The following is a 233546-nucleotide window of genomic DNA, read 5'->3' on the forward strand; positions in this document are numbered from 1 at the left end:
ATGATGCTTTCTAGCCTAGGAATGCGGCCCGCTGCCGGAGCCGCTTCCCCCGCCTCGGAGGTGGAACACGAGGCCAGTCTCATGCTCGTCCTCCTCACCGGTTCGACTGCTGCCGCCCGGGCATTAGGAGTGGGGCCGCACGCGGCCTCCTCCCCCAGATCGAGGGTGCGGCGTGAGTCAGCTTGCTCACCCGCCCCTACCACTGGCGCCCCCCCGCTCGCCAGCTGGGTGTCTGTCTCCGCTGACGGACCCTGAGCCTCCTCCTCTCCCACCCCAGTCAAGCAGAGCGCGGGAGAGAGCCCCGCCGGGGGCTCTCCCCCGCTCTCCGCGGGTGCCGGGGTGGTCTCCTCTCCCTTCCTCATCAAGATGGGAACCAAGAGATGATGGACTATGCCTGGGCAGGGCGAATCCAGAGGAAACTCTGGTGGAGGCCTGCAGCAGTCCTGACGTGCAAATCGGCTGTCCGACCTGGGTATAGGGGCCAAAGACTAATCAAACCACCTAGTAGCTGGTTCCTTCTGAAGTCTTCCTCAGTACCACTGGCGCTCAATGTCTCGCAGTTTTATCTGGTAAAGTGAATGATTAGGCTTCTTGGGGCCGAAACAATCAAACAAGTAAGAAACTTGACTTGCTGGCTTGGAGCTTGGTGTGGAATGCAAGCCCCCTACTGGGCCACTTTTGGTAAGCAGAACGGGCACTGCGGGATGAACCGAATGCCGGATTAGGGCGCCCAATGTCAATGCTCATAAGACCCCAGAAATGGCTCATTCTCCATGGTTGCGGGATCAGGATGCCCCCCGGAGGTGGAGGGCTGAGGCGCCAGCCTGCGTTCAGTGGCCCAGGGGTGGCTCATTCTTTCTGGGTGGGGGACTAGGTTTTTTCCCCTTCCTTGTGGGTGTGGATGTTTCTCCCCCTCCCCCTGAGGGCGAAGGGCCGGAGGGCCAGCATGGGGTGTCTGGGCCGGGATTGGCTCATTCTCCATGAGTGCTGGATTGGGATGCCCCCCTGGAGGTGGAGGGCTGGGGCACCAGCCTGCATTCTGTGGCCCTCTAGGGGTAGCTCATTCCTTCTGGGTGGGGGACTGGGATTTTCTCCTTCTGAAAGTGGAGAACTAGGGCACGAGCCTGCCTTCAGTAGCCCAGGAATGGCTCATTCTCCATTGGTGCTGGATCACGGGTTTCTCCCCTGGAGGTGGGGGGCTGGGGCGCCAGGGGTGGCTCATTCTTCCTGGGTGGGGGGCTGGGATGCTCCCCCTCCCCACTGGAGCGTGGGCCCATAATGGGCCATCACCGGCATAAGGAGCCGCAGGGGCTATGCTGCTATGAGTAGGAAGGCCACTGCAGGTGAGCATGGAGGCCTACGGCGCCCGGGTGGAGCCACTGCGGGTGCAGATCTTGGTAGTAGTAACAAATATTTAAATGAGAACTTTGAAGGCCAAAGTGGAGAAGGGTTGTGAACAGCAGTTGAACATGGGTCAGTCGGTCCTAAGAGATGGGCGAAAGCTGTACGGAAGGGTGGGGAGATGACCTACGTCGCCCCTGGCCGATCAAAAGGGAGTCGGGATACCCAAATCTGGAGTGACCAGGATGTTCCCCCTTCTTTGTAGGTGTAAAGCCTGGGGATCAGCTTGAACTGCTTTAGCCAGGAATGGCTCCAATGGCACCAGGGGGAGCAGCCTGGCTCCCCATCCAGGAGAAGGAAGCCACCCATCGGCCGCTGAAGGCAGGCTGGGGCCCTGGCCTCCAACTGATCCAGCATCCATGGAGAACGAGCCAGTCCCAACCCAGAAAATCCACTCTGATCCCTTGGCCTCCGCCCACAGGGGGAGGGGAGAACCCCGGCCCCCCACCCAGAAGGAAAGAGCCATCCCCGGCCAGGCAGGCTGAGCAAGCACCCAGGGAGAGCGAGCCACCCCTGGGCAAACCAATCCAAGCTGATCCCCAGGCCCACACCCACAAGGAATGAACTATCTCTGGTGGGCCACTGAATGCAGGGTGGTGCCCCAGCCTTCCACCTCCACGGAGGCATCCTGATCCAGAATGAGCCAATCCTGGCCCAGACACCCCATGCTGGCCCTCCAGCTCAGGCGCAGGGTGAGCACCCCCCACCCCCGGGGGGCTGAAGGCAGGCTGGCACCCCAGCCCCCCACATCCAGGGGAAAAAGCCGTGATCCAGCACCAATGGAGAACGAGCCAATCCTGGACCAGGCAATACATGCATTTCCCCCGGCCCCTTGCCCCCAGGGGGAGGGGGGGAACCTCGGTCCCCCACCCAGAAGGAAAAGGGCCACCTCCGGGGCACCGAGGGCAGGCTGGCGCCCCGGCCCCCCACCCCCAGGGGGGACAGCTTCAATCCAGCACCCATGGAGAATGAGCAAATCCCGGCCCAGACAATCCATGCTAGCCCCCAAGGCCACCCACCCCCCGGGATTCCCCCCCTCCCCCTGGGTGCGAGAGGTCGGGGGACCAGCATGTATTGTCTGGGCCAGGATTGGCTCGTTCTCCTTGGGTGCTGGATCGGGATGCCCCTCCTGGAGGTGGAGGGCTGGGGCATCAGCCTGCATTCATTGGCCCAGTGATGGCTCATTCTTTCTGGGTGGGGGAACGGGATGTTCCCCCTTCATTGTGGGTGTGGAGCCTGGGGATCAGCTTGGTTTGCCGAGGGGTGGCTTGCTCTCCCTGGGTGCTTGCTCAGCCTGCCTGGACAGGGATGGCTCTTTCGTTCTGGGTGGGGGGCCAGGATTCTCCCCTCCCCCTGTGGGCGGAGGCCAAGGGATCAGAGTGGATTTTCTGGGTTGGGACTGGCTCGTTCTCCATGGATGCTGGATCAGTTGGAGGCCAGGGCCCCAGCCTGCCCTCAGCGGCCGATGGGTGGCTTCCTTCTCCTGGATGGGGAGCCAGGCTGCTCCCCCTGGTGCCATTGGAGCCATTCCTGGCTAAAGCAGTTCAAGCTGATCCCCAGGCTCTACACCTACAAAGAAGGGGGAACATCCTGGTCACTCCAGATTTGGGTATCCCGACTCCCTTTCGATCGGCCAGGGGCGACGTAGGTCATCTCCCCACCCTTCCGTACAGCTTTCGCCCATCTCTTAGGACCGACTTACCCATGTTCAACTGCTGTTCACAACCCTTCTCCACTTTGGCCTTCAAAGTTCTCATTTAAATATTTGCTACTACTACCAAGATCTGCACCCGCAGTGGCTCCACCCGGGTGCCGTAGGCCTCCATGCTCACCGCAGTGGCCTTCCTACTCATAGCAGCATAGCCCTTGCGGTTCCTTATGCCGGTGATGGCCCATTATGGGCCGACACTCCAGCCCCCCAGCCCCCCACCTCCAGGGGAGAAACCCGTGATCCAGCACCAATGGAGAATGAGGCAATCCTGGCCCAGACAATACATGCTGTTCCCCCGGATCCTCGTCCCTGGGGGGGGGGGGGGGGGGAACACGGCCCCCCACCCAGAAAGAATGAGCTACCCCTGGGCCACTGAATGCAGGCCAGCGCACCAGCCCTCCACCTCCAGGGGGGCATCCCGATCCAGCACCCATGGAGAACGAGCCATTTCTGGGGTCTGATGAGCATCAGCATTGGGTGCCGTAACCCAGCGTTCCGTTCATCCCACAGCACCAGTTCTGCTTACCAAAAGTGACCCATGACATTGGCATGGGTCACTTCCATGCCCAGCTCTAAGCCAGCCAGCAAGACTTCTTACCCATTTAAAGTTTGAGAATAGGTTGAGATTGTTTCGACCATAAGACCTCTAATCATTCGCTTCACCAGATAAAACTGTGAGACATTGAGCGCCACCGGTTCTGAGGGAGTTCTTTTCTTTTCTGTTCTTTTTGGTGACCAGGTCCACAAGCCCTAGACCCCCACTGTCGTAGCCCCCCACGATGGTGTCGTGGGCCACCAGCGCTCTCTCTCTCTTCCAGATGAAGCGGCTGAGGGCTCCTCCGAGGCCCCCAGTGTTGACGGAGAGGAGAGGCGTGCCATGGCGCATAGGAGGGAGATGTTGCCTGAGGTTCATTTTGACTTTTTGTGTTTACTCTTCTACATATCCGTGTCCCCCAGGCGTTTTTTAACCTCAGGCGTGCTGAATTTGATCAGCTCAGAGTCGTCAGCGGTCTGATTGAAGGCGGCAGTGTTGGGGGTAGGGGCTGGTGTGAGAGAGAGAGCCGGCTCGCGGGGGCTGCGTGCAGGCATAGCGCGCGCACGCTGCCTCCGCTCTGCCCCGCTCAGCATTACTGCCCTGTGACAGAGAGTGCGCTCTCGTTGGCAGCTCGCCCCACTGTCTTCCCCGCATGATGCTTTCTAGCCTAGGAATGCGGCCCGCTGCCGGAGCCGCTTCCCCCGCCTCGGAGGTGGAACACGAGGCCAGTCTCATGCTCGTCCTCCTCACCGGTTCGACTGCTGCCGCCCGGGCATTAGGAGTGGGGCCGCACGCGGCCTCCTCCCCCAGATCGAGGGTGCGGCGTGAGTCAGCTTGCTCACCCGCCCCTACCACTGGCGCCCCCCCGCTCGCCAGCTGGGTGTCTGTCTCCGCTGACGGACCCTGAGCCTCCTCCTCTCCCACCCCAGTCAAGCAGAGCGCGGGAGAGAGCCCCGCCGGGGGCTCTCCCCCGCTCTCCGCGGGTGCCGGGGTGGTCTCCTCTCCCTTCCTCATCAAGATGGGAACCAAGAGATGATGGACTATGCCTGGGCAGGGCGAATCCAGAGGAAACTCTGGTGGAGGCCTGCAGCAGTCCTGACGTGCAAATCGGCTGTCCGACCTGGGTATAGGGGCCAAAGACTAATCAAACCACCTAGTAGCTGGTTCCTTCTGAAGTCTTCCTCAGTACCACTGGCGCTCAATGTCTCGCAGTTTTATCTGGTAAAGTGAATGATTAGGCTTCTTGGGGCCGAAACAATCAAACAAGTAAGAAACTTGACTTGCTGGCTTGGAGCTTGGTGTGGAATGCAAGCCCCCTACTGGGCCACTTTTGGTAAGCAGAACGGGCACTGCGGGATGAACCGAATGCCGGATTAGGGCGCCCAATGTCAACTGCTCATAAGACCCCAGAAATGGCTCATTCTCCATGGTTGCGGGATCAGGATGCCCCCCGGAGGTGGAGGGCTGAGGCGCCAGCCTGCGTTCAGTGGCCCAGGGGTGGCTCATGGCACCAGGGGGAGCAGCCTGGCTCCCCATCCAGGAGAAGGAAGCCACCCATCGGCCGCTGAGGCAGGCTGGGGCCCTGGCCTCCAACTGATCCAGCATCCATGGAGAACGAGCCAGTCCCAACCCAGAAAATCCACTCTGATCCCTTGGCCTCCGCCCACAGGGGGAGGGGAGAACCCCGGCCCCCCACCCAGAAGGAAAGAGCCATCCCCGGCCAGGCAGGCTGAGCAAGCACCCAGGGAGAGCGAGCCACCCCTGGGCAAACCAATCCAAGCTGATCCCCAGGCCACACCCACAAGGAATGAACTATCTCTGGGGGCCACTGAATGCAGGGTGGTGCCCCAGCCTTCCACCTCCACGGAGGCATCCTGATCCAGAATGAGCCAATCCTGGCCCAGACACCCCATGCTGGCCCTCCAGCTCAGGCGCAGGGTGAGCACCCCCCACCCCCGGGGGCTGAAGGCAGGCTGGCACCCCAGCCCCCCACATCCAGGGGAAAAAGCCGTGATCCAGCACCAATGGAGAACGAGCCAATCCTGGACCAGGCAATACATGCATTTCCCCCGGCCCCTTGCCCCCGGGGGAGGGGGGGAACCTCGGTCCCCCACCCATAAGGAAAAGGGCCACCTCCGGGGCACCGAGGGCAGGCTGGCGCCCCGGCCCCCCACCCCCAGGGGGGACAGCTTCAATCCAGCACCCATGGAGAATGAGCAAATCCCGGCCCAGACAATCCATGCTAGCCCCCAAGGCCACCACCCCCCGGGATTCCCCCCCTCCCCTGGGTGCGAGAGGTCGGGGGACCAGCATGTATTGTCTGGGCAGGATTGGCTCGTTCTCCTTGGGTGCTGGATCGGGATGCCCCTCCTGGAGGTGGAGGGCTGGGGCATCAGCCTGCATTCATTGGCCAGTGATGGCTCATTCTTTCTGGGGGGGAACGGGATGTTCCCCCTTCATTGTGGGTGTGGAGCCTGGGGATCAGCTTGGTTTGCCGAGGGGTGGCTTGCTCTCCCTGGGTGCTTGCTCAGCCTGCCTGGACAGGGATGGCTCTTTCGTTCTGGGTGGGGGGCCAGGATTCTCCCCTCCCCCTGTGGGCGGAGGCCAAGGGATCAGAGTGGATTTTCTGGGTTGGGACTGCTCATTCTCCATGGATGCTGGATCAGTTGGAGGCCAGGGCCCCAGCCTGCCCTCAGCGGCCGATGGGTGGCTTCCTTCTCCTGGATGGGGAGCCAGGCTGCTCCCCTGGTGCCATTGGAGCCATTCCTGGCTAAAGCAGTTCAAGCTGATCCCCAGGCTCTACACCTACAAAGAAGGGGGAACATCCTGGTCACTCCAGATTTGGGTATCCCGACTCCCTTTCGATCGGCCAGGGGCGACGTAGGTCATCTCCCCACCCTTCCGTACAGCTTTCGCCCATCTCTTAGGACCGACTTACCCATGTTCAACTGCTGTTCACAACCCTTCTCCACTTTGGCCTTCAAAGTTCTCATTTAAATATTTGCTACTACTACCAAGATCTGCACCCGCAGTGGCTCCACCCGGGTGCCGTAGGCCTCCATGCTCACCGCAGTGGCCTTCCTACTCATAGCAGCATAGCCCTTGCGGTTCCTTATGCCGGTGATGGCCCATTATGGGCCGACACTCCAGCCCCCCAGCCCCCCACCTCCAGGGGAGAAACCCGTGATCCAGCACCAATGGAGAATGAGCCAATCCTGGCCCAGACAATACATGCTGTTCCCCCGGATCCTCGTCCCGGGGGGGGGGGGACCACGGCCCCCCACCCAGAAAGAATGAGCTACCCCTGGGCCACTGAATGCAGGCCAGCGCACCAGCCCTCCACCTCCAGGGGGGCATCCCGATCCAGCACCCATGGAGAACGAGCCATTTCTGGGGTCTGATGAGCATCAGCATTGGGTGCCGTAACCCAGCGTTCCGTTCATCCCACAGCACCAGTTCTGCTTACCAAAAGTGACCCATGACATTGGCATGGGTCACTTCCATGCCCAGCTCTAAGCCAGCCAGCAAGACTTCTTACCCATTTAAAGTTTGAGAATAGGTTGAGATTGTTTCGACCATAAGACCTCTAATCATTCGCTTCACCAGATAAAACTGTGAGACATTGAGCGCCACCGGTTCTGAGGGAGTTCTTTTCTTTTCTGTTCTTTTTGGTGACCAGGTCCACAAGCCCTAGACCCCCACTGTCGTAGCCCCCCACGATGGTGTCGTGGGCCAGCAGCGCTCTCTCCCTCTTCCAGATGAAGCGGCTGAGGGCTCCTCCGAGGCCCCCAGTGTTGACGGAGAGGAGAGGCGTGCCATGGCGCATAGGAGGGAGATGTTGCCTGAGGTTCATTTTGACTTTTTGTGTTTACTCTTCTGCATATCCGTGTCCCCCAGGCGTTTTTTAACCTCAGGCGTGCTGAATTTGATCAGCTCAGAGTCGTCAGCGGTCTGATTGAAGGCGGCAGTGTTGGGGGTAGGGGCTGGTGTGAGAGAGAGAGCCGGCTCGCGGGGGCTGCGTGCAGGCATAGCGCGCGCACGCTGCCTCCGCTCTGCCCCGCTCAGCATTACTGCCCTGTGACAGAGAGTGCGCTCTCGTTGGCAGCTCGCCCCACTGTCTTCCCCGCATGATGCTTTCTAGCCTAGGAATGCGGCCCGCTGCCGGAGCCGCTTCCCCCGCCTCGGAGGTGGAACACGAGGCCAGTCTCATGCTCGTCCTCCTCACCGGTTCGACTGCTGCCGCCCGGGCATTAGGAGTGGGGCCGCACGCGGCCTCCTCCCCCAGATCGAGGGTGCGGCGTGAGTCAGCTTGCTCACCCGCCCCTACCACTGGCGCCCCCCCCGCTCGCCAGCTGGGTGTCTGTCTCCGCTGACGGACCCTGAGCCTCCTCCTCTCCCACCCCAGTCAAGCAGAGCGCGGGAGAGAGCCCCGCCGGGGGCTCTCCCCCGCTCTCCGCGGGTGCCGGGGTGGTCTCCTCTCCCTTCCTCATCAAGATGGGAACCAAGAGATGATGGACTATGCCTGGGCAGGGCGAATCCAGAGGAAACTCTGGTGGAGGCCTGCAGCGGTCCTGACGTGCAAATCGGCTGTCCGACCTGGGTATAGGGGCCAAAGACTAATCAAACCACCTAGTAGCTGGTTCCTTCTGAAGTCTTCCTCAGTACCACTGGCGCTCAATGTCTCGCAGTTTTATCTGGTAAAGTGAATGATTAGGCTTCTTGGGGCCGAAACAATCAAACAAGTAAGAAACTTGACTTGCTGGCTTGGAGCTTGGTGTGGAATGCAAGCCCCCTACTGGGCCACTTTTGGTAAGCAGAACGGGCACTGCGGGATGAACCGAATGCCGGATTAGGGCGCCCAATGTCAATGCTCATAAGACCCCAGAAATGGCTCGTTCTCCATGGTTGCGGGATCAGGATGCCCCCCGGAGGTGGAGGGCTGAGGCGCCAGCCTGCGTTCAGTGGCCCAGGGGTGGCTCATTCTTTCTGGGTGGGGGACTAGGTTTTTTCCCCTTCCTTGTGGGTGTGGATGTTTCTCCCCCTCCCCCTGAGGGCGAAGGGCCGGAGGGCCAGCATGGGGTGTCTGGGCCGGGATTGGCTCATTCTCCATGAGTGCTGGATTGGGATGCCCCCCTGGAGGTGGAGGGCTGGGGCACCAGCCTGCATTCTGTGGCCCTCTAGGGGTAGCTCATTCCTTCTGGGTGGGGGACTGGGATTTTCTCCTTCTGAAAGTGGAGAACTAGGGCACGAGCCTGCCTTCAGTAGCCCAGGAATGGCTCATTCTCCATTGGTGCTGGATCACGGGTTTCTCCCCTGGAGGTGGGGGGCTGGGGCGCCAGGGGTGGCTCATTCTTCCTGGGTGGGGGGCTGGGATGCTCCCCCTCCCCACTGGAGCGTGGGCCCATAATGGGCCATCACCGGCATAAGGAGCCGCAGGGGCTATGCTGCTATGAGTAGGAAGGCCACTGCGGTGAGCATGGAGGCCTACGGCGCCCGGGTGGAGCCACTGCGGGTGCAGATCTTGGTAGTAGTAACAAATATTTAAATGAGAACTTTGAAGGCCAAAGTGGAGAAGGGTTGTGAACAGCAGTTGAACATGGGTCAGTCGGTCCTAAGAGATGGGCGAAAGCTGTACGGAAGGGTGGGGAGATGACCTACGTCGCCCCTGGCCGATCAAAAGGGAGTCGGGATACCCAAATCTGGAGTGACCAGGATGTTCCCCCTTCTTTGTAGGTGTAAAGCCTGGGGATCAGCTTGAACTGCTTTAGCCAGGAATGGCTCCAATGGCACCAGGGGGAGCAGCCTGGCTCCCCATCCAGGAGAAGGAAGCCACCCATCGGCCGCTGAAGGCAGGCTGGGGCCCTGGCCTCCAACTGATCCAGCATCCATGGAGAACGAGCCAGTCCCAACCCAGAAAATCCACTCTGATCCCTTGGCCTCCGCCCACAGGGGGAGGGGAGAACCCCGGCCCCCCACCCAGAAGGAAAGAGCCATCCCCGGCCAGGCAGGCTGAGCAAGCACCCAGGGAGAGCGAGCCACCCCTGGGCAAACCAATCCAAGCTGATCCCCAGGCCCACACCCACAAGGAATGAACTATCTCTGGTGGGCCACTGAATGCAGGGTGGTGCCCCAGCCTTCCACCTCCACGGAGGCATCCTGATCCAGAATGAGCCAATCCTGGCCCAGACACCCCATGCTGGCCCTCCAGCTCAGGCGCAGGGTGAGCACCCCCCACCCCCGGGGGGCTGAAGGCAGGCTGGCACCCCAGCCCCCCACATCCAGGGGAAAAAGCCGTGATCCAGCACCAATGGAGAACGAGCCAATCCTGGACCAGGCAATACATGCATTTCCCCCGGCCCCTTGCCCCCAGGGGGAGGGGGGGAACCTCGGTCCCCCACCCAGAAGGAAAAGGGCCACCTCCGGGGCACCGAGGGCAGGCTGGCGCCCCGGCCCCCCACCCCCAGGGGGGACAGCTTCAATCCAGCACCCATGGAGAATGAGCAAATCCCGGCCCAGACAATCCATGCTAGCCCCCAAGGCCACCCACCCCCCGGGATTCCCCCCCCTCCCCCCTGGGTGCGAGAGGTCGGGGGACCAGCATGTATTGTCTGGGCCAGGATTGGCTCGTTCTCCTTGGGTGCTGGATCGGGATGCCCCTCCTGGAGGTGGAGGGCTGGGGCATCAGCCTGCATTCATTGGCCCAGTGATGGCTCATTCTTTCTGGGTGGGGGAACGGGATGTTCCCCCTTCATTGTGGGTGTGGAGCCTGGGGATCAGCTTGGTTTGCCGAGGGGTGGCTTGCTCTCCCTGGGTGCTTGCTCAGCCTGCCTGGACAGGGATGGCTCTTTCGTTCTGGGTGGGGGGCCAGGATTCTCCCCTCCCCCTGTGGGCGGAGGCCAAGGGATCAGAGTGGATTTTCTGGGTTGGGACTGGCTCGTTCTCCATGGATGCTGGATCAGTTGGAGGCCAGGGCCCCAGCCTGCCCTCAGCGGCCGATGGGTGGCTTCCTTCTCCTGGATGGGGAGCCAGGCTGCTCCCCCTGGTGCCATTGGAGCCATTCCTGGCTAAAGCAGTTCAAGCTGATCCCCAGGCTCTACACCTACAAAGAAGGGGGAACATCCTGGTCACTCCAGATTTGGGTATCCCGACTCCCTTTCGATCGGCCAGGGGCGACGTAGGTCATCTCCCCACCCTTCCGTACAGCTTTCGCCCATCTCTTAGGACCGACTTACCCATGTTCAACTGCTGTTCACAACCCTTCTCCACTTTGGCCTTCAAAGTTCTCATTTAAATATTTGCTACTACTACCAAGATCTGCACCCGCAGTGGCTCCACCCGGGTGCCGTAGGCCTCCATGCTCACCGCAGTGGCCTTCCTACTCATAGCAGCATAGCCCTTGCGGTTCCTTATGCCGGTGATGGCCCATTATGGGCCGACACTCCAGCCCCCCAGCCCCCCACCTCCAGGGGAGAAACCCGTGATCCAGCACCAATGGAGAATGAGCCAATCCTGGCCCAGACAATACATGCTGTTCCCCCGGATCCTCGTCCCGGACCACGGCCCCCCACCCAGAAAGAATGAGCTACCCCTGGGCCACTGAATGCAGGCCAGCGCACCAGCCCTCCACCTCCAGGGGGGCATCCCGATCCAGCACCCATGGAGAACGAGCCATTTCTGGGGTCTGATGAGCATCAGCATTGGGTGCCGTAACCCAGCGTTCCGTTCATCCCACAGCACCAGTTCTGCTTACCAAAAGTGACCCATGACATTGGCATGGGTCACTTCCATGCCCAGCTCTAAGCCAGCCAGCAAGACTTCTTACCCATTTAAAGTTTGAGAATAGGTTGAGATTGTTTCGACCATAAGACCTCTAATCATTCGCTTCACCAGATAAAACTGTGAGACATTGAGCGCCACCGGTTCTGAGGGAGTTCTTTTCTTTTCTGTTCTTTTTGGTGACCAGGTCCACAAGCCCTAGACCCCCACTGTCGTAGCCCCCCACGATGGTGTCGTGGGCCACCAGCGCTCTCTCCCTCTTCCAGATGAAGCGGCTGAGGGCTCCTCCGAGGCCCCCAGTGTTGACGGAGAGGAGAGGCGTGCCATGGTGCATAGGAGGGAGATGTTGCCTGAGGTTCATTTTGACTTTTTGTGTTTACTCTTCTGCATATCCTGTGTCCCCCAGGCGTTTTTTAACCTCAGGCGTGCTGAATTTGATCAGCTCAGAGTCGTCAGCGGTCTGATTGAAGGCGGCAGTGTTGGGGGTAGGGGCTGGTGTGAGAGAGAGAGCCGGCTCGCGGGGGCTGCGTGCAGGCATAGCGCGCGCACGCTGCCTCCGCTCTGCCCCGCTCAGCATTACTGCCCTGTGACAGAGAGTGCGCTCTCGTTGGCAGCTCGCCCCACTGTCTTCCCCGCATGATGCTTTCTAGCCTAGGAATGCGGCCCGCTGCCGGAGCCGCTTCCCCCGCCTCGGAGGTGGAACACGAGGCCAGTCTCATGCTCGTCCTCCTCACCGGTTCGACTGCTGCCGCCCGGGCATTAGGAGTGGGGCCGCACGCGGCCTCCTCCCCCAGATCGAGGGTGCGGCGTGAGTCAGCTTGCTCACCCGCCCCTACCACTGGCGCCCCCCCGCTCGCCAGCTGGGTGTCTGTCTCCGCTGACGGACCCTGAGCCTCCTCCTCTCCCACCCCAGTCAAGCAGAGCGCGGGAGAGAGCCCCGCCGGGGGCTCTCCCCCGCTCTCCGCGGGTGCCGGGGTGGTCTCCTCTCCCTTCCTCATCAAGATGGGAACCAAGAGATGATGGACTATGCCTGGGCAGGGCGAATCCAGAGGAAACTCTGGTGGAGGCCTGCAGCAGTCCTGACGTGCAAATCGGCTGTCCGACCTGGGTATAGGGGCCAAAGACTAATCAAACCACCTAGTAGCTGGTTCCTTCTGAAGTCTTCCTCAGTACCACTGGCGCTCAATGTCTCGCAGTTTTATCTGGTAAAGTGAATGATTAGGCTTCTTGGGGCCGAAACAATCAAACAAGTAAGAAACTTGACTTGCTGGCTTGGAGCTTGGTGTGGAATGCAAGCCCCCTACTGGGCCACTTTTGGTAAGCAGAACGGGCACTGCGGGATGAACCGAATGCCGGATTAGGGCGCCCAATGTCAATGCTCATAAGACCCCAGAAATGGCTCGTTCTCCATGGTTGCGGGATCAGGATGCCCCCCGGAGGTGGAGGGCTGAGGCGCCAGCCTGCGTTCAGTGGCCCAGGGGTGGCTCATTCTTTCTGGGTGGGGGACTAGGTTTTTTCCCCTTCCTTGTGGGTGTGGATGTTTCTCCCCCTCCCCCTGAGGGCGAAGGGCCGGAGGGCCAGCATGGGGTGTCTGGGCCGGGATTGGCTCATTCTCCATGAGTGCTGGATTGGGATGCCCCCCTGGAGGTGGAGGGCTGGGGCACCAGCCTGCATTCTGTGGCCCTCTAGGGGTAGCTCATTCCTTCTGGGTGGGGGACTGGGATTTTCTCCTTCTGAAAGTGGAGAACTAGGGCACGAGCCTGCCTTCAGTAGCCCAGGAATGGCTCATTCTCCATTGGTGCTGGATCACGGGTTTCTCCCCTGGAGGTGGGGGGCTGGGGCGCCAGGGGTGGCTCATTCTTCCTGGGTGGGGGGCTGGGATGCTCCCCCTCCCCACTGGAGCGTGGGCCCATAATGGGCCATCACCGGCATAAGGAGCCGCAGGGGCTATGCTGCTATGAGTAGGAAGGCCACTGCGGTGAGCATGGAGGCCTACGGCGCCCGGGTGGAGCCACTGCGGGTGCAGATCTTGGTAGTAGTAACAAATATTTAAATGAGAACTTTGAAGGCCAAAGTGGAGAAGGGTTGTGAACAGCAGTTGAACATGGGTCAGTCGGTCCTAAGAGATGGGCGAAAGCTGTACGGAAGGGTGGGGAGATGACCTACGTCGCCCCTGGCCGATCAAAAGGGAGTCGGGATACCCAAATCTGGAGTGACCAGGATGTTCCCCCTTCTTTGTAGGTGTAAAGCCTGGGGATCAGCTTGAACTGCTTTAGCCAGGAATGGCTCCAATGGCACCAGGGGGAGCAGCCTGGCTCCCCATCCAGGAGAAGGAAGCCACCCATCGGCCGCTGAAGGCAGGCTGGGGCCCTGGCCTCCAACTGATCCAGCATCCATGGAGAACGAGCCAGTCCCAACCCAGAAAATCCACTCTGATCCCTTGGCCTCCGCCCACAGGGGGAGGGGAGAACCCCGGCCCCCCACCCAGAAGGAAAGAGCCATCCCCGGCCAGGCAGGCTGAGCAAGCACCCAGGGAGAGCGAGCCACCCCTGGGCAAACCAATCCAAGCTGATCCCCAGGCCCACACCCACAAGGAATGAACTATCTCTGGTGGGCCACTGAATGCAGGGTGGTGCCCCAGCCTTCCACCTCCACGGAGGCATCCTGATCCAGAATGAGCCAATCCTGGCCCAGACACCCCATGCTGGCCCTCCAGCTCAGGCGCAGGGTGAGCACCCCCCACCCCCGGGGGGCTGAAGGCAGGCTGGCACCCCAGCCCCCCACAACCAGGGGAAAAAGCCGTGATCCAGCACCAATGGAGAACGAGCCAATCCTGGACCAGGCAATACATGCATTTCCCCCGGCCCCTTGCCCCCAGGGGGAGGGGGGGAACCTCGGTCCCCCACCCAGAAGGAAAAGGGCCACCTCCGGGGCACCGAGGGCAGGCTGGCGCCCCGGCCCCCCACCCCCAGGGGGGACAGCTTCAATCCAGCACCCATGGAGAATGAGCAAATCCCGGCCCAGACAATCCATGCTAGCCCCCAAGGCCCCCCCCCCCCCGGGATCCCCCCCCCCCCCCCCCTGGGTGCGAGAGGTCGGGGGACCAGCATGTATTGTCTGGGCCAGGATTGGCTCGTTCTCCTTGGGTGCTGGATCGGGATGCCCCTCCTGGAGGTGGAGGGCTGGGGCATCAGCCTGCATTCATTGGCCCAGTGATGGCTCATTCTTTCTGGGTGGGGGAACGGGATGTTCCCCCTTCATTGTGGGTGTGGAGCCTGGGGATCAGCTTGGTTTGCCGAGGGGTGGCTTGCTCTCCCTGGGTGCTTGCTCAGCCTGCCTGGACAGGGATGGCTCTTTCGTTCTGGGTGGGGGGCCAGGATTCTCCCCTCCCCCTGTGGGCGGAGGCCAAGGGATCAGAGTGGATTTTCTGGGTTGGGACTGGCTCGTTCTCCATGGATGCTGGATCAGTTGGAGGCCAGGGCCCCAGCCTGCCCTCAGCGGCCGATGGGTGGCTTCCTTCTCCTGGATGGGGAGCCAGGCTGCTCCCCCTGGTGCCATTGGAGCCATTCCTGGCTAAAGCAGTTCAAGCTGATCCCCAGGCTCTACACCTACAAAGAAGGGGGAACATCCTGGTCACTCCAGATTTGGGTATCCCGACTCCCTTTTGATCGGCCAGGGGCGACGTCGGTCATCTCCCCACCCTTCCGTACAGCTTTCGCCCATCTCTTAGGACCGACTTACCCATGTTCAACTGCTGTTCACAACCCTTCTCCACTTTGGCCTTCAAAGTTCTCATTTAAATATTTGCTACTACTACCAAGATCTGCACCCGCAGTGGCTCCACCCGGGTGCCGTAGGCCTCCATGCTCACCGCAGTGGCCTTCCTACTCATAGCAGCATAGCCCTTGCGGTTCCTTATGCCGGTGATGGCCCATTATGGGCCGACACTCCAGCCCCCCAGCCCCCCACCTCCAGGGGAGAAACCCGTGATCCAGCACCAATGGAGAATGAGCCAATCCTGGCCCAGACAATACATGCTGTTCCCCCGGATCCTCGTCCCGGACCACGGCCCCCCACCCAGAAAGAATGAGCTACCCCTGGGCCACTGAATGCAGGCCAGCGCACCAGCCCTCCACCTCCAGGGGGGCATCCCGATCCAGCACCCATGGAGAACGAGCCATTTCTGGGGTCTGATGAGCATCAGCATTGGGTGCCGTAACCCAGCGTTCCGTTCATCCCACAGCACCAGTTCTGCTTACCAAAAGTGACCCATGACATTGGCATGGGTCACTTCCATGCCCAGCTCTAAGCCAGCCAGCAAGACTTCTTACCCATTTAAAGTTTGAGAATAGGTTGAGATTGTTTCGACCATAAGACCTCTAATCATTCGCTTCACCAGATAAAACTGTGAGACATTGAGCGCCACCGGTTCTGAGGGAGTTCTTTTCTTTTCTGTTCTTTTTGGTGACCAGGTCCACAAGCCCTAGACCCCCACTGTCGTAGCCCCCCACGATGGTGTCGTGGGCCAGCAGCGCTCTCTCCCTCTTCCAGATGAAGCGGCTGAGGGCTCCTCCGAGGCCCCCAGTGTTGACGGAGAGGAGAGGCGTGCCATGGCGCATAGGAGGGAGATGTTGCCTGAGGTTCATTTTGACTTTTTGTGTTTACTCTTCTGCATATCCGTGTCCCCCAGGCGTTTTTTAACCTCAGGCGTGCTGAATTCGATCAGCTCAGAGTCGCCAGCGGTCTGATTGAAGGCGGCAGTGTTGGGGGTAGGGGCTGGTGTGAGAGAGAGAGCCGGCTCGCGGGGGCTGCGCGCAGGCATAGCGCGCGCACGCTGCCTCCGCTCTGCCCCGCTCAGCATTACTGCCCTGTGACAGAGAGTGCGCTCTCGTTGGCAGCTCGCCCCACTGTCTTCCCCTGCATGATGCTTTCTAGCCTAGGAATGCGGCCCGCTGCCGGAGCCGCTTCCCCCGCCTCGGAGGTGGAACACGAGGCCAGTCTCATGCTCGTCCTCCTCACCGGTTCGACTGCTGCCGCCCGGGCATTAGGAGTGGGGCCGCACGCGGCCTCCTCCCCCAGATCGAGGGTGCGGCGTGAGTCAGCTTGCTCACCCGCCCCTACCACTGGCGCCCCCCCGCTCGCCAGCTGGGTGTCTGTCTCCGCTGACGGACCCTGAGCCTCCTCCTCTCCCACCCCAGTCAAGCAGAGCGCGGGAGAGAGCCCCGCCGGGGGCTCTCCCCCGCTCTCCGCGGGTGCCGGGGTGGTCTCCTCTCCCTTCCTCATCAAGATGGGAACCAAGAGATGATGGACTATGCCTGGGCAGGGCGAATCCAGAGGAAACTCTGGTGGAGGCCTGCAGCAGTCCTGACGTGCAAATCGGCTGTCCGACCTGGGTATAGGGGCCAAAGACTAATCAAACCACCTAGTAGCTGGTTCCTTCTGAAGTCTTCCTCAGTACCACTGGCGCTCAATGTCTCGCAGTTTTATCTGGTAAAGTGAATGATTAGGCTTCTTGGGGCCGAAACAATCAAACAAGTAAGAAACTTGACTTGCTGGCTTGGAGCTTGGTGTGGAATGCAATCCCCCTACTGGGCCACTTTTGGTAAGCAGAACGGGCACTGCGGGATGAACCGAATGCCGGATTAGGGCGCCCAATGTCAATGCTCATAAGACCCCAGAAATGGCTCGTTCTCCATGGTTGCGGGATCAGGATGCCCCCCGGAGGTGGAGGGCTGAGGCGCCAGCCTGCGTTCAGTGGCCCAGGGGTGGCTCATTCTTTCTGGGTGGGGGACTAGGTTTTTTCCCCTTCCTTGTGGGTGTGGATGTTTCTCCCCCTCCCCCTGAGGGCGAAGGGCCGGAAGGCCCGCATGGGGTGTCTGGGCCGGGATTGGCTCATTCTCCATGAGTGCTGGATTGGGATGCCCCCCTGGAGGTGGAGGGCTGGGGCACCAGCCTGCATTCTGTGGCCCTCTAGGGGTAGCTCATTCCTTCTGGGTGGGGGACTGGGATTTTCTCCTTCTGAAAGTGGAGAACTAGGGCACGAGCCTGCCTTCAGTAGCCCAGGAATGGCTCATTCTCCATTGGTGCTGGATCACGGGTTTCTCCCCTGGAGGTGGGGGGCTGGGGCGCCAGGGGTGGCTCATTCTTCCTGGGTGGGGGGCTGGGATGCTCACCCTCCCCACTGGAGCGTCGGCCCATAATGGGCCATCACCGGCATAAGGAGCCGCAGGGGCTATGCTGCTATGAGTAGGAAGGCCACTGCAGTGAGCATGGAGGCCTACGGCGCCCGGGTGGAGCCACTGCGGGTGCAGATCTTGGTAGTAGTAACAAATATTTAAATGAGAACTTTGAAGGCCAAAGTGGAGAAGGGTTGTGAACAGCAGTTGAACATGGGTCAGTCGGTCCTAAGAGATGGGCGAAAGCTGTACGGAAGGGTGGGGAGATGACCTACGTCGCCCCTGGCCGATCAAAAGGGAGTCGGGATACCCAAATCTGGAGTGACCAGGATGTTCCCCCTTCTTTGTAGGTGTAAAGCCTGGGATCAGCTTGAACTGCTTTAGCCAGGAATGGCTCCAATGGCACCAGGGGGAGCAGCCTGGCTCCCCATCCAGGAGAAGGAAGCCACCCATCGGCCGCTGAAGGCAGGCTGGGGCCCTGGCCTCCAACTGATCCAGCATCCATGGAGAACGAGCCAGTCCCAACCCAGAAAATCCACTCTGATCCCTTGGCCTCCGCCCACAGGGGGAGGGGAGAACCCCGGCCCCCCACCCAGAAGGAAAGAGCCATCCCCGGCCAGGCAGGCTGAGCAAGCACCCAGGGAGAGCGAGCCACCCCTGGGCAAACCAATCCAAGCTGATCCCCAGGCCCACACCCACAAGGAATGAACTATCTCTGGTGGGCCACTGAATGCAGGGTGGTGCCCCAGCCCTCCACCTCCACGGAGGCATCCTGATCCAGAATGAGCCAATCCTGGCCACGACACCCCATGCTGGCCCTCCAGCTCAGGCACAGGGTGAGCACCCCCCACCCCCGGGGGGCTGAAGGCAGGCTGGCGCCCCAGCCCCCCACATCCAGGGGAGAAAGCCGTGATCCAGCACCAATGGAGAACGAGCCAATCCTGGACCAGGCAATACATGCATTTCCCCCGGCCCCTTGCCCCCAGGGGGAGGGGGGGAACCTCGGTCCCCCACCCAGAAGGAAAAGGGCCACCTCCGGGGCACCGAGGGCAGGCTGGCGCCCCGGCCCCCCACCCCCAGGGGGGACAGCTTCAATCCAGCACCCATGGAGAATGAGCAAATCCCGGCCCAGACAATCCATGCTAGCCCCCAAGGCCACCCACCCCCCGGGATTCCCCCCCTCTCCCTGGGGGCGAGAGGCCGGGGGACCAGCATGTATTGTCTGGGCCAGGATTGGCTCGTTCTCCTTGGGTGCTGGATCGGGATGCCCCTCCTGGAGGTGGAGGGCTGGGGCATCAGCCTGCATTCATTGGCCCAGTGATGGCTCATTCTTTCTGGGTGGGGGAACGGGATGTCCCCCCTTCATTGTGGGTGTGGAGCCTGGGGATCAGCTTGGTTTGCCGAGGGGTGGCTTGCTCTCCCTGGGTGCTTACTCAGCCTGCCTGGACAGGGATGGCTCTTTCGTTCTGGGTGGGGGGCCAGGATTCTCCCCTCCCCCTGTGGGCGGAGGCCAAGGGATCAGAGTGGATTTTCTGGGTTGGGACTGGCTCGTTCTCCATGGATGCTGGATCAGTTGGAGGCCAGGGCCCCAGCCTGCCCTCAGCGGCCGATGGGTGGCTTCTTTCTCTTGGATGGGGAGCCAGGCTGCTCCCCCTGGTGCCATTGGAGCCATTCCTGGCTAAAGCAGTTCAAGCTGATCCCCAGGCTCTACACCTACAAAGAAGGGGGAACATCCTGGTCACTCCAGATTTGGGTATCCCGACTCCCTTTCGATCGGCCAGGGGCGACGTAGGTCATCTCCCCACCCTTCCGTACAGCTTTCGCCCATCTCTTAGGACCGACTTACCCATGTTCAGCTGCTGTTCACAACCTTTCTCCACTTTGGCCTTCAAAGTTCTCATTTAAATATTTGCTACTACTACCAAGATCTGCACCCGCAGTGGCTCCACCCGGGTGCCGTAGGCCTCCATGCTCACCGCAGTGGCCTTCCTACTCATAGCAGCATAGCCCTTGCGGTTCCTTATGCCGGTGATGGCCCATTATGGGCCGACGCTCCAGCCCCCCAGCCCCCCACCTCCAGGGGAGAAACCCGTGATCCAGCACCAATGGAGAATGAGCCAATCCTGGCCCAGACAATACATGCTGTTCCCCCGGATCCTCGTCCCGGACCACGGCCCCCCACCCAGAAAGAATGAGCTACCCCTGGGCCACTGAATGCAGGCCAGCGCACCAGCCCTCCACCTCCAGGGGGGCATCCCGATCCAGCACCCATGGAGAACGAGCCATTTCTGGGGTCTGATGAGCATCAGCATTGGGTGCCGTAACCCAGCGTTCCATTCATCCCACAGCACCAGTTCTGCTTACCAAAAGTGACCCATGACATTGGCATGGGTCACTTCCATGCCCAGCTCTAAGCCAGCCAGCAAGACTTCTTACCCATTTAAAGTTTGAGAATAGGTTGAGATTGTTTCGACCATAAGACCTCTAATCATTCGCTTCACCAGATAAAACTGTGAGACATTGAGCGCCACCGGTTCTGAGGGAGTTCTTTTCTTTTCTGTTCTTTTTGGTGACCAGGTCCACAAGCCCTAGACCCCCACTGTCGTAGCCCCCCACGATGGTGTCGTGGGCCACCAGCGCTCTCTCCCTCTTCCAGATGAAGCGGCTGAGGGCTCCTCCGAGGCCCCCAGTGTTGACGGAGAGGAGAGGCGTGCCATGGCGCATAGGAGGGAGATGTTGCCTGAGGTTCATTTTGACTTTTTGTGTTTACTCTTCTGCATATCCGTGTCCCCCAGGCGTTTTTTAACCTCAGGCGTGCTGAATTCGATCAGCTCAGAGTCGTCAGCGGTCTGATTGAAGGCGGCAGTGTTGGGGGTAGGGGCTGGTGTGAGAGAGAGAGCCGGCTCGCGGGGGCTGCGTGCAGGCATATCGCGCGCACGCTGCCTCCGCTCTGCCCCGCTCAGCATTACTGCCCTGTGACAGAGAGCGCGCTCTCGTTGGCAGCTCGCCCCACTGTTTTCCCCGCATGATGCTTTCTAGCCTAGGAATGCGGCCCGCTGCCGGGGCCGCTTCCCCCGCCTCGGAGGTGGAACACGAGGCCAGTCTCATGCTCGTCCTCCTCACCGGTTCGACTGCTGCCGCCCGGGCATTAGGAGTGGGGCCGCACGCGGCCTCCTCCCCCAGATCGAGGGTGCGGCGTGAGTCAGCTTTCTCACCCGCCCCTACCACTGGCGCCCCCCCGCTCGCCAGCTGGGTGTCTGTCTCCGCTGACGGACCCTGAGCCTCCTCCTCTCCCACCCCAGTCAAGCAGAGCGCGGGAGAGAGCCCCGCCGGGGGCTCTCCCCCGCTCTCCGCGGGTGCCGGGGTGGTCTCCTCTCCCTTCCTCATCAAGATGGGAACCAAGAGATGATGAACTATGCCTGGGCAGGGCGAAGCCAGAGGAAACTCTGGTGGAGGCCTGCAGCGGTCCTGACGTGCAAATCGGCTGTCCGACCTGGGTATAGGGGCCAAACACTAATCAAACCACCTAGTAGCTGGTTCCTTCTGAAGTCTTCCTCAGTACCACTGGTGCTCAATGTCTCGCAGTTTTATCTGGTAAAGTGAATGATTAGGCTTCTTGGGGCCGAAACAATCAAACAAGTAAGAAACTTGACTTGCTGGCTTGGAGCTTGGCGTGGAATGCAAGCCCCCTACTGGGCCACTTTTGGTAAGCAGAACGGGCACTGCGGGATGAACCGAATGCCGGATTAGGGCGCCCAATGTCAACGCTCATCAGACCCCAGAAATGGCTCGTTCTCCATGGTTGCGGGATCAGGATGCCCCCCGGAGATGGAGGGCTGAGGCGCCAGCCTGCGTTCAGTGGCCCAGGGGTGGCTCATTCTTTCTGGGTGGGGGACCGAGGTTCCCCCCCTCCCCCTGAGGAAGAGGGGCCGGGTGAACAGCATGTATTGTCTGGGCCAGGATTGGCTCGTTCTCTATTGGTGCTGGATCCCGGGTTTCTCCTCTGGAGGTGGGGGGCTGGGGCGCCAGGGGTGGCTCATTCTTCCTGGGTGGGGGGCTGGGATGCTCCCCCTCCCCACTGGAGCGTCGGCCCATAATGGGCCATCACCGGCATAAGGAGCCGCAGGGGCTATTCTGCTATGAGTAGGAAGGCCACTGCGGTGAGCATGGAGGCCTACGGGGCCCGGGTGGAGCCACTGCGGCTGCAGATCTTGGTAGTAGTAACAAATATTTAAATGAGAACTTTGAAGGCCAAAGTGGAGAAGGGTTGTGAACAGCAGTTGAACATGGGTCAGTCGGTCCTAAGAGATGTGCGAAAGCTGTACGGAAGGGTGGGGAGATGACCTACGTCGCCCCTGGCCGATCAAAAGGGAGTCGGGATACCCAAATCTGGAGTGACCAGGATGTTCCCCCTTCTTTGTAGGTGTAGAGCCTGGGGATCAGCTTGAACTACTTAAGCCAGGAATGGCTCCAATGGCACCAGGGGGAGCAGCCTGGCTCCCCATCCAGGAGAAGGAAGCCATCCATCGGCCACCGAGGGCAGGCTGGCGCCCTGGCCCCCCACCCCCAGGGGGACCGCCTCGATCCAGCACCCATGAAAAACGAGCCATTCCCAGCCCAGATAATCCACTCTGATCCCTCGGCCCCTGCCCCCAGGGGGAGGGGGAGAACCCCGGCCCCCCACCCAGAAGGAAAGAGCCATCCCCGGCCAGGCAGGCTGAGCAAGCACCCAGGGAGAGCGAGCCACCCCTGGGCAAACCAATCCAAGCTGCTCCCCAGGCCCACACCCACAAGGAATGAATTATCTCTGGTGGGCCACGGAATGCAGGCTGGTGCCCCAGCCTTCCACCTCCACAGAGGCATCCTGATCCAGCACCAATGGAGAATGAGCCAATCCTGGCCCAGACAATACATGCTGGCCCTCCAGCCCAGGCGCAGGGGGAGCATCCCGACCCCTCACCCAAGAAGAATGAGCCACCTCCGGGCCGTTGAAGGCAGACTGGCGCCCCAGCCCCCCACCTCCAGGGGAGAAAGCCGTGATCCAGCACCCATGGAGAACGAGCCAATCCTGGCCCAGACAATACATGCTGTTCCTCCGGCCCCCCACCCAGAAGGAAAGGGCCACCTCCGGGGCACCAAGGGCAGGCTGGCGCCCGGCCTCCTCACCCCCAGGGGGGACCGCCTCGATCCAGCACCCATGGAGAATGAGCAAATCCTGGCCCAGATAATCCATGCTAGCCCCCGGCCACCCACCCCCAGAGGGAGGGGGAGAAATCTGCCCCCCTCCCCAAGAAAGAAAAAGCCACCCCTGGCGAGGCAGGCCGATCAAGCACCCAGGGAGAGCGAGCCACCTTCAGCCAAACCAATTCAAGCTGATCCCCAGGCTCCACAACCACAAGGACGGGGAAACATCTTGGTCCCCCACCCAGAAAGAATGAACCACCCCTGGGCCACTGAATGCAGACCAGCGCCTCAGCCCACCACCTTCAGGGGCGACATCCTGATCCAGCACCTATGGAGAATGAGCCAATCCTGACCCAGACAGGGCCGGGGGTCCAGCATGGACCTCCGCCCCCAGGGGGAGGGGGAGAATCCCGGCCCCCCACCCAGAAAGAAAGAGCCATCCCCGTCCAGGCAGGCTGAGCAAGCACCCAGGGAGAGCAAGCCACCCCTCGGCAAACCAACCCAAGCCGATCCCCAGGCTCCACACCCACAATGAACGGGGAACATCCCGTTCCCCCACCCAGAAATAATAAGCCATCACTGGGCCAATGAATGCAGGCTGATGCCCCAGCCCTCCACCTCCAGGAGGAGCATCCCGATCCAGCACCCAGGAAGAACGAGTCATCATCAGGCCCTGAAGGTAGGTTGGTGCCCTGACCTAGAACCCAGGCAGAGCATGCCAGGCAGAGCACGCCAGTACCAAGCGAGACAATAGCTCGGGAGTGGCGCCAAAGACAGGCTAGGGCCCCGGATCCCCCCTGGCCCTCCCACCACCAACCCCAGGGCCCCATCCAAACCTCACCCCCATCACATTCTCACACTATGACCCTGGTACCCCACCAGACACATTCCCGAGCGAACCGCCCCAGTGCAAGCCAATTCATGTTGGCCCTATGGCCAGAATGCCTCTCCCACCGGAGACAAAGAACCAGGGGACCAGTACAAACCGAGCCAGGATTGGCCCACCCCCCATGGGCTATGGATCGGGACAGCCCTCCCCGGAGGCAGAGAACAAGGGCACCAGCCCACCCCCCAGCAGCACACGGACATACATGAAAACAACCTTAACCTATGTAACTTCTTTTTTTTTTTTTTTACACACTACTTACATGCTACTTTATAAAGAATAAAGAATACATCACCCTTAACTGGGATGTGGTCTTTGACTCCCAGCTCCTCTCCTGTTCCTTCAAAGAAACACAGAGAGAAAGTTGTTAAAAAATAATTGTATAAAATAATTGTGTTTTTCAGATGGAATTGGCCTCTGTGGTTCACTTACCTTTTCCAGTCCTTCCAGTCCAGCTCACGCTCCTGCAGGTAGGCCTCAATCTGCACCACCCAGTCCGGTTTAGGTCCAGGGAACAGGGGGACAGGCTCCGCCTGTGGGGCAGGAGGGGTAGGGTTAGAACTTGGGGCATTAGGGCAAGTGCGCTCAGCACAGTGCCACATAGAGGACCAGCACTTCTTCAACAATTAAATTTGTATAACAACAAAAATAAATAAATAAATAAATAAATAAATAAATAAATAAATAAATAAATAAATAAATAAATAAATAAATAAATAATAATAATAATAATAATAATAATACATCGATACAAACACATATACGTATCTGCATACATACATATACACACATACAACTATACATACATTCACATTCATATATACACGTTTAATCAAACAATACACTGCAGCTTCTTAGTGGAATCTTCCTTTGACCCAGAGTCTCCGAAAATCAGACGCCCATTTCAAAATTAACTGTGATCAAACTGTAAAACAGGCCTGCATGTTGAGGGCCGCATTTGGCCCCCGGGCCTTGAGTTTGACATAAGTGAGAGGTTACATTTCTTGGGCATAACAGTGTTTGGAAGCCTAAAAGTACATGTTTGATGACTTTTCTCCTTGTATATATTGGCTCAGTGCCCTGTTACCTGGTGTCATGCTTTTGTTAGAACTTGTGTAAAACATTTTATTAAGGACACATTTCATTAAGCAAAACTTACCGTAAACATGATATAGACTTTGATAAAAGTTGTTGTCTTAAGTAGTGTAAATGCGCGCGTTCCTTTTTTTTAATAAGCTACTCTCCGCCTTTTACATTGTGCTCAGCACATTTTGTCTTAAGTAGTGGTTGTTTTTTTGAGTAATAAGGTCATAGGTAATAAATTAATCCCATAGGGACTAACATTAACAGGGAAACAGTCAAACCTCGTCTCTGGTCCTCAGAAAAGTCTGTAGGTCTAAGAAAAGTCTTGAAGTCCTCAGAGAGGTCTCGTTGTCCGAGTCAGGGGGTGGTCAGTACAAGTCTGGGTGAAAATGTCCTGAGGTTTGGTCTCCTTTCTCAAGAAATCCTCGAATGAAGCGCACAAATGCAGGTTTTTGATCTTGATTTGTTTTGATGCACTTGGCAACAAGATGCGCTTGGCAACAAGAGCGCAGCGCGCGCCTACGTCAGAACGCGCGCGTCTTTGGACGTAATCGCCCTGCGTTTGTTTGAGAATATTTTTGCGCCTTAAATAATTGGCTAATGGTTGTGTAATACGGCGTAATTTTATGATTTTATTTTGAAGCGCATTTATTTATTTGTAGAATTTGTTGGACTTGCATTTTAAATTCGCGCGTTCCTTTTTTATAAGCTAAGCCTTTCACATTGCGCTTTCAGCACACCTGTGAGACGCCCACTAGTGTTTTATGGCTGGTGGAAGACGAGGGACGTGCCTGCAGAACAAGCCACAGATGAGCCGTGCGCACCGCGGACCAACCCGCACAGACCTGTGGCACCGGAGCACAGAGCCCCTCAGCCCCGTGGAGCACAGAGCCCCGTCAGCCCCGTGAGGATCTTGGGGCGTGTTGGAGTTGAGTCTTGAGCGGTTGTTTTTGACCGCGTGGTGCGCCAGGCTGGAGGTGATGTGAGTGAAGGTGTCACTGTCGTCGGCCCAAAAGTTCCGTAGTTTTCTCATCTCGTGCTTATTCGACGTGTTTTTTTTTTTCCAAAAAGCAGCGTAGAAACTTGACTTATACTAATATTGTGAATGTAAATCACAATGTGGAATCTGACCAGCAGGACCACTGGATCCAAACAGGAGAAGCTGCTTTTTGCTGGTCCGAAAGAGAGAGACTGCACTGCGCCTTCCCCTGCGCCTGTCCCGCGTCTGTCAGATTCACCTTTTACACTTTTAAACTTGAAATTAAATGCTTGAATTTTTTTTCCCCAATTACATTTTTTTTCCGCAATTAGATTTTTTTGTTTTTTCAATTTGAAATGGAAATGCATACAGGAGGGATCTTATGCTACTGTTTTGTTTTTTTTTTTGTTTTTTTTTTTTTTAACACATGTACTTTTAGTCACATTCCTACTTGTGTACTCCTTGGCAATGAAGTCATTATTCATTCTCTGCAAACATATGTCTTTTTAGGTTTACATATTTAATAATAATGTTATCTTTCTTACTGATTCAGCGATGCACAAATAACATTTATATTTAACTATTCAACTTTTACAGGCTTAAGATGATTTCAGATTCATATTTATATATTTGTTTTATATGAGGCCCACCACCACTTTGAGAATGACCAGCTGATGGAGTCCTCAACCTTCCACTCATGTGCTGACCATATACAATCATTTTAAAACTAATAGTTAATTGGATTTCTACAAAATATTACATTATTTGATTGTATTTAGTAATAAAATGTGCAAAAATGACATGCAGTTTCCTTTGTTTTATTTTATTTTAAATAGTTATAAGCTGTGGTAGTTTCTCAGGCATTTACTTTAAAATATGATATTTAACAAATAAAAAATGGTAAATAACTGGCTTTATACGATTTATTTCAGACCTAAAGTTTATTTGGTCCATAAATGGAAAAACAACATACAAAGTAAAAGACAGCCACATGAGACATTGATTATTATGGTCAGGGCGGCTCAGGGCCATTATAATGACACTTTCACACAGCTCCAGGAACTGCATCCATTTGTACGTTACATATACATTATATATGAATATTATTCGTACAATCCTGAAAAACACTTGGGTCACAAACTACTCTCATTACAGCTGCCCTGGGCAGACTGACAAAGATGTGGCTGCAAACAATCTACAATCACCAAAGTAGATCCCACAGGCAAATGTGTGAGGTGTAGTGTCTTGCCAAATGACACAAATGACACTACTGGGGCACTAACTAACGATTATTTTAGTAGTCTACTACATCACCAACTTATGCCTCGGTGATGGTATTTTTGATTAGACAACTAGTCACGTGATTATTTCTATTCTACATTGTGACTTTTTAAATACATCATCAACTAAGTCACGATTAGTCGATTAGCGTCCACTGCCCAGCACACACCTCCTAAAGCAGGTGACATGTCAAATGAACAGCAGGTGGAGGCAAAGAGCCTCTTTACACGGTTTAATGTGACACTTAAGACGAGCCATGAAGTCCTCTCGTCTGCCCACTCCAGCACACTGGTTTTGTTTTAGACTATTTCATTGTATAAAGTGACATGTTCATACTCTCACTTTGACAATGGCAGCTCCAAAACTGACTTTGGACTAACGTGTTTGAGTACCAGCTGTGCAACATGAACATGACAAAACTTTGTAGGCTACTGAATGTGTTAAGAGTCTCAGAAAATTAATCTACACGTTTAAAATATTTTATATCCTTAATAAAATGAGAAAAAAAAGCCACATTTCCTGGGCCTAACAGTGTTCGGAAGCTTAAAAGTACATGTTTGATGGCTTTTCTCCTTGTATACGCTGACAATAGTCACTATTAGGCTCTAGTAGAGCTCAGTGCTCTGTGACCTGCTGCAGGTTTAATGGTTTTGTTTGAACTCATGTAAGTAAACTGACCATAAACATGATATAGACTTTGATAAAAGACATTTTGTCTTAAGTAGTGGTTGTTTTTTTGAGTAATAAGGTCATAGGTAATAAATTAATCCCATAGGGACTAACATTAACAGGGAAACAGTCAAACCTCGTCTCTGGTCCTCAGAAAAGTCTGTAGGTCTAAGAAAAGTCTTGAAGTCCTCAGAGAGGTCTCGTTGTCCGAGTCAGGGGGTGGTCAGTACAAGTCTGGGTGAAAATGTCCTGAGGTTTGGTCTCCTTTCTCAAGAAATCCTCGAATGAAGCGCACAAATGCAGGTTTTTGATCTTGATTTGTTTTGATGCACTTGGCAACAAGATGCACTTGGCAACAAGAGCGCAGCGCGCGCCTACGTCAGAACGCGCGCGTCTTTGGACGTAATCGCCCTGCGTTTGTTTGAGAATATTTTTGCGCCTTAAATAATTGGATAATGGTTGTGTAATACGGCGTAATTTTATGATTTTATTTTGAAGTACATTTATTTATTTGTAGAATTTGTTGGACTTGCATTTTAAATTCGCGCGTTCCTTTTTTATAAGCTAAGCCTTTTACATTGCGCTTTCAGCACACCTGTGAGACGCCCACTAGTGTTTTATGGCTGGTGGAAGACGAGGGACGTGCCTGCAGAACAAGCCACAGATGAGCCGTGCGCACCGCGGACCAACCCGCACAGACCTGTGGCACCGGAGCACAGAGCCCCTCAGCCCCGTGGAGCACAGAGCCCCGTCAGCCCCGTGGAGCACAGAGCCCCGTCAGCCCCGTGGAGCACAGAGCCCCGTCAGCCCCGTGGAGCACAGAGCCCCTCAGCCCCGTGGAGCACAGAGCCCCTCAGCCCCGTGGAGCACAGAGCCCCGTCAGCCCCGTGAGGATCTTGGGGCGTGTTGGAGTTGAGTCTTGAGCGGTTGTTTTTGACCGCGTGGTGCGCCAGGCTGGAGGTGGATGTGAGTGAAGGTGTCACTGTCGTCGGCCCAAAAGTTCCGTAGTTTTCTCATCTCGTGCTTATTCGACGTGTTGTTTTTTTTTTCCAAAAAGCAGCGTAGAAACTTGACTTATACTAATATTGTGAATGTAAATCACAATGTGGACTCTGACCAGCAGGACCACTGGATCCAAACAGGAGAAGCTGCTTTTTGCTGGTCCGAAAGAGAGAGACTGCACTGCGCCTTCCCCTGCGCCTGTCCCGCGTCTGTCAGATTCACCTTTTACACTTTTAAACTTGAAATTAAATGCTTGAATTTTTTTTTCCCCAATTACATTTTTTTTCCGCAATTAGATTTTTTTGTTTTTTCAGTTTGAAATGGAAATGCATACAGGAGGGATCTTATGCTACTGTTTTGTTGTTTTTTTTTGTTTTGTTTTTTTTAACACATGTACTTTTAGTCACATTCCTACTTGTGTACTCCTTGGCAATGAAGTCATTATTCATTCTCTGCAAACATATGTCTTTTTAGGTTTACATATTTAATAATAATGTTATCTTTCTTACTGATTCAGCGATGCACAAATAACATTTATATTTAACTATTCAACTTTTACAGGCTTAAGATGATTTCAGATTCATATTTATATATTTGTTTTATATGAGGCCCACCACCACTTTGAGAATGACCAGCTGATGGAGCCCTCAACCTTCCACTCATGTGCTGACCATATACAATCATTTTAAAACTAATAGTTAATTGGATTTCTACAAAATATTACATTATTTGATTGTATTTAGTAATAAAATGTGCAAAAATGACATGCAGTTTCCTTTGTTTTATTTTATTTTAAATAGTTATAAGCTGTAGTAGTTTCTCAGGCATTTACTTTAAAATATGATATTTAACAAATAAAAAATGGTAAATAACTGGCTTTATACGATTTATTTCAGACCTAAAGTTTATTTGGTCCATAAATGGAAAAACAACATACAAAGTAAAAGACAGCCACATGAGACATTGATTATTATGGTCAGGGCGGCTCAGGGCCATTATAATGACACTTTCACACAGCTCCAGGAACTGCATCCATTTGTACGTTACATGTACATTATATATGAATATTATTCGTACAATCCTGAAAAACACTTGGGTCACAAACTACTCTCATTACAGCTGCCCTGGGCAGACTGACAAAGATGTGGCTGCAAACAATCTACAATCACCAAAGTAGATCCCACAGGCAAATGTGTGAGGTGTAGTGTCTTGCCAAATGACACAAATGACACTACTGGGGCACTAACTAACGATTATTTTAGTAGTCTACTACATCACCAACTTATGCCTCGGTGATGGTATTTTTGATTAGACAACTAGTCACGTGATTATTTCTATTGTACATTGTGACTTTTTAAATACATCATCAACTAAGTCACGATTAGTCGATTAGCGTCCACTGCCCAGCACACACCTCCTAAAGCAGGTGACATGTCAAATGAACAGCAGGTGGAGGCAAAGAGCCTCTTTACACGGTTTAATGTGACACTTAAGACGAGCCATGAAGTCCTCTCGTCTGCCCACTCCAGCACACTGGTTTTGTTTTAGACTATTTCATTGTATAAAGTGACATGTTCATACTCTCACTTTGACAATGGCAGCTCCAAAACTGACTTTGGACTAACGTGTTTGAGTACCAGCTGTGCAACATGAACATGACAAAACTTTGTAGGCTACTGAATGTGTTAAGAGTCTCAGAAAATTAATCTACACGTTTAAAATATTTTATATCCTTAATAAAATGAGAAAAAAAAGCCACATTTCCTGGGCCTAACAGTGTTCGGAAGCTTAAAAGTACATGTTTGATGGCTTTTCTCCTTGTATACGCTGACAATAGTCACTATTAGGCTCTAGTAGAGCTCAGTGCTCTGTGACCTGCTGCAGGTTTAATGGTTTTGTTTGAACTCATGTAAGTAAACTTACCAAAAACATGATATAGACTTTGATAAAAGACATTTTGTCTTAAGTAGTGGTTGTTTTTTTGAGTAATAAGGTCATAGGTAATAAATTAATCCCATAGGGACTAACATTAACAGGGAAACAGTCAAACCTCGTCTCTGGTCCTCAGAAAAGTCTGTAGGTCTAAGAAAAGTCTTGAAGTCCTCAGAGAGGTCTCGTTGTCCGAGTCAGGGGGTGGTCAGTACAAGTCTGGGTGAAAATGTCCTGAGGTTTGGTCTCCTTTCTCAAGAAATCCTCGAATGAAGCGCACAAATGCAGGTTTTTGATCTTGATTTGTTTTGATGCACTTGGCAACAAGATGCACTTGGCAACAAGAGCGCAGCGCGCGCCTACGTCAGAACGCGCGCGTCTTTGGACGTAATCGCCCTGCGTTTGTTTGAGAATATTTTTGCGCCTTAAATAATTGGCTAATGGTTGTGTAATACGGCGTAATTTTATGATTTTATTTTGAAGCTACATTTATTTATTTGTAGAATTTGTTGGACTTGCATTTTAAATTCGCGCGTTCCTTTTTTATAAGCTAAGCCTTTTACATTGCGCTTTCAGCACACCTGTGAGACGCCCACTAGTGTTTTATGGCTGGTGGAAGACGAGGGACGTGCCTGCAGAACAAGCCACAGATGAGCCGTGCGCACCGCGGACCAACCCGCACAGACCTGTGGCACCGGAGCACAGAGCCCCTCAGCCCCGTGGAGCACAGAGCCCCGTCAGCCCCGTGGAGCACAGAGCCCCGTCAGCCCCGTGAGGATCTTGGGGCGTGTTGGAGTTGAGTCTTGAGCGGTTGTTTTTGACCGCGTGGTGCGCCAGGCTGGAGGTGATGTGAGTGAAGGTGTCACTGTCGTCGGCCCAAAAGTTCCGTAGTTTTCTCATCTCGTGCTTATTCGACGTGTTGTTTTTTTTTTTCCAAAAAGCAGCGTAGAAACTTGACTTATACTAATATTGTGAATGTAAATCACAATGTGGAATCTGACCAGCAGGACCACTGGATCCAAACAGGAGAAGCTGCTTTTTGCTGGTCCGAAAGAGAGAGACTGCACTGCGCCTTCCCCTGCGCCTGTCCCGCGTCTGTCAGATTCACCTTTTACACTTTTAAACTTGAAATTAAATGCTTGAATTTTTTTTCCCCAATTACATTTTTTTTCCGCAATTAGATTTTTTTGTTTTTTCAATTTGAAATGGAAATGCATACAGGAGGGATCTTATGCTACTGTTTTGTTGTTTTTTTTTTTTTTTTTTTTTTTTAACACATGTTGTACTTTTAGTCACATTCCTACTTGTGTACTCCTTGGCAATGAAGTCATTATTCATTCTCTGCAAACATATGTCTTTTTAGGTTTACATATTTAATAATAATGTTATCTTTCTTACTGATTCAGCGATGCACAAATAACATTTATATTTAACTATTCAACTTTTACAGGCTTAAGATGATTTCAGATTCATATTTATATATTTGTTTTATATGAGGCCCACCACCACTTTGAGAATGACCAGCTGATGGAGCCCTCAACCTTCCACTCATGTGCTGACCATATACAATCATTTTAAAACTAATAGTTAATTGGATTTCTACAAAATATTACATTATTTGATTGTATTTAGCAATAAAATGTACAAAAATGACATGCAGTTTCCTTTGTTTTATTTTATTTTAAATAGTTATAAGCTGTGGTAGTTTCTCAGGCATTTACTTTAAAATATGATATTTAACAAATAAAAAATGGTAAATAACTGGCTTTATACGATTTATTTCAGACCTAAAGTTTATTTGGTCCATAAATGGAAAAACAACATACAAAGTAAAAGACAGCCACATGAGACATTGATTATTATGGTCAGGGCGGCTCAGGGCCATTATAATGACACTTTCACACAGCTCCAGGAACTGCATCCATTTGTACGTTACATATACATTATATATGAATATTATTCGTACAATCCTGAAAAACACTTGGGTCACAAAGTACTCTCATTACAGCTGCCCTGGGCAGACTGACAAAGATGTGGCTGCAAACAATCTACAATCACCAAAGTAGATCCCACAGGCAAATGTGTGAGGTGTAGTGTCTTGCCAAATGACACAAATGACACTACTGGGGCACTAACTAACGATTATTTTAGTAGTCTACTACATCACCAACTTATGCCTCGGTGATGGTATTTTTGATTAGACAACTAGTCACGTGATTATTTCTATTCTACATTGTGACTTTTTAAATACATCATCAACTAAGTCACGATTAGTCGATTAGCGTCCACTGCCCAGCACACACCTCCTAAAGCAGGTGACATGTCAAATGAACAGCAGGTGGAGGCAAAGAGCCTCTTTACACGGTTTAATGTGACACTTAAGACGAGCCATGAAGTCCTCTCGTCTGCCCACTCCAGCACACTGGTTTTGTTTTAGACTATTTCATTGTATAAAGTGACATGTTCATACTCTCACTTTGACAATGGCAGCTCCAAAACTGACTTTGGACTAACGTGTTTGAGTACCAGCTGTGCAACATGAACATGACAAAACTTTGTAGGCTACTGAATGTGTTAAGAGTCTCAGAAAATTAATCTACACATTTAAAATATTTTATATCCTTAATAAAATGAGGAAAAAAAGCCACATTTCCTGGGCCTAACAGTGTTCGGAAGCTTAAAAGTACATGTTTGATGGCTTTTCTCCTTGTATACGCTGACAATAGTCACTATTAGGCTCTAGTAGAGCTCAGTGCTCTGTGACCTGCTGCAGGTTTAATGGTTTTGTTTGAACTCATGTAAGTAAACTTACCAAAAACATGATATAGACTTTGATAAAAGACATTTTGTCTTAAGTAGTGGTTGTTTTTTTGAGTAATAAGGTCATAGGTAATAAATTAATCCCATAGGGACTAACATTAACAGGGAAACAGTCAAACCTCGTCTCTGGTCCTCAGAAAAGTCTGTAGGTCTAAGAAAAGTCTTGAAGTCCTCAGAGAGGTCTCGTTGTCCGAGTCAGGGGGTGGTCAGTACAAGTCTGGGTGAAAATGTCCTGAAGTTTGGTCTCCTTTCTCAAGAAATCCTCGAATGAAGCGCACAAATGCAGGTTTTTGATCTTGATTTGTTTTGATGCACTTGGCAACAAGATGCACTTGGCAACAAGAGCGCAGCGCGCGCCTACGTCAGAACGCGCGCGTCTTTGGACGTAATCGCCCTGCGTTTGTTTGAGAATATTTTTGCGCCTTAAATAATTGGCTAATGGTTGTGTAATACGGCGTAATTTTATGATTTTATTTTGAAGTACATTTATTTATTTGTAGAATTTGTTGGACTTGCATTTTAAATTCGCGCGTTCCTTTTTTATAAGCTAAGCCTTTTACATTGCGCTTTCAGCACACCTGTGAGACGCCCACTAGTGTTTTATGGCTGGTGGAAGACGAGGGACGTGCCTGCAGAACAAGCCACAGATGAGCCGTGCGCACCGCGGACCAACCCGCACAGACCTGTGGCACCGGAGCACAGAGCCCCTCAGCCCCGTGGAGCACAGAGCCCCGTCAGCCCCGTGGAGCACAGAGCCCCGTCAGCCCCGTGAGGATCTTGGGGCGTGTTGGAGTTGAGTCTTGAGCGGTTGTTTTTGACCGCGTGGTGCGCCAGGCTGGAGGTGATGTGAGTGAAGGTGTCACTGTCGTCGGCCCAAAAGTTCCGTAGTTTTCTCATCTCGTGCTTATTCGACGTGTTGTTTTTTTTTTCCAAAAAGCAGCGTAGAAACTTGACTTATACTAATATTGTGAATGTAAATCACAATGTGGAATCTGACCAGCAGGACCACTGGATCCAAACAGGAGAAGCTGCTTTTTGCTGGTCCGAAAGAGAGAGACTGCACTGCGCCTTCCCCTGCGCCTGTCCCGCGTCTGTCAGATTCACCTTTTACACTTTTAAACTTGAAATTAAATGCTTGAATTTTTTTTCCCCAATTACATTTTTTTTCCGCAATTAGATTTTTTTGTTTTTTCAATTTGAAATGGAAATGCATACAGGAGGGATCTTATGCTACTGTTTTGTTGTTTTTTTTTTTTGTTTTTTTTTTTTAACACATGTTGTACTTTTAGTCACATTCCTACTTGTGTACTCCTTGGCAATGAAGTCATTATTCATTCTCTGCAAACATATGTCTTTTTAGGTTTACATATTTAATAATAATGTTATCTTTCTTACTGATTCAGCGATGCACAAATAACATTTATATTTAACTATTCAACTTTTACAGGCTTAAGATGATTTCAGATTCATATTTATATATTTGTTTTATATGAGGCCCACCACCACTTTGAGAATGACCAGCTGATGGAGCCCTCAACCTTCCACTCATGTGCTGACCATATACAATCATTTTAAAACTAATAGTTAATTGGATTTCTACAAAATATTACATTATTTGATTGTATTTAGCAATAAAATGTACAAAAATGACATGCAGTTTCCTTTGTTTTATTTTATTTTAAATAGTTATAAGCTGTGGTAGTTTCTCAGGCATTTACTTTAAAATATGATATTTAACAAATAAAAAATGGTAAATAACTGGCTTTATACGATTTATTTCAGACCTAAAGTTTATTTGGTCCATAAATGGAAAAACAACATACAAAGTAAAAGACAGCCACATGAGACATTGATTATTATGGTCAGGGCGGCTCAGGGCCATTATAATGACACTTTCACACAGCTCCAGGAACTGCATCCATTTGTACGTTACATATACATTATATATGAATATTATTCGTACAATCCTGAAAAACACTTGGGTCACAAAGTACTCTCATTACAGCTGCCCTGGGCAGACTGACAAAGATGTGGCTGCAAACAATCTACAATCACCAAAGTAGATCCCACAGGCAAATGTGTGAGGTGTAGTGTCTTGCCAAATGACACAAATGACACTACTGGGGCACTAACTAACGATTATTTTAGTAGTCTACTACATCACCAACTTATGCCTCGGTGATGGTATTTTTGATTAGACAACTAGTCACGTGATTATTTCTATTCTACATTGTGACTTTTTAAATACATCATCAACTAAGTCACGATTAGTCGATTAGCGTCCACTGCCCAGCACACACCTCCTAAAGCAGGTGACATGTCAAATGAACAGCAGGTGGAGGCAAAGAGCCTCTTTACACGGTTTAATGTGACACTTAAGACGAGCCATGAAGTCCTCTCGTCTGCCCACTCCAGCACACTGGTTTTGTTTTAGACTATTTCATTGTATAAAGTGACATGTTCATACTCTCACTTTGACAATGGCAGCTCCAAAACTGACTTTGGACTAACGTGTTTGAGTACCAGCTGTGCAACATGAACATGACAAAACTTTGTAGGCTACTGAATGTGTTAAGAGTCTCAGAAAATTAATCTACACGTTTAAAATATTTTATATCCTTAATAAAATGAGAAAAAAAAGCCACATTTCCTGGGCCTAACAGTGTTCGGAAGCTTAAAAGTACATGTTTGATGGCTTTTCTCCTTGTATACGCTGACAATAGTCACTATTAGGCTCTAGTAGAGCTCAGTGCTCTGTGACCTGCTGCAGGTTTACTGGTTTTGTTTGAACTCATGTAAGTAAACTTACCAAAAACATGATATAGACTTTGATAAAAGACATTTTGTCTTAAGTAGTGGTTGTTTTTTTGAGTAATAAGGTCATAGGTAATAAATTAATCCCATAGGGACTAACATTAACAGGGAAACAGTCAAACCTCGTCTCTGGTCCTCAGAAAAGTCTGTAGGTCTAAGAAAAGTCTTGAAGTCCTCAGAGAGGTCTCGTTGTCCGAGTCAGGGGGTGGTCAGTACAAGTCTGGGTGAAAATGTCCTGAGGTTTGGTCTCCTTTCTCAAGAAATCCTCGAATGAAGCGCACAAATGCAGGTTTTTGATCTTGATTTGTTTTGATGCACTTGGCAACAAGATGCACTTGGCAACAAGAGCGCAGCGCGCGCCTACGTCAGAACGCGCGCGTCTTTGGACGTAATCGCCCTGCGTTTGTTTGAGAATATTTTTGCGCCTTAAATAATTGGCTAATGGTTGTGTAATACGGCGTAATTTTATGATTTTATTTTGAAGCGCATTTATTTATTTGTAGAATTTGTTGGACTTGCATTTTAAATTCGCGCGTTCCTTTTTTATAAGCTAAGCCTTTCACATTGCGCTTTCAGCACACCTGTGAGACGCCCACTAGTGTTTTATGGCTGGTGGAAGACGAGGGACGTGCCTGCAGAACAAGCCACAGATGAGCCGTGCGCACCGCGGACCAACCCGCACAGACCTGTGGCACCGGAGCACAGAGCCCCTCAGCCCCGTGGAGCACAGAGCCCCGTCAGCCCCGTGGAGCACAGAGCCCCTCAGCCCCGTGGAGCACAGAGCCCCGTCAGCCCCGTGGAGCACAGAGCCCCTCAGCCCCGTGGAGCACAGAGCCCCGTCAGCCCCGTGGAGCACAGAGCCCCGTCAGCCCCGTGAGGATCTTGGGGCGTGTTGGAGTTGAGCCTTGAGCGGTTGTTTTTGACCGCGTGGTGCGCCAGGCTGGAGGTGATGTGAGTGAAGGTGTCACTGTCGTCGGCCCAAAAGTTCCGTAGTTTTCCCATCTCGTGCTTATTCGACGTGTTTTTCCAAAAAGCAGCGTAGAAACTTGACTTATACTAATATTGTGAATGTAAATCACAATGTGGAATCTACTGTACTCTTTATTTTGAAAAATGACCGGATTCTCTCGGTTACATTTCCGTCACTTGAGCGCCGACAACTTAACCACTTAACGTTCCGACGGCCCGCGGGCGTGAAAAGACGAGACTGGATATAAAGATCCGCGCGTAATTTTACGCGCGCGTATTGCGTAATTTTACGCAGCAGTTTTGCGTTTTAAACATGACGAAACGGACAAAACAAAGGAAGTGCGCGACCGAGGACACTGTGGATGTTTGTACAAGTTAAACTAGAGGCATCTGGACCCGGAGCGGTTCGTGAAGATCTCATGGTGGACTCAGGAGCAGAGGACCTTATGATTTGATGGACTGGGTGCTGTTCCTGAGCGGTAAGCGTGGTTTATTCTGCTATTAACTTAATTGTGGGTCAAATGTGTATCATGTGTAATCATTAGCATTAGCTAATGCCAATCTGCGCCCCCCGACCACCACCAATCATCACGCACACACCACTTGGGTGAAGTGTCTTGCCTAAGGACACAATGACCTTCGGGTTGCTGGACCAAAGCTCTAACCACTGAGCCACTGTTGCAGAATGACTGTCTCACTGTACAATCATGTACAGTGTGTTCTCAGTTTCCAGTGTGTGTTTGTTCACTGTTTGCAGTGTGTGGTTTGTAAATATATATTTATTTTGACCCATAGCACTTGTTTTGACTGTATTTTATATACAAATATACATTTTATATTGTGTTTTGATATGATATATAAATGTACAGTAATAGAGCAGCAGATTCATCTCAGTGTGAGTTTTCTGTAGAGCCTCACTGATGTCTGTGGGTTGAAACATTCAAAAGTTATTGCACTTTTTCCAAACGTTCTCCAAATGTCTTCATTCAGATATGTTTGGAGAGGCCTGGACTTACTCATGATAAAATGATTGTAAAACTCTCATTTTTATAGGTATTGACCTCAAATTTGAAATGTAAGTGGTCAACAATCTTGTCATTTGAGATATAGTGTATTTTTGTGCTACTTACTGCAGCTTTCTACACCTTCATTTTCACAAAAAATATTTGGTGAGGATGAGAATTTTTATTTTTTTTATTTTTATGTGTGTTCCAAAGTGTATAAATTCTCAGCAAAGTGTATAAATTCTCAGCAGACAAACTTACTTACAAACTTACAAACTTACAGTCTTTATTAACGTGGGTTCACAGCTGGCTGCAAAAATTCATGATAATAAAGCTTGTCAGTGTAGGATAAGTATTGATCAAAATCCACATTCTATGTTTTTATCTGCAACAAATGTTCAGGAGGTGACAAGCATTGTTCTCAAGTATAAAGGTAAGACATCCAGAGATTGTCATGATATTGATATGGCATTAATAAAAAAGGTAATAGACAACATAGCAAAACCTCTGACGCATATCTGCAACTTATCATTTCAGTCAGGTCAGTTCCCCCAAAAAATGAAAACCGCAAAAGTAATTCCAATATTCAAAAGTGACAACAAACACTGCTTTACGAATTACAGACCAATCTCTTTACTACCACAGTTTTCAAAAATTCTTGAAAAACTGTTTAATTCACGTCTCGAAACATTTTTAGATAAGCATCAAATTATCAACGAGAGACAATACGGGTTTAGAGCAAAAAGAACAACTTCAATGGCAATCATTGATGCAACAGAGGAAATCATAAATGCATTGGACCAAAAACAATATGCTATTGGTATCTTCATAGACCTGAAAAAAGCTTTCAATACCATCAATCATGATATTTTACTAAAAAAGCTTGAACGATATGGGATCAGAGGACTAGCCGGTAACTGGTTACGAACGTATCTCACAAAGAGAGAACAATTTGTACAAATGGGAGTGCACACTTCTGATATGCTTGGTATTGCTTGTGGAGTTCCCCAGGGCTCCGTTTTGGGGCCAAAACTGTTTAATATATACATAAATGATATCTTTAATGTATCCCCGTCATTAAAACTTATCTTATTTGCGGATGATACTAACATATTTTACAGTAGTCCAAATTACAATGAACTCATTTGTACTGTAAACAAGGAACTTGATCAAATAAAAAAGTGGATGGATTGCAACAAATTATCGCTTAATTTAAAGAAGACAAAAGTTATGCTTTTTGGAAATTCAAAAATTAATACAGAGCTACCAATCCTGATTGATGATGTTCAAATTGAAAGTGTAAATGAGATAAAATTTTTGGGTGTTATAATAGACAATAAATTATCATGGAAAGCCCATATTAGACAAATAAAAAGCAAAATCTCAAAAAGCCTCGCAATAATAAATAAAGCAAAAAACTACCTTGATCAAAATGCCCTACGTACTTTATACTGTTCCTTAGTACTCCCATACCTCACTTATTGTGTTGAAGTGTGGGGGAATACTTACCAATCTACACTTAATCCACTAGTTGTATTACAGAAACGTGCTTTGCGAATCATCCATAAAGTCGGATACTTGGAGCACACACATGCTTTATTCATATATTCAAAGCTCCTAAAAATTCCTGATCTTGTAAAATATGTTACATTAACTATACTATTTAAAGCTTCCATAAACGTGTTACCGAGTAAGCTGCAAGTTTTGTTTACAGCCAAAGAGAGAACATACAATCTTAGAGAATATGAGAAATTCAAATTGCCTAAAGTTAGAACTACTCGAAAAAGTTTCTGTGTATCGGTATGTGGTGTTAAACTTTGGAACAGTCTGGATATACAAGCAATGCCATAGTATCAGTACGTTCAAGCATCGATATAAAAATATGATCTGGTCGCAGTATCTAGAGGAAGAGTCCTAATATAATTTCAGTAATCTTGTAATGCTGGCTTGTATCTGCCATTTCTTTACCATTGTTGGTATTGTTGTCCATTACCATTGTTGGTATTTGTTGTCCGTTACCATTGTTGGTATTGTTGTCCATTACCATTGTTGTATTTTGCTGTCCAAGTATGCTAAAGTTAAGAAATAATAGCAGAGGGGGTGGGATTAAATAAGTTTTCTTCTTCCCACTCCTTTTTGGGCAATCGGAGATACTCTTTTTTTTTTTGGTGTGTGTTTTGCTGTCTGTTTTTGTTTATTTTTCCTTGTCTCTTGTATCATGTTGATTGACATCGATTGTGGCTGCCTAGGCTATGCAAGAGAAAAGATGTCTATTTGCCCAAGACAAATAAAATAATAAAAAATAAATAATAATAATACAGTGATTCTGACACCTGTGGGTAAAATTATAGGGTCTTACCTTTACAAAGACCACAAACTAGTGCAGTTACTACTGAGGGTTCAATAATGGTGATTATTTTAATTTGGAGAGGTCAGAACAAAGGCAATTTCACCAAAATGACCCGGAATTCGAAGGGGTTTTTAACCCACAAATTAGCAAAATGAGTAAAACACCCCCCCGGTCCACGGTAAAATTTTCAAGCGGTCCGCGGTGATAAAAAGGTTGGGGACCACTGTTCTAAACCTGCTGCCCGTTCATGACAATAGGGCTCGTTCATATCGCTCACATGCGCGTTCACGTGCACGCTTTACCAGTGTAGCTGAAGCAAATGATTAAAAACACACGGATTTTGAGCTGAGAAAAAGTTTATGATCTGAAAATAGGTAAAAATTGCCACAAAATTTGACCGTTGTGAAAGTTGTAGGTGCCCTATCAGTCGAACACGAGCAGTTTGTGAAGTCCTTTCTGGGCAGGAGGGAATTTTTCGTTGTAGTACCAATGAGTGGCCACTAATCCAACTTAAGACAGCTCTAAACTAGCAATACCCTATTCAGATACTTTAATAGATCCGCACACTCCCTCAGTCAACTTCTATACACATGCATTGAAACTACTTAAGCTACATTCACACTGCAGGACATATCAGACTTTTTTTCTCATATGTGATCTGTATTTGATTTTTTCATGTCAGTGTAAACAGCTTTTTTTCAAATCTGACCCAGACTGCATTTGTATGTGTCATAAATCCAATATGTATTTCATATGACTGCAGTCTGAATGCTCATGCAACATACACGTCATAAATAAATACACACATATGTAGGCAAATGTTCTCCTGCTCATCCGAAAGTTATTAAAAAAAGTCTATGTCTCATATCACAAAATCTTTGGCCTCTTCCTTCTTTGTGAAATCACTTGAAAGAACCTGAAATAGCCACAAATGCACCAGGATTGAGTCGAATAGAGGCCATGTTGATGTTGATGTTGTTTTCTGGTGTCTGCATGTGGGTCACTTCGAGGTTAGATAGCAATCTCATTTTTGTTGTAATGTGAACAAATACATAAAAAAATCAAATACAAACAAGAAATATGAATTGGGCCACATACCCTGCAGTGTGAACATAGCCACAGTTCTAAATCTTTTGAAGCTTCTTTCAACTTTACTGTGCCCCTCATTAAGTTTTCCCATGTTTCTACAGACCCTGATTTCTGTGATGAAGACTACAAACAAACTAGCTTGATTTCAGCTCATATCACCATTTCCTGTAATGATGTGTATGGCTTTATCTGTAAAGAGATGAACTACACCTGTGACACACTCTATGCCCCTTATGCGAAGTACACCATCAGTGATGTGAGGGCACTGGACAAGGGGGTCTACTGGTGCGGCAACCAATCACTGAGCGAAGACCACAGGGTGTCACGGCAGAAAATACTACTTCAAGGTAGAAATATTACACCATGTTCCCAAATTTAAGGACATTTTACACAATTTTATCCATAGTAATAGCTTTGTTAAAGAACACATATTATGCAAAATTGACTTTTTATAGCCTTTTAATAATAATAACAACAGTAATAACGCCCTACATTTGTAATGAACTTGCTTGTTGAAGCCTCTAAAAGCACTTTTTTACCAGGTATATTGTTGTTTCCTAATCAAAAACATACCTGGAGTTGTATTTAGCTTCCTTTGCACTTTAAACACATATTATGCAAAATTAACTTTTTGCAGTTTTGTCCATGTTATACTATTGTCCCCTCATCAAAACCTGGAGTTGTATTTCACTTCATTTACACTTGTTTCATTAATCAATTAATGCAAAGTCATCTTCTCTGCACCTCAATGCTCCTTTTGCATTTTGCCTACAGTTAATACTGTACTCTGGTACTTCTCCTATACTTTTTAAGCCCATAAACCATCACCAAACTTATTCTACAGTCAAACTGTGTTCACAACAAACACGTGGCTCTATAAACATAGCATTCACAGAAGAAAAGGACTTCAGCTGGTTACTTTACTTTCTGATTGTTCTCTCCCATTCCTGACAGCAGAGGAAGCTCCATTGGTAACAGAATAGTTTATAGTCTAAATGCAGTTAAAGTTAAAGTTATTTTAACTTAGAAAATGTGAAATACTTATCGTGAGGTGGCGAAAAGCATGTACAAAGTAGTGATGGAACTTTTGGCTCTTTCATGGGATTTGAATCCTTTTGATCCATTCAAAAGACTGGCTCTTTTGCAATTCATTTATATGAGAGAAGCCAACGTAACCTACAAACTATTCATAGAGAGAAAAGACCAAGACTCAGATGTGTTTAAAATGGTTTATAGTGAGAGTGTGTGTTTGGAATTATGCATCTAATTAAACTGTTACTATGATGTCAAAATGTTTTTTTTTTGTGCAGAAACGTCTCACTTATATTGTTCGCTTTGCTTCTGTGCTGATTCTTGTGTTGGTTCAATGTTAATCTAAAAATTTGAAACAAAAAGATTTGGTTCTTTAAAAAAAAAAAAAAAATCCTGCTCCAGTCGTTCATGTTAAAGGAATAAGGGGAATAAGAGCCAAGAATGTATTATGTGTTCTTTAGACGGTTAGGATGTATATTAGGACCTGGGATTCAGTTGGTTCACAGATACTGGTGCAAACTCCACTTAATGTTATTCTCTTCAGTCTTTGCAGAAATTGTAGATGTGCCGGGCTGCTCTGGAGGCTGGGTTGAATTCATCTGGCCATATAAAGGAATGTATACAGAACACACAGTATCTACTCCAACACATGAGATATGCAGTGACGTGGATGATCAATGGGAGCAGGTGGGGCCATATCACCTGTACCACGACACCACAGGAAGATATCTGAAGATGACGGTGAGGCAGGTAACGTGTTGATACTGTCACTTTGCAGATGTAACTCATTTTGAAGCCCATTATATTAGTCCAGAGATTTTGCGATAAACGATAATAATGAAACTAGTGCCACTGATACAAAAACATTAATGGAGGATAATCCCAGTAAAACATTTTGAAACAGACGGAGATGGAATGTCGTAGTATTACGAGAAAAAAAGTCGTATTTTTATGAGAGTACAGGCTGCTGTGCGTGAATGAGTGACCAATGCGTTATGCGTTATGGAGAATTTAGAGCATTTTGTTCAGCTATACTTTCAACTGGGGTTTACGCACGATGAAATACTGTGTCTTTTAGCCCACCATCACCGCACTATCATCAGTCTAAGTACTTTGAAGCGACACTGCAAGCGTTTGAGTTTGTTTCGTCGGAGGAACTATACAGATTTGGAAGAAATTGCTACTTTTGTGGAAGAGGAACTGGCTGGAAGTGGTCGGCTGCAGGGGTATCGGTGGTTACACCGTAGAGCTATACAGAGGGGATTTGTTGTTTCTCAAGAAACAATTCGAATTTTACTGAAAATATTGGATCCAAATGGGGTAGAGTTGCGAAGAAGGCGGCGTCTTCGGCAAAGACAGTACAGCGTAAGGGCCAAACGCATTGTGGCATTTGGATTCATATGATAAACTGAAGCCGTATGGCATCTGCATAAATGGCTGTATTGATGGCTTTAGTCGACACATTATGTGGATGGAGGTATACATTACTAACAGCGATCCGAAAGTAATTGCGGATTACTATATCAACACAGTCACTCGAGTTGGGGGGTGTCCGCAAAGGCTCCGGGCGGATCCAGGTACAGAGAATTCACATGCCCAAGACATGCAACGGTTCTTGCGCAGAAACCACACCGATACATTTGCTGGAGATCAAAGCTTCATCTATGGATGCAGCACCGCCAATCAACGAATAGAGTCTTGGTGGGGAGTCCTGCGTAAACAATGCATTCAGTTTTGGATGGACATCTTTCAAACTCTAAAGGAACATGGACATTTCACCAGTGATTTTCTGAGACCTGACGCCTTCTTAAAAATGCCACTATTTCAGAAATTGAGTCATTCATTATGGATCTGTAAAAGACAAGAAAATATGCCAATAATTATCTGTCCATTTACTGTCTCTTTTAATTATACACTAGTCACAGCATAAAACTTACTAATATCATGATATTCACATCCAAAGCAAGTTTTCCTCCAAAACTGGATATGGCCAGATCCACAATCCACTGTAAAAACATGCCTTGGTGAATGGAGATATTCAATACATGCATAATTATGGCTTTTAATAGCGCTATTCTTAAATTTATGCTTTTGTCCGCTAGCACTGGTATGGGGACCCACAACTACTATAGAGAATAAGAGAATTTGAGCAAAACTGGACCAACTCACGGAGACAGTTGCAAACAATGGCCTACTGTATTCTTGTAGATATTTTAAACAACATTGGTGTTGTTTGTAATGGCGCATGGAGCTGCCCGGTTTAGTCTTAGTTGTATGCGGGGAGAGAGATGGGTCAATTGCGGATAAGCATAGTAGGGATAGTGCTGTCCGCGCAAGGACGGAGCTAGCGCATTTCTCCGGGGATGATCAGTGCTGTGTTGGTGATGAGTGACGGTCGGCCGCTCAATCAGTTCCCGTGCGCTCCTCATCCCCACGTGAGCTCTCTGTGCCACATCCTTCTTGGACCTGGTCAGCGAGAACAGCCTGGTGCGGGACTATCCCGGAGGTCATGCTTACCTCGCGGTGGGCTTGTCTAAACCAGGTTTAAAACCTCTAATGCCGAACCAAACCGGGTCTAACGCAGCGTACAAACCAGACAAAATTGGCTAAGAGCAGCTCCATGCGCCATTACATTTAAACTCGTGAACCCATAAGTTTAAGGACCACATATGGACAACGATTGTTCATACATGTGTGGACACATGTGAACAAACTCCCTCTGTCCGTGACGAGCAAACAGCGGCCCTGCCCCGCAGTCGGTCCCTTAGCCAGGTGCGCAGAGGTTGGTTAGCAGAACTCTCATGCACTGCCCACGGCCTGATGCTATAGGGAGAACATAAGCACCAGGGAGGTTTACTGGGGCCTCACTCGCATCTAGACTAATTCGGGCCACTAGCCAAAAGGCCACCACACTGTAAATGTTTGAAAAATAATATTTCACATACCTATAATAAGATAATGGTCATTACCTGCTTCGAAAAGATGGTATAGAAACCCAGGTGAAGGAGAAGGTTCCCTTTGCTTCTTTAGCTTCGTCTCCCACTTTGACTTTGAGTTTATTCTCGTAATATTACGACTTTTTTTTTTCCGTAATATTATGACTTTTTTTTTTTAGTAATACTACGACTTTTTCTTTTTTCGTAGCGCCCGCATTTTTTATTTTATTTTTTTTTAAGTGACCCTTATACTCCGTTGTATGATCAGGTTAAACTTATGTGGGTTTTATTTTTTGGCATTTCTTATGAATATACCACATAGAATAATATGCTGTAAATATAAATATGCTGTAATGCCCCTAATCTGATATTGTTATTACATTCTTGAATCTGAAAACAACCAGTGGTACAAGGACTTTAATGCTATTGTGTGCCAAAATGCTATGGGACGATTGTATTTTCTGCAGAGACTTTCATTTTCAAGGGTAAAAATTGACAAAATGAATGTACTGTGTATCAAATGTGTGTAAATAGATATATAGGTATGTATGATGCAAAGATTTTAAAGAGAAAAATCTAGGTATTACATAAATTGTTACATTACTATAGCAAACCTGTGAAGACTTCCTTAGACTTGCAGGCAAAGTTAGGAGTCAAAGGTATGGACTTCCTTTGGTTCCATATCTTAATAATGACATTATAATATATGTAGAAGAATTCCCCAGTTTAGACTCAGTGCTACATGTCGTTCTTGGTGATGTAATGGCTGTTGGCTCTAAGATCGATTTTGAAATTGAGGTTTTATTGTTGCACAAAATCAAACTTTACAGTCTTGTGTAACTAAATAATAGTGATCTCTTAAAGAGCAGCTGTTATAAATCAAAATTAACTTCACTTGGCACATTGTAGGCCTAGTATTTCTTCATACATAGTTGGAAACCTTTCAAATTTGAAAAATTCCTGGATTGGTTCAGTCATAATATCTGGATTTTTGTGTATATATTTTTGGACAGGGATATCTTTATGTATTTTCATTTTTTTTTAAGAGTGTGTGTTGAAGAATAACTGGACTCAAACAACTGTTGATCTTACATAAACCAAAGCTCATGATCCACCACTAGAGGGCGTCCTCACTGCAGCAGCAGCAGCACTCTGCTGCAGTGAGGCTGGGCTCCACAAACAGGTGTTACACAAACACTGTAATAATTTCAAGGAGTGAAATTCAGTATTCCTCTGCTGCAATATCCGTTCATTCATGATTCCAATTCAATGAAATCATACGAAACCTAAGGTTGTAAAAGCACAGATTTTTATTTTATTTTTTTTTTACAAAGAACCTTTATAGGGTACTGTATATGATTTAAAGGGAAAGGTTATGTGTGCATTATTTTAATGTACGCAGTTTCACTGTAATGTAGAAGTTTAGGACTTCAACAAAACACTGTATTTGATTAACCAAAAAACTAAACAAAACGAAAGCCGCAAAATGCTGCATTAAGGAGATTAGATGTACAGTACATCTAATAAATCATTTTTTATGTTCTTTTATGTGAAGTGAAGTTTGTTCTTTCAAACTGGCCTCAGTGCACCCCCTCCTTCTTAAGGCCCAAAGTTACTGGAGCACATTTTCGAATGCATTGTATAGAAAAACACACATGATCGCTATCTTCTGTAGAAACATGTGCAGCTATATGGTTTTGATCCAGTTACATAATAGTCTAATTTCCAATTCAATGTCAAATTGACAATGCCATGTAATTTTAATACCCATTTTAAAATTGCATTTGCAAACTTGGATTCATTCTGCAATTCATGAAAATCAAGCTCGGTTTATCATTTCAGTGAAAAGGAATATTTTTGGCACACCTTTAAATCAGCTATACTTGAAAAAAAAAAAAAAAAAAACACAAAGTTGAGGCTTCAAATGAGCTTTTATTAACTGGTTACAAACACAGGCAAAAGTCTGGTGCATTCACCAGTTGTCAGTCTTAGTTTTAGTTATTTTGTGGGGTAAAATTACATAACAAACAGCACCAGGCATTTCAGCCTAATAATAAAGTTGGGTATGCACAACTAAATAGTTTGCCTGTGCAGTATCGTTGGCCCGGTGAACTGTGACTGAACGATCATGAACGTGTGTGTGTGTGAATGAGTGAGTGGTTCATTGATCTAAGGTGCTTTGAGTGCCTTGAATATAGAAAATCACTATATAAAAATGTAACCATTTATCTTTTAATATTCCTGGCAAAGCAATAACCTCTGTGAGACAAGCAGGTAGTGACCCCTGGACCAGAAAAGTTACAAAGTGCAACTTTTATGCTCAGGAGCAACAGTGGTCCCCTAACGTTTAGGTTTGGGTGTCTTGAAAGTCACTGAATCAAATGCTTTATTATTATTATATTGTATATATAGAAGATTTAAGTGAGGTTTTGCATGAGTGAAAAGAAAACTTAGTTGTTGTGAAGGGATAATAAATTGTAAATGTGAAAATGTTTATTATCCAACTATTCTTTACTATTTATTTTCCAGTAAATGACATACAGTGCACACATTTGTAAGAACAATGACCAAACATTACAAGTATTAAAAGATACCTATTCTAAAAATGTTTCTAAATGTGTTGACAACTGAAAAACAATGCACGTATGTCTAATGAGAGGGTAGAACTTATCACAAACAGAACATGGGACAGTTATTCACATTTTAAAACAAGTTAATATTCCTCGCCCTCTTCTTCTTCTCCCTCCATGGAATCAGCACCCACTTCTTCATAATCCTTCTCTAGAGCAGCCATGTCCTCTCTGGCCTCAGAGAACTCTCCCTCCTCCATCCCTTCTCCTACGTACCAGTGGACAAAGGCACGCTTGGCGTACATCAGATCAAACTTGTGGTCAAGCCGAGCCCAGGCCTCAGCGATGGCCGTGGTGTTGCTCATCATGCACACGGCCCTCTGCACTCTGGCCAGGTCTCCTCCAGGGACCACAGTGGGAGGTTGGGAGTTGATGCCCACCTTGAAACCTGTGGGACACCAGTCTACAAACTGGATAGTGCGCTTGGCCTTAATGGAGGCAATAGCGGAGTTGACATCTTTGGGAACCACAGCCCCGCGGTAAAGCAGGCAGCAGGCCATGTACTTGCCGTGGCGAGGGTCACATTTGACCATCTGGTTGGCAGGCTCAAAGCAGGCGTTGGTTATTTCAGCCACTGTCAGTTGCTCATGAAAAGCCTCCTCAGCAGAGATGACTGGGGCATAGGTGGCCAAAGGGAAATGAATCCGAGGATACGGCACTAAGTTGGTCTGAAACTCGGTGAGATCCACATTGAGAGCACCATCAAAGCGAAGAGAAGCTGTAATGGAGGACACAATCTGACTCATGAGCCTGTTCAAATTGGTGTAGGTTGGGTGCTCAATATCAAGGTTTCTGCAGTAGATGTCATAGATGGCTTCATTATCGACCAGGAAGGCACAGTCTGAATGCTCCAGGGTGCTGTGTGTGGTCAGCATGGAGTTGTAGGGCTCCACCACAGCAGTGGACAGTCACGGAGAAGGGTAGATGGAGAACTCCAGCTTGGACTTCTTGCCATATTCGACAGAAAGACGCTCCATCAGCAAAGACGTAAAGCCAGAGCCAGTTCCACCGCCAAAGCTGGGGAACACCAGGAAGCCTTGGAGACCAGTGCACCGGTCAGCCTAATGACAGATAGGAGATATAACATCATACATTTAACAACCATAAGGTATGACCAAAACATAAAACACAGTATACAGCGAATAAAAATTGACCCACCAGTTTTTGGGTCCCTGTTAGCAGCATCTTCCTTTCCAGTGATGAGTTGCTCAGGGTGGAATAGCTGATGATAGGTTCCGGTACACACCTCATCTACAAATACATTAGATGCGAAATGGCAGTAGTCATTTTAGTAACAACCTAAGTACCAACAACTGACTTAAAAAGTGCTTTAAAATCTGACTTTACCTATTACAGTTGGCTCCAGGTCCACAAACACGGTTCTGGGCACATATTTTCCCGCTCCCATTTCACTGAAAAAGGTGTTGAAAGAGTCGTCTCCTCCTCCCACAGTCTTTTCACTGGGCAGCTGTCCGTCAGGTTGAATGCCATGTTCCAGACAGTAAAGCTCCCAGCAAGAGTTTCCAATCTGAACACCAGCCTGCCCCACGTGGATGGAGATGCACTCACGCTGAAACAGATCATACAAAATGTGAAATACTGTTGGAGGCAGCTAGAAACATATTTACAGCGTGTTTCAATTCTAATAAAATAGTAATAAAAGTAACACTGTGCTTAGCTAGTAAAGGCAGTAATGTTAGCAGTTAGCACTAATATCACATCACAAGTATTATAAAAAAAAAACTGATAACTCTAGACCGAAGTTTATAAATCGTTGCATTTGTGTCATTATTATAAAAGGTTATAACTTTGAAGGCAGTGTATTGTTGATGCAATCACAAATACAATGCTATAACTGTTGCTAGGGGCAATGGTAAAAATGGCCTCAGGCCATAAAAAGCGGGAAAATACATAAAAGTTCATCAAATCTGCACTAGACAATGATTAAATGACCACACAATAACTCCAAATTACCCCCAAAAATACTACATACACCCTAACACCTCACACACGATCATTATTTAGCACAAAGACACAAAAAACGTCTGAACTAAAGTTAGCTAACGCCAGTTGATCAAATTCAATGGACGTTTAAAAAAAACAAAAAACAAATAAAGATGAATACACAATGAAATGCCAATAAGCAAAGAAAAAAATGTACCATGACTGACGGTTTTGAACAATTTGACAGTAGCTATTAAACAGTCAAAGCAGGCAGCGCAGAAGCTCAAAGAAGAGGAGACGAGGTGAGGCTATTTTTAAAGTTTATTTTTATTATTAATTGTTACTGTGCACAGTGGTAGCTAGTTCCAGAAACAGAGGGACAACCATTTCCAGTGTAATGTAATGTCTGTGAGGTTTGTGCTGAGTCACGCTAAAATCACTAAATCCTGACAGATCAGGCAGTGGACAGGGAGCTGCAGGTGGGTCAGGGGTCAGAGGTCAGAGGTAAGGGGGTTAGGATCAGGCAGTGGACAAGGAGCTGCAGGTGGATGTCACTGACAACATATTAAAAACTTTACAAATGTGAAGAAAACTCCACTGGAGGACTCTTCTGTGTTTATAAAGGTACCTCTTTGTTTGTCAATGCTAATGCTAATTTCAAAGCCTAATAAGTATTTAACCCTTGTGCTCCCCAAGGGGGTTACCAGGACCCCCCGAGTCGCAGCATGAACCTATAGTGGAGCGCCGGGGGTCCCGGAGACCCCACAAGTCCGTTTGTGGAAAAAAATAAAATAACTAAATCAACGGAGAAAGACTTTGATGGGGTCACCAGGACCCCCCGAGCGGTGGGGGGGTTACCAGGACCCCCCAAGTCACAGCATGAACCTATAGTGGAGCGCCGGGGGTCCCGGAGACCCCACAAGTCCGTTTGTGGAAAAAAAATAAAATAACTAAATCAACGGAGAAAGACTTTGATGGGGTCACCAGGACCCCCCGAGCGGTGGGGGGGGGGTTACCAGGACCCCCCGAGTCGCAGCATGAACCTATGCTGCCATTCCTATGGGATGGGATGGCAATTATTGTCATCCCATTGATGACAATAAAATAAATTTAAAAAATACAAAATGGAGGAGGACTCTGGGGGGCGGGGTTGGGAGGGATGACAGGGTAGGTTGGAGGGTTGGCGGTCATTTTTCAAAATAAAAGATTTTTCAAAATAAACGATTGTTCAGACTCAGATAATAAATACAACAGAAATAATTAATTATTTCTTGGACGGCCCGCAGCCCGGTACCAATTGATCCACGGACCGGTACCTGGTTGCTATGATACTCGCGGTTGCATTTCTCTGCTCCAAATCCGCCCCTATAACTGCTCTAGCCTTGATGAGCTTCATTTGGAGCCAAACGCTGTGATGGCGTCACACTCACTGAGACACTTCTTTGTACAGTCTGTGGTTTCCGGTGACCTTGGTCTCACACCTCAGTCTCCTGCTCCACGTTTGTTTCCTGCAGGCTCATCCTTTCTCAAACAAAAGTCTGGACACATGTGCCGTCGTTGGCAACAGACAGATTCTGATCAATAGCAGCTGTGGAGCGGCCATAGACTCCGCCCAGTTTGTGTTCAGTTGAGACGCATAAAAACACTTAAATCTTTATAAAATGTGCTCATCTGCCTTATGACACACTGTGGATGTGATGTGCAGGTGCATGTGACTGTGAATTCCAGTATTATTGTAGAAAAGTAAGTTATTTTTACATTTTTAATGAAGTAAATGGGGAGTGGTGTGGGTGAAGGCTCATAAAAGGAGCACTATGTAACTTTTCTAGTGGGGCTGCCATCTGCTGGTCTCCAAGAAGATAGCTTCACCTGGAATAATCCAAGTATCTATTTAATTAAACAAGAGTTTCTGTTGTGAGCGTCCTCTCCACAGATGTAATGGATCCATGTATGTGTTTGTCACCATGGAGATGCAAAATTTTTATTCCATACTGTGGCATTAAATGTCTCTATGAGGACAAACAGGTCTGAGTCATTAGCCCAATCTGCGTCAGTCGTGTTAGCCGTTAGCTTGTCTTTATTTTGATGACTTGACTCAGACAGTTGTATTTGTGTCAATTAAAACTTACATCTGTTTCAAATAAGTAAAATCGAGTTTGTAAATTAAGTTTTCAGAGGTTTATTTTGATAAACCTCTGAAACCTGTTCTGGTCCTGGTTTAGTCCTGGTTTAGACCTGGTTTAGTCCTGGTTCAGTCCTGGTTGAAACCTGGTTTAGTCCTGGCGTTTAGTCCTGGTTTAGTCCTGGTTTCATACTTATACATCATATATACTTATATATCATATACTTATACAGTGGGGCAAAAAAGTATTTAGTCAGCCACCAATTGTGCAAGTTCTCCCACTTAAAAAGATGAGAGGCCTGTAATTTTCATCATAGATACACTTCAAGTATGAGAGACAAAATGGGGGAAAAGAATCCAGAAAATGAAATTGTAGGATTTTTTATGAATTAATTAGTAAATTCCTTGGTAAAATAATTATTTTGTCACCTACAAACAAGCACAATATCTGCTCCTCTGTCCTCTGCTCATTACCTGTTAATGGCACCTGTTTGAACTCGTTATCAGTATAAAAGACACTATGGGTTGGGTTAAGGTTAGACCAAAGAGCTGTCTGAGGACACCACAAACAAAATTGTAGACCTGCACCAGGGAAGACTGAATCTACAATAGGTAAACAGCTTGGTGTGAAGAAATCCACTGTGGGAGCACTTATTAGAAAATGGAAGACATACAAGACCACTGATAATCTCCCTCGACCTGGGGCTCCACGCAAGATTTCACCTCATGGGGTCAAAATGATCACAAGAACGGTGAGCAAAAATCCCAGAACCACACGAGGGATCTAGTGACTGATCTTCAGAGATCTGGGACCAAAGTAACAAAGGCTACCATCAGTAACACACTTGGATGATCCAGAAGAGGACTGGGAGAATGTCACGTGGTCAGATGAAACTAAAATAGAACTTTTTGGTAAAAACTCAACTTGTCGTGTTTGAAGGAGAAAGAATGCTGAGTTGCATCTAAAGAACACCATGCCTACTGTGAAGCATGGGGGTGGAAACATCATGCTTTGGGGCTGTTTGCCGCAAAGGGACCAGGACGATTGATCCGTATAAAGGAAAGAATCAGTGGGGCCATATATCGTGTGATTTTGAGTGAAAACCTCATTCCATCAGCAAGGGCATTGAAGATGAAACATGGCTGGGTCTTTCAGCATGACAATGATCCCAAACACACTGCCCGGGAAACGAAGGAGTGGCTTGGTAAGAAGCATTTCAAGGTCCTGAAGTGGCCTAGCCAGTCTCCAAATCTCAACCCCATAGAAACTCTTTGGAGGGAGTTTAAAGTGTGTGTTGCCCAGCAACAGCCCCAAAACATCACTGTTCTAGAGAAGATCTGCATGGAGGAATGGGCTAAACTACCAGCAACAGTGTGTGAAAACCTTGTGGAGACTTACAGAAAACATTTGACCTCTGTCATTGTCAACAAAGGGTATATAACAAAGTATCGAGATGAACTTTTGTTATTTACCAAATACTTATTTTCCACCATAATTTAGAAATAAATTCTTTAAAAATGAGACTGTGTTGACTGTGAATGTGATTTTCTGGATTTTTTTTTTCTCAGTCTCTCATAGTTGAAGTGAAACTATGATGAAAATTACATGCCTCTCTCGCTTTTTAAGTGGGAGAACTTGCATAATTGGTGGCTGACTAAATACTTTTTTGCCCACATTCTCTTACAGCCACAACACTGAGCCGCTGCTCTGCGCCTTCTACACCATCGAGGACTTTGACCTCCAAACCCGATCCGTGTCCAAGAACCCAAACTACCTCAAAAACCCGGTCTGGTTCTGGAGGTCCGAAGGGTTAAACCCCATGAAAAGTCTCTCGTCTGGTCTGATGATGAGCAGTTTGTATTTTTCAGTAATACAGTTGTTGTGAACTCCCTGAGTGGATAGAAATGGCAGCCTCTGGTGGACAGTTGGGGAAATGCAGTACTGGGCCCAGCTTTGTCTCCATAGGGACATAAACCATGGTCTCAGCCCGTGTGTCTTTTTGGGGGAGTTAATAATCTGCCTTGATGTGATGTTATTTACTTCTGTGTATTTGTTTGTTCATTTAGAAACATGGATTAAACTTATCTGTGTCCTCAGTCATCCAGGTCTGATCCATAGCAAACAAAGTATCTGCCAGCTGGACAAATCATTGTAGGAGTGAAGACGTTTCGCTGTTCATCCAAGCGGCTTCTTCAGTTCTCATCAGATTACTGCTGGACACTGCCTTAAATACACTTCTGTGTAGTGAAGAGGGTAGTGAAAGTTACACTGGAGAAACTAAACAGCCACTCCGTAAGAGAATGTACTAATACCGTCGAGAGATCTCCTCAGGACTCCAGTCTGCCGTACATCTCCATCTGAAAGACACTAAGCACTCCTTTGAAGATGATATGTTTGTTATGTTTGAAGATGATTGATATGTTTGTTAGGAAAGACAATCCTTCCTTAACCAGGAGACAATATCTGTTTACAGTTTCAGTGTAGTTAGCTCCTCCCTGCAGACAGATTTAAGGCAGTGTCCAGCAGTAATCTGACCAGAACTGAAGAAGTGGTTTGGATGAGCAGCGAAACGTCTTCACTCCTACAACGATTTGTCCAGCTGGCAGATTTAAATTTTGTCTTTTGCTATGGATTAAACTTATAAATAAAAGTGTCATGAGGGCCATCTCCTCTTTAACCCGAGGGGCTTCAGTGGTCTGCTATGACCTGAAGAACTTTGTCAAACCTGTAATAACAGTTGTGTTGTCTGTGGTACTTCCTCCAGTCTGTGTTTATACTTGTCCCTGTTTGGTCCTAAATAACCAACTTTGGTCCTGATGTGGACTTTGGTCGGTCTTGCTCTGGTCTTTGTTTAGTTCTGGTCTTGCCCAGGTTTAGTTTTTGTTTTAGTTTTTGTTTGGTCCCAGGTTTGATGTGGTTTGATTCCCCCTATTGGTGCAGTTAGTACATTGCGGTGAAGAGTGCAAACTACAGTGAAAACTAAATATCCAGCCTCACTCTCATCCCAGAATGCACTGGGGCACAGATCCCTTTGCTCTAATCCCAAGTCTTTGTGGTTTTCTGGTCCAAGGCTGAGAGATGTGAGAATGGTGCATTTTAAACTTTGTTCTGCTTATTGTTACTGTAAAAAAATTGTCTGAGTAAGTTTGATCTACAATGTATGTTTTTATGTTTTATGTTCATATCCTCAGAGCTGCCTCCTGTTGCTTTGTCCAAAAATATTCAGTGCAAACTTATAAATAACTTTACTACATAACTTCATATATCTTACTTCATGTATTTGATGTCTTCTGTTTGTATATAAAATGTAGAAAGTGGTAAAAAAAAAAAAAAAACATTGAAAAAGAGGTGTGTCTAGACATTTGCCTTGTCCTTAGTCTGTTTGAATGTTCCGTCGTGTTCATATGAAAGTACAATCCCCACTACGACCACAATGTGAATCCAAACCCGCTTAAAATGCCTGTTCTCTTAGAGCAGTGGTTCTTAACCTGGGTTCGATCGAACCCTAGGGGTTCAGTGAGACAGTCTCAGGGGTTCGACGGAGGTCAAGGCACATTGGTGAATTGAGACACAGCCAGAGTGAGTGGCCAGAGTGATGCCCCAGCATTGACTGGGAGGATCCCGGCGACAACTATGCTCTGATTGGACATCTTCGAGGGACCATGGAAGCACATTACCGTAATGACAGTAACATATTTAAAGAGCCTCATGCCTCTGCTTTGACATGCCGTTCAAATTTACATGAGAGCACAATTGGTTGCGAAGTTACGGTGTGTGTTAAAATGTTAAAAATAATACATAGCATAAATACATAAGGTTAAAAATTTAAATAATTTCAGTGTGGTAGTATTAAAAAAATGTCATGCCTTTGTGAAAAAGTATGTAATTTGTTGTGAGTTCATTTATTGTATTGGTTTTATTTGAACACAGTGATGTTAATGCACGGTTCATTTTGTGCACCAGTAAAACACACATGTGTCTTGAATTTGAAAAAAATCATATTTTATTTTTCAATAAAGAAGGGTTTGGTGAATATGCATATGAAACTGGTGGGGTTCAGTACCTCCAACAAGGTTAAGAACCACTGTCTTAGAGTGAGCGCTTTTAAAACAAGCTTGTACATGACAAAAACAGCTCCAAAAGCCTGACAACTGAGACACACCCCCTGGCCCATCCCCTGACCACTCCTGTACTCAGTGTAGTCCCTTCTCCTAGCACTGGCAACAGGCAAAGAGCTGACAAACAAGAATATTACTGTAATACGAGATGGGGAAGTTTTTTTTTTTTTTCTAAATGAATCGTATTTTTTTTTTCGTGTTTATACATTTAAAGGCCCATATTACGCTATTCTCAGGTCTGTTCCAATGTTGTTTCCTCATCACAAAGTTGTGTTTTGTTTCATTCACACATGTTTAACACACAAACCCTGCATTTTAGGCTGAGTTCTTCTTTCAAACTGAAAACACTCAACACACAACTGTGTTTTTAAACTCCGATAGAATCATTTGGATCATTTCATAACACCCCCCCCCCCCCCCCCCCCCCCACACACACACACACACACACACAGGAAAGAGACACAGTCACATTTGATTTTCATTTTATTTTTGTATGAAAATAAGTTTTTCTCACATGCAAATGATTTTGAAGAAGTCAAAATGGCGGTTCAGGGATCAGCCTCGTGGCTCTCAAACAATTGTACATTTACAAAAAACAAAACAGACGCTCTGATTAGTCCCTCCACCTCCTCAAACCACACCGTCAGAGACGTCTCCACCTCCTCAGGCCTCACCATCAGAGACGTCTCCACCTCCTCCGACCTTATCTTCACCGAGGGCTCATTTTCATCACAGAGGGCTCATTTTCATCACAGTCTCATTAGATACAGTGACACGGGGACAATACTTTTATTAGTTTTACTTTCTTCAGTAAATCTGTGTTAGTTCTGGGAAAAATACGACTTTAAGATTTGAAACAGTGTAAATATCAGAGGAGTCATGCCCATGTCAGTGAATACAGGTTTACAGCTTATGCAAAAGAATATATATGTATTTTAATTTCATATTTTGAATTTGAATACTTTAAGGATTTGGCCCAGTCACACATGGGCCGCACACGTCTCACCGAGGCATTTACTTTAAAGGGTTAGCGACGACACGTGGCTCATATTGCATAAAGTTTATCTGGTTTGATCTGAGGGATACAGACTCATGAACAGTGACCCGTTTTCATCCCTGTCAATCATGGAAGCACAATGCCCTCTAGTGGTGTGTAACAGCACTGCATCAGCTGTAACTTAAAGGGCACATATTACCTTAAAGGGCACATATTACACTATCCTATGATCTCTGATGCTGTTTCCTCGTCACAAACCTGGAGGTTTGCTGTTTCATTCACACATGAACGGGCCGACAGGTTTTCAGTTACATGTCAGTTACTTCCAAACTCTGGACACTACACCGTTAATTCTGTCCAGTTTTCATTTGTTTGAAAAGTGGTTGAACTGTTTCTGTCTCAGATGTTTTTCAGGGACAAAACATTTGATTCTGATACTTTTCTGTTTTTTCAAACTTGGAGGTGGTGTAAAGAGCCGGAGCTGATGTAAAGAGCCGGATCATCTGAGAGCTGAGGTCCAGAGCGTCTGAAGAGCAGCTGACTGTGATACAGATGCACAAACAGCTGGCTCATTACAGAGACATGTGGAGCTGCAGCTAACGTGGCTAATGTGGCTAATGGGGCTAAGACGGCCAACACAGAGTGCACAGAGAGAGGAGTTTATGTTCAGCTCATAGTTCATTTGTTTATAGTTTGAATAAACTGCACTGTGGAGCTTTTTTCCATGGAGATGGTTTTGCTTTGACTGACTGTTCCGCAATGTTGGGAAGTAACTGAACACATGTAGACCGACCAGAAATACTTATTCTGAACTAACTGCATTCCGTAAATGAATAGATATTCAAAGTGTTCTTCCATCACTGAATGTTCCACAGCCTCTTCTGTGTCCACGAGGCGGCGGATACAGGCCGAGAAGCAAGTCGGGTGTTTTTGAGGAGGAAGCAGCTTCATCACATGACTTAAACTTCACACCATTTTGTGTAATGTGGGACCTTTAAGCTTTCAGTCTGTAGGCGACATTTTGAAGACTTTTCAAAATATATCGTTCTGAATTGTTAATTGCCATGGTGGCGCTGATAATTTTTCTGACTCAACTCAGATGATGTAAACGACTCTGCTCAGAGCTTTGTTTTGGAGGAGATGGGTTTGAGACGGGTTTGGGGTTTGAGACAGGTTTGAAACGGGCTTGACATTTGAGTTTTGGGGTTTGGGATTTGAGTTTTGGGGTTTGGGATTTGATGTGGGTTTGGGGTTTGAGACGTGTTTTGTGTTTGAGGTGGGTCTGGGGTTTGAGTTTTGGGGTTTGGGGTGGGTTTGGGGTTTGAGACAGATTTGGAGTTTGAATTTTGGGGTTTGAGGTTTGGGATTGAAGACGGGTTTGGGTTTAGAATTTGGGATTTAGAGTTTGGGGTTAGGGTTTGGAGCTGGAGATGGGTTTGGGGTTTGGGTTTGGAGACGGGTTTGGCTCCTATGGCACTTCCTGTCTTCTGAATGGCTCCAGACGTCGCTGTTTCGGTCACAGCTGTTCGGCAGATGCCAAAACTCTTAGTAAAAACATGTCTTATAAGATACATTAAATACAAGTTTACAGTAACACACGATGTTTGCTTTGAGTCGAGACATAACAGTCTATAAAAATATACATTTGTTATAATACACATACATTTCTGTACAATTAAAAGGCCTTTCAAAATAAAAAACATAAATATTCAAAATCAGGATTTAAAAAACTTTATAAAAACATTTGAACAAAAAATCAGCAATTTGGGAATTTATGGTTTTGAGTTTCTCCAAAACACAAAGATTTTGAACAGACACGGAATAAAAAACAAAGATTATAAAAGGCTTGGCTCTTTAGGCATCAGTCTCATTTCAGAATAACTGGAGATTCCCAAAGCGTCAGTCTTATATCCAAATGGCCGGAGATTCCCGAGGTTTGGCGCGGCGCACGGACTCACTGTGGGCATAATGGCTTCTCTCCATCGCAAAGTTTGACACTTATTTTTTGCAGTTTCAACACGACTGGGAAGACGTCACTGTCCCAAAAAGCACTTCACGAGGATGCATATGTGCCAAAATGTGACAGGTTAGGGCTTTCAATTGCATTAAAGTCACTGTTCAGTCTAAGGTTAATTCAGGGCTTGAAACATGTGAGCTACAGTCCAACACTCAGAGGAAACTTTAACTATTCTGCTGTTCCTTTCAGATGTAGACCACAGAACATTAAAAGTCCTGTATCACACAAACTGACCCCTGTAGCTTTAATCCATGTTCTAATGCTGTTACTGCCTCAAAAACAGACCTGGAGTTGTGTTTTGTTTCATTCACACATGTTTGAGTAACACTTTACATCTGTCTACATCTCCAAAGCTCAAAATGCTCTGTTCCACCTTGTGATGTCATGAAGTGGTAGCTTCTTTTAGCTTTAGTTCAGTAGAAATGAGCAATTCAAGGACTGAAATGATCCAAATGATTCATTCAAGTGAAGGTGTGTGGAGTTTAAAAACACAGTGGAGCACTTCCACATGATGACATCACAAGGTGGAACAGAGTGTTTTCGGTTTGAGAGAAGAACTCAGCCTAAATATGCAGGGTTTGTGTGTTAAACATGTGTGAATGAAACAAAACACAACTCCAGGTCTGTTTGAGATGAGGAAACAACATTAGAATGGAGTTATATGGGCCCTTTAAGATAATATGGGTCCTTTAAAGATGCAGTATGTAACTTTTTCTGATGGAGCGCCTGCCACCTCCTTGTCTCTATGAAGATGTGGCTGCTTTGCCTGGAATGTTCCACTAACCCGTCTCCATGGACACCAGATCGTGGTACAGGTCAGCTCTGTGGAGAGGCGACCCTGGCTGCACACAGTAAGAATGTACATTTAGACTGATTCATTTTAATGCCAGACTGCGGAACATTCCAGTCAAAAACATAGCATCATCCTAGAGTTTGCATTACATCTAAAAAATTCACAGCTTCATGAATTTTGGCTCTAAACTATAAAAAGTGAACTTCCTGCCCTGTAGATGTCGCTATTTCACATTTTGTCGTTGTTTCTTTGCGATTTCAGAGCGAACACTTGGGTCTTTTTTTGGCACAGCTCACACATAAACATAATGGCATAGTTTGAATATTGCATCAACCAGATTTATAAATGGCTTTGCACAGCCCTGACCCTGCAGTGATGCTAACGTGTCCAGCAGGGGGCAGTCTCACACAGGACATCAGTGAACACCTCTGACATAATCAAACACGGACGTATTTCTTGTGTACTGCAGATCAGAAATATGACCCATATAACAAGTACAAACTGTTGGTCAAATGCAAAGTACAAAAGACAGCTGGACAGACAGGAAACGGCCTCGAGGAAGGTGACGCCCTCTGCTGGACACATCGCTCTGAGCGCTGCAGTTTCATTACACGTTCATGTTAAATGTTATGTGAAGTCACAGGCCATTAGGAACCAGGGCATGATTATGATGTCAGTTTGTATTGCTTTTTATATAAGGGTCTTTTCATTCAAATGTCACTGATTTCCCATAATGCAGTTGGAGTGCGTGTAACTGCCTCTCTCTGGTAAATGAGCTATGGCTAATTGGCGATCATTAATTTCAAAGGAGTTCATATGTTTGAGCTTGAAATAACAGATTAAACATGGCGATAATCAGAGGAGGGTCGAGCAGCAAGAATCAAACTCACTGTCAAAAAAACAGAAAGACGTTATTTAAAGGCCCATATTACCTTAAAGGGCCCGTGTGACTCTATTCTCTGATCTGTTCTAATGTTGTTTCCTCATCACACACAGACCTGGAGTTGTGTTTGTTTTGTTTTGTTTAACACACAAACTCTGCATATTTACACTTTTATTCTCTGGCTTTTAACACCGCGTGAGTTGTGTGGTCCTCTGTGTTTTTATTTTATTTTATTTATTTTTATGTGTTTTATTGATTTTATTGATTTTATTTTTTTATGTCACTTTGTCTCTGTGCAGCACTTTGGAAACAATTTGTTTATGAAATGTGCTATATAAATAAAGTGGATTGGATTGGATTGAGTTCTTCTCTCAAACTGAAAACACTCTGTTCCACCTTGTGATGTCATCATGTGGTAATACAGGAAGTGCTCCACTGTGTTTATAAACTCCATACACCTTCACTAGAATCATTTGGATCATTTCAGTCCTGGAATTGTCTATCTCTACTGAACTAAAGGTAAAATGAGCTGTTAACTTGAAAACTACCACTTCATGACATCACAATGTGGAACAGAGTATTTTGAGCTTTGGAGATGTAGACAGACTAATAATAAAGTGTAACTCAAATATGTGTGAATGAAACAAAACACAACTCCAGGTCTGTTTTTGAGGAGGGAACAACATTAGAACATGGATTAAAGCTCCATATTGGAGCTATAAAGAACTTCAGATCCAAACTCTATTGAATAACATCACTTAAAACTGCACTGTGTAACTTTATGTTATTGCTTTGCCTGAAATGTTCCGCAGTATGGCATTAAACTTTATCTATATCCATGGCGACAAGCAGCTTTACAGGTACAGGTCATATCTGTGGAGAGGTGACCACACTCACATTGAGAAGGCCTGTTTTTATGTATAATGTCACACTGTGGAAAATTCATAGAACACTCTGAATACTGTATTATCCCTATGTGAAAATGTGTTCTCCTGTATTTGACCCATCTAATAGAAAGAGAGGGAAAGAGAGAGAGAGAGAGAGAGAGAGAAAGAGAGAGGGAGAGAAGAAGAAAGAGCATATAAATATATTCTTGCTGCCCGCCTCTGAATCATTTTCTTAAAGGGTTTAAAGGCAAAAAGACACAGATATAAGAGTTCATCAGTTTCTGTTTCATCAGAAACTCGGACTCTGAGGATCCAGATTCAGGATTCTTAGGCACTCTGGTTTAAACAGTCCTTCTGTTCTGTACAAGTCTTTAAACAAGTTCAAATCCAAACGGACGGCTTTCCCTCTGCAGATTTACTACTGCTGCTGTTACTACTGCTGCAGCCCCCGCTGCTGCCCCCTTTGCTGGCGTGTTTCAGTCTATGTTTTTTATCTTTGGGAGCCTGTGTTTGGGGCTGAGGTTGTGCCTGGATTATGATATTGCTTTGGGATTTGTCGTCGGGACTTTCACCCCCGTGTCCCGGGTCCCCTTCCCCCGCCTGGTGCTGTTGGCTGTAGGCTTGTATCGCTGCCTCCAGCTGCTCGTGGGCCTGCTGGATCATGTCCTTGTTCAAACCCACCCGGGACCCGCCTGTACTGGGGAAGTTGTCCTCGTTGCTCCCAAACTGTTGCTGTTCCTCTTGGGCGATATTGGCACGGTTTTGTTTGCAAGCCATTTTAGCATTGCTCAAGTCTGTGTAGGGCATCTGCTCCGGCTTTACCACTATGTTGTAGCCAGGGGGCGCCGATGGGGTATTCCAGGAAAAGGGGTAGCCGACATAATCGGCCGGCCCGTCCCCGCCTACGCCCGCGTCTGATCCGGTTTCGGGGCCGGGAACACCGACTGAACCGTCCACGTTTGTGTTGGAGCCCAAGAGTCCGAGCTGGTACTCGTCTTCGGCCGGTGGTGTTCGTCTTCTTCGGATGATATCACAAATGGATCCCACACCTAAATGCAGCATTTCCCAAACGTTTAACGTGAGGCAGAGGACGGTGACGCCATACATGATCCGGAGGAAAATGGTTTTCTCAGTCGGACGAGACACGAAACAGTCAACGCTGTGAGGACAAGGATTCCCAGAGCACACGAAGATCGGCTTCACCCTGAAACCGTACAGGAGATATTGACCCGCGAGAAAACCCGCCTCCAGCACTGTCCTGGTCACGAGCTGCAGAACATAAACTCTCATCAAACCTTCATCCCTGATTCGTCTCCGACCGTCATGGCGAATTTTGGGTCTGGGGGTCGGCTGTAAAGGGTCTCTGGGTCTTTTTGGGGGTTCGATCTCTGGGACCTCGTAGATCATTGGATCATCCTCCTGGTCGTCCTCAGCCTCCTCTATCCCGCGGTGTTGTCTGGCCCCGAAACAAATCTTCCTGGGCTTCCTGTGGGTGTAACCTCCCGCGACTCTCACCGCTGTGGACCCGCTTCCTCCTTTCGCCTCTTCCAGTCTCGCTATCTTGTTGATGGCGTAGCCCATGTAGATGAGAGATGGCATCGCCACCAAGATGATCTGGAATACCCAAAACCGCACGTGGGACAGAGGTGCGAAGGCGTCGTAGCACACGTTCTCGCATCCTGGTTGGCCCGAGTTGCACACAAACTTGCTCTGCTCGTCATAGTAGATGGACTCGCCCCCGACAGCAGTGAGGACGATGCGAAACACGATTAGCACGGTGAGCCATAGCTTCCCGACGAACGTGGAGTGGTTGTGTATTTCCTCCAGTAGTCGTGTGAGGAAGCTCCAGCTCATGGCGTCGCTGGACAGTGGGGCAGACAGGGTCCCTCTCTCAGCTGCTCACAGACTCTGCACAAACACAAGGAAAAGGAGGTTAGGGATGTTTAAAGAACAAATAAAACATGACACACAACAACAAGCAAAAATAGTTCATCTGCGGACCCAAATGGCCCATATTACCTTAAAGGGCCCATATGACTCTACTCTCTGATCTGTTCTAATGTTGTTTCCTCATCACAAACAGACCTGGAGTTGTGTTTTGTTTCATTCACACATGTTTAACACACAAACCCCTGCATATTTAGGCTGAGTTCTTCTCTCAAACTGAAAACACTCTGTTCCACCTTGTGATGTCATCATGTGGTAATACAGGAAGTGCTCCACTGTGTTTTTAAACTCCATACACCTTCACTAGAATCATTTGGATCATTTCAGTCCTGGAATTGTTGACCTCTACTGAACTAAAGGTAAAAGGAGCTGTTAACTTGAAAACTACCACTTCATGACATCACAAGGTGGAACAGGGCGTTTTGAGCTTTGAAGATGTAAACAGACTGATAATATATAATATAATATATAAATGTTACTCAAACATGTGTGAATGAAACACAACACAGCTCCAGGTTTGTTTTGGAGGAGGGAACAGCATTAGAACATGGATTAAACTTGACCTGAGTCCATTTTGTGTAATATAGGCCCTTTAAGTCTGAAGTCACCTGACTCATTTTACATAATCGTATTGTTTGCATAATCATAATTACAACCATAATATTTTCCCAGCTCAAAATAACTCCCTCCACACTCAGAAGGCTCATGTGAGGTTGCTCAAGTTCAAGTTTTGGGGGAATTATAGCCGTATACAGCGCTCTGAAAGGATGTTGGTGTTAAGAAAGCAGCTCCGAGATGAGGCTCAATAATCCAAAAGTGCAGTTTCCCGCCGCACACACGTTTATTTAACTCTCTCATCTCTTTGAGCTGGAGTAAATCCTCTTAGTGATCCTCTCCTACTCGAGGTGCAGAGTCAGGGATTGGAGCAGTGAACAGGCTTGTTTTGGTACAGAGGTGCAGCTCCAAATAGCAAAGAACGCGCTCTCCAAAACACTCATCGATCCTGTTTATGTCACGAAAATGAACTTTGCTCTGTACTCTAGACTTTCTCTTTGTTTTTACGGCATCTCTTTCCTGTTTTGTTTATGTCAAATGTGATATTTAGTTTGAGTAACACTTTATTCTTAGTCTGTCTACATCTCCAAAGCTTAAAATGCTCTGTTCCACCTTGTGATGTCATGAAGTGGTAGTTTTCATGTTAACAGCTCCTTTTACCTTTAGTTCAGTAGAGATTGGCAATTCCAGAACTGAAATGATCCAAATGATTCTAGTGAAGGTGTGTGGAGTTTAAAAACACAGTGGAGCCACTTGATGACATCACAAGGTGGAACAGAGTGTTTTCGGTTTGAGAGAAGAACTCAGCCTAAATACACAGGGTTTGTGTGTTAAACATGTGTGAATGAATCAAAACACAACTCCAGGTCTGTTTGCGACGAGGAAACAACATTAGAACAGATCAGAGAGTAGAGTCATAGGGGCCCTTTAAGGTAATATGGGCCCTTAAAGTTTAAAGTTTAAATGATCTTATATTACTGTGCCAAGTTGAAATATCTTCTTGCCGTGGGATTGCAATTTATTACTCCATTTTTACAGCCTAAAACTGCATTGTGAAAATTTGAAATAGAAATATAAATGATTCAAAAGTAATTAAATAAAATAAATATCAACGTCTCCACGTCTGAGCTCGACTGGTGAAGTGGTGACTGAATGCGCTTGGGCACATTTTGGGAGCGGGGGCAGCAGGTGTCCCGGGCGGCAGGTGTTCGGGGTCGAAGGGGTTGGTATTAAACCGCGCTCTGGAGCTGAACACAAACACTGCTGCTTTGACTTTTGGCCAAACAAATGTGAACAACCACATGACCGTGCTGCCGCCTGCACATCACACGCTCTACGGGGCGCTATGCTAACTGTGTCCAAACGCAATGTTAGCTTCGGTATTTATGGTTAGAATGAAAGATTTGAACAATAACAGTGTTGAAATATAAACTGAACTAAAGCCACAGTCCAACAACATTTTGTGAAGCAGGTGTTTTACAGAATATGACCCATAGGGGGACGAATCTTTTTGTTGTTTGTGGAGGAGAGCGGCTTTGGTCATTTCAACTGTATTTTTTAAAACCTTGAATCAAACGTAGTCTCCACCTCCATCGCTATTTCCATAGTGACGACATATGTAATCAGTTTAATTCAAGTTTATTTATAAAGCACATTTAAAACGACTTCAGCTGAACCAAAGAAAAAAAGAAAATCAATGGAACAATTTAATGTGATATAAATAAAACTGACAGACACTCTGCACATAAATGTAAATCTGTCCATATATAAAGACTAGACCAAACTCTAACTGTGCACTCTTTATACTGAGCTCTAGTTTTCTCTGCTCTGAATGTGAAGGAGTCCGTCTGCTTTGAGTCGCAGTCAGACGAGGAAGAGTCACTCATTTTGAGTTTACACCGCAGCCTTTTTAAACGCAAGTGCCCTAAGTGAAGCTCATCGGGGCCAGCATGTAGAGGGACCAATTTGGAGGTGAGTTCCATATTTGGAATTAAGACCATGAGTATCTTAGCAACCAAAGAGCCAATCTGGAGCAAGGCTGTTGAAGGTAACGAAAATTCTACTTAGCAACATGACCTTGGGGAAAAAAGGCGCCTGATTTGTCTGTTATTAATGTTCATATCTTGATTTACAGACACAATAGTGAAATAAAAACCCCAGGATCATGTAGAGCGGGTTAATACGAACATTTAAGACCAAAATGATGAGTCTGACAGCAGCAGTTACAGAGAGAGGGGACACAGTTTTTCAATAGAAAGTGAACTGGAGCCAGAGTTGATGGAGCCGGAAATGCGCCCATGATCCCTTCCTGTTTATAACACAGCAGCTAGCATGTTAGCTATATGCATTTATATAAACAGTCTATGGTTTGCTCTGAATGTGAAGGAATGGGTCTGCTTTGTGTCGCAGTCGCAGAAGGAGGAGGAGGTGCAGAAGGAGGAGGAGGAGGAGGAGGAGGGGGCGCTTGTTTTGAGTTTGTGATGAAACATGTGTCGCTTATTGATCGTCTTGACCATATATGGGCACGGCCTAGCAGAGGATGTCAGGAATCTTCTGCACGGAATTCCCACAATGGCACTTCAAGCAGCTCTGTCCCCTCAGTGAGCAGCGAGCAGCTCCACCCACTCTATGAGCAGCTCCACTCCCCCTCTATGAGCTCCACTCCCCCTCTATGAGCTGCTCTCTCCCTCTATGAGCTCCACTCCCCCTCTATGAGCTGCTCTCTCCCTCTATGAGCAGCTCTCTCCCTCTATGAGCTGCTCTCTCCCTCTATGAGCTCCACTCCCCCTCTATGAGCTGCTCTCTCCCTCTATGAGCTGCTCTCTCCCTCTATGAGCAGCTCTCTCCCTCTATGAGCAGCTCTCTCCCTCTATGAGTTGTGAGGGAGCCGCACACTCTCACTCTCAGTCAAATGTTCATTGACTTTCTCTCGTTGCATCCTTTAATGACGTTACATAATCCCCGTACCACACAGTATCCCGTTAGCTAACATCGTGCTAACTGATTTCACATGTGGAAAAACTGCAGATGTGAACTGGTCTTTTTATACCGAGCGAGAACAATGTGGACCTGAAACATGAACGAAACGAAAGAGAGATGGACCAGACTCATGATGTAACATTCACACTATATAACTACCACTACAACGAGAATCTACGACGAGAATCAGACCAACAGATAGGACCTACAAAAGTCTGCACCATCACAAAACTACAAGAACTATAATCTACGACAACAAAAACATCAACACAACAGAGAGACGGGCCACAAACGTCTCCACCATCACAAAACTTTCCAAAGAAACTCATGAGATTTACCATTTTTTCAAACTTCAGTAATTCAGTCATTACTTTAGATGATAAGTCATAACACATTTGGATCTTTGTTTGGCATATGCAGGTGTCACATCAAATCATCTGCTTTGTCTGTTTTATGTCAGATGCCCTTCCAATAAAACCCGTTTGATTTTCCAGGTGCAGTATGCTAGCTCAGTGTGAGGTCTGTGGCTAACAGAAAGTGTCCAGAGTCATTCAATGTCTGGATAGTGAGGTTTACCCTGTGCTGTGGAATTTTTCTGGTGGGTCTGCTCCCTGCCTGTTTCTATGGAGATGCTAGTTTGCCTGGATTGTTCCGCAGTGTGGCATTAAACTGGTCTTTGTACTGTTTATTTCACTGCAGATGTCTTTATTGTTTTGTTGCTGAATGATTAAAGCATTGGGCTTTTTTTTTTTTTACTATTTCAAACAAAAGATGTAATATTTGTAAGAATGAAATCTCCACCTGCTGCACAAACGAGGACGATGAGGCCCTGGAGGAGACAGAAACATCACCAAACGCAGAGACCCCCGTCCAGAACTGCACAAGGTCAGCCAGCGTACGCTCTTAAGGGCACAGACCCCATCAGCCTCTGTAAGGGCACTATTCCCATCAGCCCTCTGAGCTCTCATTCAAATGGACAGTGAGGGTGAGGGGGGGAGGGGTCTGCAGTCTTTACATATCTGTATCTACAGACGACACGTGTCATGTCCATGTGGGACTGAGACACAGACTCTGGAGCAGAGGCAGGAGCTCATTTACACTGGAGCTTTGGAGCAGAACGGCCCGGCCCACGAGTGTCTCCACTGTGTGAAGGGAACTGCCCCGTCTGAGGGTCAGAAGTGGGCCCTGGAGGGTACTAACACCAGAGGGGGTCAGCTCGGTCACTTTATCTGAGGCGCGGCCACACAAGGAATGAGATGACTAGAGAGAGAGAATGTAGAATGAAGATGACAAAAAGCAGAAACAGAAAAAACTCTGACCTGACACTGTGTGTCTGTGTGATGAAACTTTACATGAGCCTCAAAAACCCCCAGAATGCAACAGTTGTTTCCTGTTTATCGATGCATAGAAACTCCAATTTAAAGATCAATAATAGCAATGCTGTCACTTAAACCTGTAGCTAACGCTAGCAGGAGCAACCTCGGGAGAAAGAAGGAAGCTGATTTGTCTGTTACTAATTTTCATATCTTGATTTACAGACACAATATTGAAATAAAAAACCCAGGATCATGTAGAGCGGGTTAATACGAACATTTAAGACCAAAATAACGAGTCTGACAGCAGCAGTTACAGAGAGAGGAGACACAGTTTTTACACAGAAAGTGAATTGGAGCCAGAAGTGCGCCCATGATCACTTCCTGTTTGTAACGTGGCGGTTAGCAGGTTAGCTATGTCCATTAATATAAACAGTCAATGTTTAATTACAAATGATTCTTAATAGTATTGTAAAAAGATACTCTTTTAATATACTGACCAAACAGACTATTCAGAAATAGTTTTTATCAAAATTAGCATAGTGTATAAAGTTTTCTTTATTATCACCATCAAATTTTCACATCTTAGTCTCGTGACATCACTTCTCTGAAACGTGATGATGTCATCTGAAATCCCAGAATGCACCATCCTACAGACTTACAGCATTAGCGTGAGTCTACAGCGGCCGTGTGTCACTGCTGTGGACAGTTTAGCCCCGCCCCTCTCCATTTACTCACTCACTTTCTGACATCAGCCAGTGTCCCTGGTCATCACTCATCTTTTTGTGCTTGAGTTCATTTTGAGTGCGTTTAAAGTGACTGTAAAAAGCCCTAAAGCAGCGATCGAATCAAATCTACAGTCAGCGTTTTTCCTCATGGCGCGTTTGGCATCTGGACCTGCTGACCACTGCTGGACACACGCCCTCATCTGACTTTACACTTTAGCTCATTCGCCAGTGTTTTGGTAAAGTTTGTATAATGATATGAAAGTGATTAGCCTGATGTGAATGATTTAACTCATAAAAATTTTTTTTTTAAAGGTCCCTGTATTTCACAAAACAGACTCATGTTCAGTGGAGCACATCTTGATGACATCACAAGGTGGAACGGAGTGTTTGCAGTTTGGAACAGGAACAAATGGAGCAGTTGTACCATGTGATTGTCCCGCTGTCTTTAATTTGATTGGGAGCTTTGCCAACAGAACACGGCCCCACACAGTCTGAGAATCAAACTCTGAGCTTCTTTCTAAAAACGTCAGTCATGTTTCTTATAAAAAGTTGGATCTTTGCAGAAGAAGCGGGTTTATGACTGAAGCTTTGATTTCAGAATCCTGTGTTTGAACAAAAATAAGGGTCAAATGAAAAAGACAAGAGCCAGATAAAAGTCACATCTGCAGAGCTTCAAGCTCAAACATGAGCTGGAGTTTCATGAGCTGGAGTTTCATGAGCTGGAGTTTCATGAGCTGGAGTTTCCCGTTTACACCAAAGTGACAACATCACATTTTACGAACATCATGATGTAATGTGGTGTCACGCTGCAGCTCAAGCACAAACAGAAAACACCAGTGTCGTACTAATGAAGAATAATCATATGACAGTTTATCATTAAAAGTACAGAGACAGAGGAAAACAGTTACTCAAGTAGAAGAAATCTACTCAGGTAAAAGTATTTAAGTAAGAGTAAAAAGTAAAAGTATTTAATTAAAGGTATTTCACAGGAGTGTTCATTTGTTAAAGTGTAAATGTAGAAATTAAAGATTCAAAATGAAACATATTTTGGTCACAGTAACAATAGGTGCTGGGGAGGAGAGGCTGGAGAGGAGGAAAAGAGAGGAAGAGAGGAGAAGAGGAGGAGAGGAGAGGGGGAGGAGAGGAGGATGAGAGAGGAAAGGGGGGAGAGGAGGAGAGGGAGAGGAGGAGAAGAGCGGAGGAGAGGAGAGGGGGAGGAGAAGGGGAGGAGAGGAGGAGAGAAGAGGAGAGGGGGAGGAGAGGAGGATGAGAGAGGAAAGGGGGGAGAGGAGGAGAGGGAGAGGAGGAGAAGAGAGGGGAAGAGGAGGAGAATGGGAGGAGAGGAGGAAAGGAGGAGGGGGGATAAGAGGAGAGGGGGAGGAGAGGAGGAGAGGAGGAGAGGGGGAGAGGAGACAGGGAGGAGAGGGGGAGAGGAGATGGGGATGAAAGGAGACGGGGAGGAGTGGAGACGGGGAGGAGAGGGGGAGCAGGAGGAGAGGATGAGAGGAGAGGGTGAGGAGGAGGAGGAGGAGGTGGTGATACTGATTAAAAATGATTCATATTTTGTTCAACAGAAACAATATGAATCAATTTCTTCATTTTCCTTCTGAATGTTGTGTTTATTTATTTATTTTTGCTCAAAGCTGAAGCTCGAGCTCAAAATCTTGAGTCAGGATATTTCCACGAACGTGGGAAAAATAACCCCTCAAATCATATGAAAAATACTTTTACTTTTCAATCCAGTTCAGAAATGAAGTGGAGTAGAAAGTTCAGATACTGCTCTCAAATGTACTCAAGTAAAAGTAAAAATGAACCACTGTAAAATGTAAAGTAAAGTACACATACTTAAACATTATACTGATGCACTCAAGTCTCAGGTCCAAATGTGCCACAAGAATCAAGAGTGAAGACGAGATTCTAACTTGTAGATTCTGTTTGTAATGATTTTAGGGTCAAAAAAAGAAAAAATTCAACTTTCTCATGTAAAGAACACAACAGAGAAAACTGTTCTGATTGGCTAATATGTTCTCATTAATATTTTTCAGATATTTACAAAATTTACAAACAAGAAATGAACCAAAAATCCTGATTCATGATCTGATTTGTATTTACACAGATGAAAACGAGCTCTTTCTGTCTCACAAACCCTCAGAGCGTTTGTTCCATATGGAAGCACTTTTGTCTTCTTTACTAATGAGATGACGTTCCCACCAACCACGTCCAAACAAATCCACGTTTTTCCCTGGAACAAAAGCCCCTCCCACCCTCCTCACCCGCCGGGTCCTACATATGGCCGCCCAAAATGTCCATGCTCTGTTTTTGTTTCTTTTTGGCAAATTCCTGAATCACAAAAGACCAAAGTGGCAGCTGTCCAGAATGGCCATAGGAATGTGTGAAAATGAACCAGCCCATTCTTTAAACTGGCTCTGTCTTTTATGTTGTGTGTGGAAATACTTCAGACAAACAGAGTAGATCACTGCAAAAAAAAAAAAAAAAAAAAGTGAGGCTGTGTCTGTAATCAGGCTGTTCTGGAACGAATGAATCGAGATTAAAAGGCCCATTTTACCTTAAAGGGCCCATATGACTCTATTCTCTGATCTGTTCTAATGTTGTTTCTTCATCACAAACAGACCTGGAGTTGTGTTTTGTTTCATTCACACATGTTTAACACACAAAACCTGCATATTTATTTAGTTCTTCTCGCAAACTGAAAACACTCTGTTCCACCTTGTGATGTCATCATGTGGTAATCCAGGAAATGCTCCACTGTGTTTTTAAACTCCACACACCTTCACTAGAATTATATGGACAATTTCAGACTTTGAATTGCACAATCTCTACTGAACTAAAGGTAAAAGGAGCTGTTAACATGAAAACTACCACTTCATGACATCACAAGGTGGAACAGAGCATTTTGAGCTTTGGAGATGTAACAGACTAATAATAAAGTGTAACTCAAACATGTGTGAATGAAACAAAACACAACTCCAGGTCTGTTTTTGACGATCTAACAGCATTAGGACATGGATTAAAGCTACAAGAGTCAGTTTGTGTGATACAGGACCTTTAAGTAAAGTGCAAATACCTAAAGGGTATACTTAAGTACAGCACAGGTCTAATGTAATATCTAATACGAGGTAAACGTTTTAACTGGTGCAGCCAAGAGTGCAAAAGCAAATAAAGAAACAAAGAGGATGAAATTTAAAACAAACTCAAATCTCACTGTAGAAATTACTTTCTCTGCTAAAATAAAAAATAAAAAATCATGGCATCTCTTTACTCACGCTCCAGGTTCCATCGCTCCTCTTTGTGTCTGGGGCCCTTCATGTTTCTGCCTCCTCTCAGCTCTTAACACCCCCCCTCAGCTGACGTCCCTCCACAGATTATGACAAAAAAATACAAAACAAACATACTCCAGTCTCCCAGTCTGTGTCTCGTGGCGCTCGCTCTGTGGCGTTTTGTTGAAAAGCTGGAGCCACAGCAGCATCTTGGCTCTCTCCCTCTCAATGGTCCTCACCCTCGTTTACCCCACATCCCTCCCTCCAAACTGGGTCATAAGGGGGGAGGGGAGCGCCGGGAATGGTTTAATACCCCACAGAGGGGCAGGAGGCAGACAGGGATGCACCAGGGAATTTTGGGATTGGCTTCTGGAAGGAAATGATATGAAACTCGAGTAAAGGTGGCTTCATTTAGCAGTTTATGATGTTTAAGCTGTTTTAAGTGGTCCTATATTTGATCCATCCTTCAATGCAACAAGACCCGCACTGAGCAGGGTCCACATTCAGGAGTACTTAGCTGGAGGAATCGAACTACAGACCTCTTAACCTCACCACTCAACGTCCTCCATCACACCTACTGACCCCTGTGAGCTTTAATCCATGTCCTAATGCTGTTACCGCCTCAAAAACAGACCTGGAGTTGTGTTTTGTTTCATTCACACATGTTTGAGTAACACTTTATTATTAGTCTGTCTACATCTCCAACGCTCAAAATGCTCTGTTCCACCTTGTGATGTCATGAAGTTAACAGCTCCTTTTACCTTTAGTTCAGTAGAGATTGGCAATTCCAGGGGCTGAGATTATCCAAATGATTCTAGTGAAGGTGTATGGAGTTTAAAAACACAGTGGAGCACTTCCTGTATTACCACATGATGACATCACAAGGTGGAACAGAGTGTTTTCAGTTTGAAAGAAGAACTCAGCCTAAATATACAGGTTTTGTGTGTTAAATATTTGTGAATGAAACAAAACACAACTCCAGGTCTGTTTGTGATGAGGAAACAACATTAGAACAGATCAGAGAGTAGAGTCATATGGGCCCTTTAAGGTAATGTGGGCCCTTGGAGACGGGTCCTGTTGAGTTACATTGTGAGATACAGAGATGGGTCAAATGCAGAGGAGAAATTTCACTACAGTCAAGTAACTTCTCTTAAAGCTGCGTTATGTAACTTTTCCAATGAAGTGTCCATCACCTGCTTATCTCCATGGAGATGTCATTGGTTTGCCTGGGATGTTCCACAGTGTAGCACTAAACATTTCAACCTTGCGTTTTTTAAAGTACATGTATCTTATGGCTCAAAATAGTTTGAAAACATTAGCTCTAACCTGTCTCCATGGCGATAGATGAGGTTAATGCCATACTGTGGAACCTTAAAGGCAAAACTTCATGTAGACAAGCAGGTAGCCGAGTCTCCACCAGAAAAGTTACATACTGCCTCTTTAACTTTAAATGTTTTTAGAAGACCTCATGGTTGGTAGATGAGCAGAGTTACATATTTGTAATTCTGACCGCTAGTATCATAGCAACCAAAGGAGCGAGGCTGTTGAAGGTAACGCCCCTTCACACCCGCACCACTGGTTTAGCAGGGAGCGGGCGCCTAGCAACACTGTCAATCAAACCTGTTGCTAACGCTAGCAGGAGTGATCTTGGGTAAAAGAAGACACCTGATTTGTCTGTTATTAATGTTCATATCTTGATTTACAGACACAATAGTGAAATGAAAATCCATGTAGAGCGGGTTAATACAAACATTTAAGATCAAAATGATGAGTCTGACAGCAGAAGTTCCCAGTGCATTTATACAGTTACTCCCATCACTTGGGTTGTATTTGTCTGAAAACTCCTAAATGTCCTTGACTGTCACGAATTAAAGCATCAACTAAATACAATTTTACACTTGTCACGTTCAGAGCACTTCTCCTCCCTCTACTCCCTCTATCTCTCCTTCTCTTATCCTCCCTCTCTCTCCTCCTCCCCTCCTCATCTCTCCATCACATGCTCCTCTCCTCCTACTCCTCCCCTCCCTCTCTCCTTCTCTTATCCTTGCCCTCCTCCTCCTCTCTCTCTCTCTCCTTCTCTTCTCCTCCCTCTTCTTTTTCTCTCCTTCTCTTATCCTCCCCCTCTCTCTGTCACGTACTCCTCTCCTCCCCCTCCTCCTCTCTCTCTCCTCATCCCTCTCTGATCTCCTCCCTCTCTTTCCTCTCTCTTCTCCTCCCTCTCTCTTCTCCTCCCTCTCTTTCTCCTCCTCTTCCTCTTGCCCCTCCTCCCCCTCTCTCCTCCTCTCATCCTCCTCTCATAGACTCATAATCACACTAAAGCTATGAGCCGTTATAAAAGATGTTCATTTGATTTGGAGCTAATCGCTCTGCTCAAAGTCCCAAACATATTTCCTTATCACTTTGCTGAGACAACGTTTCGTTTCGATGTTTCAGCACAAATCCACTTTGAGTTCATGTGTTTCACTCAGCGTCCGAGTGAAACTTTGTCCTGATCTCGTAGCTTGTCATTGGCTCTTGTAGATTAACGGTTTCGCTCTGATCTCACTACATCACTTCACTTGTGACACTCGACAGCTTGAGTCCTGAGTTTTTGTGCCCTGTACGTTCGCTCCATCACAGACTCCATCACAGACTCGCTGATTCACTCCAAGAACCCTTCACTGGACATTTGACAGCGGAGTCCCCGTTTAGCCCAAACCTGAGCACATGATAAATGTCTCAAAACGGCCACCGTAAGTCTCAGGGTCGTCTCTGCAGAGTCAGCTCGGGGAGAACTCCTTATTTACAGCCTCTTCACCGTCACCCCCTAAACTACAGAGCATGGAGCTATAGAGGAGAAGCAGAGGAGGACCAGAGGAGGAGCAGAGGAGGAGCAGAGGAGGAGCACAGGAGGAGCACTGGAGGAGCAAAGTCAGCTCGGGAATAACGCCTTATTTACAGCCTCTTCACTGTCACCCCCTAAACTACAGAGCGTGGAGCTACAGAGGAGGAGCAGAGGAGCAGAGGAGGAGCACTGGAGGAGAAGAGGAGGAGCAGAGGAGGAGCACTGGAGGAGAAGAGGAGGAGCAGAGGAGGAGCAGCATGGTCCACTGACTTCCACATTAGAAAACTGTGGTGTCCAGTGGGAGCTGACGTCGCCATAAACGTCGTCACAACAAAGCGCTGCATGCTGTCAGCGCCCCCTATGGACACCTGCACATCACAATAGAGCAGCACATTTTTTTTCATTTGTACCAAAATGACAACGTGACGCTGTAGAATCCTATAAGTATCACCCAGTAAGAAAAGAAGGAAGTGCATACGTCACAGTGGGCGTGTACTAGTGGAGGTTAAACGGGGGCAGATCGACAAAATGGCGTCTTGAAAATAGTCGATTAAAGATTACTCAAACATGAATCACTCCAAATACAACTTCAGAGGCTCAATGAGAAGAAACGACTAGAACATGGATAAAGATCTGAACAGTTTGAACGGGGCGGATTTAAAATATTCCTGTTTTGTGATGAGGCTCGACACATTCCATAAACTGCTGAAGTTTTGGCTCAGGATGATTGAACGTTTGTGCTGCTGAAAACTGGAACAATATTAGATTTTTCTGATACTTCGTGATAAATACTGCAAACAAAACGATAGCTTTTACCTACAGTTTCCAGCTCATGACTCATCCCCATCTCGTGGCTCAGGAGAATGGAAGCAGACAAATCGCTATGGTAATAATTAATGTTGTTCTGATACCATTTTTAAATTTCTTTTTATATATTTTTTTTTAATCTGATCTGACCTATGTTTATGTAAAGAGTGGGATTCGAACCGCCAACCTTTTGAATCAGTGAACAAACCATAGACTGTTTATATAAATGGACATAGCTAACCTGCTAGCCACCGCGTTCCAAACAGGAAGTGATCATGGGCGCACTTTTCGGTAAAAGTCATGTACAGACTTAAACTAGTTGCTGATGATTTCGTTTAAATTCATTTTCACTTTGGCTTCAGTTCAGTTTCATGTCACTAAATAAATCCTCATTATGACACATTTTTCACGCTGGTCACACGCCTCCGACAGCAGCGTCTCAGAGATGGATGGAGCCGATTTGAGCGTCTGAATTCCCATAATCCTCGTGGCTCGTCTGCATAAACCCAGATAATTTCAGTCGTTTAACCCAGAGCCGGAATAAACAGAGAGACGCCTCAATGTCCAGCTGCACCAAACACGGCTCATCATCTGGACTGAACACGGACACTGGACAGTAATGAGTTTCTCTGGTGTTACCACAGATACAATATTATGACAACTTTATATTCAAAGTAGAGATAGACACATACGTCTCTTAGCCGATATTTGCCATTTTTAGCGAATATGGTATCGGCCTGAAATTTCCAGCACGGGTCGATATTTAGTTTTGGCCGACCTGCTGTTTAAAAAGCACATGCAAAGGTTTAAACACTGTGCAAAGAGATAGGAGCACAAAACATGACTACTGCTCTTCCAGGTTTGTGGTAAAAAAAAAAAAAAAAAAGGCTTGGAGGAGTTTTTAGTAAATTTTTATCACATAATTTAAGGGAAATAATCAAAATCGTCCCAAAATATGGTCAGAGTTTATCAGCCCTCGGTTAAATCTGTCCTCTTGTGCTGCTGTCTGCTCTATAGTTATAACCAGGACACTCGTGGATCATTGTGTTATAATTTTAGAAATAGAACATTCTAGAACAGGAGTAGGCAAACTACGGCCTGGGGGCCACATACAGCCCGTTGGGGTTATTAATCCGGCCCGCCGAACATGACCAAATTATGGCACACTTCAGCTACATCAACCTTGTATTACTCTCTTATTCTCTTATCAGCCCTTCTGCAAAATGAACTTATCAAAGAAAAGAAAAGTGGATAGTGAACGCTGAGTGTGCGCAGTGGACAACAAAATATTTTTTCACAAAAGTCCGATCAAAACCAAGGTACTTTTTTTTTTGCTGGCATTCAAATTGGCAAAAGCTAGCAAGTTTTTAAAAGAATGCATTTGGAAAACAATTTGTACAATGAACCTTGCATATTTATGCTTTGCCACATGTTACAGGCCAAATCTCTAATGTAATACTGTATTTACAAATATATATCCTGGCCCCTCTGTCAAATTTTAGAATGTGGCCCGTGTCTCAATAACTTCGCCCACCCCTGTTCTAGAAAGTAAAAACATCTCTATAGAGACAAGAAAGTGATACCAACAGGACATGATCCAGATAAGAGCTGTGGAGAGGCAAGCTGTCCACAATTTTGATATTTTTCATTGCTAAAAAACAAAACAAAAATACTGAAACTGTGCGTGACTTGCTTCTCCACAGCTCAGATCTGGAATTTGTCCTTCTTTTTGGCATCACCTTCTTGTCTCCATCGAGGTAGATAGGTGTAATGCCATACTACTGTACATTCTAGAAAATAAAAAACTTAGTTGTTTGTTTTGGTCTTTTGGCCCGGTGTGGTTCAGTTTACTACATCTATTTCAAAATGAAAATGAGGAAACATTTTAAACCCCAGTTTCTTGAGCCAAACCCCGGTGCACCTCCCCAAACCTCCAGCTCTTCTTCTGTCCTCGTGCTGGAGTCGACTCATCCCTTTGTAAATCTGTGAGAGTGAATCCAGAGCAGGTTAAATGAACGATGCGGCCGATATGCTATGCTAACATGCTAACATGCTAACATTCAGCTCTGCCAGAGTTTTGTTTTACAGTTCATGTTTAGCATTACATCATCTGTGACACTTTCAAAACTTTTAAAGCACAATGCGAGACTGTTGAAAGTAATGCCCCTTCCCGCCCGCACTGCTGCTTTAGCAAGGAGCAGGCACTTAGCAACGCTGTCAATCAAACCTGACTAACGCTAGCGGGAGTGACCTCGGGGAAAGAAGACGCCTGATTTGTCTGTTATTAATGTTCATATCTTGATTTACAGAGACAATAGTGAAATAAAAAGTTAGTTACAGAAAGAGGGGCCACAGTTTTTCAATGTAAAGTGAATTTCATTTTCCATGCTCACTTCCTGTTTGGAACGCAGCAGCTAGCAGGTTAGCTATGTCCATTTATATATACACTCTATGATTAAACCAAGTAGGGAAAAAGCTGTTCAGTGTTTATAGTCATGTTTGAAATATGCAGAGTCTAAGGGGGTTGTGGCAATACTGTTAATTAGATTGCTTTTTTATGGCCAATAGAAGATATGATTCATTTGAAACAAGATGAGACACAGCACAAGGTCTAGAAAATACCTCGATAAATACACACTCCAGCGTTTGGCACTAAAGCAAAGGAGGGAAGAGGCTAAGTCTGCCAAGGTTCAAGTAAAGAAGACCCCGACTCAAACAACCGTCAGCCGCTACAGTACTGATACTTTGTAGCTGATGTTGGGGGGTGATGCTAACTGTAGGCAATGCTATGTCTGAAGCAGTGTTACTCATGTTAAACAGACCTATTCTGCAAAGTGGTCAGATGTTTATCCATGTTCTAGTTGTTTCTTATCATTGAGCCTCTGAAGTTTTATTTGGAGTGATTCATGTTTGAGTAATCTTTAATTGACTATTTTCAAGACGCCATTTTGTCGATCTACCCCCGTTTAACCTCCACCGGTGCACTGACACCCCCACTGCGACGTACGTGCCCACTGTGACATACGCACTTCCTTCTCCACTTTTATTTTCTTAATCAGTGATACGTGTAGGATTCGGCAGCGAGTAATTTTGGTCAAATGAAAAAAAAAGCAGCTTCTTCTGTATCTCTATTTTTAAGTAACAAAATTGAGTACTTCATCCACCACTGAATAAAATACAAATCACAAATGTAATCACAAGTCCCCATTTCATTCGGCCCTACAGTCAGCCCCATTCTTCTGTGTTGTAAAGTTGTCAGTTTGAGCCGCTGCACTCTGCGCCTCAGATTCTCATCTGTAATTAGCAGGAGAGGAGCAGACTGTAGGAGCGGTGCTTTGGCGTGACTGCAGGCCGCCATGTGTTTTATCTGCATCATATTAAACACACAGAGACCACACATGGACCTCCTCAGGCTGGGATCACCTGCTCACACACTCATTACTGCAAACGAAGAGGAGGAGGAGGAGGAGGAGGAGGAGGAGGAGGAGGAAGAGGAGGAGGGGTACGCACATCTGGAAAGGCTATTTTGAATATTTACAGTAAGCAGATGTTTGTTATACCAAGTAAATATCAAGAAGTAAAGTAAGAAGAGGGACCATAGTCTGTATAAAGAAGTGTACTGAGTTCTATATTTGGAATAGTGTAGCAACCAAAGAGCCAATCCAGAAGGTAATGCTCCACACCACTGCTTTAGCATGGAGCGGGCGCTTAGCAACGCTGTCAGTCAATCCTGTTGCTAACGCTAGCAGGAGTGACTTCAGGGAAAGAAAGCGCCTGACTTGTCTGTTATTAATGTTCATATCTTGATTTACAGACACAATAGTGAAATAAAAACTCCAGGATCATGTAGAGCGGGTTAATACGAACATTTAAGACCAAAATGCTCACTTCCTGTTTGAAAAGTGGCGGCTAGCAGGTTAGCTAAGTCTATTTACATACACAGTCTAGGAAATGGACATCATCAGCCTAATAGCATAAAATTATTTGTGAAGATTTTCATGATAATGTTAAAATAATCAGAATATGTCAATAAGGTGAATGAGGTTTGTGAGCAGTGAAAAAATGGGTGTTCTAAAACCTATACTTCCATCGGCAGGTATCAGTATCGGTGAGTACTCCACCAAATCACAGAGCCGATACCACTCTGTAATTTCAGGAAGATAAATGTTGACATCTGTGGCTAATGCTAACGCTAATGCTTAAAACAGGTTAAATGCAGACTGGGGAGGCTCTGCAGACACTTAAAACTTGCTAATAATGACAGGAAAACATTTGTCTTAGCTCTTTGATTTAGCCTTTGAAGTGGATGCTGAACTTAATAAAATAACTACAGAGAATGCAGCCCGGCAACACCGCTAACATAATGACAGCGCTAACAAGTCGACGGCGCTAACATGATAACAGCACTAACACGACAGCAATGCTAACACCACAACAACGCTAACACCACAACAGCTCAATGTGGCCAAAAGCACACACAGGCCGTTTTGCTCTGAGGCCGGTGGAGTGGTCAGTGTTTCAAGCACACGGCTATTTATGAGTAATCCACTTTTATCATAGAGCGAGCATATAGAGCATATAGAGCATATAGAGCAGGGGTCGGAACCTATGGCTCGCGAGCCAGACATGGCTCGTTTGATGACTGCATCTGGCTCTCAGATAAATCTTAGCTGACATTTGTTAACACAATAAGTAATGAATAAATTATACATAAATACAGAAGTAATCAAATCAAGTAATTCTCAAAAATAAACAATACTACGATGATAAAACCATTTGGCACCGTCTTTATGCGCTGCCTCAACTAAACACGTTCTCACAGCACGTGCTGTTTTCCCTCGTTTCCATCGCTCTTAAAGTGACGGTAACATATTTACGTAAAATTTCAATAATGACAATCCTAAGATTTTTTTCCAAAATCAACATTAATGCAATAAAACAAGTGTAGCTTATACATATAAATCAAATATTAACATAAAACATAATTTATTAACATTAAAATATTAACACTGCATTACCAAACATAAACCAAAACTTGGCTCCCACAGATGTTATTAAAAAAAATATTAACAATACATTCAGAGACTTCTTATACTCTAACATTGTTGGTCTTGTTAAAAATTCACACATTTAGTTGTATTCAGAGTTAAAAAATATTGTATGGCTCTCACAGAAATACATTTTAAAATATGTGACTTTTTTTGGCTCTCTCGGCTAAAAAGGTTCCCGACCCCTGATATAGAGCTACCATAAAGAGCATATAGAGCTAGAATATAGTAGTGTATAGCATATAGAGCTAGCATTTAGTGCTAGTTAATCAGAAGCTCTGTGGGATTTTCTCCCTGTGACATTAGAGCTTTGGAATGAATCATATTTCAAGGCCTTGAACCTGAGTAAAATGTGTCTGACCTTATGCAGATATTTTACATAAGCAGCTCTCGAGGTCAAAATAAGTCTGCTGTGTTCTGTCTGCATCTGATTATAATGCCTTTTATTGTCAGAGTCTGGAAGTGCACACTTAGCATGTTAGCTGTTAGCATTCTGATGACAAAACTCTGCTCATCTAGGGGAATAAAAGCTCAAAATGCAGAAGGTAAGTCATGTTTTAAGACAGTAAAAATCCCATAATGCAGTTTGTTCATCCTAATGCAGTCACTATAAACATTACGGCAGCCCATACGGGACATTTTACTTCACAAATGACCTAAACAAGATTAAGAAAGTGCACACGTGTCAAGAATATACAACCTACAATATGACCCATAGCACTTAACTGATTGACAGGCCCCCAGCACACACACCTAACATACAGACCCAGCATACACACCTAACATACAGACCCAGCACACACACCTAACATACAGACCCAGCACACACACCTAACATACAGACCCAGCACACACACCTAACATACAGACCCAGCACACACACCTAACATACAGACCCAGCACACACACCTAACATACAGACCCAGCACACACACCTAACATACAGACCCAGCACACACACCTAACATACAGACCCAGCACACACACCTAACATACAGACCCAGCATACACACCCCTTTACATACAGTGAGCACGTTTTAGCTTAGGGTGTAAAACATAAAGGCAGTGATGTGTTATCCTCAAAGACGCATATAAATGTCAGCTGTAGGGATGTTTTGACATATCTATAGTGACGACTCTATAAAAAAACACGTCCCCTGACTGTGAGCGCAGAGTGAGCACAGAGTAAGCGCAGAGTGAGAGCAGAGTGAGCACAGAGTGAGAGCAGAGTGAGAGCAGAGTGAGAGCAGCGTGAGAGCAGAGTAAGCGCAGAGTGAGAGCAGAGTGAGAGCAGAGTGAGAGCAGAGTGAGAGCAGAGTGAGCACAGAGTGAGAGCAGAGTGAGAGCAGAGTGAGCGCAGAGTGAGAGCAGCGTGAGAGCAGAGTAAGCGCAGAGTGAGAGCAGAGTGAGAGCAGAGTGAGCACAGAGTAAGCGCAGAGTGAGAGCAGAGTGAGCACAGAGTGAGAGCAGAGTGAGAGCAGAGTGAGCGCAGAGTGAGAGCAGAGTGAGAGCAGAGTGAGCGCAGAGTGAGAGCAGCGTGAGAGCAGAGTAAGCGCAGAGTGAGAGCAGAGTGAGAGCAGAGTGAGAGCAGAGTGAGCGCAGAGTGAGAGCAGCGTGAGAGCAGAGTAAGCGCAGAGTGAGAGCAGAGTGAGAGCAGCGTGGTGGAGTGTGGCCCAGTAACCAAGTTGGAGGCTACATGAACTGGAGTGATAAAAATGTGGTGAGTCAGACAGGCTCTGCTGTGTCTTAGGGCGAATGTGGGCCACGTGCTGGACATGAGGTTAGTGTGGAGTTTATTTAAAGGGCCCATATTACCTTAAAGGGCCCATATGACTCTACTCTCTGATCTGTTCTAATGTTGTTTCCTCATCACAAACAGACCTGGAGTTGTGTTTTGTTTCATTCACACATGTTTAACACACAAACTCTGCATATTTAGGCTGAGTTCTTCTCTCACACTGAAAACACTCTGTTCCACCTTGTGATGTCATCATGTGGTAATACAGGAAGTTCTCCACTGTGTTTTTTAACTCCATACACCTTCACTAGACTCATTTGGATCATTTCAGTCCTGGAAATACCAATCTCCACTAAAGGTAAAAGGAGCTGTTAACTTGAAAACTACCACTTCATGACATCACAAGGTGGAACAGAGCATTTTGAGCTTTGGAGATGTAGACAGACTAATAATAAAGTGTAACTCAAACATGTGTGAATGAAACAAAACACAACTCCAGGTTTGTTTTTGAGGAGACAGTTTTAGAACATGGATTAAAAGATCAGATGTTGTGGTCAGTGTTTCACAGTGAGATCCTGAGGCCAGAGCTGGACCTCACACCTGGACTCACAGAACAGCCCTCCTCTCTCTCCCTCTCTGTCTCTTTCTTTTTTCTTTTCTCCCTCACTCTCTCTCACACACACTCTTTCTTACTCTCTCTCTCTCTCACACACTCTTTCTTAGTCTCTCTCTCTCTCACACACACACTCTTTCTTACTTCTCTCTCACACACACTTTCTTTCTCTCTCTCTCTCTCTCTCTCACACACACACACACACACTCTTTCTTACTCTCTCTCTCACACACACTCTTTCTTACTCTCTCTCACACACACTCTTTCTTACTCTCTCTCTCACACACACTCTTTCTTACTCTCTCTCTCTCACACACACACTCTTTCTTACTCTCTCTCTCTCACACACTCTTTCTTACTCTCTCTCTCACACACACTCTTTCTTACTCTCTCTCTCTCTCTCCCCCCTCTCTCTCTCTTTTAAACCCTGATTACAGAAACGTTCACATCATTGACAGATTCACTCGTCTGTTTCACCTGGAGGAGGAGCCGCCAGCGTTTAGGATTAAGACTCATTATCACAGCGGGTTAAAGTCGAGAGGAACTGGGAAATATCCACGAAAGAAAAGAGAGAACAAGGAGAGGAGAGAACAGAGAAAGGACAGAACAGAGAGAGGCGAGAACGGAGTAAGAAGAGAACGGGGCAGGGAAGAACAGAGAGAGGGGAGAACAGGGGATGGAGAGAACAGAGAAAGGAGAGAACAGGGAGAGGGGAGAACAGAGAGATAAGAGAACAGGGAGAGAACAGGGGAAGGAGAGAACAGAGAGAGTAGAGAACAGGGGATGGAGAGAACAGAGAAAGGAGAGAACAGGGAGAGGAGAGAACAGAGAGATAAGAGAACGGGGAGAGAACAGGGGAAGGAGAGAAAAGGTGAAGGAGAGAGCAGGGGATGGAGAGAACAGAGAAAGGAGAGAACAAAGAGGAGAGAACAGGGGGATGAAGAGAACAGGGAGAGAACAGGGGAAGGAGAGAACAGAGAGAGTAGAGAACAGGGGATAGAGAGAGCAGAGAAAGGAGCGAACAGAAAGAGGAGAGAACAGAGAGATAAGAGAACGGGGAGAGAACAGGGGAAGGAGAGAAAAGGTGAAGGAGAGAACAAGGGATGGAGAGAACAGAGAAAGGGAAGAACAGGGTAAGGAAAGAACAGAGAGGAGAGAACGGAGAAAGAAGAGAACGGGGCAGGAAAGAACAGACAGAGGGGAGAACTGGGGATGGAGAGAACAGAGAGAGGAGAGAACAAAGAGAGGAGAGAACAGGGAGAGGAGAGAACAAAGAGAGGAGAGAACAGGGGGATAGAGAGAACAGAGAGAGAAGATAACAGGGGAAGGAGAGAAAAGGTGAAGGAGAGAACAGAGAGAGGAGAGAACAGGGGATGGAGAGCAGAGAAAGGGGAGAACAGGGGAAGGAGAGAACAGAGAGAGGAGAGAACAGGGGAAGGAGAGAACAGAGAAAGGAAAGAACAGAGAGGAGAGAAGTTCTACCCAACATGACAACACACTGCCTCAAACCTCCAGGGACAGTGAACATTTTTCACCATGAAAACACAGAAAACACAGAAACACACGTGACATTAGACTCACACATTTTTCTACTTTATCCCAAAAGAACCAAAATCTCTTTGAATTTCACGCAGTTCAAACCAACAACCAATAAATTAATTTTCTTATTTTAAGAGGCAAACAGGAAAACCAAAGATGTACAAATCAAACCAATGAAATACAATCAATATCTTTAGCTTGCTCTGCTGTATGCTAACAGACAAACAAGCTAACGTTACCATGGATACAGTCATACACTATAAGTACAAATACAACAGCCAACAAACCACCGTGTAAAGAAGTGACTGAGTGTGATGTCACCCACATCGTTCAGCTCCCAATGAAGCTCATTGATGCTAGAGCAGTTATAGCGGCTAATCTGGAGCTGAGTTTCACATCAGGAATTCCAACTGTATCATAGCAACAAAAGAGCAATCTGGAGCGAGGCTGTTGAAGGTAACGTCCCTTCCTGTTTGCACCGCTGGTTTAGCAGGGAGCAGATGCTTAGCAACACTGTTAATCAAACCTGTTGCTAATGCTAGCAGGAGTGACCTCGGGGAAAGAAGGCGCCTGATTTGTCTGTTATTAATGTTCATATCTTGATTTACAGACACACATTTAAGACCAAAATGACGAGTCTGACAGCAGCAGTTACAGAAAGAAGGGACACAGTTTTCTAATGTAAAAGGCTAGCAGGTTAGCTATGTCCATTTATATATACAGTCTGTGATACAAATGCATTATCCCGCGATTATTACACAGTTTAAACAAGCGAGTGCATAGCACTGGCCCTGCAGCAGCAGATCAGGACTTACCTCATGTCTCAGACCCATCAGTGTGAGAGTCTGGAGAAGGCTGTGGTATTCTAGCACATTCCTAAATAATCCACTTTAGAACAATGATGTCAGAGGGATGAGAGTTTGTACAGACGTCATGTGACCTGAGACATGCTGCTCCACATCAGACTGATTCAGCAGAACAACAGAAAACATGTTTCTTCAGTTTTTTTCTGCCTCGTTTCTCTGGAGCTGCTGTTTGCACCACAAGAATGAGTTAGTCAATGCCATAGACTATATATATAAATGGACATAGCTAACCTGTTAGCCACCGAGTTCCAAACAGGAAGTGATCATGGGCGCACTTCCGGCTCCATCGACTTTGACTCCAATTCACTTTCGATTGAAAAACTGTGTCCCCTCTCTCTGTAACTGCTGCTGTCAGACTCATCATTTTGGTCTTAAATGTTCATATTAACCCGCTCTACATGATCCTGGGGTTTTTATTTCACTATTGTGTCATCAATCAAGATATGAACATTAATAACAGACAAATCAGGCGCCTTCTTTCCGCGAGGTCACTCCTGCTAGCATTAGCAACAGGTTTGATTGACAGCGTTGCTAAGGGTTAGGGGCATTACCTTGAACAGCTTCTGATTAGCTCTTTAGTTGTTTAGCTAGCTAGAATACAGAATACAGAATCTATTTAAATATATCGAAACCCTTTGACTGAGGGCATGGACTTGGACCTTTTTATAACTATGCAAATGCTTTTCCCTTGAGCGAGCACCCCATGATCCAAGGACAATTATACCTCCGCTCCAGTGACTTGAATCAAATATTCAGGGTTAAATATATGAAGCAGGCATAAAGCACACATCTGTATACGGTGACATCATCTGACGTATTTATAGCGAGGGTCGCCCCACAGCCCTGTGTGTTCTGTGAATGACCTCCAACTTTGCACTGTTCCATGGACTCCGGCGCACACAGGCTTTCTCGCACATGTTCACGGGGAGCGGCGTGTCCTTATGTTCTCTGATGGATGGAGGCGGATTTGAACAGAGGGGGAGGGGCCAGTGTAAGACTGTAGAGGAGAGGATACGAGCCCGAGGAGCACACAGGAGCAGCGGGGGAGGTTCACACTGTAAATGACACAACAGGATTCAGAATTTTTATTTAAAAAAATAAAAAAACAACATGGGGTCCATATCAACTGTGTCTTATAATCGATTTCACCCAAATATCGCCCAAAACAAGCTCGAAAATAACAACAAAAAATCTGCAACCAACAGAAATCCAGTCGATTTTTTAGCCTTTTGTCCCAAGTTTCCATTTGTCATGAAGCACAGATATGTCCATGGAGCTGGACTTTTAAAATAATTTCATTTACATTTGTACTTTTATATTTTGTGATGTCTGGGCACTCTGTTTTACTCTTCGTAAGTCTGTTTCCTTCTGTTCTTAGACTCAAATACACTCCCTGTTCTCCCTGTCTGTCAACCCTGTCTGTCAACCCTGTCTATCGTTCCTGTCTGTCATCCCTGTCGTCCCCGTCTATTATCCCTGTCTGTCGTCCCTGTTGTCCCCGTCTATTGTCCCTGTCTGTCATCCCTGTCGTCCCTGTCTGTCGTCCCTGTCTGTCATCTCTGTCATCCCTGTCTATTATGCCTGTCTGTCGTCCCTGTCTGTCATCCCTGTCTGTCGTCCCTGTCGTCCCCGTGTATTATCCCTGTCTGTCGTCCCTGTCGTCCCCGTCTATTATCCCTGTCTGTCAACCCTGTCTGTCATCCCTGTCTGTCATCCCCATCATCCCTGTCTATCGTCCCTGTCGTCCCTGTCGTTCCCGTCTATTATCCCTATCTGTCGTCCCTGTCATCACTGTCTGTGGTCCCTGTCTCTCATCCCTGTCTGTCGTCCCTGTCTGTCATCCCTGTCTATCCTCCCTGTCTGTCCTTCCCGTCTGTCGTCCCTGTCTGTCGTCCCCGTCATCCCTGCCTGTCGTCCTTGTCGTCACTGTCTCTCGTCCCTGTCTGTCATCCCTGTCGTCCCTGTCTGTCCTCCCTGTCTGTCGTCCCCGTCTGTCCTCCCCGTCTGTCCTCCCCGTCTGTCGTCCCTGTCTGTCGTCCCTGTCTGTCGTCCCTGTCTGTGGGTGACTGGGGTGAGATGTGTGAGCTGCTGTTTCAGCTCAGCGCTCGGTGCCACAGACTGAAACAGAGCTCTATTCAGACAGGACTTTATTAGAGAGAAAAAGAGGGGGGGGTGTTTGTACAATATACACTTACATATGTGTACAGGGGGCGGGGCTTAAACTAGTTCCCATGGTGATGCCAACGGTTGGTGGCTGGCACTGCTCACACTGACACACTAGAATACTCTAACTATATAAATGTAGAGGGATGTGTTAAAGGGCCCATATTAACTTAAAGGGCCCATATTAACTTAAGGGGCCCATATTACCTTAAAGGGCCCATATGACTCTATTCTCTGATCTGTTCTAATGTTGTTTCCTCATCACAAACAGACCTGTAGTTGTGTTTTGTTCCTTTCACACGTTTAACACACAAATCCTGCGTATTTAGGCTGAGTTCTTCTCTCAAACTGAAAACACTCTGTTCCACTTTGTGATGTCATCATGTGGTAATACAGGAAGTGCTCCACTGTGTTTGTAAACTCCACACACAAAACACAAATCCATGTCTGTTTTTGAGGAGGGAACATGATACATAAGAAAAGGTCTAGTGTTAAATACCAGGGAGAAGTTAAAGACTGAGAGGATGTGACAGGCAGAGGGCGCTGTTCCATAGTCTGGGCTGTGTCTCCTGTGGTGTTTTGGTATTGACCAGAGGTTTTGTCCTCACAGTTGGTGCCTCTGGACAGTGGGGCTACAGTAGAAGTGTTCAGCTTGGACAGATGCAGCATCAGTTCATTTTTATTTTAAACCTAAACCATTTTTTTCCCTTGTTTAATTTTCTTTCAATGTGTTTTTGAGCGCCTCCTGCCTTTGTGTTTGTCCAGTGCTGAACATCACATGCATTTATATTTCTTCTGTTGTTTTGATTCACAGTCGCTCAACTGAAACTGAATCAAATGGTTTTAAAGGCACCATCCGTTTCCTTGTCTTTTTGAACGTCTGCACACATTCAGATGACGGCTAGCGACTGCAGCTGCTAACGCCACACAGCTCTCTCTGTTTTATGTTTAGCTTCTGCCTTAACAGCACAAGAGCCATGCTTCTGAAATCTCTCGCTTCGATTCACACAATGCAAATCCAGCTGCATAAGTGGGTTAGCAAAGTCCTCCACACACAAGGACAGAGGAGCCTCTTTATCTGTGCGTCAGAAACAGATCGTGTGTTTTATCTGGCAAAAGCTCTGCTCAGTCAAAATCACAATATTTGAATAATTTTACATAAAAGTCCAAATTAGCATGCTAAAGATGAAACGCAGAGAGGTTCAGTCTGTTTGTATTTTGGTGTCTCTGATCTCAGAGCATCGTCCCGTGATTTATGATGGCTGTGGGCACTTTCCATCGTGAACATGAGAAACACGTGAGACGTACAAACACGTCTCCAGGAAATATATATTGATTATATCTGAATAACAACAGTTTTAGCGAGATGTTTGTGTCCCTCAGTCGTCAAGCCACAGTAAAAGAAAAATTCAACTCTGTAACTGAACAAAAAGTTGAGAATGAAGACGTTTGGCTGCTCTTCTTCAGTTCTGGTCAGATTACTGCTGTACACTGTCTTATATCTGTCTGAAGGGAGGAGATAAACTAAAACTATCACACCTGTTTACAGCAGGGGCCACCAACACGGGGCCCACGGGCACCAGGTCGCCCCCAAGCACTACATGAATCGCCCGCAGGCCTCACTAATGAGCTGAATCTAAAATTGAATTTTATTCTGTTGCTTTTTTAATCACCCTTGCATTTATATAGATTTAAAAATGCCACTATCTTAAAAAATATGTTCATTATACGTGAAGTTTAAAGGAGAACTCTGACCTACTCAGTTCAAAGGTTAGTATTGTGCACGTGACAAAACCAGTGCTCCGTTCACGAGCGCTGTGAAGATGAAGCTGAATGCAGTTTCTCACCCCAAAACATGGCAGAAAATAAAATGATCACTTTAACAACAAATTTTACGACTGTAAAAGAAACCTGCATGTGTCTCATCTGAGTAGTGACTGTGGCGAAGGCAAAGCAGCACAATGTGGAGGGACAGTGCTCTATATGTCACAAAAGCTCCACGGTAACTCCCCACCGGGACACACACTACAGGCAGAACGAGCCCCTAAAGGCAGCTTTGAGTAACAGTCTTTTTTCACGAGACGTATCGTATTAACCCGCTCTACATGATCCTGGGGTTTTTATTTCACTATTGTGTCTGTAAATCAAGATATGAACATTAATAACAGACAAATTAGCTGCCTTCTTTCCCCGAGGTTGCTCCTGCTAGTGTTAGCAACAGGTTTGATTGACAGCGTTGCTAAGCACTCACTCCTTGCTAAACCAGCGGTGTGGGTGGGAAGGGGCGTTACATTCAACAGGCTCGCTCCAGATTGGGTCTTTGGTTGCTATGATACTCGTGGTTGGAATTCCAAATATGGAACTCTGCTCCAAATTGGCCCCTGTAACTGCTCTAGTCTCGATGAGCTTCATTTGGAGCTGAACGCTGTGGTGACGTCACACTCACTTCTTTACACAGTCTGAACAGAAATGGAGCCTTAGACATCATCTATCTCTTATTTATAATTCCATCCCACAAAGATGGATTGTCTTTCTTAACAAAAAATGGCCTCTTTAAATCCCTTCTCCAATAATTTATTTTCTTTGGCTCAGATCTGTACTTCACTGTCTTTAAAGGTGAGTGTGTTTGAGATGGAGATGAACAGCATATTGTGGTCCTGAGCAGCTCTCTCAACGGTGTAATGCTCACTGCAGTCTTCACAGAATGGAGTGAACAAGTAACAGGTCAAATCTATGGAGATGCAAGTAAGAATGCATGTTTTTTATTTACCAAAACCAGCTAAATTGAATAAATGCCATACTGTGGAACATTCGAAGCAATATAATAATAACACCATAAAGGCTATGCTATAGCTAGCTACTAACCATCAGCACAGTGTCACCATAGGAATGGACTTGAGTTTGTAATTGCGCCCACTGTACATATGTTCACACTAAACCCACTTCACCAGGAGGGGGCGCAGTTACACTCACACTAAACCCACTTCACCAGGAGGGGGCGCAGTTACACTCACACTAAACCCACTTCACCAGGAGGGGGCGCACTCTCTAGTGTTATTGATGAGATTGATTTGTGGATCTTGGCCCCGTTGCCGTGACGACTGATTAATGCAGAGATTTATGATGGAGAGATTTATGATGGAGAATGAATAATGATCTTTTGAGCTCAGCCACATTGACCTGAGAGAGAGGAGGGAAGGAAGGAGAGAGGGAGAGAAAGAAAGAGGGGAACAGGGAGAGAGAGAGAGCAAGCACTAGAAGAGAGAGCGAGGGAGGAGGGAGAGAAAGAAGAGGGGAAGAGGGAGAGAGAGCAGGCACTAGAAGAGAGAGAGGGAGGGAGGGAGGGAGGGAGGGAGGGAGAGAAAGAAGAGGGGAAGAGGGAGAGAGAGCAGGCACTAGAAGAGAGAGAGGGAGGGAGGAGGGAGGGAGGAGGGAGAGAAAGAAGAGGGGAAGAGGGAGAGAGAGAGCAGGCACTAGAAGAGAGAGAGGGAAGGAGATGGAAGAAAAAAGAGGGGGAGAGAGGAGGTGAGGGGGAGAGAGAGACAGCAGGCACTAGAAGAGGGAGGAAGGGAGAAAGAGTGAGAGAGAGGCAGAGAGAGAGATGGGGGAGGGAGAAATAGTGAAAGAGGGAGGGAGAAAGATGAAGAGATGAAGGCAGAAGCACTAAAAGAGAGTGATGTGGAATGGAGAGAGCAGAGAGAAATAAAGGGAGAGGGGGGGAAAGAGAGGAAGGAAAGAGAGAGACGAGAGAGATAGTGTGGTGAAAAGATGAAGAGAGAGGAGCAAGGGGAGGAAAAGAGAGAAAGGAGAGGAAAAGAGGGATAGAGAGAGGAAGATAGAGAGACAGAAAGAATGGGCGAGATAGCGAGAAAAATAAGAGAAGGAGAGAGGAGAGAGAATGAGGAGGAGGAAAGATGGAGAGAGAAGGAGAGGAAAAGAGGATCAGAGAAAAAAGATATATAGAGAGAAAGAATTAGGGAGAAAGAGAGAAAGAAGAGGAGGAGAGAGAATGAGGAGGAGGAAAAAGGGAGAGAGTTTGGAGGTGGAAGACAAATGAGAGCAGGACTGGGACAGGGATGAAGGGATGGAGGGATGAAGGGAGCCTCCTCTGAGCCGTGTCTGGCTCCAGACTCGTTTATTTGAACCTGAATCAAAGCAAAGACCTGGGACCTGCCCAACCCCCCCCCCTCCCCGGGATTCAGAGCCGTTATCAAAGAGCCACCAGGACTCAAACCTGAAAACTAAAGAGAGCCATTATGAAAGAGCCACCAGGAGTCAAACTAAGAGAGCCGTTATAAAAGAGCCGTTATAAAAGAGCCGTTATCAAAGAACCTCCAGGAGTCAAACCTGAGAAAGTTAAGAGAGCCGTCTGAGGTCACAAAGTCATTCTCCAATTTTGAGTTTTTATGGTTCAATTAATTTATCTTATTTAGTTTTTATTACCAAAAATAAAAAAATAAAAAACTCTAAAAGAATCGTTTTCATCGTTTTCTCCTCCAGTTCACCTGTGAAGGCGTCAGGAGAAGATGAGATTTACTGTCTCAAAATGGACGAACTGGCCTCGACGTCACAATGAAACAGAAACATCCAACGTATGAGGACTGTCAAAGATATCGAGAATCAGATCATCAATACTGAAACGAGTATCGAAACTAGATATATAGAACTGGATAAGGCGAGAACTAAAGAGAGCTGTCGTTGTGTCCTTGGGCAAGACACTTAACCCCCCTCTGTGCACACTGGTGTATGTGTGTGTGTGTGTGTGTGTGTGTGGTTCCTTGATGTAAAGCGCTTCAATGTGACCTTTCACCTTTCACCTTTTTTAAATTTGTACAAAGTTTGTTGCGTGGCAGTGACCTCCCAATGACAAACCCCATCAGCATAAATCACAGCCACGCCCCCTTGTGTCAGGGGCGTGTTACTGCACTAATGAGAACCTGATTAACTTGTGTTCATCGCCTCAGAGTTTCCTGGAGCTGGCGTCAAATTGGCTTTTAATAAAACGAGCTAATAATGAGTTGATCGCCAATCACACGCCACGTCCTGCTGAGGCGAGTGAGCGTTGTGTAATGAAATGTAGCTCTGCCCTGCGGCGACTCCGGGTTCTGGAATAGTTTGACTCCGGGAATGGGAATTTCAGCCAAAAAAGTGATCCAAAAACGAAACAAACGAGGGCAAACGCTTCAGAGCAGATGCAGAATGAGAACGTCCAAAAGAGTCTGAAGATCGAGGCTGAATAATGGGACATGAACGGACATGAGGACAGAGGAAGAGGAGAAGGAAGAGGAGAAGGAAGAGGAGAAGGAAGAGGAGAAAGAGGAGGAGGAGGAGAAGGATAGGAGAGGAGAGGAAGAGGAGTGGAGAGGAGGAGGAAGAGGAGGAGAGTTGGAGAGTCCAAAAGACTAAAGATCGAGGCCAATGCAAGAATGGGACAGAAACTAACACAGGTTTGGCAGGACAGAGGAAGAGGAGAGGAAGAGGAGGAGGAGGAGGAGAGGAGGAGGAGGAGTGCACTCTCGGGTCTAAGCCTGCTCTACTCACTGACATTTACACAGTGTCTGTGTGTGTGTCTGTGTGTGTGTGTGTGTATTTAATATTTAATGTGATGTTGAATTCAGGTCAAAAGTGTGACATGAAACTTTAAACTGAAACTGACTCCACACCTGAGTATAAATACAGTATAAATACTGCATAGAGTACAAGTACTGCATAAATACTGCATAAGTCCTGCAAACTATATGATGTCATTACTCATCTGGTGCTTCAAACATGTAAAGAGTCTGATTTACAAAGTCTTAAAGGGACAGCACGAGATTTTTTTCATGTGTAAAAGCCATAGACTGTTTATATAAATGGACATCGCTAACCCGCCGCGTTCCAAACAGGAAGTGATCATGGGCGCACTTCCACCTCCATCGACTCTGGCTCCAATTCACTTTCTGTGTGAAATGTGTGCCCTCTCTCTGTAACTGCTGCTGTCAGACTCATATTAACCCGCATGTTTCTTTTATTAAGTTTTAGATGAACATTGTGATTTAAAATGTGTAAATTGTAACATAATGATCCACAGGTGAGATTAGAACTATAAAGACACAACAGGGCTAATTTAAACTCATTATCGCTTCATTTTGGTGATTCCATTGTGGATTGAAGAAAGTGTTACATTACATCTGGGTCAAGGATTTTGATTTATTTATTTTACTTATTCCCAAACAGCCTCTGTATAAAATGACAAAATGTTATGGGCTGATACAATTGGACCAGTTTAACGATGACAGGTTTTGTGCAGACGTCATAAAACGAGACCTCAGCTCATAAAAGTGTGAGGAGGCAGGAGACAGGAGACAGGAGGCAGGAGGCAGGAGGCAGGAGGCAGGAGGCAGGAGGCAGGAGGCAGGAGGCAGGAGGCAGGAGACAGGAGGCAGGCGGCAGGGGACAGGGGACAGGGGACAGGGGACAGGGGACAGGAGGCAGGAGGCAGGAGGCAGGAGGCAGGAGACAGGAGACAGGAGACAGGAGACAGGAGGCAGGAGACAGGAGGCAGGCGGCAGGGGACAGGGGACAGGGGACAGGGGACAGGGGACAGGGGACAGGAGGCAGGAGGCAGGAGGCAGGAGACAGGAGACAGGAGACAGGAGACAGGAGGCAGGAGACAGGAGACAGGAGACAGGAGACAGGAGGCAGGAGGCAGGAGCAGGAGGCAGGCGGCAGGGGACAGGAGGCAGGAGACAGGAGGCAGGGGACAGGGGACAGGAGGTAGGAGGCAGGAGACAGGAGACAGGGGACAGGAGACAGGGGACAGGAGACAGGGGACAGGAGACAGGAGGCAGGAGAAAGGAGGCAGGAGGCAGGAGACAGGAGGCAGGCGGCAGGGGACAGGAGACAGGGGACAGGGGACAGGAGACAGGAGACAGGGGACAGGAGACAGGGGACAGGAGACAGGGGACAGGAGACAGGAGGCAGGAGAAAGGAGGCAGGAGGCAGGAGACAGGAGGCAGGCGGCAGGGGACAGGGGACAGGGGACAGGAGGCAGGAGGCAGGGGACAGGAGACAGGAGACAGGGGACAGGAGACAGGGGACAGGGGACAGGAGGCAGGAGGCAGGAGCAGGAGACAGGAGGCAGGAGGAAGGAAGCAGAAGGCAGGAGCAGGAGGCAGGAGGAGTGTCTCTGCAGGAGACACAGATCAGATGGAGCTGTGACATTATCTCCACAGACGGAGGATCTGGCTCCACTGGCTCAGGCTGAAGTTTATCTGATCCTAAAGACACAGACTGAGGCTGAAGGTCAGAGCCACGAGTCTGAGGTCGACACAGATCATCATCTGAAATATGCTCCTCCACATCAGACTGAGGCAGAACTACATGGCACATTTTAAAGCATTAGCGCGGCAATCTGGTGTTGACACAGCGCGTCTTGAGCGTTGACACACTGGAGCGAACAGAGCGAACAAACTCCACAACAGAAAGAGGTGGAGCGTTTAGCTCCGCCCAGAACTGTACAAAGTGACATTAACAACACTAAAGCCACGCCCCCAACCTGGTCTGCATCATTCACAAAGAGACCGAGAAAACAAAACATCCAAAGACCGCAACGGACACCCACAGCGTCCACGAGACAGAAGAGGCGTCGGCCTCAAAGGCAACGGCGCTTACTAGAGGCGTCCACTAGAGGCACCGCTGTCTGAACACAGCATCAGCTCTACAGGGAAAACAACAGAGATCAGGTCAAATGGTGTCAGTAAAACTACAAAACAAGCTCATTTAAGTGAAGAAAGACATGTTTATATCCAAGTCCTCAAAAAGGCCTTTGCCTTGTCAAAATGTATTTATTTTTTTCCTTCATAATTCCATATTTCTGACTTCATATATTTGACTTCTTCTGTGTCTCTATACATGTATAAAGTTGTAAATATTTCAGATCTGAACCTGGAGGAAATGTGGAAGCTCAAAAACACGACAGAAACGGAGGAAACGAAAACTCACAAAATATGAAGAAGTGATTGACACAAGCAGCCAAAGAGGCAGATGGAGAGGAAATGTGAACAGAGAGAGTAATCAGACAGCATACAAAAGTCTCAGAAAAGAGAAGAGAGGGAGGGAGAGAGAGGAGAGAAGAGAGAGAGAGAGAGCAATCAGACTGCAGACAAAAGTCTCAGAAAGGAGGAGAGAGGAGGGAGACCAGGAGGGACGGGAAGAGAGGGGAGGAGAGGGAGAGGAGGAGAGGGAGAGGAGGAGAGGGAGGAGAGAGCGGAGAGAGAGGGGAGAGCAATCAGACAGCGTACAAAAGTGTCAGAAAAGAGGAGAGAAGAGGGAGAGGAGGAGAGAAGAGGAGGAGAGAGGGAGAAGAGAGAGAGTGAGAGGAGAGAGAGGAGAGGAGAGAGGGAGAGGAAATGTGAACAGGAGAGCAATCAGACGGCATACAAAAGTCACAGAAAAGAGGAGAGAGGAGGTAGAGAGGACAGGGAGAGAGAAGAGGGAGGGAGGGAGAGAGAGGAGAGGGAGGGGAAATGTGAAGAGAGCATACAAATACATACAAAAGTCTCAGAAACGAGAAGAGAGGGAGAGAGAGAGGAGAGGAAAGGGAGGAGGAAAGAGGAGGAGGAGGAAGGAGACAGAGGAGAGTGAGGAAAGAACGAGAGGAGAGGGGGAGAGAGAAAGGGAGGAGGAAAGAGAGGTAGGATGAAAGAGGAGAGAACAGAAAAGGAGAGTGGGAACACAGATAGAGGAAAAGAAGATGATTTAACCCTTTATAAGACCTCAGATGGAGCTGCTTTAAAACTGAGCACATTTAAACTAAACATTATTTTATGAGACTCATCCCTCACTTTTTCAAAAGATGAATAAATAAATGACAAAAAATCATGACCAACATCAGAATAAGAAAGTTCAAATAGTTCTTACACTGGAATGTGCCACATTAATCCTGCTCGGACAGGAGTTTTATTATTCGAAAATACCTTGAAAAACAGTGAGCCTCTCCACAGATCTGCTCTGTAACTTGGTGTGGTAAGTAGACTAATGCCATACTGTGGTCAAATTCTAAGCAAAAAAAGTTACAGAGTGCACCTTTAAACTGGTCCTGGTCACGGTCACATTTTTATATAGTGTTTTTTTTCAAGCAATCATACACCCACACACACCAGTGAAGACACAGACACTGGGGGCGAGGGAGGTTAAGTGTCTTGCCCAAGGACACAATGACGGCATTCATCTGTGGGAGCTGGAGTTGCATCGCCAACCTGGACAAACGCTCGACCGGCTGAACCACTGTCGCTTTCACAGATAAATTCATTTAGACCTGACGCTTGTTTCCTCCCAGAGGCCTTCACTCTCAGAGCGCTGTTTGTTTACAGCAGAACACGTCAGAGAGAAGCTGAGGGTAGAACGCTCTGTGTGGCGTCGTGAAATAAAACACCCCCCAACAACAAAACAGAAAAACACCCCCCAACAACAAAACAGAAGACACCAGGAACAAAACCAAACTGACGACCTAAAACCAAACTGTGCAGATGTTTATCCATGTTCTAGTCGTTTCTTCTCATTGAGCCTCTGAAGTTGTATTTGCAGTGATTCATGTTTGAGTAATCTTTAATCGACTGTTTTCAAGACGCCATTTTGTCTACCCCCGTTTAACCTCCACCGGTACACGCCCACTGTGATGTACACACTTCCTTCTCCAGTTTTATTTTCTTAATCGGTGATACTCTTAGGATTCGGCAGAGTCATGTAGTCATTTTGGTACAAATAGTATAATAATACAAAAAAATGTGCTGCTGTAGTGTGATGTGCAGGTGTCCATAGGGGGCGCTGACAGCATGTGGCGCTTTGTTGTGACGTTTATGGCGACGTCAGCTCCTATTGGACACCGCAGTTTTCTAATACAGAAATCAGTGCACTTGTTTCTTTTATGAAGTCGTTTTAGATGAATATTGTGATTTAAAATGTGTAAATTATAACAACAATTGATGATGAGTGTGACATCACCCAGAGCATTTGGCTCCAAATGAAGCTCATCGAGGCTAGAGCAGTTATAGCGGCCAATTCAGAGGTCCATAGTTAGAATTCTAACTACGAGTATCATAGCAACCAAAGAGCCAATCCGGAGAAAAGCTGTTGAAGGTAACACCCGCCTACACCGCTAGTTTAGCAGGGAGCCTTCTCAAAGCTAAATATTATCTGTTTACTGGAACTAGCTGAGTTTCTCTTCTGGAAACTCCTGTTTACCTTCTGTTTCTGAAGGGAAAATGCTTCAGTTAAAGAGTCACATGTTTCATTGAGCTGACGGTGCTGCTGTGTTTTCACTTTTCAACCAGGAAAAAACATTTTCCTGATTTCCCGAGGAGCACGTGAACACAGTACAGACTCACACTCACCTGAACGCAGCACACACTCACCTGAACGCAGCACAGACTCACCTGAACGCAGCACAGACTCACACTCACCTGAACACAGTACAGACTCACACTCACCTGAACGCAGCACACGCTCACCTGAACGCAGCACAGACTCACGCTCACGTCACAACCGTTAGTTTGGACAAAATGCATAAAACTTTGAATTAATGACACAAGTGACACCAGAGAACAGAGTGATGATGAGGAGGAGAGAAACAGAGAGAAAGAGGGAGGGATGAGAGTGAGGAGGAGGAGAAGAGAAAGAAGACTGTCTGCTGTGGAGGAGGAGAGAAGGGGGGGTGATGAGAAGGAGGAGAGTAACAGAGAGAGGGGGAGAGGGAGAAAGAGAGGGAGAGCGGGAAGAGTGTCTGCTGTGGAGGAGGGTTGCTCACATCAAAGAGAGAGAGTTTTAAATCTCTCTATAAACAAACTTGAGTTGAAGTGAACAGTCTTTGTTTTTTGTCGTGTTTCATTATTTCAAAATGTCTGGAGTCATTTTATTGTCCAGGTCACAGAGATGTGGGTGAACGTGGTTATTACGAGTCTGTCCTGAAACAAAGGAAGAGGGAGAATGAAAGAATGAAAGAAAGAAGGAGAGAGGAGGAGAGAAGTGACAAAGACACAAGGAGTGTGGCCGTGTGCATCGAGGCATCTCCTAATCCTAAAGTAAACAGAGTCCACCTTAAAACTGCAGCTGACCGCCTTAAATCAGCCCAGTGTCCTGTTTGAGTCTCTCTCAGCTGTGACCCGTGTGGATTATTTTGTTATATTTACACATTTTAAATCACAATATAATATGTCACAATATGTACGTCACAGTGGACTTATCTAGAGTACCATCCAACAGATCTGCAGCCAAAGACTTCAGGCTCAGGCCATTATTCACTGTAGCCTTCTTCTGTCTCAAGGCGAGGTAGCGCAGGTCAACCGTACACGCCAAAGCTAGCCCATAATCTCGTGTCAGACGCTTGCCATCTTCGTAACATCCCACTCCGACTTTGAGGATATGGGGGTCCCGGAGCACTTCGATCAGGCCGAGGGGTGGAAGTTAAACGGGGGTACATGGTGTCTTGAAAATAGTCGATTAAAGATTACTCAAACATGAATCACTCCAAATACAACTTCAGAGGCTCAATGAGAAGAAACGACTACACAACTTTACACACATCATCAGGATGGTCAACATAATAAATCATCTACATTTGTCTTAGAAGCTTCACATCAGATGCCCTTCCACGTAAACGCTCAATAAAACATATATAACAAGATATTTTTCACACTGACATTTGAGCTGAGGCTTCGCCAGTGTGGCTCATACTGCGGTCAACAATATCCTGGAGGTTAGAAGAAAATATCTGACCACAGCTATAGGACTGTACTACTGCTATAGAACTGTAATACTATAGAGCAGTACTACTATAGAACAGCCACCCCTGTGTTTTTAAACTCCATACACCTTCACTAGAATCATTTGGATCATTTCATTTCACCTGGAATTGACTATCTCTACTGAACTAAAGGTAAAAGGAGCTGTTAACTTGAAAACTACCACTTCATGACATCACAAGGTGGAACAGAACATTTTGAGCTTTGGAGATGTAACAGACTAATAATAAATTTTACTCAAACATGTGTGAATGAAACAGCTCCAGGTCTTTGTACCGCTCACACCTAAGTCTGCGTCCATCTGAAATATTTCTGTCTGAAAACCTCCAAAACTGCAAATGTCTCATTGTTACATCAGTGGTTGTGTGTGTGAACTGTCAGGACAGCTCCCTCTGTTCTCTGCTCCCCGTCCTCATCCCAGAGCCCTGTCCCCCTGTCCCGTGCGTGTATTTGTGTGCATGTATGTCTGTGTCTATTTGTGTGTGTGGGTGTGTGGGTGTGTGTTTTTCTGTCAGAACAAACGGAACAACAAAAATAAAACTGTAATATCTCATATTTTTCACTATAATATCATTTAACTGTGTAAAAGTATTCACATTATTCAGAATGCAGTACTGTGATTGGACCATGTACCAGAATGTACACAAATACATGTCACTGCAGTATTCAGTACTGTGTACATAAATATATGTTACTGCAGTACTGTGTACATAAGTACATGTTACTGCAGTATTCAGTATTGTGTACATAAGTACATGTTACTACAGTACTGTGTACATAAGTACATGTTACTGCAGTACTGTGTACATAAGTACATGTTACTGCAGTACTGTGTACATAAGTACATGTTACTGCAGTACTGTGTACATAAGTACATGTTACTGCAGTACTGTGTACATAAGTACATGTTACTGCAGTACTGTGTACATAAGTACATGTTACTGCAGTACTGTGTACATAAGTACATGTTACTGCAGTACTGTGTACATAAGTACATGTTACTGCAGTACTGTGTACATAAGTACATGTTACTGCAGTCTTCTTGCGTCTGTTTATCCCAGAGCCATGTTTAAACACAGTAGCATTCATACATGAGTGGTCTCCCTCTGCCCGCGGCCGGTCTGGACCACCCTGACGTGAGGGGGGAGGGGGCACACGACTCACTGTGTGTATGAGAGAGCCGGCTCTTTTCAACGGCTCCTCCATGTGAACCAGATCAAGTCTCTTTATTTAGAATCAGTATTTTTATTTTGACTATCGCTGAACCAACACAAGAATCTTCTCAGTTCTTTAATTATTATCATTCTAGAACAACTTTTTTACTGCATCAGCCCAAAGGTTAAACTCACACTGTTTGAACCATTTAAAAAATCTGAGTCTCAGTCATGTCTCTGTGTTGAGTCTGTTGATACAATAAGTTTTAACATTGGCTTTTGTTGTATAAATAAACATTAAAAGAGCCAGTCTTTTGAGCGGCTCTCTGAAAGGAACCAGTCCAAAAGATTTGGATCCCACAAAAGAGCCAAAAGCCCCATCACTCCAGATGCTAACACTAGGAACCTGAAACACTGAGCTTCAGCTTCTGACCCCAAACAGGAAGCAGTGTCTATTCTAGCAACAGGAGCAGTCTCTGTTCTGTCGACAGGAGCAGTGTCTTGGTCTGGCGACAGGAGCGCCCCTGGCTGTGGTTTTAAATAGCTTGCTGCTTTGTAAGTGTCTTTGTGTTGTATTGTTGCTTTGGTGAATGGGGAAACACTGCTGTGAATGCACGGGTCAGGCGACGTGTTGGGTCAAATGCAGCGAACTGGGTCACATGCACATTTGGGCTTTATCAGCTCTACACCAGCAGTGACGGAGAATACTGTTTGTCCATAACGAACACCATACTCGAGCACATGGGTGTCCATCAGTGCAGGTGGCACCAGGACACCCTAGGTCGGAGGTCGATGATCGACTTTGTTGTCGTGTCACCTTCACCCGCATGTCTTCGATACTCAGGTGAAGAGAGGAGCAGAGCTGTAGAGCACCACCTGGTGGTGAGTTGGAACCGCTGGTGGAGGAGGAAGCCAGACAGACCTGTACTGTGAGGATCTGTTGAGAAACCGTCCGACGCCTCAGGAGGGGAAGCAGTGCTTCATCAACACTGTTTACAGTGCGGGCAGGGAGCTGCTGACCCTGACTGGATAGGGTATCGGGCGGTGGATCAGGATCTCCTCAAGCCCGCCATTACATCTTCTGAGGAGGAAGCAGAGACTGGGGACCCGGAGGCGGACTTTTCCATCACCCTGGCTGAAGTCACTAAGGTGGTTAAAGCTCCTCGGTGGTAAGGCTCCGGGGGGGGATGAGATCCGTCCTGAGTACCTCAAGTCTCTGGATGTTGTGGGGCTGTCTTGGTTGACACATCTCTGCAACTGGCAGACCGGGGTGGTGGTCCCCCTGTATAAGAAGGGGGACCGGAGGATGTGTTCCAGTTACGGGGGAGTCATACTCCTCAGCCTTCCCGGTAAGGTCTATTCTGAGGTACTGGAGAGGAGAATTCGACCAAAAGTCGAACCTCGGAATCAGGAAGAGCAGTGCTGTTTTCATCCCGATCGCAGAGCACTGGATCTATGATCTCCTATTTGGAATTCCAACCACGAGTTATTAATGTTCATATCTTGATTTACAGACAAAATAGGGAAAAGGAAAGCGGGTTAATACAAAAATTTTAGGCCAAAATGACGGGTCTGACAGCAGCAGTTACAGAGAGAGGGGACACTGTCTGTAACTGCTGGGGGTGAATTGGAGCCAAAACTGTTTACAGGATTAACAATAATAATAAGTGACGAGCTTCCTCCTCACACGACAGCGATTCATAACTGTTCCGAGCAGCTCCTTTGGCTCTTTGTCAAACTGCTTCAAACTTGTTCAATCAGACCTAATTTGGAGAAAATCATTTTCTCTCTTTGTCTATAGCACAGGTCACTGTTGGGGAATGTTTCAGTGTCAGAGCCGCCTCACATTCAAACCGAGACTCAGCTTGTTCAATCTAGGCATATTTGTGCTTAATTTGACTCAAAGTTTTATCTTAGAATTTAACCTTAATAACTATGATCGTTTTTCTTGGTATAAACTCATCTCACAGCAGAAACTCACAGGACTGTTTGAACGTCCCTGTGTGGAGCCCATAGACTGTTTATATAAATGGACACTTCTGGTTCCATTGAGTCTGGTTCCAATTCACTTTTTATTGAAAAACTGTTTTGTTTTTTTTGTATTTTGTTTTTTTATTTGAGTATGAGAAGAAACAACTGGAACATGGTTAAAACTCTGAAAAGTGTAGAACAGTTTGATTTAAAGGAGCAAGTCTAACCAGGCTCAAAGTTACTATTAAAATAAAAAGTTCAAATCTAAACGTTCCTCTGGTTGCATCCCCGTGGTGGCATCCCCGTGGTTGCGCCTCCATGGTTGCATTTCTCTGGTTGCGTCCCTGCAGTTGTGTTCCTCTGGTTACATCCCCATGGTGGCATCCCCGTGGTGGTGTCCCCGTGGTGGCGTCCCCGTGGTTGCGTCCCCATGGTTGCGCCCTGTGGTTGCGTCCCCATGGTTGCGCCCTGTGGTTGCGTCCCCATGGTTGCGTTCCTGTGGTTGCGTCCCCGTGGTTGCGTCCCTTCGGTTGCGTCCCTTCGGTTGCGTCCCTTCGGTTGCGTCCCTTCGGTTGCGTCCCTTCGGTTTGCTTCCCTACGGTTGCATCCATGTGGTTGCGTCCATGTGGCTGCGTCCTCGTGCTTGTGTCCCTCTGGCGTCTCCATGGGACACGGGGTAAACAGGGGCTGACCCTGTGATTGTGGAGACACTGTTTATGGAACAGGGCTAAAAATAACCCAATGCCACTGCAGCCTTAATATAGACTTCACTGTGAGCTTCTGCATCGCTCCATTCACAAAATCAGTAGTATTGAAACAGCCACATCACTGAAGCAATCAACCCTTAAGTTTAAACACAACACAGATATAATCTTTAAATTCATATGTGGAATCTGACAAATGCAACAATAAAACAAGCAAAATATGTTGGTCCTTAGGTTTTTCTGAACAAACAACTCGAGATCTGGAGCTGATTCTACAAACACAGACTGTGAAGAAGTGACTGAGTGAGTGTGACGTCACCCACAGCTTCAGCTCCAAATGAAGCTCATTAAGGCTAGAGCAGTTATAGGGGCCAATCTGGAGCAGAGTTACATATTTGGAAATCGCACCACGAGGATCATAGCATCCCGCCCACATCGCTGGTTTAGCAGGGAGCGGGCGCTTAGCAACACTGTCATTCAAACCTGTTGCTAACGCTAGCGGGAGCAATCTCAGCGAAAGACGGCGCCTGATTTGTCTGATAATAATGTTCATTTCTTGATTTACAGACACAATAGTGAAATAAAAACCCCAGGATCATGTAGAGCGGGTTAATACAAACATTTAAGACCAAAATGATGAGTCTGACAGCAGCAGGTACAGAGAGAGGGGACACAGTTTTTACACAGAAAGTGAATTGGAGCCAAAGTCGATGGAGCCGGAAGTGTGTCCATGATCACTTCCTGTTTGGAATATGGCGGCTAGCAAGTTAGCTATGTTCTTTTATGTAAACAGTCCCCGGTTAGTTATTTTACATTATATATATATATATATATATATATATATATATATATATATATATATATATATATATATATATATATATATATATATATATATATAGACAGATCAGTTTAATGCCATACTGTGAACCATTTCAGGCTGTACCGTAACATTTTCATGGAGACAAGAGAGAAAAGTTACGCAGTGTGCTTTTAAAGAGCCTCTGTGTAACTTTTGCTTGTTCTGGAAAATGCCTTTTACTGCACAACGTAACAGCAGCCAAATGTTTAAATATATGAGACTCAATGTGATTGCCAATATATTTTAAAGTAATTTTGTTGGATGAGAACCATATGGAAGCTGCTGCCAGGGAGAGGCGTATTATCTGATCTAAGATGTGCTTGAATGAGAACCGTGTAGAAACAACTACCTACATGTATCTCAAATCACATTAGAGTGAAAAATACGAGTGTTGACAATGAGAAAATTCAACACAACACTGATGAGAACAAGGGTCAAAGGTCAGGTGTTTACATCGCAAACCCAATACTGATGAGAACAAGGGTCAAAGGTCAAGTGTTTAATGGATAATGCCGTTTGTGACTCATGTCCATCATAAACATCACACACGGATCAATGAAGTAAATCCACCAATGAGGAACGAACTTTGACCTGATGAAGTGTCCGACCTTTACTGTGGTGAAAAAGAGGGAGGAGAAAGGAGAGGCAGGAGGAGGAGGGAGGGAGGAGAAAGGAGAGGCAGGAGGAGCCAGGACATTATCCACCAATGGAAACGGCTACTGCTGGTCTCCATGGAGATGTTACTGCTTTGCCTGGAATATTTCTCAGTATGGCATTAAACATATCTCCAGCAGGTGGCAACCATAGTGTTGCACAGTACAGAAGAGTATTTTTGAGTAAAAAAAAACACCTGCATTTGAATAAATGCAGGATGGATACGTTTAATGCCATAGTACAGAACATTACAGGGAAAGTAACAGCATCTTCATGAAGACAGGTCCACATCCTCCAAAAGAAACGTGACATAGAGCACCTTTAAAATAAAACAAACAAATAAAAGCTTTATTAATCAAAAACATGTTGTTTCTTGGATTATGAAAGACGGTAGATAATTTTACGCGTCAGATCTCCTCAAACTCCTCAGACTCCTCAGACTCCTCAGACTCCTCAGACTCCTCAGACTCCTCAGACTCCTCAGACTCCTCAGACTCCTCAGACTCCTCAGACTCCTCAGACTCCTGACGCTGTGATGCGCTCAGGCTCAGATGTGAGTTTTACAGTGTGCCGTGATTTCTCTTCTTGCTCTGTCGTTATTTCAGAATTATATTTTTTTTCATTTTTAAAGCAGAGTAAGAGCTACAGACCGTGAACCGTGGCCGCTCCGCACGGCTCCGCTCGGCTCGGGCAGTGACAGGAAGCAGAGGGGACATCGCCGGGACAACGCTGCAACGAATCGACCAATCAGACGTGAGCCCCCATGAACAGACTGTCAGCGTGAGCAAAGCCATGCAAAAACATGTCTCTGTGCGGTTTAACACAGGGTCAGAGGTCACTGAGGTGTACTCTGGTCAGACAAGAAGGAGTGAAAATACTGTGATATATACAAAATACTGTGATATATACAAAATACTGTGATATATACAAAATACTGTGATATATACAAAATACTATGATATATACAAACACTTTTAGCCAATTACTGCCATAAATGAAAAAAGTCACATTTGGCTTTGTCAGGTTTGGCTTTGAGCAAAACAAAACTAAATACACAACATTCATGAGTATATTTTTAAACGGGTACTTAAATACTTTTACTTAAGAATTTTTCATGTGATATTTTCACTTGAGTAACTTTTGCCTCTGTGTCTGTACTTTTACTTAAGTAACAAATGACGTCCTTCATCACGACGCCAGCCACAGTCACAGCAGAACTCACTTTATATACAATATTATGACACATCCCCAAGACGCTGCACCACGACCTCTGACCCCTCGACAAATCAAACCAAAACATCCTCCCCACTGGAAGAGCGATGGCGAATCAGAGAGGACTGTCACACTTTAGCCCCGCCCCCTTCGCTGACCCCGGGGATGGAGTGTAATGTGTCAGGCTGAATCAGTGAGAGCGCCGCAGCGTCCAGCTCCTATGGAAATGTGTCAGCGGGCACAAGACACATGCAGAACACACAGAACACACGGAATATGCAGGATATACACAGGACATGCACAGAACACGCAGAACAAACACTATTCTACATGTTCTGTGTGTCCTGTGTTTGTTCTACGTGTTCTGTGTTTGTTCTATGTGTTCTGTGTTTGTTCTACGTGTTCTGTGTGTCCTAACACAGGACACACAGGACACACAGAACAAACACAGGACACAACAAGCAGAACACAGAATGTACAGAACACACACAGAACATGCAGAACTAACACAGGACTCACAGAACACCAAGAACACGCAAAACACTGCATTAAAGTCTCTCTGGGAAACAAGCGCCTGATGCCCTCATGTTACAGCCAGCAATAATAACACAATAAATCCAGTTACATGAGTTAAATGTAATGTCCCACTGTGGAACATTACAGGCAATATCATCTCCATGGAGATAAGCAGGCGGCATAACCTCCATCAGAAAAGTGCGTGATCTTTTACATGTACGTCTCATGAGTTCCTGGGGCTGGCAATATAGTGACAAAAACTGAAACATTATCTCACTGCCATGAAAATATGTTTTGTTTTTGTTTTTTGTTCAAATCCACAGCTCTACACTCAAACAAAGCCTCAAACATGCCTCGTACTGGTCAGCCTCAATGACAGGAGGATCTGACCAATAGGTTCTGAGTACAACAGCGCCCTCTACTTCACTGTTAGCATCACTACTTCCTGTCCAGTTTTATCTCTGAGGTTTTTGCAGAGTCATGATAAAATGAATAAATATTTAAAGATCAGACAGTGGACATGGAGCTGCGGGTGGGTCAGGGGTCAGAGGTTAGGGGGTTAGAGTCAGACAATGGACAGAGACATGTTAAACACTACACAAATAAAATGAACACTTCACCAAAGAAGCATGTTTGTGTCTCAATGCTAACACTAATGCTAATTTTGAGCCATAATAAATATTAAAACAACACAAAATGAAGTATTATGTTATTGTAGAATACTTCTGGTTTTTTTTTGTTTTTTTTTATTAATTTGAATTTTAAGAGGTTGTTTATTATATTTTTGTCCACTTTTAATAGAAGTGACTGTTAGCTTTGGGACGCAGCGAGCTAGCACAACTGTGGTCAGATTTAAATCATCATCTCGTAACCTGGCTTCAACAAAATGGAGATGTTCATTTTTGGCAGGATGCCGCCCTGAGTTAATGTGACTCAAACTGAATCAGCCTAAACACCAGAAACACTTGTTAGGCCCAGTGTATTTTCAGTGTAAAAAGCTTTCAGTCGTGTTGCCAAATTAGTAACTGCAGCTCCAGTAAAACTGAGAAATAAAGATATAAAAAACATAAAGTGATGAGCTCAGTGAGGACATCCCCGACCTGTTTGGATCTGCTCCTCTGACTCTGCTCCTCTCTCTCTGCTCCTCTGACTCTGCTCCTCTGACTCTGCTCCTCTGTCTCTGCTCCTCTGACTCTGCTCCTCTGTCTCTGCTCCTCTGGCTCTGCTCCTCTGGCTCTGCTCCTCTGACTCTGCTCCTCTGACTCTGCTCCTCTGACTCTGCTCCTCTGACTCTGCTCCTCTGACTCTGCTCCTCTGACTCTGCTCCTCTGACTCTGCTCCGCTGAAAATTCACTAGTTCAGTAGATTGGTCATTCCGGGGCTGAAATCATCCAATGATTTTGGTATAATTGGAGTATAAATTGTATGGAGTTTAAAAACTCCTCTGAACTCTTCCTGTATTACCACTTGATGACATCACAGATTGAACAGAGTGTTTTCAGTTTGAGAGAACTCTAACTCCCTAACCCTAAATATGCAGGGTTTGTGTGTTAAACATGTGTGAATGAAACAAAACACAACTCCAGGTCTGTTTGTGATGAGGAAACAACATTAGAACAGATCAGAGAATAGAGTCATATGGGCCCTTTCAGGTAATATGGGCCCTTTAACCAAAATGTGAGCCTCTTCAAATCCAAATGTCCTCTGTGTTTTTGTCTGAACCGTAGGGTCAGAGCAGGACTGTGGGGTTGGTTTGAGTCGTCACCCTGAGTCACCAGAGCCAAACAGCCCTCCCCCACAGTAGCACAACACGAGTCTCCATCAGAACCACCGTCTCCAAACCAAACGCGGCTCCACTGGGGAGGTCTTATCACGCTGCAAAAGATTAGACTGGAAACTAAGGTCAAGCGTTTATCTGAGGCTTATTATAGACAAATTTAATGACAATTTAATTAGAAAGAGGTTTTAATCATTTCACAATTATCCACAGATGCTCAGCCTCATCTCGTGTGGTCGTTATTTCAGTGGTAATGGTATGGAACAGCGTCCACGGGATTGAACAGCGTCGACGGGACGGAACAGCGTCGATGGGACATTAGTGAAACAGTTCAAACAGAAAATGGCCAATTAAAGTGTAGTAAAACTGTCCCAGTTCAGTATGAGAAATCATTAAAGTTAAAACGATACACTTCAGTCTCATTTACACTGGCCCACTTTGGACCGGACCGGCTCAGTACAGTATGACTCCAGGCGTTAATGACCGAACGAAGTGATTGGACAAGAGAGAACGCTGAGTCAGGAGAAAACAAGACTGAAAAAGGCATATATAAAATAATAATAATAATAATAATAATAATAATAATAATAATAATAATAATAATAATAATAATAATAATAATAATAATAATAATAATAATAATAAATGAGCTAAACCCACTGCGTTACACAAAGAGGTTTAAACGTGATGCAGAGACGCAGAGAAGCTAGCTTTAGCCAAACTTGGAATGACTAAATGTCGTCTTGTGAATCTCTGAGATCGACCTACGAATTAAAACTACCATTCAGATGAAGATTTTATTTATTAAGAAAGCATGTTTGTGTGGCGCCACGGCTTGACTGGGGGGCTGCTCCACAGGGCCGCTCCACAGATCCGCTCTATGAACCCCAAGACAACTGTGCCAGTGGAGAAGAGGTTTTTGTGGTCCCCAGGGATGGGTCAAATCCTCTGCATTTGACCCATCCCTCAACCCATCTATCGGCTTCTGCAGTGCGGCTCCTGGGACCTCTCTCCGGATGTTTGGTTTGACCCAGGGCCTGTGAGCATCTCAATATGATTTTTGTGACATAATGAGCTTGTTTGTTATAGTCTCATGTTTTGTTTTGTTTTTTAGTTCAAAACTATTTTATATTCCTCCATGACAAAGTAAACTCTGGCATCGTTTTTTAGCTGGGTTCAAACTGCTTCTCTCCTCAGTGCTCCAGATGCAGTCCTCATTTAACAGAAGGTCCACAAAGCAAACGCAGCAGCATAAGCCCCGTCTTAAAGGTGAGTGAGTGTTTTTGAAAAATTTTGTATTTTCAGTGTGATCAGTTTGAATAGCGCCTCCTCTGTGTGGACTCATCCTCGGCCCTTCGCCTCCTCTGGCTTTAAATCTCCAGGTGCTTTGCGTGTGTGCGTGTGTGTGTGTGTCGCAGAGGCAGCTGTAATCCTTCGAGTGCCATGGTGCCAATGAGCCTGGCATCTCTCTCTCTCTCTGTGTTTTGCATGTTCTGCCGGTCACTCGCTGTAAATGTCATTAAAGCCACAGGAGCAGGGGCTGTGCGTGATTGGTCCAGTTGCAGGTCTGGAGGTCGTCCTGTGTGTGATTGGTCCAGGTAGCGGTCGTCCTGTTGTTAGGGGAAACGAGATGTGAAAAATTTCAAATTCAAATTTAAAATGCATACAAAAAATGTATAAAATTAATTATGAACTGACTGAACGAATCCTTTGAACAGAATCAGCAAATTGCATTCAAGCTGCGTTTTTGATTTGATTATGATTAATCAAAGGTTGGTGGTTGAAATCTCACTCTCGCAATAATCGGTCGAATGGTCAGATCACAGGCTGTGTAAAGAAGTGACTGAGTGAGTGTAACGTCACCCACAATGTTCAGCTCCAAATGAACTCATCGAGGCTAGAGCAGTTATAGGGACGATTAGGAGCAGAGTTCCATATTGGAATTCCCACCACGAGTATCGTAGTATCCCACCCACACCACTGGTTTAGCAGGGGGCGGGCGCTTAGCAATGCTGTCAGTCAAACCTGTTGCTAACGCTAGCAGGAGTAATCTTGGGGAACAAAGGCGCCTGATTTGTCTGTTATTAATGTTCATATCTTGATTTACAGACAAAATAGTGAAATAAAAACCCAGGATCATGTAGAGCGGGTTAATACGAACATTTAAGACCAAAATGACGAGTCTGACAGCAGCAGTTACAGAGAGAAGGGACACAGTTTTTACACAGAAAGTGAATTAGAGCCAGAGTCGATGGAGCCGGAAGTGCGCCCATGATCACTTCCTGTTTGGTACGCGGCAGCTAGCAGGTTAGCTGTGTCCATTTAAATACAGTCTATGGGCATAAGCCATGAGAGAATAAATATTTAAGGAGATACTGTCTCTCTGTTGAAGTTGCTTTGAATGTAGAAGGTTTGTATTTACAGGATTTAAACTTTTATCAGTTTTTGTGCTCCCTAAAAACACAGCTCCAGTCGTGTGTTTACAGCAACGAGCTCCAGAGCGAGCTCCAGAGCAAGGCCCGACTCAAACTCAAGTATTTGCTCCACATTTGTGTATCTGGATGTTTCTATGGAGTGTGTTTGTGTTCAGACAACAAGGTCCTGGAGCAGAGACAGAGACAGGAACAGAGACGGGGACAGAGACATGGACAGGGACAGGACCGGTCTGGGGACTGCCCTGGTAAAGTCTGTGTCAGACCCAGGACTTTTGTTTTCTATAGTGACATATATTTTATTATATTTTAGCACCTTTAAAGCTGCACTGTTGAACTTCTCTGATAGGGGTCCATCATGCTGTTTCCATGGAGATTGTGTTCCTGGTATAGCATTAAACTTATCTATCCTGCAGATTCACTTACTTACTTTATTTACTTAGTTCACATAGTGTTTTATTGTTATTGGTCTGAAATACATTGAAACATGGATCTGACCTGTGACCTGGTGATGACGTCACCTTCAAGTACCACTGTGTATAAAGCAGGTTTATACCATAGACCATAGATTGTTTATATAAATGGACATAGCTAACCTGCTAGCTCGTGGTCAGAATTCAAAATATAGAACTCTGCTCCTAATCGTCCCTATAACCGCTCTAGCCTTGATGAGCTTTATTTGGAGCTGAACGCTGTGGGTGACGTCACACTCACTCAGTTCACGTCTTTATACAGTCTGTGTTTAAACTAGGACTGAACCAGGACGAGGATTATAAAAAGTTATGAAATTCAGTGTGTTTTAGATCCAGGCCTGAGTCTGAAAAAACGTCCATCAGCTCCAAACATCTCCACAAACAGAAACGTCCATCAGTCCCAAACATCTCCAAACATCTCCACCAAAAGAAACGTCCATTAGTCCTAAACATCTCCACAAAAAGAGAAACACCTTTGACTCGTTTCCTCATAAATCTCTTTTCCTCTTGAGTGTTCAGATGTCTGACTTTTCTGGGACATTTCCTGATCATTTCAAAAACATGTTTCCACCATGAATCACTTTAATCTGCTCGCTCAGGACTTTTGGCTCTTGCACACGGAGTCAAAATCCCAGAAGCGCTGAGTAGAAAAAATAAAGTAATAAAAATATAAAAAACATGAGAGGGAGCGAATCGGCCATGACACCAGCTCTACCGCTCTCCAGCTGACAGGAGGAATCTCACAGTCATCCGTCTCAAAGGTGGAGCGGTCAGGACCTCCACACTGGCCGGCTGCTCGGAGCCGGACAGAGCAGAACAGAGGTGGAGCGGTCAGGACCTCCACACGGGCCAGCCGCTCAGAGTCAGACCGAGCAGAGCGGAGGTGGAGTAGGTCGACATATCGAGAAGTGATTCATTAAAGGAGGTGTGCAGATGTGACATGCCAAAAGCGCTTTTAGGGTGGAGACGGCGGGACGAAGAGGACGAGGGCAGGTATATGCGTCTGTTGGCATCAGACCAAGCAATGCATTCTGGGTAAAGAGGTGACATGAGTCTGCGACAGAAACACAGCTGCAGGAATCACACTCGGGATCTGGAAGTGAAGCGAGATCCAGAGATTTGAGGCTAACATGAGGAGCAAACACGAGCTCCGTCTGCCTTTACTGAGCCACATGTGGAGTATACAGCACATGCCCTGCAACCATTCAATCTGTGGTTCAGTGCCAGCTCTGGTCAGTGCATGCTGCCACTGTGTCCTTCAGCAAGGTACTTCACCCATATTATCAAAGCCTCAGCGATATCGGAAATATCATCTTCTGGCCATGAGATTAGGATTACTATTTGTATTTGAAAAGTACTGTTCAAAGCATCGTTTGTGAGAACACAAGTAGATTTCAGAACATGTTTGGAGTTTGTTCTCTTCGTTCAAACTGATGTTTGAAGCATTACATCTATTAACCTTAATTTTGCCTCTAAACCAGTATGATGTGTGAGAGTTTGTCCACTGACCTGAAGGTCAATGGTTTGACCCCCGCTCTTGATCATTGGTAGAACGGTGAGATCCAGTGACCCGCGGGTTGGCGGTGTGATTAAAGCTCCCACAGATGAATGCTGTATTTGTGTGACTGAGCAAGACACTTAAGCCCCTCGCCCCCAGTGCCTGTGTACACTGATGTGTGTGTGAATGTGTGTGTGGTTCCTTCACGTGAAGAGCTTTGAGCCTTGAAGGTGGAAAACATAAAAACGTGACCATGTGACTACTGATGGTGGTGAGACAGGGACATGGCACAGATTGGCAGCCTTGGTGATCAGTCCAGCCCAGGGCAGCTGTGGCTACACAACGAGCTTTATTTATAAACACTGATGTATTTATTTGACTGAGTTGAACAGGGACAGTGCACAGTCCCTACGCCTTTTGTAATAAATGAAATGTTAAGACGTATTAGATCAAAACCACAGACTGTAAAGAAGTGACTGAGTGAGTGTGACGTCACCACAGTGTTCAGCTGCAAATGAAGCTCATCAAGACTAGAGCAGTTATAGGGGACGATTTGGAGTGAGGCTCCATATTTGGAATTCCGACCATGAAAGAAGGAGCTTGATATCTGTGTTATTAATGTTCATATCGGGATTTACAGACACAATAGTGAAATACAAAACCCAGGATCATGTAGAGCGGGTTAATATGAACATTTAAGACCAAAATGACAAGTCTGACAGCAGCAGTTACAGAGAGAGGAGCACAGTTTTTACACAGAAAGTGAAGTGGAGCCAGAGTCGATGAAGCTGAAGTGTGCACATGGCGGCTAGCAGGTTAGCCATGTCCATTTATATATACAGTCTATTATCTAAACAAAAAAATGTAATCTTTAGAAATAATATAATGATCCTCCCATCTCCCTGATCCCAAACTCACAGATTAAGAATTCAAAAGCACCGCACAGAGAGACCCTGAGACCCACTGCTGCGGAGGGGGGGTCTGTATCACAGACAAAGCAGGAGCGCTCAGCATCTCCAGCTTTCATTTGAACTGGAAGAATCCCGAATCCGTCACTGTTACAGAGAAAGCAGATTTCCCAAAGCACACACAGGGAAAGAACTCATTACGGAGCTTTGGATTTGAGCCTCGGCTGCAATGGGAATGACAAACGCCTTTAAACACGCCAACGGATCCAACAATGAACACTCCGCTATCAGGATGAGGAATGCCCACACAGGTGCACTCTGGGAGAGGAGGGAGGAGCAGTGGGAGGGGCAGGGGGAGGAGCAGGGGGAGGAGCAGGGGGAGGAGAAGAGGGAGGAGCAGAGGGAGGAGCAGGGAGAGGAGCAGGGAGAGGAGCAGGGAGAGGAGCAGGGAGAGGAGCAGGGGGAGGAGCAGGAAGAGGAGAAGAAGGAAGGGCAGGGGAGGAGCAGAGGGAGGAGCAGGGAGAAGAGCAGGGAGAGGAGCAGGAAGAGGAGAAGAGAGAGGGGCAGGGGAGGAGCAGAGGGAGGAGCAGGGAGAGGAGCAGGGAGAGGAGCAGAGAGAGAAGTAGAGAGAGGAGCAGGGAGAGAAGCAGAGAAAGGAGCAGAGGGAGGAGCAGGGAAAAGAGCAGGGCAAGGAGCAGAAAGAGGAGCAGGGAGAGGAGCAGAGAGAAGAGCAGAGAGAGGAGGAGGGAGAGGAGCAGAGAGAGAAGAAGAGGCAGGAGCAGAGGGAGGAGCAGGGAGAAGAGCAGGGGGAGTGGGGATGGAACCAGGACCAGATCAGAACAGTTTGTTTGAGACGGAGGAGATAAAAACACAACAAAAGTAGGAGCGATGAGTAATGTCACCATGTACAGTTTAAATGTTGAGATTATTATAAAGAAATATAAATATCAAGATCATCGCTGGAGCTGAACCTGAGACTCTGACATTAAAAAGTCTCACTGATAAACGTGTTGATTATAATTTTTAAGACCTAAATATTAAGTTATTTTCTTAATGATCTTTACAGGTTAAATAAAAATAAACTGTTAATGCATTTGATATTTTAAGATTATAGAAATAATAATAATAAAAAAAATAAAAATGAAATAACACACCCACACACATCTGCGCACACAGACACACACATAGACACACACCTGCTTTTGTTCGTCCAGCCCGTTACATTCTCACATTTAAACGTGTCTGGAGCTTAATAAACAGCCCGTAATAATCACTAAGGCCCCGCGCGCTGGACCCCGTGACCTGGGGTCCGTGCGCGTGATAAACAGCGTCATTAGAGACGTTTCTCCAGAGTTTAGCCTCACAGTGAGCGGCACGTGCTCCTGACACAGTGGACGGGGTTTACCCAAAAACACACAGCACACCAGGGAATCGTTCACACCGTGCACCAGAGAATCGTTCACACCGTACACCCCAGATAATCGTTCGCCCTATACACCAGAGAGAGTCGTTCACCCTGTACACCACAGAACACCAACACAGACCCATCTTAAAGCCTCTGATTCCCTCATCTCAATCTAAAGTATCTGTCCATCTGACACAAAGCGCGCGTCCTGAATCACCGCCCTGCGCCTCGTGCGTGAGCCGAGCGCGTGAGCCGGGCGCACCGGTTTCATCTGCTTCTCTCGGTTCAGTTACGGTCTTGTTGCTCGCAGCTGGAGCAAACACTTCACCTCTGTGTCAGGTCTGGAGACAAAAAGCAGAGCGCGCGTCATGTGCGTCCTGTGCCAAAACGCGCCGAGCCTAGAGCGCGTCACACCGGGTTTAAGAGGAACAAAGAGACTGGACAGGTTTGGATAGAGGGACAAAGACTGAGACTGGAGAGGTTTGGACAGGAACAAAGACACAGACTGGACACAGAGACAGGTCCTTACCGCGCCGCGAGCCCGTGAAGATGTTTAAAGGTGTAAGATGATGTTGTTTTGGGGAGGTTGGACTCGCTCAGGTCCAAACTGCCCCACGTCAAGAACGAACCACGGGACACTCGAGTCTTTAAAGTGCGGCTCTCTGCATCACTGGGGCTCCGGATCCTGGTGCATGTCACACTGGGACTCCGGGTCCTGGTGCATGTCCCCCGCGCAGTGGAGTCCGGCTCTATGTGGTCTGCTGCGTAAAACCGGTGCCAAAAATTCCGAGATCCCATTCGGCCACAGCGACACCGCAAAACAGCAGCCTGCTCATTTTGGCACGAGCTCAGATTATTCCGCTGCCAGAAACAATCACGTTTCACAAAGTCTTCAGTCTTCAACCGTTTCGTTCATGTCTCAAACCGCCTCCGGACCGCGCTCAGAGCCGCTCACACGCGCAGGCTCCGGTACCGCCTCTCACTCCTCAGTCTTGGTTCTCGCAGCAGGAGGAGTAGTCACTGGCACGCTGTTGCACGGTGTTGCACGCTGTTGCACGCTGGGGGTCACGTTCACGCAGCACGCCGTGTTCCGGAGCCGTGTTCCGGTGTGGTGTTTCTCGGTTGTGGGGGATCAGTCTGAGTGACAGCTGCACTGAAGTCTCGTGAAGAAACGGGATGCTGCGCGCACTCGTGGCTTTGACAGTGCGCGCCCCCGAGGTCACACATCTTCCTCGTGCGCGTTCACGTCTGTTTCATAAAAGACAATTTTACTCGAGAATCAACCGGAAACAGTTCCTCAGGATGAGGATTCAGACAAACAGCTCCGCACGAGTCACTTCAGCAGTGTAAAAAGAGCAGGATTTATCACAGAGCAGGATATAGCAGCTTTAACGCAAGTTATAGTAGCTTTAACTGTGAGGCTTTAATGAAACACAGGCCACACCACCTTAAAATCACCCCACTATAACAGCTACATGAGGAGTGTGTGTGCACGTTTAAGGGGCAAACATCAACAGTGTTATGAATCTGCCTAAGCAGATGTGAGACTTATACACACACATATACACACACACACACACCTACACACACATATACATACACACACACACACACAAATACATACACATACACCAACAAATGCACATACACACATATACATACAAATATACATACACAACCTACACACATATACATACATATATGCGCACACACACACACACACACACACACACACACACACATATACATATATATATATATATATATATATATATATATATATATATATATATATATATATATATATATATATATATATATATATATACACACACACACACACAACATGCACGTATACATAAACATATATGCATAGATATACATACACACACACACATACAGCTTCACTAACCCAAAGAGTCAGAGACACCCAGTCTGCAGGACCCTACACTATTCATCTTTTTAAAGGGCCCATATTACCTTCCATCCATCCATTTTCTTCCACTCACAGGGGCAGCAGTCTAAGCAGGGACTCCCAGACTTCCCTCACCCCCGACACGACCTGTGTGACCGAGCTCCTCATCCTATCTCTAAGGGAGCTTCCAACCAGCCTGCGGAGGAAACTCATTTCGGCCGCTTGTATCCAAGCTTGTCATTTTGGCCATTACCCAGAGCTCATCAGAATCAGATCAGAATCAGAATCAGAAGACTTTTATTGCCTAGGAACTTGATTCGGTGAAAAAGTGCAACATAAACACACTGAATAAATACAAATACAAATACAAATAAGGGCATGCACAAAGTTAAAAAGATATGCTTAAAAAAATCAAATGAAATACTTAAAGGGAGAAAATATGTACAACAGCAGCATCAGAACAACAGTGCAAACATGGCTTATTAAAGTGACTGGTAATATAAAGTGTCCAGTTTAGTGCAGATATTACAAAGTGTTCATGAGACAAACAGCAGAGGGGAAGAAACTGCTCTTATGGCGAGAGGTTCTGGTCCCAATGGACCGTAGCCTCCTGCCAGAGGGAAGTGGCTCAAATAGTCCATGTCCAGGGTGAGAAGTGTCAGCTGCTATACGGCCTGCTCGCCCCCGAGTCCTGGAGACGTACAGGTCCTGTATAGATGGAAGGCTGCAGCCAATCACCTTCTCAGCAGAGCGCACAATGCGCTGCAGTCTCTGTCTGTCCCTGGCAGTGGCCCCAGCGAACCACACAGTGATGGAGGAGGTGAGGATGGACTCAATGATGGAAGTGTAAAACTGCACCATCATCTGGACTGGCAGCTTGAGTTTCCTCAGCTGCCGCAGGTGGAACATCCTCTGCTGGGCTTTCTTGATGAGGGAGCTGATGGTCAGCTCCCACTTGAGATCCTGGTCACCTATGGTCATGATCCTTGAGATCATGACCATAGGTGAGGGCAGGAACACAGATTGACTGGTAAATCAAGAGCTTTGCCTTTCGATTCAGCTCCTGTCCTTCGACAACAGACTGATACAGCGACCGAATCACTGCAGACGCTGCACCGATCCGCCTGTCAATCTCATGCTCTATCCTTCCCTCACTTGTGAACACGACCCTAAAGATAGTTGAAAACCTCCACTTGAGGCAAGGAATCTCCACCCACCCGGAGAGGACAAGTCACCTTTTTCCAGTCAAGAACCATGGTTTCGGATTTGGAGGAGCTGATTCTCATCCCAGCCGCTCAGCGGCTGCAAACCGCCCCAGTGCCTGCTGCAGGTCCTGGCTCGATGTAGCCATCAGGACGACATCGTCTGCAAACAGCAGAGATGAAATCCTGTGGTTTCCAAACCGGACCCCCTCTGGCCCCTGAACCGGACCCCTCCGGCCCCTGAACCGGACCCCACCGGCCCCTGAACCGGACCCCTCCGGCCCCTGAACTGGACCCCCTTCGGCCCCTGGCTGCACCTAGAAATTCTGTACATAAATACAATGAACAGCACAAAGGGCAGCAGTGACAGATTCCAACATGCACTGGAAACAGGCCTGACTTACTGCCGGCAATGCAAACACAGCTCCTCCTCTGGTCATACAGGGATATGATAGCCCTTAGCAAAGGGCTGCAACCCCATACTCCCAGAGCACCCCCCAAAGGACACCACAAGGGACACGGTTGAATGCCTTCTCCAGATCCACAAAACACATGTGGACTGGTTTGGCAAACTCCCACGAACCCACGAACTCCCACGAACTCTCCATTGGGCCCTCGAGGGCCCAATGGAGAGTATAGAGCTGGTCCAGTGTTCGACCAGGACAAAAAACCCTCTGTAATTGGAACACACTCTCCAGTCCACATTCTTATACAGAGGGACCACCACCATGGTCTACCAGTCCAGTGGTACTGTAGCTCAATAAGACTCCTTCTTCAGCCAGATGGCATCTCTTACTTCCGGTGTCCACCACCGGGTTCGAGGATTGCCACAGCAAAAAGCACAGCAGACCTTACGACCATAGCTACGAGGGGCCGCATTGACAACAGAGGCGGAGAACATGGCCCACGTGGATGTTGAAGTCCCCCAGTAGAACAAAGGAGTCCCCAGTCGGTGCACTGTCTAGTACCCCTCCCAGGTACTCTGCACTGCCGTTTGGCCCATAGGCCAACACAACAGTGAGAGACCTGTCTTTGACCCAAAGACGCAGGGGCCCTCTAGTTCACCAGGGTGAACTCTAACACTTGACGGCTGAGCTGTGTGGCAACAAGCAAGCCCACACCAGCTCGCTGCCTCTCCCCACGGGCAACGCCAGAAAAATGGAGAGTCCGGCCCCTCTGAATGAGTTGGGTTCTAGAGCCCAAGCTGTGCGTGGAGGTGAGGCCGACTATATCTAGCCGGTAACGCTCAACCTCCTGCACGAGCTCAGGCTCCTTCCCCCCATTCCATCCCCAGAGCCAGTCTCCAAGTCCGGAGATACTTTCGTCGAGGCCCCTGACTTTGACTGCCGCCCAGATCTGTCTGCACCAGCCTTTCATGGATCCTCCTGCAGGTGGTGGGTCCATGGGAGGGTGACCCCACGTCGCTCCTTTGGGCTAAGCCTGGCCGAGCCCTGTGGGAAAAGGCCTGGCCACCAGGCACTCGCTATCGGGCACCCACCCCAGGCCTGGCTCCAGGGTGAGGCTCTGGTCTACTTGTCATGAAAGGCTTCAGAACTGCTCTTTGTCTGACCCGTGCCGCAGGACCTGTTTGCCATGGCTGACCCTACCAGGGGCATAAAGCCCCCGACAACATAGCTCTCAGGATCATCTGGGTGCTCAAACCCCTCCACCACGTTAAGGTGGCAGTTCAGGGAGTGGCCATTTTACCTTAAAGGGCCCATATTCCTCTATTCTCTGATCTGTTCTAATGTTGTTTCCTCATCACAAACAGACCTGGAGTTGTGTTTTGTTTCATTCACACATGTTTAACACATGTTGAGAGTTCTTCTCTCAAACTGAAAACACTCAGTTCCACCTTGTGATGTCATCATGTGGTGATACAGGAAGTGCTCCACTGTGTTTTTAAACTCCACACACCTTCACTAGAATCATTTGGATCGTTTCAGTCCTGGAATTGCCAATCTCTACTGAACTAAAGGTAAAAGGAGCCGTTAATTTGAAAACTATCACTTCATGACATCACAAGGTGGAACAGAGCATTTTGAGCTTTGGAGATGTAGAAGGACTGATAATAAAGTGTTCCTCAAAAATGTGAATGAAACAAAACAACTCCAGGCCTGTTTTTGAGGAGGGAACAGCATTAGATCAGAAAACTGTGTAATATGGGCCTTTAAACTGTCTCCTCGGGCGTCACATGGGCCCAGGTCTGAAGTGACAAAGGGTTTGACTCTGTCTGGAGCTCAGGGGGCAGGACTCACTTTTACTTGAGTACATTTGAGAGCAGTATCTGTACTTTCTACTCCACTACATTTTTGAAGTGGAGTGGAAAGTAATAAGCTTATAATAAATTATCAAATGTTCTAAATGTTCTAGTCAAATGTGGTGATTTTAATAAAGATTTGAGCTGAATTTTATTCAACAGAAACAACTTAATTAATAGGTTTTTTTCTGTTTTTATTTGTATATTTTAAAAATAAACCCTGAGCCTTTTCAGCAGGTCTCAAACACTAATAAAAATACATTTACTTTTCAGTCCATTTAAAAAATGTAGTGGAGTAGAAAGTACAGATACTGCTCTCAAATGTACTCAAGTAAAAGTAAAAAGTACACTCTATAAAATGTACTTAAAGTACAGATACCTCAAATGTATACTCAAGTACAGTACTTTACTACTTTTACTTTGTTACATTCCACCTCTGTGTTTCAGTAATCTGATAATTTGATAAATCAGATTATAATCAGATTTTTGTTGCGTGGACAGAGCCTGGTCCTCGCTCCACAGTTTGAGATGCGTTAGTTACATAAGTCTAAAGTCGGCTGGAGTTGGACTCTGCTCAAAGCCGTGACACTCGTACAAATCGCCGGTCGTCCGCCTTTGCACGGCACCAATCCAAACGGTGAAGGTCGAGTCAGCATTTAGCCAATGTCACCAAAGCCATCACATGTTCACGAGGAGCTCGGAGCTGCTTACCGCCGCTCGCCATCTGCATCCAGATTTTTAAGCATTGCATCTCAACATGTGGTGTGTGGGCTTCTTCAGGCGTGAGCTTGTTGCATTTTCTTTTTCCAGACCAAGGTTTAGTTTGTTTTCATCCCTGACAGTTTGAACTGCTCACTAGCGCCTCACAGTGGTCACGTGATGTTGCTGTGTCGTGATTGGTCAGCTGATTTAAACAGGTTTTGGGGCTGTCTTCCTACCAGTGGAAATAGGACGACAGCGCCATCTGCGGACTGACTACTTCAGGACAGTATCTCAGGTGTGTAAGAGTAAAAAGGGCCCTCATCCCGGTTTAAAGTCCTGTGGCTCATTTGTCCTCTGTTTGTCCTGTGTATCCCGTTTGTCCTCTATTTGTCCTCTGTTTGCCTCTGCCCCTGTCCATAACATGGTGCTGTCTTTAGCAGTGATCCAGAATGGTCGATTTGAGTTGGTTGTTTTGTTTTATTGCTCGTGTGTCTGCCTTCACCATTTCCTTCTCACATTCTGTCCTCTGTCCCTTTGTCCGTGCACTGGATGCCCTCCCTGTTTCCCTCTGTTTGTTTTATTAAGGCATGAAGGGTATTTTGTATATGACATCACTTTTGCACTCCAGTTCTATTTGACCTTTTGGGTGGACGAGGAGTTTTTGTGCTCAATTTTATTCAACAGAAACAACTGAATCGAATTTTGTTGTTTTTTTGTTTGTTTGTTTTTATTTGTATATTTTTGTTTGTTCAAATTCTGAACTGAACGTTTTAAAAATAAACCCTCAGCCTTTTCAGCAGGTCTCACACAATAATAAACGTACTTTTACTTTTCAGTCCAGTTCAAAAATGTAGTGGAGCAGAAAGTACAGATACTGCTCTCAAATGTACTGAAGTAAAAGTAAAAAGTACACGCTGCAAAATGTACTTAAGTAAAGTACAGATACCTCAAATGTATACTTAAGTACAGTACTTTACTATTTTTACTTGTGCATAACCTCTAGACTCTGCCTCTCAGTCAGTGCAGCTGTTACGTCACAGAGCCATAGACGCTCAGAGGGAGGTAGAGAAGGTGATGGATGGAACGCTTTAGTGCAAGATGGAGGTGCAGGGTCAAAGGTTAAGGCCATATTTTGCAGGAAGCGAAAGTGCCCCAGTTGACCACATAGACGCACACATATGCACACACGTGCACACACAGAGACATGCGCACACACACACACACACATATATAATACAGTGTCAGCATGTCTCTATATTTAGCAGTGGGAGCACAGATTGTCATAAGAGCCGCAGGGCTGTGTTCAGACCAGAGCCAGAATGAGCCACGCCATCGTCTCAGAGCCTCGAGACAAACACAAGGCACACGCACTTCACACATGCAGCTCCTCCCCCTCCACGAGCTGCACAGAGACATGCTCATCAACTCATCACAGAGACATGTACATCACAGAGACATGTACGTCATAGAGACATGTACATCACGGAGACATGTACAACACGGAGACATGTACAACACAGAGACATGTACATCACAGAGGCATGTACAACACAGAGACATGTACAACACAGAGACATGTACAACACAGAGACATGTACATCACAGAGACATGTACATCACAGAGACATGTACAACAGAGACATGTACAACACAGAGACATGTACATCACAGAGACATGTACAACACAGAGACATGTACAACACAGAGACATGTACATCACAGAGACATGTACATCACAGAGACATGTACAACACAGAGACATGTACAACACAGAGACATGTACAACACAGAGATATGTACATCACAGAGACATGTACATCACAGAGACATGTACAACAGAGACATGTACAACACAGAGACATGTACATCACAGAGACATGTACAACACAGAGACATGTACAACACAGAGACATGTACATCACAGAGACATGTACAACAGAGACATGTACATCACAGAGACATGTACAACACAGAGACATGTACATCACAGAGACATGTACAACACAGAGACATGTACAACACAGAGACATGTACATCACAGAGACATGTACAACAGAGACATGTACATCACAGAGACATGTACAACAGAGACATGTACATCACAGAGACATGTACAACAGAGACATGTACATCACAGAGACATGTACAACACAGAGACATGTACATCACAGAGACATGTACAACACAGAGACATGTACAACACAGAGACATGTACATCACAGAGACATGTACAACAGAGACATGTACATCACAGAGACATGTACATCACAGAGACATGTACAACAGAGACATGTACAACACAGAGACATGTACAACACAGAGACATGTACATCACAGAGACATGTACAACACAGAGACATGTACAACACAGAGACATGTACAACAGAGACATGTACATCACAGAGACATGTACAACAGAGACATGTACATCACAGAGACATGTACAACACAGAGACATGTACATCACAGAGACATGTACAACACAGAGACATGTACAACACAGAGACATGTACATCACAGAGACATGTACAACACAGAGACATGTACAACACAGAGACATGTACATCACAGAGACATGTACAACACAGAGACATGTACATCACAGAGGTGTACATATCACAGAGGTTTACAGTTACAGCTCACTGCTTTGATTCCTGAACTGTAAACCCCGCCCATAGAAGAGAATGGCCAATAGGAAACAGCCTGTTTTCCTCAGTCACAATAGCATCACTTTTGCCTTGACATCTTGGATCTTTTCTGCAAATTTTACACTCTGAATTTTTTATTTTGAAATTTTAAACACATTGAAACTATATACTTAAAAATTCAGCTTCAGTTAAAAATTCAAAATCTGAACAAACGATCTTGTAAATTGAATTGTCTTTTGTAAAGGCCCTCATCAGTGCAGGACTCTCCCACAATGCACTGGGCTGAAGTGTCCTGGGGCAGACAGGAGCTGACGGGAGCAGACAGGAGCAGACAGAGGCAGACAGGAGCAGACAGGGGCAGACAGGAGCAGACAGGAGCAGACAGGAGCAGACAGAGGCAGACAGGAGCAGACAGGAGCAGACAGGAGCAGACAGAGGCAGACAGAGGCAGACAGGAGCAGACAGGAGCTGACAGGAGCAGACAGGAGCAGACAGGAGCAGACAGGAGCAGACAGAGGCAGACAGAGGCAGACAGGAGCAGACAGGAGCAGACAGGGGCAAACAGGGGCAGACAGGGCTTCAGCCGCTTTGACATTTGGACTTAATGTCAGCTCTGTCCTGTGAGGTTTATTTGCTGGAGCGGGCGTAGGCGGGCAGAGGTTAGAGAGAGCGCCCTTTTTCAGACGCTCGTGGGAAGGAGACGGCGAGGAGAGAGCGGACATCACAGGACGCTCCCGATGAACCGACGCAGCTCCAGCACTATGAAGCCAAATCCTTCTGTCTGCAGTTTGAGTAAAAGAGTGAAGCATTTGCATTTATGATGAAAACGGCTTCATCACAGCTTCCTCACATGAACAGTTGTACAGGTTGAACTATGATACAGCCCATGTTAATAATGTGACGGTTCTTGCCCAGAGACACAGGAACAAGTACTGGTCCAAGCGGGGTTCGAACCAGCGACCTCCCGGCTAACCACTTAACCAGTGCTGGGCCTATAGCTTGTATACACACATTTATGAACACAGAACATTTGAGTGTTTAGTGCAGGACTGAAATGACTGAAACTGACTCCCCATGCCGTCATATATCGTTGGCGGTGCGATTCCAGCTCGTTGTGTCCTTGGGCCAGACACTTAACCCCCTCACTCCCAGTGTCTGTGTGGTTTCTTGATGTAAAGAGCTTTGAGAGTCTTGAAAGTGGATAAGCGCCGTATAAAATGTGACATTTACCAAATTTCATCTAAAAATAACAGCGAGGTAATGGTCTGTTAAAGTTTCAGTGTTCCGTTTTAAATTCGCCGAGGTCTGGAACATTTGAAAGAACGTGCAATATTGATTTTTACATAGTTTGAAATATGGCAGTGTTTGTATAAAGCAGATTTTATGCGGTCTCGTTTGTCTCGTGTTGACATCAGTTGTTAATCATCGCAAACGGCCGGGGATAAACCATCGAGCAACTACAATATCGAGCTATAAATACAATGGGTTTGACCTTTGCCCTTTGGTCCATAAAACACCACTCATAGAAACACAGCCACAATAACAGAGCCTCGGGAGATGAATTTTGACCAATACAATATTTTAGATGAAATTACAGCTCCACTTTTAAATCTTCAGTATTTATGTGTACAATTTATATACAATTTTGTTCCCTCAGAAATCTCAGTCTCACACTTTGAGATTTGGATATTGTCATGTCTGTCTGTGACCATGACTTTTTTAAATAGTATAATTTAATGTAAAAAGCTTAGAAATGACAAAAATGCTGATGGGTTTAGTACTTTAAGGATTTGAAATGACATGAAGCTCAAAACAAACGACCTGGACTCGACTTGGGACTTGAGAAAGGACTTGGTCTGACGTCTGGATGAGTCGATGTGCTCAGTGATGTTTGAACTGGAGCCGTGTTGGAGATGGACCAGGGCTGAACACTCCACTCTGAAATAAAGACGTTTTTCGGGTTTCTCTCGGAAATAAAGAGATGTTCGGGTTTGTTCCACAGTATGGCATTAAACTCATCTTAAGGCACTAAACTTATCCTGCATTTATTAAATTGCAGGCGTTTTCACATTTTACAGTTGATAAAAGTCCCTTGCATTCTTACAGATGAGGTTGGTCAATACTGATCTGGATATTTTTGGGGATTATCAAAAAAACATTATAGAAATTTACTAGAAATGAGAACTTTTCAAATTTGCATTTTTAGTCTTTTACAATCACCTGTGACTCCATGAGCTTAATGCAATACCATGGAAAATTCCATGCAAATCAATCATCTCCATGAAAAGTTACACAGTGCTCCTTTAACAAGAGTAATAATTTTTTTTTTTTTTCTACTTTCTACTACTCTACGGGGTAACACGTAACATGTTTAGATTTCCAGGTTTCTTTTGTTTTGAAAATGTCATGTTGAACCAAAAAAAAACTTATTAACATGTTTTATAAGTTTCAGTTTCATTTTTGACACTCCGAGTCTCCCCTCCCTATGCTTCCCGCGCTAAGTCACTCCCCCTTCAGAGCAGTATCGCAACACAATCAGTGTACCTCCCACTAATGAAACTACTGCACATCACATCAGGTTTGTTAAGTCATAGTGCACAGTTTTGTATCTTGTTTCTGTATATTTACAGAGATTTGCCGTGTGGGAGCATGGGTGATGTAGGCTTGTGTGCGGAGCCTCGTACAAACTTATACTGCTAACTGTAAGGAGGGTTTGAATAGGGCCTGGAAGAGATCGCTAAATTACTCAAACATGCATGGACGACATCTAACACCACTTCAGGAATGTTTTTAATGAGCGAACAAAACTTAGAACACGGTAGAACGCAAAAAAATTATAATTCTGTATAATACCTCCTGAACCTAAAAATAGCCTTGGTTTGACTTTTAGCTTTCTTGCTGTACATTGTCTTGTTGATTCTGTGACCTTTGACCTGCCCCTTCACTCTGCTTGTGTTTTCTTTAACCATGTGACCTCATCTGGACGTGCACCTGCCTCCTCCCATTCGCCCGTGTGTCCATCACTCTCCGCCCACATGAAGCACGAGCAGACGACACGACCTCACAACCACGGACTCAGCACCAGGACTTTAAAGAGCGCTTCATCTGTGTGTACGATGAGCGAAACAAAACACCTCCAGGTCTGTTTGTGACGGGGACACATTAGAACACAGATCAGGAAATAGACTATTATGAGCCCTTTAACGTTCAATGTGTCATGGAAACAAGCAGGAGACACCACCAGAGCAAGGTACGAGTCAGATCTGTGCAGAACAGATTTTTTAGGGTATTTTTGAAATAAATACACCTGTAATCCAAAACAGGTAACGTGAACCGATAAATGTGAACAGATCAGGCAGAGTGAAAACATCTCATGGAACCAAGCAGGTATCAGACCCACCCAGGAAAAGTTACACAGTGCACTTTAAAAAAGTGTAGCTGTTGCTGAAATAAGTTATTCACAAGAAATGCAGCATCTACTGTCTCAGGTCTACCAGCGGCATAGGGACGTGTTTTGGACAAGATGGAGGACACCACTTTTCCACTTACAATAGTGTTTGAAACTTTTAAAAAAGTCACTGAAATACATGATTTTGTAATTTTTTTTTTATTTTGTCATGGGCATATTCAACGGCATCAGTTTATTTAAAAAGGCTCTTCTACAAAACACACAGATCACTTTTTTTTTTTACATATAAAAATAAAGATACAAGACAAAAAGAAACGGGCTTTCACAATTATGACTCTTCAGCTGGGGGAGTTCTACATGGATGTTTATGGTGGACTGTTCAGCAGTTACCATGGTAACACAATGCACACGTTAGCATTGCATTAGCATTAACGATCTTGAAAGTTCTCAGACTTTTAAGATCATCTGAAAACTCAAAAAATGCTAATGGCTACACCTGTTGCAGTTCAGATAAGTCAGTTCTTTCTGGTCAGATTGTGTTAAAACAAAACTCAGATTAAAGTCTGATTTGTACAGAGCTTCAGACAGAGCAGTGCTTACAGTTAGTGTCTCACCCCAGAGAATGTTGATGACATCAGCTGCAAAGTATGAATACGTTTCCTGTGGTCCTGTGTCCACTTACAGGAGGACAGCGGCTGGACTTCTGACTCGTTCTCACATTGGATAGTTGAGAACCACGTCCTGTTTCGCCAACTCCAACAACATGGGGTCGTCGAAGAACTTACTGATGCTCACGTCCTCGCTCAAACCCTGGACAAGAAAAACAACAAGATATTACCAATCTTCATGGTCAAATCGAACTTGGCAGCTCGTTTAGTCTGTTAATGGACCGCGATAAAGAACAGAACCACCTGCAACGTTTGTGCTGTGGGTTAAATCACAGACTGTACACAGACACTGGCTCCTGGGGCTCAGAGAATAGACTTTAAAACAGCTCTGTTTGTGACAAGTCTCTACATCACATGTGTCAAACCCAAGTCCTGGGGGCCAAATGTGGCCCTCCACATCATTTTATGTGGCCCTCGACATGGTAAATTAAAAGGTTAACATGTCGTTTTATCAAGAGATATATCGTTACACAGCCATATGTTTACATCTATGCAAATTAATGTGCAATATTTGAAACTTGAATAAGTAATAAATACAGAAACAGTTCATTAACAAATTAAAAAGTAGTTACATCTATTTTACATCTGGCCCTTTGAGGACAGACATTTTGCTGATGTGGCCCTCGGTGAAAATGTGTTTGACCCCCCTGCTCTACATGGACCAGCACCAAAGCACATCTCCCACATGTTAAAGTCATATGAACCACCTCACACTCTACAGACTAAAGCAGGGCTGAAGTGGGGCTAAAGCATTTAAATCCAGACTCAAACGGTTCTTTTTAGCTGTGCATATGACTGAAAAGGGTTTTATTCTGCACTTTTCAAGTTCAAGTTAATTTTATGATGATTATTTTTGTTTTGATTTTTTACTCTGTGAAGCTCTTTGAATTACCTTATGTACCAATTGTGCTGTACAAATAAACTTGCCTATAAAGAAGTGAGTGTGACGTCACCCACAGCGTTCAGCTACAAATGAAGATTATCGAGGCTACAGCAGTTATAGGGGTCAATTTGGAGCAGATTTCCATTCTTGGAATTCTGACCACAAGTATCATAGAGCCAGTCAGAGTGAGGCTGTTGAAGGTAAGGCCCCTTCCCGCCCACACCACTGGCTTAGCGGGGAGCGGCCACTTGGCAATAGTGAAATAAATCCCAGGATTATGTAGAGCAGGTTAATACAAACATTTTAAGACTAAACATGAGCTGGATTTGAGCTCACAACCTCAGGACAGGTGTATTGCCAATTTATGATCTGACGTCTTCACCATTCAGCACTGCAGGTTTATTTTTAGATTGAAAATAGATTATTAAAAGGACATTTTCTCAATGCTGCACTATATAACTTTTGGGGAGTCTGTAATGAGCCGCTCATTTCTCAGACCAGAGTAATTTAGTAAAATTGTTTTTAGTATTTTGAGCAACAAAAATGCCTAAACTTAATAAACACAAAATATATGCAGTTAGAAAATCATGGCAACCCTTTATAACCCTTTAATATACTTTATGTACATCTCCATGGAGATGTTAGTGCTTTGTAACAGTATAAATATGTGTTTTGTATATTTGCTTTTACCTTGCGCCTTCTTGTCTTGATCATGAACTCTCGGGCCAAGTGCGGCGCAGGCTGCGGCTCCAGAGGCCGGATCACGATACTCTTATCCAGCGGGTCCCCGGGAACAATCTGAAACATTACATAAGAACGTCATACAACACGATTAGGCTGCAAACATCATAAAACATGATTATGCAGCAGAAACCCTCTGCATCTGACGCTTCCGCCGAGTGTTGCACCTTTCACTCTGGGTTTGATTCATCTGCAGATCTGCCTCTGAGTCAGACGCACATCCATCAGCGTAACACAAAGAGCCACATGTCAGCGCTTCAGTCCGGTAAACGCGACACAGGAGGAGCACGTTTACACCAGAGCTTTTAACATGATTCACCAACTCCATTATGTTAAAGAGTGTGACAATCTCCCTCGTGTGCTCCTGGGACTGCGAGGCATCTGCAGGACTGTCACCATAACTACATTCTGAAGTACGATGAGGGGAGTCGACAGGGGAAGGGGAAAAGGGGTCTGTTGTCCCGGACTCTCCTCCTATTCATTTACATTAGAGAAGGGGGGGGGGGTACTCATGTGAGGCTTGTCGTCCCGGGTCCCCAAAATTTCTTTTGACAGGTCCGAGTACTAGAGATTGATCAATGTGGGTTTATTCATGGCTGATGCTGATACCGATTGGTTAGAATTCAGTTCAACCAATAGCCAATAAGATCTGCCGATATTTCTGCGTGGATATGTAAAGCCGATTTAGATTTTTAAAAATTCTGTAATGGAAATTTACTACAAACTCACGCACACCTCTTTTTTTTTTTACTATAAATCTATAAGAGCTGTGTAGTCACGTTTTATACAGTTATTTCTTCGCTCTTGTTCAAGTAAAGCTTTAAGTGTGCTCTTTAGGGTAGATGATTAAATATTGGCTTGTGCTGGAGATTTAAATACCTGATATAATAAAAAGTGGAAATATCGGTCTATCTCTACCACAGACTGTATAAATAAATGGATATACCTAACCTGCTAGCTGCCACGTTCCAAATAGGAAGTGATCATGTGCGCACTTTCAGCTCCATCGACTCCAGTTCACTTTACACTGCCAAACTGTCTCCTTAACTCTTGCTGTCAGGTTTTTATTTCACTATTGTGTCTGTAAATCACGATATAAACATTAATAACAGACAAATCAGGCACCTTCTTTCCCTGAGCTCCCTCCCATCAGTGTAAGCAACAGGTTTGATTGACAGTGTTGCTAAGCGCCCATCCCCTGCCAAACTAGCGGCGAGGGCGGTAAGGGGCGTTACCAGCCTTGATGAGCTTCGTTTGACTGGAGCTGACATCACACTCAGTCCACTTCTTTACACAGTCTGTGGTCTCTGCTGAGTACAATATATTGGTGAAGAAAATATAGCTGATAAACGATACAATACTAATATTAAACTGGTAAACTGGTGTAATAAGACAATTTACAGGACAATTTTGGCCCAAAACACCTCGTAATACTCTTCAAAGCTGTTCTGTTGTTACCTTAAATGATAAATAATAGTTATAACACATTTGGATCATTTTTCACCTCACACTGTTTGTGTTTAAAGGAAATACATTACCGTAAATTTCGGACTATAGAGCGCACCTTGATATAAGCCGCACCAGCTAAATTTGAAGAGAAAATCAATTTTGTACATATATAAGCCGCACCTGAATAAAAGCCGCAGGTTTTCATATTGTAACATGAGATATTTACACAGAAAGACGGTGCACCGACACGCTTTTTTTTAAACTGTGCCTGAAAATTGGCACCAACACGACAACAACACGGGATGAACACATCTGCAGGTTTAGAAAATAAAGCTGCACCAACACGGAAAATCTGCTTTTATTTCCTCTGAAAACTTTTGTCGTCTTTTTACATTGACCAAGTTGGATTCATTGATGTCGAGCTTACGTGCAGTGGCTCTATTTCAGGGGTCGGCAACTCGCGGCTCCGGAGCCGTATGCGCCTCTTTCAGCCTCATACTGCGGCTCTGCGTGGCTTGGGAACTGACACAGACACAGCTCACAGTCCTGCGTAAAGAGCCCTGATTTTCAGACGTTGTGCGCACAGGGGTCAGGAGCAACTTTGGCCCGTCCCTAATGACACACTAATAAGCTCGTCCGTAGATGTATCATGAAAATCCTGCTGGAAATCGCCACAGAAATCTATTTGATGTAGTAGCAAGTATATTATCTGCTCTTGTCTCCGCGATGACATTTCACATATAACACATCAGACACGACGCACAAAACTAGAGCCACAAGCGAGTGAAAATGAGCCAAAACAAAAGTCTTTGGAGAGCTTTTAACAAAGGGGGAAAGGACAACTGAGGAGCCAGAAGAGGAGACTACGATCTCCAAGAAAAAGAAAGATAAATTTAACAGACAATGCCTACTTAAAATCTGGGTTTGTCGCTGCAGGTGACTCACGCACAGAGTCCGCTCTGCGTAACATACGGGAAAAGCAAATAAGGCAATGAAACCTTCAAAACTGCTTTGGCACATGGAGAATAAGCACCTGGGATTAAACGATACGCTACGAGTTTTTTTGTTGTTGTTTTTTTAAAGAAACTGCGGAGTAGAGTAGACATAATCACATAATCAGCGCGATGCATGATGCAGCGGTTTGGTGAGTTGTATTTTTTTATGCACTTAAGTTATTTTTGCCATATTTATCTGCCACGTGTAGAAGGCTTGTCCGTGAAAGTAAAACCTACATTATTCCGTTACATTATTGTTATTATACAGTGTTATCTTCATTTTAGATGTCAAAAAGTATTTGCGGCTCCCAGTGTTTTATTTTATGTGGAAAGTGGGTCCAAATGGCTCTTTGCGTGTTAAAGGCCGACCCCTGCTCTGTTTCCTTTCTGTTTCTTTATCTTAAAAACTGCATCATATCCATTTCATGATGCGCAAAATGATCGTTCAAAATCAAAACTAGTGAATTCTTCAGAGCAGAATCTTTCCCCACGTCTGTCTCACTTTTACGTTTACAGCTAGAGAGCGCCCCCCAGGGGCCGTTATCCAGTAAAATTCCATATATAAGCCGCACTGCTGTAAAAGCCGCAGGGTTCAAAGCGTGGAAAAAAAGTAGCGGCTTATAATCCGAAATTTACGGTATATTTTCTGGTATTGGTCGATATCGGGGATCAGCAGAGATTTAAAGCCGAAGTATCAACACTGTATTGAAACAGAAAATCCTGGCTCGGTGCGTCCCTAAACATGACCCTGTAAGACATTTGTGCACTTCGAGGTTCATTTTGATGGGAAATTGTATGGATCGGGATAATTACTGACTGAATGAGACATTCCGAGCTTCAGGCACAGAAAACAATCAATACAACTGCAGCTTATTCATTAGATGGAGAGAGCCCCTAACAGAGTAACTCAACACTGAAGCCTGGACGCTAACGTTAACAAGCTCAAGAGGGAAGTGCAATATGGAAGTGTACGAGAAAATCAGGAAAATGCCAAGATCCAGGGACGGTATTGAACCTCATATGTTCTTTGACAGTTACATCAATATGAGATGGTTAAGATAATTACTGACAACGCCAAGAGGAGAGAAGAGAGAGGAGGAAAGGGTAGGGTGAGGAGGAGAGGGGGGCATGGACGTGTGGAGGAGAGAGAGGGAGAGAGGAGAGGAGCGAGGAGTGAGCAGGAGCGAGGAGGAGAGGGGAGGAGGGATGAGAGAGACCAAAGGGGAGGAGAGGGGAGGAGAGGGGAGTGAGCAGGAGCGAGGAGGAGAGGGGAGGAGAGGAGAGAGAGTAGAGGGTGATGAGGCGTGACGAGAGGGGCCTGGACATGTGGAGAGGGGAGCACGGAGGAGGAGGGGCAAGCCCTCACAAACAGATTCCCTTTAACAATAATTGGACATGAAATTGATATTTTACTCCCAGGATCAGACTCTCGCAGCTTTACTCCAGATGAGATAATTACACCTGCTCCTGTTTTTAATGTTTTAAAAGGACCTATGCAGTTTTGTGTTTTCTTTGTTTTTGTTTGTATTGTTCTGTATTTTAACTCATGAAAGACTCTGGTCTCTCTCTCCCTGTACTAATAAAGACATGAAAAGACGACTGTAACCACAGACTGAATCCCCCCTATTGTCACGTACAGAGGTCTGTGTAGAAACCTAAAATGACTTACAGCTTATAAATCACCGCCCTGAATCTGTCTCCAAACCTCACAGGCAGAGGCAGTGACCAACACAGTGACCCGCAGAGTGACCACCACAGTGACCACCACAGTGACCCCCACAGTGACCAACACAGTGACCAACACAGTGACCAACACAGTGATCCCCAGTGACTCCCACAGTGACCAACACAGAGGCAGTGACCAGTGCAGCGGTCACATCAAGGATCACAGTGTGTTCACTTTTTAGGTTTCAGTGTGCTCCACTCTGTCCTCGACTCTGTCCTCGACTCTGTCCGTTGTGGTCATGTCCACGTCTCTGCCCGTCCTGTCCATTGTGGTCATGTCCACGTCTCTGCCCGTCCTGTCCATTGTGGTCATGTCCACGTCTCTGCCCGTCCTGTCCATTGTGGTCATGTCCACGTCTCTGCCCGTCCTGTCCGTTGTGGTCATGTCCACGTCTCTGCCCGTCCTGTCCGTTGTGGTCATGTCCACGTCTCTGCCCGTCCTGTCTGTTGTGGTCATGTCCAGCGCAGAGCAGCGTCAGGGAAAATTAGCTGCATTTTAAAGGGATTATATTTTCACGGCCGTCGCAGCACTAGTCCTTCAGTGGATGTGTTCGTTTGAAGTTAAAGCCGTAATCGCCAACAACTTTACCAGCTCCGCAAATGTGCACAAATTGACAACTTACAAATCTGTTTGATGTTTTTGTAACCAATAGTTTCTTTCTTCAAGCTAAAGTCCTTACGCATTAAGATAAACTTTCAAAAACATGTCAGTTAGTGGGAGCTCCCACATTATAATTCTGTATCAAGGCCTAATCCCACTGTCATCCTCAGACTTACTGTCAGCGGAAAAGAGAAGGACACATGATGGACACGCTGCTCCCACACACGTCTCATATGGAAATCTGTTTTAGTATTTGAACACATCAGACTGAAGCTGCCAGAAACTACAGGATTTTTGATGTCTTAAATGACTTTTGAACGTGCGACAAAACATGCAGACCACAGACACAGAAGAGAATCACATGAGACCGCAAAGACTGCAGAGATGAGACCACACACTACAAGCTAAAAAACAAGCTAACAAATGCACCAACTGGTTTGTGAGAGCAGGGAACTACCTGGATAGATTCACATACACACCTCATCCTTTCACTGTGTGACATTATGTGCAGAACAGCGCCCCCAACCTCAGTGTTAGCGTCACTACTTCCTGTTCAATTCTGTCCGAGGTTTTTGCAGAGTCATGATAAAATTAATATTTAAAGATAAGACAGTGGACAGTGACTTGAAGGTGCATGTCTCTGACCACAACACTAAACAAATGAGGTGCTTGTGTCTTAATGCTAATGCTAATTGTAAATTTGAAACATAAAAAAAATATTAAAACGCCACAAACTTAAGTATTCTCCATATAAAAACAATTGAATCCTCTTTATATTCACCTGCTTTAATTTGAATAGGTTGTTTTATTGTATATTTTATGCTTTTAATAAAAGTTAGCATTAGCTTTGTGGCACAGTGAGCTAGCTACCGGGTACTGCAGCTTTAAATACTGGTTACAAAACAGCTTTCAATCAATGTTTAGATTTGTGTTTGGTTTGATGATATATAAAGTCGTTTTTACAGTAAACTAGTTGTGTCCTTGCAAAGATTTCATAAATATGTTTTGATGGGGACAGATTTACACAGTGTTTTGTGGCATCTCGATCTCTCATGGATGAAAATAGTAAACAATTGAACTTAACTGCATAGAGGTGTGCTCCTCAGAGGGTCAAAAGAGTAACAAACTATATTTACTACCTGAAAACGCCACTGGAGGCGTTTTCAGAACAACGACACATGTTGTATTTTATAAGGGAGTTGAATTTATGTGTTTTGCTGTGGAGGTGTCAGGGGGGGAATCGTGACCGTGAACCCGACCTGCCAGTGGTGAAAGACGGACAGAGCGAAGGCCTGTCCCTGCGTGTGCGTGCGGAGGTCGGTCTCAAACCCAAACGAGTCTATGGCCGGAATGAACGCTTTGATGGTGTAGAGCGGGGAGCCGGGGATGGGGGCGTCCTGGGTCACGTGGCCTCTGGAAAAACAGCAAAATGTTATGAAAAATACTTCTACACACATGTACCACTGCATTCTTTCACACACAAGTACCACTCCATCATACATATGCACCACACACGTACTACTTCGTCACGCACATGTACCACCGCACTCCTTCACATACATGTATTTTATTATTAATCTTATATTATTAAATTACATTCTATCAGCTGCTTCACTGACATCGAGGACTCTAAAACGTAAACATGAACGTCATGTTTCTGTTGGAGTAAATGGTGTGACCTTGTCTGTTTATGAGGCACATATATTGAATTGAACTGAATATGGTTTACTACCCCACTACACTACACTGTCTCACCACGTCCTACTCTGAAGAAAATAGTTTTTTGCAAAGAAAAATTTATCAATAATAAATAAAAGTTAAATATATTTATTCAATTTAAAGTTTGTAAAATGTTGTGTTGTAATAAAAACTAAACACCACAGTGGTCTCCACATGATTTAACCCATAACAGATCTGTGATATTTCAACATCTCCAGCAAACAAATACTGATGTAACGCCGTCTATTTTCAAGTTTGTTTTGAAGATTGTTCTTTCCACTACGGCACACGGGACACGTGAATGTAAACGGTGAACGTAAACGGTGAACGTAAACGGTGAACGTAAACGGTGCCATGGGCTGAAGGTACAACACGATTATCTGTTTTTGCGATAGTCACAAATATTTAAATTATATTAGTGTTTTTTTCATATAACGAGGTATTAAATCTACTATCAGTCAAACGTTTGGACATGCACCTTCATTCAGTGTTATTTATGTCAGTGTACTGTACAGTGTGCAGTACACTGGTGTGCGAATGTGTGTGTGAATGTGTGTTCCTTGATGTAAAGCGCTTTGAGCCTTGAAGGTTTTGGAAAAGCGCTGTATAAATTTGCGACCATTTACTGTTTACCCAGGCCCTGGTGCAGGGAGAGGCCCCTCACAAACTCTAATCCGCATTTCTCATAAGATAATATGTAGCGTGACCCCCAAGATGGGCTCAGAATTTGGTGCTTACAGCCCTGTTCTTTCCTACGTACTTCAATTTATCTTAATGTATTTGACGTCTTCTCTGTGTTTATAAAATGTAGATAGGATCAAATGTTTGGACATGCTTTCTCATTTTTACTAATATCACAAAACATAGTATCATGTGTCCTGTCAGTACTGTGCTGTACTGTGATGAAAATGGTGTTTTAAGATTTGCTAATAAACTGTGTAAACACCATCAGTGGATCTTGTAAAAAGCTGTTTTTATAATTATTTCTTTGAAGCAGGTACATCTTTAACTTTTGTAATGAGTTAGTTCTTGCATCTCATCATTTTGTCCTGGATTATCACAGACATGTTTAAGGTCAGAACAGACCCAGAGGTCAGTTCCTTTTGTTGTGGCTTATGTCATCTGTACACGAGCGTTTGAATAGCTTCGTCTCACTGACCTCCTCCGAGCCAACACCGTGTACACAGCAGACACACAGTCTGCAGGAGCCTGCACCTCCACAAAGTAATACGGCTCCATCAGCCTCGGAGTCGCCTGGACAAAAGAAAGAGGAGGTGGAAGAGAGAGAAGAAGAGAAAGAAAGAGACAGGGAGAGAGGGAGAGAGAAGGAGGAGAGGGACAAGAGGTTGAGGGAGAGAGAGAAGGACAGAGGCAGAGGGAAACAAGAGAAGAGAGAATGGGAGAGAGGCAGACGAAGACAGAGAGAGGAGAAAGGGAGAGAGACAGAGGAAGACAGAGCGAGAGAGAGAAAGGGAGAGAGACAGATGAAGAGAGAGAGAGAGGAGAAGAGAGAAAGGGAGAGAAAGAGAGAGGTGGAGGGAGAGTTGTTGTTAGTATTGGCTGTAAAAATAGACACTACTCCAACATCTCACACAAAACATTTTCAGACAAAAATATAATCAGATTATTGTCATGGTCACTGTCCACCCTGTGATGGACACATGGTCACTGTCCATCAGAGGGTGGACAGTGACCATCTCATGTAGAATGAACATTAAGGACACGAGCACAGAGGGGCCAAACCCGCCACGGACCAGAGCCAAAACTGTGAAAGAGCAACGTGATCACACTGCAATCAAACAGACTCAGCAAAATCCCAAGAGCAATCAGCGTAATGGAGTCTTCTAGAAACAGGGAAGAAGACGAGAGAAGGGGGGAAGAAAGAGGAGAAAGAGGAGGGGAACAGGGAGAAGAACTGGGAGGGTTTATTGGAAGAATGGCAGCAGAACAACTGTAGTAAAAAGGGTAGAGTAAGGGGTGACGCTGTTAAAGAATTTCCCTTGTGGTAACTTTCAGTGTGTGGTGTGACCTCAGGGAAAGAAGGAGCTGGATTTGTCTGTAAATCAAGATACGAACATTAATAACAGACAAATCAGGCACTTTCTTCCCCCTTCCCCGTGTTGCTAAGCGTTGCGGGCGGGAAGGGGCGTTACCTTCAACAGCCTCGCCCCTGATTGGCTCTTTAGTTGCTATGAGAGTCGTGGTTAGAATTTCAAATATGGAATGTGGATCCAAATTGAGTTGGTTCACGTAGTAAATAGTAAAATTCCGCCGGGCAGAAGCGTGGAGCCTTATTAAAACGCTGTTACCATGGTTACCCCGGTGCTGTGAGCCCTTGTGCGGTGTCATTGGTTACCACGGCGGCCCCCAGGTGGAGTCCGGCCGACGTGAGCTCACCATGAGGAAGGCGGAGTACACCACCCTCCGAGCAGTTGGGATGACCTGACCCCCTCCTCGGTGAAGAGGCTCCTGGGCGATGACCGCGTCCAGGATCTTAAACTTGACATTTCTGATGGCTGAGGAGAGAGAGAAAGAGAGGGATTAAAACACAGAGGAGAGAAAGATAGAGAGATGGAGAGATAGAGATAGAGAGAGGCAATGACCGTGTCCAGATCTTAAACTTGACATTTCTGACGGCTGAGGAGAGAGAGACAGGCATGAACACAGAGAGAGAAGAGAGAGAAAGAGAGAGAAAGAGAGACAGAAACACTGAGTACAAAGAGGAGGTTAAAGCAGGCCTCGAGGTGAAAGAGAGAGGGGGAAACAAAGAAAAAGAACGACAGAGAGAATATAGATGGGACTCGAGAAAGAGATTGCAGGATACAGAGACAGACAGAGACAGTGAGAAAGATAGAGACAGATAGACAGAGATGGATAGATATAGAGACAGATATAGACGAAGATCGAGATAGAATGAGAGACTCACGCTCGTCGCACAGGGGACCCTCTCGTGTGCCCCACTGGAAACCCTGGACGATGCTGTCTTTGACCGAGCCGAGCAGAGCCTTGTCCACCTAAAACAAAACATTTAAAAGAGTGAAATGTGAAATGGGGGTAAAGAGCAGGGAGCAACATTCAGCAAATAACTGGAATTGTCACATCTGTGAGTCTGTGTGCTGTGAGTAAACCCTGTATTTGATTTGAACATTTTTACCTCATATATGGGCACACAGGTCACATTTATGAAATTTAAAATCTAAATCTTACACAGTTCCTCCTTTTCCTTGAACTCCATATGAAATGTGTTTGAGGCAAGTGAACACTGCGTTTATTAGGCAACAGTGACCAGAATGAAACTTATATTTGGTCCAAAAGCTCCAACGCTGTCTCTGTCCAGACCAGACCAGACCTTCTCACAGGGTTCCCACTTTTTTTTTTAATAATAAAGATATAGTCTAAGCCTGAAGCTACAACCAAAGGCCATAATTATTTCAAATTAATTATACTGTGCCCACAACTCACTGTCCACATGTGAAAAGCAAATATGCATCTAGTGTTTAACACAGGACACTTAGAGATGTTTGAATGTGACAGCAAGGCCCTACCATCAACCTCCTGCATTTTGTTGGATTGTAGGATTTAAAAAAAACAAAAAACAAATGCTCCAATAGGGGGCACTAAAATGCTATTAAACTCATATCCAATAAACAGCAAAGCAAAGTGTGGAGACTTTTTCAAGGACAAAATATATATATTTTCCAGGACATTTGACCTTTTTTTCTCATTTTCTCATTTTCCACAAGTTTTCCATGACTGGAAAACAGGCCAACTATTTTGTAGGTTTTCCAGAATTTCTGTTACACACGAGAACCCTTCTCCCAGCCCCTGCCAGCCCCTGCCAGCCCCTGCCAGCCCCTGCCAGCCCCTGCCAGTTTCACCTCAGAGGGCAGTGTGTCGTCCACCAGGATGTTGGGTCCTGTTGTGTCTGGTCCAAAAGCCCAGATGGACCTGGCAGCCAGAAGATCCCAGTCGTACTTGGTCTGGAAGAACTCCCCCAACTTCTTTCTGCAGAGCAGTGAACAGGACAATGGGACTGTGCAGACACTATAATGCCGTTTTATCATGTTTATTCTTATTGCTTTAGTCATGCACCAAACGAAAAACAAACAGAATTTTTGCTTCAATCAGTTGGAAAAATAGTGCAATAATAAAACAAAACTTCATTAAATCCTATGGCACTAGCTCCTCTCCACTTGTCACATCTACAATGGCTAATTGGGATTATTTTTGCACCGTGAACCAGAGTGATGTCTAACGAGAGGGGCAGCACTAAATCTTACTCCAAACCTGGAACAAAGCCACAAATCAAATTTACTGCAGCTTTTAAAATATAAACATTACTAAAAGAAATACGACTACACATCCTCCGCAGATTAACTCGTTTAAATAGTCAGAATACCAGTGGTTAGAGCAGTGATCCCCTGACCCGAAGGTCAGAGGTTCCATTCCCTCTCGGGCCAACTTCTGTCATTGTGTCCTTAGGCAGGACACTTCACCCACATTGCCTGGTTAGAATGTGCTGGTCTGAGGAGACAATGGCACAGATTGGCAGCCCCTATTATAAGTATTAATATTAAATCGTAATTATTATATTTTCCATAATTGAGCTGCTCTAAAGGGATGCCACAAGTTGAAGTGTGTGGGCGGGGCCATTATAAAGATTGGTCGTCAGAGGGTGAAAGGGTTAATGGACAAAACGACGACAGAGCGAAGGTTTAGGTTAATGGCGTGTGAAGCATGTCCCATTTGAGGCTGGGCTGCGTTTGGGCAGATGGACTCACAGATGAGGGGGGGGACTCGGGCAGGACTGGCACGTGCACGCTCGGCCGTGCGCACTCGCTTGTGCACGCTTGGTTGTGCACGCCATCTCACGCCAATGACGGCAGATTTCATACAGGCTTTTACCGCACAATCCAATTACGGTAAGTGAGCAGATCGATAAAGCAAGGAGGGTTTTTAATGAGCCATATGTCACAGGTGACGCCGGTGTCCTCCAGCGCACGTGAGCCCGACTTATGTAACGTGCAGTGCAAAGATGCATCCGAGAAAATACAAGAAAATAAAGGTTTATGAAGGTATTAATGTCACTAACTGGACTTTTCATTTAAATATGATGGAGATGCCCAGGGATGCCCAAACTGAGGCACCCGGACCAAACGTGGCCCTCAGGTCTCCTGCTGAAGTGGCCCAAATGACAGACAGCACTTTTACCTGCAGATTTTATAATATATAGGGTTCACTGATCATTTTCAACATAAAACAATGTTAAATCAGGGTTCCCACACTTTGTCATAACATAACTAAAAAAGTCCTGGGAAATGATTTCAAGTAGTGTTTAAACAGTTTTAATAATGAAAGATGTGTCTGAGGCTGTACCCAAAGTCCATACTTATTCCAAATTAATCACAAACCAAGAAGAAAACACCATTTCATTTTGTAAATGACCCAAAAATATTTTCTGGTGGAACAAAAATGTATTAATCTGATCGAATAAACGGCAAAGCCAAGTGTGGAGATGTTTTCAAACGTTTTCAAAGACAAAATATATATTTTCCAGGACACTTTGCGTTTTTTTCTCATTTTCTATGTGTTTTCTATGTCTAGAAAACAGGCCAATTATTTTCCAGGTTTTCCAGAATTCCCAGGATGTGTGGGAACCTTGTAAATGTCCTGTATTTTATCCCATGTATTTGAGTAAATATGTTATGCCACTATACAGTAAAATGTATTTGAGGTCAGCTGCACGTCTTCATCCAAATATACAGAGATTTACTATCTGATAATCAGGAAGTACGCGTTAGTATGCTGGTGGTAGTTTTACAGTGACGACCAAACTTTGCTCTAGTCTCAGAGTTGTGAAGAACACTTAAAAACTCATTGTGGTGAATGATTAGAATGCTCAGGACATAATGTAAATGAAGCATAACTGTGGGCATCTGCGAACAGTTTAAAATGATCCATTTCAGTTTTTCACATTTTTAATTCAATAGAAACAGACGGATTTTTAAAAATGTAGAGCCCAAACCTCATCAAACACCTGCAAACGGTGGGAGAGAAAGTGGATATATGCAAATTGAAAATTTGGCAACGAAGCAGATTTTTTTTTCAGTTTTAAGGTAAGCTCTTAAAATCAATCAGACTTTTGGAACTGTACAAGATTCAAGACTCAAAGCCAAAACACAGACGTTCACATTCATCAATTCTTAAGTTTGAAACCAACTTTTCCAAATTAAACCCCGACATTACCTGAAAATCCACTATGAGCTCCACTATGTAAAGCCACAGTATTTCTACATTCCTCTGGCTTCTTCAGTGACAGCGTTTAATTAAAAAACCAATCATCATTCTTAACATGCCCGTCCATTTATCCCTGCTACCAGAGCGATAAATGGGAATTAAAAACCAATGTGGAATATTATGGATTTAATAAAGAAATAGAGACTTCAGTGTTAAGTACAAACTGAAAACGACATGTGTAGCATTTCATAATCGTGGCAACTGGCAGGTAAACTGAATACAAACACAGCAAACGGAGAAGGTGAGGGATTTGGGACCAACGATATTGATCTGATCTCATCCCGATACCAATCTTCTTAATGTTTTTTTAATGATTTTATTTGGACAATTTTGGCTTTTTTTTTTAAATAACTAAGGTAAGACTTCTATGGTGACTTTAGCCCCAGTTGAATAAAAGTGTTACGAGATATAAACAAGCCAACTTAAAAGCAGCCTAATAATTTATAATATTGTAAAAAAAGAAAAGTTTTAAACTCCACACTCCATATTGCTGTGTGAGGCCTGTAAAAAGACAGAAGCCTGAAGAACATGGAGACTGCACATATGTAAACACGTTAGCACATTCACTCTTAAAAGGCGCCGTGACAACATCAGAAAGGTAAAATAAAAACTATCCTCATCATTTATAATGTTTTTAGGGGTTTTACCGCCTCCTCAGTCTGTGTTTGAGCTGCTCTGGACGTTAGCTGCAGCGTTAGCAGCATAGCCTGTATAAAGTGAGTGTGACATCACCAACAGTGTTCGGCTCCAAATGAAGCTCATCGAGGCTAGCACAGTTATAGGGGACCATTTGAAGCGGAGTTTCATATTTGAAATTTTGACTGCAAGTATCATAGCAACCAAAGACCCAATCTGGAGCGAGGCTGTTGAAGGTGACGCCTATTCCTGCCCGCACCGCTGGTTTAGCAGGGAGTGGGCACTTAGCAACGTTGTCGATCAAACCTGTTGCTAACGCCTGCATGAGCAACCTCGGGAAAAGAAGTCGCCTGATTTGTCTGTTATTAATGTTCATATCTTGATTTACAGACACAATAGTGAAATAAAAACCCCAGGATCATGTAGAGCGGGTTAATACGAACAATTAAGACCAAAATGACGAGTCTGACAGCAGCAATCACAGAGAGAAGACACAGTTTTTACACAGAAAGTGAATTGGAGTCGATGGAGGCAGAAGTGCGCCCATGATCACTTCCTGTTTGGAACACAGCGGCTAGCAGGTTAGCTACGTCCATTTATATACACAGTTTGTGGATCAGACTCATTTAAGGAGAGAGAGACAGCATTAGGCCTGACTGCTTCTGGCTGTGTTTCGTACCTGTTCCATGTGATCTGCACCACTTCGCTCTCGATGTCTTCTGCCAGACCCTTCTCCAGAGGCTCTGCAATCATCGTAATCTTATTCCTGTCAAATAAACAGAGCAGCTGTCACTCAAGCAGGCGATACTGAAGTAAACACAGATGGTAATACTGAAACTACTCAGAAGTACACTGTGTATATAGTGTAGAAAAATTGTAAAAATAAAGAAAAAAGTAAATGCACTGAATGAGAGGGTGTGTCCAAACGTTTGACTGGTCGTGTGAGTCATTTTTTTCTCCAAAACATATAGAAAATTGAAACATTTTGGATACATCTCCCTCCTCACTATCATTCACTGCTTATGCACAGGTGCAATGAGGAAGAGGAGGAGCTCATACACAGGTGCGCTCTAAAAGCGCGAGTTCCAGATAAAGTTTATGTTGAGGTTCTTTTAAAGGCTTGTGGTGCTGGTGGTGCTGGTGAAATCAGGTGTAAGAAAAGTTAGTCGTTATGTTTTTATCAGTGTAATCTGACTCACTTTTTGTTTGGCGTTTCAGCGAAGCACTTCAGAGACGACGTTTCAACAACTGTCTCACAAAATGTCACGACTGGATCAGCCACCTGTGAAAAAGCATTTGGAAAACAGATGAATATTTTCACACTTTAAACATCATGTTTAACATAAATATATCCAAAATAAATATCCAATCATTACTTCCTCTCTCTCTTCCTGTGCGAGGGCACAGGGACTCCCAGACTTCCCTCACCCCAGACACTTCCTCTAGCTCCTCCGGTGAGACCCCAAGGCGTTCCCAGGCCAGCTGAGAGACATAGTCCCTCCAGTGTGTCCTGGGTCTTCCCTGGGGTCTTGTCCCAGTGGGACATGAAACAGATGCCTGAGCCACCTCAGCTGCTCCTCTCCATGTGGAGGAGCAGCAGCTCTACTCCGAGCTCCTCCAGTGTGACAGGCCTCTACTTTGACAGTGACTAAATCCAGGCTCAAAACAGTTTAGCTGTGCATTTGACTGAAAGGGTTTTAATTCTGCCTCTTCTCTTTGAAAGTTAATTTTATGATGATTATTTAGGTTTGAATTTGTTGTATTGTGATTTTAATGTCTTTCTTAATCTGTAAAACACTTTGTACAGCACAATGGTGCACAAAATAATTCAAATACACTTTCCTTGCCTCCCCCCCTCTCTCTAAGGAAGCGGTCAGCCTTCTGGCAGAGTAAACCCCTTTAGCCACTTGCATCGGTCATCTTATCCTTTCATCCAAAGCTCACGATAAAACATGAGACTTACCTTTATGTCAATCTCTGAGTACATCTTCCTGAGGTCGTGCATCACACAGTCCAGATACAGCTCTCCTGTCCCCAGGATCACATGCTCTCCAGACTCCTCCACCTGCACAAACCAAAACCACTTTAATCAGTCTGTTTATATACACTCCAAATACACTATTCAGAAGTCTTTATTTTGGGATATTAAGGAGACTAACAGGACATTAAAGGGCACTATGAAACCTTTCACCGACTGCCCGTCTCTGACGTTACTTCTCTACCAGGCACGTTCCACTCAGTATGGCATTAAACATATTGATACTTCGCAATTACATTACTCTGGGGTCTATGGCGGAATGCTCTGTAGTTACCATGGTTATGTAATGCACACTTGGCAAACACTGTCAAAAACGCTATAAGCTCGTCTGAAAACTCAAGAAAAAATACAAAAGTGATTTAAGCAGTACATTTTCAGGAGCCTGTGGTCAGTTCAAGCTCATGGTCCTGTTTAGGAGTTTGAGTCACTCTCACCTTTTTGTGTAAAATCACTGAAAAACTGTTGGCTAATGCTAATGCTAGCTAGCTTATGACTAATGTTATTTGAGAGGGACTTGTTTAACAGCACAAATCAGCTCACCTGTTGGAGTTCAGATAAGTCAGCTCTTTATGGTCAGATTGTGTTAAATAAAGCTCAGATTAAAGTCTGAATTGAGTAACAGAGCTGCAGACAGAGCAGTGCCTCCAGTTAGCATCACATCCCTGGGGAATGTTGAAGACATCAGCGGCAAAGTATCAGTAAAGCCCAATCTGCTTTCTCTATTTGCCTATTTATTCAATTGGAGGTGTTTTTATTACCTGGTGGCATTACCCGTTTGTCTCCATGGAGATAGATACATTTAATGTCATACTGTGGAACATTCCAGGCCTTGTTTTCATTACCTCATGTACTTACCTTTGTGGTGAGGGAGGGATAGCTCTTGTTCACTTTCCGGAGCCCGTCCAGCATCTTTGGCAGTTCTGAGGGATTCACCGGCTCCACGGCAATCTTTATCACAGAGGCGGTGTTGAACTTGAGAGGTCTGAAGATCTGGGCCTAGAATAAAGAGAAAAAAAACAGTTTGTATTAAAATATAAAGTATAAAATGCAAGTATGAAATGTGTCAGTCTCACATCCTCATTGCCTCGAGGCTCTGTGATGGTGGAGGTCTTCACGATGGACTGGTCACAGCCTTCAATGAGGACCCAGTTACCAGCAGGTACACGGTTCACTTCAATTTGGTATCTGAACAAAAACGGAAAGTATGAAGTTATATAGATTGTTACTTTCTGTTTTTAAAAATGCCTTGAAAGGGCCCATATGACTACTCTCTGATCTGTTCTAATGTTGTTTCCTCATCACAAACAAACATGTGAATGAAACAAAACACAACTCCAGGTCTAACACACAAACCCTGTATATTTAGGCTGAGTTCTTCTCTCAAACTGAAAACACTCTGTTCCACCTTGTGATGTCATCATGTGGTGATACAGGAAGTGCTCCACTGTGTTTTTAAACTCCATACACCTTCACTAGAATCATTTGGATCATTTCAGTCCTGGAGTTGCCAATCTCTACTGAACTAAAGGTAAAAGGAGCTGTTAACTTGAAAACTACCACTTCATGACATCACAAGGTGAAACGGAGCATTTTGAGCTTTGGAGATGTAGACAGACTAATAATAAAGTGTTACTCAAACATGTGTGAATGAAACAAAACACAACTCCAGGTCTGTTTTTGAGGAGGTAACAGCATTAGAACATGGATTAAAGCTACAAGGGTCAGGACCTTTAAGTCAAATTTACTCTTTAAATTATCCTATGGGACATTTACATCATTTATAACTTGTTTATTTTAATTTGTACACATATTTTATGCACTGATCTGGCAGATCTATATACAGCTCAGTAAATTGGCTTGGATCCAAGATGGCCCTGGTCATCATCAGAGCAAAACCAAATTCTTTTTAAAATGAATGACAGTCCTTTTTAAAATTAATCATATTTTTAGATTAATTTCTCTGCATATTACCCCTGTCTCTGTTCTTAAATAAAAGTAAAATTAATCAACTCAATGTTAAACTAGCCCTGTACAAACTGTTCAGATCTTTATCCATGTTCTAGTCATTTCTTCTCATTGAGCCTCTGAAGTTGTGTTTGGAGTGATTCATGTTTGAGTAATCTTTAATTGACTATTTTCAAGACGCCACCGGTACATGCCCACTGTGATGTACACACTTCCTCCTCCACTTTTATTTTCTTAATCGGTGATACTTGTAGGATTCGGCAGCATCACATAGTCATTTTGGTACAAATGGGGAAAAAGATATGTTGCTCTAGTGTGATGTGCAGGTGTCCATAGGGGGTCGGAGCATGCAGCGCTTTATCGTGATGACGTTTACAGTGACGTCAGCTTCCATCGGAAACTGCAGTTTTCTAACGTGGAAGTCTGCGGACTTGCTTCTTTTATGAAGTGGTTTTAGATGAATATTGTGATTTAAAATGTGTAAATTATAACAATGATTCACAGAGATGAAAACTACAAAGACACAAGCACAATAGGACTGATTTAACTCTTTCAAACCTGGCGACAGAGATCCAGAGTCGTCCCACGGTGCAGACCTGGGAGTCTTCCTCGTCGTCTAGTGTGTAGTTTTCTCCTAACACTTTGACCGGCTGACCCGCCTGGATCGTCCCGCTCAAGACTCGTCCAAACGCGTGAAACTGGACACCATCCTCGGTGCTGTACATCTTTGTGGTGTGACACATCAGGGGACCCTAAGGTGACAGGGACAGACGGGAATGTACAAGAGCCTGTCATGAGAACACAGTCTGAAGGTCGATATGTCGCTGAAGTAAATACAGACAATAAATGATAATATTGAAACTGACATAAAAACCCAAGAGCAGATTTAAACCACAAAAACTATTCTACAATATGATTAAAAACACAAATGTATTTACTCTCTACAGCTCAAATATTATCATAGTATAGAGACATTTTAAAAGTTCCCCAGTGGTACTACAAAAAAGTCCTCATGATAAATATTGACCGCAAAAGTAATCGTTCCACCTGTCATGTTTTGAACAGTGACTTGATATATCGATTATCACTACAGACCCACGACAACAGAGGTTATGTTTCCTTATAATATGTGGGCTCCCTAAACTATAATAACTCAATATACATAGGGTACATTTGTGAGACTTGGAGATAAAAACACACACACGTTATGACCAAGGTGGACCAAACATTAACAAGGACACAGGAGTCAAAGAGATTACAAAAAGTTAAATAGCTTTTAATTTAAGTTAATTTGAATTTACTTTTTACTTTGAAAAACTAAATAAATAAATGTGCCCAAAACCAAAGTAACAGCAAAAAGGAGTACCTAATGAGTGAACCAAAAAGGATGTACCAAAAATCTTATAAAATTAACATTTAACTAAAGTTTCATTAGCAGTTGCTCCTGCAGAAACTTTCATTTTTTTCTGGATTAATATTGTATTTATCTAGTACTACATTAAACTTCCAATATCCCTGTACTTCTTGTTTAAAGTATAGTTTAAAACAAAGCACTTACATCAGGGTCACACTCGGACATGGTCTCCCCCAGGTCTGAGTCCAGGCCTCCAGTGTACGTGTGCTCGATCTTGGTCTTGGCGCCATCTTGTGGTGAAGGGATGTGCTGTACACACATGTCCACCAGGCCTGAATGACACAATATTTATCAATGTTGGGAATAAATAAAACTTCGGTATGTAAGTGAAGCTAAGGGTTTGGGCTTTCAGTGTGATATGAAATCAGAATAATATATCATACTGAGAAAAGGTAAAAAAAAAGAAAAAAAACAGTAAATCAGAGATAAACACTGAAATAAACATTTGGCTGACTATGCCTGTCACAATAATCACTATATCGACTCTTGATCAGCGTATAAAAGTACTCTTGGGGTCAATACTTCTCATGTTACTTTTTCTTTGCTCTACTGGAACATTTTTGGTTATTTTTGTCTATGTGATCAGATTTAAACCATAACAGTTTGACTAAAAAACTTGTCTGACTCATTACAGACTCAAACTAATGACTGAACTGTTTTATTCTGTTGTTTATTTCTTGCAGCTCATGATTTTTAACAGTATTGTAGATTTATAATAGTTTTTGTGGTTTAAATCTGTACTTGGGTTTTAAATTAGTTCCAATATTATTATTTATCATCTATATATGGCTTAAGAGGTTATAGTTATAGTATTTCTACCTGTGAACTCTCCAAAGAAGCGATTGCAGACTAGTCTCAGCAGAGGTCTGATGTTCAACTTGAGCTCCTCTTTAGACAGATGGATCCCCAGTTCATCCAGAACTCGAGGGAGAGAAGTGTCCACGTCTCCAACCACCTACAAACAGTTTAACAAACACATCATCAATAAAGTCTCCCCATACATCTGCAGAAGAAAAGCAGAGTTTATATATCTTTAACATAGCCCTATAGAAAAGAATCCAGAGGTGTGACATCTGGTGAATGTGGTGGTCCATCCCTTTCAATCCAATTGTCTGGAAATGTTTGAGGAGCTCATAAAAGTTTGTAATCACATGTGTTCATAACTACTGAGTACAATACAACAAATCCAATTAATACATCTTATCAACTGCTTTTGAAATTACATTTTAAAACTGTAAAGAGGCTTTATGGACGCCCAGTATCACTCTTCATAATAATATAAAATGGACAAACCTGAGAGAGGATTTTGTAGAGCGGCTCCAGAACAAACTCCACGAAGCTGCGCTGGGAGTTACTGGTGGGAGCTTTTTTTGTGAACTTGCGGCTAAAATGATAAATAAACACGTTTAATCATTAGGGAAAAAAAAGAGTAATAAAAGAATGAAAATGAGACTGGATTTGAAATTACGTTTTGGGGTTGAAATAAATGTCTCCCCAAAGTCTCTGAGCGAACTCTGTGTAGTTAATGTCACCTGCAAACGATAAACCAGAAGTGACATGAATACAGAATGGAATCAATGATGTCACAGGTTATCGATCGATGACATCACAGGTTAATGATCGGTGGCATCAGGTTAAAAAAGGCGTTATGAGGAGAGTTTACCGTAAGTGTCTGAGTAGATCTTTGCAAACGAGCCCAGGGTGAAGCAGATGCTGTACTGAGAGCTCGCAAAGCAAACATTTCCCAGAAGAGGAGACACCACCACGTTCTCGTCTGTGGAGTATGTGCTGAAAGAGAAGCATAAACAAAACGATAAACATGGAAACACGGACTTCCCTTCAGTGTGTTTTTGATCTAGATCAGGGTTTGCAATCGCACTTTTAAGAGCCACATGTGGCTCTCTAAAAAGCCACCTGTGGCTCTTGTACATCACTTTGAGCAACTGTGGTTGTTTTTGAATGTGCTTTATAATTAAACTTGACTGCACAGGGTCCTGTATGGAATCACACTGGGAGGTTATGTTGAAAAATGCCTATTGTCACACAGAACATTAAGTATATATTATGTTTTTTCCCCTGGTACCACTGCATCATGGGTAAATCCCTGCAGTAATAATAATCATCACAGTGCAGAGCTGTGGGTGCGGACAGGGGATAGGTGAAACAGGAATGTTTGAGCACTCAAGCCTCAAATTTAGGACAATGAAGGAAACGCACATGAAACAGTGAAAATAACTTTGAGTAAAGTTAATGATGAGGGACAGTCATAAAAACTGAGAGAAGTAGATTGTACATTATATGTAGAGGACGAAGTGCTCTAGTAAAAATGCAGATACCAGAGCAAAAAATACTAAAGTAAAAGAATCACACACAAAAAATCTACTAAGTAAAAATATTACAGTAGGTAAGGCAGGTCTCACACAATAATAAAAAATACTTTTACTTTTCAGTGCTGTTCAAAAATGTAGTGGAGTAGAAAGTACAGATACTGCTAAAAAGTACACACTGTAAAATGTACTTAAGTACAGATACCTCAAATGTATACTTAAGTCCAGTATTTTACTACTTTTACATAAATATTGAAAACGTATTGTGAGTGGTGGAAAGTAATAAGCACTTGGGTGAAGTTGTATTTTAAACATTACCTGAGCAGCCCGTTGACCTCGTCCACAATGTGCCGCAGTTTATAGTAGGCGTCAGTAGGGGGCAACTTGAGCTCCAGGATGAGACGATCTACTTTGTTGATGCAGATGGTGATGGCCATTCGCTCCTGCACTGCATGTTTGATCAGACGCTCTGTATTCAACATCACCTGGAGACGAAAACATCAGAGCACATTTAAATCAATCCTATTGAGCTTGTGTCTCTATGGTTCTCATCTCTGACCCTGTGGATCGTTATGTTATAATTTACACATTTTAAATCACAATATTCATCTAAAACCACTTAATAAAATAAACAAATCCACTGATTTCTGCATTAGAAAACTGTGGTGTCCAGTGGGAGCTGACGTCGCCATAAATGTCATAACAAAGCGCTGCATGCTGTCGGCGCCCCCTATGGACACCTGCACATCACACTAGAGCGGCACATTTTTTTCATTTGTACCAAAATAACAAAGCGATGCTGCTGAATCCTACGAGTATCATCGATTCAGAAAATAAAACTGGAGAAGGAAGTGCGTACGTTGCAGTGGGTGTCACAGTGGGTGTCACAGTGGGTGTCACAGTGGGTGTCACAGTGGGTGTCACAGTGGGTGTCACAGTGGGTGTCACAGTGGGTGTCACAGTGGGTGTCACAGTGGGTGTCACAGTGGGTGTCACAGTGGGTGTGTACCGGTGGAGGTTAAACGAGGGTAGAGTGTTAAAACGGTGTCTTGGAAATAGTCGATTAAAGATTACTAAAACATGAATCACTGCAAATACAACTTCAGAGGCTCAATGAGAAGAAACAACTAGAACATGGATAAACATTTGAACAGAACAGTTTGAAGAACAGGGCGGATTTAACAAGCCTATTTTTCTGCTCTATTCTTGTTTTTTGCCCTTTTCTTTTTTTTGCTGTTCTTGTATAAATTATACCATAATGACCCACGAGTGTTGTAGATTATAGCTTTAGAACAAACAAACACAATAACGCTGATAAGATAAAAGAAAGATAAATATATTTTTTAACTGTAGTTTTTATGCTTTGCCAATTGTTCCATCTCTGGATCAATTTCCAAGCAAACTCGAAAATACATACTCCTTCTGCTGCGTCAATGAAGAGGACGATTCCGTCGGAAAGCCGGATACTGGACGTGACCTCATCGGAGAAGTTTACATGTCCAGGAGTGTCCATGATGTTGAAAAGGTAGGATTTACCCCTGGAATCTGGCAACACCATGGTGACTGGGGTACTTTTGATACCAACTCCTCTCTACAGAAAACAAATCATTAAATAAACAAAAACTAGCAAGAAGTGAAAAATCATGTTTGAGAAGTGACTCACCTCTTGTTCTGTAAAGAGTATGTCTGTGTACCGGAGCTGAAACATAAAAAAACCCAAAACATTTATTATTGCTGAATCAAGGTATTGATACTTTGCAGTGGCATCATGCTGGGGGTGTTCTACATGTAATCTCTATGGCGAAATGTTCAGCAGTTGCCACGGTGACACAATGAACACATTCACAGAAACTGTTTTAAGATGGTCTGAAAACTCCAAAAATACAAAACTGATTTAAACAGCACATCAGGAGCCTGTGGTCAGTCCGAGCTCATGGTCCTGTTTAGGAGTTTGATTTTACACAAAAAGGAGAGAGTGACTCACTGAAAAACTGTTGGCTAATGCTAATGCTAATGCTAATGCTAGATTGTGATTGTAATGTTATTTGAGAGGGACTTATTTAACAGCACAAATCAGTTCACCTGTTGTAGTTCAGATAAGTCAGTTCTTTCTGGTCAGATTGTGTTAAAATAAAGCTGATTAAACTTGAGTAACAGAGCCTCAGACAGTGCAGTGCCTACAGTTAGCATGACACCGGCAGGGCATGTTGATGATATCAGCTGCAAAGTATTAATACTGAAAAGGTCATTTTAGAAGCAAAAATACAGCACTTACGTCCAAGTCGTCTCGTTTTCTGATTTCTGGGTGTGTTTGTTCGATAAGGCAATCCACAAAGCAAGTCTAGAAAGAATAAAAAATATCTTAAATACTTTCATTGTTTACACACACATACATATACACAGTCTGTGGCTTAGGCATAAAACATTTTAGAAGTAGAGATGGAGTATAGATGGGGAAAGAAGCTTATCAAATTAGCATGTTAATAATCGCTGGCTCCTGACCTTGCCGTGATGAAGGTGACCACACAGGGTAACGTTACGGATCAGCTCTGGGCTGTCCATGAGATCAGCGAGGAATCTAAAAAACAAGACAATTACAATCATACAGATCTGACTTCAAACCAGTTCAAACATAAGAGTGTATGGTGAGTAGGTCATGTCTGTAGTATCTGTAGTATGTGTAGTATCAGTAATATGTGTAGTATACTACACACATGACAGTACTTACTCCATGTCATAAACTGTGGCTGGTAATTCCTGCTCCATCAGTGTGAATTTCCTGTGTTTTACAGGTTTAATGATGGGCTCTGAAATGGAAGAATAATAAAAGAAAATTAGGGAAGCACCACTGATACTACAGCTTCAAGCATCTGCAGACGCCCATATCAACGGATACCAGGGCAGAGACATCATTTATACTAGATATTTAGACTTTTGCCTTTTCCAAAATATTGTAAACAACAAAACCAGCCCAGCAAGAAACAAGTTCAAGTGATGGATCTGCCACCTGCTCGTCTCCATGGAGATGTTACTGATGTGCCTGCAATATTCCAGTGTGTTATTAAACTAATCTATCTTGCATTTATTTCATTACACATTTTTTATGGCTCAAAAAACTAAAACTGCATTGTTACTATGGAGACAAGTAAGTGACAGGCTTCAACAGAAAAGTCTAGGGATGCACCGATCCAGTTTGTTCTGTTCCGATACTGATGTCAATAGTCTGGGTTGTAGTTTCTTCCCAATACTGGCCATTATCAACCAACGTCAACTGATACTAACCGATATCAGAGACTGAACACCAGCATCAATACAAGTATCGTATCGGTATATCCCTCGAAATGTTACATGACGTACCTATTTAACATATTGACGCTAGCACTGTCACAATTACACATTTTGTTCAAAAGTTCAATATTGCTGATGTAAATATAGATGATAAATATTGAAAATGACTCAAAAACTCAAGAGCAGATTAAAACTACAAAAACTATTATAAATCTAGAATACTGTTAAAAATCTCAAGCTGCAAGAAATAAAAAGCAGAATGAAACTTTTACATCTTAAATCTTATCATATAGACAAAAAATAACCAAAAACACGATAAATATAAAAAAATTCCACCTTGCGTAAACTGAACGATGAGTCGATATGGTGATTATAGTGACAAATCGACTTTATGCTTTTGATGTTAGTGCCATATCACCAAACAAAACTAATAAAAACAAAGGACACTGGACCCTCGCAGAAGGAAAGGCCCAGATGTTGGTGTATAGCAGTAGTTTTACCTGTGAGGGGCTGTGTGTCTTCTTCTTGTACGATCGTCTCCACCTCGGGCCCATACACCTCCTCTGCTGTGGGGTAGTACTTTTTGTCCTCATGCAAAACCACTTCCATCCCTGGAACTTCTTCATCAGCATCTGCAGGCTCGTCGTCTTCATCGTCACCCCCCTGTTTACAACACAGGCAACATAAATGAGATGGAAAAATACTTTGAAATATGTAAAAAACATTAGGGGCAGCAGTGCTACTTGGGCGGGTTCTTCAGTGTAAGACCAGTCTCAAATACAAAGTTGAAAAAAAGCGTTTCAGCCCTTTGACCTTCACTAGTGAGGGGAGGATTATTTTTTTCCATTTGTCCCAAAATGACATGTATGACCTATTAAGATTAAATTGAAGAACAAACTAATTATGTCACAGGGGCACGTAGCAGTGGTGATGAAAACAGGTTGATCAGAAATATGGCATCTTGAACAGTTAAAGATTACTCAAACATGCAAAAATCCCTGCAAAAACAACTTTGTGTGGGTAAATGTTGAGGCGAAACATCTCCAATGAGGTTAAAAGTCAATTTTGTAGAATAGGCTTGATTAAAAGCTAGGAATAATCAAAAGTACCTCATCCATGTCTCTGTCCTCTGCATCCAAATCATCGTCATCATCGTCAGAGTCCAGCTCGGGGCCGATGTAGTTTCCAAACTCATCGTAAAGATCAGCCTCCATCTTCAAAGGAGCTGAAAGATGGAAAATCCTTGTTCATTATTAGATTACAGTAGATTACAGTAAGATCAAATAATCACTAGGAAATAGATAAAAACAAACACCACTGACCACGTCCAAACAGCACCGTGAAGAGTGAATGAATGATAAATAGTTGTGGTTGTAACATGGTTTATTCTAACTTTATGCCCTGATGAGGCTGTTATGGGCTCACTGGAGTTTACATTTTTAATAAAACAAACACAAGCCCAACAGCTGTGTTTGGAGACGCTCAAATGAAATGTTAGAATTTTGCACGGTCGATATAAGGAGAATAAAGAGATGTTTTATTACACTGCAGCTCAAACTCTACATGATTTTAAAGACCTGCTGTAGCATGCTAACGGCTAACATGCATACGAATGAATGAGACGTTCCTGCTACGTTTATGTCAAACACACAGGTTTTGCACAAACACTGAACTCTTAACTATTCCCCAGTAATGCAACAAAGTCTTACCAGCTCTCGATTCGACAAAATGGGTCTTTCTCTTGTATAAACGGCCTTAAAAGTTCAGATTTTTAGATAAATAAATCCCAAACTCCCGCCGCCATGCGCCGCAGAACCGCTTCCGGGTTTTCTTCTTCGGTGTTTCGGTGAGTTTCGGGTCGCTGCGCTTTGCTCAGCAGCGCCTCTGTCGGCTGTGTTGATTTTTTTTTCCTTCTTTTGCTTCTTGTCTTAAGTCCCGCCAGAGGTCGCAACTTCATCATGTTATTTTAAGCGTATGAAATGGACAGTAATAGCTCAGAGCTGTTTGTGATGTTTTCTTCACTGATAAACGCAAATAACTCAAAAATCAAAGCGCACAGATGAATTCTCTGTGATGCTTCTGTCTGTGGACATGTTATTACTTAAGGCTCCATCACTGACGTCATCAACAGGGGTGTGACGCTAACTGGAAGCACTGATGACACTGAAAGTCTAAAGCTTTTGTGCGGCATGTGACATTTAATCAGAATGAGATTATCACACAGAGGTTTTTCTTTGACCCAACACAGAACAGACGAGAGCCGTGAAACAGTGTAGACTCGGTGTGGCTCAGTGTGGCTCAGTGTAGACTCAGTGTGGCTCAGTGTAGACTCAGTGTGGCTCACTGTAGACTCAGTGTGGCTCAGTGTAGGCTCAGTGTGGCTCAGTGTGGCTCAGTATAGACTCAGTGTAGACTCAGTATGGCTCAGAGTAGACTCAGTGTGGCTCAGTGTGGCTCAGTTTGGCTCAGTGTAGACTCAGTGTGGCTCAGTGTAGGCTCAGTGTGGCTCAGTGTGGCTCAGTATAGACTCAGTGTAGACTCAGTATGGCTCAGAGTAGACTCAGTATGGCTCAGTGTGGCTCAGTTTGGCTCAGTGTAGACTCAGTGTAGACTCAGTGTGACTCTGTAGACTCAGTGTGACTGTGTGACTCAGTGTGACTCATTGTAAGCTCAGTGTGGCTCAGTGTAGGCTCAGTGTGACTCATTGTGGCTCAGTGTGACTCAGTGTGACTCAGTGTAGGCTCAGTGTGGCTCAGTGTAGACTCAATGTAGACTCAGTGAAGACTCAGTGTGGCTCAGTGTAGACTCAGTGTGGCTCAGTGTGATCAGTGTAGGCTCAGTGTGGCTCAATGTAGACTCAGTGTAACTCTGTAGACTCAGTGTGGCTCAGTATAGACTCAGTGTAGACTCAGTGTGACTCTGTAGACTCAGTGTAGACTCAGTGTGACTCAGTGTAGACTCAGTGTGATTCAGTGTAGACTCAGTGTGACTCAGTGTGGCTCAGTGTAGACTCAGTTTGGCTCAGTGTAGACTCAGTGTGGCTCAGTGTAGACTCAGTGTAGAGTCAGTGTAGACTCAGTGTAGACTCAGTGTGGCTCAGTGTAGACTCAGTGTAGACTCAGTGTGACTCAGTGTGGCGCAGTGTGACTCAGTGTGGCTCAGTGCAGGCTCAGTGTGGCTCAGTGTAGGCTCAGTGTGGCTCAGTGTAGACTCAGTGTGACTCTGTAGACTCAGTGTGGCTCAGTGTAGACTCAGTGTAGACTCAGTGTGACTCTGTAGACTCAGTGTGGCTCAGTATAGACTCAGTGTAGACTCAGTGTGGCTCAGTGTAGACTCAGTGTAGACTCGGTTTGGCTCAGTGTAGACTCAGTTTGTTTTTCGTTGACTCAACACAGAACAGACGTGAGCCGTGAAACAGTGTAGACTCGGTGTGGCTCAGTGTAGACTCAGTGTGACTCAGTGTGGCTCAGTGTAGACTCAGTGGGGCTCAGTGTAGGCTCAGTGTGACTCAGTGTGGCTCAGTGTAGGCTCAGTGTGGCTCAGTGTGACTCAGTGTAGGCTCAGTGAAGACTCAGTGTGGCTCAGTGTGGCTCAGTGTGGCTCAGTGTAGGCTCAGTGTGGCTCAGTGTAGACTCAGTGTGGCTCAGTGTAGACTCAGTGTAGACTCAGTTTGGCTCAGTGTAGACTCAGTGTGGCTCAGTGTAGACTCAGTGTGACTCTGTGTGACTCAGTGTAGGCTCAGTGTGGCTCAGTGTAGACTCAGTGTGGCTCAGTGTAGGCTCAGTGTGACTCAGCGTGGCTCAGTGTGACTCAGTGTAGGCTCAGTGTGGCTCAGTGTAGACTCAGTGTAGACTCAGTGAAGACTCAGTGTGGCTCAGTGTAGACTCAGTGTGGCTCAGTGTGATCAGTGTAGGCTCAGTGTGGCTCAATGTAGACTCAGTGTGACTCTGTAGACTCAGTGTGGCTCAGTATAGACTCAGTGTAGACTCAGTGTGACTCTGTAGACTCAGTGTAGACTCAGTTTGGCTCAATGTAGACTCAGTGTGGCTCAGTGTAGACTCAGTGTGACTCTGTAGACTCAGTGTAGACTCAGTGTGACTCAGTGTAGACTAAGTGAAGACTCAGTGTGGCCTAGTGTTGACTCAGTTTTGCTCAGTGTAGACTCAGTGTGGCTCAGTGTAGACTCAGTGCGACTCTGTAGACTCAGTGTAGACTCAGTTTGGCTCAATGTAGACTCAGTGTGGCTCAGTGTAGACTCAGTGTGACTCTGTAGACTCAGTGTGACTAAGTGTAGACTCAGTGTGACTCAGTGTAGACTAAGTGAAGACTCAGTGTGGCTTAGTGTAGACTCAGTTTGGCTCAGTGTGACTCAGTGTAGACTCAGTGTGACTCAGTGTAGACTAAGTGAAGACTCAGTGTGGCTCAGTGTAGACTCAGTTTGGCTCAGTGTAGACTCAGTGTGACTCTGTAGACTCAGTGTAGACTCAGTGTGGCTCAGTGTGGCTCAGTGTAGACTAAGTGTAGACTCAGTGTGGCTCAGTGTAGACTCAGTGTGACTCAGTGTAGAATCAGTGTGACTCAGTGTGGCTCAGTGTGACTCAGTGTGACTGTAGGCTCAGTGTGGCTCAGTGTGGCGCAGTGTGACACAGTGTAGACTCAGTCAAGACTCAGTGTGGCTCAGTGTAGACTCAGTGTGGCTCAGTGTAGGCTCAGTGTGGCTCAGTGTAGACTCAGTATGACTCTGTAGACTCAGTGTGGCTCAGTGTAGACTCAGTGTAGACTCAGTGTGGCTCAGTGTAGACTCAGTGTAGACTCGGTGTGGCTCAGTGTAGACTCAGTGTGGCTCAGTGTAGGCTCAGTTTGACTCAGTGTAGGCTCAGTGTGACTCAGTGTGGCTCAGTGTGACTCAGTGTAGACTCAGTGAAGACTCAGTGTGGCTCAGTGTAGACTCAGTGTGGCTCAGTGTAGACTCAGTGTGGCTCAGTGTAGACTCAGTGTAGACTCAGTGTGACTCTGTAGACTCAGTGTGGCTCAGTATAGACTCAGTGTAGACTCAGTGTGGCTCAGTGTAGACTCAGTGTAGACTCGGTTTGGCTCAGTGTAGACTCAGTTTGTTTTTCTTTGACTCAACACAGAACAGACGAGAGCCGTGAAACAGTGTAGACTCGGTGTGGCTCAGTGTAGACTCAGTGTGACTCAGTGTGACTCAGTGTAGGCTCAGTGTGGCTCAGTGTAGACTCAGTGTGACTCATTGTAGGTTTAGTGTGGCTCAGTGTAGACTCAGTGTGACTCATTGTAGGTTTAGTGTGGCTCAGTGTAGACTCAGTGTGACTCAGTGTGGCTCAGTGTGACTCAGTGTGGCTCAGTGTAGACTCAGTGTGACTCAGTGTGGTGCAGTGTGACTCAGTGTAGACTCAGTCAAGACTCAGTGTGGCTCAGTGTGTCTCAGTGTAGACTCAGTGTGGCTCAGTGTAGGCTCAGTGTGGCTCAGTGTAGACTCAGTATGACTCTGTAGACTCAGTGTGGCTCAGTGTAGGCTCAGTGTAGACTCAGTGTGGCTCAGTGTAGACTCAGTGTAGACTCGGTGTGGCTCAGTGTAGTCTCAGTGTGGCTCAGTGTAGGCTCAGTTTGACTCAGTGTGACTCAGTGTGGCTCAGTGTGACTTAGTGTAGACTCAGTGTGACTCAGTGTAGACTCAGTGTGGCTCAGTGTAGACTCAGTGTGGCTCAGTGTAGACTCAGTGTAGACTCGGTTTGGCTCAGTGTAGACTCAGTTTGTTTTTCTTTGACTCAACACAGAACAGACGAGAGCCGTGAAACGGTGTAGACTCGGTGTGGCTCAGTGTAGACTCAGTGTGACTCACTGTGACTCAGTGTAGGCTCAGTGTGGCTCAGTGTAGACTTAGTGTGACTCATTGTAGGCTTAGTGTGGCTCAGTGTAGACTCAGTGTGACTCATTGTAGGCTCAGTGTAGACTCAGTATGACTCTGTAGACTCAGTGTAGACTCGGTGTGGCTCAGTGTAGACTCAGTGTGGCTCAGTGTAGGCTCAGTTTGACTCAGTGTAGACTTAGTGTGACTCTGTAGACTCAGTGTGGCTCAGTATAGACTCAGTGTGGCTCAGTGTAGACTCAATTTGGCTCAGTGTAGGCTCAGTGTGGCTCAGTGTAGACTCAGTGTGACTCTGTGACTCAGTGTAGGCTCAGTGTGGCTCAGTGTAGACTCAGTTTGGCTCAGTGTAGACTCAGTGTGGCTCAGTGTGGCTCAGTGTAGACTCAGTGTGACTCTGTGTGACTCAGTGTAGGCTCAGTGTGGCTCAGTGTAGACTCAGTGTGGCTCAGTGTAGGCTCAGTGTGACTCAGTGTGGCTCAGTGTGACTCAGTGTAAGCTCAGTGTAGACTCAGTGTGACTCAGTGTAGACTCAGTGAAGACTCAGTGTGGCTCAGTGTAGACTCAGTGTGGCTCAGTGTGATCAGTGTAGGCTCAGTGTGGCTCAATGTAGAGTCAGTGTGACTCTGTAGACTCAGTGTGGCTCAGTATAGACTCAGTGTAGACTCAGTGTAGACTCGGTGTGGCTCAGTGTAGACTCAGTGTGGCTCAGTGTAGGCTCAGTGTGACTCAGTGTGGCTCAGTGTGACTCAGTGTAGACTCAGTGTGACTCAGTGTAGACTCAGTGTGGCTCAGTGTAGACTCAGTGTAGACTCAGTGTGACTCTGTAGACTCAGTGTGGCTCAGTATAGACTCAGTGTAGACTCAGTGTGGCTCAGTGTAGACTCAGTGTAGACTCGGTTTGGCTCAGTTTGTTTTTCTTTGACTCAACACAGAACAGACGAGAGCCGTGAAACAGTGTAGACTCGGTGTGGCTCAGTGTGACTCAGTGTGACTCAGTGTAGGCTCAGTGTGGCTCAGTGTAGACTCAGTGTGGCTCAGTGTAGGCTCAGTGTAGACTCAGTGTGACTCTGTAGACTCAGTGTGGCTCAGTATAGACTCAGTGTAGACTCAGTGTGGCTCAGTGTAGACTCGGTTTGGCTCAGTGTAGACTCAGTTTGTTTTTCTTTGACTCAACACAGAACAGACGAGAGCCGTGAAACAGTGTAGACTCGGTGTGGCTCAGTGTAGACTCAGTGTGGGCTCAGAGTGGCTCAGTGTAGGCTCAGTGTGACTCATTGTAGGCTTAGTGTGGCTCAGTGTAGACTCAGTGTAGGCTCAGTGTGGCTCAGTGTAGACTCAGTGTGACTCAGTGTAGACTCGGTGTGGCTCAGTGTGACTCAGTGTAGTGTATAGAGAGGGAACTGCACACACACATTTCAGTTATGGCTTTATTCCTGCTGGTTTTTTATAAACATTTCAGCACAGCACAGACAGACAGGTAAGTAATATACATAAAATAAAATACAGAAAATAACATTACAAACATTAAAAATGACATCTTTGGTGTAGAATCATATCCTTAAGTACAAAGACACTTGTTTTATTTAAATATATAGAAGCCTGTATAAAACGCTGTGATGCTTATGGGCCTATAGGGCCCAGCCTCCACCAGACTCTGTGTAGAGCCTATGTCTTTTATCAGACTAAACAAAGAGGAACATAATGATTAACCCGCTGACAGTGACCAGGCCAGCCTTAAACGTGAGCACGTGGCGGAGGCACGTTCGGACTTGGCCCCGCACTGACCTGACCTTTGTTTACCTGAGACTAAAGTCCTGTGGTTATAGATTTCATTCTGCCACGTGTTTGCGCAGGCGCTGTATCACCTCTTCAGCGCTCGCCCACGGCACGGTCACGGCTTTGAACTCTCCGGGCGTGGCCTCGTGCGTTTCGGTGATGAGGCGGTGCATGGGAAAGTCTCTGCGGGGGAAGGCGATGTCACGTGGTCCCAGGCACAGCGCGGGACAGAAGTCGTTTGCTCCATCTCCGACGTAGAACAACCTCTGGAACGGTCGGCCGCGCTCCTGCGTCCTGCGGGTCACATAATCGCGCAGCACTGTCTGTTTGCACATGTTCACGGGGCAGCGCGGGCAGTCGTGGGAGTGGAAGGGCCGCAGCACGAGGCGGCCATCCTTGTTGAACGTGGCGGGGTTGGTGAAGATGCGGTGGAAGAGCCCGCGTGCACCCGTGCGCCGCAGCCACGACTCGATGAAGAACGAGTTTGCGTCAGACAAAAGCACCACCTCAAAATCGGTCTGCGGCCGCGTGCGCAGGAACTGGAAAAGCGCGAGCATGCCCGGTGTGGCGGGAATCTTCTCCATTACCGCGCGCATGTCGCTCTCGGTGACGCCCTGCTCTGCCAGGTACGCGAGCACACGCTGCATGTACTCATTATAACGGCCCGGTTGATACGTGTCCTTGAGCCAGTCCGGGAGGTACTGTCCCGGGACCGTCTGCACCACGAGGTCATCGCTGGTCTCATCGACGATGGTTTCGTCAAAGTCAAAGACGATGAGAAAGCGCTTGTCAGAGGAGAGGTGTGGCGACGCCATGCTCCAAGCTGTGTGGACCTATAGGAGAAGAGTGATGTCACGTGAGTCTCTGCACCTAAATCAACATCACGAAGTACACAGGACCAGCACATCCCATAATAACCTCTGAACATGAACAGCACTGGGACTGCGCGCGCAAAGCGGTGCGTAAAATGTAAATGAGTCCTGTTTGGCCCCTCACATTTTACGCACGTTAAGATGACAGCTCCAGCACAGAGTCATTGTGGGTATTTAAAACATTTCCTCATTGTTTTTAGTTTTCAGAGGTGAGTTCAGAGAAAAGGTTTCTGAAGTGTCCTGATCTGATCTAACTCTGTAGAGACAGATATAGATGCGCTCTCTCCTGTGGCTTATTCACTCCACACTGTTCTCTCTATTGAATCCAGTCAGAAAATAAACACACTTTACCGTCTGCCTTGGTCCGGTTCCGCGCCGTGTCTCCTCGGGTCCGTCGCTCCGCGCTGGCTCAGGTTCACGAGACTTCCGCCGGTGGAAGGAGCGGTGCGAGGTTTTTATGTGACAGTCAAACCCGCTGTGGCTGATGGTGACATGACCGCGCCTCCGTGTCCGCCCCTTTAATAACAACTTACCCATTGTGCGCGCTCACGGCGGGGGTAACCACGAGAGGAGGGGGCGCGTGCACAGCGCGCCTCCTGCGCGCTCAGATGGAGGCTGAATGTTCCGGACGGCACAGTGCGCAAAGGACTCAGGTTTGAGCCAGAGACATGTCCCACAAGAAGATATCTGTGTCCTAATGTTTCCTCATCACAAACAGACCTGGAGTTGTGTTTTGTTTCATTCACACGTTTAACACATAAACCCTGCATATTTAGGCTTCTCTCAAACTGAAAACACACTGTTCCACCTTGTGATGTCATCATGTGGTAATACAAGAAGTGCTCCACTGTGTTTTTAAACTCCACACACCTTCATGAGAATCATTTGGATGATTTCAGAACCTGGAATTGTCAATCTCTACTGAACTAAAGGTAAAAGGAGCTTCATGACATCACAAGGTGGAACAGAGCATTTTGAGCTTTGAAAATGTAGACAGACTAATAATAAAGTGTTTTGTCTCATACAGGAGCTTTACAGTGAATGAGTGACATAAACATTTCAAAACCAGAAAAGCAACTGGAAGTCACGCCTCAGCAACAACCCACAAGCCACTCACAAAGATAATGTTTATGATGTTTATGACTTCTGCTTCAGGGCACAACTCAAATGAACAGGCACAGCAAACATCTGTGATCTGGGCAGAACAAATGTCCAAAAATCTATCATCAAATTAAAGCCACAGTGTGTAACTTTCTGAAAATAGAAACTTAAAACCATCTTCTTCCTTATTAACATTCACCAGGACTTAACTAGGACTAAACCAGGACTTAACCAGGACTTAACCAGGACTTAACCAGGACTAAACCAGGACTAAACCAGAGCCAAATCAGGACTAAACCAGGACTAAACCAGAGCCAAACCAGGACTATACCAGGACTAAACTAAGACTAAATCAAGTCTAAACCAGGACTAAGACAGATAACTTTTATGCCATACTGTGGAATTTCACCATCAAAGGACCAACATCTCCATAGAAACAAGAAGGTGAGATCCTCCTCCAGGCCAAATGTTTTTTGTGCAACAAACACAACAGGAAAACAAACATGCATCTATCTTTGGGTGCTAAAGTTACGCACTGTGGCTTTAAGGTGAATATAAGACTTCCCCCACATACACACACACACACAGACACACAGCCCAACTTTTAATGGAGAGAATGCTCAGTGTCCTCAGCAGACACTGATCATTCACACTGAGACGTGAGTAACACACTTACCTCACTCTCTCTCTCTCTCACCCCCCCCCACCACACACACACACACACACACACACAGTCTGTGTTTCCATGTAATAACCACAGCCTGAGCTCCAGAGAGGACCTGATATTGTTTTGCGCACGAGGAAGAATAGTCCAATAAAAGAAGAAACACGGAGCTTAATGAGGCGCGTGGAGCTGTGGAGACAAGGCCCTCTGCTTATCTACACACACACAGCCGGGACAAGTGCGCGCCTCCACCGTGCCTCCACCACGTCTCTCCACCATTGCGTGCCTCCACCGCGGCCTTAATGACGAGCAGCTGGGGCGAGAGACTATTTTCAAACCCAAATGGGAATGTAGATCCTACAGACTGTTATGAGGTGTGAGGAGGAAAAGAAAGAGGAGAGATGGAGAAAGAGGTAGAGAGAGGCGAAAGAGAGAAGTGAGGAAAGGGGAGAGAGAGCGAAAGCTGGACCACCCACTCAGCACTGAATCATGCCTCCTCTCCTCTTTCCTCTCCTCTCTTCTCTCTCTCTCTCCAGGGCACCTTACACAGCCCATGAATCACCAAATGTAACAGTGTCTGTAGTATTTTTTTTAGTAAAGGGTTAAACCTGAACAACATGGATCATGTGACACTTTAAAATAATCACACGATAATTAGACTTAATAAGCACAAATAAAGACTTCATGATCAGTGAGCGTTAATCCATGTTCTAACGCTGTTCCCTCCTCAAAAACAGACTTGGAGTTGTGTTCTGTTTCATTCACACATGTTTGAGTAACACTTTATTATTTATTGTGATGTCATGAAGTGGTAGTTTTCAAGTGAACAGCTCCTTTTACCTTTAGTTCAGTGGAGATTGACAATTCCAGGACTGAAATGATCCAAATGATTCTAGTGAAGGTGTATGGAGTTTAAAAACACAGTGGTGTTTCTTTCTGTATTACCACATGATGACATCACTAGGTGGAACAGAGTTTTCAGTTTGAGAGAAAAACTCAGCCTAAATATGCAGGGTTTCTGTGTCAAACATGTGAATGAAACAAAACACAACTCCAGGTCTGTTTGTGATGAGGAAACATTAGATCAGATCAGAGAGTCATAGGGGCCCTTTAAGGACTGTCGCTGGGGCAGGTGTCTGAAGTGAGACGCAATATTGATAAAGTAACTGAGCTGATCTAATGTAACAGAGCACGACCCGCCTCTGGCTTTAGGAGCAATGTCCCTTCTTTACAGAACACGGCCGACAACAGCGAACGAAGATACTCTTCAATCTAGAACAATCTGTCTTGAATTTGAAAAAATAAATAAATATATATATATATATATATATATATATTTTTTTTTTTTCAAATTCAAGACACATGTATGTTTTACTGGTGCACAAAATGAACTGTGCATTAACTTCACTGTGTTCAAAGAATAAAACCAATACAATGTATGAACTCACAACAAATTACACACCTTTTTTAATACTACCACACTGAAATTATTTTAATTTTTAATCTTATGTATTGCAATAATTAACTTATTGTATTTATGCAGTTTATTATTTTTAACATTTTAACACACACCCATCACCTAATGTCGGTAATGTGCTTCCGTGGTCCCTCCAAGATGTCCAATCAGAGCGCAGTTGTTGCCGGGATCCTCCCAGTCAATGCTGGGGCATCACTCTGGCCTTGTCTCATGCCGTGTCTAAATTCAAGTGCCCTTAAATGCCCTTAAATGCGCCATTGTGCCATTAAATTAAGTCTGGCGGGTACTTCGATAGGCATATTGAAGGGTGCATTTGTTGAATTGGGACACGGCCAGTGTCTGGAGACGCTCACAGTCCACGAATCATATTGGGTGCGTGTCTTGACCTCCGCCGAACCCCTGAGACTGACTCACCGAACCCCTAGGGTTCGATCGAACCCAGGTTAAGAACCACTGATCTAAAACATCAATGAGACAGTACATCACTGAGAGTACGCAGGCCGTGTACTTATATGGAGTCACAGTTTTGACATTCTACCGGCTAAAATACCGGGCTCCTTTTTGAAAATAGTAATTTGTGCTGTGGCTCAAATTGTAGAGTCATTTGGCTATTTTTGAAGGAGCCAAGTTCTGGGAAGGTTCTGTTTGAGCGTGTACTACACAGGGTACTACACAGAGTACTACACATGAAGCAGTGATGAGTATTTGATACGAGTTTGTGCCTGTGTCACACTACAGCTGCATCATAAAAAAACTACCACTTCATGACATCACAAGGTGGAACAGAGCATTTTGAGCTTTGGAGATGTAGACAGACTAATAATAAAGTGTTAATGTGTGAATGAAACAAAACACAACTCCAGGTCTGTTTTTGAGGAGGGGACAGCATTAGAACATGGATTAAAGCTACAAGAGTCAGTTTGTATTATATATCTGTGGCTGCTCCACCTCTGCACAAAAGCAAAGATTCTCTCCTGACGTGCTCAAGTGTTATGAAAACAAAACATCGAGGTCGGTGCTGCGTCAGAGTCGTAACACTGAGGTCTGACACAAGCTCAAAACAGGACAGACCAGAGCGGAACGACTGGCACATATTTAACTCTGGGTTTGATGGATAGAACTGTGCTAAATATTTATAATTTTATACCAGGTAAGGTACAGTTTGTGAAGAAAAGTACAAAAAAAAAACAAAACAGGACGCAGCCCCTTCCCGCCCGCACGGGGTTAGCAGGGAGCGGGCGCTTAGCAACACTGTCAGTGAAACCTTTTGCTAAAGCTATTTATGTTCATATCTTGATTACAGACAATGTTGAAAAAAAAACGCAGGATCATGTAGAGCGGGTTAATACGAACATTTAAGACAAAAATGAAGAGTCTGACAGCAGCAGTAACAGAGAGAGGAGCCACAGTTTTTACACAGAAGGTGAATTGGAGCCAGAGTCGATGGCGCCGGAAGTGCGCCCATGATCACTTCCTGTTTGGTACGGGGCGGCTAGCAGGTTAGCTACGTCCATTTATATATACAGACTATGCCATTACCTCTAGGTCATATCAACTGCCTGTGTCCAACCACGAAGTGCACTTTTAGTTCATGAGCTGTTTTCCAGTTTTAAGCTGGAAAAAAAAAAAAAATTAAACTCTGACCCACTGCCCCACATCCCTGACCCACTGTAAGCACACTGGAAAATCTCACTGCCATAGATAAGACACGCACAGGGTTGTGATAATAATGGCTACTTGTTTACTTCTCAAAGTTAGCAGTCAGTTATTGTACAGTTAATGTACATTATCAAAAAAGGCCCACTTGTTTCAATTTCTCCTCAAACTCCAAAAAAACAAAACAAAAATAAAACATACAAAACAAACGGGGACATTATAAAGCTGCTCATTTTGTACCAGACAATAATAATAAAATACGTGATGCTACATTAAGTGGTTAAAATACAAAGGGGGAAAGTATATCGATTTTTAGACATCTTTAAAGAATATACAATGTTATTTTTTATTACTAACGAGCCAAGGATTTTAGTAAAAAGTGCATTCTAGTTCACAAAGAAAGGAGGAGTATTGTAGGCAAAACGAATTACCAAAAACAGCGATGCTTTAGACAGAAACGCAAAGTGAACAACAGAACAAGAAGGTCCACATCTGAACAATCATGATCAAACAAAACATTATGACTACTCAAGAGGACAGCCATTTTGGACAGGTTCACGTGTGGAAAGGTGCTTATGTTTTGGTAATGCTGGTCCAGAGTTTATGCAACGACATCATGATGTTCAGAATTTTATATTAGTCACTGGTGAGTAATGACATTTTCTCCTGTAAAAACTCCAAACACTGAACCTAAAATGTGACACAGCTGCTGCAGTTTGAAATTAATATAAAAGTCACAAATATTTAGTTTGGACCTGATTCCAAAACGCTGTCGATCAAACCTGTTGCTAATGCTAGAAGGAGCGACCTCAGGAAAGACGGCGCCTCATTTGTCTGTTATTAATGTTCATATCTTGATTTACAGACACAATAGTGAAATAAAAAAAAAAAAACAGGATCATGTAGAGCGGGTTAATACGAACATTTAAGACCAATATGACGAGTCGATGGAGCTGGAAGTGCGCTCATGATCACTTCCTGTTTGGAACGCGGCGGTTAGTGCGCTAGCTATGTCTATTTATATAAAGAGTCTATGGATCAGACTCGTTTAAGGCGAGAGGTTCAGTTCAAGGTGTTTCTTAGTCTGTGTTGAGGAAATTATTTTTATGGTGTGAGTTGAAGTTTCCTTTATCTCCCCCTGTCGCTAAGCTATAAAGATAATTTGAGCTAAAAAAAAAACAACAGCTCAATGGACAAAAATTAGACCAGATAAAACCAAACACATTTGTCTGTTGTGTTCATAGCTCCGTCTCTGCATTTTTCAAATAAAATGATGTCGCTGCATAACCTTTGAACTCTGTGCATGGGGCAAGTGCACAATACATTTTAAAGCTGCATTATGCAACCTTTCTGGTGGAACGTCTGTCACCTGCTGGTCTCCATGGTGATATTATTGCTTTATCTGGAATAGTAAATATTAAAATGTTTTATTGTCATGAAACGGGGACAACACCAGGCCAAGTTACAGGTCACATCTGTGAAGAGGCAGTTCCTCTCACAGTAAGCAAGCACGTGTGTTACTAAGGAGGGAATAAAACTGGTAACTGAATAAATAGACATTCATAATGCCATACTGTGGAACATTCCAGACAGATAAAGACGAAACATGTCTGTAGCTGGGTTTGAGATGACATCACCACATTCTAAAATCTGAAAACCCGTGGAGACTCGCAGGTGGCGGACCCTGTGCCAGAAAAGTTCCACAGCGCAGCTTTAACAGCTAACAGGTGGTCCTAATGTTTTGCATGAATGATCTCTCCATCACTCCCGTCCTCCACCCGAATGTTCTCCTCCTTTCATTGCCTTAAAAACATCCACTCAAACATCAACACTTGCACCTTTTCACCCAGCGGCCGCACTTGGCTCCACACAATGCATCGTCAGATCCTCCCTTCCCTGCGCCTCACCCACGCAGCGGTAAAGTGCAGAGAATACACACACACAAAAAAAATTTGACAAAGGCTTTTCGAAATTATATACAGAGACAGAGATCGGTGTGGCAAAACACTAGCCAAAGCACAGCAGTGAATCTGGGGCACGATACCGAGCTGGCAGGGTAATTCTAGGGTTTGGATTCAAAATGGAGACAGGCTAAACTACAGAGGTTAGCCACTCAAGACTGAACGCTAACACTGTGCTAGCAAGGAGTTTGTGTTAAAGGTACTATGTTTACTTATTAGATATTTCCATGTTGTATAGCCTACCTAATGGAGCACATAAACATAGACTGTATAAAGAAGTGGACTAAGTGGAGTCGAATGCTATGAGTTACAAAAGAAGCTCATCAACGCTAGCAGTTATAGCGACAGATTTGGAGCCATGTTCTATATTTGGAATTCTGACAGCAAGTATCATAGCAACCAAACAGCCAATCCAGAGCGAGGCTGTTGAAGGTTACGGTCATATCTTAATTTATGGACATAATAGTGAAATAACAATACCACAATCATAGAGCGAGTAAATATGAACATTTTTAGACAGAGTTACAGAGAGGGGCCACAGTTTCTCAATGTAAAGGGAATTGGAGCCAGAGTCGATGGAGCCGGAAGCGCACCTATGATTACCTCCTATTTGGAACGTAGCAGCTAGCAGGTTAGCTAAGTCCATTTATATATACAGTCTATGTGTATAAAGCAGTTTTGGGGGGGACAAGAAACAGGAAACGGAAGTACAAACCTCTGCTACCAAAAGAATTGAATTAACACTGATCTGAGTCTTTCCAAAAACATTACATTCTCAAATGTAATTCGACATTTTCTCACCTAAAACGTGGTACGATTTATAACTGTGTCTTGTCCTAACTTTTCCTATGCTAATAGCGTTATAGCTAGTAACAATATAGCTAAACTAGGAGCAATGCTTAGAACATAAACTTGAGTCCTTATGTGGAGGCAACATTCAATGCATTTGAGTACAGAGCAGAAGGTGATGTTCACATAATCTGGAATAATGTTAGCGAAATGGATTAAACTGTTGAGATGGAGGTCCCAGGTGAATAGTACAGGCATGAATGACCTTTGAACCCGTATAGTTGAACAGCAGCAGAGGAGGTGTGATCCTGATGAGGCCTGCGTTTGGCCTCTCACAGTGGCAGTAGTGTCCTGTTAAATGTACAAGCTTTTACCGACCATAAGAAAAGTTGAGGTTGAACTGAGCTGAACCAGTGGCAGTATTGTTTTTGTGTGTGCTTGAGATCGCCTCGGTAACCTGCATAACGTGGACTGTGTCACAACAAAAATCTGAATCTCGATGTCTAAAAACATCCTCAGAGACTACATAATTTTATGATATTTAACTGCAGGAAATGAAATAAAAGTGGGAAAAAAAAACAAGGAATGAACAGCACCTTTAACTTGTCGTGAATCTCTTTGGTCCAGATTCACGGAACATTTACAAAACCGCTTTCTTGTCCTTGTCCCACTGTAACCTACGACACAGCTTCTCTCCAACGAAACCCTCTGCTTCAGGAAGTTCAGAACAGTCGAACATTCATTAAACGTGTGCATCCCAAACCCAGAGCGTAGGGAGTATTAAACCCCACGGTCCGACCCATGTGCAGCTAAAGGTCACTTAAACATGAAGCGAACTGAGCCGTGAATCCTAATGTCGCACGCCAGCAGCTTTAGATGAAACGGACACTCAACGCAGTGTCTCAATGGACTGGGAGAAACAAGAACGGAACTATATATACGGAGAGCTGCTCCATATAAACAAGTCACTCTGAGAGACTTTTACAGAGGTTAGGGCTGTTAGAAGAGGTGGACATTTATCTTCTTTCAGGCAGGGACAGAAGAGGGGACCAAGGAGAGAGGAGAGGGGACAGGTGCCAGGGGAGAGGGGACAGGGGATAGAGGAGAGGGGACAGTAGAAGGGAGAGGTGACACGGGACAGGTGACAGGAGAGAGGGAGAGGTGTCAGAAGAGGGGACAGGGGAGTGGCTCAGTGCTGCTGCGGAGCCTTCTCTGTGGGACCCATGTGATGCAGATAACTGTCCTCGTGTCCGCAGTGGTTCAGGCCTTCGCTCTTGAACAGGGCGGGGGGAGGGGGCAGGTGTGACCCGGGGGGCACGGCGAGAAGGTGGGGTGGGGCGTTAGTGAGGTGCTGCTGGGCTGTGGGGGGGTGAGGAGGGTGGTGGTGGTGGTGGGAGGGGTCGGAGGGGAGCTGTACATGTGCGTATGTGTGTCCCATGGGCGCTCTCTGAGGCACAGGCGCTGTCGACACGCTGAGACCCAGAGGTGCAGAGGAGGAGATGGGTGCAGAGGAAGTGACGGGTGCAGAGGCGGAAATGGGTGCGGGTCCCGAAGGTCCCGGGCTGGAGGCGGTGGAGAAGGTGTTGGCAAATACGCGCACTGGGACAGATGGTGCGCTCTGGAGCATCATAGGGGTCGTGACCCGGAAGCACTTCTCCTTGTGAGCTTTGAGCATGTTGGAGAAGCGGAAGCGCTGTCCACACACCTCACAGGGGTACGGCTTCTCCCCCGTGTGTGTGCGGCGGTGACGCTTCATGTTGGGACGACTCGTGAAGCTCTTCCCACAAATCTCACAGATGAACGGCTTCTCTCCTGAAAAATGCAAAACATAAAATGTCACAATACGTCACAAAACATCAGACCTTTTGTCCATTGGTCTGATGCACACAAAACAACACATCTACAACACTGCGCTCTGTGGGTCCAGTCTGCGCTCTGTGGGTCCAGTCTGCGCTCTGTGGGTCCAGTCTGCGCTCTGTGGGTCCAGTCTGCGCTCTGTGGGTCCAGTCTGCGCTCTGTGGGTCCAGTCTGCGCTCTGTGGGTCCAGTCTGCGCTCTGTGGGTCCAGTCTGCGCTCTGTGGGTCCTCTTTACTTGAGTTCTGCAGCCCTATGGTCCACCAGAGCCCTGAGGTCAACTGGTGTATTCTTGTGAGTGCAGTTTGAGTCAGATACACAGAGATACAGATTAGTTTTGAGAGCTATTGCCACGCCCCCTTTTCAGTCGACCAAGCTGTCGACAGTACATGTCTATAATCGCATCAGTACATTAGGACCATTAAGCCACTGTCACTAGTCAAGTAAAAGTACAACTATAAGTACAACTAAGTAATCAGAATCATATCTGGATAATAATAATGACGTGGACTACACAGACTCCGAGCGAATGGTCATTCATATTATCCTGAGGCAGTGTGAACACGACCTCAGAGAGCAGTGACTGGGCCAATGTGAACCCAACAGTGTCACTCTGGACCACAGTAAACGGCCGGTCCATAAGCGAAACACGAGGTCTCAGAGCGGCTCCACAATCACTCTGGAAAGGGTCGAGTGCAGTGTGCTTGGAATTGGGAATGGGTGCTGCAGAGCTGCTCTCTGATGAGGCCATTTGGATCAACTTAATATCAGACACAGTCTCCACCTTCCTCTGTTTGCGCAGGTGAGCCTGGGTCTGTCTGTGTGCATTTCGCCACAGGTCAAAGAAAAGACCTCCACATACAGGAAAAATGAGTGTGAGTATCCCCTCCCTTCAGACAGATATAAGGCAGTGTCCAGCAGTAATCTGACCAGAAGAAGCCGCTTGGATGAGCAGCCAAACGTCTTCACTCCTACAACTTTTTGTGCGGTTGACAGATTTAACTTTTAGCTTGTATAATGGATCAGACCTGGATGATTTAAGGATTACACAGACATGAGTAAGCGTGAGTGTTGGTGGTAGGTTCAGTCAGTCTGTCCCAGGGCGGCTGTGACTACAATAGTACCTCACCACCAAAGAGACTGTGTGTCTGAAAAAGCGCTGTATAAGCCCAGTGCATTCTTAATATTCAAATAGTCTTTGGTTGCAGCCTTACGTCACATCAGACACACAAACCTACACCAAACTTAACAGGAGCCTCAGCGTTTACGAGTGACATTTAGAGTTCCACTTTAGAGTTCCACTTTTATATCTTGCCTCCAAACACAGACAGCTCTTTTCAACACGCGCCGCCATTTTGAGTTGGAGGTCTTTGCTGCCAGCCCACCCACTCGGCAGGGAGCCATTACAATTCACAGTCGGAGAAGCGCAGGCGAGGAGCTGAACCAGAGGAGCCGCGTTGGATTGGCGCTCTCATTAACCTCCCACCATGGAGCCTTGCAATGTGCTGCACCCACCCACACAGCCAGCCATTAGCATGCTGCTCAAGGGCTCTCCGAACGCACATACGCTAACAGAAAGGTGACAGCTAATGTGCTAATCTAGCACTGCTACTGTTAGCCTTTTGGAAAAGTTTGGGGAAGCAGACATTTTAGGATTTAAAGGGCCCACATTATGCCATTTTCTCATCTCTGTTCTAATATTTTGCTGTCACAAACAGACCTGGAGTTGCATATTTAGACTGAGTTCTTCTCTCAAACAGAAAACAACCCTTGTGATGTCATCATGTGGTAATACAGGTGCTCCACTGTGTTTTTAAACTCCACACACCTTCACTAGAATCATTTGGATCATTTCAGTCCTGGAATTCCCAATCTCTATTGATCTAAAGGTAAAAGGAGCTGTTAACTTGAAAACTACCACTTCATGACATCACAAGGTGGAACAGAGCATTTTGAGCTTTGGAGATGTAGACAGACTAATAATAAAGGGAGAAAACACAACTCCAGATATGTTTTTGAGGAGGTAACATGGATTAACGCTCACAATAGCGGATTTTATGTAAAATAGGACCTTTAAACGCACACGCTCGAGGGTTGGGTGTGTCTCTGTCCTGCATTGGGCTAAATCAGCAGCTAGCTTTGGGAAAAAGAGAGGAGAGAATAATTACATATCACAAATAGAATAGTGGCAGAGCACCCACCCAGAGCTGCCATAGAGCTGCAGTGAAAGACACAGGACACACGGCCGAGTTTAGCCGTACAAGCAGCAGAGCGGTTGGGCAGAAGCATGTGTCTGGCTACTCATTACAAACCGCCATGTATGCACAGCTCCGTTTGAAGCGACTCCTCCCTCTCATTACAAAACTGGACCTTAGTGTTCCCTGTGGCTGCGTTCCTTTTTAGGGAGACTGATGGGAGACTCGAGTTTAAAGTATGAACTGTGAGCAGGGATATTCTGCAGACACATGGGCATTTTATCTTTGGTGAAGCAAAAAAGCAAGGAATTTTGAGATAAAGTTTGACTCTTTTTGGATTGAACTAGAGATGCTGGATTAGGGAAAAACAGTATAAACGCCTCATTAATTCATGCTTAAAAGGTCCTATATTACACAAAACTGACTCTTGTAGCTTTAAGTCATGTTCTAATGCTGTTACCTCCTCAAAAACAGACCTGGAGTTGTGTTTGTTTCATTCACACATGTTTGAGTAACACTTTTTTATTCTTCTGTCTACATCTCCAAAGCTCAAAACGCTCTGTTCCACCTGGTGATGTCATGAACCACTCACCCATTCACACACTGTACAGAGACCGTGGGACAGAGGTGGGTGAAGTGTCTTGCCCAAGGACACTAACAGCATTTATTTGTGGGAGCTGGAATTGCACCACTAACCTTGGGGTCAGTGGATCTACCCGCTCAAGCAATGATGAGAGTGGGATTCAAACCGCCAACCTTTAAATCAGTGGGCAAACACTCAGCCCACCACTGTTTCCAAATAACATTTTATGCTTGCAACTGTGAGCTCCAGATGTGACTTTACATCTGCAGAACGTTTCCTTCAGTTAATATATGAATTGATTCTTGTTGCTGTTACTGTGGATTCATGCAACACTTTGGAAACTGTTAATAAAATGTGCTGTAGAAATACAAACAGATAAATGGATGTAGCTAAAGGAGGCGCAATATGTCACAAATACTGTAAACGTTCTGTACAAGTCGAAATAAACTGACCGTAAGTCACTGTTCCACTGTAGGAATAGACACTGAATGTGAAGAGCAGCAAGAAACATTAGGACTAACGCTCAGAGACGGAAGAACATGCTTTATTTATTTAATACCAAATACCCAAATCAAAATGTGTTTTGTAATGTCTTCAGAATCAGACGGGTCTATGAAACGGGTCAATCAGAACACTTTTCTTTACAATGAGATGTGTTTAAAAATATATAAATTTATGGAACAGCTTTATGTTGGTTTCATGATTTTTACATTTCTCATCACTCATAAGAGGAAAAAAATGTAATTAAAAATCTCAACTACCTCAACACAAAAGCAGTATACTCTGAACACCACCGCATGAAAGAGTACCACAAAACAGGTACTCACAAAGAGTATTCAGAACATGTGTGCTGGATATGCGTTATAGGTAGCACTACACACCGCTAAACCAGGACGAAACCGGGACTAAACCACAACAAAAAACACAATTAAACCAGGACTAAACCAGGACTACTCCACAATACAAACCACAACTAAACCGGGACTAAACCACAACAAAAAACACAACTAACTCAGGACTAAACCAGGTCTAAACCACAACATGAACCACAACTAAACCAGGACCAAATCAGAATTAAACCAGGGCTAAACCAGGACTGAACCACAACAAAAAACACAACAAAAACTAGGACTAAACCAGGTCTAAACCACAACAAAAACCAAGTTCAAACCAGGACTAAACCGGGACTAAAGTGGGACTAAAGAGGGATTAAACCTGGTGAATCAGCGTTTCAGTTTTGTGCAGTTAAAACTTGGAACAGTCCTGAAGATGTGAGACAGGCCTCTACTTTGACAATGCTTTAATCCAGGCTCAAACAGTTCTGTTAAGCTGCATGTGACTGAAAGGAGTTTAAAAATAGTTTTTATGAGTCTGTATAGTGATCTCTCTGCACCTCTAAAGCCTTTTGTAAAACCCTTTGTAAAGCCTTTTGACTGACTTTATAAATGAACAGGAGCCGTGACGGTCAGCAGCAGTCAAGTCCATAGTCTATGTGCGTCATCATGTAAATCAACTAAAACTATTGCAAATTATGTTTTTCCTCCAAAAGAAAAACTTGAGCAAGGTTTAGTCCTGAATCTGCAGATGTGAAGTGAACGTGCTGTGAACTACGACTGTCCCAAAACATATAGATTACACATTACTTTACTGTTACTAAATTAGATCCAAAGTTCCTAGTCAATGACGCAAAAGGCTCCGTGTACAGTAGCCCGCTAGCTAGCTCACTGCGTTTCAAAGCTAACAGTCACTTTTATTAAAGTGAAAAATCATATCTTGATTTACAGACCCAATAGTGAAATAAAAACCCCAGGATCATGTAGAGCGGGTTAATACAAACATTTAAGACCAAAATGATGAGTCTGACAGCAGCAGTTACAGAGAGAGGGGACACAGTTTTTATACAGAAAGTGAATTGGAGCCAAAGTCGATAGAGGCCACAATCACTTCCTGTTTGGAATGCGGCGCCTAGCAGGTTAGATATGTTCATTTATATAAACAGTACAGTCTATGCCACAGAGCCTAAAGGAGCACTAAAAAAACACCCAAAACATAATGAGAACCTTTATGTACATTTACATCTCTAGCTCATTCATTTTCATTATGGTACTGCAGAGTTTTTATTTTTATTTTGATATTAAAACTTTTGTCCCGGTTAATCTTTAGTAAACGTTGAAATGAAACGGCGTCTGCTTTGAATGTAGTCAAACCCTGTATGACTGGAAAGGTCATGTGACGCAGTTATCGTGAGATACTTATTTAACAAACATGCTCATTTGGTCCAGAGCTACACCCAGTTTACACCACCTCAGGCAGGCTCTCATCTGTGTACAGCCAAAAGGTTTATACACAGAACACGTTTACGTTATACACGAGCTGTCAAAGTATCGAGAATCAAAAACTAAATCGATACTAAAACCAGCACTGACACTACATACTCATTTGAGCTGATAACAATACTAAAAGAGTCCAACAGGTATTTCAAGTAGTGGTAGTATTTGGAGTAGTTTTATTATTTGAAGTGGTGCCAGTGGGTGAAGTAGTAGTATTTAAAATAGCTGTGGTATTTGGAGTAGATTTGGTATTTGAAATAGTAGCAGTGGTTGAAGTAGTGTGCCAAACAGAAGCAGCTCCACCTAAACGGGAAGGAGAGTCCAACGTCCTTTCAATCAGTCAGCACCGCCCTCTCATTTGCATTTAAGCCACAAAGAAAAGACGAAAAAAAAAAAAAGTGTAAATAAATAAAAGTTAATTAGTCCTGGTTCAGTCCTACCATTTAATGTTGAAAACTATTCTACTTTCTAAAGAAAGAATGTTTTTATCATCATGGTATCGGGATCAGTATTGAGTATCGAGTCTATTCCTTAGTATCAAAAAGGAGTTTGAACTCTTAATACCGTGGTAACCCTATACTTTTGGACCTCGTTTTAGTCAAAAGATAACTTGTACTTGTAATTATAGGCGACAACCCCAGATCTCACTGTGTGGCAGAGGGCCAACCACTGCACCACAGAACTTGATATAATCATAGACTAGAGTGAGTTTACACTTGTACAAACACCACATTGAAAGAGGACTAAACCAGGACTAAACCAGGACTAGACCAGAACTAAACCAGGACTAGACCAGAACCAAACCAGGATTAGACCAGAACCAAACCAGGCTAAATCATGACTAAACCATGGAACTGGGACTGAATCGGAGCTGAACTGGGACTGAATCAGGACTAGACCAGATCCAAACCAGGATTAAGTCAGGCAGGGATGGGACGATATACAATAATATTGTTAATCACGATTAAAAAGGTTAATTCATCATTTGTGGCATTTTTTAATCGTGATCATTGCACACGATTATAACTGTCTTTACAGCATCAGACTGTCTCATGTTTGCAGTTTAAATACAATGTTTAGATGTTAGTTCTGGTGTTTGTCCATAAGGGGACATCATAGTAATGAAACTTGTTAGCTTCTCTGCCTATTCTGAATCGGTGATGGTTCTTCACCTCAGTCACCGTCATGGCTAGTAACGGAGCACATTTATATCCTCCACTCAAGAAGGTGAAGTCTGATGTGTGGAATTATTCAGGATTTGAAAAACAAGACCAACAAGATGAGCCACCAATCTGCAGAGCCTGCGAAAAAAAGATACGGGTCCGAGGACAAACACGAGCAACTTACACGCACATTTAGGAGACAACCTTCCTGCATCATTTGACAAACTTGAGTCGAAAATATCCATCGTAAGTAACATACCATGTGAAATAAACTATTGAATGTAGTTTGTATTTGTATGAATCTGTGTTTGTGTCGACTTTGCTATTGCTACTTTAGGTTTAGCTGAACAGCATTTTGCACGGCTGACTGCACTTTAGAACAACCATGAATTAATCTGAATACCAATAACCTCCTAGGACCTGGCATCCACACATGTGGACAACACATTTTGAGTAGTCAAGGACAGAATACAATTTTTTTTTCTACACAAGGTTCTGGTGTCCACATATGAGGAAATTATACTTCCTTAATAATTATTGTGATAAAATCATTGGCCATTATAATCGTGAGTCTTAATTTTAATATCATCCCATCCCTAAAGTCAGGACTAAAGCAGGACTAAGGCAGGACTAAGGCAGGACTAAGGCAGGACTAAGGCAGGACTAAGGCAGGACTAAGGCAGGACTAAGGCAGGGCTAAGGCAGGACTAAGGCAGGGCTAAGGCAGGGCTAAGGCAGGGCTAAGGCAGGACTAAGGCAGGACTAAGGCAGGACTAAGGCAGGACTAAGGCAGGGCCAGACCAGGTCCAGACCAGGTCCAGACCAGGTCCAGACCAGGTCCAGGTCAGGTCCAGGTCAGGTCCAGGTCAGGTCCAGATCAGGTCCAGATCAGGTCCAGATCAGGTCCAGATCAGGTCTAAATCATACTGGATCAAGCCCTAATGAAAGAATGGACTGAAAATTAAAATAAAGCCACATCCTTCTGTGGTTGGCGTGACACCAGAATGTGCCGAATGTAAAATTATCACGAGAGCCTTCTACACGTGAGCACAGGCAGGACTTTAAAATGACAGCACGAATAAAAGAGGAAATAAAAACAATAAAACCGGAAATAAAAACAAAAAACGGGAAAAAAGTTCATTAATGCAAAAAGTGGAAACTTTGAGGATCTGAATGTTAAAAAGTAGATTGAACTTTTTTCCTTTCATAAGTAAAAGTACCGGTGTAGGTATAAGTAAAGGTATATGTAAAAGTATAAGTAAAAAAACTTTTCTAGTATAATAGTATAAGTAAAAGTACCAGTATATGTAAAAGTATACAAGTATAAAAGTAACTGTGTGTAACAGTATACAAGTATAAAAGTACCTGTACGTGTAAATGTATGCGTATGCGTGTTTTGTATAATTATGAAAATACCTGTGTGGTATAAGTAAAAGTAAAAGTACCTGTGTGTGTTTTCATGTGCTCGTCGAAGTACTGCTTCATGTTGAAGTCTTTTCCGCACCACTGACACATGAACTGCTTGTGTCCGATGTGGATGCTCATGTGGGAGCGGAGCTGGTACTTGTACTGGAAACGCTCGTCACAGTTCTGCACAAAAAGAAAACAACAAAACGTGAAACACTCCTCACAGTTCTGCACAGAAACAAAACAATAACAGAAGAACAGATCAACACCAGAACGATGTTAAAATGAACCAGAATCTTCTGCTGGAAAAGGCCTTTGGAACCAAGATATTTTGCTTTCACCTTCACTTCTACACCACGAACCTCTGATAATTTACTTATCAAACTGAATATTATATATATTAATATATATTAATGAAATTAACAGTGAGGCACTGATCTGATCCTGGCATCAGATATCGGCTTCTAAACATCGGTTCAGTTGATATCCTGGACCTTTAAACTGATGTAATGAGACATTTACAGGTCGACGTCAGACCAGAAAGTCTCAGAACAACTTTGTACAACTAGAAATTCAAACATTGTCATTCTGAGAAATAAGTAGCAACCACAGAACATATTCAGATCAGTTTACTCTTTTATATTTGTGGCATCAGTCGATATCAGGGATCAGACACTTAAAGCTGTTTTGTAAAATCAGTTTCAGAACTGAAAATGTTCGGTGCCTGCCTCATTAATATTGACAACTTAGTATTTATTTATGTGTAAAACTCTTTATCGACCTTATCTGGCCCTGCCCACTTTTGCCGTAAAGGCTCCTAAACCGCACTCTCCAGATAAGTAGGAATCTCATTCATCAATGGAGAATTTGGGAAAAGCTTCGGCACATCGTTAATGTCCACATTCATTCATTTGGGACAGTCCAAGCGAAGCCAATCAGAGCACTGCTTTTGGCGCCAACCGGCCTGTCACGAGAACACATTCTGAAGTGAGATATGTCGAAGTAAATATAGAGTATAAACGATAATATTGAAACCAAAACAAACTAGAATTAGCCCCAAAAGTGTCTTCTATATGAACAATATTGTTAAAAAAAATTAAATGAATGCAGCACTTACATGATCAACAACTTTAAATCAAGTTTTGTTCTATTTTCATCCCAAACATGCCTAAAACACATGGCTTTGTAGATGTACATGTTGTGAGACGTATGGAACTGTCTAATCACATGTTTAAGTAGAAGACGACTTTAAATATTTTGGTAGAACAGCTCCACCCAAACACACATGTTCTCTATCCACAAAGAGGAAAACGCCACCTTAATCAAAGGGTGAGCCACAGACCTGCTCCAAAGTGAGCCACATTTAGACTCAGGCACCAAATTAGACACAATTTGATACTTTTACATTATAACGCAATGGAGGGTTATTCAGCTTTTAAAAAGGTACTAAAACTATACACTGGAACATTCTCCATGGAGATAGACCACAGACTGTACAGATAAATGGACATAGCTTCAAGTGACTGAGTGTGACGTCACCACAGCGTTCAGCTAAAAAATGAAGCTCATCGAGGCTAGAGCAGTTATAGGGTGAATTTGGAGCAGAGTTCCATATTTGGAATTCTGACCACGAGTATCATAGCAACTAAAGAGCCAATCTGGAGCGAGGCTGTTGAAGGTAACGCCCCTTCCCGCCCACAGCGCTGGTTTGGCAGAGAGCAAACGCTTAGCAACGCTGACAATCAGAACCTGTTGCTAACGCTAGCAGGAGCAACCTCAGGGAAAGAAGGCGTCTGATTTGTCTGTTATTAATGTTCATATCTTGATTAACTGGATCATGTAGAGCGGGTTAATACGAACACTTAAGATTAAAATTAGTGAATTGTGACATAAATTGGAGCCAGAGTCAATGGAGCCGGAAGTGCGCCCATGATAACTTCCTGTTTGGTACGTGGTGGCTAGCAGGTTAGCTATGTGCTTTTATATATACAGTCTATGATTGGCACATACAGGATTAACTATAAAATCTTTCAGCTTTTGGATGTGTTATGAGCTCATGGCAGCTAAACCACTGAGCAAAGAGGCACAAAATGAAACTAGAGTCATTATTAAAAGCATAAACGAATCACAGGCATGTAATCAACCACTTTGATAAAACAAATAATAGATAATTTAGCCAAGTCTTGTCAAAACTTTTTTTTTAAGTCCGTTTCTTCCAGAGTGTCTCAGTGAGAACATGAGCCCAGATGTAACAAACACCTTTGCTCTATTCAAACATTAAGTGTAACAGAGAAAAGCATCGACCTGAGGAATGTGGATGAGCCGCCAGGTAAAAATGTGTAGGCCATCTCCACTGTGTGTGTATTTGTGTGTGTATTTGTGCGTGCGCGTCTCGTATATTCAGTCTCAACTTGGCCTGATTCCTTTAAATCAGCCTTACTGTACCCGTGTCTATGGTTCTCATCTCTGTGGATCATTATGTTATAATTTACACATTTTAAACCACAATATTCATCTAAAAACACTTAATAAAAGACACAAGTCCGCTGCCTTCCACGTTAGAAAACTGTGGTGTCCAGTGGGAGCTGACGTCGCCGTAAACGTCATCACAATAAAGCGCCGCATGCTGTCGGCGCCCCCTATGGACACCTGCACATCACACTAGAGCAGCACATTTTCTTTAATTTGTCCTACGAGTATCACCGATTACGCACTTCCTTCTTCAGTTTTATTTTCTTAAAAACATCTGTAATCTGAATCCTATTCTATCTACTAAGATATTCGTCTCCCGTGGTCATAATTACATGATGAGGATTGGCTCAAGTGACGAAACATCACTGTTAAAAGACGACAACAACAGACTGTTCCAAACATCAGCTCTGTTATTATTATGTTTGAGCAGAACAAGAGAAAACCAGATGTCTATTTTTGCAACTCAAAAGCTCAACGCTCTTTCATAATGAGAAGTTTGAGATTCACAGATTTTGAATGTGGCTGTATGTATTGTAGACTGTGTAAAGAAGTCGACTAAGTGACTGTGATGTCACCACAGCGTTCAGCTCCAAATGAAGCTCATCAAGGCTAACAGTTATAGGGGCCAATTTGTAATTCTGACCACGAGTATCATAGCAACCAAAGAGCCAATCCACAGCCAGGCTGTTGAAGGTAACGTCCCTTCCTGCCCGCAGGAGCAACCTCAGGGAAAGAAGGTGCCTGATTTGTCCGTTATTGATGTTCATATCTTGATTTACAGACACAATAGTGAAATAAAAACCCCAGGATCATGTAGAGCGGGTTAATACGAACATTTAAGACCAAAATGACGAGTCTGACAGCAGCAGTTACAGAGAGAGGGGACACAGTTTTTACACAGAAAGTGAATTGGTTACCTCAGTGTTCAGTGTTGTATTTGTGAGTGTGTGGGGGCGTGGCAGTGTGGGGGGTGTGGCTGAGTGGGCGTTTACCTCACAGCGAAATGGCTTCTCTCCAGAGTGCTGCAGGGAGTGGACCTTCAAGGACATGCTGCGTTTGAAGGACTTCCCACAGGTCTCACAGGTGAAGGGCATGTCCTTGGTGTGAGCTGAGAACAACAAAGAACAGACAGAACAGGCATTTAGAACAGATACGCTGATGTGATAAGTTGTATTTGGCCCAGAAAGTCTCAGAATGTTTGAACTTGTATTTATGTAAAGTTGTTCTGTTGTCAAGTTGTTACTTGGGAGAAAAGTAACAGCTGCATAAATGTGTGGATCAGTTTGGTCTTATTATTTTTGTTTAAAGGAAATAAATGCTATGTTTTCAGCCATTGGTATTGGTTGATATCGAGGATCAGCAGAAGCTTAAACCTAAAGTATCGGTATCGGATCGGTGCGTCCTTTCAATGTTCGAGGAATAGTGAGACTACCTGGGATTTCATGTTTAACTATTTAAAAAAAAAACTGCACAGAACAGTGTCCATATTTATGTTGTTCATAAACTCGATGGGTGTAAAGTTTGGACATTTTGCTCTTTATCTCCAAGATCAAAACTATGAACGGTTTGGACTTTTGTCATTTCTTGACCCTGAGGCTCAGCTGTGAAGTGAAAACCATTTCAGGGACTTTGTCATGAAGCTCATCGATAGAAGGACAAGAGTTTGAACTCCACAAAGCAAAGGGACAAAGGGACAAAGGGAGGAGACTTTAAGGAATTTGGATAGAATATATATATATAAAATATTGAGTTCACATATTCGAGGTCTTCTGTGTGGATCCAAACAGTAGAAAGTACAAATTAAAGAGGTTCACACAAACACATAAATGCCTCTAAAATGTTAATAGTTGTGATTTACTCTCTGTATGGTACTACTATCCCTGAAATGTTCTACAATATGGCATTAAATGTATTCATCTCCGTGGATGAAGTGGTCATATCTGAGAGGACAATGTGCCTGGTTACATCACCGCTCGTCTCCATGGAGACAGACATGTTTAAAACGCCTATGACAGGTTAGACTCATTTTACTAAAACATACTGTTATATAACACATTGATGGATTCAAAATATATATATTCAAGTATATTATGTTATCTCACTGTTCATTTTAAAGGTACTGTAATGTAATGTTCACTCTTTATTTAGTCATTATATTCAACTATGTAAACTATGTAATCTGCACTAATGTTTGTTCTTGAGTCTTGCAGAAAATGTCTTTTGAGAGTGCAGGATCCCACAGGAAGAAGGTCACTGTGAAACCTAAAACAGAAACATCATCATGTTTTGTTTTAAGGGAAAGAGTGACCTTGTGGAAATGCAAAAACAGAATATATTTCTCTGTGAATTTCGTCATATGTTTTTACACTGCTTGCAAAGTATATGCCCCCCCCCCTTCAGATGTGTATGTAACTAGGGTTCCCTAACTTTAATAAAAGAGGTGAAAGACGGTCTGGGCCCCAGAGAGGGTGGTGGTTTGTAACTGGGGTTTTTTGCCTCTCCGCTCTTTCTCCTCAATATTGAGACAAAATAATCTCTCTTGTCTTCTCTTCTCTTTTGAACTGTAATATAGGTTGTGAACCTATCACACATTATATTCAAGATTTGACAAAAACTTTCTGATTATTTTTCTGATTTTGGCCACTTTTTTTCTTAGATTTAAAATTGTTCTTCCTGGAGGAAGTAACAGCATCACACCCGGGATGTCCAAGCAAAGCAACCATGTAGTTCACTGGACCCAAACTCCTCCAGTGTCACAGAGATTAATATCTGACAAATAAAATATAATATATAGGTCAAGAAAATAAATAAGAATAAGAAAAATAAGTGATTAAAGATTGAATCATTCTTCATGTGAGTAAAAGTCGAGGGGGAAACATCTAGAACATGGTTAAATAGGTCTGATTTAAATCTAGATGATTTCACACCTTTGCTTTGACATTTCATTTAGACAAAGTACTTGGTTAATTAAGTATTTCTTAATAAATAAGAAATAAATAAAAAAAATAATTTAAAAAAATGTATAGATATGAACACCATCCTGGGTGCAGCCTGTTTACATGTTTTTATTAAATTGTGCACGACTGACCTGAGATAATGTGACATGTTTAGAACTTGTTGATATGAAATTGTTTATCGTGTTGCTAAAGCTAATCTGCTCGACACGACACTGGGTAAATACATCGAAATCAAGATTCAGCTTATCAATAGAAAACCAAGGAGGAACTCAGCGAGAGATGAGTCGATACTGTTTTTCTCATGTCTGAGACCGATACAGATTAGAATCCAGATGGCAATAAAATCTGTTGATATATTTGGACGGATATGTCGAATTGTGTAAATTTACTATAAACTCCCCCTAAGCAATTTTTTTTAACCACAGAGCTTTAATATGAAGAGACAGCTGCACCAATGTGACTACAGTGCTCTTAAAGTTATAATATGAAGTTTTGTGTGGATTTTTTTAAGCAGCAAATCTACCAAAAACAAAATATTGCCTTCTGCTGGACATTTAAGGCTGATATATTCTACATATTTCGTATTTCGGAAAGTTATTTCGAGGATCTCCCACTGAAAAGTTACACAGCAAATAGACTCTTGTAGCTTTAATCCATGTTCTAATGCTGCTACCTCCTCAAAAACAGACCTGGAGTTGTGTTTTCCTCAAATTGTGCTTTTAAAATTTACTACAAACCTGTGAGCAGTGTAGTCATGTTTTGTGGAGCCTTCCTTTAATGCAAAACATGTTTGTCTGGATTTTTTCAGCAGCAGATTGACCAAAACAAAATTTCGCCCTCTGCTGGACATTTAAAGGCGATCCAAATATAGAGTCCAAATATTGTCTTATCTTGAGCCTGGGCACTCACCATCCACAGCAAGAGGGATGAGGGATGAGATATACACTGACACTTACCAACCATGTGCTTTCGGACGTGGGCCATGGTATAAAACTTCTTCTCGCAGATTTCACATGAGAACTTTTTTTCTGCGTATCCATGAACGATCTTTATATGTTCATGAAGAGACCAGAGCTTCTTAAACGACTTATTACAGGAGACACACTGTAAAACACAGACATACATGTTTTAAGTTAATTTCACACAGACAGGCTTTTGTTTTAAGTTTGTGCAAGAGCTCCCTCTGGTGGACAAAACAACTTCACAAACTACAACCAGCCAGATAAATGAGTTTCAGTTTGTTTTGTTTAAAGTTAAATTTTAGCTAAAGTTGTACTTTTATATATCACATGACACATACAAAGGCTGAAGGTTTGGCAGTTTTTACTCGAAACAACAGAATTAGGTCAAATGGATTTTAGTGGGTTTTTTCTCACGTTTGTGACAATCCAAACACAATCTTCGGTTGTAAAATTTAGCTGTTTTTCTTTGGATTTAAATACACAGCGGCAGGTGATAAGCAAACAGGCCATCACCTGTGACAGTGTTGCCAGATAAGAAAAGATCCATCATTTTTTTTAGAGGCGTCCCCTTTACTTTAAAATGGAGTAATCTGTGGTATACTCTTTAGGACTGGAGGCTTTTCTGGAAAGATTTGGTAAAACAAAATGTATACAACAAAGAAGCAGAACAGGCAGCAAATTTTTAACTCAGCTCTTTCAAACTCTATGGAGGAAGTCATGTGACACATAAAAGAACGAACCAGGAAGCACCAGAGGCGAAATCATTTGCACACTGCTTTTCATCAGTTTCATAATCTCCAGAGCCAAGAATTTCTAGATCTTAAGATTTGACAAACACATTCTCATATACGTGTCCGGGCAGCGTCAAAACAAGAAAAAACACAAAAGTTGAACCTGACTCTTGCTCATTAGCGACAGTGTGAACTCTAACTGATCTTTAATGAACGCACATGTTTGAGGAGGGCTTGTGTAACGACCGCAGTAAATCTGTGATGACTGAAGTGAACCACAGCGACACCAGAGATGCCTCCAGGAAAAGTAAACACACCTCTCCATTATAAAAGTTCAGCTTCAAAATATCATGTTTCACTTTCAAGAATGATTCAGGCGCTCTCAAAGTAAAAGATATAAGAGAGAGAGGGAGAGAAAGGGAGATGGGGTGAGTGGTAGAGAGAGAGAGAGGGAGGGAGAGAGAGTGAGAGGGGGAGATGGGGTGAGAGAAAGAGAGAGAGAGAGAGAAGGAGAGAAAGGGAGATGGGGTGAGGGGGAGAGAGTGAGAGGGGGAGATGGGGTGAGGGAGAGAGAGAGAGAGCGGGAGGGAGATGAGTGCGGGGGAAAGAGAGAGGGGGAGAGAGCGAGAGGGATTGGGTGAGGGGGAGAGAGAGGGAGATGGAGTGAGGGAAAGAGAGAGGGAGGGAGAGAAACAGAGAGAGAGAGATGGAGGGAGAGGAGAAAGGGAGGGAGAGAAGGGAAGAGAGACAAGGAGAAGAGAGGTAGAGGGAGAGAGGGGGAGAGAGAGAACAAGAGAGAGATAGCGAGAGTATGAGGGGAGGAGGGAGGGAGAGATATATTTGTACATTCTTATTTTTAAACGTGTAGTATAAAAATAAATTAAGTAAAGCTGAACTGAATTGTGTGTGCCCAGGTGAGAATCCTGATTCAGGATCAGGTTAAACCGGGATCCTCTGAGGTGCAGTGTGTTAAACCTGCTGTCTATGAAACTCTATAGAAAAGTGACATGGGAATAACTATTTATTTTTTTATTTTTGCAAAGTGACTATTGTGATTCTCACCAAATGAAAAAGTAACTGTACATTCTAGAGAAGCTGTAATTCTAAAGCAGCACAACAACCACTGCAAAATGTATATAAATAAGTGGACTTAAAGGTCCTCTGTTCCACCTTGTGATGTCATGAAGTGGTAGTTTTCAAGTTAACAGCTCCTTTTACCTTTAGTTCAGTAGAGATTGGCAATTCCAGGGCTGAAATGATCCAAATGATTCTAGTGAAGGTTTATGGAGTTTAAAAACACAGTGGAGCACTATCTGTATTACCACATGATGACATCACAAGGTGGAACAGAGTGCTTTCTGTTTGTTTTGTGTTTGTTGAATTGTTTTATTAATGTATTCACTAATTTGAGAGAAAACCCCAGTCAGCATCACAAGGGCAGTGTTTTCTGTCTTTCTCCAGTTCCACAGAGTTTTCCTTTGATTTGAGTAAAGTAACTGGTACAGAGGTATTCAGAGTACAGTTACTTCATCATGTGATTTTGCACAGTGGTGTTGAGAAAAATATAAAAAAACTGCTCTTACTGTGTGTGTGATTTTCCGCCTCTTTTAGACATAATTTAAGGCATAACAACAAAAATAAAGCTGTTTGTCATTATATGTCATGTTTTTGCTCTATAATATAATACAAATCTGTGTAAAAGTATTTGGTGTATTCAGAAAATAGTACTCTGATTGGACCATACCTGTAAATTTCGTGCAAGGTGTGTCCAGTATGTTACCTGTAAATTATCTGTTTATCTACTGTATATTACCTGTCAGTGCCTCACCTGTACGTTCCTCTCAGAGTCTGTTACCTGTGTGTTACCTGTATATTACCTGTAGGGCGTGTCCAGTGCCTCATCTCTATGTACCTTTCATAGTGTGTTACCTGTATGTTGCCTGTGAGGTGTGTCCAGTGCGTCACCTGTAGGGCGTGTCAGTGCCTCACCTGTATGTTCCTCTCACAGTCTGTTTGCTGGTGCAGGGCGAGCTCGCTCTCCAGTACAAACTTCTTCCCACACTTGTCGCAGATCTGCATTCGTCTGTGTGTGACGTTCATGTGCTTCTCCAGGTACCAGCGGGTGTTAAAGACGCGCGGACACTTCTCACACGCGAGCATCTCCTTGTCCTCCACCTCCGCCTTACTCCCCACAGCGCCACCCGCAGACCCTCTGCTGGACTGATGCCCGGTCCTGCCCAGTCTCTTCTTGCCTTTCGGGGCCTCCATGTGCTTGCGGCGGCCTCTTGTGGTCATTCCTGTTAGGACAGTGAAACAATGGTCCCATGGTCATAGTCACGTTTTTATACAGCGCTTTTCCCCCTTCGAGACTAAAAGCACTTTACATCAAGAACTCACACTCACTCACACACTCACGCACACATTCACGCACCACTGTACACAGACACGGAGGGTGAGGTGGGTTAAGTGTCTTGCCCAAGGACACAACAACAGCATTCATCGGTGGGAGCTGGAATCACACCGCCAACCTGTGGGTCAGTGGATCTGACCGCTCAACCAATGATGCTTATGTTGAGAGCGAGATTTGAAACGCCAATGTTCGAATCAGTGGACAAACTCTAACGCCATTTTAATATTGTACTATATTGGTAAAGTACTTTTTTTAAGTAAAAGTACAAGACACATACAGCCTTTTGAATACATTAGCGTTTAAAACATTAGCAGTTTCACTAATTACTAAATCAATTGTCTGTGTAATACATCAGTCGTCCAGGTCTGAGGAATAATAAAGCCGCTTCTTCAGTTCTGGTCAGATTACTACTGGACACTGACATCTTTCTGAAAGTAGGAGCTAACTACACTGAAGCTAACACACCTGTTCGTGTACTGTTTCTGTTAGCTCGTTTAGCAAATAGAAATTATTTTGGTAATCCTAACTGACCTAAAACAGGAAAAGTGAGAAAAAAAGCATGTGTCTTTTTATATTGCGTATGTAAACTTGTGGTTTCAGCTGCATTTGTTTAGTTTCTGTTAGTGCAGCTCATTAGGCCGAGCAACAAACAGAAACTGTAAACAAATGGGTGTGTTAGTTTCAGTGTCATTACAACTGAAGAAGTGTCTTGGATGAGCAGCCAAACGTCTTTACTCTAAAACTTTTGTCCAGTTACAGATTTTTTTTTTTATTACTAAAGAAGTCGTTACGTTATTTTTGGCCGTATTAATCATAACACAAACCGTCAGCACCTGCGGCGTCAGAGGCAGAGGGGCTCAGAGCAGTCCGAACACTCTTCCTTCTTGGAGCGCTGTCTGTGTTGTCCAATCCCCTGCGAGCTCTTTGGGATCTCGTCGTACGACTTTCCAGTTCAATGTCGTCCTCCTCTTCCTCGTCCGTTTCCTCACTCTCTTCCTCTTCCTCCTCCTCCTCCTCTTCTTCTTCGTCATCTTCTTCCTCCTCGTCCTCGTCGTTTATCTCGATGTCTTCACTTTTATTATCGCTTTTGGAAACGTGCAGCGTCTGGTTGTTCAGATTCACCTCCACGATGATTTGCTCGCGCTTAAACCCGCTCTCGTCGCCATCTTCCTCTTCGCCGTCCTCGTCTTCGTCGTCTGTTTCCTCGGATGACCCATCACCACCGCCGCCGCCCTCCTGCTTACCCGCGCCCTCTGACCCAGCCCCTCCCTCCCTGAAATACTGCTGCGGGTTAACGACATTCTGGTCACCCATAGAGGGCTTCCCTGACATTTTATTGTCCACTAGCCCTGGGTAATGCGTTTCGCCGACTTCGCACTTATAAACTTTACCGGCCAAATCTAGATCCGAACTTGGCGTTGGGTGAAAATAGGTTGCGGACACCTGCCCCCTGTGCCCCTCCTCTTGGGACATTACGCTAAGGCCAGGGATAAAAACCTCTTCTTTGACGTTTTGGCAGGATTTCATGAAAAGTGAAACGGGTAACGGTAGAATGCCAACTTCCGGTAATATACGGTATTCGTTACGGCGATGCCAATGTGATCCAGCCAACGCAGAAACTACGGGCTAAAATCACTGCACCAATCCCCACCCTCTTTCTACTGAAAACCCAGGAGGAAGGGGGTGAGGTGGGCCAACGCTCAACCCGATTCAAACAGAGCGTCCATTTTGTTCAGGTCAGTAGATTCTAAAAACATGCAGCTTATTCCGAGTTTGGTCCATGGGGTTAAAATTAAAAACGAGCTGGAAAACGCAATGAGTCTAAAACTTTTGTGTAGAACATTTGAAAGTGATCTGCCTTGAGTTGTTTTGAAAGCTGGAGGCGAGTTCTCAGTCACTGCGTTTGTAAAGGCTGGTGCACCGCAGGGAGCCGAGGTCTTAAAAACAGGTGAAGAAGAGCTTCAGAGTGTCAGATGAGGAAGTGCTCCCAGACGCTACGAGCCGTGTTTGGATCCATCTGCAGCACGAGGCCTAGAAATGAGACACAACACAAAATGGAGATTAGATCAGAGCAATGGAACAGAAACAAGGGGAATATTAATGTTCTTTTTAAAATACAGGCAAAGGTGGAAGAAGTACTCCATTTTGTTACTTAAGTAAGAGTACAGATAATGGAGCAAAAAAAATCACATGAAAAAAAATCGACTTAATTAAAAGTACAGATATCAGAGCAAAACCTCAAGTAAAAGTAAAATTATCATATTTAAAAAATCTACTTAAGGTATTTCATCGATTTTGAGTCTTATAAATTTTCAAATGTGTTGATTTTGATAAAGATCTGAGCTGAATTTTGTTTGATATAAACAACTGAATCGATCGTATTTTTCTGTTTTTATTTGTATATTTTTGTTTTACTCAAATTCTGAACGTGTTAAAAATAAACCCTCAGCCTTTTCAGCAGGTCTCACACAATAATAAATGTACTTTTCAGTCCAGTTCAAAAATGTAGTGGAGTAGAAAGTAGAAATATTGCTCTCAAATGTACTCAAGTACACACTGTAAAATGTACTTAAGTACAAATACCTCAAATGTATACTCAAGTACAATCATTTTTAACTTTGCACAGCACAAAGCCTCCTGCACAAGTAAAGTTGAAAACACACGGTCAAGAGTAAAGTGGAGCTGCACATCACAATCTGAGGTCACGTCATTATGTTTATTTGTACAGGGAGCGTCCAATGAGACCAGACCCTCTCATGAGCGCCATGTTCAAACACACAACAATATAAAATATATCTGTGTAATCCCTCAGTTGTCCAGATCCGAGTCATATTAAAAGAAATATTCAAATCTGTAACTGGACAAAAAGACGTTTGGCTGCTGATCAAGTGCATTAGTGGCACCGATGGATCTTAAAGGCTACAGTTAATTTAATAGAATGTTTTTGTTTTTTTTAATTAAAAAACTTGTACCAAACAAGTAAAATAAAACATCTTGTACCTGCAGTGTGTCTCCTGAAACACATGGGATCCTCGAGTTCATCAGTTTAGTTCTGTGCACATGGAAACATCTGCAGGAGCCAAACCTACTTTTTAAATGCAAATTGCAAATCTCGTGTCAGCTTTTTCCCCAGAATCATGCAGCCGTAGGGTAAATACTTAAACACTTAAGGCTCTTCTGAGAATCGAATAAATACTAAAAAAATCTTTAAAAAGGCAGTGATTCAGGAGTTAAAAACGATACTAAAAGTTGCACACCGCCCATTGATGTTGTGAGCAGAGCCTAACCACAAGCTTTCGAGCTAGAAACAACCACAGGAAACTGTACTTCAACGAAACACACACAGAGCAGCCGGCTTCAAACCTGCAAACGTTTTAAAATGGAGTAATTTCATCTCTTTACTGTTTAGTTCTGAAATGCAAAACTTAATGTTGAGTTGTGCTGTTCTGGGTTACGCTCACACTGTTGTGGTTCAGGTTAACAACTGGTTCACCTCTGGCTTTTCACTCGAATAAGCAGCAACCGATGAAACCGACAAACCGAAAGAGTGGAATTTTTCAAAAGATTATCAAATTCAGTTGACTCAAAATAATAAAATACTGCACATACAACATGCAACACACAACATACAACATAAAATCCTTAAAATTCAAGACTAAAACCAGATAATTTTCCACATTAAATGGTAGTACTTTCTTTTATATTCCCATGTGTCCTTATATCTGTGTAATCCCTCAGTGTCCAGTAGGTTCCATAGTGGTCCATGGGTGTACACTAGTCAGCTAAAGAACTGGTTTGGTCCCTTTCTAGTCCGGGTCTAGTCCTGGTCTAATGTGGTGTCTGTACAAGTGTAAACTGACTCTAGTTTATGATTATATCAAGTTCTGTGGTGCAGTGGTTGACCCTCTGCCACACAGCGAGAAGGTCTGGGGTTGTTGTCTATAATTACAAGTACAAGTTTAACTTTTGACTAAAACGGGGTCAAAGACTATTTTGCAAACTTTTTTTTTTTTTTTTTTACTTATTTTGTGTAGTAAAGTATAAGGTCCTCACAATACTAAAAATTTCAAAATCCATTTTGATACAATGATAAAAAACCCTTTCTTTAGACAATAGAATGTGATTTTCAACATAAAGAGTAGGGCAACTTTTTTAGTATTGATATCTGCCAAAATGAGTATATAGGTTTGATACTACTTTTAATATCGATTAATAATAACAGCAGAGCTCATCAAGCCTTTTTGTGTAATATAGGACCTTTAAAATTTCCTGGATCTGGACAATTTTGCCTGAAATTAAAATTGTTGATTTTTTTTTTTTTTTTTTTTTATCAGCTCAGTTTCTTTACGGATCCATTTATTTATGGATCCATTTATTTATGGATCCATTTATTTATGGATCCATTTGTTTAAGGATCTGTTTGTTTAAGGATCCATTTGTTTAAGGATCTGTTTGTTTCACGGTGATGTTCAGATCATAATCACTGATTTATAGTTGACACTACCCTTCATAAAACTCATTTTCTACTTTCATCTTTCACCACAGGCCAGAACACTTTTGATTCAACTCATTTCATTTAGTGACAGCTTCTTGGCTCGAGTTTGTCAGCCACACCTTCGGGTTGCAGTAATCAAGCTTTTTCAGTTTCAATACAGACTTCGATACTATAGCTTTAAGCATCTGCCAATATGAACCAATACCAGAGGCTCAAAACACCATTTATTTCCTTTAAACAAAAATAAAATAATACAAAACTGATCCAGATGTGTTCTAGAGCTGTTACTTATCTCTGAATAACTTTGTTTACAGGTCATGGTCTCAGAATGTTTGATCTTTTATTTACACAGACTCATTATATCAATTTAAATTAACCACGATATCGACCACAGACTGAATAAAGAAGTGACTGAGTGAGTGTGACACCCACAGCGTTCAGCTCCAAATGAACCTCATTGAGGCTAGAGCAGTTATAGGGGCCAATCTTGAGCAGAGTTCCATATTTGGAATTCCGACCACGAGTATCATAGCAACCAAAGAGCCAATCCAAGCAGAGGGTGATGTTTGATTTGAACATCTGAGTACAAAGAGATGACTGCACTAGTGTAACTCCACTGTCACATTATGCAGGCTGTAGTAAAAAGGGCTGTGGGTAAGTTTGTAGTCACTTTATATGTTGAAAATAATCAAAATTGGCCCTAAATATCAGCTCAAAAATATCGTCTGCTCTGAATTCTAAACAATCGATATCGGCTTCGGCCATGAAAAAAAAACATATTGATCAATATCTAAAATAAACACCAGAATAAAACACTTTAGTACTTGGTTTGTCTGTACTGAGCATAGACATGGGACAAGATTGAAATTTCGTGTCACAATTATCATGGACAAAATAATTGCGATTAACAATTATATCACGATAATTATTGTTGCTGACCATTTAAAAATGTTCTTGACATGAATAATCACAATTTTAATGTCTGTGTAGACCCTCAGTCATCCAGGTGTGATCCATAGCAAACAACGAAGTTAAATCTGTCAACTGGACAGATCTTGTAGGAGTGAAGATGTTTCACTGCTCATCCAAGCGGCTTCTTCAGTTCTGAACTGGCCCAGCCCGAAGGAACGACGTGGGGCCGTCCTCCCGTGGACTCACCACCTGCGAGAGGAGCCATGAGGGGCGGGTGCAGAGAGATCTGGGCGGCAGTCGAAGGCGGGGACCTCGACGACCGGATCTCCGGACATGGAGACTAGCTCTGGGGACAGGGAATGTCCCCTCGCTGGGGGAGAAGGAGCCTGAGCTTGTGCGGGAGGTTGAGCGTTACCGGCTAGATATAGTCGGCCTCACCTCCACGCACAGCTTGGGCTCTGGAACCCAACTTCTTGAGAGGGGTTGGACTCTCCATTTCTCTGGCGTTGCCCACGGGGAGTGGCAGCGAGCTGGTGTGGGCTTGCTCATTGCCCCACAGCTCAGCCGCTGCGTGTTGGGGTTCGCTCCGGTGAACGAGAGGGTCGGGGACAGGCCTGCGCCTTCGGGTCGGGGACAGGTCTCTCACTGTTGTGTCGGCCTACGGGCCAAACAGCAGTGCAGAGTACCCGGCCTTCTTGGAGTCCCTGGGAGGGGTACTAGACAGTGCACCAACCGGGGACTCCGTTGTTCTCCTGGGGGACTTCAACGCCCATGTGGGTAACGACAGTGACACTTGGAGGGGCGGTTTGTCCATACGAACACCATGTTTGAGCACATGCATGTCCATCGGTGCACGTGGCACCAGGACACACTAGGTCGGAGGTCGATGATCGACTTTGTTGTCGTGTCATCTGACCTCCGACCGCGTGTCTTGGACACTCGGGTGAAGAGAGGGGCTGAGCTGTCAACTGATCACCCACCTGGTGGTGAGTTGGATCCGCTGGCGGAGGAGGAAGCCGGACAGACTTGGCAGGCCCAAGCGCATTGTGAGGGTCTGCTGGGAACGTCTGGCGTCTGTCAGAGGGGTCTTCAACTCCCACCTCCAGGAGAGCTTCTCCCTGATCCCGGGGGAGGTTGGAGACATGGACTCCAAGTGGGCCATGTTCTCCACCTCTATTGTCGATGCGGCTGCTCGTAGCTGTGGTCGTAAAGTCTGCGGTGCTTGTCGCGGCGGCAATCCCCGAACCCGGTGGTGGACACCGGAAGTAAGGGATGCCGTCAAGCTGAAGAAGGAGTCCTATCGAGCCTTGTTGGCTCGTGGGACTCCTGAGGCAGCTGATGAGTACCGGCGGGCCAAGCATGCCGCAGCTCGGGCGGTCACAGAGGCAAAAACTCGGGGTTGGGAGGAGTTCCGGGAGGCCATGGAGGAGGAGTATCGGACGGCCTCAAAGAGATTCTGGCAAACCGTCCGACGCCTCAGGAGGGGGAAGCAGTGCTTCACCAACACTGTTTACAGTGCGGGTGGAGAGCTGCTGACCTCGACTGGTGATGTTGTCGGGCGGTGGAAGGAATACTTTGAGGATCTCCTCAATCCCACTGTCACGTCTTCCGAGGAGGAAGCAGAAACTGGGGACCCAGAGGCGGACTCGTCCATCACCCTGGCTGAAGTCACTGAGGTGGTTGGCAAGCTCCTCAGTGGCAAGGCTCCAGGGGTGGACGAGATCCGTCCTGAGTACCTCAAGTCTCTGGATGTTGTGGGGCTGTCTTGGCTGACACATCTCTGCAACATCGCGTGGCGGTCGGGGACAGTACCTGTGGAATGGCAGACCGGGGTGGTGGTCCCTCTGTATAAGAAGGGGGACCAGAGGGTGTGTTCCAATTACAGGGGAATCACACTCCTCAGCCTTCCCGGTAAGGTCTATTCCAGGGTACTGGAGAGGAGAATCCAACCGATAGTCGAACCTCGGATTCAGGAGGAGCAGTGTGGTTTTCGTCCTGGTCGTGGAACACTGGACCAGCTCTATACTCTCCATCGGGTCCTCGAGGGCTCATGGGAGTATGCCCAACCAGTCCACATGTGTTCTGTGGATCTGGAGAAGGCATTCGACCGTGTCCCTCGTGGTGTCCTTTGGGGGGTGCTCTGGGAGTATGGGGTCCGGGGCTCTTTGCTAAGGGCTGTCCGGTCCCTGTATGACTGGAGCAGGAGCTGTGTTCGCATTGCCAGCAGTCAGACCTGTTCCCGGTGCATGTTGGACTCCGCCAGGGCTGCCCTTTGTCACCGGTTCTGTTCATTATACTTATGGACAGAATTTCTAGGCGCAGCCAGGGACCGGAGGGGGCCTGGTTTGGGAACCACAGGATTTCATCTCTGCTGTTTGCAGATGATGTTGTCCTGATGGCTTCTTCGAGCCAGGACCTGCAACAGGCACTGGGGCGGTTTGCAGCCGAGTGTGAAGCGGCTGGGATGAGAATCAGCTCCTCCAAATCCGAGGCCATGGTTCTCGACCGGAAAAAGGTGGTTTGCTCTCTCCGGGTTTGTGGTGAGTCTCTGCCCCAAGTGGAGGAGTTCAAGTATCTCGGGGTCTTGTTCACGAGTGAGGGAAGGATGGATCGGTGCAGCGTCTGCAGTGATGCGGTCGCTGTATCGGTCCGTTGTGGTAAAGAAGGAGCTGAGCCGGAAGGCGAAGCTCTCGATTTACCGGTCAATCTACGTTCCTACCCTCACCTATGGTCATGAGCTCTGGGTAATGACCGTAAGGACAAGGTCGCGGATACAAGCGGCTGAAATGGGCTTCCTCCGCAGAGTGGCCGGGCGCACCCTTAGGGATAGGGTGAGGAGCTCGGTCACACGGGAGGAGCTCGGAGTAGAGCCGCTGCTCCTACACGTTGAGAGGAACCAGTTGAGGTGGCTCGGGCATCTGCTCAGGATGCCTCCTGGACGCCTCCCTAGGGAGGTGTTCTGGGCATGTCCCACCGGGAGGAGGCCCCGGGGAAGACCCAGGACACGCTGGAGGGACTATGTCTCTCGGCTGGCCTGGGAACGCCTTGGGGTCCCACCGGAGGAGCTGGAGGACGTGTCCGGGGTGAGGGAAGTCTGGGAGTCCCTGCTTAGACTGCTGCCCCCGCGACCCGGCCCCGGATAAGTGGAAGAAAATGGATGGATGGATGGAAGTTCCATAACAGTGAAAACAACAGTGATCATCACGGAGAAGTAGTCTTTTTCTGCACATTCTTATGACACAATGGTGATTATAACGATTACATAAAAGTGCCACGAATGATTACTGTCAACCCTTTTTATCATGATAAACGATATTGTTCGATGTTGTTTCATCGTCCCATCCCTAACTGAGGATAGACTGTACATATAAATGGACAGAGCTAACATGCTAGTGCCACGTTCCAAACAGGAAGTGATCATCGACGCACTTCCGGCTCCAATTCACTTTCTGTGTAAAAACTATGTCCCCCTCTCTGTAACTGCTGCTGTCAGACTTGTCACTTCGGTCTTAAAATGTTTATATTCAACCTTTTGTAACCCTGAAATCTCAAGTCCAAAAATAAACAAATTCTCCCAAAGAAACTGGACACACGATAAATACTGTCCACAAAAATACTGTGGTATAGTTCTTATCCCATTAGTGTTAAAAACATCAGAGCCATTTGAATGAACTTGTGAGATTTCATAAGAACCAAGTACATCATTACAGCTCGTCTAAAAGTTGGCAGTGCTAGCGTCCGCTCACACCTGCCGGGAGGACGGAGCCTTCGGAGAAATGGAGAGATTTGGGAGAGCGGGGAAAAGCGCACGCTGACAGGAAAATATCCTGAGCACAAAGAGAAACAGATTAACCCAGTTCAAAACGACAGCCCCAAACATATCACAGAAGAAACATATTTTATGCACAAAACCTACTGAGGATTTTAGCTGACGAGTTAAGAGGATCTAAACTGCTGAGCTTGTCAAACGTGTTATTTAAGCCCCAAATGAACTGTCACAACAAGGAGATGGAATTAAACGAAGCTGGTGCGGTTATGTAAGTGATATGGAGTTACTCAGTTCTGGGTTTCATTCACTACAAATACGAGCTTTGATGTGGTGACAGAGCGCTCGATGCCTCTTGTAATTAGTCAACACCATCGCCTCCGTTACAGATCTGGGGTTCGAAATGAGAGTTTCACTTCATTTTACCGTTTAGAAACATTTTCACAATGAACTTTTAACCTCAACATAAAATATTAAATAGAAATTTGAATGACATGACGTGATATTATGGTCTGATGAATGTAGTGGTAAAGCTGCTGACAGTTTACAATGTTATGAATGTGAATAATTTTAATGTTATGAATAAGTTCCATGTTTAAACAACTTTTATATAATTTGACTTTATCAGTGAAAACACTATGGACAAGCAGGGCCGTCCATCCATCCATCCATTTTCTTCCGCTTATCCGGAGCCGGGTCACAGGGCAGCAGTCTAAGCAGGGACTCCCAAACTTCCCTCACCCCAGACACGTCCTCCAGCTCCTCCGGTGGGACCCCAAGGCGTTTCCAGGCCAGCCGAGAGACATAGTCCCTCCAGCGTGTCCTGGGTCTTCCCCGGGGCCTCCTCCCGGTGGGACATGCCCAGAACACCTCCCTAGGGAGGCGTCCAGGAGGCATCCTGAGCAGATGCCCGAGCCATTGCCACTGTCAACAGCAGGGCCGTTGACAGAAATTTGGGGGCCCTGGGCAAGAAGCCTTACATGGGCCCACCTCTAATGCAAAATACAAAGAAGGTCCCCCCCTATGTCCTGGGGCACATGTCTTTGTCCCCCCTGTCGACTCCCTGTAGATAAGTAGTTTTTTTATTGGAACATTCTGCTTATATAAAGGCGATTATCTTTGTTGGCGATTCTCACAATAAAATAAAATGTCCCATGAACGATTACTGTTCTATCCTTTATATCACGATCAACAATATGATTGTTCACTGCCCCCCTCTAGTGGTGGGAGGCAGGTCAAACAATGTGTAGGAGCCACTAGCCAACTTAGAACAAACTACAATATACTATTATTTTAGTTCATGGGAAATTTGTTTGCCTGTTTATTTTTGGGGTAAATTTGCATATTTAATATAGATTTTTGCCATGTTCATATTTCTTATGTTTACCTTAGCATCCTGTCTGTGGTTTCTTGGTCGGAGTTTCACTATAATCACTATATCCACTTTTATATATAAAACATGGAACTATATTTTTGGGTCAGTAGAGCAAAGAAAAAGTAATGAGAAATACTGAGACATTTATGGTTATTTTTTGTCTATATGATCAGATTGAGCCATTAAAAAGTTTGAATAAATAACAAACAAACTTGTTTGTTTGCTGCTCACCTGAAAATAAATCTATGGAAAAGCATGTCTGGACCTGGACATTGATGTTGTTATGCTGTACGCATAGACTGTTTATGTATGTGTGTATGTAAGTATGAATGTGTATCTATATATGTATATATGTGTATGTATGTATATATGCATGTGTATGTATGTATGCATGTATGTATATGTCCATATATATAAAAATAAATAGACATAGCTAACCTGTTAGCCACAGAGTCCAAAAAGGAAGTGATCATGTGCGCACTTTTGGCTCCAATTCACTTTCTGTGTAAAAACTGTGTCCCCTCTCTCTGTAACTGCTGCTGTCAGACTTGTCATTTTGGTCTTAAATGTTCGTATTAACCCGCTCTACATGATCCTGGGGTTTTTATTTCACTATTGTGACATCTTCTTTCCCTGAGGTCGCTCCCACTAGTGTTAGCAACAGGTTTGATTGACAGCGTTGTTAAGCGCCCGCTCCCTGCTAAACCAGCAAAAGGGGCGTTACCTTCAACAACTTCAATTAGGCCTGGGACGATATCGACATTTTGTGTGACGATTATCAAGGCCAAAATAATTGTGATTAACAATTATACCACAAAAATGATTAAAGTTGTTATGCATATGAATAATTAAACTTTAACAAAGAATGGCGATCATCATTATATAAAATGTCCCTTGAATGATAACTGTCAATGATAAATGATATTACTGTTTATATTCCATCCCTAACTTTGCACTAGATTGGCTCTCTGGTTTCTATAATTGCCGACAGAATTCCAATTATGGAACTCTGCTCCAAATTGTCATCAAATTGTTGTTGTTTTGGAGACATGCAAAATTAGAATATTGATTATATCGTTCAGAATTTAAATAGATAAATATATATTACACACACATTTCAAAAGGCAACAGACAGAGCCGATTCAAAACAAAAAGTGCAGTTTGTTTTATCACCAGAAGATATTAAAGGAGCTGTATGTAACCTGCCTCTTACGGTTTCCAGAAAGTTTCACACATCTGAGCGAGGCACAGATGTGTGAACCACAGTTTGACACACAAATATCACTATAGAGATATATTGAAATAAACTAATATTGAAACTGTTTATGACACCGACACAAAAACAGCGAGATAATCCCAATAACATTTTAACAACATTTTAAATAGACAGAATCACTAAAAGGCGTGAGCTGCGACAAATAAACACAGAAATCAGAAATCAGACAGATCAAATAACAAAAATCTCACCAAATTTGCAAAGAAAAAGTCCCCATGATAAATACTGGCCCCCAAAATATATAGTTCCAGCTTTCATAAACTGAATAAGGCGATATAGTGACTATTGTGACAGGCCTAATCTGACCCTGTGTCCAGAGCCTTGACCTGCAGAGACACATACAGGTGTGTCCAGTCTCAGTTTATGGACAGGCCTCATGTTCAGAACCTCCAGATTCACTCCCTGAGCTGCAGAGGCTGCACAAGCACTGAGTTCTGATTGGCTGCAGGTGCTGGGGTAAAACAACTGGATTTCAGCTTTGAATCTGGCAACACAAATGAGAGTCATGTGAGGCTCATTCTGCATTCTGATTGGATAATCGTCTTGAACCAAAACTCTAAATTATAACATAAATTAATGATGTCATGTCCAATGTTTTTATAATTAAGAATGAATCAGCATTTCAAAAGTTGTATATGGTTTGAACAAGTTTATCTTAACATTAATCTTACAATCTTTAAGTTTTTATTGAGACAAATAATAAAAGACTGTGCTAACATTTTGCCAAATATCCGTACCCTTATTTTGCCATAAGCTAGCTGATTTGAAACAAAGTGAATGCTATATACATATTTGTACATATGTTAGTATGTCTATTTTGACAGATTTTTTTAGCCATAGATGGTGAAATTCTCTTGCTAAAAAAGGTAGGTATTAATTTGAACGACATGTTTAGAGACCAGAGCTGTTCAGACATTACACAGAAACAGCTGAAAAATGTCAAAAATGAAGTGCGTTGTGAGAATAAGCCCCATTGAGCTGTGTAACACTGCATTGGTGCGATTCAGATCCAGTCTAGACTTTAATGAGCTCTGAGCCGGAGTTCTGTGGCAGGGTTCACATTCCTGAGTCAGCCCTGTGTGCAGCGCTGTAGGGATCCGGCTCCTCTGCTCTTTGGCTCCGAGTCATTCTGGAGACGCTGGTGTGATGTGTAAATCAGGTGTTTCATAAGAGCAGAAGTTTACACCAGTTTTATTCTAACCAAAACTTTGCCCTTGTCTTTGTGCTCAAATGTTCACAGTTTACTAACAGCTGCTCTCTAAAAATCAGATCTCATAAGCTTCATGAAGTTCTGAGGATTAGTTTAGTTTGGTTTAGGATTTGGTTTTCCTGTGTTTGGTTAGATCACTTTTGACGTCTGCAGAATCTCATTTCAGCAGGTTTGGACTCAAAAGTGTCCTGTAGGTTTTCTGACCCATTACTGCTGTGGTCAGTGGGTAATGCATGCAGGAGGGGACAGGAGGGGACAGTGGGTAATGCATGCAGGAGGGGACCAGAGGGGACAGTGGGTGATGCATGCAGGAGGGGACAGGAGGGGACAGTGGGTGATGCATGCAGGAGGGGACCAGAGGGGACAGTGGGTGATGCATGCAGGAGGGGACAGTGAGTGATGCATGCAGGAGGGGACAGGAAAGGGACAGTAGGTGATGCAGGAGAGGACAGTGAGTGGGTGATGCAGGAGAGGACAGTGAGTGGGTGATGCAGGAGAGGACAGTGAGTGGGTGATGCAGGAGGGGACAGTGAGTGGGTGATGCAGGAGGGGACATGTTCTAGACCCATGTTGTGATGGGATCATGAAGCTCAGAAAGGGTTAAATCAAAAGGCAACACAGTGGGACGTGAGGAGGTGCAGGCCACAGGAGGCTAACAGAGCTACTGAGCTTTAGCCTGAGCAGAGACATGAGCAGAGCTAGAGGTAGAGTCCAACCTGCGCACACATCAGGAGCTAACTGCTACATTAGCTACATTAGCTCCAGGTGCAGCATTTGCATCACAGGAGCTAAAGTCTGAGCTTCCAGAACATTCAGAGCCTGTGCTCCTGTATAGTGTGTCCCTCAGTGTGTGCACAGACACAGAAACATGCTCCACACTCACACGCTCACACACACTCAGGACACACTACACTTTTCTGCACAAACCGCCCAGATTTGAGGCTAACAGTGTTAGCTCAGAGCTAGCACAGCTTGGCTGCTCAAACATCAAACTTTATGCCACATCAGAGCTGACAGTCTGCAAACACGAGAGCACTGGAAATAAAGAGTGAAAGGGAAACATTTAAACTGTTTAAGAGACAAGAGCCGAGCCAGACCAGACTGTCTCTGTCCCTGTCTGTGTCTCTGTCCAAACCCTCTGGACTCAGGTCTAAGTCTGATTTAAACAGCGCACTGTCCAGTCTGTGGTCAGACACAGACCTGTGTCTCTGTGGACAGGCGTGTCTCTCGTGTATTCTGTCCTTTGTCTCGTGTCTCTGGGGCTGTGTCTTACCTCAGTCTGAGGATCTTGTCTGAGGCTCGTGTCTGTGCAGAGTTCAGCTCGCGCACTTCTTCTTCTTCTTCTCCTTTTTCTTCTTCTTCTCAGTTGATGTGCAAAATGCGCGGACTCTTTCCTTTGTGTAAAATCCAGATCTTTACGCTGTTATGAGTCTCCAGAGCCGTGTCCACAGACCGCTGTCCCCGAGCTCGTTACGTGGCCCAAAGCTCCGGCGCGTCCCCCCGGTCCCGCGCTCAGGCCGCGGACTGGGCAGGCGCAGGGTCCGCCTCTCCACAGAGCGGACCGGGCACCGACAGGGCATCAACCAACAGAGCACCAACACCGACCACTTATGCACTGCCCGTTATATTGTTTCCAGCTCTAGTTCTTATAAAACAAAAACACTGTCATTTTCACATTTGCATTTATTTTAAAACTATTCCTGGATGCTTCATCATCTTTGGAGTGTCTGAAGTGTTTGTGCTCAGTAGTGTTTTCCAAAAATCTGACTTTAAACTGGTAACACTTTCATGGTTTAGTATGACTGGACCTTTACGGCGTTTATCCAAACACACACACGCCCCCTGGTGGCACACGCTGATATAACCTGCACAGTGACCTGAACTGTGATAATAAATTAAACTGACCATCAGCACATGTAGAAACACATTTTATTTGAGCTATTAGAACATGAATATAAAGCAAACAGCCTTCAAACTGTATGGTAAATCTAGATCATATTAAGTGCCTGTAATCTCCTTTTAAACCCAAATTGAAGCACACATTTTTTATTGAACTGGAGCAAAACATGACATATAGCAGTGAACTGAAGGAGTCATTATGATCATCATTTAATTATTTCGAATCTAGACAGTTTACCATGAAGCATTACATATAGATTACATCGTATATTCCTCTTCTTTCTCAAACAGGGCCACTGCAGCCCTCCTCGCACTCTCCCCATCGATGCTGCATTAACAGAGTCCAAAAGTGGGTGGAGAGAGAGAGAGCGAGGGGCGTGTGGAGTTTGGAAAGTCAACAGAAGTTATCAGCTGAAGTTATCACTGGGGCAACTGGAGTAACGTGCCTTGTCCTGAGGGTAGGTAGGTAACGTTTCGAGAGCGGGACAGTTGGAACGCAATGTCCTCTGCAGCCTCGAGTTTACGCAGCTCCACCAAACCATCTCCAGCCTCCATCAGGGAGTTAGCGATGAGCAAAGCAGCCTGGGAATCTCCCTCAGCGGAGATGATTGAGGCCTGCTTCTGTTGTTCAGCCTAGAAACAAGATGTGAAATGTCAGAGCAAAATCATGCACTTTAACAAATATTCTACTGCACTGTCTAGCTTCATTTGAAAACAATGAATTCACTTAAATATGAGATGTTTACAGACAGAGAACAGGCTTTTCATGTTCACGCATGACATATGTCAGTTTGTAGCCGTGGTAACAGAAGTAAACAATGAGGAGCCGCTCTGAGGTTTGACACACGACACTGAGGAATATGGATGAACAGTTACCTTTTCTACGACGAATCTGGCCGTCTCAGCTTCTTGTTGAGCCACTTGCTTCATTTCAACAGCCTCTGTAAACTCTCTTCCGAAAGTGAGATGGGTCTAAAAACAAAAACATGAAATCAGTCAGTCAGGAGCACTGTGGTTCTGTCACTGTGGAAAGTTTTTATAATTATATATATATATATATATATATATATATATATATATATATATATATATATATATATATATATATATATATATATATATATATATATATATATATATAAACTTTCATCCAACTGCTGACTTTCACATGACATCACAGCATTTTACAGGACAATATTTAAAAGGGCCCATATTTCCTTAAGGGCCCATATCTAATGTTATTTCCTCATCACAAACAGACCTGGAGTTGTGTTTCGTTTCATTCACACATGTTTAACACACAAACCCTGCAATGTTCTTCTCTCAAACTGAAAACACTCTGTTCTACCTTGTGATGTCATCATGTGGTGATAAAGGAAGTGCTCCACTGTGTTTTTAAACTCCACACACCTTCACTAGAATCATTTGGATCATTTCAGTCCTGGAATTGCTGATCTCTACTGAACTAAAGGTGAAAGGAGCCGTTAACTTAAAAACTACCATTTCATGACATCACAAGGTGGTATTTTAATTATTTTGAACAGGTTATTTATTTAATAATAATAATAATAATAAATTTTATTTGTTAGGCGCGCCTTTCAAGGCTCTCAAGGTCACCGTACATACATACACAATACAAATTGAACAATGTAAAATGATTAAAAATACATTAAAAACAAATATAGATTAAAAGACAGCAGTTATGGTCAGAGTGGTCAGGGTGAGAAGGCCTTTTTAAACAGATGAGTTTTGAGTTTAGATTTGAAGTGTGGGAGTGAGTGTGTGTTGCGGAGGTCATGGGGGAGGGAGTTCCAGAGCTGGGGAGCAGAGCAGCTGAAGGCTCTGCTCCCCATAGTGACAAGACGGGCAGGAGGGACAGTGAGGTGCAGGGAAGAGGAGGAGCGGAGGGAGAGGGCAGGTGTGGAGATGTGAACGAGGTCAGACAGGTATGGAGGGGCCAGGTTGTGGAGAGCTTTGTATGTGAGGAGTATGATTTTGTAGTGTATGCGGTGCGTGATGGGGAGCCAGTGGAGCTGGTGCAGGACAGGTGTGATGTGGTGATGGGAGGGTGTGTGTGTGATAATGCGGGCAGCTGAGTTTTGGACCAGTTGGAGTTTATGGAGTGATTTCTGTGGGAGTCCGAACAGAAGAGAATTGCAATAGTCTATACGGGAAGTGACCAGGCTATGGATGAGGATGGCGGGGTGGTGTGTGGGGGTGAGTGAGGGAAGGAGGCGGTGGATGTTTCTGAGGTGGAAATAGGCGGACCGGGTGATGTTGTTGATATGGGAGGATGAAGGAAAGTGTGCTGTCGAGGATGACACCCAGACTCTTTACCTGAGGGGAGGGGGAGATAGAGGAGCCATCAATGGATATGGAAAAAGGATTTATTTTGCTTAGGGTGGATTTGGTGCCGATGAGTAGGAGTTCTGTTTTATTGCCGTTAAGTTTGAGGAAGTTTGAGGTGAACCAGGTTTGTATTTCTGTGAGGCAGTCTGTCAGGGAGGAGGGTGGAAGTGTAGAGTTGGGTTTACTGGAAATGTAGAGCTGGGGTGTCATCCACGTAACAGTGAAAGTGATGTGGTGTTTCTAAAGATGGAACCAAGGGGGAGAAGATAGATTAGAGAAAGAGCAGAGGACCGAGGACAGAACCCTGAGGAACACCTGACGTGACAGGGAAGGGGTGTGAGGTGAATGACTTGAGCTGAATAAACTGAGAGCGATCTGAGAGGTAGGAGTGGAACCAGGAGAGGGGAGTACCAGAGACACCGATGGAGGAAAGTATATATATATATATATATATATATATATATATAAACTTTCATCCAACTGCTGACTTTCACATGACATCACAGCATTTTACAGGACAATATTTAAAAGGGCCCATATTTCCTTAAGGGCCCATATCTAATGTTATTTCCTCATCACAAACAGACCTGGAGTTGTGTTTCGTTTCATTCACACATGTTTAACACACAAACCCTGCAATGTTCTTCTCTCAAACTGAAAACACTCTGTTCTACCTTGTGATGTCATCATGTGGTGATAAAGGAAGTGCTCCACTGTGTTTTTAAACTCCACACACCTTCACTAGAATCATTTGGATCATTTCAGTCCTGGAATTGCTGATCTCTACTGAACTAAAGGTGAAAGGAGCCGTTAACTTAAAAACTACCATTTCATGACATCACAAGGTGGTATTTTAATTATTTTGAACAGGTTATTTATTTAATAATAATAATAATAATAAATTTTATTTGTTAGGCGCGCCTTTCAAGGCTCTCAAGGTCACCGTACATACATACACAATACAAATTGAACAATGTAAAATGATTAAAAATACATTAAAAACAAATATAGATTAAAAGACAGCAGTTATGGTCAGAGTGGTCAGGGTGAGAAGGCCTTTTTAAACAGATGAGTTTTGAGTTTAGATTTGAAGTGTGGGAGTGAGTGTGTGTTGCGGAGGTCATGGGGGAGGGAGTTCCAGAGCTGGGGAGCAGAGCAGCTGAAGGCTCTGCTCCCCATAGTGACAAGACGGGCAGGAGGGACAGTGAGGTGCAGGGAAGAGGAGGAGCGGAGGGAGCGGGCAGGTGTGGAGATGTGAACGAGGTCAGACAGGTATGGAGGGGCCAGGTTGTGGAGAGCTTTGTATGTGAGGAGTATGATTTTGTAGTGTATGCGGTGCGTGATGGGGAGCCAGTGGAGCTGGTGCAGGACAGGTGTGATGTGGTGATGGGAGGGTGTGTGTGTGATAATGCGGGCAGCTGAGTTTTGGACCAGTTGGAGTTTATGGAGTGATTTCTGTGGGAGTCCGAACAGAAGAGAATTGCAATAGTCTATACGGGAAGTGACCAGGCTATGGATGAGGATGGCGGTGGTGTGTGGGGTGAGTGAGGGAAGGAGGCGGTGGATGTTTCTGAGGTGGAAATAGGCGGACCGGGTGATGTTGTTGATATGGGAGGTGAAGGAAAGTGTGCTGTCGAGGATGACACCCAGACTCTTTACCTGAGGGGAGGGGGAGATAGAGGAGCCATCAATGGATATGGAAAAAGGATTTATTTTGCTTAGGGTGGATTTGGTGCCGATGAGTAGGAGTTCTGTTTTATTGCCGTTAAGTTTGAGGAAGTTTGAGGTGAACCAGGTTTGTATTTCTGTGAGGCAGTCTGTCAGGGAGGAGGGTGGAAGTGTAGAGTTGGGTTTACTGGAAATGTAGAGCTGGGTGTCATCCACGTAACAGTGAAAGTGAATGTGGTGTTTTCTAAAGATGGAACCAAGGGGGAGAAGATAGATTAGAGAAAGAGCAGAGGACCGAGGACAGAACCCTGAGGAACACCTGACGTGACAGGGAAGGGGTGTGAGGTGAATGACTTGAGCTGAATAAACTGAGAGCGATCTGAGAGGTAGGAGTGGAACCAGGAGAGGGGAGTACCAGAGACACCGATGGAGGAAAGTCTGTCGAGGAGGATGGAGTGTGAAATGGTGTCAAATGCTGCACTGAGATCTAGCAGGAGGAGGATGGAGAGTGAACCAGAGTCAGCAGAGAGGAGGAGGTCGTTTGTGATTTTCAAAAGGGCAGTTTCAGTGCTATGGAGGGGACGGAAGCCAGATTGAAATTGTTCGTAGATGTTATTGGAGGAAAGATGAGTGTGGAGGTGGGCAGCAACAGTTTTCTCAAGGAGTTTGGAAATGAAGGGTAGGTTTGAAATGGGACGAAAGTTATTGAGGTCAGAGGGATCAAAACCGGGTTTTTTGAGTATCGGAGTGACGGCAGCAGTTTTGAGGGTGGAGGGAACAGTACCGGAGGTGAGAGGAGTGAATGATATCAGTTATGAGGGGGGACAGTACAGGGATGGAGGTTTTGATGGTACAGGGATGGAGGTTTTGATGATTTAGTATTTTCCAATTTGAATAAAAGTGACTGTTAGCTTTGAGATGCAGTGAGCTAGCTAGCGCACAGAGCCTGTTATAAATATGACCTTTGTTACACATTACTCGTACAATAATAATTCATGAGAACTCGTCCTTACCAACGAGACATCGTCCAGAATGAGCCCAAAAGTCGATGCTCTTTCGGTCAGATCCTCGCTGACTTGTCTAGACACCAGCTCTCTCTGTGTGATGAGCTCGCCAGCGTCAAACCGGGCCTGAAACAAACACAATAAAAGTTATCATGCGATTGACCTGCGTGCTTTTACATACATGGTGAGGTAAAGGTTCATTAGCTGCTCACCACAACGGATTTTAAGACCTCTGTGGTGATGGACGGCAGCACTCTCTCATCATAGTCTTCGCCGATGCTCATGAAGATGCGTGGGAGCTGATTGGTCACCGGTCGGAACAGAATACGCAACGTGATGTTTACATTTTGCAGATCTGTAAAAAAGAGGTAGGAAAAAAGAGGTAAGACAAGTCAAAATGTAATGTGTGACAAAAAAACAAAAAACACAATACAAAATGAGCAATTCATTTTCAGCCAGGACCAAACTGTTCCAGGTTAAACAGATCTTGAGGCTGGAGCTCATGGCTCTGATGCCGTTATGATTAATCAACTGGTTAATCAATACCATCCAAATCTGTTCTCCAAACAATGCTGAGGAGTTGAGCAAATCATGATGACCAATCATAGATTGTATGTATGAATGGACATAGCTAACCTGCTAGCTGCTGTGTTCCAAACAGGAAGTGGTGGTTTTAACCTGCTCTGCATAATCGTGTTTTTTTTTTTATTTCACTAAATCAAGATATGAACATTAATAACAGACCAATCAGACACGTTCTTTCCCCGAGGCCACTCCCGCTAGCGTTAGCAACAGGTTTGATTGACAGCGCTGCTAAGAGCCCTTCAACGATTTCACTCTGGATTGGCTCTTTGGTTGCTATGATACTCAGTCAGATTTCCAAATTGGCCCCTATAACTGCTCTAGCCTCGATGAGCTTCATTTGGAGCCGAACGCTGTGGGTGACGTCACACTCACTTAGTCCATGTCTTTAACCTGTCTGTGAAACCAATATGAGTTTATGTGTCTGGTGGTGTGGCTCTGCTCTGAGGGGCACATATAGATGCAGGCAGAGAAAAGTAAACAGGCAAACGGTCAGACATTTTGTGGTCCTGGCAGAGAGCCGAATTTGATAATGTGTAATCTGGAAAAACATTTCCAAACTTTGCGCGTGTTACTCAACCTGTATGAAATCTGAATTAGAAAAAAAATCAGGCAGAGAAAGATGTATTATTGTACTGTATTCCTATGTGGTGCTGGTCCTGATATAGATCAAGACAGTTAAAAACTTTACACAAAAGGTCCAATTCTGTCCCCCACCCCCCACGCCCCCAGTATCGATACTTGGGTCAAATCTGTATCTAGTTCAATATTAGTTTTAGTATCTGGGCATCATTTTCACAGCCCTTGCACAGATGTTTACATAGAAATCTTGAAGTGTCCATCCTCTTCATTAAAAATTACAGGCAGATCACACCTTGGACAAGTCCAAGTGAGTTCCCAGTGGCACTACTCCATCGTACCAAACCACTGATTCCTTAGCATTCCTTCTGAAAGGTCAGAGCACAGATCCCTTTGTCTCACCTTTGCTGCCAGTGATGACTGGCACATTGCGTGGGCGGGAACGACAATCGAAGATAATTGGCTTTTGAACCCAAGGGATGACGAAGTGGGTTCCTTCACCGACAACGATCTCCTGGACCCCCCGGAACCGGTCAAATATAACAGCTCTATGCCCGGCGTCAACTGTGAACAGACAGATCATTACAGCCATAGAACACGAGGATGTAACAGGGTCCCCAGACTTTGATTGTGATCATTTTCAAAGACTTTAGTTATTTAATCAAGACATCTTCAAAAACATGTAGTCTAATGCTGTACCTAAAGTTCACAATTAGTGCAAGTTCTACAACAAGACAATCCCAATATATTTACTTAAGTAGATCACCCAATAAATGTAGTGGAACTCAAATTAGACAGAACACTAAACCCCATCATATCGACGAACCAAGCAGATGACGACTCACTCTCCTCATTTGAACAATACTTGAGTCTAGTGTTAATATAGGGTGACTATGTGATATCAAGGTCAAAGCAAGTAGGCAAGATAAAAAAAAAAAAGTAAATAAGTAAATATTGAACCAAATATATATAATTTTATTTTGGTGGATTTTAGGAGCCTTTTCAAAAACCCAACTGCTCCAGTAGGTGGCAGTAAACATCTCTGATTCAATTCACTTCAAGTTTACTTCTATAGCATATTTAGAACAACTTGAGCTGAACCAAAGTGCTTCACATCAAAGTCAACAAAAAACAAATATATAGATACATGATACAAAGGAAAAGAACAAAAAAACACCTGTATATCCCTTTGAATGTTAAATACCAAGGAGAAGAGGTGGAGCTGATATCCAATAAACAACAAAGCAAAGTGTACAGAAATTTTCGAGGACATAATTCACATTTCTAACTTTCCATGCCTGGAAAAGACAAAAACAATTATTTTCCAGGTTTTCCAGAATATCCAGGATGCGTGAGAATCTTGTTAGAGCCATAGTACACTAAGTACACTTTATTATTAGTCTGTCTACATTTCCAAAACTCAAAATGCTCTGTTCCACCTTGTGATGTCATGAAGTGGTAGTTTTCAAGTTAACAGCTCCTTTTACCTTTAGTTCAGTAGAGATTGGCAATTCCAAGACTGAAATGATCCTAATGATTCTAGTGAAGGTTGAAAGGGTCATCCCCCTCTCTCTACACCCATCTCTCTATTGCGCTCTCTCCTCTCTTTTTCCTCTCTCTCCCCTTCTGTCTCGTCTTCCTCTCTGCAGCTCTCTCTCTCTACATCTCTCTTCTCCTCTCTCTGTTCCCTTCTATCTCTCCCTCTCTGCAACTCTTTCCATTGCTCCCTCTCCATCTCTCTCTCCCACTCTCCTCACCTGAAGTTGTGTTCAAAATGCTCTGTTCCGCCTTGTGATGTCATGAAGTGGTAGTGTAAGTTAACAGCTCCTTTTACCTTTAGTTCAGTAGAGATTGACAATTCCAGGACTGAAATGATCCAAATGATTCCATTGAAGACGTATGGAGTTTAAAAGCACAGTGCAACACTTCCTGTATTACCACATGATGACATCATAATGTGGAACAGAGTGTTTACATTCTGAGAGAAGAACTCAGCCTAAATATGCAGGATTTGTGTGTTAAATATGTGTGAATGAAACAAAACACAACTCCAGGTCTGTTTGTGATGAGGAAACAACATTGGAACATGGATCAGAGAGTAGAGTCATATAGGTGTAGGATTGAATAAAGCTAACACTCACCATTATACAAGGCAGAGTTCACAACTCCTCCTCCAATGGCCAAGGCCAAACCCAACTTCCCAATGCTCTCAAACAGTTTGGCCATGACAGCGACCTGCAACAGAAACACAGGGACACAGCTTTAATTACAAAGCAGTGCTTAGCTACACGTGGCTCGTTTCAAACACTGGTCAAGTCCTTCTGAGTCTCAGTCTGTCCACGGCCTTGATCCATGTGTGATGTGCCAACATTTAAATGGGTTAGCTTAGCAACTAGCACAGTAGCTTATATGTATGTAACACTGCAAGACTACAAGCAAATCCACAACATTTCACAGTGATTAGCTTTTATGTATGCTGACAATATACGTACGCGCATCTTAAGACAGGATTTAAAACTTTGATTAGCAAATGAAACAGCATGCTACACTCACATGCTCCATCAGGCTAGCACTAAACCGCACCTGAAGCTTTTAATCGGCAGCAGCCACAACGATCATATAATGTGCAGACTAACGGCATTATCCGACACATTTACACACGGAATAATTCAATGTGTTGGTGTTAAAATGCCTGAACTCACCTGTGTTTTTTGCTGATGCCTGTGACCTCCACCGGAGTCGAACCACACATGAGACAGAAGCTCGACTGCGCATGCGTGTCGGTGGTGCAATGCGGCCTGTGATTGGACGAAACGATCTTCTTCGACAGTTAAAGAAAAGTCAGGACAAAATTACTCAATTGCGCCTCCTCAGGTAGCGTTTCATATTTTACTTGTTGAATAATAAATATTTTACAAAATCTGCTCTAAATGAAAACCTCAAATTATTAGTAAAATATTAAACGTGAGTGCTAAAACTCTGTGATTATTTATTTATTTATGTATTTATTTATTTGACAAGGATAGTGCACATTAATTAACATTACTGTAAATGTACCAGAATTAGTCAAAAGTCGATTTTTCATTCATCCGTTGTCTCTGGACAGATGTTCAAATTGTCCATCTAAAAAGAATATGCCTAGATAACATATTAGTACAGTGAGAGCAGGACTACACATTAAAGCCTATAGTTAAAATAAATAATTCATTATGTACCAATGTAGTTTCATACCACTCTTATATTTATAGAAATATACAACAACACAATACTCTTTTATCTCCCACTGCCATAAAGCACAGGTAGTTGTAGTTCATGTCTATTGTTCTATTTGTCACAGACATGCTGATCATTTTAAAGCTCCTGTGAGGACAGGAGCTTTAAAATGACATATTGAATGAATACTGTCCACTGCCTTTGTCCTTAGCTACAGCCTTATTTACTTTTGTGTTTTCTTTTTCTAGTTTGTCCTGTTGTTTTTTGTTTTTTGGTTGTTGTTTTTTTGTTCAGTGTTAACCTGCTAACTCATTTAAACTATATAAGCATGATATAAGCAGCTATAAACATTATTCAAACATTACTACAACTTTATATGCATCAAACAGCTAAACTATATAACAAATACAATGGGTGTATTATTGGTGTATTAGTAAACTGTGTGAACTGTACAAAGTGAATTGTTAACCTTGAAGTAACTCATTCATCAGATCCATTCCTTAGGTTTATAAAATCCTTTCTTTTAGATCAAAACCAGGCGTGTGTCGCCCTCTAGCGCGCGTAGAGCAAACCGCACCAATGTGTTTGTAGTTTCACTTTCTCTGAACCCTCCTAAACACACGAGCATAAAGACTCGAGCAGTTTGTCATGAGTCGACTCCAGGCCACGGGATGAGTCAGGTTGGTTTTCTCACCAGATTCTGCAGATGTGTCCAGTGTTTTGTGTTTCAGCGTTTAAAGAGAATGTGTTTTTGTTTTAACACGAACGAGTTGAGTGAGAGCCGCGGTTTTCAGAGGCACTTCCGTGATTCTGTTGCTTGATGTTTCCTCACAGGCCGTGCACACTCTGCACAGTCTTAGCTTCACTCAGTAGCTATAAGTGTAATCAGAGTAGAGCACGTTTTATCCAGATATTAACGTAACGCTTAAACCATGAGCACGTGCACTTTACGCAGCATTAAACAGCCCAGGTGAGTTTATCGCGTCATTGTTCACGCGGGACATGTACAGGACAGGGAAAGTGCAGGGAAAGTGCAGGTTTTGGTTGCACCTGTCTCATTTGCACATGCAAACTCTGCGTGAGGAGCAGTGATGCGACTGTCGGCTCACTTGTGGGATCCGAATCTTTTGGGTTTTCAACGAGCCGTTCCAAAGACTGGCTCTTTTATTATTTATTTATATGACAGAAGCCAAAGTGAGAATCATTTATCTACGAACTGATCACAGAGAGAAAGGACCAGGGCTCAGGTGAGTTTGAGCTGGTTCAACCTGAGAGTCAGAGAGATTCGATTCTTAAAAAAAAATAAAAAATAGAACCGGTGTTCTACCAAACTGTTCACGTTAAGGAACCGTTCAAAAGAGCCGACTCGCACACGAACGTCACATCACTAGATCAGGAGTAAACCAGGAGTAAACCAGGACTAAACCGGGTCTAAACCAGGACTAAACCAGGACTAAACCAGGATTAAACCAGGAATAAACCAGGTCTGAAGCAGGTCTAAACCAGGACTAAATCAGGACTAAACCAGGTCTAAACCAGGTCTAAACCAGGACTAAACCAGGACTAAATTAGGACTAAACCAGGTCTAAACCAGGTTTAAACCAGGACTAAGCCAGAATTAAACCAGGAATAAACCAGGTCTAAACCAGGACTAAACCAGGACTAAACCAGGACTAAACCAGGTCTAACCAGGACTAAACCAGGACTAAACCAGGAATAAACCAGGCCTAAACCAGGTCTAAACCAGGATTAAACCAGGACTAAACCAGGACTAAACCAGGTCTAAACCAGGATTAAACCAGGACTAAACCAGGACTAAATCAGGACTAAACCAGGTCTAAACCAGGTCTAAACCAGGACTAAACCAGGACTAAACCAGGACTAAATCAGGACTAAACCAGGACTAAACCAGGACTAAACCAGGACTAAACCAGGACTAAATCAGGACTAAACCAGGTCTAAACCAGGACTAAACCAGGACTAAATCAGGACTAAACCAGGACTAAACCAGGACTAAACCAGGACTAAACCAGGACTAAACCAGGTCTAAACCAGGTCTAAACCAGGACTAAACCAGGATTAAACCAGGTCTAAACCAGGTCTAAACCAGGACTAAACCAGGACTAAACCAGGTCTAACCAGGAATAAACCAGGTCTAAACCAGGACTAAACCAGGCCTAAACCAGGTCTAAACCAGGATTAAACCAGGAATAAACCAGGTCTGAAGCAGGTCTAAACCAGGACTAAATCAGGACTAAACCAGGTCTAAACCAGGTCTAAACCAGGACTAAACCAGGACTAAATTAGGACTAAACCAGGTCTAAACCAGGTTTAAACCAGGACTAAGCCAGAATTAAACCAGGAATAAACCAGGTCTAAACCAGGACTAAACCAGGACTAAACCAGGACTAAACCAGGTCTAACCAGGACTAAACCAGGACTAAACCAGGAATAAACCAGGCCTAAACCAGGTCTAAACCAGGATTAAACCAGGACTAAACCAGGACTAAACCAGGTCTAAACCAGGATTAAACCAGGACTAAACCAGGACTAAATCAGGACTAAACCAGGTCTAAACCAGGTCTAAACCAGGACTAAACCAGGACTAAACCAGGACTAAATCAGGACTAAACCAGGACTAAACCAGGACTAAACCAGGACTAAACCAGGTCTAAACCAGGTCTAAACCAGGACTAAACCAGGATTAAACCAGGTCTAAACCAGGTCTAAACCAGGACTAAACCAGGACTAAACCAGGTCTAACCAGGAATAAACCAGGTCTAAACCAGGACTAAACCAGGCCTAAACCAGGTCTAAACCAGGATTAAACCAGGAATAAACCAGGTCTGAAGCAGGTCTAAACCAGGACTAAATCAGGACTAAACCAGGTCTAAACCAGGTCTAAACCAGGACTAAACCAGGACTAAATTAGGACTAAACCAGGTCTAAACCAGGTTTAAACCAGGACTAAGCCAGAATTAAACCAGGAATAAACCAGGTCTAAACCAGGACTAAACCAGGACTAAACCAGGACTAAACCAGGACTAAATCAGGACTAAACCAGGACTAAACCAGGAATAAACCAGGCCTAAACCAGGTCTAAACCAGGATTAAACCAGGACTAAACCAGGACTAAACCAGGTCTAAACCAGGATTAAACCAGGACTAAACCAGGACTAAATCAGGACTAAACCAGGTCTAAACCAGGACTAAACCAGGACTAAACCAGGACTAAATCAGGACTAAACCAGGACTAAACCAGGACTAAACCAGGACTAAACCAGGACTAAACCAGGTCTAAACCAGGTCTAAACCAGGACTAAACCAGGATTAAACCAGGTCTAAACCAGGTCTAAACCAGGACTAAACCAGGACTAAACCAGGTCTAACCAGGAATAAACCAGGTCTAAACCAGGACTAAACCAGGCCTAAACCAGGTCTAAACCAGGATTAAACCAGGAATAAACCAGGTCTGAAGCAGGTCTAAACCAGGACTAAATCAGGACTAAACCAGGTCTAAACCAGGTCTAAACCAGGACTAAACCAGGACTAAATTAGGACTAAACCAGGTCTAAACCAGGTTTAAACCAGGACTAAGACAGAATTAAACCAGGAATAAACCAGGTCTAAACCAGGACTAAACCAGGACTAAACCAGGACTAAACCAGGTCTAACCAGGACTAAACCAGGACTAAACCAGGAATAAACCAGGCCTAAACCAGGTCTAAACCAGGATTAAACCAGGACTAAACCAGGACTAAACCAGGTCTAAACCAGGATTAAACCAGGACTAAACCAGGACTAAATCAGGACTAAACCAGGTCTAAACCAGGACTAAACCAGGACTAAACCAGGACTAAATCAGGACTAAACCAGGACTAAACCAGGACTAAACCAGGACTAAACCAGGACTAAACCAGGTCTAAACCAGGTCTAAACCAGGACTAAACCAGGATTAAACCAGGTCTAAACCAGGTCTAAACCAGGACTAAACCAGGACTAAACCAGGTCTAACCAGGAATAAACCAGGTCTAAACCAGGACTAAACCAGGCCTAAACCAGGTCTAAACCAGGATTAAACCAGGAATAAACCAGGTCTGAAGCAGGTCTAAACCAGGACTAAATCAGGACTAAACCAGGTCTAAACCAGGTCTAAACCAGGACTAAACCAGGACTAAATTAGGACTAAACCAGGTCTAAACCAGGTTTAAACCAGGACTAAGCCAGAATTAAACCAGGAATAAACCAGGTCTAAACCAGGACTAAACCAGGACTAAACCAGGACTAAACCAGGTCTAACCAGGACTAAACCAGGACTAAACCAGGAATAAACCAGGCCTAAACCAGGTCTAAACCAGGATTAAACCAGGACTAAACCAGGACTAAACCAGGTCTAAACCAGGATTAAACCAGGACTAAACCAGGACTAAATCAGGACTAAACCAGGTCTAAACCAGGTCTAAACCAGGACTAAACCAGGACTAAACCAGGACTAAATCAGGACTAAACCAGGACTAAACCAGGACTAAACCAGGACTAAACCAGGTCTAAACCAGGTCTAAACCAGGACTAAACCAGGATTAAACCAGGTCTAAACCAGGTCTAAACCAGGACTAATCCAGGACTAATCCAGGACTAAACCAGGAATAAACCAGGTCTAAACCAGGACTAAACCAGGCCTAAACCAGGTCTAAACCAGGATTAAACCAGGAATAAACCAGGTCTAAACAAGAAGTAAACCACTACACGTCTATTATATCACTTTTCTTTACTTTATACTAAACCTAAACCAAACGAAGGGAAGTTTATAGATGTCAGGCCTTTGTCTGGTTCATTTTATTTCCCGAACTGTTCAACAAAGACAATGGCCTAATAACAGAGTCTCTGTTGCACTCATTTTGGTTTCTATTTTGTGTTGATGTAATGTCGTAGTTACCTCCAGTAGATGGCTTCGTAGCACCACATATCTCAGTCTTCTTTCTCTGTTAAGGGTGGGGTCTTTAAATCATTTTTTTATTTTTTATTTGAATGCAGATTTTGAGCATTGAGTGTCACAGACTCATGATGAACAAAACGAGTCTGGAGAACTGGATTTAAAGACGTGATGTGACCAGACGTAACATTGACTATAGCACATGTGTCAAACTCAAGGCCCAGGGGCCAAATGCAGCCCTCCACATCATTTTATGTGGCCCTCGACAGGGTAAATTAAAAGGTATGATGGTCTTAAAATGTCATTTTATCAGGAAATAGGCAAATGCATATGCAATATTTGTAACTTGAATAAGCAATAAATACAGAAACAGTTCATTAAAAAGTTAAAAAAGTAGTTAGATTTATTTTACATCTTTGAGGGCAGCCATTTTGCTGATGTGGCCCACGGTGAAAATGTGTTTGACACCCCTGGACTATAGAGATGAAGTATAGAGCAAATATCGGCTGATCGATGTATCGGTCTATCTCTAATCAAGTAACAGTTTTATCTTTATCGAATTACATGGTGTGGATAAGGCTCCTCTTAAAACCATCCCATAATTATAATTACACAGTAGTAAAACAGATTTAACCTTGTAACGCACAAAGAGCTTGGACATAATATTGAAGAATCATATTGCAATAATAAAGGCCCATATTAACTTAAAGGCCCATATGACTCTATTCTCTGATCTGTCCTCATCACAAACAGACCTGGAGTTGTGTTTTGTTTCATTCACACATGTTTAACACACAAACTCTGCATATTTAGGCTGAGTTCTTCTCTCAAACTGAAAACACACTGTTCCACCTTGTGATGTCATCATGTGGTAATACAGGAAATGCTCCACTGTGTTTTTAAACTCCACACACCTTCACTAGAATCATTTGGATTTTCATTTCAGTCCTGGAATTGCCAATCTCTAGTGAACTAAAGGTAAAAGGAGCTGTTAACTTGAAATTTACCACTTCATGACATCACAAGGTGGAACAGAGCGTTTTGAGCTTTGGGGATGTAGACAGACTAATAATAAAGTGTAACTCAAACATGTGTGAATGAAACAAAACACAACTTTAGGTCTGTTTTTGAGGAGGGAACAGCATTAGAACATGGATAGTCAAATCGTTAGTTGCAGCGTTACCTGTGGTCACTCCATCAGTAAGTACAATTATGGCGTATTTTTATGATGGAATGTTCAGCAGTTACCTTAGTGACACATTGTAGACATTAACAAACACTGCCAAAAAAGTTTTAAGATTGTCTGAAAACTCCAGAGAAAATACAAAAGTGATTTAAAGAGCACATTTTCAGGAGCCTGTGGTCAGTCCGAGCTCATGGTCCTGTTTAGGAGTTTGATTTTACACAAAAAGGTGATAGTGACTGTGAAAAACTGTTGGCTAATGCTAATGCTAGCTAGCGTGTGACTGTAATGTTAATTGAGAGGGACTTGTTTAACAGCACAAATTAGCTCACCTGATGGAGTTCAAATAAGTCAGACTGAGTTGAAATAAAGGTCAGATTAAAGTCCAACTTGAGTAACAGAGCTTCAGACAGAGCAGTGCTTTCAGGTAGCATCACACCCCTCGGGAATGGTGATGACATCAGCTACAAAGTATCAGTTGTAACCTGGCACCCTCCATTTCCCTCCCTCACTGTGTTGTTTGTGTGTGTTTCCAGCAGATGGCAGAGCTGAGCCGGACGGTCAGGGTGACGGGGCTGCCCTCAGAGCTACAGCAGGGGGCGCTGCTGGACGACAAACTGTGCATTCACTTTCAGAGAGGCAGAAATGGAGGAGGAGAGGTGGTCTCTGTGACAACGGTCAAAACGCCGGACTTTGCACTTGTCACATTTGAGGAGAGTGGAGGTCAGTCAGGTCAAAGGATACAGGTTAAAGGTCACATCATTAAAGTGTTTGACTCAGATGTGTCCCTCAAACTGTTCAGATCTTTATCCATGTTCTTGTTGTTTCTTCTCATTGACCCTCTGAAGTTGTATTTGGAGTGATTCATGTTTGAGTAATCTTTAATCATAATTTTCAAGAAGCCATTTTGTTGATCTGCCCCTGTTTAACCTCCACCAGTACACGCCCACTGTGACACGCCCACTGTGACACGCCCACTGTGACGTACACACTTCCTGCTCCAGTTTTATTTTCTTAATCAATGATTCTCGTAGGATTCGGCAGCGTCGCGTTGTCATTTTGGTACAAATGAAAAAACTTTCTGCTCCAGTGTGATGTGCAGGTGTCCATAGGGGGCGGCGACAGCATGTAGTTGTGATGACGTTTACGACGACGTCGGCTCCCATTGGACACCACAATTTTCTAATGCAAAAGTCAGCTGACTTCTTTCTTTTATTAAGTGGTTTTAGATAAAATATTATGATTTTAAATGTGTAAATTATAACAAAATGATCCATAGGGTCTGAGATGAGAACCATAGAGACTCAAGCTCAATAGGACTCATTTAAACATAATAAAAATATATTAACTTGCTGGTTGCAAGGGTCAAACGTTTCGACACACCTCTCATTCAGTGTTTATTTTTTCTTTATTTTTACTACTTTTTACATTTTATACACACACAGAAAACTTTAAATATATGAAGTCACATATATGAAATTACGTAATAAAGAAAAAAAAGCTCTATGAAAATATGTGTTTTTCATTTTAGTGTTAAGTTATTATCATCTTTTTTGGTTTGTTACATAATTCCATATATCTTACTTCATATATTTGTCTTCTGCATTTATATAAAATGTAGAAAATGGTAAAAAAAATAAGAAAAATAACCATAGAATGAGACGTGTGTCCAGGCGTCTGCTGCTCGTGTTCATCTCTCTGCATGTTTGGGAGATCTTTTAAATTAAATTACCATTTCATAGAGGAATGTATAGTTTACTCTTACAGCTGCTAACCCTGTCGATGTTTAAGTGTCTGTGGATCAGCTGACATATAGAATTGTTGACCTAAAGTGAAAAGTTTGCATTGGCATCTCTTTTGTTGAGGTTTTCATGAACGATTTATTTCTTTGGCTCTGACTCTGATTTAAACAGAGTCAGAGCTGAGTCAGGACCATCACAAACTGAGACTCATTTGGCTCTGGTCAACTCTCTGTCTCTCCATCTCCCTGTGTCTTTTTCTTTATGTCGCTCTATCTCCCTCTCTCTATCTCGCTTTCTCCCCCTCCTCTTCCACCCTTTCTCCCTCTGTGTCTCTCTCTCCCTCTCCCTGTGTCTCTCTCTCTCTCTCCCCCTCTCCCCTATCTCTCCTCTCTCTCTCTCCCCCTCTCCCCTATCTCTCCTCTCTCTCTCTCTCCCCCTCTCCCCTATCTCTCCTCTCTCTTTCTCTCCCCCTCTCTCTGTCTGTCTTTCCCTCTCCCTGTGTTCCGCTCCCTCCCCCCTCCTCTCTTTGTGTCTCCCTCTTCCTCCCTTCCCTTCCTCTCTCTCCATCCACCTCCTTCTCTCTATCTCCATTCCTCCCTCTCTCACTCTCTCTCCTCCCTCCCTCCTCCCCACCTCTCCCTCCTGTCTCCTTCCCCCTCTTCCCCTTTCCCCTCTCTCCCTCTTTCCTCTCTTCCCCTCTCCCTCTGCCCCCCCCCCCTTCTCCTTCCTCTTCCTCCCTCTCTCTCCCTCTTCTCCCTCCCCCTTCACTTCCTCTCTCTCCTCTCTCCTCCCTCCCTCTCTCTGTTCTTTCTCTCTTCAGTGGCTCAGCGCGTGGCAGCGACTCCTCAGACTCTGGAGGTGGATGGGAGGAGTTTTAATCTGACGGTGAAGGAGCATCCAGGAGGCTCGGCCCAAGATCAGGTCAGACACGAAAACCACACCACAACCTCAATACAAAAACACAGTGGAGCACTTCCTGTATTGCCACATGATGACATCACAAGGTGGAACAGAGTGTTTTTAGTTTGAGAGAAGAACTCAGCCTAAATATACAGGTCTGTTTGTGATGAGGAAACATTGGAACAGATCAGAGAACAGAGGAATATAGGCCCTTTAAGGTAATATAGGCCCTTTATGGCTATTTTCATTTATAATTTTGTTTTTTAGGTCATCGTGAATCTCTCAGCTACTGTTGACCTCAGCCGTGTCTCTGGGGGGAAGAGGACCCTGAAGAGCGTCCAGAAGAGCCACCCTGAGGTCCACATGAGCCTGACCTCTGCTCCGGGGCTCTGCTCGTTCATCGGGAGCTACTCGGCGGTGCAGGCGGCGTTAGCTCAGCTGCTCGGCCAAAACCAGCTCCCACAGAGTGCAACGGAAAAGGAGCCAAAACACAGCCCTGAAAACAGACCGAGTCCTCCCACACCTTCACCTCGCACTCAGGTAACGAGGGATGAGAGAGGGCAAGAAACTTTAGCGTAATGATATGAAAGAGAAAGACACGTCACAGTGTAAAGGGCCCTCCCCCTCTCTTTCTCTTCACCTATCTCTCCATCGCTCTGTCCCTCTCTTTCCTTTTTCCCTCTCTCTCCTCCTCTGTCTCCTCTCTCTCTGTGTAATCCTCTCTCTCTCTCCCTCTCTTTCCTCTCTTTTTCCCTTTCTCTCCCCTTCTGTCTCCTCTCCTCTCACTCTCTGCAACTCTCCATTGCTCTCTCTCTCCTCTCCCTCTCTTTCTTTCCATCTCTCTCTCTGTCCCCCTCTATATTTCCCTCTCTGCAACCCTTTCCATCACTCTCTCTCCTCTCCCTCTCTCTCTCCCTCTCTCCGCCCTCTATACCTGGAGTTGTGTTCAGAATGCTCTGTTCCACCTTGTGATGTCATGAAGTTGTAGTTTTCAAGTGAACAGCTCCTTTTAGCTTTAGTTCAGTAGAAATTGACAATTCCAGGACTGAAATGATCCAAATGATTCTAGTGAAGGTGTGTGGAGTTTAAAAACACAGTGGAGCACTTCCGGTATTACCACATGATGACATCACAAGGTGGAACAGAGTGTTTTCAGTTTGAGCCTAAATCTGCTGGGTTTGTGTGTTAAACGTGTGATTGAGTACAGTACTCTGATCCACAGGTAATACGGGACCAAAGCAGAAGCCAGAAGGACAAAAAGGAGCGCCCACTCGTAGAAAAACATACAAGTTTACAGAGAGACGTCACCCCTGGTGGTCATGAATGGGAACTACAAGGAGCTACAGCAAGTCCTACTGACTCCGAAGAGGATTTTTCCCTGATAGTCGACGCGGATACGTTTCAGTACTTGCAGAAATGCTGTAGAGAGGAATACCATCAGATCCTTAGGAAGCATGGGGTCGCAGTGGTGGACTATACACACCAAGGGCTAACCACTCTGCTATTTCAGGTCGCTTCTGGGGACGGCGTGAACGAACGAGAACGCTTAAAGAACGCAAAGACTGAAATTAGCCAACTGTATGAAGAAAATCAGGCTAATATATGTCGGGACAAGCTTTTCAAATCAATGCTTCCCAATAGTGTAGGTCTTAAAACAGCAATTGACGAGTTGAGTGGGAAATTTTCAAAACTGTTTTTCAGCGAAGATGAACAAAATGTCTTCTTGATCGGAGGTAGGGAAGAAGTGGCAGAAGCAAAGACCTTTCTGCTCCTTTATGACTACAACAAGGAGGATAAAACTGAACTGACTAGTCCAAGGAGGTTTCAAGACTCTTGGCCTAGGAACGAAACAAAAGCCCCAGTTGCTAGCCCTGGGGTTCTGGAGAGTAATGGTATCGATAAAGATGAGGAGCACGTTAAGCTAGATGGATCTTCTAAGGTCAAGCTAGCGGCGCAGTTTAAAGACCCACACATAGCTCCTATAGGAAGCAAAACAAGTGATTTCACAGTGAGAGGGCATTCGCAGTTGGGTAACAAGAAACGCCAAGGCCCCATGCTAGCTTACGATGTGCTGTCCGAAGCTAACAGAACCGCCTACGTGAATGCACAAAACACAGGTGGAGATATACTTTTTAAGAGCATGAATGCCACTATGCAAAATGCTAATTTAGCTGATACCAGACCCAAAACGACTAATGCTAATGCTAATGCTAGTCCTATCCAGGCTGATAGCTTAGATGCGCAATCGCAAACAAAAACTGGGTCAAGTTTAAGACGGGCAAGTAGTCTTTCAAGAGTTACGCAGAAAAAAGACCAGGAAAATTCACCAAAAACGGACTTGGAGACTGGCAAAGCTCGAGGCAGGTCGTCTAGTTTTACTGGCACAGAACTTAATGCAGAGATACGTGTTCATAGCACAATGTGGTTTCATATTAAAGAAGCCTACAAACCCAGAATCGAGGAGTTAACTTCAGGGATCCAACTTAGAGAAATAAGTTCGGCTGGAGATAGCGTTAATGTTCTTTTAACAGGAACGAGTGGGGCAAAGGTCAAAGCATGTCAGGATGGTTTGCAAAAGCTCGTAGATTCAGTCAGTGTTGATTTCATCATTGTGTCTCTTTCACTGCGAGAGCTTGGAATCGCGGATCCAAAAGATGAGACGTTACAAGTTTGTTGTGATGAAATTCGAAGCCGGTATAAAAAAATATCGATAGTAACTACCAGTGATGGTTTATTTCTCCTTGGGCCTCAAATTATGTGTTCTCAAGTTCAAAACGTGCTTCGTGAAATTTTTGCTGGCGCCCAAGTTGGACTACAGGACTACTCACGGCCTTCTACGTCAGCAGGGTCTGAAAGCTTTAAAAATCCACCAAATGAGAACGTTGGGAAGGTCAGTGGACGAGATTCACCGAGGAAAGATCCAGTTACTAAAGAAAAGGTGAGGAGGCCAGCGGGTTTGGAAGGAGAGAGCCAAAATGTGCAAGAATCCATCAGAAATGCCAATGGATCAGTGACAACTCGAAATGATAGAACAGCCAGAGAGCAGACCACAGCCATTACAGGAGCGTTAACGTGTTTAAGATGTGACAAAACAGGAACAACAGTGAAAAGCACCAAATGTGGGTGGACACTTTGTTCAGACTGTGTAAGAATCTGCCACCTCCAATGCAAGATATGCGAGGAGCGGACAGAGGAGCCCAGAGAGGAGCCGAAAAAGGAGCTGAGACCACAGGGAGTCCAGGGGCGGATGAGCTATGCCCCTCTCCCCATGAGTATACCAGGATTTTTGAAGGACCCTGTGGTCAAGATCACCTACTGCATTCCCGATGGGATCCAGGGGGTGAGTCGAAATGTTCTATATTCAGTTTTTATAAGATTGTGAAGGTTGAGATATACAGTAGTATTTCTAAATAAATGAGAAAATTCATCTGAACCTTATCCTCCAAAAACAGAAGTCCACACCCACTGTTCCTCATCACACAAAGGGGATTAGGCATGGTGCAAAATAAAAATAAATAGGGCTTATTCCTGGCAAGGCAAGTTTATCTCTACAGCACAATTCATACATAAGTAATTCAAAGTGCTTTACAGAATAAGAAAGACATTAAAATCACAATACAACAAATCAAAACATAAATAATAATAAATAGTCATCATAAAATTTACATTAAAAGAAAAGAGGCAGAATAAAACCGTTTCAGTCATACGCACAGCTAAACAGAGCCGTTTGAGCCTGGATTTAAACATTGTCAAAGTAGAGGCCTGTCTCACCTCTTCAGGAAGACTGCTCCAGGTTTTAACTGCAGAAAACTGAAAGATTTCTGCTTATGTTTACGGCGACATCAGCTCTCATTGGGCTGTGCAGCTTTCTAATGTGAAAGTCAGCTGACTTGTTTCTTTTATTGAGTCATTTTAGATGAATATTGTGATTTTAAATGTGTAAGTTATAACATAACGATCCACGAGTGTCAGAGATTAGAATTATAGAAACTCAAGAACAATAGGTCTGATTTAAGTATTTTAGCATTGTCTTTTCTGACCACAGGGGGGTGATCCATCTCCCGGAGAGCCGTTTAAAGGAGGTACATTTGAGGCGTATCTCCCAGACTGTGAGCAGACACGACGGCTCCTGCCCCGGCTGAAGGAGGCCTTTAGGAGGGGGCACACCTTCACCGTGATCAGGGGCCGAGTCAATTGGGACGCGATCCCACATAAGACGAGCCTGCACGGGGGCAAGCCCACGTGAGTGTATATGTGTACACATATATGTCCTTTATATGTGAACATACTGTGTTCTGTTTGTAAGATGAAACACACTTATTATGAACTTACTTTTGGTAAACTCAGGGGCGGTGCCAGATATTTTTGGTTGTGGGGGTGGAACATGTTAATTTAAAGCTTTTTATGAATGTACTCCCCCTCCATCACGTTTGTATAGTTATTTATAGTGGTCATTTATAAAACATAATATGTAAAACCTAAGATTCTGCTGTCACCATTTGCACATTTTTAGGGGAGACTGAATGTGCTCTGAAAGTGGGGCAAAAATCTTTGGGGAAACTATGGGGGTGCATTGATCATTCTAGGAAGACTAGTGCCCCCTCAAGTCCCCCCTGATAATCACATAAACAAGAAGCCCGAGTCGACAGAAAAATGAATCAGGAGAATTGAGGAAAATGATTGACACATTCACAAAAGCTACATCACTGTCCATTTTGGAGCAGCTGTGGTATAAGCCATCAGAAGTGACTTGAATTCAATTTATTGGAGGAAAAAAATACAGCAAAAAAACTCAAAATTTTTACGTGTACGTGCTGTGTAAAATGTGACTCTTTACTTTGCCAAACCAGCTCATTTCACAGCTACATCCTCCTAAATACTGACATAGTGACATAGCGTTCATGTCATTACGGTGCTACTGAGATAGAGCAGGTATGTCAAACTGTATACTGCGTACAATGTAATCTGTTTGTTTTGTTTTCTTAGGGGTTACCCAGACTCCACGTACCTGTCCCGCTTGGAGAGTATACTGAACGCCTTTGGGATCCCGTAGTCACCAGCCGCAACTTTCAAATGCAGATAAACGTCCATCTCTGTGGTGCGACCCATAAACTGTTTATATAAATGGACATAGCTAACTTGCTAGCTGCCGCGTTCAGGAACAGGAAGTGATCATGGGCGCACTTCCAGCTCCATCGACTCTGGCTCCAATTCACTTTCTGTGTAAAAACTGTGTCTTAAATGTTCATATTAACCCACTCTACATCATTCTGGGTTTTTTATTTCACTATTGTGTCTGAAAATCAAGATATGAACATTAATACCAGACAAATCAGATGCCTTGTGTACCTGAGGTTGCTAACGCTAGAGTTAGCAACAGGTTTGATTGTCACTTGTTTATACAGTTTGTGGTGTGAAGGACATTTTTGTTTTATATTTGTAGACACTGATTTTAGCTGCATTTTACATTTACGTTTTATATTTTCTCCATTATTACGTAACTGTTTTGTAGAGATATGTACATTTTGGGATGCATATTGACTCCATGGTTTTATTTCTATAATGTTGTATGAATATTTTCACATTTAGAAATAAAAAGTCGATCGCCTGACGATTTTTTTTGTTATATTTTATTAGTCCTGGAAAACATGTAAGGCATATGTAAATCACACACTGAAACACAAGTTCTGCGGTGTGACGACAGAAGCAGCATCAAGGCAAACGCTTTAAAGAATAAAGTTGAGAATTTTACTTTTTTCTTTTCAGTTTTTGTTTTTGGGAACAGGAAAAAATACAAAACACAATCCCGGGCAGGAAGTTGGCGGAGGCGGAGGCGACGGCGGTGGCTAGCTTGAGAGAAAGTGTTTTGATTGTTCAGTGTATATGAGTGAATGAGATTTAGGAATAAACGATATGAAGCGGGATTCTTAAGCATTCCCAAAGATAAATAAATAAATAGCTTTGTGGAAACAGGGCTCAAGCTGAAAAAGATACAACACAAAAGCAGCACAGACGAGGGCAGAGGACTGGCTGCAACTTTGAGACAATTTAAGACAACAGGAAGAGCAGCTTTTTCCCTCAAAACAGGAAATACGGATTCTAAAATATAATAATGATAATAAATTGTAATGTTTTATATGTTTTTGTATAAGTTTTGTATCGTCATGTCCTTGAGAAAAAAATATCTCTTCAGCTTCACATAACTTGACGTTTCATTTGGTGAAAATGTTGATTTAAAAAACATTATCAATCATTTTATTTTCCAGTCCAAGTTTTAATTTGTTTTCATCATGACAGTTTGGACTGCTCACTAGCGCCTCAGAGTGGTCACATGATGCTGCTGTGTCGTGATTGGTCACTTGATTTTGGCACAGTCTTCCTTTCGGTGGAGACGGGATGACAGCGCCATCTGCAGTTTGACTTCTTCATGACTGTATCTCAGGTGTGTGAGAGTAAAAAGGCCCCTCGTCCCGGTTTAAAGTCCTGTGGCTCATTTCTGTATATGCTGTATATGTAGATGCTTGTTGAATGTGGTTCTCTCAGGACCACTCTGAGGCGCTAGTGAGCAGTCCAAACTGTCAGAGCAGATGACCCTCATTGGACTTTCTTGGACTGCATTGATTTAGGTCAGGGGTGTCCAAACCCTCAGATCAATTTTTATTGTCCCTCAGGCCTTCAGTTGAACTGGCCCAATTGATCATAATCAGTACTTTTTACGGCAATGTAACTTTTTTTGTCATACAGGCCTAATATTAATATTTCAAGCCTTATTTAAAGTATGAAATCAAAAATATGTTAAATGCACCCATTTATCCACTGTACTGATCACTGCTCTGTGGCCCTCTGTGGCAAATATTTTTCAAGATATGGCCCTTGGTGGAATGAGTTTGGGTACCCCTGGTTTAGGTGTAAGAGTTGAAAACACTTTTTGTGTTTTTTGGGTCATTTGTTCATTTGTTCATTTGGTCAGGTGTTCTACACATAAACCATTTGAACATACACATTTAGATTCCCAACCTTGAATATTCATTTATAACAGTAGTTGTAAAAATACTTTCATATTTCATATTAGCTCAGCGAGCGCCTACACATTTTCTTTTCAAACTATCAAGTTGCAAAAGTGTCTGGAGCAGCAGTGAAACATAAGCACAGTACTTTACTGCTTTTATTTCATTAAGTAAAATACAGATACCTCAAATGTATATTTAAGTACATTTTTCAGTGTGTACTTTTGACTTTTACTTCAGTACATTTGAGAGCAGTATCTGTACTTTCTACTCCACTACATTTATGAACTGGACTGAAAAGTAAGTTTTTTTTTATTATTGTGTGAGACCTGCTGAAAAGGCTGAGGGCTTATTTTTAACATGTTCAGAATTTGAACAAAATAAAAATATACAAATAAAAACAGAAAATCTCCCAAAAATGATCGATTCAGTTGTTTCAGCTCAAATCTTTATCAAATTCACCACATTTGAAGCTTTATAAGACTCAAAATCTGTGAGAAATACTTTTACTTTTTAAGTATATTTTTAAACAGGTACTTTAATACTTTTACTTAAGTAGATTTTTCATGTGCTACTTTTGAGTGTTTTTTTTTGCTCTGGTATGTGTACTTTTACTTAAGTAACATAACTGAGTACTTCTATTCTGAAGCGCCTCTGTTAACTCATTGTAGATCAGTTTTTCAGTCGACATAAGTCACATTAAACAAAAGGCTGGTTTATCCGATCCACAGCCACATAAATAAAACAAAACCATAATCATCGTTTGACTTCATCTCAAAGGCAAAACAAGACGAGAAAAAAACTGGAGCCCGGAGATTATAATCTGTTTTCCATATGGTAATGTACGAGTTTGAATTCCAGATGTACTATACGTTTATATGGAGAGACCAAATATGCTTTGGCTTTTTGCTGTGTCTGTTGGGACGACACAGAGGCAGGGGCGGCACTTTGGGGGGGGGGGGGGGGGGGTTTGAGGGGGCTCTAGCTTCTGATAGAATGGCCGAGAAGTGTGAACTGTGTTAGACCAACAAACAGACACTGTAAACAAACAGGTGTGTTAGCTTCAGTGTAGTTAGCTCCTCTCCTCAGACAGATATAAAGGCAGTGTCCAGCAGTAATCTGACCAGAATTGAAGACACCACTTGAATGGGAAGACAAACATCTTCACTGTAAAACTTTTTGTGTAGTTACAGATTTGAATTTTTCTTGTACTATATGTGTTTGGGAGTAGGTAAGTAATAAAACACACACATTCCCATATAAAAGAAGAACAGATGGAAATTCTTATTGTCTCGTGACCCCCTTCAAACCTGGATGTATGCTTTTCATCAAAATATCTCATGTCTTTTAGTGTTTGTAGTGTCTCTAATACCACGAAAAATAAATAAAAATCCATATTAGTTTTAATACATCATCACAGAGGGATAACTATGTTTAAACTTGTTAAAAGACTTTATATTATGTTAAGTGAGCGCCCACATTGAAGACGTTAGCCCCCCTTTAGCGCCTCCAATCAAAACTGTTTAGCACCGGCCCTGCACAGACGATGGAATAAGCCAGAACTGAACCTGGATCGGATACAAAGTAAAAAAAACAGTCATGTCCGTAGCAACTTGAACTGAGACGCAAACTGACACGAAACGGAAACAGGACACTGCAGGGTTTTAAAGCCATGGGACAAAGATGGAGTCTGTCTGAAAACATCATTTGGACATAAACGAAGACAAGAATGAGTTAAAACAAGTTTAATATGCAAGATTCAAACGTTTATGTGGGTTTGACGTGTGGCATTTTTACTTAGAACAATTAAATAGATTAATTAATTAAAAAAAATATATGATGTCATTACAAAAAGTCCAAATTATTTTAATAGTAAACGTGAATGGAAGAATTATTTTTATTATCATTATGTTGGTAGATTTTAAACTTGACCTCACGCAAATACATTTTAAAAACGGCTGATATGTGTTGCAGTGTTCATTTATCTCAAAAGTATTCCATAACTTTACACTGAGCCCCAAGTGCAGTATTTGAGCCACGCCCAAACCTGGATAAATGGAATGCTGCGTGAGGAAGGGCATCTGGAGTAAAACCCAAAACCCTTTCGTCTTACAGTGAGTACCAAAGTTTCTTGGATTTGATGAAGTCTAGCCCCGTGTGAGAGCTGGAAAACCACAGGGAAAGGCTGGAGCATTGGATGTGCAGATGTGAAGTAAAATGATATGAACTTGACAGGTAAACATCATGTAAACTGCAAATAAGCACCTGGATTCGGGACACACCTGGATTCGGGACACACCTGGGTTTTGGGACACACCTGTTTTTTGGGACACACCTGTTTTTTGGGACACACCTGTTTTTTGGGACACACCTGTTTTTTGGGACACACCTGTTTTTTGGGACACACCTGTTCTTTGGGACACACCTGGATTTTGGGACACACCTGGATTTTGGGACACAGCTGCTTTTTGGGATACACCTGGATTTGGGACACACCTGTTTTTTGGGACACACCTGTTTTTTGGGACACACCTGTTTTTTGGGACACACCTGTTTTTTGGGACACACCTGTTTTTTGGGACACACCTGTTTTTTGGGACACACCTGTTTTTTGGGACACACCTGTTTTTTGGGACACACCTGTTTTTTGGGACACACCTGTTTTTTGGGACACACCTGTTCTTTGGGACACACCTGTTCTTTGGGACACACCTGTTCTTTGGGACACACCTGGATTTTGGGACACAGCTGCTTTTTGGGATACACCTGGATTTGGGACACATCTGTTTTTGGGACACACCTGTTCTTTGGGACACACTTGGGTTTTGGGACACACCTGTTTTTTGGGACACACCTGTTCTTTGGGACACACCTGTTTTTTGGGACACACCTGTTCTTTGGGACACACCTGTTCTTTGGGACACACCTGGATTTTGGGACACAGCTGCTTTTTGGGATACACCTGGATTTGGGACACATCTGTTTTTGGGACACACCTGTTCTTTGGGACACACTTGGGTTTTGGGACACACCTGTTTTTTGGGACACACCTGTTCTTTGGGACACACCTGTTTTTTGGGACACACCTGTTCTTTGGGACACACCTGTTCTTTGGGACACACCTGGATTTTGGGACACAGCTGCTTTTTGGGATACACCTGGATTTGGGACACATCTGTTTTTGGGACACACCTGTTCTTTGGGACACACTTGGGTTTTGGGACACACCTGTTTTTTGGGACACACCTGTTCTTTGGGACACACCTGTTTTTTGGGACACACCTGTTCTTTGGGACACACCTGTTCTTTGGGACACACCTGGATTTTGGGACACAGCTGCTTTTTGGGATACACCTGGATTTGGGACACATCTGTTTTTGGGACACACCTGTTCTTTGGGACACACTTGGGTTTTGGGACACACCTGTTTTTTGGGACACACCTGTTCTTTGGGACACACCTGTTCTTTGGGACACACTTGGGTTTTGGGACACACCTGTTTTTTGGGACACACCTGTTCTTTGGGACACAGCTGCTTTTTGGGACACACCTGGATTTG

General features: G+C 44.6%; 6 protein-coding genes and 1 pseudogene across 9 annotated transcripts; 1 reads left to right on the forward strand and 6 right to left on the reverse strand.

Moving 5' to 3' along the window:
* Positions 1–48339: 48339 nt before the first annotated feature.
* Positions 48340–51720, reverse strand: LOC117375338 (tubulin alpha-8 chain-like; annotated as a pseudogene).
* A 10679-nt stretch (positions 51721–62399) lies between these two features.
* gjc1 (gap junction protein gamma 1) lies at positions 62400–63872 on the reverse strand. 2 transcript variants are annotated; one of them, XM_033971072.2, is made up of 3 exons: positions 63012–63872; positions 62619–62909; positions 62400–62534 (listed from the first exon to the last, which is right to left on the reverse strand). In XM_033971072.2, the coding sequence occupies exons 1-3, from the start codon at positions 63870–63872 to the stop codon at positions 62400–62402; spliced, it is 1287 nt and encodes a 428-aa protein (XP_033826963.1). The 2 variants fall into 2 exon arrangements, with proteins under 2 accessions (XP_033826963.1, XP_033826962.1); XM_033971071.2 differs by having other exon boundaries at positions 62400–63872.
* Positions 63873–128102: 64230 nt separating this feature from the next.
* eftud2 (elongation factor Tu GTP binding domain containing 2) lies at positions 128103–156533 on the reverse strand. The gene is made up of 27 exons (XM_033970846.2): positions 156354–156533; positions 155754–155869; positions 155145–155307; positions 154085–154163; positions 153859–153934; positions 153632–153697; positions 153020–153055; positions 152774–152947; positions 151675–151841; positions 150693–150817; positions 150498–150561; positions 150323–150413; positions 149849–149984; positions 149174–149301; positions 148174–148367; positions 146724–146835; positions 146506–146646; positions 145576–145677; positions 144812–144894; positions 144292–144378; positions 140558–140684; positions 139606–139693; positions 139077–139195; positions 137839–137933; positions 136220–136373; positions 130140–130247; positions 128103–128708 (listed from the first exon to the last, which is right to left on the reverse strand). The coding sequence occupies exons 2-27, from the start codon at positions 155856–155858 to the stop codon at positions 128613–128615; spliced, it is 2916 nt and encodes a 971-aa protein (XP_033826737.1). The 5' UTR covers positions 155859–155869; positions 156354–156533; the 3' UTR covers positions 128103–128612.
* A 5417-nt stretch (positions 156534–161950) lies between these two features.
* On the reverse strand, positions 161951–163745 carry phospho1 (phosphoethanolamine/phosphocholine phosphatase 1). Its single transcript, XM_033970974.2, has 2 exons — positions 163534–163745; positions 161951–163143 (listed from the first exon to the last, which is right to left on the reverse strand). The coding sequence occupies exons 1-2, from the start codon at positions 163717–163719 to the stop codon at positions 162364–162366; spliced, it is 966 nt and encodes a 321-aa protein (XP_033826865.2). The 5' UTR covers positions 163720–163745; the 3' UTR covers positions 161951–162363.
* Positions 163746–168139: 4394 nt separating this feature from the next.
* Positions 168140–204406, reverse strand: znf652 (zinc finger protein 652). The gene is made up of 7 exons (XM_033971824.2): positions 204202–204406; positions 190728–191925; positions 189474–189781; positions 186748–186895; positions 183827–183942; positions 180401–180545; positions 168140–172642 (listed from the first exon to the last, which is right to left on the reverse strand). The coding sequence occupies exons 2-7, from the start codon at positions 191419–191421 to the stop codon at positions 172020–172022; spliced, it is 2034 nt and encodes a 677-aa protein (XP_033827715.1). The 5' UTR covers positions 191422–191925; positions 204202–204406; the 3' UTR covers positions 168140–172019.
* A 435-nt stretch (positions 204407–204841) lies between these two features.
* Positions 204842–213786, reverse strand: phb (prohibitin). 2 transcript variants are annotated; one of them, XM_033971491.2, is made up of 7 exons: positions 213712–213786; positions 213151–213244; positions 211412–211573; positions 210061–210203; positions 209858–209974; positions 205704–205799; positions 204842–205460 (listed from the first exon to the last, which is right to left on the reverse strand). In XM_033971491.2, the coding sequence occupies exons 2-7, from the start codon at positions 213233–213235 to the stop codon at positions 205248–205250; spliced, it is 816 nt and encodes a 271-aa protein (XP_033827382.1). In that variant the 5' UTR covers positions 213236–213244; positions 213712–213786; the 3' UTR covers positions 204842–205247. The 2 variants fall into 2 exon arrangements, with proteins under 2 accessions (XP_033827382.1, XP_033827383.1); XM_033971492.2 differs by having other exon boundaries at positions 204912–205460; positions 213151–213246; positions 213715–213784.
* A 1051-nt stretch (positions 213787–214837) lies between these two features.
* Positions 214838–228593, forward strand: si:busm1-163l24.3 (uncharacterized). Of its 2 annotated transcripts, none has more exons than XM_033971587.2 (7): positions 214838–214902; positions 220878–221061; positions 222901–223001; positions 223248–223520; positions 224203–226320; positions 227026–227222; positions 227967–228593. In XM_033971587.2, the coding sequence occupies exons 1-7, from the start codon at positions 214894–214896 to the stop codon at positions 228031–228033; spliced, it is 2949 nt and encodes a 982-aa protein (XP_033827478.1). In that variant the 5' UTR covers positions 214838–214893; the 3' UTR covers positions 228034–228593. The 2 variants fall into 2 exon arrangements, with proteins under 2 accessions (XP_033827478.1, XP_055079592.1); XM_055223617.1 differs by having other exon boundaries at positions 214840–214902; positions 220875–221061; positions 227967–228592.
* Positions 228594–233546: the final 4953 nt, after the last annotated feature.

This window comes from Periophthalmus magnuspinnatus, chromosome 8 (genome assembly GCF_009829125.3).
Source record: "Periophthalmus magnuspinnatus isolate fPerMag1 chromosome 8, fPerMag1.2.pri, whole genome shotgun sequence".
Classification (NCBI taxonomy): domain Eukaryota; kingdom Metazoa; phylum Chordata; class Actinopteri; order Gobiiformes; family Gobiidae; genus Periophthalmus; species Periophthalmus magnuspinnatus.

Coding starts and splice junctions, on each gene's coding strand:
- gjc1 (XM_033971071.2), bottom strand. CDS start 63,872: ATGAGCTGGAGCTTCCTCACACGACTACTGGAGGAAATACACAACCAC.
- phospho1 (XM_033970974.2), bottom strand. CDS start 163,719: ATGGGTAAGTTGTTATTAAAGGGGCGGACACGGAGGCGCGGTCATGTC. Junction 163,144..163,533: donor GAACCGGACCAAGGCAGACG/GTAAAGTGTGTT, acceptor CTTCTCCTATAG/GTCCACACAGCTTGGAGCAT.
- si:busm1-163l24.3 (XM_055223617.1), top strand. Junction 221,062..222,900: donor CACATTTGAGGAGAGTGGAG/GTCAGTCAGGTC, acceptor TTCTCTCTTCAG/TGGCTCAGCGCGTGGCAGCG. Junction 226,321..227,025: donor TTCCCGATGGGATCCAGGGG/GTGAGTCGAAAT, acceptor TTCTGACCACAG/GGGGGTGATCCATCTCCCGG.
- znf652 (XM_033971824.2), bottom strand. CDS start 191,421: ATGAAATCCTGCCAAAACGTCAAAGAAGAGGTTTTTATCCCTGGCCTT. Junction 189,782..190,727: donor CTCTGCCTCTGACGCCGCAG/GTGCTGACGGTT, acceptor CTGTCCTAACAG/GAATGACCACAAGAGGCCGC. Junction 172,643..180,400: donor GCACATGAAAACACACACAG/GTACTTTTACTT, acceptor TGCATTTTTCAG/GAGAGAAGCCGTTCATCTGT.
- eftud2 (XM_033970846.2), bottom strand. CDS start 155,858: ATGGAGGCTGATCTTTACGATGAGTTTGGAAACTACATCGGCCCCGAG. Junction 155,308..155,753: donor AGGACAGAGACATGGATGAG/GTACTTTTGATT, acceptor TGTTGTAAACAG/GGGGGTGACGATGAAGACGA. Junction 150,818..151,674: donor GAGGTCAACGGGCTGCTCAG/GTAATGTTTAAA, acceptor CTTCTCTTTCAG/CACATACTCCACAGACGAGA.
- phb (XM_033971492.2), bottom strand. CDS start 213,784: ATGCGCAGTCGAGCTTCTGTCTCATGTGTGGTTCGACTCCGGTGGAGG. Junction 213,247..213,714: donor ACAGGCATCAGCAAAAAACA/CAGGTGAGTTCA, acceptor TGTTTCTGTTGC/AGGTCGCTGTCATGGCCAAA. Junction 209,975..210,060: donor AGGTCTTAAAATCCGTTGTG/GTGAGCAGCTAA, acceptor TGTTTGTTTCAG/GCCCGGTTTGACGCTGGCGA.